General features: G+C 42.3%; 3 protein-coding genes and 1 non-coding gene across 9 annotated transcripts; 2 read left to right on the forward strand and 2 right to left on the reverse strand.

The window, feature by feature from the left end:
• The first annotated feature begins 24,609 nt into the window (after positions 1 to 24,609).
• Positions 24,610 to 59,122, forward strand: ALG6 (ALG6 alpha-1,3-glucosyltransferase). The gene is made up of 14 exons (XM_004588729.4): positions 24,610 to 24,868; positions 34,574 to 34,658; positions 37,461 to 37,550; positions 39,597 to 39,685; positions 40,693 to 40,775; positions 41,739 to 41,803; positions 47,978 to 48,163; positions 49,059 to 49,194; positions 51,103 to 51,188; positions 52,818 to 52,902; positions 54,557 to 54,627; positions 55,651 to 55,719; positions 55,840 to 56,038; positions 57,869 to 59,122. Exons 1-14 carry the CDS (start codon positions 24,787 to 24,789, stop codon positions 58,064 to 58,066), a joined length of 1,524 nt encoding a protein of 507 aa, XP_004588786.2. The 5' UTR covers positions 24,610 to 24,786; the 3' UTR covers positions 58,067 to 59,122.
• A 3,316-nt stretch (positions 59,123 to 62,438) lies between these two features.
• Positions 62,439 to 118,189, reverse strand: ITGB3BP (integrin subunit beta 3 binding protein). Of its 3 annotated transcripts, none has more exons than XM_058657512.1 (9): positions 117,519 to 118,189; positions 100,967 to 100,997; positions 93,709 to 93,832; positions 84,835 to 84,904; positions 76,878 to 76,956; positions 76,353 to 76,446; positions 75,596 to 75,655; positions 68,768 to 68,818; positions 62,439 to 62,782 (listed from the first exon to the last, which is right to left on the reverse strand). In XM_058657512.1, exons 1-8 carry the CDS (start codon positions 117,869 to 117,871, stop codon positions 68,769 to 68,771), a joined length of 861 nt encoding a protein of 286 aa, XP_058513495.1. In that variant the 5' UTR covers positions 117,872 to 118,189; the 3' UTR covers positions 62,439 to 62,782; position 68,768. The 3 variants fall into 3 exon arrangements, with proteins under 3 accessions (XP_058513495.1, XP_058513502.1, XP_058513505.1); XM_058657522.1 differs by having other exon boundaries at positions 62,446 to 62,782; positions 117,523 to 117,626; XM_058657519.1 differs by lacking the exon at positions 100,967 to 100,997 and having other exon boundaries at positions 62,442 to 62,782; positions 117,523 to 117,803.
• Positions 104,286 to 104,392, reverse strand: LOC118760637 (U6 spliceosomal RNA). Its single transcript, XR_004996902.2, has one exon. It is a non-coding gene; the product is annotated as a U6 spliceosomal RNA (small nuclear RNA).
• LOC101534633 (phosphoglucomutase-1) lies at positions 117,843 to 242,096 on the forward strand. Of its 4 annotated transcripts, XM_058657486.1 has the most exons (17): positions 117,892 to 117,989; positions 121,323 to 121,510; positions 127,296 to 127,507; positions 128,327 to 128,413; positions 129,031 to 129,226; positions 129,655 to 129,776; positions 138,709 to 138,807; positions 211,584 to 211,746; positions 212,068 to 212,214; positions 213,723 to 213,848; positions 216,051 to 216,241; positions 217,892 to 218,046; positions 219,364 to 219,479; positions 230,629 to 230,764; positions 233,635 to 233,818; positions 236,913 to 237,047; positions 241,445 to 242,096. In XM_058657486.1, exons 2-17 carry the CDS (start codon positions 121,324 to 121,326, stop codon positions 241,532 to 241,534), a joined length of 2,346 nt encoding a protein of 781 aa, XP_058513469.1. In that variant the 5' UTR covers positions 117,892 to 117,989; position 121,323; the 3' UTR covers positions 241,535 to 242,096. The 4 variants fall into 4 exon arrangements, with proteins under 4 accessions (XP_058513475.1, XP_058513469.1, XP_058513478.1 ...); XM_058657492.1 differs by lacking the exons at positions 211,584 to 211,746; positions 212,068 to 212,214; positions 213,723 to 213,848; ... (5 more) ...; positions 236,913 to 237,047; positions 241,445 to 242,096 and adding exons at positions 142,611 to 142,720; positions 145,942 to 146,099; positions 147,143 to 147,276; ... (2 more) ...; positions 153,084 to 153,191; positions 154,484 to 154,886 and having other exon boundaries at positions 117,843 to 117,989; positions 138,709 to 138,850; XM_058657495.1 differs by lacking the exons at positions 117,892 to 117,989; positions 121,323 to 121,510; positions 127,296 to 127,507; ... (2 more) ...; positions 129,655 to 129,776; positions 138,709 to 138,807 and adding an exon at positions 176,926 to 177,420.
• Positions 242,097 to 265,721: the final 23,625 nt, after the last annotated feature.

Genomic DNA, 265,721 nt, shown 5'->3' on the forward strand with positions numbered 1-265,721 from the left:
ATCAGCTACTGACTGTTCTCCCAGCTGGGTAACACTTGCTTAGGAACAAGGCAGTCTAGCAATTGCCTACCGCTGGGCTCTGACTTTTTGTCTTTTGCCTTTAACCTCACAGTAGGATTTCCTTTTCCAAACAAGACTTATTAGTGATGTTTGATAAGAAATCTCAACAACTTTGCATTTCCATTGCTTTTCTAGTTAAAATTTTAAAGCTAATATTACAACGGGGCAAAGAAAAAGACTAAGAAAAAGCTTAGCAGTTCTGAGAAAGACAAGAAATAGATTTCAATGATTTAGTCTCAGTGCTGCTTTTGTTCAGAAACCTAGTGGTGGATATACCTGTGGAATAAACAAGTTACCAAGTCACAAGTCACTTTTACCAAAATGTCCTCACAAATGAGTCTAGATTATTTTTCCATTAGTTATATACACAATTGTGAAAGTATATGCATTTTATATATTACATGTAAGATTATACATGCATATGTAATAAATCATAAATGTTTTATGTAATATATATATATATACATATACATACAAATTATATTTGAAAGAAAGAGAGAGAATCTGAAAAAAAACAATCCTCCATCCACTAGTTCACTTTCCAGAATGCCTGCAACAGACAGGGCTGGCCAGACTCAAGCCAGGAAACTGGAATTCAACCTGGGTCTTCCACATGGGGGTTGGGATCCAAGTATCAAGCCATCGCTTCCTGCTCTCCAGGGTGCGTATTAACAGAAAATTAGAATCAAAAGCAGAGCCAGACTTGAATCTAGCTACTCTGATACATGTGGGTGTTCCCGGTGGAGTTTTAACCCACTGTGACAAATGCCTGCTCCTCTTTTAAAAGCTAAAATATGTTGTTAAGCATGCTTAACTTTATCTTCGTCCCACTGGTAATTCAGGAATTCTCTAAAAACTCTATTTGATTTTTAATGAATACAATTTTGATTATTAACTGGTGGGTTAATGAATTCTGAAATTAATTTAAAATTAATTTTACAAAATTTTTTGTAAACCCACTATCCAAATATCATGAAATAAGCTAAATGATATGGAAAATAATATGGTATATACTCTTCTTTTTTCTTTATATATATACATTTTTAAAAGATTTACTTATTGTTATTAGAAAAGCAGATTTCCAAAGAGAAGGAGAGATGGAGAAAAATAGCTTCCAACCACTAGTCCACTCCTCAAATGGCCACAGCGATGGAGCTGAGCCAAACTGAAGCCATGAGTCAGGAGCTTCTTCCGGCTATCCCACACAGGTTTAAGATCCCAAGGCTTTGAGCCATTTTGCACTGTTTTCCCAGGCCACACGCAGGGAGCTGAATGGGAAGTAGAGAATCTAGGTCATGAACCTGCACCCATATGGGAACACTATACTGAAAGGCTAGGATTAACTAATCGAACCACTGTATGAGGATCTCAGCCATTAGGCTACCATGCCAGGCCCTGAACCAAAAATTTTATGAAATTTTTTGAGGGGAGGAGGAGGTCATTGATTCTGAGGGCTGCCAACAGCCCAGACCGGCTTCTGGTTTGAGTTTCCTGCTAATGCACACCCTGGAGACAATCATGACGGCTCAAATGATTGTGTCCCTGTCACCCGCATGGAGAAATATAGATTGAGTTCCAGGCTCCTGGGTTCAGCTTGAGCCATTCCAGGCTGTTGCAGTTGTTTGGGGGAAAGAATCAGCAAATGGACACTACCCACTTTACACCCCACCTCTCAGCTTACATAGTCAAAAGAGAATAAGTAAAGTGAAGTTAACAGAATGCCAGCTCTAGTCAGTGTAGAACACAATTTCATAAAGCACTTCTCTGTCACAGCCTTGAAAGACTGGGCACGGACTGAGTTAATGTGAGGATAGTTTCAACCAGTTATTACTGCTTTCTTGGGGTAAAAAAGGCTAGTCATTTCATTTTATGAGGGTCTGTGTTATTTTTCAGCACCTGGTCACTTAGAGTACGCAGGTACTCTGGGAACAAGTGATGTATATCATTGGATGAGTATGAGCAGTCTACTTTTCTTGAGGGACAACACATATTCTTGGGACTTTTATTGACTGACATTTTACTAGTTCTAAAATATTTAGAGTTATGTACTTAAAGGATACAGAGCATAGGTATTACCTCTGCAGAAAGTATTGTAGTCAGTGAGTGTTCAATGTAGCAGGTAGAGATGAACTTAGCACGTCTTGTAGACTGAACTGGGAACAGACTCTTCAGCCATAAAATGCACTTAACAGTCTATTTAATAGTGGCAAGGTCCTTGAAGATGCAATATCCATGCTAATCTCGCCTTTTTCTAAATCACAGACAAAATATGGGTCAGTCAGGTAGAACCTTCTCTTTCTATTGAAAGTGTGACATTTAATCTATTTAAATAACTACCAAAACTTTGTTAATTGAATGTAAGGTTAAGTGTGCTGGCAAAATAGACAGTGTTGTTAGGAATGCAAGGTTTTCCAAAATTTGATCTGGTGCCTTCAATTCTATGACTCAATAAAATTTCTCTCTGGATGTTTCCCACAAATCAGTAACCATGAGGAAGGACTAGAAAACAGCAACCTCGGCGGTAATTCAGTCTCAGACTGCAGAATGACTTGAAATAGCTGAGTATTTTACAGAAGCAAACAATCAGAATGGGAGCTTCCAGAGAAAGATTCTGCACTTCCCCGATGCCATTAGGGGAAACCCATTTGGAAGCAAAATAGCTAGAATGCTTCTCTAGCAGAGAACGAACTAAGCCGTCAAATTAGAGTGCAATGCAACGAGATACCAGCTTTGGTGTGTTTCATTAAAACTAGTGTTCTGTGGAATTCTTCAGAGAGGCAAACACAGGGCATCTGATGAGTCGTAATGGCATCTCACTGGGGTCTATTCCGGAGAATGACGGCTCACACTTTCCCTAACCAGCCCCTCTCATTTGTTTGAATAGGATTTAGCACTATCTGGTCCCGCCCTTCCAATCAGCTCAAATGTACACCCAGGGTAATGCAGCAGTTCCATCTTTCCCAAGAACAGTCACAGAGGAAAAATGCTCCCATGTTGGAGAAGCACATCATGCAACAGTATTCCACAAGTGTGGGTAGAGGCTTTGGTTTTGTTTCATTTTTGGTTTTTATCCCTTCTCATCATTCGTGTTCTTGGGTGACTGATTCTGAGGTTTAAAACGAAGGATTTGAAATGAGGTTGTTTTTTCCCTAGACCACTTCTCTGGATGCTAAAAGAAATCCTGGAAGTGTGAGGGTGCCTAGAGGTTACCTTTCCTGCTGGACGTACTACTGTGGATTCAGTAACAACTCCGTTTTGTTCAGTTCAGCTCTTATCTTGGAAAACTAACTCCATCAATTACAGAAAAATAACTTTTTATGGATAGAGTTTTTCCAAGCCTGTGAAGGCTTATTTTCTGTTATACCATCAAAGCACTCTGACTCTTTCCTTCATTTGATGAGCATCGTTCAGGTGATATGTAGTAGTGACAATGATGCAGCATCTGTACTATCTCATTTAGATGTTCAGGACCACCTTCCTGGAGGCAGAGAACCGCCGCTGACGACATCCACCATCTGCTTTCTGCAAAAATCCAAACCCCAAACCTACTAAAAAAAATAGAATAATGAGGAAAAAAGCTCTGTGTCCTGCCCCTTTCTATAGCACGCCTGGTTAGTTTGGCCATCTTAAAAAAACTTGCCAAAGGCCACATAGGAAGCAGGAAGCAAAGGTTTTGTTTTGTACCTTACCGACTTTCTTTTCTGGTGTGCACTTTGATTCCTGACTGCAAATGAAAAGATATTTTAAAATCTGACTTTAAATCTTGATGTATTTACTGTAAATTTTACAAGTTGGAACCTCCTACCATCTTGATTTATACGATTTTAAAATGGAATTCTTAGGGTTTCCCCGGAGAAGGCTTTTGGTTTGAATAGTTCTTACTGGCAGGTTGCCTCCGTTATATTTAGCCCAAATTTTCATTTTCAAAGACCATTTTAGACAAGTGCCAGGATAACTGTAAGCCAATGGATCTGTGTGCCACATAATAGAGTGTGACAATCCACTCAGTTGTGAAAGACGCTGGAGATAAAGTAATAAAGCAGCCTTGGTGTGAGCACGTTGGCTTTACAAATCTACTTCCACCCCAGTCCAGCAGTGTCACTCATTACTGGGGATTATAGGAGTTGATAATTCTCCAAAAAACAGCTTGAGCTAAGTTACATCAGTTATCATGTATTTAAATATAAATTCAAAATCCTGGGCTGAAAGAGATGTAGATATGTGATACTCCTTGGAGGTTTGGGGTCCATGAACCAATGAATACATTATATTGCCACATTAAGGAACTCTTTTTTTATCTGTAAAGATGTAAGTGCTATCCTTTATGTTAAATAACTTTTAAAAACAGTATTAAAATCTTATGATTTTTTTTCTAGAGTGTAGATTTCTACACCAAATTATATCTGTGGGCCTGTAAAAATTTATATTTCTTCTGTCTTATTTATATCTTTTCAGACATGGTAAAGAATCCAAAAATATGGATAAATGTTCTTAGAGTTGGTTCAGGATTCTGTTTCAGTAACTCTGAACTATGTGGTAGGAACGTATATTGACTCTTTCATGATCTACAACAACCAAAACTGTTCTTATATATATGATTACATACATATTTACACTTGAAAAATCTCTAGGAGAATAATTCCAGCTGGCATCTGCAACTGACAGTAGAAGTAAGGATGTTTGGCATTGGCATTGTAGCATAGTGGGTTAAGTTGCCATGTGCCATGCCAGCATCCCATATCAGAGCTGTGGTTCAAATCCTAGCTACTCTGCTTCCCATCCAGCTTCCTGTTAATGCATCTGAGAAGGCAGTGAATGATGGTCCGAGTACTTGGGCCTCTGCCACACTTGTCAGAACCAGGATGCCATTCCTGGTTCCTGAGTTTATCTATCATGGCCCAGATCCGGCTGTTATGTTCTTAGGAGAGTGAACCAGTGGATAGAAAATACCTTTCTTCCCCCGCTCTTTCAAATACGTGCATACTTTAAAAAAATAGCAATGATTATGTCTTCTTGGGCAATATATATATATACACCCTGGTTTGTAAACTCTTTTTAGAAAAAGATTTATTTTTATTTTTATTTTTATTTGGTAAGACATACTTACAGAGAGAAGAAGATGCAGAGATGAAGATCTTCCATCTGCTGGGTCACTCCCCAAGTAGCTGCAGCCACCAGAGCTGAGCTGAAGCCAGGCGCCAGAAGCTGCTTCTGGGTCTTCCATGCAGGTACAGGGTCCCAAGCTTTGGGCCATCCTGATCTCAGGCCACAAGCAGGGAACTGGATGGGAAGCAGAGCAGCCAGGATACAAACTGGTATTCACATGAGACCCTGACATGTACAAGGTGAGGATTTAGCCACTGGGCCATCGCACCGGCCTGGTTTATAAATTCTTTAAGGACAGACTAGTAAATAAATATCTGTTACATATCTTAAGAGGGATAAATTAACTTGATTAGCTTCATTTGCACAATTAATAAATTGAAATCACTCTTTTCACAGTTAGCAATAACTGTTTTATGTTGAGCTACTTTGGTTCCATCCAAAGTACATAAATCTAGAAAGTTGTTCTGTGATTTGAAACCAGTGGTCAGCGAAGCAGGACAGCTGAACTACTCCATTAAGATACTTCTATCACCAGTTGTTTGGTTACCCAGTGGAAATGTTTATATATACTAGAAAAAATAAACTGTGTTAACTTTGTTTCCTTATTTGTCACATTTCAAAGTAATGATGGATATACTAGCCTGTTCTCTTGATGATCATTTTTTTTCAAAGAGACTATCCTTATGAATTCATGGAGAATATGAAAGAAAATTCACAGTTGCTGTGTCTCAGTCATTCTAGTTCTGTGCTTTCAGATGCTCATGGTTGGCCATAGCTAGTGGCATTCCTCAAAGTTGTCTGCTATATCCTTTTATTTATACTGTCATTAAAGATTTCTTTATTTGAAAGGCAAAGTTACAGAGAGCAGGGTACACACACACACACACACACACATATAGAATCTTCTATCCGCTTGATCATTTCCCACATGGCCATGATGGTAAGGGTGAGCCTGGAAATCCATCTAGGCCTCCCACATGGATGGCAAGGACCCAAGGACTTGGACTGTCTTCCACTTCTTTCCCAGGCCCGTTAGCAGGGAGCTGCATCAGAGGCAGAGAAGCTGGGTCTCAAGTAGTGGTCACATGCAATTATGGTGTTGCAGGTGGTGACTTAACCCACTGCCCCACAGTGCCAGCCCATGCTTGGTCCTTCTGATGTGATCCTCATAGTCTACTGCCTTTCAGTCCCAATTTCTTTACTATGTGGTATAGCAAGATGTCTCCCTTCACGTCCCGCCCGACCCCTCCTTTTTTTGGTATAATTCTTTCCTAGACCTGCAATTGGCTATTTCTCCAAGCATCCCTGGTTTCTTTTAATGAGAAATAGTATTTCAGTACCACAGTGTCTGTGATAATTGCTCATTGCTATTGGGTTATTTTTGTGTTTAGTTGTGTGTGTGTGTGTGTGAGAGAGAGAGAGAGAGAGAGAGAGAGAGAGAGGGCTGGGAACTGTTTCTCTCCCTACCCCCTCGCTCCTTTCCTTCCCTCCTTCCTTCTCTCATTCTTTTCCTTCCCCCATTCTCTTCTTCCTTCCAATGATTCAATCAAATAAGTTCTTGCTTTACACATAAAATAGTGTCAGAACAATAATTCAACCCTCATGCCAGTAACATTACAGATAACAATTGCGAAAATTTCTATTTTAATACATTTTTTAAGATTCAATTTATTCATTTGAAAATCAGAGTTACTGAGAGAAAGAGAGATGAACCCACAGTTCTACCCACTGGTTCATGTCCCAAAGGCCTCGACAGCTGGAGCTAGGTCAGGCTGAAGCCAGGAACCAGGAGCTTCTTCCAGGTCTCCTACATGGGTGCCGGAGCCTAAGCATTTGGGCTTTTACTAGATCTCTCTTTTTCTCTTTTCCTCCTCTCTCCCTTCTCCTCCTTCCTTTCTTCCTGTCACATCATCTGTCATGCTCATATTTCTGCTGGGTGAGCTCGCAGAGGGAAGGCATACTACCTGTGCCTGACAGGGTGGGAGGGGCTTTAGCCTTGACGTTCTTTTTTCTTTTTTTTTTTTTTAAGATTTCTTTATCTTTATTGGAAAGTCTGATATACAGAGAGAAGGAGAGACAAAGCAGAATATCTTCTGTCCACTGATTCACTGCCGAAGTCCCTGCAACAGCTGGAGCTGAGCCAATCTGAAGCCAGGAGCCAGGAGCCAGGAGCCTCTTCCAGATCTCCCACACGGGTGCAGGGTCCTAAGGCTTTGGGCTGTCCTCGACTGCTTTCCCAGGCCACAAGCAGGAAGCTGGATGGGAAGCGGGGCTGCTGGAATTAGAACCGGCACCCATATGGGATCTCGGAGCGTTCAAAGTGAGAACTTTAGCTGCTAGGCCACTGCTTTGGGCCCCACATTCTTGTTATTGTCACTGGTCTGGCTGGATGAGACCTTCACAGAGAAGACATGTTGTACTCAAGCAAGCCAATACAGAGGAGCACCACACATGATTAAGTCTTTCATTGTTGCCAGTGGAGAGCGGCTCGTGCCGCAAAGCTCTCTTGAGCCTGAGCTACAGAACAACAGGATTTATAAAGGCAATAAAAAACAGGGGACTGAGCCACTGTGAAACTACCTTAGGGATAAAACAGTTGCTGGAGCCGTAGGCAGAAGGTTAATTCACTATGCCACAGCACCAGCCCCAATTTTGTTTTCTAATTAGCTTAATCTGCTAATTTCATATTCCTACTTTCCTTACATAAATCTAAAATGAATGAAAGGATCTAAGATATGTATTGTAATCATAGCTGAGACGTTTCTTTTACTGCATTTCTCAGGAAAATTGCACAATGTCACAAACGAAGCATCAACAGTGTATTTGATGGACTGATCTGTGAGATGGGAAGTGGAAGGTCAGCTGGGCTGTGCAGATAGGATTTTGTGCCAGGCACCCTTGGTAATTTCATGTTCTCTTGGAGAATATTGATGTGCAGAACGTATAACAGGCTCTGCGACAGGCAGGTGTTTGGTGCAGAGATTAAGTCACTGCTTGGGACACCTGCATCTTACTGGCATGTCTGAATCAAGTTCTGCCTCCGCACAGGGCCATCTCATAGGGTCACTTTAAGAAGTGCTGCCACAAGACTCGGCCCAGGGCCCGGATGTGGTGGCTGTGAATTGACCTGGGAGCAGGGGTTGGGAATGTGTGGATAGGGGGATCACTGAGGAAGTACATTACGGGTGAAGAATGACTTCTGGGGGATTTCTGCCAATGGGACCGCTGCAATAGCAGATAAACAAGGGAGCAGAGTCTGGGTGGTTTGGCTGGGGGGAAGCAGGAGGATATATCTGGGTTAGACCAGAATACTTGCCCATGTGGGAGACTTGGGCTGGGTTAGCTGGCATCAGTCACAGCTCACCGGTACAATAGAAAGCTAATGCTGAGGTCCTGCCTGGGAAGAATAAGCCACAGTACCCACCAGTGATTGTCAGGACAGGGGGTGGGACGGGCTGGGCTGGCCCATGATACTAACCCTCATGTGAGAGAATGGGATCTGGAGGGAGATTTGTGGGCTTATCACTATGGGACTGCAATATCAGCAGTTTTGCATGAGAGCTGAGGGTGGTGACATGGCATGATCATGAAACTCACCAACACTCATGGGAACTGGACTTCTGAGCAGGCAGGGTTGGCCCAAGTTTCAGCACCCACAGGTGTACCCATTGGGTGTGGGCCCAGGCTGGGCTGCAACATCCTCCAGCACTCACAAAGGTTGAGACTAGGGGTGGACTAGGCTGGGCAGGGCACTAGTACCCACTGACATGAGTGAGATCCAGGTTTGGGAGCAGGCCTGATAGGCTGTAGCTCCCACTGCTAAGCATGAACGTTGGGGTTGAATGTAGGCCAGACTAGGCAGGGCAGCTCCACTTGTTGGCAGGTCTGTAGGCTGGCTCAGGGGGCAGAGCCAGCAAGGCCTTGTCATAGCACATACTGGCATGTCTGAGAGCCAGGGCAAGGTATGGGCCATGCCCAGCGAGGCTTCTCTACCTGCCTGTTCACATGAAAGCTGGGGATGGAAACAGACTGGGTAGGGCTAGGCTGCAGCACCTATTAGTGAGAGCTGGGACTGGGGACAGGCAGGGCCAGGTCAGGTTGTGGCATCCAATGGCAAAAACAAAAATGGGCTGATACATGCCAGGCTGGATTTAAGAAACCACCATCATACACAAAAAATCTTTGGCTGGGAATAGGCCTGGAAAGGAGATAAGTGGACTCTATTGCTGGGCTGTGGTTCCCACTGGTAAGCATGGGGATCAGAATGGGGATGGTGTACTGGGCTGGACATAGCAGCATTCCTTAGCATATATGTAGTCTGGGTCTTGGGGTGTGCCAGACTGGGCTAGGCTCCAGCACCTGATGGTTCTCATGAGAGCCAGAGTGGGTGTAGAACAGGCTAGCTGATCACTTAAGAGCTGAGTCTGGGGCCCAACATAGTAGCCTAGTGGCCAAAGTCCTTGCCTTGCACGCCCAGGATCCCATTTGGGCACTGCTTCGTATCCCAGCTGTTCCACTTCCCTTCCAGTTCCATTCTTGTGGCCTGGGAAAGCAGTCAAAGACAGCCCAAAGCCTTGCAACCTTGCACCTGCATGGGAGACCTGGAAAAAGCTCCTGGCTCTTGGCTCTTGGCTTTGGGTGGGTTCAGCACCAATCATTGTGGCTCTTTGGGGAGTGAACCAGTGGATGGAAGATATTTGCCTCTTCATTACTCTGTAAATCTGACTTTCCAATAAAAATAAATAAATCTCAAAAAAAAAAAAAAAAAAAGAGCTGGGTCTGGGGGTGGGCCAGGCAAGGCTGGGCTGTAACACCCAAAGCTAAGAGACAGAATGAGTTTGGGCTGGTTGTGCAAGGCTGCTGTACTTGCCAGTAAATACTGGGACAGAAGGTGGGCCAAGCAGGCTGGGCCGGGCACCCACCGGTATGTGCAAGATCTGCCACTGGGAGGTGACCTGATAGAGGACCTTGGGGATCTCCTGTGTTAGGATGCAGTTCCCACTGGTAAGTGTAAGAGCCAAGACTGGGAAGAGACCAGACCAGGCTGGATTATAGTACTCAATGGCATACACGTGGGTCAGGTCTGGGCAAGCAGGACTGGGCTAGTTCACAGCACCCACTGGCAGTTGTGACAACCAGGACAGAGCGTGCAACAAGCTGGGTTGTGCTGCAATACTAGCCAGCTCACATAAGGGCCAGGACTTGGGGCAAGCTGGCAGAGCCAGGTTGCAGCATCCACTGGTAAATTCTGCGATGAGGTATGTCATACCAAACTGTGCCACAGCACCCACCAACACACATAAGACCACTGGGGAAAGCATGCCAGGTGGGGGGGTGTGGGTACTCTCCTGCTGGGCCACTGCTCCCATGGGTGAGCATGAGAGCTGGGACTTGGGGCAAAAAAGGCTGGAGAGGGCTATAACACTAGTTGCCCTTCATGTGAGATGGGTTTTGGGGAGAACCAGGGCATGCTAGGGTACCATATCCACTGGTACATGCATGAGACAGAATAAGCTCAGGCTGGTTCTATTTTGCCGCAGCATCAGCTGGCAAGTTCCAGAGTCTGGGCAAGTCCTGTCAGGCTGGACCACAGTCACACCTGGAAAGTGCAAGATCTGGGACTGGAGGGGCACCTTGCAGGGAAACTGTGGGAAACCTTCTGCTGGGCTGTAGCTTTCACCAATGAGAATGAGAACCAAGGCTGTGGGTGGGCCTGGTTAGACTAGCATCTGCTGGCATTAAGTGAGGGCTAGTTAGTGGGGTCAGTCAGGCTGAGTTTGGCTACAGCACCACTGGTGTGTATGCCAGCCAAATGAGATGTGGGATGAACCTGACCAGTCTGCTGCACATACTGGTATGTGTAGGAGCTGGTACTGAGGGCAGGCCTAGTGGGAGTTACTAGGGGTTGCCCAGACCAGAATGCAGTTCCTGCTGGTGTGAGTATGTGTGTGGTTGGCAGGGATGGACTGTAGCATCCGTTGGTTTGCATATGTGATAGGGTTGGTGTAGAATTGATCATGTGTCTGCAACTACCTGTACTTCCTGTGTGAGGCTGATGCAGGTAATGGACTGAGCTGGGCCCACATAGGATTCAGGTCTGGGATCAACTCAGTTTCTTTGGAGAATCCTCCTTCCACTCCCTCCCCACTGGACTACTGGATTCAAAACTCAGATCACAGGAAAAATCACAGGATCTGTGATCCGACATCAGAATGCATGTATCAGAAGTGGGTCTTCTCAGTTGCACAGTGGGCCTTCTCAGTGGACAGCATGCCCAGATGCACATGGGGGACATGACAGCCAACTCATTGATGCTCACAGAGGTCTGGTACCATGTAAGAGAATAGAAGGCAGAACAAATTGGACAATTCTCCTGGCCAAGGTTTGACAGCATGTGTCTGGGTGAGTGGATACTCTAAGGTGGACTATATCAGTCAGTGAATCTTGGAAAGATGTCATCAACTTTGGAGCAATAAAATCAACAGTGTTTCAGAACTATCAAATCCACTTAAGCAGTACCCTTTGGAACATGCTGCACACTGGGGAGAACTCACCTGACAGGAACCCACTTGATATTTGCAGGGACCAGGGATAGGAGAAGGTCAGTGCACCCAGGCTGTAGCACCCACTGGTGCATGAAAGGACTGGGACTGAGGGCAGATCATTCCAAGCAGAGCCACTGCCTCCACAGACACGTGTGGGATCCAGGGCTGGGAGCAGGCCTGGTGAGGGAACTTGGGGAACTCACATACTAGTCTGAAATTCCCACTGGGGAGCATGTGAGCCAGGCCAGGGTGTAGGCCATGCTTGGCAAGGGTGGGCTGCTATACCCACCAGTGAGAGCTGAGGCTGCATGTGGGCCCTGCCAGAATGCATTAAGGCACCTGCCAGCACATGCAAGACCTGGGGCTGGGAATGGGCCTGTTTGGGGAACTCTGGGGACTTTCCTACTGGGTTGTAGCTCCCACCGGTGATTGCAAGAGCTGGGGCCGTGGGCAGACCAGACTAGGAGTGGGCCTGGTTCTTGCTTGGGGAGATAAGAGGACTCCCATCAGTATGTATGTGGGCTGGGTCTGGGGCAGATCAAACTGGACTGAGCTCCAGCATCTACTAGTGCTCTCAAGAACTAGAATATGTGTGGGACAGGCCAGGAGAGGCTGTAGTCACACAAGAGTCATGTCTGGTGGTGGACAGGCTGAGCTAGGCTGTAGATCAACGAGAATCAAAATGGGTGCAGGCAAGTCAGGTTAGACCACTGTACCATGGTGAGGGCCCAAACTGGGGATTGGTCATATCAGTTTTGGCATTAGCACCCACCACACGCAAGATCCATTGCTAGGAGCAGGCCTGGTAAGGAAAGGGATCTTGAGGAACTCCCCTGTCAGGTACAGCTCCTGCTGGTAGAGTCGGAACTGGGAGCAGGCCAGACCAGGTTGGGTTGCAGTGCTGGGAACATGTCTGGCAGGGGAACAGTGGGCATTCCCCTGCTAGGCTGTAACTGCCACTGGTAAGTATGAGAACCAGGGCTGTTGGCATGTATGAAAGTTAGTCCTGAAAGATGGGGCAGGCTGAGCCAAGTCGCAGCACCCATGGGTATACATGAGAGCCAGATGGGATGAGGGCTGGTCTGTGTTAGGTCACAGCAGAACCTGTTATATGTATTATTGGGGATTGTTCCAACAAAGCTGTGGGACTCACTGGTATCCATGAGGACTAGGTCTGGTAGGCTGACTGGGCTGGGCTGCAGTACCCATCAGCATTAGCCTGAGATGTGCAGCTGAGGCAAAACTGACCAAGCTGCACTTAGTGGTTTTTACTTAGTGGTATGAGTAATTACATTTTTACAAAAGATTTATTTATTTTATTGTCATATCAGATATACAGAGAGGAGAAGAGACAGAGAAGAAGATCTTCCGTCTGATGATTTACTCCCCAAGTGAGCACAACTGCCAGTACTGCACCGATCCGGAGCCGGGAAGCAGGAGCTCTTCCGGGTCTCCCACACGGGTGCAGGGTCCCAAAGCATTGGGCCGTCCTCGACTGCTTTCCCAGGCCACAAGCAGGGAGCTGGATGGGAAGCGGGACTGCCGGGATTAGAACTGGCGCCCACATGGGATCCTGGCGCCTTCAAGGCGAGGACTTTAGCTGCTAGGCTACTGTGCCAGACCCAAGTAATTACATTTTAGTTAAGTCTGTTGGGCCTAGCACAGGAACTCAACGCAAACCAATAGTCTCCTATACATTTTAACATTGCAAGGGCTCAAGTGTTGGAGTCTGCAACTTTTGCCTTTGATCCTTGGAATGCTCTTTGTGGGAAGCAAGCTGCCTTTTAAGAAGTTTACTTAACTTAGGCCCGGTGCAGTAGCCTAGTGGCTAAAGTCCTCCCCTTGCAGGAGCAAGGATCGCATATGGGTACTAGCTCTAATCCCATCTGCTCTATTTCCCATCCAGTTCCCTGCCTGTCACCTGGGAAAGCAGTCAAGGACGGCCCAAAGCCTTGGGATCCTGTACCCACATGGGAGAACCAGAACAAGCTGCTAGCGCCTGGCTTTTGGCTCCTGGCTTTGGGTGGGCTCAGCTCTGGCTGTTGAGGCTACTTGGGCAGTGAACCAGCGGATAGAAGATCTTTCTGTCTGTCTCTCCTTCTCTCTGTGAATCTTTCTTTCCAATAAAAATAAATAAATCTTAGAAAAAAAAAAGAACTGAGATTTCTGGGGACTAGTATTGTGGCATAGCTGGTTAAGGTGCTATTTGTAACAGAAGTGTCCCACATCAGAGTGCTGATTTAAGTCTGGACTATTCCTGTTCCACTTCTGATTCAATTCCCTGCTAATGCACCTGCAGAGACAGTGGATGATGGCCCTTGTACTTAAGAGATTCTGCTACCTACATGGGATATCCAGATGCAGTTACTGGTTCCTACCTTGAGCTGTATAACCTGGATATTGTGGACATTTGGGTAGTGAGCTATGTAAGATGAGCTATTTTTTAAGATTTATGTATTTTTATTGGAAATACAGATTTACAGAGAGAAGATGATAGAGAGAGAAGAGTCTTTCATTTGCTGGTTCACTCCACAAGTGGCCCCAACAGCTGGAGCTGAGCCAATTCAAAGCCAGAACTAGGAGCTTCTTCAGGGTCTCTCATGTGGGTACAGGGAGTTTGGGCAATCCTTCTCTGCTTTCCCAAGCCACAGAGAAGGAGCTGGATGGGAGGTGGAGCAGCCAGGACATGAACTTGGGCCCACACGGGATCCTGGCATATGGCTAGGTGACGATTTAGCCACTGAGCCATCATGCTGGGGCCCTTTTCCTGTTGTTCTTACAAAGAAATTAATGAAGCACCTGTGCTGTGGTGTGTGTGGGGAGCGGGGTCCTAAAGCCACTCCTAGGATTGGTAGGGGCCATTGCAAGATGGCGGCTGGCCCAGGGCCAGGAGGTGGAGTTGGTCTCGCCTGCAGGTAAACAGGAAGTCACAGGGATAGGCTAATGCCCTCGCTGTGATTACTGGCCCATCATGTAGCGCCAAGTGGACCCATGGGGAGAAGTGATTGGTGGAGAATGATATAAAAGTAGCTGGTAAAAGCTAGGCAGCACAGACTGGGATGATGGACGGACAGACAGCGGACGGAGAAAGACGGGACAAGGGAGAAGGAGGACGGGCGGGAGGAAGGGTGCCGGACAGAAGAAGCGGGGAGGAAAGCTTAGACTAATGGGGACAGGAGCAGTGGAGAGAAGGTTTTAAACGCAGCTGCTTTTGGCAGTGAGGGGTCCGGTTGTGGTTCCGGCTTTTCCCAGAACCTCAAGAGCGTGCCTCGTCGTTTTAGTGTTGCTGCTGTTGGGCGGTGGCGACAGTGGTGTATCAGGTGAAGATGCTACCTGCGTGAACTGAGTGCTGGCATCCCACATTCAGTTCCCTGCTAATTCACCTGGGGAAGTGGTGGAAGATGGCCCAATTCCTGGGGCCCCTTGACCTATGTCGGAGATCTGGAAAAATCTTCTGGCTCTTGGCCTCCACCTAGTTCAGTCCAGGGTTTTGTGGCCAATTGAGGTCTAAACCAGCTGATGGCAAATCTGTCTCTCCTCCTCTTTTCTCTGTAACTCTTAACTCTTAAATAAATAAAATAATTCTTAAAAAAGAAATTAATGAATCTCAGAACAAAAAAATGGAATTTTAAAAAAAGCATTACTGTATCACTATTTCTTGTTTTTAGTTTTAAAAAAGATTTATTTACTTGAAGGCAGAGTGATAAACAAAGAGAGATCATCTACCTGTTGGTGCATATCTTAAATGCCTACAAAAGCTGTTGCTGCGCCAAGCTAAAACTAGGGCCAGGGACTCCAAGGTTTCCCACTGGTTGGGCATAAATCTAGGTGCTTGGGCCATCATATTCTGTTCCCCTGCCCCAACACCCAAGCATGTTAGTAGAAAGTGCACTTGAGGTGTGGAGTAGCTGGTACTTGAACCGGTGTTTTAGTATGGGATGTGGGCATCCCAAGCAGTGGCTTACTTTGTTATGCCATCCTTGTATTTAAAACACCACTCCTGGGCCCAGAGCAGTGGCCTAGTGGCTCAAGTCCTTGCCTTGAATGTCCTGGGATCCCATATGGGTGCCGGTTCTAATCCCGGCAGCTCCACTTCCCATCCAGCTCCCTGCTTGTGGCCTGGGAAAGCAGTCGAGGATGGCTCAATGCATTCGGACCCTGCACCCGCGTGGGAGACCCGGAAAAGGTTCCAGGTTCCCGGCTTTGGATTGGTGCGCACCGGCCGTTGCGGCTCACTTGGGGAGTGAATCATCGGACGGAAGATCTTGCTCTCTGTCTTTCCTCCTTTCTCTGTATATCTGACTTTGCAATAAAAATAATAAATCTTAAAAAAAATAAAATAAAACACCACTCCTGTGTTTAAAAAGAAGTTTATTTATTTATTTGAGAGGTAAGCTAGCTAGCTAGAAGTACTGTTATTAGTTCACTCCTCAAAGGCCTGCGATGGCTCAGGGCTCCCACACAGCTGGCAGGAATGTCACTGCCTGAGCTTTCATCTCCATGTTGTATCAGTAGCTGGAGCTGGAGAATGAGACCAGGTACCTGAGATACAGGCATTGTAGCAAGTGTGTTACCCGTTAGGTCAAACACCTAGCTAGAGCTGAAATCTCAACCTCAGTTTCTCCAATGAGACACTATGACTTAGCCACCATTTTATATTGCCTCTAAATTCGATCTGCTTTAGTTTTGTCATCATCTACCTTTCTGTTTACAATAGATGCTGTCATTTAAAATGCAGGTTTTGGGGTAGGCATTTGTGGTGCAGTGGGTTAAGCCACCATTTGGGATTCTGCCTCCTATAATGGAGTCCTGGTTTGAGTCCCAGTTCCTCAACTTTTGACCCAGCTTCTGCTAACGTACCTGGAAAGCGGTGGATGATGGCCCAAGTATTTAAGTTCCTGCTATTCATGTGAGAAATCACAATGGATTTCTGGGCTCCTGGATTTGTCCTAGCCCAGCTATTACAGGCATTTGTGGAATGAAGCAGGAGATAAAGATTTCTCTCTGCCCTTCAAATAAATGAAAGGAAGGAAGATGGCAGAAAAAAAAAAAGCGTTTACTGAGTATCTGTTATATACATTCAGGACTGTGCCAGGCTGAAGCCAGGAGCCTGGAGATGAGCCATGTCTCTCATGCAGGTAACTGGAACCCAGCTCCTTGAATCATTACCTTTCACTTCCCATTCTTCAGCAAGTCACAGATTAGGAGTGGAGCCGGGTCTCAGAGGCAGGTATTCTCGTGCAGGGGATGAACATCCTAAATATTGTCTGAAACAATAGGCCTAAACACTCACCTTCCAAACCATCTTATTCTCCACCTTTGCTGTTTTTTTTTTTTTTTTTAAGCATTTATTCATTTTATTACAGCCAGATATACACAGAGGAGGAGAGACAGAGAGCAAGATCTTCCATCCGATGATTCACTCCCCAAGTGAGCCGCAACGGGCCGATGCGCGCCAGTCCGAAGCCGGGAACCAGGAACCTCTTCCAGGTCTCCCACGCGGGTGCAGGGTCCCAAAGCATTGGGCCGTCCTCGACTGCTTTCCCAGGCCACAAGCAGGGAGCTGGATGGGAAGTGGAGCTGCCGGGATTAGAACCGGCGCCCATATGGGATCCCTGGGCTTTCAAGGCGAGGACTTTAGCCACTAGGCCACGCCGCCGGGCCCTCCTGTTTTTTTTTTTTTTTTAAAGATTTATTTATTTTTATTGTTATGTCAGATATACAGAGAGGAGAAGAGACAAAGAGGAAGCTCTTCCGTCCGATGGTTCACTCCCCAAGTGGCTACAATGGCTGGAGCTAAGCTGATCTGAAGCCAGGAGCCCGGAGCTTCTTCCGGGTCTCCCACGTGGGTGCAAGGTCCCAAGGCTTTGGGCCGTCCTCGACTGCTTTCCAAGGCCATAAGCAGGGAGCTGGATGGGAAGCGGGGCTGCTGGGATTAGAACTGGCGCCCATATGCGATCCCGGCACATGTAAGGCAAGGACTTTAGCCACTAGGCTATAGCGCTGGGCCCCTTCCCTAGATCTATCAGCTTTTTTGGTAACTTGGAATTAAACCTTTGGAGCCATTCTTCATGCTCCCCTCTTCCTTTGCTTCTTCCATGTAGCTATCACATTACCAAGACACATATGTCCTCCACTTGATGCCTTGTTGTCCAGTTGTGTTACTATCACAGTCCAGGCCGTTGTCTAAGCCCACACAGCCCACTACGGCGACTCCTACCTGTCCCTCTCATTGATCTGATCCGTTATTACCACTCTAAATGTTCTCTGACCCTGCACTATACACCTGACACTTTTTTTGAAAGGCAGGTTTACAGAGAGAGAGACAACGAGAGAGATCTTGCATTTGCTGGTCACTCCCCATATAGCTGTAGTTGCCAAAGCTGAGCCAACCTCAAGTCATACCCCTGACTCCTTCTATAAGTCACTTCATGGCCTCTTACTGGTCGATGAATACATTCCAAACACCACAGCCTGGCATTCAAGGCTCTTCACGCTCCTCCTTTTCCAGCCGCATCATTCCCATCTGAACTAGAGACATCCTGCACTTTTTTAAAATTTTTATTTTGAAGTTTTGAATTATATGGTACAATTTCATAGAAACTGGGATTACACCCCCAAAATCCCATCCCCCGCATTTTTTTTTTTAAAAAAAGTTCTTTATTTTTATTGCACAGGAAGATCAGATTTTATGGATAGAAGGAGAGACAGAAAGATCATCCGTTTGCTGGTTCACTCCCAAGCGCTGCAATGGTCAGAGCTGAGCCAATCCAAAGCCTGGAGCCAGCAGCTTTTGGGTATTCCATGTGGATGTGGTGTCCCAAGGCTCTGTGCCATCCTCTGCTGCTTTCCCAGGACACAAGCAGGGAGCTGGAAGGGAAGTGGAAGAGCTGGGACACGTGCTGGCACCCGTATGAGATCCCAGTGCTTGCAAGGCGAGGATTTATCCATTGAGCCATCGCTCCAGGACCAAGGTCCTGCCCTTCTCTACTATCACAATATTGGTTTGAATCATTTCCTTTGTGTCAATTCCTACTCCTATTCTCTTGGGCTACTTAAGCCTGGCTTTCCTTCAAAATTCGGCTGACTTCTCTAGGAAAAGAGTTTTGTATTTGCTAAGTTTGGATACTGGTGGCCCTAAGATGGTCCATGCTGCCCAATGAGGCTACCCAGAAGATCTCTCTTTGGGAATTTCTCTTACTCACAGGGACACCCCAGCCTTCTCATTCACACGCTTCTGTAGCACTATTCGCAGGCGTGCGGCTCCAAAAATAAATATAATAAAATAAATTAAAAATCAAGTAGCTTTCTGGCTCTTTGGCAGCAGGGCCCTGAAGACCTGCTGCCCAGTCCTGGGGACCAGCCAAAGACTGTCCTGTGGAGCAGGCCAGGACCCGCCCCGCCCAGGAATCCGTGGCCTAAGCAGCGGCTCAGGCCTTGGCCACAATCCCAGGAAAGAAGAGTAAGGGGCTTTCCACCTGCCCCTAGCCTAACCCGGGACGCAGGCCCTCTCGAGTTCCAGCGGCCATGACCCGCCTTTTAGGCCCGCCTCCTCCGTCCCGCCCCTCACGCTCGACGGGCTCGCTCCCGCGCCAGGTGCGCGAGCACGCGGGGCGGAAGGCCGCAGGCGCGCTCGGCTGCTGGGGCGACTGCGCAGGCGCCTTGGTGGGAGCTGTTGCAGGCGCGAATCCCGACGCCGGCGGACAGTGGGGTAAGAGGCTGGTGGAGGTATTGAGGGGGTCATCAGCTTGGCCAGTGCACTGGAGGCTTAGGGCTCCTGTGGGGGCGCGCTGGCCACCTGCTCCCGCCCCTGCTCTATTCCCAGGAACGGGACTCGAGGCTTCCGCAGCCCGGCCTGGAGGGTGTCCTGGGGCCGGGTGACGGCGGTGCCGGTGGCGGTGCCGGTGGTGGTACCCACCCTGGGCAGTCCCCGGGCCCCCTCGCCCTTTTGCCCCTGTGCCCCTGTGGCCCTGTGTTCTGGAGTGTCTGGGCCGCTGGAGTCGAGGGAAGACAAGTCAGGAGGGTCGTTGTTGCACACGCTGACCGGGGAGTGGAAGCTTGCAGGCCGAAGGGATCAAACTGCTCTGGGATGTGGACGGCAGATTTTTCTTTTTCCAGACGTACCATCGGGCTCTTGTGTCGCTGCGTGGCAGCTTGGTGGCGTGTGCGTGGATTAGTTTCTGAACTTTGCTTTACGGATGGGAAAATACTGTGTAGGGAAGAGAGGGGTTTGTGTAAAGGTCTCAGTATATTTTTTTTTATCCGGGAGGCAGAGAGCGAGAGGCAGTTTCCATCTGTCCAGGGGTTCCCTTCCCAGGTGTCCTCCATGACATGTCTGGAGCCACTCAGGACTCCGGGAAATTGGGTCCCTCCCCTCGAATCCTCCTGCATTCAGCAAACATTTGGTTACTTGCCTGGTAAGTTCAAGGAGCCGTGAGTTGATTAAGGAAGCTTTTGCTGTACCAGACAAATAAATGCAGTTTATTTTATATTATTTATTTATACAATTTCTTTGAGAGGCTTATGGACAGAGAGTTATTCCTTTCTCTGATTCATTCTCTGAGTGGCACCTGTCTAAAGCCAGGAGTCAGGAAGTTTATCCAGGTCTCTCCCTCGTGGATAGCAGCGACTCTGGCAGTGGAGCCATCTTCTGCTGCCCTTCCAGGTGCATTAGGGAGCTGGATTGGCTTCAGAGTAGCTGGGATTGGAGCCAGCGCCCTGCCACAGTAGCCTGACCTGTTGACTCCCATGGTTTTGAGTGTGTGTGTTTTTCAGTGGGGTAACATACACAGGCAACAGTTCTGTACCTGAGTCACAGGTGCTGCTAGTTGATTTATTGCAACGTAAGCACATGTTTTTAGCACCACTCGCTCACGGTGTTCTCAGATGCCCTCCCTGGAGACCCATTCCAATCACCATTTCTTTGCTTCCAGAAGCTAATGCCTTGGCTGGTTCCAATAGCACTGCCTGTTTATCAGCCTTTTGCAAATGGAGCCATATGTATTTTTTTTTTTAAAGTAACATTTTAGTACAGATACTTATTTTTTCAGTTACTTTTTATTTTTATTGGGAAAGCAGATCCAATTTTTTTTTTTTAAAGATTTATTTTATTTTTATTACAAAGTCAGATACACTGAGAGGAGGAGAGACAGAGAGGAAGTGGAGCTGCCGGGATTAGAACCAGCAGCCACATGGGATCAAGGTGAGGACCTTAGCCACTAGGCCACGCTGCCGAGCCCGGGCCATATGTATTTTAGGTGTTTAGCTTTTTAAAAAAGGTTATGTGTGTGAAATTATTCCGTATTTTAGAAGAGTACAATTTCTGAGAGTAGAAAGATGAGGAAGAAAAGTAATGTAATTGGTAATGGTACAGAGAGTAAGGGAAGGACATTGTAGTAAGGTAATGAGGAGTGATCATTCAGGTTGACCATGATATAACCTGAGTGACGGAAGAGAAGCCAGTGAGCCGGGTTGGCGGTCTTCCGGGAGTGGGCGTCTGGGTGCAGTGGGTCAAGCCACGGTGTGGACAGAGTCCCAGTTTGGGTCCCATTGCTCTGCTCCTGAACCAGCTTCCTGCTCATGCTCCTGGGAGGCCACGGATGATGGCCGTGTGCCTGGGTCCCCACAGACCACATGGTAGCCCCCCGTGTGGAGGTCCAGGTTTTGCCTTCTTCTGGCCTAGCTTTTGCCTTGGCTGCCATTTGGGGAATGAATCCGGAGAAAGTCTCTCTCTCTCTCTCTCTCTCTCTTTCCCGCTATCTCTCTCTTTTAGAAAAAGAGTCTTTGTGGTATAGGAAGCAAATGGGGAAAGGACCTGAAAAGTGACTTCGCTTGACAGGTTCTAGGAAGAGGGAAAACTGGCAGAGTGGAGGAGATGTCTGTTGCTGGAGGGGCCAGCAGGGGCAGTTCAAAGAGGGCTTTGTTAGAAAAAATTTAAAATTTTGTTTTTAATGTTGTTTATATAGTTGAGAGGGGTGTGAGCCTCTGATTAGGGTGGGGAAGGTCAAGGCATGGAGGAAGGTGAGTGGAATAAATATTTCACTTTTTTTTCCTTTTTTTTTTTCCCCTCCTGTGTCTGCTGTTGGGCTGGGAGAGGGGTAAGGGGATCACTCCTAGTGGTTAAACTGTATCAGCATCCAGGGGTCGGGGACAGTCCTTTGATGTCACCCCAGAGACCCCAATGTCAGGAAGAGTGTTCCAAGGGTGTTAACCTGAGTAGTTTTGATAGGTATGAGACATTATTGGCTTCATTGCACCACAGTTGAGAAAATCTGAGATCTATTGGCTGACCAAGTCCACTTTAGTGCATTCACAGACTGGGGAACATGCTGCAAAACTTGGTCAGGAGAGCTGTCCAACCTGTTCTGCCTTCTGCCCTCTGCTGGTTTAGATGAGCTAGCTGTCACATCTTCCATGTGCATCTGGACATGTTGTCCATCACATGGCCATCAACAACTGAGAAAGCTCAGGCCCAGTACATGCACTCTAAGCTTGGACCACAAATCTTGTGATTTTCCCTGTGGCTGAGGTTTAAGTCCAGCAGTTTAGTTGTGGAGTCCCCCAACAAACCTCTCCTGGGGTGACCTCAGACTTGACTTTTATGTGCTGCAGCCAGTGTAGGATCAGGTGTGGTCTGTCACCTATACCAGCCAATGCACATACTGGAGCAGGTCTCTCATGGGGATGGTTGCCTTGATCTGACCAAGACATGCCCTCCAGTTTCCTGCCTCTAACTGGTTTCTCCCATCTCAGCTCCTCACCTATCTGCAAGTGTGATGGCCTGGTTCATGGAGGCCCCTAGGAGTCCCTCCTAACCTGTTAAGCATGCCGTTGGTGTCCTCACTTCAATACGACTGCAGACCCCCTTCCATAGGCAAGCTGCAGGCCCCCGCCATGCGGCAGTGCATGGCATGCCCAGGGCCTGAGTGGTGCATCCTAGCCCGGTGTCTCCTGCTTTCTTGGTGCACAGAGTTCCTTGCATTTTTTTTTTTAAGTGGAGTAGTCAACTTTGCTGGCACACTAAGATAGCTAACACAGATTTACATTAACCAGGCCCAGAATGCCTGTCAGCTATTGGCTGCTTTTTTTCCAGCAGTGTAACACTTGCCTAAGTACAAGGCAACCTAGGCAGTTGTCTGCTGCACGAGTATAGAGGGTCTTATGGCCTGGGTATTTGGATTTTAACCCAAGTGTAGTGGATGTCAAGAAGCAATTTTTTAAGGTTTATTTACTTTTTTTTTCTCTAAAATTTATTTTTTTTTATTGGAAAGAAGGATATACAGAGGAAAGAGCAAGATCTTCTGTTTGCTGGTTCACAACCCAAGCAGCAGTAATGATTGGAACTGAGCTGATTTGGAGCCAGGAGCCTCTTCCGTGTCTGCCACATCGTTGGAGGGTTCCAAGGCTTTGGGTAGTTCCGGATTGCTTTCCCAGGCCACAAGCAGGGAGCTAGATGGGAAGCAGAGCAGCTGGGACACAAATTGGCACCCATATGGTATCCTGGTGGATGCAAGTCAAAGATTTAGCCACTAGGCTATTGCCCTGGGCCCAAGGTTTATTTACTTTTATTTGAAAGGCAGATTTACTGAGGAGAGAGACAGAGAGAGAGAGATCTTCCATCTGTTGGTTCACTCTCCCAAATGGCATTTGGAATACCAGAACCATAGGCAGAGGCCTTACGAAAGAGTCATAGAGAGCAGTTCTTGAAATTGGGGGGAACATTAACATGCAGACAGACCAAACCTTCTGTATTGTCACAATTTATGTTTATTTACATTATTGCCTCTAATATGGTATGCAGAAGACACTTCAAAAGTAGTCGTTTATTGAGCACTTTAAGAATATTCTAGTTTGGGTCAACATTGTGATGCTGGCATCTCCTAAGAGTGCTGGATCAGTCCCAGCAGCTCCACTTTAGATCCAGCTGCGTGCTGATGCACCTGGGAACGTGCTTGTGCCTTGCACCCATCTGAAGCTGCAGCTCTGGACTGTGCCTCAGCCCAGTTCCAGCCCTTTCAGGTGTCTAGGGAGTGAACCTGAAGGGGGGATATCTCTCTCTGTGTCTCTCCATCCCCCTCTCTGTGATTCTGCCTTTCAACTAAAAATACATCCTGGGAAAAAGAATATTTGAGTAAAGAAATAATAATTTGTAATGGCGTCCAACCTCTCTTAACTCCAGAGTTAACAATGAATTTTTACTCTTGTAAAAAAAAACCTTTACTTCTTGTAAAAAAAAAAAAACCCTTCTCGATAGAGGTTTCAGGAGTAGTGAAATGATCAAAGGTAAATGCAGTAGATGGGAGGGGAGAGAAAGGGAAATTTATGTGATGGGAGTTTGAGTGCTTTGAGTTATGTCTAACATTGTGGTGCAACAGATTGTTGCTAACTGCAATACCAGCATCCCGTATGGAGTTTTTTGTTGTTTTTTTCCTGTTGAGTTCTGCAAAAGCTTGGTTCTCTAATGTGGAAAGCTGATTAAGTATCATTTGAAAGAAGTAAAAAGCAAAAACAAAAAATAGCATTGATTGCTTTAGTAGGAGACTTTTACAAGCTAAACACAAAGACCAGATTCTTTTGTTCTGTTCCAGTGATGAAGCTCCCGTGGGTTTGCAGGTAGACATGCTCTAGGTAGAACTAACTGGGTTACTATTTACCTGTCTCTGTTTCTTCTCTCAGGGTTGCTCCTTGTGAGAGCAAATCTGTTCCATGTCTTTAGCCCTGTTGAGCTATCTTATAACAGGAAGGATTAAGGAAAGAAGAATTTAGCAGTACCTCTTTCCTGTTATGCTAACCTTAACTTCCTCCTTCTGAATTCCCAGCCTTTCTGCTTAGTTTAATGAGTTGCTGTTGGCATCATGCTCTGCTAAATCTTGGTATCTTTTTTTTTTTCTCCCAGGCTACTTTTTCATAGATGTAATGAGTTTGATACTTTGGAAGCAAAACATCATTTAGAAATCATCTGCAAATTCCAACAAAATGACGATATTTCCTTGATCAAGAAGAGAAGTGACTGACTTGGTGCCAAAAGCACCTGCACTGGACCTGTTTTATTTCGCCTCCCTGAATTTGAGGAACCATGGAGAAGTGGTACTTGATGACAGTAGTGGTCTTAATAGGACTGACAGTCCGATGGACAGTCTCCCTTAATTCTTACTCAGGTAATACACTCTTACTGTTTAAGAGACGGGTAAACGTTACTTTGAAAAGGTCTTTCCATTTGTTTTTGTGGTCCCAATTTATAGTTTTCAGATTGGGACAGAGAAGAATGTCAGTTGATATGTCAAGAAAATACACTGCAACGTCTAATTTTTACAAAAAATATGTATGAGAGCTAAATGGGCTTTGTGATTTGAGAAAACAAAAATGTGTTCAAATTAGAAGGATGCCACATTCAGAAATGGTCAGGTCTGTGTAGACACTGCCGAGAGTCGAGCCAGTAGCTCAGGGGCAGGAGTTGGGCCAAAGAAGGAGTGAGGTTAGGAATGAGGAGCAGGGAGAAGGTGATGGAGACGGTCCGGGAGACTGGGAAGGCGACAGAATGTAGCCCCGAGGGTATTTATTCAGCACTTCTCATGTTCCAGATACTGTGCTGGGTGCTTGAAATGCAAGGGCACTTCAGAAATTATGGAAAATATACAGTATTAACAACTGCATGGATTTAAAAATGTTTTGCACTGACATAAAGGTTTTCCTTGAACTTTTTGAAGTATTCTTATACCAGATGAATATCCAGGACTGATTGTCTGCAGTTTAATTGATGAGTGGTCCAATCCAGTGTGACAGGTGTGACATAAGTGTTTGCTTTGAGAAGTGAATGAGTATACATTAGGGAGGACTTGAGAGACGTCTGAGTTCAAGGTTTGAGGGATGAGTTGGAATTGTCAGGCAGCTCAAATGGGGAATGTGTTGTAGGGAGCAGGAACATGCGCAGAAAACAGTGCTGGTGTGAGTGGGCATATCGTCAGTGTTCAGTACTGGGGGCATGGAAAGAAGGAAGTTAAAGCATGGGAAGGCCTTAGCTAGAGATTTGGTTATGCAGTTGGCTGGATAAATTATTTGTTTTTTTTTCTTTTTTTTTAAGATATATGATTAATTTTGCTTGGAAAGGCAGATTTACAGAGAGAGGGAGTGACAGAAAAATCTTTCCTATGCTGGTTTACTCCCCAAATGCCGTAACAGCTGGAGCTGAGCTGATCTGAAGCCAGGAACTAGGAGCCTTCTCCAGGTCTCCCACACAGGTGCAGGGTCCCAAGGCTTTGGGCTGTCCTCCACAGCTTCCCCAGGCCACAACCCTGGAGCTGGATGGGAAGTAGAGCAGCGAGGATACGAACTGGCATGCATATGGGATCCTGGCGCTTACAAGATGAGGATCATCGTACCAGGCCCTGTAGAAACTAACATGAGGAAAAAGAATTATAGAAAAAAGTTGGAGATAGAGCCAAAAGAGTCAGTAATAGTAGTGGCAGAAGCAGTTAGAGCTGGTTTTGAGTAGTTACTGTATGCTTACCACAGCCACTGAAGGTAAATGATAGTGCTCATTATAAATGGAAAGTGGATGACCAGTAAATGAAAGCTGGTCCAGATACAATTGTGTTTGATCTCCAAGTCAGTGCTTTATGACTTCATTCTGTGATTTCTGACAAGAGGGCCTCAGCCAAGATGGTTAAATGTTAAATGAATTTAAGGAAATTAGAGAGGTAAAATCACCTTAAAGCAGCAGCAGCAGACTTGGCGTCAAACTCTAATTGTGTTGTCCGTTAGCTGCCTGAATGGCGAAAGTTTTTTTTTTTTTCTTTCTTTTAGAAGAGATTGATTTGTTTGAAAGAGTTACAAGGAAAGAAAAAGTTTTCTGCTGGTTCACTCCGCAAATGGCCACAACTATTGATGCTGGTCCAGGACAAAGACAGGAATTAAGAGGCGCTTCATTCTGTTCCCCAACGTGGGTGGCTGGTAGCATGTGGCAGCATAACCAGCTTGACTCTGGCCTCCTGGAGATGTTTTAATTTCTTTGAGCCTCAGGTGTCTTTTTTATACATACTTCAACTGGTTGTTGTGAGGATTAATTGGGATAACATGTAAGCATTCTGTTTGTTTTTTGGATAGCGTAGGGATGTAGTCGGCACATTTATAGTGATAGCTTACCTCTATTGACCGTAGATGAGATCTTTAATCCTATTTTACTGTATGGGAAAAAATGGGTGTTGCTGGTAACTAAACCTGTACATCAAGCCTTTAGGTTAACCAACAGTAGTACTAAGTGGGATATTCTCTAGAGATGTTCAGTCTCGCAAGTAGGGCGGACTTGTAAATAAAAGTACGTGAAGGTGCTGCTGAAAGGGGTTAGTTAATTTTGGTGTGAAGTTTTTAAAATCCATGTGTCATTTTTTTGCAATATTAATTTTCTATGAACTTTTTGAAAGATTCTTGTATACTACATGAAAATGTAGTGTGGCATAAATAATACAGACTAGCTATACAAGAGGCTTCTAGGATGGATGAAAAAGGTGTAGGATGTAACTGTGAAGCGATTTCTAGAAGAGGAAAGTGTTGATAGGAACAGAAGGAGGTGAGGAGAGTGTTCTGGTAGTGGGAGAAACAGAAGCCAAAGCTGGTGGCTCCTGGAGGAATGGGGACAGCCTGCATGGGGATGGAGTGTGAGGAGCGAGGCGGAGAGATACATGGGCTAGACAAAGCCAAGCTTTTAGACAATGGGGGTTTCTAAGCAGGAAGGTCACAGGAGCCTGGTTTTCTGCCCTTTTGTTTTTCTTTGAGAGGGAAAAATAAGTAGATCTTTCATCTGCTGCTTTACTCCCCAAATACCTGCACCAGCCTGAACTGGATCAAGCCAAAACCAGGGTTCTGGAGCTCTGTCCGGGATCCCCCTCAGGTGGCAGGGATGTGAGTTCCTGAGCTGTCACCTGCTGCCTCCTAAGATGTGCATTAGCAGGAAGCTGGTCTGGATGCAGGACTTTATCTCAGACACACTAGTATGGCATGAAAGTATCCCAAGTGGCAGCTTAACTACTCTGCCACAGACTTGATCCTTTAAGAGATGGCTTTAGTTGTTGCATGGAGCTGGGAGTGTAGGGGGTGAGGGTGCTGGTCGGGGGACCACAAAGGTCATGAGTGAGTTTAGAAAGAAAGCATCTCAGAAGTACTGTCGTACATAGCTGATTGCAATGGTCCAGGCAAGGGTTGACGAGGACCTGGACTGGGCCACTAAATCTGAGATCCATGTTGAATGAACATCAACACAATGTAATGGCTAACCGTATGTGAGGATAAATAAGGAGGAGGAATTGACAGATGGTTCTGGCTTCCAATTCAGATTCTAAGGGTAGATTCTGCGGGAAAGACTATGAATTGTGCTTGGGGTCTGTGCACATTCTAGTCAGCTAGAAAGAGTGAGTTTGGAGAGGGATTAGCTGGAGATACAGGCGTGCATAAATCCACAATGGACACCTCCTTACTGGTCTTAGGTAGGCTCTGGCTTCATTCTCGGGGCAGCTCCCTGCTGAGCTAGGTTGGGTCAGTTGCAGGTCTTCTTCTATTTTGGCTAGACCTAAAGTAGTCAGGTCCAGTTTTATTCATTTCTCTCTGAGCTCGCACCTTGTCTCAGATCTAGCACAAAGCAAGTGAAAGAGACGTGTTTAGAAAATTTTGCTAGAATTGCAACAGTGAGTGTTGTGTACATCATACATTCTAGGCGGTTCCCTAGTGGGGACTCCCTGTTATTTCACGTTCTTTGCAACATTTGGTATTGTTACTCTTTGCATTTTTGGTAGTGTGGAATGTGTTAAGTGATATTTCATTGTGATTTTAATTTGAGTTTATTTCATTAGTGATGAGAGTGAGCACAGTTTTGTGTTTATTAGCTATTTATAATTCCTTTTCTGTGAAAAATTTGTTTACATCATTTGCGTATTCCTATTAGATTTTTCTGTATGTTGGCTATATAACTATACAGAAATACTTCAGAAGTTCATGGAAAATGGAATTAAAAGATACATTTATTTTGAAATCCATGTAAACTCTTGGCTTTGTTCCTTCCTGCTGTGGTAGGCAGCATTGCTCACATAGCTCCCCAAAGATGCCCTGCCTTCGTCTGTATAATCTGTGAAAACGCCATCTCACTTGGGAGTGACTGTTACACAACACAGTGGGCTTTAATGTAGGGGATTGTACTGAGTTGTCCAGGGGTGCTAGTGTTCAGAGCTTTGTCCAGACAGCTGCAGGAAGGCTCCCTGGGGAGAGTGAAAGCCTTGCAGGGGCCATGTGAGAAAGGGGGCAAGTCAGCGAGGAAATGGGAGTCTTAGAACTGCAGCCACAAGGGGCTTGTATGTGCCCTTACAGCCCAGGTGAGTTTCAGAGTGGATTTTTCCCTGGGTTTGCAGATGAATGACTGCCTGACACCTTATTTTGGTCCTGAGCAGAGAATGGAGTTAAGCTTATTTAATGCTGTTTTTGTTTCTGTTTTGAATGTGGAGACTTAAAAAAAAAAGTGTTTATTTTTTTATTTGAAAGGCAGACTCACACAGACGCACTCAGACACACATTCCCTGCCTCTCCCAACCTCTTCCATCTGCTGGTATACTCCCCACATTGCCCATGACAGCTGAGAGGAGCCAGGAGCCACTGACTGCATCTTGGTCTCCCACATAGCACTCATAATTTGACCTAAATAACTGCGGGCTAATAAAAGGATATTGTTTAAAGCGCCCTAGGTTGAATTAACTGTTGTGTAGTAAAAAATAAGCTAAGATGCATAGTTGTGTCTTTTTAAAAACCATGCTGTCAAAGTGCTATTGAGATATTTTGTTGGGATTTTGATTGGAAATGAATAATTCTGCATTGTTGATAAATTTGGGAGGAGAATTGACAGTCATCACTGGGACTTCTAGTTCATTAGGATGATATGTTTTCCATTTGACTCCTTAATGTATTTCAACAAAATTTTATACATCCTCTTTTGGATGTATTCCCAGGTTATCTCCTATTTTGTTTTTCACTCTGTATCGTAGATTGTGTTTTTTTTGCTTTGCTTTGTTTTAAGGATCTATTTATTTGAAAATCAGAGCTAAAGAGAGGGAGTGTTCTTCCATCTGCTGTTTCCTCCCAGACAGCTAAATGGCCAGGGCTCGCTCTCCCTTTTTCTGTGTTAATTCTGCCTTTCCAACAAATAATAAATAAATGAATCTGAGAGAGGGAGAGAGAGGGAGAGAGAGAGAGACTTACTTTATATCCAGAGGAAAGGAGAATCCTTATCACTGAACATGGAAGGACACCCAGAGTTACTGAAAACAACAGCTTGATGCATTTCCTCCAGTTTACCACTGTATTTCATAACCTTTTTGCTCTACCCTGGAAGGCAGAGGATGGCTGGAGTGTCTACATGGGAGACGCAGCTGGGGCTTGAACCAGCATCAGATATGGGCTGTCAGCATCACAAGCAGCAATTTAAATTGCTCTGCCAAATATGATACATCTTTAAAAAAGTATATTGTTATATTTGACTTAACTGATATTTAATATGTATTTCTTCTTGAATTATTTTCATAATATATATTTCTCTAGATATTTCACCTACATATTTATATGTACTGGCGAAAAATTATTCATGTTCTTATCTTTTGTGTTTCTTTTATTTATTTTTGCTGGGAAATCAGATTTCTAATAAAAATACAGAGAAGAGGGAGAGAGAGAAAGATCTTCCATCTGCTGGTTCACCACGTTCACTCCTGAGCCGATCCAAAGCCAGGAGTCAGGAGCTTCTTCTGAGTATCCCACATGAGTGCAGGGTTCCAAGGCTTTGGGTCACTTCTACTGCTTTCCTAGCCATAAGTAGGGAGCTGGATGGGAAGTGAAGCAACCAGGACATGAACTAGCGCCTGATAGGATCCTGACACTTGGAGGCAAGGATTTAGTCACTGAGCCATCACACCAGGCCTGAAATACATAAATCTTTTTTTTAAATGACTTATTCTTTAAATTTGAACGTAATTCTGAATTTCTTATACAGTAATGTTTAAGATATGCGTGATAACCTAGCGGTTAAAGCCCTCGTCTTGAACTCGCTGGGATCCCATATAGGCATCGGTTCTAATCCCAGTGGCCTTGCTTCCCATCCAGCTTCATGCCTGTGGCCTGGGAATGCAGTTGTGGAAGGCTGAAAGTTTTGAAACCCTGCACCTGAAAGGGAGACCCAGAAGAGGCTCTAGGCTCCTGGCTTTGGATTGGCTCAGCTCTAGCCGTTGTTGTGGCCGTTTGGGGAGTGAACCATCAGACAGAAGATCTTCCTCTCTGTCTCTGCTCCTCTCTGTATATCTGCCTTTGCAAGAAAAATAAATGAATCTTTAAAAAAAACCCAAAAAAACAAAAAACAAACCCTCAGTTAAAGGTGAGTCTAAAATTAAAAAAAAAAAAAAATGTGCTCAATGCCCATTCCCCTGGGAATGAGACAAAATTGATGCCCTGTATATAGGCATCAGTGTGTTTTCGTTATATAATTCTGATTCTCATACAAATGAGTCTGTAGAATTATAATCACTGTAGAAGGAGTCCTTTTTGCCTTTCTCAAGTACAGCTCCCACAGGTGCAGTTGGGTTGTCCTTCTGGGTTGTTTTAAGGGCACTTTAGCAGTTTTAAAAACTTAAGTACTAATTTCATCGGCAGTGTCAGCTGAATTTATTGAAGTAGGTCAGTCTCTGGACAGAAACTTGTTTCCGAGCCCTAAAGAGAGTCATTATCCATTCTTCTATTTGTTAGAGAATGGTGATAAATTCTTCCATGTTGACCACAAGTCTGGAATAATTTCAGAAAATCTGGTTAGTTGGATGTTTTTTTCAGGTATACAAAATTACGAAAGAGTCTCTCTGTTATTATTCCAGTGGACCAAAAACAAATAAAAACAAAGCAGCAAAAAACAAGTCCTTTCTCCTTCCAAAAGAAGTCATATTCAATGGTTATAGAGAAACCCAATCCAGCCCTCTCTAACATACATGCAAAAGCTCTGAAAAAGATTTTTTGTTATTGGAAAGGTAAATTTACATAGAGAAGGAGAGATAGTAAGATCTTTGAGCCTCTGGTTCGCTCCCCAAATGACCACGAAAACTTGAGCTGAGCTGAGCTTAAGCTGTAATTCAAGAGCCAGGCGTTTCTTTCAGGACTTCATTGTGGTTTCAGGGTCTCAGGACTTTGGGCCATCCTCTATTGCTTTCCCAAGCCATAGGCAGAAAAGTGGATGGGAAGTGAGAAGCTGGTACCCATATGGGATCCCGGAGATTGAAGATGAGGGATTACCCAATGTACTAGTCCAGTTAATTGTTTTAAAAGAAAATTTATTATAGGTTATTCTATCCCTTTAGTTAAGCAAATTTTTAATATATGGCATGCCTAACAATATGGTTCCTCTGAACTCTTGAAAATTAATTTGTCAATAAGAAGTAAAATTTTTACTTGAGTGGCAGTTAAGAAACAGTGTAGTCATATAACAAAGTATATGATACTGAAAGTTTAAGTGTGTTAAAAAGTTGGTAGTTGTGTGAATGTTTTTAATTTCTAAGGGAGGGTTTGTGGAGGGCTTAGAATTTGAAGTTATTCTTTAAGCTTGGATATGGGTTGTGAGTTGGTAGAAGAGGTGTGTGGAATAGGGAGTTAGGTTAGATTTTTTCACTCACTTTCATATGAAAGGCAAAGTGACAGAGAGGGAGGGAGAAACATGAGAAACTTCTGTTCTGTCACCTGGCTTATTTCCCAAATACCTGAAGAAGCCTCAGCTGGGATAAACCAAAGCCAGGGGCCAGGAACTCCATCCAAATTTCTCATGTGAGTGTCAGGGATGTTAGCACACAGGCCATCATCTGCGGCTTCCCAGATGCCCTAGCAAGAAGCTGGATTGGAAACACAGAGTGGCTGGGATTCCCAGGCACTACAGGAGGGGATCGGGACTTCCAGGCAGCTCACTTTGCTCAATAGGGAGTTTAATATTTCTTTTACTTACTTACTTATTTATTTATCTGTCTATCCATTTATCGATCTGTTTATTTATCCATTGATTCATTCACTCATTCATTTATTTAGATTTATTTATTTTTAATTGGGAAGACAGATTTACCAAAAGAAGTAGAGACAGAAAGCTCCCCGATTTGCTGGTTTGCTCCCTAAAGGGCCACAGTGGCCGGAGATATTCTGACCCAAAGCCAGGAGCCAGGAACCTATTCTGGGTCCTCCATGTGGGTGCAGTTCCCAAGGCTATGGGCCATCCAGGTCTGCTTTCCCAAGCCACAGACAGGGAGCTGGATGGGAAGTGGAGCAGCTGGGGCACGGACTGGTACCCATATGGGATCCCAGTGCTTGGAGGTGGAGGAGTAGCTAATTGAGCCATTTTGCAGAGTCCTGGGGCTTAGAATTTTGAAGTGCCAAATGATAATTGAAAGGTTTTTTTGTCTTCATGAATCAGCATGTGGGCATTGTGTTAAAGCAGCTTTATTAGAATTGGTCTGCCAGTGCAATGTCAAGTGGAAAATTAGACTGATAAACTCAAGTGATTTGAACTTTAAGTCTTTGCTGTCACACTGATTCTGTCAGTATTTTGCTATATCAATGCAAATATGTCCCTTTTAATTGAATATCTACTAGGTTATATCATTTTAAAAATATTTTTTTTTGGCTTTTATTTGAAAGGCAGTTATAGAGAGATGGAAAAAATAGAATAAGAATTCTATACACTAATTCACTCCCCAAGTAGCTGCAAGAACTGAAACTGAGCTGTTCCAAAGCCAGGAGCCAGGAGCTTTTTCCAGATTTCCTTGTGGATGCAGGGGACCAAAAACTTGGGCCATCCACCACTGGTTTCCCAGGCCATTAGCAGTGAGTTGTGTTGCAAATGGAACAGCCAGGATTGGAGCTGGTGCCCATATAGGATGCTGGCACCACAGGTGGAGGATTAGCCAGGTTATGCCACAGTGCCTGATTTTTTTTAAAGGTTAATTTTCTGCATATAGCAAGGATACATTCTTTTCTTTTCTGAAGATTTATTAGTCTTATTGCAAAGTCAGATAGATATACAGAGAGGAAGAGAGACAGAGAGGAAGAGAGACAGAGAGGAAGATCTTCCGTCTAATGATTCACTCCCCAAGCCACCGCAATGGCTGGAGCTGAACCAGTCCGAAGCCAGGAGCCAGGAGCTCTTCCAGGTCTCCCACATGGGTGCAAGGTCCCAAGGCTTTGGGCCATCCTCAACTGCTTTCCCAGGCCACAAGCAGGGAGCTGGATGGGAGGTGGGGCTGCCAGAATTAGAACCAGCACCTGTGTGGGATCCTGGCAGGTACAAGGCAAGGACTTTAGCCACTAGGCTACTGCGCTGGACCTGCCTGATTCGTTTTTATAATGTACAATTCATGTTTGTTTCTGCACTTAACCTTGATTTCCTCATGTTTAGTTTTAGCAGCTCATTGTAAAATAGTTATTGGATGGTGTGATTAACAGTCTTTTCATGAAATAAAAGGAAGGCTGGATTAAGTAAGGTTTACCAATGTCTTCTGCTTAGTAAATGCTTGCTGTGTGCCAGGCACCACACTGGGTGTTTTATATCCATTCTATCCATTCTCTCCATGCTTGTGGTCCTCTAGGTAAGATGCATAGATCCCATTTGAATGTGTTTACACGTAGGGTATGTGTGTCATTTGACTGATGTGAGTCACTGAGTGTGCCAACAGCTTAGCTCACTGGGTTTTGGGTAAGGATCTTGATTTTTTCCCAGCTGACAGTATCTCTACACTACTATTGAAAATGTTCATTAGGAAATAAACTCACTGAGATGCCGAAGTGCGGTGTTGTTTTGCTCTTTTTGCCTCTCATCTTAGGTGCTGAAAAGCCCCCTATGTTTGGAGATTATGAAGCTCAGAGACACTGGCAAGAAATTACTTTTAATTTGCCGATCAAACAATGGTATGGATCATTTTATTGTTATTATAGTCACTTCATGAAGTTTATTTAAAGATATATGAAAGGAAAACACAGAGTGTCCTCTTATAAACCTACTGACCCTGTTCAACGTATTATCGTGCTTGTTACCTTTGAGATTCATAGTCCTTGTAGTTACTGTGTATGTGTGTGTGTGTGTGTGTGTGTGTGTGTGTTCACTTAGCTGGGATCTAGTCAGCTGCTACTGATTAAATGAGACACAACACTGTCTTAGAAATGCCTCTGAAAACAAGCTGTGAATGAATGTACCGTCATGCCTATGAGTTGGGTCACCCGCTGTTTCTCCCACTGAAGATTGTCATGGTTTTCACTGTAGGTCAGAATGGAAGAGTGCCCTGGCAATAGGCTACATTTGTGGGGATGAGCAGGGACAAGGTGGGGAAGCCTACAGTCATAAGACTTGTTTTCCACTCTCAAAAATTCATATAGGTCCCCCTAGTTCATCTTTGAGGACCCCACGTCTAGTATAGGGTATAGTATACTGTAGACACCTCGTCAGTATTTATTGAAGGAATATTTATATGTTCTTTTCCAAGAGGTCTCATTTTTGTATTGGGAAAGCGGCTGTACCTTTCATTCATTTCATATGACAGTATGTTGGGGCCTTCTGTTTTTTTAGAATTCAAGAGAATTTGATGGAAATATTTATTAATGATTGGTATTCTCAATCACTCAGAGAATTGGCAATTCATGTTAACTTTACATACAAGTTTACCTGGTGGGGTTTTACAACTCTCACTGCTAAGAATGTGTGAGATGCAAAAAAGTGATGGCCCAGTGGTGAAGAGTGGCCACAGTCACACACTGCCTGGGTACAGAGCGTAGTTCTGCTGTGTGCTTGCGTGGTGACCTTCGGCAAATTAGTAAACTTTCTCTGCCCCTGTTTTGTCATGGTAGGTGAAAACAGTAGACTGCATATTTTAGTGGGATGTCATGAGGATTGAATTCTGTGGTTTTTGTACAACACTTAGGGCAGTGTTTGCAAGTAGTCAGTTACCAGTAAATATTGGCTCTAGTTGTAATTTCATAGAGATTTGTCGGATTTATAGAGAAAAGGAGAGACAGAAAAGATCTTGTATCTGCTGATTCATTCCCCAAATTGCCAGAATAGCTGGAACTGAGCGGATTTGAAGCCAGGAGCCAGGAGCTTCTTCTGGGCCTTCCACATGAGTGCAGGATCCCGAGTCTTAGGAACATCCTCTACTCCTCTCCTATGCCACAAGCAGGGAGCTGGATGGGAAGCACGGCCACCAGGACACGAACCAACACCCATATGGGATCCCGGCGGTTACAGTGCGAGGATTTTAGTTATTAGGCTATTGCACTGGACCCAGCATTGGATTTTTAAAAATTGATTATTTATTTAAGGGCAGAGTTAGAGAAAGTGAGAGACAGAATGAGAGAAAGAGAAAGAGAGAGACACATCTTCCAGTCGCATTAGGCACAGCTGGGCCAGGTGGAAGCCTAGAGCCAGGAGCTTCTTCTGGGTTGCCCTCATGGGTGCAGAAGCCCAAGCGCTTGGACTTCCTTTGACTGCTTTGCCAAGCATATTAGCAGGGAACTGGATCAGGAAGGGAGCATCAGGACACCAACTGGCACCCATGTGGGATAATTGGCATCATAGGTGGTGGCTTTACTCAGTACACCACAGTGCTAGACCCTGAATTTCCTATTAACAAGTTGGTTGTACACTAGTTTGGAGTATTTCAAATGGAACTCAGTTCAGGGTTTGGCATTATTATCAGTTAACTGATTTTGAGCATTCCTCAGCATTCCAGACATTGATTTAATTAATTTATGTCACTGTTTGGATTATTTGTAGATCCTTAATATTTTTTCCTTTTCTAAATTTTTAAAAAAAATTTATTTATTTATTTATTTTAAAGGCAGAATTACAGAGAGAAAGAGAGGAGACAGAAATGTTCACTGTCCTTTGCCTCCCTCCACAAGTGGTCGGGGTTGACTGTGGTTTGTCTAGGCCAAAGTCCTGGGTCCAATGGGGAGTGAAACCAGACAGGTGGAAGGTTTCTCTCTATCTCTCCCAGCTACTCTACTTCTGATCCAACTGCTTCCCAATGGCCTGGGACAGCAGTGAAAGATGTGGCAGATTCTTGGACTCCTGCATCCATATGGGAGCCCTGGGCTCCTGCCAGAAGCTCTGGGCTCCTGCCAGCCTAGGCTCAGTCCCGGCAGTTGAGGCCATTTGGGGAGTGAACCAGCAGATGGAAGATCTATCCTTGTGTCTCCTCTCCCTCTCTCTCTCACAGTCGGCTTTTCAAATAAATACATATATATTTTAAAAAAGAAGTACATGGAAATGAATAAAATAGAATGGAAATTAAGAACACACACACACACAAATCCGTAAATCCTGAAGTCTTAATTGAAGCCTACCTGTTTTATAAAGTTATCTTGCTGTAAACCATCTTTTTTGTTGTTTTTTTTAACAATATATGTTCTTTGACATTAATTTTTTGTTTGTTAAAATTGTGACCATAAAAATACTGATTCTCTGGTTTATTAGATAATCAGGTACAATTTTATGTTTTTCTTTCTTATTTCTTACATAGTAATTGTTGGTAAAATCAGGTGACAGTAAGTCCCAATTTGCCTGGGATAGTTCTGATTGTTGTCATGGTTTAATTATCTATAGCTTCATAATTTAGTAGTTAAGCTTAGATTTAATGGAATGGAGATGAAATATTATAGTATACATGTAATTCATGAATGTTAATTAATGGAATGGTGGTTTCTTTTTTTTTTCAGGTATTTTAACAGCAGTGATAACAATTTACAGTATTGGGGATTGGATTACCCCCCTCTTACTGCCTATCATAGTCTCCTATGTGCATATGTGTAAGTTTTCCTTCCTTAATCTAACTGAATGTTTATGCCTTTAGTAGGTGTAGTAAGAAACAATGTGACCTGTCTTTGTTGAATAGAGGAGAGAGTTTCTGAATGCTGCTAATGTAGCATAATGTATGGGTTATGTAGTACAGTTGGGTTGTAAGAAAGGGTACCAGCAGAACCGTAAGATTTTTTTAATTTCTTTGGAGGATAAGCTTAAAAGAAATACACAAGCCCAGGTTTCTATCTTAGTAGAGATGTTAACAATATGTGTGGGCTGCTGACAAATAAATCTTACATGGCTTAGTTGTGCATGGGAAATCTTTCCTTGAGGGCCCAGGGTAAATGAAAATCACAAGTCCAACTAGTATTCTGACTAAATCCATCAGCTTAGGACCTGGAGTACTGTAGGGTTTCACTTGAGGTTTATGATTGGGACTCGTATCCTGCTTCCTTTTAAAGAAATGGAATAGTTTAGGGAAGACAAGGAGCCTTGGTTTGCTAGAGATCCAGTTCTACTCTGCCTTTAGTATTCAAACTCACACTGCCACTGCAGTGTCAGCAGAAATTTCACTTTCATTTGAAAGGCAGATAGATGACATGGAGAAAGAGACAGATCTTCCATCCTTTGGTTTAACACCCAAATGCCAACCACATTTGTCCTGGGCTGGACAAGGCCAAAACCAGGATCTAGGAACTCCATCTAGGCCTGTATGGGTGGCAAGGATCCAGGTACTTGAACTCCTCCCTGATGCCTTGTGGGGTAGGATTAGCAGGAGACCATATTGGAAGTGGAGAAACCAGGTTGCAAACCAGGCAGTCTGATATGGAATGTGGGAGTTCTAAGCCATTTATTATCCACTGTGCCAACAACTTTGAGGCATTTTTTCACAGGATATCCTGTATGCATTTTTCTTGTTTTTATTGTTTCAACTCTTAACTATTTTATGCTTTGTAAAAACAAAAACTTTATGAATTAAGGTAAGCTCCCAATTGTCATGATAATCAGTTATATTTTGCAGTTTACTGGGTAATATAATAGGGCTGAAATGTTTATTTGACAGATGTGTAAGGGTGAGTGTGTAGTGTGTAGAGTGAGTGTATAAAGACACTGGTTGGCATGCCACATGCCACATGCTGTATCGGAGTGCTTGGGTTCAAGTTCTGGCTTTGCTCCTAAGTCTATCTTCCTGTTCGTATGTACTCTGGCAGGCAGGCAGTGATGACTGTTGTTGGGTCTTTGACACCCACGTGGGAAACCTGGATTGTGTTTCAGGCTTGTGGCTTTAGCCTGGCCCAGCCTCAGCTGTTTGGGAAGTGAATCAGTTGATGGGAGATATGTGTGTGTGTGTCTCTCTCTCTCTCTTTCAGATAATTAAAGGAAACATGTTAAACATTGCGATGACTTTATGCAAATATTTATAATTAAACATTATCTTTTTATTTGAAAGAGTGAAAGGAGGTTGCCCATCGTCTGTTTCACTCCCCAGCTGCCAGGGCTGAGCAGCGTTGAAGATGAGAGCTGGGAACTCAGTGCTGTCTTCGACAGGTGTGGCAGGGATTTGGGCGTGCAATAGCATGAAACTGGAATCAAGAACCAGGAATTTAGCTAAGGGACTCAGATGACAAGGATACAGAGTCCCTAACAACATCTTAATGCTGTGTCAAACAACTGCCCTGGGATTTATGATTAATAGGTGTGTATGGTAGCCAATGTAATAATAGCCAAAAGGTTATATATGGTAGGATATGATTCTTTGATCAATACTAGTATATTGTACTTTGTAACGTATATGTTTAATAAATGAAATACGACAAATTACATTGGAGCTGTGGAGCTGGGGCTTGTAGTTACATGGTTTTGTTGCAAGCTGAGCAAAGCAGATGCTGCTTCACAACTTTAATCATTTTCATGGGATTAAATAAAAAGAATAAAACTAAAACGTTGCGTCTGTTGCCTTAGAAGAATGATAATTTTGGAAAATAAACTGTTGTGTCTTTATATTCCAAAAATAATGAGGAATAAAGTACAAATGTATCTGCTTTGATTTGCAGAGCAGGGTTTATCAATCCAGACTGGGTTGCACTCCATAAATCACGTGGATATGAGAGTCCAGCACATAAGCTGTTTATGCGTGCAACAGGTGAGAGCAGTAGGTAGTGAGTATACAAACCAGTAAAAAGTTTTGTGGCTTTTTTTTTTTATTTTTTTGAAGTATGTTTTATGATACAGTTCCATAGAGTGGGATTTCCTTTACCCCCTCCCCAAATTCCTTCCCCTCCACTGATTTTTCCCATTTTATTACAATAGTGTAGTCCTTCATTAGCAGTCCGAAGTCCATCATTTTGCTAATTAAGTATATCCTGACATTGTGGATTTGGACAATGGCAGAGTCCAGCATCCTAATGTCAAGTTATATTTATCAGTTTCACTGGGAGGCCATCTTTGATCTGAAAGTAGAGATGCATACTGCATTGTATCCTCACATCTGGATATGATAATCTCCATTACACAGTTACTGTATATCCTCTTAATTGAAAGGTCATAAAACAAAATCAACAACAGGAAGAAAGTTAAAGAAATTCACAATACCGAGGAGTTAAATAACATGCTACTGAATATCCAGTATGTCGAAAAAGAAATGAGAAAGAAAACAAAGACCTTCTTGGAAAGAATGATGCTACTGTGTGATCTGTGAGTCAGTGAAGAATTTGTTAAGAGAAAAGAAACTATTCTGAAAAAATGAAAATAAAAACAAAAATGTCAAAACCCATGAGTTGCAGCAAAAACAGTATTTTTTAAATATTTATTTAAAAATTTTACTTATTATTATTATCATTTTATGATACAGTTCCTTAGGCCCTGTGATTTCCCTTACCCCTCCCCAATCCCATCCCCCCTCACTGGGTTTCCCTATATTACTAGTATAGTTCTTCATAAACTGTCATATGTTTATCATTGTGAGCATGAATTGAAGGTAGGCACAGTTGAAGGGAACGTTAGGGGTCAGTTGTATCAGGATGTAGGATGTGTCCCTGTAAGGCTGATCCTGTGCTGATGGACATAAGATGGATGGGAGAGTGAGTGAGTGAGTGGATTGTTGTCAGTCCAGATGGACTCATACTTAAAGTGATTTGCTTGTTTTTCCAGTTTTAATTGCTGATTTGCTGATTTACATACCTGCAGTGGTGTTGTACTGTTGTTGTTTAAAAGAAATCTCATCTAAGAAAAAGGTATGCTTTTCAGCCCGACCATTTGAAATGTTTTATTATTGGTTTGTAGGCCCTAAGGAAACTCAGGGAATAGATACAACAGTGAGGAACTAGGAAGCTTAAGGAATACATGGAACAATGAGGAACAGTGTAGTTTCTGTCAGTTAATTTTCCTGTAGGAAGTGTGAGTTGAGGTAATCATTTGAATGCTTTAGTGATAATAAGATATACTAAGTTTTAGAAGTTATACATTGCTGAAATCCACACTGCTGAATTTATTGCTTAATGAATAATTCTGGATTTTTAAAAAAAGTCTTGCTTGTATTTATTTGAATGGCAGAGTTTGAGAAGGAGAGACACCTTTCATCTGCTGGTTCGTTCCTCCAAATGACCACAAAGGCGTCGAGGCAGGAGCTCCCTCTTGGTCTCCCACGTGGGTGGTAGGCCCCAAGAACTTCCTCTGTTTTTCTCTGTTTTCCTAGGCACTTTAGCAGGGAGCTGGATTGCAAGTGGGGCAGCCAGGACTTGAGGCCAGGACTGGGCTGCTGGGTCAGCAAGTAGCAGCTCAACTGCCTGTGCCACGATTGAATTTTTATCAGGCGTATCTGAATTTTAACCTGGTTTGTGAATTGAAAGGCATTTTTGAAGAGTTGTTATATGTTCTGTGGTCTTAGTTATTAAATAATAGGTTTCTACTCAGTCATTTTAGATAGGCCATATTGTTCGAGTAACCTGTGATTTGTTATTGTTTTGCTTTGTGAAAGTACTCCCTGAATCAAATGCTATTCAGTCATTTCCTTTTTACTGGAGTATTATGAATGACCTGTGTGAAAACTTGTTTGATAAAAATAAGTATTTCGAAAAAAACAATTATCACATCAGAAGAATGTTTGCTAGCTAACTGAGTTAAATGAAAACTACAGTTACCTGCTGTTGGAGTTGAAGTAACATGACTTTTTTTTTTTTTAATATTTTCCTTTACAGATTGCTAATGTGTTATGCATCTTGCTGTATCCAGGCCTTATTCTTATTGACCATGGACATTTTCAGTATCCTTTTCTAATCTGGAAATGAAATCAGTTTATATATTATGACAGTTTAGATATTATGAAATCTAGGCTTGATTTGTATGTTATCCATTATTGCTAGGATGTTTGCTATTGTAAATTATATTTGTAATGATGTGGAAGAATTTCTGAATCAAATTTTTACTTGAAAGACAGTACATATTTATCAAAAGGACAATTGCTTTTTCACATGTTTGGCTTGGGCACAAAATGTCGGTGGCTGATGTGCATCTTCTGGAAAGTGGGGAGAAGAGTGCCGAGTGTGGCTACGTTCCCCTAGTTCTCAAAAGGCAAAATGTGTCTCTTGTCTTTGTAAATGTTACTTGAAAAAAAAAGAGCGATATTACAACCTTTGCATTTAAAACAAACTTGCTGTAATGTAGTGGTAATTACGAAAACTGAAACCAAATAATTAAAATCTGTTTAGGTGTGCATTTTTTATATCCAGCAAAATTAATCTTAAAGGATAAATCTATGACCATCTACCTCTTAAAGGAGAAACCAATATGCAAACACATGATTAGTGAATTGAGAGTTTTTTCTTTTGATTTCTATTCATTTGTATTATAATGTAATTAATATGTGTTTCTGTGAAAAGATTTGAAAATAGTTGAATGTACAGTTGTTTTTATCATCTTCTTAAATCTGTCCACTTAACCCAATTTAGTTTTGCCATTGTTGGTGCTGTTTGTAGGACCATGGCTATCAGATACCCTGGTTATATTGAGAGCAATGATTATAAAGAAGTGAAAATGATTATTTACCAGATATTTTTAAAAATGAATTTATTTATTTGAAAGGCAGAGAAAGAAGTATTTCATCCTCTGGTTCACTCCCCAGATGGCCATAGTGGCCAGGGCTGGGATTGGCCAAAGGCATTAGCTCAGTGCTCTATCTTGTGTTTCCCATGTGGGTGTCAGTCTTCTGCTGCTTTCCCAAGCACATTAGCAGGGAACTGGATTGGAGGTGGAGCAGCTGGGATTCGAACTGGTGCTGCATTATGTGATATGCTTTGTTTAGGTTGGTGCTCCACAATGCTGTTCCTGATCTCGGGTTGTTTTCAAGAAAGGTGTATCAGTGAACACGTTCATAGGTGTGCTGTAGAAGTTTCATGTGGTCCCCATTTTTACCAGTTGTGTTTTTCATTTTAGCCGTTCTGGCAAATTCACAATGATGTCAACCCTGTGTTTGAAGTCAACTTTGAAATCATTTGGGATTATGAAATCACTTTGTGAGGTCACATTAAAAAACTGTATCTTTGAGAAGAGGGTAGAGAGAAGGAAAGGGAAAGAAAGCGGAAGAGTGTAGGCAAGTTCCCGACTGCTTGTCTGTTCTGTCAAATTCTGCACTGGCTGGTCTGGTTGGTGCCAAAGCTGGGACCCAGGACTATAATCTAGCTCTCCGTATCACCCATAGCAGGAACCTGAATGCCTGAGCTGTCACCACTGCCTGCCAGGAAAGCCACAGCCAGCATTTGAACACAAGTATTCTGCTGCGGGATGCTGGTGTCTTTAACTGCTGGGCCAAACACCTGCCCTGGGATGTATTTTATTCTTTAAAAGCTTTTTAAAAAATTTATTTGAAAGACAGAAGGAGAGGATTTGCTGTAACCAGGATCCACTGGTTCACCCCCCAAAGCCAGGAGCCCAAGTTTCTTCTGGGTCTCACATGTGGGTCCAGGGGCCCAGGTACTTGAATCATCTGTTGCTGCTTTCCCAGGCACATTAGCAGGAACCTGGGCTAGAACTGGAGTAGCCAGGATTCAAATGCCAGGACTGGGATGCTGGCATTGCGGATGACAGCTCCACTGCTGTGCCACTGCTGGCCCTGTACATCTAAATTTTAAGCTGGTTTATGAAAATTACTAAACTAAAAGGCATTTTTGAAAAGTTGTCTTAAGTTCTCTGGTCATAGTTATTAGTAGTGTTCTACTTGGCCATTTTATGTAGGTCTAATTATTAGATTACTTGTTAGATTTGTAATTATTTTGCTTTGAGTCTCCCATGTGGTTGCAAGGGCCCTGACACTTGGGCCATCTTCAGTTGCTTTCCAGGCGTCCATATGGGATGCCAGCAATGCAGGCAGAGGCTTATTTTGCTACACCACAACACCAGCCCATGAACACGTTTACAAAAGCCATTATGTACTTTTCTTTGCTCACTCATATGAGGGAATGATATTATCCCTTACTATACAAACTTCTCTCAAAAATGCAATGGATTGCAAAACAAAACAAAACAAAAAACAAAAAACAAATAAATGCAATGGATTAATATTTATAAAACACATAAAGCAGTTCTTCAGAGATGATCAGCATTATATAGGTATTTGTTGCTGTTATTATTTATCTTTTGAACTCCGAATTTCTTAAAGATTTGTTTCAGCCCAGATGTTCTTTATCATTATTTTGTTCACTGCATAGGTCCATCCAGTTTTTTTTTTTTTTAGTTTCTATTTTTTAATTTTAAACTATTACAAAGATGATGGGATTGTAGACCCATGTGGGCCTCTGATGTCCATAAGGATGGATGGGGAGAGAAGGTGGGTGGGACAAGTGTTTCAGTTTTCCTTCCTGCCTCCACGATAGGGTGGGGGAGAAAGTATGCTGCTTTTTGCGGTCACAGTATTATATCAGTGCCCAGGGAGGCAAAGGTAGCTGGAGGCCCTGGTGTGGGGAAGAATATTCCAAGGGTGTTACTTGAGTGGTCTGGATCTGAGAATTCATTGACTTCATGACACCAGAGGTGTGAAATTCTAAGGCCTGTTGGTTGTTCTTGTCTACCTCACTGTGCCCACAGTCCTAGGTGCCTGTTCTAGAGCCTGGCCCCGAGTGTCATTCAAACTGTCCTTGTTTGCATCTTTTGATGAGGCATTTGAAATCTTGAGCTGGCTGTCTTGTCTTTTGTGTTCATCTGGGTAGGCTCTCCATTCTTGTATGTGGATCAGCGACTGAGATGGCCCAGTCCTGCAGTGTACTCCAGGATTAGACTACATGTCTGTGTGATTTTCCCTGAGACTGGGGACCGCATGTAGTGGTCTAGTCGGGAAGCTCCTAAGAAACCTCACCTGGGATGTCTTCAGACCTTGCTCTCATGTATCTGAGCTGGTGCAGGGTTTTGCTTAGTCTGCCTCCTGCACCAACCAATGCATGTACCAATGGGTACAACTGCCTGGTCAGGTCTGCCCCCAGCCCTGGCTCTTACGTGAATTGGTGGGTGCTGCAACCTAGTTCAGCCCAGCCCACCTTTAGCTCATTTTTGTGTGCAATGGTTTTGGGCTAGTTGGGGCAACTCGTATGAACCCTTACTTATGCTCCCCGCCCCCCAGCCTTGGTTGTTGCATGAGCCAGCAGGTGGTTGTCTGGTTATGCCCTCTCCGCTCCCAGCCCTGGCTCTCTCGCGTGTCACTGGTGCTGCAACCTAACAGCGTGTTCTCAAAGATTCCCTACCAAGCCCATCCCTAGCTCTGGTTCTCATGTGTTCTGCTGTGGCTGTGGTATAGCATAGTGTGGCCTGCGCCCAGCCCTAGCACTCAGTGGGTGCTGCAGCTTACACTGGCCCAACCTACCCCCACTCCCAGCTTTTGCCTGCAGGTGCTACAGCCTAGCCCACCCTACTCCCAGCTCGATTCTGGCACAGGTGGTGCTGCTGCTTAGCAGGGTTGTTCTCAAAAAGCACCTACCAGATCCACTTCTGGCCCCAGTTCTTACATAGGCTGGCAGGTGCTGTGGCCCACCCACATCCTGGATTCTTGCTGGGGGGTATTACAGCCTAGTCAAGGCAACCCTGACAGACCTGCTCCAAAACACTGCTCTTGTGAGTATCAACTGTGACCTAATTGTGCTGGCCTGACCCCAGCTCATGAGCGTGTGTGTCGGTGCTTTGGCTGGACTCAGGGAGGACCTTCCAATTCCTCCTTCTGGTCTACCCTGTCTCAGCTTCCTCAGTTACCTGCTGGTGTAATGGCCTAGTCCATGGAAGCTACAGAAATCATTTTATATATGTCAGAGAAGCCCTCAGTGACTTTCCCTGGCAAATAAACACCCTCTTCCCCCAACACACTTGTGGTGGTGGCAGATGAGTGGCCCCAGGTGGCAAAAACATTTTCCTCAGGTCTTTAAAGAAAAAAGTATTGCAGGAGGTGGCTTTCTGATAATGTGTCCAGGAAAGCAGAAGAAAATGACACAAGTATTGGGGCCCCTGCTCCCACATGGGAGACCCAGATAAGGCTTCAGGCTCCTGGTATTGGCCTGGCTCAGCACTGGCTGTTGCTGCCATCTGGGGAATGAGCCAGTGGATGGAAAATCTGTCTCTGTTTCTATCTCTCTCTCCCTGTGATTCTTTCAGATAAGTAGGTAATTAGAGAACCAAAAAAAAGGAAAAGGAAAAATGTGAACACCCCCTGCATGGGATCAATGGGCAAGGAGGTGGCCTCCACCCCTGGCGTCCTTAAGTGTCCACAGGTGCAGCGCTCTGCTGCAGTGCTCCCCTCTGTACTGGCTGCCTGGGCAGTTGCTTCCATTTCTTGGAGGAACTGTTTCTTGTTTAGTTGCACAGGAGAAGTCAGGGCCAGCTCCTCTTTGCACAGGACGAGGGTGAGGTTTGACTTTCCAGTCCAGGCATTTTCGCTGAGTGCCCTTGTTTTCTTTCTCACGTGTTACTTGGCATGCCAAGCTTGTTGCGTACCCAGGTTCTGTGGATTGGTCCCTGAGTCATCCACCCCGTGCTGTGGCTCCTTGCATCCTGTTTTGTTTCTTCCTACTTCTGTCTTAGAACTGTGTGAAAGTCATTAGCATAATCCAGCATTATGTTCTCTTTATGGCTGTGAAATTTAAGACTTTTTCAGTTCCTTATCATTTTAAAGGGTTCCCAGGAAGGAGAGGAGGTAAATGTGAGTGCCTAGCCCACTGTTTGAAAAGAAAATAGAATTTTGATTTTTAAATTAACAGTATTGGGCCTGGTGTGGTAGCCTGTTGATTAAAGTCCTTCCCTTGCATGCACCGGAATCCCATATGGGCACTGGTTCGTATCCTGGCTGCTGCACTTCCTGTCCAGCTCCCAGCTTGTGGCCTGGGAAAGCAGCAGAGGACGGCTTAAAGCCTCGGGACCCTGCACCCGTGTGGGAGACCCAGAACAAGCTCCTGACTCCTGGTTTCGAATCGGCTCAGTTCCAGCCTTTGCAGCCACTTGGGGATTGAGCCAGTGGACGAAAGATCTTTCTCTCTGTCTCTCCTTCTCTCTGTAAATCTGGCTTTCCAATAAAAATTAAAAAAATTTTAAGAGTGTTAATTGCTAATTAAACGTCTTTATTACTGGTACAAGGAATATAATAATTTTAGAGGAAGGATGAGATCATTAACTTTTAAAAACATTTTTATTATTTATTTAAAATTTATAGAGAGCTCCTATCTACTAGCTTACTTCTCATTTGGCCACAAGAGCGAGTGCTGACTGACGCCAAAGCTAGGAGCTTGGAACTGTTGTCTTCTATGTGGGTGCAGCGACCCAAGCCCTTGGGTTATTACTGTTGCCTGCAAGTGTGCTGATTAGCAGGAACCCGGAGTCAGAAGTCAGGTACTGTGATATGGGATACTGGCATTTTAAGCAGCATCCTGACTGCTGTGCCAAATGCCTGCCTGCAGTTTTAATTTGTTTAAATTATTTTTTAAGATTTGAAATGCAGAGTTGCAGAGAGAGGAGGAGAAACAGATTTTCCCTCCGTTAGTTCACCTCCCAAATGGCCATAACAGCTGGAGCTGGCCTGGTCTGAAGCAAGGAGCCAGGAGCCTCTTCTGAGTCTCCTGTGTGGGTGAAAGGGCCCAAGCACTTGGGCCATCTTTTGCTGTTTTCCTAGGCCATTAGCAGGGAGCTGGATTAGAAGTGGAGCAGTCAGGACATGAACCCAGTGCTCATAAGGGACACTAGCTTCCCAAATGGAGGATTAGCTTACTATGCTACTGCAACAGCCGCATATTGCTCTTTTAAGCCTAAACAGATCACTTCCTGCTTAGCAGATTTAATATACTTGTAACTATTACATAGAGCCTTACATTTGCTAATTATTTTAGTATTTCTTCTTAAACATCAGAAGAAATATGCTCTGTAGCACGTAGGATTTGTTTTAATTTTTGCAGTAATTTCCTTGACACGGGCACATGTATAATTCTGTGAGTCTTGGCTTTGCTTTGTGGGGTGTTCTCGGAGTGTGTCATGACTGGGACCTGTTAGGGTCACTGGCATTTTGCTTAGCTTTAAATTATAAGCAGATGGAGCTTTACCATTCCTTGCCATTTTTTTGCTTTCTACTTGGCAAGTGTTTAAAAAAAGGCCTCAAAGGAAAAGGGTGAGTAACCTTTTTCTTTTTTGGAAGTGGCAGCGAGTGAGTGTGAGCATGCCCCTTTCAGTTGGTTCACTCTCCAGATGCCCACCAGCATCAGAGCTGGGCTGGGGCAGAGCCCGGAGCTGGGAACTCAGCCCAGGTTACCCTCATGGGTGGCAGGAGCCTGATTACTGGAGCCATCACTGCCACCTCTCAGGGCCCGCGTTGGTGGGAACTGGAGTCATAATACGTGCAATCGGGACTCGAACCCAGGCACTCTGATGTGGGAGACAGGGATCTTGGCTGCTAGGCCAGTTGTCCACTGCCTTTATTATTATTAGTAGTAGGAGGAGTAGTAGTATTTTTTAAATTCCAGAATTCCAAGATTTACTTAAGAGAATGTATATGTATGTCATACTTACCTAGAAAGAGGGCGTCTTTCACTTTGTCTATTAGTATTGTCCTATAAATGAGTTGGTTATGGGTAAGTGGGAACAGAGAGATTAAGTCATATTCCATACTCTTGTATTTTAAATATTCCCAACTAGAGAAATCCTTTGATCAGTGTTCATTTACTGGAAGTAATGTGAATTGGCCTGTTAGAGCATTGCTGTAGGGTTTTTATCACTTTAGAGCTTATTACATTAGACGCTTTTAGAACCATGTCCCCATTTGACATTTCTCATCATGGCCACATGCCTTTATTCCCCGAGAAATGGCATCTAGTTCCATGTTAACTAGGAGAATGAGAGCAGCCTTTTGGGTGGAGAAGTGCACCTCTTAATTGTGCGGTTTTCAACTCTGATTTGAGCAGACTCCGCTCTGGAGCCTGTGTTGGTGGCTTTTGTTGTATTCCAGGAGCTTTGGGTGATTTTTCAGGCTCAGTGACTGTGCCCTAACTGTCGCGCCTGTGTTGTAGGCTTGTGCTGCTCGTTAAGCTGGCATGCACGGTCGCCACTTCCTTCATCCTCTGTTGGCTGCCATTCTTCACAGACAAGGAGCAGACCCTGCAGGTTGTCAGGAGACTCTTCCCAGTGGATCGGGGTCTGTTTGAGGTGAGTTCTGAAAATTTCCTCTCATTTCTTCTTGTGACCTCCCCTCCCCTGTGACCTTTGGGATCTTCTGGCTATAAGCCAGAAGGATTAGGAATGTCAGCTGTTTCCCCTTGCAGTCTTTTTTTTTTTTTTTAATTATATTGTTGACAATCTTTACATAGTTAATTACGGTAAAAAGGTTCAGGGGCAGTAGGGAAGTGGGTAAGTCTATTATGTCCATATTGTTTCCTTCTTGTATCTGAGGTCGCCCTGCAGTCTTGCCAGCTATCTTATCCAGTGTGTGAGCCAGCTGGCACTATCTAGTACAATACATGAATCGGTAATATTTATGCCATCATCAGATCTATAATTCAGTTACCCATTTTGCTAATGAAATAAATAGTGTCCGATGTGAAACAAAGCATGAAAAGATGTAGCTAGCAAGCTAACAGCTCTGTAATTTTTGGCTTAGGAAATTATTTGTTAAACTAATAATCATGTTTGCTTCAGAAAGATCTTATAATTCCTTTTGAGAGATAAAACCTTCACTCACAGTAATTTTTAATGAGAATCTCTCATTTCATTTAATGGTAGTTTAATCACTCTTGTTAAACTTTTATTGCAAGAATAATTTGACCACTTAAATTTAGTCATGAAATTAAACTGGTTTTTTTCTGCAAAAGAAGGCCTTTAATAAAGTTAGAGACAACATAGTTACAGTAATTTAGTTTTGAATAGCATTTCTTTTAAGACATAGAAAAACGTATCTATTTTTCAAATTTTTTGAGTGTATAAATTTCCATAATTGTTCAGTGGGTTTATAGGTTTATAGAACTGCAAGTTGAAAGAAACTAAGGGAGGAATTTATCGTGAAGGAACAGGAGAGTGTGAGTGTGGGCTGGTGGGGATGATATGTGCAATAGTACTCACTGTTATTTCACCACCACCTACCAGGTGCCACACATGCCCCTGTAATTGTATTTGATCCTTACAGTAGCTTTGGAGTAGCTGTTATTCCCACTTTACAGATAAGAAAACTGGGATTCACATGGCGAGGACAGAGCTGTGATTTGGAAATTGCTCAGAGCTGCTGCTTTCTGTGACACTTAACCTTTAAACACCAGTATAAAGAAAAGTATAATTTTCCACATAAACTGCCTGGTTATTTGTGTTATGTTCCATTTCACAAGTCTCATTTATCATAGTAATTATACACATGAGCAGCACACATATGGTGTTCCCGGGGTCTTCCGTTCACTGTCACCCTTAAAGGCAGAGAGCGTTTTCTTGGCTGCGATGGAGAGAGGCAGGATGGGCCCATTGGCAGGAGGTGACTCTTCTTGGTGCTGGGCCCCACAGCCTTGTGTGATTGGCAGGAGGTAACTCTCTTGGTGCTGGACCCCCATGGCTGTGCATCAAGCAGCCATGCAAAGGATGGGGTGATCAGCATGAGGGCTGTGGTTACAAACCCAGTGAAGACAGTGATTGTAGAGTAACCACTAACCTCTTTAAACTTCATTTCGTAGTAACTAGCTCTCACCATTGCTGGTAGCTGGTAGGTTACTTTAAGTAAATTCAGGTGTGTGAAAAGACAGGTCAACTATATTATGTGTGTTACAAATTAGGAAAAACAAAGTTTCTTCAGAAAAATTTCCCAAGTTGAGTAACTTCAGTGTTTAGGAGTTAGTGTACTGCTCTTTGAAAAACAGTTAAGTATTTTCTTGGGAGTGACTGTTGATTTAGATCAGTTCCCATCACGGAAGAAAGCTGAGAATGCGCATGTGTTCGTGCTCATGGCATTGAGGCCTCATCTACTTTGTTATAACTGAATACAAGCCCCACATGTCTCGGAGCTTTGCCTACTCACTCTGCTCTGTAGGTCTCGTACTTCTTGGCACTGTCATATAAAAATAACGCATCTCTTTTTAGGATAAAGTAGCCAATGTTTGGTGCAGCTTCAGTGTTTTTCTGAAGATTAAGGATATTTTACCACGTGACATCCAGATACTAATCAGGTAAGAGGCCCAGATTGTCTCTAGTGTTTATGGAAGCTTCTTCAAAGTACTAGGATAGTATCTGTTGATCCTTAGGGAGTGAGGTGTTCTTCGGTGGTGACTTTTCCACGTCACTTAGAACTGATTCCTCTGTTCAGAACTTTATTTGAATTGTTTATAGGAACATCTTTCCTGAATTGTGACTGAGATTGATTTATTTGTTTGGAAGCCTGAGTGACAGAGCAGAGAGGGAGAGAGAGAGATCTTCCTCCCACTGGTTCACCTCCAGATGGTCACCATTGCCAGGGCTGAACCTCAGCCCCAAGCCAGGAACTCCATCAGGTTTCCTGCAGAGGCGGCAGGGCCAGCCACAAGTACTGGGACCATTTTCTGCTGCTTTCCCAGGCACATCAGCAGGAGGTGGGTGGGAAGATGAGCAGCTGGGACCTGAACCCATATGGGATCCTGGTGTCACAGCTTTTGTCTCTACCTCCTGTACCACTGGACTTACCTGATTTTCTTCTTGGAGAATACACCTGACAGAGAGTACCAGGCTTAAAATTATCTTGAAGATTCCTGGCTGGCCGCGATGTGTTAGTGTCAAGCCAAGGAGAACTAGTAGGGGATCAGCTATGTGTGTAGAAGCTGGCTCTGCCGTTGTGGGACTAGCTAAATCAGAAGTGCAGGAGGCAAGCAGGACTCCCTGGAGGGAACCAGTGTCCTTTGCACCCAGCTGTTCTCATGGGAGGCCTGAGCCACCTTGTGCGGAGCTCCACGCTGTCAGGCCCCCAGGACCCTGCACCTGAGCTTATGTACTGCCAGCTGGGCATGGATTTGTGCTGTGCAGTCTGTTCCCTAGATCAGTGTTTGAGTGACTGGGAGATGGGCGCCACCTCCTTCCACCCTCCAGTCTTGGGGCCCACCCTAACAGGAGACCTCCCAGGAAGTTCTGCGGCCAGTAGTTCAGCCTCACCAAGTCGGCAGGTCACAAAACCACCAGAGTGGGATAACTGGCCTCCAACTATATGTCTTTGTTTCTTTTCTGTGCATGATATTAAATATTAAAATAATGTAAGAAATATTTAGTGTTATGTTTTGTGTATCATTTGATCACGTATAAAAGCATACACACACACACACACACACATACATATAGGGGCCGGCGCAGTGGCACTGTAGGTTAATCCTCCACCCTGTGGCACTGTTATCCCATGTGAGCTCTGGTTCATGTCCCTGCTGCTCCACTTCTGATCCAGCTCTCTGCTAATAACCTTCGGAGGGCAGTGGATTGTGGCAGAAGACCTGGGACCTCGGCACCCATGTGGGAGGTAGGGAGGAAGCTCCTATCCCAGCTCTGGATCAGCTCAGCTCCAGTCATTGTGGTCATTTGGGGAGTGAATCAGTGGGTGGAAGACCTATTTCTCCTCTCTGTAAAATCTGCCTTTTAAATAAAAATAATTGTATCTTTAAAAAAGTATATCTGTAAATATCCATGTGTAGATTTAGATATTATTTGACCTTAAAGTAAAAAAAATAAAAATTAACTTTAGTTTGAAGTTGATAAATAATGTGAGCCTTATTTTCTAAAATTATTTTATTTAGCTGAATTTTATAACTACAGAAATTATTTTGTTTTTATTACTTTTTTAGCTTTTGTTTTACATTTCTGAGTCTGCTTCCTGCATGTATAAAATTAATGCTTCAGCCCTCTCTCAAAGGATTCAAATTTACCCTGGTGAGTTTCCCAGTATTTAGATATACTTAATTGCTGTAACCGATCACTTGAAAATGCAGATAATTATGTTCTTACTTTGAATAGGACTTATTGGAACTGGAAATAAAACATTCTTTGTCATTTGTTGTCTGAGATGCTGTGCTGAACAATCAGAATTTGATTCAATAGCTGTTTAATTTCTGGATTGTTAGTGATGAGGGAAGACAAAACAGTGACAATAAACATGTTCACATAATTGTTATTAGGCAGAATGATGGTTAAAATACGTCAGGCACAGATGAAGTCCTGTGATGGTGTGGGAAAGGGAGGTGGTAACTTGAGGGAAGATTTTGAAAAGGTGCTTTAAGTGGGGCCTGAACTGCATTTTGAAAGTTGGGGAGGATTTGGAAAAGCAGGCTCTATAGCAGGTAAGATCCAAGAAGGTAGAAAGATGCTCAAGAGTCGGGAAGTAACGGGGAACGTTCTGGAACTGCTCATGAAATTGGGTGTGTGCATGTATGTGGCATGTGCTCAAGGCAGGAGACAATCTGTTATGAATAAGGGTGAAAGAAGATAACATTCTAAAAATTTGGTTAAAAAGATTCGGTGTTTAATTTGTGTGCAAGAGGAGATAATCATGCCTTCTAAGCAGGGGGTAGCTGTGTGTTTAGGAAGATGGCTTGGCACTGTTTGAAGATGAACTGGGTGTGTTTTCTATATTTTATTCACATTTCCATGATTCTCTCTATTGTATGTGCCTTGGCTTATAAAATCATAAAAAATAGCTTTTTTGTTTTTAATATTGGGAGCGAGAGAGCAGTCTTACCTGCCGGCTCCATCCCCCAAGGCTTGCGCTGGCTGCACCTGGGCCAGGCTGAACGTGAGGCTTCCCACATCAGTGGCAGGACGCCCCTGCTGGAGCCATCTCAGGTGCCTCCTAGCTTCTTCATGAACCAGAAGCTGGAGCCAGGAGCCGGAGCCAAGTATCAGACCCAGATCCTCTGACAGACCAAGAGGTTTAGACCACTCCTCTGCCACCGTCAGCAGAGGGGACTGTAGATAAGTGTGCGTGCTGTATTTTGGAGGAGCTTTAGGTGGGATTTGCTAGTGGGTTAGATGTGTAACATGCAAGATAGTGATTCAGTTTTGCTTGAGAACTGGGTGGATGTCTGTAGATGGATGTCTGTTGTAGAGAATACAAATGAATGAAAATGGATCTCAGTGCTTTTTAAATTTAAAACCCCAAATGGCAAGCGATTAATTTAGAAGACATTTCCTATATTTTATTGAAGTATACATTTTAAAACCACTGAAATAAATTGGCTTTGTCCGTTTTGGATCTTGGGCTTTTTCGTGCTTTTTCATTTAAATTGTCAGACATTCCAAGGAGGATGAAGGTGCGACTGATGTGTCTGAGAGCTATTGGATTTTGTTTATTAACACCAGATTCTCAGTGAAGTTATTGTAGCTTTGTAATCATTTTTTTCAAAAAATATTTGATTCTTAAATTTGTTGGAAATATTATGTGTATTAGTGCTATATATTTTCCATCTTACTTCAATATAGAACCTGCAAAATGCTGAAAGTGTCACTTAAAGTGTCTGGTTTAGATCCATAATTCAGTTGACCTGTTTGGTCAGCTGTCATACCTCCTCCTCCCCATGTTCTCTTACAGGTTGGCTGTGCGCTCTCATTCTTTCTGTTTTCTTTCCAAGTGCATGAGAAGTCAATTCTCTTGGCATCATTGTAAGTAGAAATGTTTGTAGTATACATTTGCTATCATGTGCTTATATCAATTTTATAACTTATATAAACTATAGAAATACTGGTTATGTCTTTGCAAACATTAAAGCATACAGGTCAGCATTATGCCTGAAATGTTCCTGTCTTTTTGATGTGTTTTCTGTGTGAAACTTTGTTCTCCAGAGGCCTCCGCTTGGAGCCTTCCCAAGTCACTCCTCGTGCTCTCCCGGGTGCCCCGCAGGGCTGGCCTGGGTCTCCTCCTCTCGGCTTTTCTGTTTGCTTCCCCAAGACTTTTGTTTTGACTTGATTGGAACTTCCTATTATTTTAAGAACATTAGATTTCTTCTTAGTCTTCTTGGAAAGAACTGGATAATACTGCAGGGGGTGGGGTGGGAGGGTAGAGATTATCCTGATATTAAAATGGTATTTACCCAGAGCACTTTGGAATACTTGCATCTTTCGCCAGGTCAGTGCCACCCCATGACTATACTGCACAGCCTGCTTTCACTGCACATACATGTGCAGAAGGATCAGTGACTAAATCTCATTGCGCAGCCTCCTAGGAAGCTGGGCTGGCCTGTGTAGACAGCTTTTTTACTCTGAACACAATAGTCTGCGATCCCCACAGCCCAGTAGGACTACTCAATACCATCTGCTGAAGCCCACATTCGAGTTACACGCGGTAGCAGGTTGGTCTTGCACAGGTTCGGTCCCATTTGGGAACTTGGGCATTTGTTCTGCCTGTCTGATCCTTCCCTTCAGTTACTGTGTGGGTGACAGAAAAAAAAGTTCCATTAAGCAGAATGTTGGAAGCAGTTTTCCAGTTACAAATTGATACTATATGTGTCCATACTAATTTTGCTTGGATTTTAATTTTTTTTAAAAAAATCACTATTTTCTATGACCTTCCTGCCTTTTTTTAGGGTATTCAAGAAAACCACTGATAAAATGTGTTTATATTTTTGCAGATAGGGTTGAAACTGTATTCTGTAATATTAGCTTTTTTTTTTTTTTTTTTCATTTTAGACCTGTCTGCTTAGTCTTAAATGAAATTCCTTTTATGGCAACTTGGTTTTTACTGGTGTCAACATTTAGGTGAGTCAGACCAATTTCCATATGCTGTTTTGGGTTTGATGCTTGTGAGCTCATTGAAATGGTTTTGCAAGCAGTTTGAGTGGACGGGTCTCCTCTGATGTGTCCTGTTTTCCCTTCCAGTATGCTGCCTCTCCTTTTAAAGGATGGCCTCCTCATGCCCCTGCTGGTGACAGTGATGGCCTTCTTCACGGTTTGTGCAACGTGCTTCTCCATATTTGAAAATGTTGGTGAAGAAGAATTGCAGCTGAAATCTTTTTCCATTTTTGTAAGGAGCTATCTCCCAAGATTTAAATTCCTTCCCAGAATTATACAGTATTTGGTAAGTTGTTCTGTTTCTTAAAATTGGTACTTTCTTAGCATCTCCTTGCATTTTTATATCACTGAAAAAAATTTTCTAGCTTTCGATATGTAATTCAAATAAAGTCATTCTCTTAAGGTGTCTAATGGAGTGATCTGAAGTATGTATACAGATCTGTATATCTCATCGTAATGGAACTTTGTTACTCCAAGAAGAAACCTTGTATTGCTTAGCACTTATTCTCCACTCTAAACTATTCCCAAGTCCAGGCAAGTAGTTATTAATGCATTCTCTGCTATAGATTGGCCAGTCTTGGACATTTCAGGAGGTAAAATGGCAGCTTGGGCTGCCATATCAAAACACCATACTGCAAGGCTTAAACAATCCCGGAGGCTGCAAGTCCAAGGTCAAGGGGATATCACAGTTGATCTCTGGTGATGCTCCTCTTTCTGGTTCTAGGATGGTCTCTATTTTGTGTGCACACGGAGAGAAATCTCTGGTCTTAGTAAGAACAGTGCTACTGGATTCAGGCCCCACTTTTATGTCATTGAATCTTAATTGTTTCCCTAAATATACTTGTCTCCAAATAAAGTCATGTTGTGCGTTTTTCAGTTTAGAGGATATTGACAGCATGTTTATAACTGTTTTTGTAAGCCTCTTAAGCTCCTGTCCTTCCCCTTGGTTCACTAGAACGGCCACTGATCACTCTCTATTCATATCTTACCAGTACTATGGTTATGCAGCATGGGTGCGTTCCTTTGATATGTCCCACCTGCTTCAGTAAGGTCCTTACTGTTGTTCACTGCTTGCCTTCAACATTGTGTGTGTTGTGCTAGGAACAAAGTGAACATGATATGGCTAGTTCTTGTCTTAAATAGACTCAGAGCAGAATTCACTAGCCAGAAGTTGTGGGCATATCTTAAATGCTGTCCATACATGGCTGGCAGCCATTGTCTTAGTGTACAGATACAAACATTTCCACCATAGAAACTTCTACAATCATCACAGAAAGTTGTGCTGTTCAGCACACTGGTTTAAGGAAAACTTGATTACTACACAGTTACCATAAGTAGGATAACCCAGTGTTTTACTGTAGCATTAGCTCATTGAAAGCCCCCAGTGAATGTGGAATATAATTTCCCATTTGCAATGGAAAAGTTTTTCATAGTCAAGGGCTGAGGATTACTGTAAGAATTTTTATCCTATGCAGAACATGGGGCCCAAGGGGAAGCTGTGATTGTAATCCTGACTCCCAGTAACTCCTGTCTAAATATCTTCTCAGTGCCTATGTGGTATGAAGTATGAGTTGTTTTCAAGCTTTCACTGTTCGGGAACCATTTAGAGAACTTTTAAAAGTATTAGCACTCCCTCTTAAACTTTGATTTATGCAACAGGCATTTTCTTAAGGGTCAAGATGGTGGTTGGGACACAACTTTCCATGTTGAAGTACGTAGGTTCATATCCTGACTCCACTCCCAACTCGGAGTTCTCAGGTATATATACTGTGGGAGACAGCTCCTTGGGTTCCTGTCTCCTCCTTGGGAGATCTGGATTGAGTTTGCAGCTCCCTGTTTATCTGGCCTACTCCTGGTGTTGTAGGTGTTTGGGAACTGAAGCAGATAGGAGCTCTGTCTTTAAGAAAGAAATATATTTTATTTTGAAGTTGTCTGAGGTTTGAGAAAAGAAAACAAAAAAGATCCTTCAGATGATTCTAATGCAAAGACAAAGTTGAGATCTAGCAGTAGAAAAGACTGGCCCTTTAGCCCTGTCTTTTAATTCTCATTTAATAGCTACAGCACGTTAAATGTCACCTTTTAAACTAAGCAGTTCTTGTCTTCTTTCTCATTGTAGTTTTTTCTCTCAGTAATCACCATGGTCCTTCTGACGCTGATGACCGTCACGCTGGATCCGCCTCGGAAATTACCCGACTTATTTTCTGTATTGGTGTGTTTTGTGTCCTGCTTGAACTTTCTGTTCTTTTTGGTTTACTTCAACGTCATAATCATGTGGAATTCGAAAAATGGAAGAAATCAAAAGAAAGTAAACTAGCAGTACCCCCGAATCTGAACCAGTGCTAAAATTTCATGTCAACTTTTTGCCATGAATGGAAGCTATCATTTTGAGAATGATGGAATTAAGGAAAGGAAATGTGTGAAGTCATTGAAGACAAAAGTGGGCTTTTACTTCTTAATATTACCTGGCCACGATGGATTGTAATTTTAATAATATCCACCTCTAATCAAGTGAAAAAATCAGAGGAAATGTCTTTAAAACCAGTGTTTATTTAGGGAATACATCCTGTGATAGTGTTTTGGGAAAAAAAAAAATACCTGGAAATAGTGTGAGCTAATTGGGAGAGTTAAGCCATTTCTCAGAAAGTGCGAAGTCTGGTATTCAAGCTTCATCTTCCTGACATTCTGGAAGGTGAGTAATGTGCACTTCGCTGAGTTACTCTCAGGGCATTACACCTGTGGCCTTTTTGTTGTTGTTGGAAAGTCAGATATACAGAGAGAAGGAGATACAGAAAGATCTCCCATCCACTAGAGCCAGGAGCTCCGTCTGGGTCTCCCACGCGGGTGCAAAGTCCCGAGGCTTTGGGCCATCCTTTAATTGTTTTCCAGGCCACAGGCACGGAGCTAGTTGGAAGTAGAGTAGCCAGGATACGAACTGATGTCCACATGGGATTCTGGCACATGCAAGGAAAGGATTTTAGCCACTAGGCAATCATGCCGGGTCTATTTGTGGCCTTTTTAAAAGATGAGACGGTAAGGCCCTTTAAAAAAGATGATGGTGCTATGGCACTATGGGTTAAGCCAGTGCGTGCGCAGCTCTAAGACCCGGCTGATCCGCTTCCCATCCAGCTTTACTAATGTGCCGGGGAAAGAAGTAACAGACGACCCAAGTCCTTGGGCCCCTGTATGCCTATGTGAGACCCAGATGAAGCTCCTGGCTCCTTGCCTTGGTGTAGCCCATCCCTGGTCAGTGCAACCATTTGGGGAACAAACCAGGGATGGAAGGTATCTCTCTTCCTCTCTGTAACTGTGCCTTTCAAATAAGTAAATCAATAAATAAAAAGAACTTGAATTTAAATTTATGTTTTAAATGTAAGTGAAACTTTCTCATGTTGGACTTTATCCTATTCTTTTTTATTATTTGGTTCAGTAACTCTGCCAAAACATTAAATAAAATCATGCTTCATCCTGTTAAACACTGTATTGATTTTTATTTTGTTTGAAGGGGGAGAGAGATTTCCCCAGCCTGCTGGTTCACTCCCTACATGCTGGCAATAGCTAGGGCTGGACCAAAGCCAAGAACCCATAACTAAATTCAGGCATCCCATTGGGTGACAGGGATCCGAGGGCTGGAGCTATCACCTGCTGACTTCCAGGGTGTCCATTAGCTGGAAACTGGATCAGAAGGGGAGAAGGTAGGGTTGTGCCGGGTCTCCAGTATGGAATGTGGGCATTCCAGGCAAGCAGTGACCTAACCACTGCCCATCTTGCTTCATCCCACCTTTATTCTGCTAATACTATATCACTTTATATTACCAGAAGCCCATTTTTACTATAATATTCATCGGTGACAATAATTATATCTGTGTTGTAGTTTCTAAAAAAAAAAAATATTGCTCTATGAAAAAAAAGCATTGTGGGCCTGGCACAATAGCGTAGTGGTTAAAGTCCTCGCTTTGCATGCGTCGGGATCCCATGTGGGCGTGGGTTCTAATCCCGGTGGCCCCGCTTCCCATCCAGCTCCCTGTTTGTGGCCTGGGAAAGCAGTCGAGGACGGCCCAAAGCCGTGGGACCCTGCACCCGTGTGGGAGACCTGGAAGAGGTTCCTGGTTCCTGGCCTCGGATTGGCTCAGCTCCAGCCATTGCGGCCGCTTGGGGAGTGAACCATTGGGGGGAAGATCTTCCTGTCTCTCCTCTTCTCTGTATATCTGCCTTTCTAATAAAAATAAATATATATATTTTAAAAAGCATTGTGCTATCAGTCCATCTGTTAGTGAATATATTGTTTTGATAAAAGAACCATGAAAGCATATAAAGTGATGGTGCATGGAAAGTGGTATACGTAAGGTGTCAAGTAAGGAAATCCGGTTCTGGACACGGACAGCCACAGGCTGATGCAAGAAGGGCTGTGTTTCAAAGTCTGATAAAGTGGATTTAGACAAAGCAAAAATCAAGAAGTATTTCTTTTTCCAAGCAGATGTGCTTAAAGACTGAAAGGGCAGGTCAGCACAGAAACGCAGCCTTGAATTGCTGCCGAGGCAGCAGGAACATGGCCGTCCATGGTCACCATCTGTAATCGCTGTGTCCAAATGGCAGCATCCTGGCTGGTTGGTGTAGCCATACTTCTTAAAAACATGTTCTAACTGTATATTTGAATGTAAGAATATTGAAGATGAAGAGGTTCTAAGTTTCAGCTTCTAAGTAACTAGAATATAGAAACTATTTAAAAGTATCATATACACAATGAAATAGCATGCACCTCTGCACGATATAGGTAAGGTCTACAAATAAAAACAGAGAATTTACTTGAGTCATATAATGTCCCATTGTACTCTTTAAGAAGCTTTGTAGCCACCTTTTAAGTTGCACATCTCTCATATCTATTAAGATCCAGTTTTAAGAGTGCAGTTAGTTAAGCTCTAAAATCCCCAAAATATCCAGTGACAAACTGAGCTCACAGAAGGGTGCTCTAAAGTCTGTCTCAGCTAAACTCAAGATTAAAGGATGCTTTAATATAAAGATGCTTAAGTTATGCAGAAATAATAAAGCTAGAAAAGACCTTTCACTTCATTAAAATGGTCAAATGAACCTTTCTAAGTTTTTTAGAGTTTAAAGGGAAGAAGAATTTCTGGGAAATGCAGTTTTCTTTGTTGCCAATCAATTTAGGTTTGCTGCTGAAAGTAATGAAGAGAATCGGGTATGTGTACACATATCAAAGATAAGGCAAGCATAGAGTTATTTTCCGCTGATGTCTTGGGAAGGGAGAAAAATCCCCGATGTAGCATTCTGTCCAAATGATGAACCACAACTAAGTGAGTGAAACATTTACAAAAGTCAAGACAGTGAAAGGCGCCTCTCTGTTCAGTAGTGAGAGCAAGAGATGGATAGGGTACCACTGAATGAGTGGAGGAACCCAACGGTCACAAGTCTCAATTGGTCTCTTTTCTGTTCTGTTCCTCGGGAGATCAGGGCCAAATATATCCCTCTCTGCCTCCTCCATATAAACATTAGTTTTGTGTGTGGGTCTTTTTGCTTTGTCCTTCATGCGGCCTCCAGGGGTGATAAAGCGAGAGTCACCTGATCTTCAGTGAAGAGACCTGGGAAATGATTCTTAGCAGACCAGCTGTTCTGAAAGGCAACAACTTAATATATGAAGAGGTCAAATATATAGGAACTGATTTAACAGCATTAACCATTACATACCTACATAACAGGTCCTGTGTGAGACCAATCTATTTTAACCTTTTGTGTTCTAATGCAGATTACTTTATAAAATGTTTTGGCAGCTTTTTTCTATTGCAAAGGAGAGAAGGAGATACAAAGAGAAAGTTCATTCCCCATATGGCCACAACAGCTAGAGCTGAGCTGATCCAAAACCAGGAGTCAGGAGCTTCTTTCGGATCTCCTGCAAGGGTGCAGGGTCCCAAGGCTTTGGACCATCTTCCATTGTTTTCCCAGGCCACAAGTAGGGAGCTGGATGGGAAGTGGAGCAGCCAGGACATGATGAACCAGCACCCATATGGGATTCCAGTGGATTTAGCTATTAGGCCATTGCACTGGGCCCAAATGTTTTTGCTTCTATCCTGAGATTAGTTTTAAATGCTAAAAGAATTCTGTCCTTGGTAATTTCCTATTATTAAGCATTGTATCACAAAGCATTCTTAACATTCAGCAGAAAGATCACTTTAAAGCTTAAACAAATACATCAGGTTAGCAGTTAAACTGGGTTATTGTTAAGTACCTATGTCAATTAAGAATTTTTAGATGTAAACATATCCTGGTTTACCCCTAATATTTTGTAACAGCACAAACATAATAATTCAAAACATAACCAGAGAGTAATGGAAATTTAAGTTAACACTTTCAAATAATTTGGAGAAGATCACAGCCTGCTCCCCGACAAAGGTCTTTTGTTTAAATTCAGCAGTCTGTGGTGCTTAATTCTAAACAACTTCAGTTTCCCATCTATATGGAAAAAGGCATGCTAGTATTTTATAAAAGGTGCAAGAGGGAAATATTTCTTCTCTGTAAGCATGTAAACTAGAGTGTAATATAGAAACCCTGGTGACAGTGGCTGTACAGTTAAAATATATTAAAAAAACATTTTTAAATAAAATTAAAGAATCCATAAATTCATTAACACTTGGGACTTAAATAGGAAAACTGGTAATCACTAAATTTAATCTGAGTTTTGAGAAAATATTCATTTTCACATGTGCTTTATTCAATCTATAAAAATATCAGAAGTATACAGAAACATGTATGATACAAAGTTATGCCAAGATCCTTCTCTACATAGTGGCTTACATTAAAGGCTCACAAAGAAATAAATCATTTACATTGAGATTACCTACTGGTGTGTGTAGAAAGCTTAAATTAGCTGCAAGAAATTTTATCTAGACTTGCACCTGCCTCATGCTGTGATCTGGTATTTACTGGGCAGATTAATTACAAACATTTCTTCTGTTCCTTTAAATATGATCAGGCAGATGCAAAAATTGGGGCTGATAGTAAGGGCATTTCTTCTTAGAGCCTGTGGGATATAAAAGATGATTATTACATCATCATAAATTAGCTTCTAAGTTAACATGTATTTCATTCATCACTCAAGAGAAATTATGTAAACGACCTTTTGCACGTAGCTTAATGCCTAGTTTATTTACATACTGGTAACCTCTCATTTACTAATTTTCTAAGCAAGATTATTCTAAGATTTACTTTCATAAATGTCAATCTAACGCCCCTCACCTAAGTGAAGACACATGAGAGAATCGTGAAATGCCCGCAGGAGCTGCTGAACACACCGTTCACATGCTCCGCTCTTTAAGCCGTAAGGACCTTTCAGCAGGTGTTTTCCTTTAACAGCTGCTAAAGCAGGGAAACAGAAATAAATAAAACCAGTATTTACCCAGACATATTTCCTATTCGGAGAGCATCCCTCTGAGGACTCCTAGTGGTGGGAAAGGTGCTTGTCCGTTTGGCTTCAGGACTTGGTGTAAGCGAACACATGTACTGCCAACTGACGCATCTAGTTTTCACTGCTCGATCAGCAGCTACAAAGCAGTACAGGGTCCGTCTCACCAGCTCCCTGTTCATAAGAGCCCACGTATATTCGGCTGCAACTTGCCAGCTTAGTTTTGCCAACTCTTGTCTGAAAGTCCACTCTCATAGACTCTAGCACTCTAGGGTTCATTTAATAAATATGCTCTAGATTATAGATACAATGGCAAAAACTAATAATACCAAAGAGGAAAGAAAGACTATAATTTATTTTAAAAGTTTATTTAGCTAATTAAGGTAATTTCCCTCTCACAAGGGAAATATTACTAGTCCTATTTATAATCAAGAATTAGGGGAACCTAATTGCTTCTTGTTTAGGTCACATAACTAAATAGGTAATACAGATAGTATTGAATACTGCATTTTTTTTCACTATGTCAGATCCTGCAAAAAGGTTTGATCATTTGATCGTGGCTGGCAGAACTGTGTTGAGAAAGCTTCTCAGGTAAAATCCAGAACCTAGCAAAAGTAGTTTGATCAATGCGATGAAGATCATGTCACAAGAACAGAAATTAGCAGCTGCTAATACTGTCATGCTGTTTCTGCAGATCTCACAGCAAAAAAGGAAGTTTTTCTAACTACTCTTGGCCAGAACTCAAAAACAAACCCTGATTTGATCACCTAGCATAGCTTGCTGACCTTGTGACTCATTTGTATATCTTGCTGTTAGATAGAATTCTGATCACACCATGCTTCAGTTTTGTTAACTAAAGTGACTTATCCACCTTATTCCTAAAGTATCCCAAATCATCTGTCAACATGAGTCAAAAATTACACTGTTTCTCTTCTCCTTTAAATGGTCTTAGCCCTCTGCCTGTGACTCCTGGGTGGTTGTCTCCCCCGTTCGCTCTAATACTATTTCATAAAGGATTCACTTTTGAAAGGCCCACTTCTCCTCACTGCACAGCTGTAGTTGAAGAGGAACCATGGAGTGTGAGGGCAGGCGGGAGCTGTTGCGCAGCCCTGGGAGTTGGCCACAGTGGTAGCAGGGGACAGAGAATAAAGTCAGGGAGCTGAGTACTACATGAATTCAGTTTGGCAAGACTTGGTCATCCTGGTTATCGTCATCCTTTAGTTGACCCACCAGTCATTCCAACCCGTACTGGATAAACACTTGTCATGAAGATAACCTGCTGCCTTGATGCCTGCAGTATTACTTGGTTTTTTTCTTTCTTTCCTTCTATTTTTCTTTTTTCCTTCCCCTCTCTTTTTTCTCTCTCCTTCTTTCCCCTCTTTCAAGATTATTTGTAGGTTTTTTTTTTCCTTTATTTAAAAGGCAGTTACACACAGAGAGAGAGAGAGAGAGAGAGAGAGAGAGAGAGAGATCATCCATGTGGTTGTTCACTCCCTAAATGCCAGGCCAGGCTGAAGACAGCAGCTTACTATGGTTGCCCATGTGGGTACAGGGCCTAAGCATTACACCATCTTCTGCTCTTTCCAGGCACATCAGCAGGGAGCTGGATCAGAAGTAGTGCAGCTGGGACTTGAACTGGTGCCCATATGGGCTTAACCTTCTGTGCCACATACTGGCCCCTATTAGTACTTCTTCAGAAAGTTTGAGTGTATGCTGCTTCATTATTGGCTATGTCTTCCTATGAAACCCTTTTCTTCTGCTCATGGGGCAGGGATCCATATCTTTAGGTTACATGAGCCTATACATCTGCCCATAAGTCCCCCAACACATTAACTCTGTAGTCTTCAATCTGTCTACCTCTTTCTGTGTTCACACAACGCCTTGCATTGCTGGTGGCCACTTATATAGTGGGTTTCTCCCCCCCAAAAAACTTCCTTCCTTAATTCACATCAGTAGGACAGCTGCCCCAGGTACATGAGAGCAAAGCCATGAGAGGACATTCAGGAGAAGGATTTGGGGAACCCTAGTGCAAGGCAAGTTATCAGTAAGTTTTAAAAGATGGTGACATTTTGGGGCCCGGCAGCGTGGCCTAGCGGCTAAAGTCCTCGCCTTGAAAGCCCCGGGATCCCATATGGGCGCCGGTTCTAATCCTGGCAGCTCCGCTTCCCATCCAGCTCCCTGCTTGTGGCCTGGGAAAGCAGTCGAGGACGGCCCAATGCATTGGGACCCTGCACCCACGTGGGGGCCCTGGAAGAGGTTCCAGGTTCCCGGCTTCACTTGGGGAGTGAATCATCGGACGGAAGATCTTCCTCTCTGTCTCTCCTCCTCTGTGTATATCTGGCTGTAATAAAATGAATAAATCTTTAAAAAAAAAGATGGTGACATTTTGATACAGTGGGGGAAACAAATGCTATACAGAGGAGATAAGAAAAAAGCAATGGAAATTAAAAAGGAAGTTTCTAGGGGAATGAGTCCAGGAAATGGGAAGTAATCTAGAGTTCACACGGCACTAAGGAGACACTGGGAAGGTAAATTGGTCAGATCAACAAGTGTCAAATACCCGTCTAAATTTTACTTTGATGGCATAAGGTGGGGTGATGCAGTGTCCAGTGGCAGGACAGGCTGATGGAGGACAGTGAGGTAAGTTAAGGCTACTTTGGGGAAAACAGTCGAGATGATAGGTAATGGGTAAAGTAGTCCATTTTCAGGAGTGATCTGATTTTCTAGCTGTTTGGATATGGGGACAAAAAGAGAGATGCTTTTGAGCTGATCAGAGGGATGATGGAATTCCTAGAAGGCTGGAGGAAGAACAATCTGAAGGGAAAATAATGAACTAAGAATACTTGGGGGACACTGTACAGCAGCAGTCACTGTGGGTTTGTAGCGCAGAAGGAAGCTCCCAGATAGATATGGAAGCCATATAAAGTACGGTTAAAAAATAAAGTCAAGGAAAGGGATGAGAGTATGCAATACCCAAAGTAAAAAAAGGAAACACGTCAAAAGTACAACCAGGAAAAATGCCTTAAAAAGACAATAGATTTTACTCTTATCTCTCTATTGGCTTCTCATTAGAAAGGAAGTTGGGGTGGGCACTGTGGTATATAGCAAGTTAAGCCACCAGTTGGGGCACCTGTACCCTCTATCAAAGTGCCACTTTTAAGTCCCTGGTTGATGTGCTTCTGGTCCAGAGTCCTGATGATCCCTTGGGAGGCAGACAGGAGGGCTCAGGTTCTCAAGTGCCTGCCACCCATACTGGAGATCTGGATGGAGACCCAGCCCCAGCTGTTGAGGACATTTAGGCAGTGAATTAGCAATGGAAGAAGATCTTTGTTACTCTACTCTTCAAGTAAATAATAAATCATAAGGTGTGTGGGCGAGAGTTAACTTAATTCTTTCAAGTGTTTTGAAAGTACTATTGAGGGATTCAAAAGAGCCCCCTGCGGCAGGCACTGTGGTGCAGTGGGTGAAGCCACTGCCTGGGGGCGCGCATCTGTGCTGGAGTGCCTGGGATAGTCTGCTTTTGCTTCTGATCTAGCTCCCTACTAATGCAATAAGAGGAAGAAGATGATGGTTCAAGTTCTCAGTTCCTGCCACACACCTGGAGATCCAGATGGCGCTCCTGGCTCTTGGCGGCAGCCTGGTCAAGCCCTGACTACTGCAGGCATTTAGATGGTCTCTCCCTGTCTCTCTCTCTCATGTGCCTTTCAAGTAAACAAATCCTTTTTTAAAAATCCCTAAAATGTGATGATCCTTTTTAGAATCCTTGAACAAAAAGCTATTCTTAAATTCTCCAGAAGTTTATCAACTATGTAGTAAATGTATATATTCAATTGCTAAATGTTTAATTGGATGTTTATGCAAGATCAACATGAATTCCCTAGGGGCTGGTGTTGCAGCATAAAGCCACGGCCTGCAGTGCCGGTTTGAGTCCTGGCTGCTCTAGTTTTGATCCAGCTCCCTGCTAACTGGCCTGGGAAAGGTAGCAGAGGATGGTCAAGGTCTTGGGCTCCTGCCACCTCTCTGGCTGCTGCAGCCCTCTGGGGTGTGTGGCAATGGGTGGAAAATCTCTGTCTCTCCCCTCTATAGCACTCTCAAATAAATCAATCCTTTTTTGGGGAATAGTAACTGTAAATCATCGCAGCTGTTGAGAAGATTAAAGGGTATAAAGTGCTTAACACACCGAATGGCACACAGAAAGTGTTCATTAACTATTATAACAATAAACTGTCTACTGTGTACAACAGAAGGACCATTTTAATGAATGAAAGGGACAGTTTTCTACAATGGCAAATACTTTAAGATCAGCTAATTTATTGATAAGCTAATATTAATCACTTGAGATACCAGTTCCAAAGAGATACATTTTGCGATAGAATATAATTCTTTGGCTTTTTTCCCATGAGATAGTATGCAACATCTGTAAGGAGTTATTCCAATAGCCTTCCCTGGACCCGGCGTGCCATTCCTTCCTCCTCACAGCTCATGAAGTTCGCCCCGGCCTAGCTATCCACCAATCAGGATGTAACCTGGCATTCCACCTGAATCCCACCTCCCAATCTTCCAGCCCCCTCCCCAACTCCGCCCACTCGCCTATCATCCCTAGGCGTTCACCTGCAGGCACCAATCCCCTGGGGGCCTGGCCTCAATCCCTCCCAATCCCCACCCCCTACACCTGGAAGACAAAAAGGCCCCCCCAGGTGCGGCTGGCTCTTTTATCCCTCCCTCTTTTACCCGCTCTTACCCCGCTCTTACCCCTCTCTTACTTGGCTCTTATCCCGCTCTTATCCCTCTCTCCCCTTCCCTCTTTTTCTCCTCCTGATTTTCACAACCTCTACCCGTTCCTGCCCCGTTGGAATAAACCTCCTAAGATACCTCGTTGCGTCTGGTGTGTTTCAGCTCACAGTAAAGAACCAGGTTGTGGGAATTAACTGCGCGTAATAATATCGTAATAATATCGTAATATCGTATGAACTAGAACTCTACAATCTTTTAAATAACTAACAACATCTGCTTTGACTCTAAAGACCTTAACACTGACGTCCCTAAGGCTGCAATAATAATGCCAGTTCTTAATGTGAACCTTTATTAAAATCATATCTTGACTCAATATGTAATAAACTACCTATAAAATCATTTTTATTTATATAGCTGAATCAATAGGAATTATTTTGATGGAAAGATGTAACTAATTAACATCTATTTACTTAATCAACGTAGCACTTTTCCAAAGTTAACAGACTTGTTATGTCTTGTTCAGTCAGATGTGTCCTACAGAAACCATAACCTACTTGCCCAGAGCTCTTTAGTTATTTACAAGGGCGGTGCTCAATAAAGGGCTCTCTATCCTCAGTTGAAAATGTGGTCTCTCTGACCTTTAAATGTAGCCGCACCACAACTCAACAGTAGCTTCTAACTCATAGCCTCTAACTCTGTCAGACTTCCATAGGAATAAACATAATTTCAAATAGTGCTCCAAAACTCATGTCCATTTTTATTTTAGATAGTCAGTAATAGATTTGATTACATAAATGAAATGTTTCACACAATAATAAAAACAATGAAATTTAACAAGGTTAAATTGAATAAGATAGTGTGAAATAATACCTCAGTTTAAAGCAGCTTTAAGAAATTCATAGCTGTCCAGATGCTGTAATTCTGCATGGAAGAAGAAAGACGGCTTTTCAAAAAATTCAGTTAACTTGTTATAACATATGATGTGGACTAAACAGTCAAGATGAAATTAATTTTACATGCTAAATAGCAGTTTGGAGACTATAGATTTTTGTCTCAATATCCTACTAGTTAGCCTGATTATCCTTCAGAATGTATACTTTCAAAGACATGTGTTTTCATAATGCATTAGTGTTAGGATATTCTTAAGACTGTATTGTCATCACTTGTTCATGTTGAAGTCCATACTCCCAAGGCAGCACTGTGTCTGCTTAGTCATTGTATTCTCAAGGTCAAAACAATGTCTAGCTGATGGTAGGTATTTAATAAACATTAAATTAGTAAGGTATGTAAGGAAGTAACCATTTATAAATATTTGAAAATATTCAGATACATTTTTAAAACGTTACTAGGGTGGTCATTTCCTTGTGTGGGTCACACAGGCACTGCACTACACTGTGGCTCTTCTTATTGGCTGCGACTCAGCACAAAGTGAACACTTTTTGTTGGCCAAAAACGAAAGAGCCCCATCCAAAGGGTCACCGTGATGCATATTCAGACAAGTGCTGAACGAGCCTGCAAGGGGGAGCTATTTAGTTTTACTTAGGAGAGCTTTACAGAAGAGGTGACACTGAAGCTGACCTTAAAGGAGGAGTTTGTCAGAAAAGGAAAAAAGATCAACAGAGGAAGAAAGACAGGCAAATGGCATCCTGAAAGAGATGCCAAGAGGCTGAATCACACGGTATGAACAGAGTGAGTCCACATGACCCATTTCCTGGGTGTGAGCTGGAGGAAGTCACCTACTATTACTTATTATGCAAATCTTTGTTTTAACTACTTAGCTATATACTGTCACTAATACCTGCTTTATTTTTCTCTGTGTTTAAAATATGTAAACCACTTACATAGGGATTAAGTGTGTGTGTGTGTGTGTGTGTGTGTGTGTGTGTGTGTGTAGCTCTTCTGAGTACTCCAAGGGTGAAATGGAAAAAATATCATATGGTAGGTGACATAAAACCAATTTCTCCTAAGTGTGCCAGAGTAATTTTTCTCTACCTCTGGAACAGCTAGTCTTCAGTCTATTCATTACTGTCTTTTTATAGTATTTTTATTTAATAAAACCTATTAAGACTCCCATACAAATCTCTCTACTTATGCTTTTATCTTTTAACTGATCAATTTTTATACTGCTGACACCCCTTCTTCACCATTTGCTCATTTAAAAATTCATAGTACGGGAGATGTGTCTCTGGGGAAATGTCTATAAAATTTGTTACAGCTGGCAAATGTGTATGAGTCAGTGATAGCACATGACTAAATGCTTCACAGAAAATAAAATTTGTTTCTGTAGTAAGCAGAACTGTTTAAATGTTATTTATTTTTATGTTTCAAAGAAAATATATTGTGAAGTGCTGCATTGATTTAATACGCAACGATGTCTGTGTACACGCTGTAGAAGGAAAATTTATGAAACCTTTGCTCAACTCCTTTAATTGAATTTTCCAAATCTCTCACCACACACAAATAATCAATATCTTCTGCAGAGAAAACCAGTCAGAATTATTACAGTCTTTCTTTTCAATTTTGTTGTCATCAGCACATACAGAGAACCTGGATATTTGTAATGTCTGATGGCAAGTTATTTACACCTCTTAAATACATAATTGCTATTAAGTGAGCCTAAATCCAGCTTCATTTTTTTAACTGTTGCTAAACAAGAGAAAAATTATCATGTTTCTAATAAGCATAAAAAATCTTAAGTCACAGAAGAAATTTTAAGTGCTTTGAAAAATAATAAACCAGTTTGTTTTTCCTTAAATCCAAGACAAATCTCAAGTAAGCATTTTTTAGCAGTCGAAATGTATCCCCCGCAGTGATGAATAGTGTAAAAGCAGAGTACTGAATTTATTAGTACGAAAGGTATTACCAGGTACGCAGCAAACATGACAACTGAGTCCTTATAAAGAGCTGGGGGACACAGTTGTACATTTAAGTACATTTGCAGTACCAAAATTAATAACTCCATTTTTAAATCTCCAGATAAACCCAGAATGTTAAAGCAAAAGGGAGAATGTTTGTTTCCTGTGAAACTCATGTCTCAACTTCAAACCTCAGTGGTTTTAAAACTGAAGTCTCTGAAAAAATATACCACTTAATGTTAAGATATAATAGAAGGTGGGTGAGAGGGTGGCAGTTCTCTGGGAGTAAAATTATTTAGCTGGTATGATGAATATTTTTTCAAGACTGAGCGGGAGGAAGGACAACATATTTTTATGCCTAAAAAATACTTTAGTGGGTGGTGGGATGAGTAGGCGATGAAGTATTTTGTTTTAGAACAGAAGGAGCTTGAAATTTTCACTGTAGTCTAAGAATCTGATAATTTTCAAATCCTTTCACAATGATGAATTTTACAGTATAAGACACAATAAGTTAACTAAAAACAAATCAGGACACTGTACTTGTACTTTTTTATGCGCACTAAGCTAGAAATGTTGAAATATTTTCTATTATAAACAGCTTGCCTAACCAACTTTTTGAATCATGTACAGCTCAGATGGTAATTTTATTTAAAATATGCATACTGTAACCTACACAATTATTCCCAAAACAGACAAAATATGTTTTGGACTGAAGCTAAGTGTCTAGATTTCATATCTTGGCAACAGCTCTACAGTTTGCTTACATTCTTTTCAAAAACATTTTGCTTACCGGAAGAAATATGCATGGACAAACAATGAAGGTATTTTTTAATATGCCCAGGAAAAATGAAAATAATAAGTACTACATAATACCATCTTTTGACCAAGGAATATCTGTCTCAAGTTGTTTCAAGCAGAGGTTGATTATGTAAATTTCATGCTTTGCCATGTGATGATAATGTGACATTCCATCTGTATTAACACACTGAATAGTCATGTTTTAAGTCTCCAGCATAACAAATTTAAAATAATTGTGAAAATTCACACTAAATTCTACCACAAAAAGAACCTTTCATTTCATCATTTTCCTAGCAGTCAGAAATCTATTTTAAAGAAAGTGAAGTTAGACTTCTTAAGTGGCTAGAGAAGAACCTTCCTTTGTTCATAATATCCTCTTTGACTCACTCATATCTTCATGAAGGCATTTCATGACTTACAAAGTCCAGTTCTTCTAAAAACTATGGAAAGCCTGGTGTATCCATTTATACTGCTGTTTATAGTTTCAGTTTCTTTTAAGTAAATTAAGAATGTGTATAAGATGGTTTGTTTAAACACTACAGTGTTACTTTTACAATCATAATATTTTCTTAAAGATTTTTTCTCACTTGAAAGTCAGAATTACAGAGAGGAGGATCAAGACACAGAAAGAGCTCTTCCATCTGTTGGTTCATTCCCTGAAACGCTGCCACAGCACAGAGCTGGGCATGTCCAAACCAGGAGCCAGGAGCTTCTTTTAGGCTCCCACATGGGTGTAGGAGCCCAAGGCCTTGAGCCACCCTCTGCTGCTTTCCCAGGCCGTTAGCAGGGAGCTGAATCAGAAGTGGAGTCACTGGACTAGAACTGGTACGTATAAGGGATTCTGGTGCCAGATGTGGAGGATTCACATGCTCTATTACCAGGCCAGCACCACACCCTTCTTAGAATCAAGACTGCAATAGATATTCAGAAAAGGAACTAGCACTAAAATGAAAAAGATAGACATAAAAGACCGATTTGAATGGGTAATGGCAGCATAATTTTTGCAACTCTTTTGGTATTGTCCATTTTCACTGGCCCAGGAAATTTTTGTAAGAAGTTGAGGGGACCCTTTCCCTCCAAAAACAAACAAAAACCACATCAAACCCAAAAGGCATTTTTTTGGTAGTACAACATATAATTAGCTACTCTCATTTTCTTAATTATCTAACTGAATTAAATCTAATACTCACTAAGGGACTGACTCGTATTTCATAGGATTTCTACTATATTATTGACTATTACTTTCCATAGTAAAGAAAAAAGTACATTAGAAAAAAGGCTGAAGGCCAGGGATGGATGTGTAGCCCATTAACTAACTACTGGTGCTGGATAGGACCACATGGCTCTGGCTCCCTTCTCAATTCTTGCTAATGCAAAACTTTACAGGCAGCAGCAATGGACAAGTAATTGCTTTCTTGCCACCCATTTGGGTAACCTGCAGTGGGCTCCCAACTCCCAGTGTCACATAGGTGCAGCTCTGACTGTTACAGGCATACTGACGAATCAATCAGCACATGAAGTTCTCTCATTACTTCTCAAAAAACTACAAATATATATATATATATATATATATATATATATATATATATATATATATATGTAAGTGATTTGATTTTTTTTATGTCCCATCATTGCAAAGCACTTTTACTTCTTTTTTTTTTTTTTTTTAAATTCATTAATTACATTGTATTATGTGACACAGTTTCATAGGTACTTGGGTTCTCCCAAGGGTTTGGGGAGGGGTGGGGAGATTTGATTTTTTTTTTTTTGGTTCCATAATTATTTTTTTATCTTATTTTATTGTATTGTATTGTTGACAATCTTTACATAGTTAATTGCGGTTATGTCCATATTGTTTCCATCATGTATCTGAGGTAAAGGGGGATATTGAGGGAGAAGCCCCACCCGGTTTCCCGCCCACCCCAAGTCCCGGATTGGGGCATGCTCTGAGATATTTGCTCGAGTGGTGTTAATAGTTCTCCAGTTATGAATCGCTGCCAGTTTCGCTCGATGAGGTTGTCCACTGATTGATATGGTCCATCATAAAGTCACCGTTTGCCCCATATTTCGCTGCCAACATATAGCTGAGATGAATGATTGACCTGTTCTGTCTTCTGTCTTTTCTTGGTTAGAGTTCTGAGTCCAGCAGTTTGATTGGGGAGATCTCCAAAGAAACCTTGAGGCAAAGTCATCTTTAAAAATATAATGCAGTGAGTTAAGATGCTGCCTGCTTTGCTGGCATTCCATATGGTCGCCAGCTTGAGTTCCTGTTACTCCACTTCCAATCCTGCTCCCTGCTAATGCTTCCTGGGGAAGCAGAAGAAGACAGCACAGTGCTTGGGCCCCTGTCACCGACATGGAAGATCCAGATGAAGCTGTGGTTTCTGCTTCCAACCGGCCCAGCTCGGGCCACTATGTTCATTTGGGGAGTGAACTAGCAATGGAAGATCTCTCTTTCTCTAATTCTTCCTTTTAAATAAATCTTTTTTTTTTTAAAGATGAAAGTCATTAGGTTAGTAAAAAACAAAATTGTATGTATGTGTGTAGGCTTGTGTTTGTGAGTACATCATTTTTAGTTAAAGAAAACAAATCCTCAAACCAAAAATACACACCGGGAATAAGGGAAAGACGTGAGGAAAGCACTCAGTAAAACCACTCAGCTCAGACTCAAATTACAAAGAAAGCTAGCTTCCGCCTATTCTTCAGGCAACATTAATTTTCTAGAATTAGTTGAGAAGCTAAGCAGTTTTGAATTTCTAAGGAAACATAAAGAGCTAATATAGCTCTTGCCGAGAAATGGAAAAGGAAGATGATTTTAATACATAGTAATATACATGGACTAGGTATTTCTACTTTCAAATCATCTATTTAAATCACAACAAATAATCTTGTGAGGAATTGTAAAACATGGCTTAGTGACATAATCTCCTTTATGAATGAACAAAACTCAGTCTTTAGAGAAAATCTAGTAATGGGCAAATCAGTTTCAATGCCTAAAATAACAGAAAACAGTTTTGCACAGAAAGAATTGAGGTAGACTGGTTAGCTTCAAGTAGATGATAAAGGTATCTCAGAAAGAAAATGTCTTAACCGGAAGTAGTAATACTTCCAGGTCTCTTTACATTGACTATTGGCAGTGACTCAATAAATGGCAGCCAGTGGTGTAGAAGGTTGCTCAGGGCATTTGGTGGACACACAGGTTCTTAAGCTAAGAGCAGTGCGGGCAGAGATGCAGATTACCTGGCTGGGAAAACCAATTAGACCATGGGAACAAACAGGTTAGGAAGATGCTACAGTTCCAAGGACACTTCTCAGTGTATCAGTTTTGTCATGGCAGTCAGCCTGTCTACTGCTCATCTGCAGCCAGCTAGCTTCCAGCTTGCCCACTCTTTTCAGTGTGTTCAATAAATACAACTTCTCACTCCACCTGACCAGTCTGATGAATTCTTTCACCTCCCATGACACCACCCTTAATCAGTCGCTTTCCATGACAACTGGTACTAAAAACTGCTAGATTAAAATATGGCCTAGTTGCACTTGCAGAGTCTGCTAAATGGTATTTATGTCAATAATAATAAAATAATCACCTTAAATTAACAAAGGTTTTGATCTTTTGTAGTCAACAATTATTTGGATTATGGATACATTATTTCCTATGAGAACTTAAAAATATTATCAAATATTCAGATGCGTAAGAAATCACAGAGCAAATGTCTAATTAATGATTTGAAAGTTTCCAGAACATGCATATACTCCTTTGAATGTACCTTAAAAACTGGTCTATCAATTCACTATTGTTCTTATTTGTCTGATTTCTCAAACAGAAAATTTTAAAAAATACAAGTAAAATATAAAAGTGAAATTTTATATTTCAAAAGGCATTTAAAAGGTTCAATCACCAGAAAAGTTGATTTCGTCAGACATGATCTTCTGCTAAACTAAATATAAGATCTTTCAAATGAGATTCACATCTCTTCAAAAGAACACACTGGGAAGCAACCGTGATGGTTGGTTTGGACTGGTGAAATGAACTATAACTGCTTACCTTTGTGAGGAAGTCCTGTGTTCTTCTTTTCAAAGAGTTTTTGTTTCATTACTTTTATCACTAAAAGGAAAAAAAATTTTCCAGGTTAAGAATTAACATGGAATATAAAAAATCTCTCATTAGTTGGAAAAAACAACTTCCTAAGAAAAAATAATTCAAAGCAATACATATTTGTAGGCATCAAGTGTAAAATGTAATAATGTAACTTACTTTAAAAATCAGCACTACTTTAAAAAGCCAACTAGCAGTTTCTTTTCTTTCTTCTACTTTTTTTTTTTAAAGATTCATCTTATTTTTTTTATTGGAAAAGCAAATGTACAGAGAGAAGAGACAGAGAGATCTTCCATCCACTGGTTCACTCCCCAAGTGGCCACCCGGGTGCAGGGGCCCAAGGCTTTGGGCCATCCTCTACCTCTTTCCTAAGTCACAAGAAGGGAGCTGGATGGAAAATGGAGCAGCCAGGACATGAATCAGCACCCATATGGGATCCCAGGTGTGCAAGGCAAGGATTTAGCTACTAGGCTATCCTGCCAGGCCTAAATAACAGTTTCTATTGTATATTCTTTTTTTAAAACACTAAAGAGAAACTCCCAAAATAACATATCCTGGTAAAAGTTATAAAAACACAATAGTATTTCTATCTGCCCAGTCACACTTTATATATATATAAAAAAAACCTCTATCAGATTTAAATTTGAGAAAAATTTATAGGTTTATGTTTAAGCTTGATATCATTGAAAACTCAAATTCTTCTTACTTAGTTCTTTGGTTTTTTCCATTTCTCTTTTTAAGGAACAGCATGTAAAGGAGACACCAATGAGATTTTCAAGCTCTCTGCTGCCTTTTAAAGCCTATAAGAAAACAATTTTAAATGAGTAAAGTACATTCTCTACAAATTAAAGACTTTTAAGATATTCAGGAAAATACAATATATTGGTCCCTTCATTTGAAAAACTTAAACTTTATGTTAGCAGATTTAACTTTTTGTGGTAGGTCAACTACTACAAGCTCTCAGCTGCCTGGATTAAAAGTTATTCGTTACTAACTGAAAACGCCAAGAAAGATTACATATTTACTTTTATATGTAAAAAAGCCAGCTATTAATAAACTACAATGCTTATACAATGTTCATAAATAAAAGAAGTTCCCAGGAAAAGACAATGAAACATCCTCTATGAGCTGTTTGCTGTTCTGTACTCTCCAATCTGAGACCTTTCCTTAGTGTGCTGTTTTCAGTGGGGCGGTAAAAGTCTGACAAATGGCAGCAGCATAAAGAGCAAACCTGAATACTGTTTAAGTTCTGCATTATCTCCATGACTCTGTCTGAAGACTTCTCAACTTTAGATAGTATCGTCATGAATCTAGGGATAAGGAAAACAAACAACAACAACACCACTTAGCAGGTATAACCATTTCAACCCAGCAAGTCATTTTCAGAGCTTTCACTGTTCTCCCAGGACACCTGTTTCCATGTACTCATCCTTTCTTTACACTTCTCACAGTAGTGTGAGGTGTAAACGCTCTTCATTCATTCTCTCATTGATGTGTAAGTGCAATATACACTCTTAGCCAGTTATCCTCCCAGAGTTTCACTTTTTTTTTTTAAAAAAATTTTTTCATTTTTTGTTGGAAAGTATGATTTACAGAGAAAAGGAGACAGAAGCTTGGAGCTGGATGGGAAGTGGAGCAGCCAGGACTCGAACTAGCACCCATATGGGACCTGGGGCATGTATGGCAAAGATTTAGCCACTAGACTATCGAGCTGGGCCCTCTTTTAGTAACTTTTTTTTTAAAAGATTTATTTATTTTTCATTTTTAAAATTTTTTTTAAAGATTTATTATTTTTGGAAAGCCGGATATACATAGGAGGAGAGACAGAGAGGAAGATCTTCCATCCGATGATTCACTCCCCAAGTGAGCCGCAACGGGCTGGTGCTGAGCCGATCCGAAGCCGGGAACCAGGAACCTCTTCCAGGTCTCCCACGCAGGTGCAGGGTCCCAAAGCTTTGGGCCGTCCTCGACTGTTTTCCCAGGCCACAAGCAGGGAGCTGGATGGGAAGTGGAGCTGCTGGGATTAGAACCGGCAGACATATGGGATCTCGGCGTGTTCAAGGCGAGGACTTTAGCTGCTAGGCCACGCCGCCGGGCCCAAAGATTTATTTTATTTTCATCAGAAAGTCAGATATACTGAGAGGAGAGACAGAGAGGAAGATCTTCCATGTGCTGGTTCATTCCCCAAGCGGCCACAAAGGCCACAGCTGGGCCTATCCAAAGCCAGGAGCCCAGAGCCTCTTCCGGTTCTCCCACATGGGTGCAGGGTCCTAAGGCTTTGGGTCATCCTCGACTGCTTTTCCAGGCCACAAACAGGGATATAGATGGGAAGTGGGGCCACTGGGATTAGAACCAGTGTCCATATGGGATCCCAGGCATGCAAGGTAAGGACTTTAGCCACCAGGCTACCACACCGGGCCCTTTCAGTAACATTTTAACTCAATAAATCTTAAATTCTATTCCCACATGTTAACAACATAAAAACTTAAGTATTTTATACCTTTTCAAATCCAGTTGCATTTAAATTTTTGCTTATTTTTGCATGCTTAATTAATTTATTTGAAGCTGACTTGTAGAGACGGGGAAGAGACAAAAAGAGAGGTCTTCCATTTCTGGCCCACACTTCAATGGTTAAGGCCGAGCAAGGCCGAAGCCAAAAGCTTCAACCAGGTCTCCTACGTGGGAACTTGGGCCATTTTCTGCAGCCTTTCCCACCCCATTAAGTAGGGAGCTGGATCACAAGTGAAGCAGCTGGGACTTGAATCGGTATCCATTTGGGATGCTGGAGTCAAAGACGATGGCTTTACCCTATGGGCCATAAGGCGATCCCCGATAGTTATGTATTTGCTTGTTCACTTAGAGAGACTCCCATGCGTGATAACAGCAGCACCGACCCAGGTCAGAGATGGGCAGTTAATCCAGGTCTCCCACATGGGTGGCAGGAGCTTCATCACTTGTGCCATCCCCCCCCCCAGTGCACACAGAAGGAAACAGGTGAGGCTCAGAGGCACGAGCTGAACCCAAGGACTTGGCTGTTGGACTGCTAGGCTAAAAGCCTGCTCCTTCAATACATGTGTTATAGATTCTCAAGATTCATGTGCGGCTAATAACTGTTGTTACAGATAGCAAAATTCTCAACAATTTTATGAACAGAACTAAAAATTCTGTTTAAATGCTTTTCAAGAGCCACATCAGTGTTACCTACTACTTTTTTTGCTATTAAAAATAAGGTAAATGTTGGAATTTTCATATATCAGGTAAATATAGTGTTTCCTATTAGTAAAATATTTTATCCGAGAAGTGGGGATTGTGTTTTAGCAGGTTAAGCTGTTGTTTAGAACACCAGCTTTCCAATATTCAGCTTCCTTTTGGTGTGCCTGGGAGGTGAAAGAACATGACTCAAGTACTTGGATTTCTGCTGTCCACCTGTGAGACCAACATGGAATTCTTGGCTCCAGGCTTCAGCCTGGTTAAGCCTCAGATGTTTGATACTTGGGGGGAGAACCAGTGGTTAAAGATCTCTCTTCACTTTGCCATTCAAATAAACTTAAAAAAAAAAAAAAAGAAAAACTGAGTATGTACAAAAGGAATAGAATTAATGGTATTCTACAAAAACAAAATCATGAGAAAACAGTGAAATTATGGAGAATAGTTGACTTTGAAAGTTCCTTGTATTGTGTATCTTTGATTATAAGTCCTCTGTATGAGGAAGCCCCAGCTGCTTAATAACAGAAGCCATACTTGAGAGATGGTGCAGAAGGAATTCCTTCCCCCTCCAAAAGTCCGAAAGAGCAAGATGTGGGTGACTCCCACCCAGACTGGGAACATCGAATTTCTCTGGCAAGATGCCTAAGCCTAAGTGCCCAGAGGGTGCAAAGAAGAGGCAAGGAAGCAACGTTGTTGGGATTCCTAAAGGCTCTTCAAATCTTGCAACCTTTTCTGGAAAGGACTCAAATGACAGGGCCTTTCTACATTATCTTACCATATCTGAAACAGCTGATATTTCCTGTGGATTCTCAGAGAAGGTACAGGAAGGGCTGGTTTCTACACAGCTCCCCAATCGAGTCTATTCCCAGCCCTAAATTGTGCGCATGCCAGTGGGTGCTCTGACCCAGTTGGCTTAGTCCCTCACCTGTCTCAGCCTTTGCCTTTGATGCTGTGGCCTAGTATCCCTGCCTCATGCAGACCAGTTGGTGTAACAGCCTAGGCTGGAATGACATGTGATCCATCCTGATTTCTATTCCTTTTGTGAGGTGAAGTTTGCTTGGCCCTGCCCGGTCTGCCCCCTTCCAGTTGTAGCTCAGCCCACCTCACATCCTATTTTAGGATGTACCTTCGGGTGGTGCTGCCTTGACCTGCCCAGATTGCCATTGGTTCCTTTACCTGTAAGTGATGGCAGGTGCTATGGTCACTCCTAGCTTAGCCCATCACCACCCCAGCTTGCAAACTAACCTGCAGGACCTGTATTTCCACAGGGTTGGGCCCACACTTCCCCCACAGAGTTTACCCCCAGACCAAATTCTCTCGCATGCTGGTTTGTGTCTTAACCCTGCCAAATGTGACCAGTCCACTATTCCACCACCCAGTCAAGTAATGGCACCTAGCCCTGCCAGACAGGTCCCCATCCATAGCTTTGGTGTGGACTGGTGTGTGACAGTCAGTGATGGTCTATGCTAACAGCCCATCTCAGGATTCCTAATTTGGCTGGTGATTCAGTCTGGCCCAAATAGATCTTATGGACACTCCCCTCCAAACCATCAGGTCTCAGTCCCCACGCTTGCCTGAAAGTTTCATAACCCTGTTACTGGGAATCATTGAGAATTCATCTCTCACCTACACTAAAGCTGGCCTTATTCATGGGTGTCCCTAAGCAGCAATTTCATATCCTAAAAACCCCAGAGCTCGCAACAGGACGGCCAACAGGCAGAGCCTGGCACTATTTGGTGCACTGGCTGCCCAAAGCCAAGGACTCAGTCACTGCCTTTCAGCAGTGGCTTTGGCCTGAGCCCCCAGCCTTGGATCTGGCCCGGCAGGGGCACCCCCCTCAGCCGCCACACTGCAGGGAGCTGCAAGCCGCCCCCAACCCCAAGGCCTGGACCTATTTTGTTTATTAAAGCTGTAATTTATTTGTTATCAGAGAGAGAGAGGGAGAGAGAGAGAAACAAGCCTCCCCACTGGGAATACTAGTAGTTGCTTCCCATGATTTGTATTAGCTAAGAAGCTAGAATCAGGAGTTGAGCTGGAATTCAAATTTAGATAATACAATATACAACGAAGGCATCTGAACTGCCATGCCAAACAGCTCATTTTACTTCACTTATTTTTTATTTTAATTTTTATTTTACATTTTGAATTTTACGGTACAATTCTGTAGATTCCAAACAGCTCATGTTAATTTCCTTTCCTCTGCTCTTCTTCCTACAGGAAATCAACTCCATCTTCCATCTTCATGGTAATCATGCCATGGAATAGTTTTATAACTGTAATTCAACTGTTAGATTCAAACAACTCATAAGGTGTATTCTCCTTTTTTGTATCTTCCTGGAAGTAATTGCTTACTGGACAGATTTTGGACTGGCTGCTACTTTCTTCATTCTACGCAAAAGGGCAATTCTCAAAAACATACTGAATCCCTCTTAAACTGCTAACTAGATTTTCACTGCTACTGATAATTTTTTTTTAATCTTTCATGCATGTTCAAATTCTACTTTGCTTCCCTAGGATATTATTACTGATTGTTTGTCTCCCTAGTCTTTAATATCATCTTGGTATCCTTTCACTAATTTATTTATGAAAACTAACAATCTCTCATTTCTTTTAAACTGTTCGCAGAAATTATTTCCCAAGATTATGGTATAAAATTTCAAAACTATTGATGTTCTTCCTCTCAAGTTGGTGAGTAAAATATCATATTTGGTTGCCACTCATTTCTTACAAATCACCATTGCTTTATTAAAGAGATTTGCCCCTGGCTAGACCAAATTGGATCAAATCCTTTATTCTATTATAATGAATCTTCAAACCACTTAGATAGAGATAGAGGAACTGTATCAGAAACCAGTGACTCCTGTCAGGTTCATGCATTCTTATTTGACCAAATTCTGTATTATAGCCAAAGACTATTATCGTTCAACTTTAGCAAACTGAAATATTGGTCCTCCTTGAATTAACTTTCTTTTTCATTCATTGGTACAATAAATATTCAGTATTTTTTTTCTGCAACCAATAATTTTAGAGTGTCTGGGTTGATCCTCTAAATATAGTTTTATTTTTAAATTAGCTATCCTTTTTAAGAATGTTTGTTCTCATCTATCTGAATGATAAAATGACAGATAGAGCAAGAATGAGATTATCTTCCATATGTTGGTTTGAATGCCTACAACAGCCAGGGCAGGACTAGGCCAAATTCAGAAGATAGAAATTTCATCTGGGCCCGGCGGCATTGCCTAGCAGCTAAAGTCCTCGCCTTGAACGCGCCAGGTTCCCATATGGGTGCCGGTTGTGGTCCTGCCCCTCCACTTCCCATCCAACTCCCTGCTTGTGGCCTGGGAAAGCAGTCAAGGACGGCCCCAAATCTTGGCACCCTGCACCCACGTGGGAGACCTGGAAGAGGTTCCAGGTTCCTGGCTTTGGATTGGTGTAGCACCGGCCATTGCGCTCACTTGGGGAGTGAAACATCGGACGGAAGATCTTCTTCTCTATCTCTCCTCTCTGTATATCTGACTTTGTAATAAAAATAAATAAATCTTAAAAAAAAAAAAAGAAATTTCACCTGGGTTTCCCACATGAGTGACAGAAACCCAAATACTTGGGTCATCAGTTCTGGCCTCCCAGGCATCTTAGCAGGAAGCTGAATTAGAAATGGAGTAGCTGAACATGAACAGCATCAGCACTGTTTTGGGATGTCAGCATTTCAAGGGGCAACTTACTGCCACAACATTGCAAGGCACCATGATGCCAGCTCTGCTAAGATACTTTTAAAGAGAAACTGTAATGCAGTTGGTCTGACCCATTAGAAAGTGGTCCAAGATCTGACATTTTTTGACAGCCTTAGCTCACTGACAAAAATATCAGTGTTTTTTAACATATGCTAACCATGAAGATCTTCTTTTCTCTTAAACCAAGTCAGAAAACTCAGAATGTTCAATGCATTTTTCTAATTTGTTTGGAAAGGTCTCGTTGTAAAAATCAATAATTATTTTTCCGTAGAACTAAAATTAGATTCTTTAAACAAAATTCCATGGGAGACAGTGGATGTATTCATGAATTACATTTTTAGTTCCTCCTATGTTAATTTCCTGACTTTCTGAATTGACTTTTAAAACTACTTTTCCGAAATAATTCTGCAGTAGTTTAGGCTTTTCGTATTTTGATTATTTTATATTATTTTGTGTTTTTATTTTCAAAGACAGTTTCATCATTTTCACTTTCTTACGTACTAAGCTCTGCAGATGTATTCTCAAGAGAGAACTAAAAAGAGCAAAGAGAACCAGTGATTAAACCAGTGCTTCTAATTAATATTTATTGATGCAGGTTGGCAAGTATTGTTTCACATGTTGCTATCCCATAGAGATATGCAAGAAGGGGAGACAGATGAGGGAAGTGGATGAAAGAAGCCCAGTGATTTCTTACAGATTCCCTAGCATGCAAGCATGGCTCTCTGCAGCAGTAGCTGGAGTGGAAGAAACAAAAACTGTAACAGCTCTGATCAATGGTCTCTAAAGATCCTGACTTCCCTCCTTTTTGGAACTTTCAACCATGGACAGATGTCTTCCTTTCCAGGCTGTGAGGCAAGGACTTTGTCTATTTACTGCCCTACAGCATCTAGTATGGTAAGCATTCTATAAATAATTGACTATCAAGGAATAGAATAAAAAAGACCTAGTCCAAAGAGTATACATTCCTAGTTCCAAGTGAAATATGCCCATCTTTCAGATTTATCTGCCTTCTTCTCAGCAGACTCCATAATTCATCACTGTTGGAAAGTTAATTAACTCAGTCACCTCATCTTCTGCCACATAGGTATCCTTCTAATGTGTACTCTTAATTTCCCTATTTGTTTTTATCTGCCTCGGTGTAGGCCATAGGCGTTAGGGAAAAAATGTGCATCAGTATCAACAGTCAATATTTAGAAGTTCTGTCCATTTTTCTGCTGAGGCCCAGTGCTATTCAACTCTTCTTACGTGACAGTTTAATGAACATTCTGTCTTCCACAAATTATTATGCAAAATAATGGTCTACCCCAATCTCCACTTCCCTCATATTGAAAGGGGAAAGCAGCAGAGGATGTCCTAAGTACTTGGGCCCCTGCATGCAATGGAAGACCCAAAAGAGGATCCTGGCTCCTAGCTTCAGTCTGACTCAGCTTTGGTGATTGTGGTCATTTAGGGAGTGATTCACTGTACAGAACACATCTCTTTCTCAAATAAATCAGTTTTTTAAAAAATGGTTGCTGGCATGTGAGCCTTCCATGATTTTTTAAGATCCCTCATTCTGTCAACTTCACTGTGTTCTCACCTCTAATCCAGTCAGGTACTGGTTAAGCATTACATTCCCAGACAAAGTATCATTTCTCCACTAACATAATTTGAAATTTTCCTCAATTTCCCCCTACACTGGTCTTTCATGCAGAGGGTGGGCAAACTGGGCTTAATGCATACTGAAATCAAGCCACCATATTTAATGGCAAAACACTTGACAGGTAAGGCATTTTGATTTTTAAGAAAGAATATTTCATTGTAATATAAACTATTAGTTTTCTTTTTAAAGATTTATTTTTATTTGAAAGGCATATTTTACAGACAGAGAAGTAGAGACACAAAGAGAGATCTTCTAGCCACTGGTTCACTCCCCAAAGGGCCAATATGACTGCAGGTAAGCCAGACTTAAAGCAAGAGCTTCTTCCAGGTCTCACCTGTGGGTGCAGGACCCCAAGGACTTGGCCCACCCTCCTCTGCTTTTCCAGGCCATAAGCAGAGAGCTGGATCAGAAGTGGAACAGCTGGGACATGAACCAGTGCCCATATGGGATGCTGGTGTTGGCAGGTGGCAAATTAGCAAGCTATACCACTGTGCCAGCCCCTAAAGTATTAACTTTTACAAATAAATGGCTACTCTTAAATTATTACTTTAACCAATATGTCCCTTATCCTGCAAAATACATATAAATTATTTCAAAAACCAACTTACTCATCATTGTCTTTTGGTGTAGATTCCTTTCTTTCCATCAAATTGAGGTGATTGAACTTTCTTCTCTTTCCTAAATGTGTACAAGGAACACAAAACCAAAAGAGAAAATGTCAATTTTTAAGTGCAATTTAGACTGGGAATTTTCAAATAGAAAATAAAAAGGTAAACAAATATAAGCCAGGAAAAGGAAAACGTGTGCTATTTTATCCTTTCCTGTTCTAATTTTCCATTCATAATATTACATAGAAAACCTTTTGAACAATATTTTCATGAGCCTTGGTATATCAAAGAGAAATTGAGAGGAATGCAATCTGAACATAATTAGATTAAAATATATTAGTAAACTTTACTAAATAATGCATGCTTTAGTCAAACATTTATATTTTAATATTTATAATAAGACTATATTGTATTTCAGTTTGTATTATTTAACTTCACCCCCAAAGTTAGCAAAAAACTCTTGTGACATAATTAAGACCAATTTGGGGACTTGCTGCAATGGTTCTGTGGCTAAAATCCTTGCCTTGGAAGCACCGGGATCCCATATGGATGCCAGTTTGTGTCCCAGTTGCTCCACTTCCCATCCAGCTCCCTGCTTGTGGCCTGGGAAAGCAGTGGAGGATGGCTCAAAATCCTTGGGACCCTGCAACCATGTAGGAGACCCAGAAGCTCCTGGCTCCTGGCTTCAGATCAGCTCAGCTCCAGCCATTGCAGTCACCTGGGGAGTGAACCAGTGGATGGAAGATTTTCTGTTTCTCCTCTCTGTATATCTGCCTTTCCAATAAAAAGAAATACATCTTTTCTTTTAAAGACCAATTTGGTTTAAGGAGTAAGTATGCCTATTTTTAAAATTAATTTTCAAAATCAATGAGATATTAAAAAATAAAATTTTCATATACTTACAGTGTGCATCATGATATACTGATTTATGTGTAAGTTACAGAATGTCTAGAAGAAGCTAAACTGTTCCCACTCCAGGATTTTGGTATAGTGGATAAAGCCACAGCCTGCACTGTTGGGTTCCCATACTGGACTAGTTTGCTTCTCTGTGCTCTGCTTTGGATCCAGCCCTTGCTAACGGCTTTAGAAGAGCAATGGAAGATGCTCCAAGTGCTTGGGTTTCTGCCTTCCATGTGCAGCGCTGGATGATGCGCCTGGCTCCTGGCTTTGGCCTGCCCAGCACCGGCCGTTTGCAGCCAGCGGGGAGAGACTTAGAAGGTGGAAGATCTCTGCATGTTTCTCCTTCTCTCTGTAACTTTGGTTTTCAAATACTTATCAATACTTTGTGATAAAAACATTTAAAATCTATTTATTTGAAATTTTCAAGTATATAACATATTGTTATTAATTACAGTCACCCTATTACACAGATTTTCCAAAGTTACTACTCTAGCAATTTTCCCCCTGTGACCACATCTTCCTGGTCCCCTCCTTACAGCCGGTCTACTCCGTGAGTTTGACTCTTTAGATTCTACATGTATGTGAGATCATCAGCATTTGTTTTCCTCTTCCTGGTTAACTTCACTAGCATCTTTCAGGTTCATCATGTTGTCACAAATGGCAGGATTCCCCTCATTCTCAGGGCTAACTAATGTTCTGTGATATGTGCCATTAATAGGAACTACTTTTAAAAAGTTTAAAGCGATATTTTCATGCTATATTTTTACATAGTCCCATTTGTTTAACCTCTGTCACTGGGAGTATTATTAGTCACTGCTTTTAAAGATTTTTTTTTTTATCAAAAAGGCAGATTTACAGAGAGAAGAGATAGAAAAATCTTCCATTCTCTGGTTTACTCCCCAAGTGACCCCAACAGTTGGAGCTGACCCATAAGCTAGGAGCCAGGAGCTTCTTCCAGGTCTCTCATGTGGGTGCAGGGTCCTAAGGCTCATAGGCCATCCTCCACTGCTTTCCCAGGCCATTGCATGGGAAGAGGGAACAGCAGAGACGTGAAGTGGAGCCCACATGGGATGCCAGTGCTTGAAGGAGGAGGATTAGCCAATTGAGCCATTGTGCTGGCCCCTTTTCATTGCTTTTATTATTTAACTAAAAGTTGCCTGATATAATGTGTCACAAAAAATTATAGCTTGCATTCTTTTCAACAGCATAACATGAGACACTTATTTAATTTTTAATCTTCTATTAGAGAAATTCTAAAAAGGAAAAACAAACTTTATCAAAAAAAAAAAAATCACTATGCTATAATCCCAGGTCACTAACTAGCCTTGAATGTACTGAGGCTAGTCATAACACTATATTATAAAAATGAACCAGAATTTATCTTTACTGTCTCCTTGTCACTTTTGATGAAGACTCTTTGCATGCCTGGTTATTTCCTGAAGAGACTGACATGTGCCAATGGAGTGACTGGATTGGAGATATCACTTTTAGAGACCATTGTTCAGTATTGCCAGTTTGCTCTTTCTCTCAAGCAGCTTATGAATATAGTGTCCACTTTAATATGTGAAAAGTGATACCACTGTTTTAGCATGAAATTCTCTGATCTTAATGAAATTAATGTGTTTGTGTCATGGATTTTTACTTTCTTAGACTTCTCAAACTTTCCCTTGCTAGTTTGAAATTTTTATATGTTAAAAACTACTTGTTTCTCAAGAAAAGTAAAAAAAGTTAAATTTCATATTTTATTAAACACAATATACCTAAAACATGTAATTTTAACATGTAATCAATATAACTTTCTATACTTCTGCTGTTTTTTTTGGAATCTGCTACACAGTCACATCGTTTCTCAGTTCCGGCTAGTTAGACTCCAAATGCTCGGGTTCACATATACTGGACAGTCACACAGTTCTAGGTAACAATGCAGAAGGATGCATCATTTCCAGATGAAACCAAATACACAGGTAATTCAAGGCAATTTAATTTTCTAAATGTAATTTGACATATTAAGAAATACATTATTGTCTAACATACACTTTATAATTTGAGCCTTCGTTCATTTTTATTCCATTTCTATTTTTTGCTCCTTTTTCTAGGAGAAAAGCTCACTTTTTCCCCCTTTTTTTTTCTTAATCTTATTTTTGATGTTGACACAGTTGAGAAGGCTGCATGCTCAGGTAAAGTGTATTTTTCTGGGGATGGTATGGTGTGGTAGGTTAAGGCATGGCCGTTGACACTAGCATTCCATAGGAGCACAGGTTTGAGTCCTGGCTGCTCCACTTCGTATCCAGCTCTCTGCCAACTTGCCTGGGAAAGCAGGGGACGATGGCCCAAGCACATGGGTCCCCGCAACCCATAGGGGAGACCTTGATGGAGTTCCAGGCTCCAGCTTCAGGCCTTGCCCAGCCCTGAGGGTTATGGGTATCTGGGAGAGAACCACACGATGGAAGATGTCTCCACCTCCTCCTCTTCATAACTTTCAAAGCAATCTGTTTTAAAAACTGTTCTGTTTTGTGGTACTTATAATTTGAGTAAACTATAAAAAAGTGATTAATAGCTTTCCTCACTGTTACTTCAATTTTTAATTTTTTAATTTTAAAAAATTTTAATTTTTTAATTTTTAAAATGTCCTCATGGTTCATTTAATAAAGGACATCTTAATTTCCTTTCTCAGAAGAAAATTTTATTATGACTAAAGCATTACCTCAAAAATATCCTTTTAATTGCATAAAGAAAATTTTATGACTTAGAAATTTTGCTAAAGCACTAGTTACTTTCTGGTCTTCAATATTTACCTAGCCTACATCCTTAAATTGTGAACAAAGTAAATTAATACATTAAAAGTTTATTTAGGAAATGTAGGGGAAAACAACTTTCAGAAATCTATTTCAATCTGGTAAGTTAAGAAAAGCTGAAAATAGGGCCCGGCGGCGTGGCCTAGCGGCTAAAGTCCTCGCCTTGAAAGCCTCGGGATCCCATATGGGCGCCGGTTCTAATCCCGGCAGCTCCACTTCCCATCCAGCTCCCTGCTTGTGGCCTGGGACAGCAGTTGAGGACGGCCCAATGCATTGGGACCCTGCATCCGTGTGGGAGACCCGGAAGGAGGTTCCTGATTCCCGGCATCGGATCGGCACGCATCGGCCCGTTGCGGCTCACTTGGGGAATGAATCATCGGACGGAAGATCTTCCTCTCTGTCTCTCCTCCTCTGTGTATATCTGGCTGTAATAAAATGAACAAATCTTTAAAAAAAAAGCTGAAAATATATCTGTTCTGTAGAAGAATAAAAAGAAAACTCAAGTCAAATCTTTATTTCAGTAAGTCTTTATCCAAAAGTTAATATTAATTTCCTGAATTTTTATTATACTATCAGCATTAAAAAATCTAATGACTCTACTTCCTTAATTTGTGATTCAGTGTCACACTTCAGGACCTGCAATCAGTCACGTTAGGTAAGAAATAACCAGGAATATTTTGTGGTTCTATCAGATGTTTGATGCCTAGATACACATTTTTATTTGTGTAAATGAATTAGTCAAATATCCCATTGTGAAATATATGGACCAATATTAATCTCAATCTTCTCATGAAAGAACTTAAGTTTTTAAATACTTTTTAACTGATACATGGGGACTTTAATATCTTTCAGAATAATAATCTGATCAGCTACAAATGATTGTTGAATAGTATCATTTATCATTTAAAGTTTTTCAATTGCTTACTAATGAGTTTTCTTTATCGCATTCCATTCTGTCATAAAAAAAAACATACACTAATGGGCTGTGAAGTCTATATAGGGCATATGCATAAAACTGAGCAAGAAAAGAAAAGTCAAAAAACAATTGTGGGGGGCCTGGCGCAATAGCCTAGTGGCTAAAGTCCTCGCCTTGCAACTGCTGGGATCCCACAGGGGCGCCGGTTTGTATCCCAGCTGCTCTGCTTGTCTTTCAGCTCTCTGCTTATGGCCTGGGAAAGCAGTGGAAGATGGCCCAAAGCCTCAGGACCCTGCATTCTCACGGGAGACCCAGAAGAAGCTCCTGGCACCTGGATTCAGATTGGCTCAGTTCTGGCCATTGTGGCCACTTGGGGAGTGAACCAGTGAATGAAGATCCTTTTTTCTGTCTCTACTTGTCTCTGTAAATCGGACTGTCCATTTTAAAAAAAAAATGAGACGTGGTGTAATAGCCTAGCGACTAAATTCTCACCCCGCACACGCTGGGATCCTATATGGGTGCCAGTCCATGTCCTAGCTGCTCCACTTCCATCCAGCTCTGTGCTTGTGGCGTGGGAAATCAATGGAGGATGACCCAAAGCTTTGGGACCCTCCACCTGTATGAAAGACACCGAGGAGGCTCCTGGTTCCTGCCTCCTGGCTTCAGATCAGCTCAGCTCCAGCCACTGTAGCTACCCGCGGAGCAAACTAGCAGATGGAAGAGCTTTCTCCTTCTCTCTGTAGATCTGACTTTCCAATAAAAATAAAATAAACCTATGAAAAACAACAACAACTGTGTACTTGATTGTAAGCCCAATTTCACAAAATATTGGTGAATTTTGACTATGCTCAGAGTCATAGTTGAACTTTCTGATAAGGCTCCAGAGTCCTTTTCCTAATGAAGATAGCTTTCAACGGATCATAAGGTTTAGAAGCACAATCAATGATTATGATGATAATGGCTGACACACAGTATTTATTAGGGCCAACCACTATTTCAAACATGTTACATATAATGGCTAATTAATCTACACAACTCTAGGTAGTCACTCTTGTTCTGATTTTATTTCACCTTTTTAAAGGCTCTTTTATTTATTTGAAAGGCTGAGTGTGTGTGTATGTGTGTGTGTGCGCAAATGAAGGGACAGGGAGAAAGTTCTTCATTCTGCTGAGGTGCCCCTGAATGGCCACAAGGTCTCGGGCTGGGCTAGGCTGAAGCCAGGAGCTTGGAGCTCCATCCCACTCTCCCACAGGGCAGCAGGACCCATCCCCCGATGCTTTCCTAGGCACATCAGTACAGAGTTCCATGAAAAGCAGAGCGGCTGGGACGCCAATATTATGGGATGCCACGAGGCAGCTAGAGGCTTAACCCTCTGTCTTCAATCCCAGCCCTCCACCCCTCAGAGAACCAGCTTTTCATTGCACTGCTGTTATTATTGCTCAGTTTCTATTTAATAACTTGTGATCAAACTTTTGCTAATTTCTTCTACTTTTCTGGCTCCTTCTGTTGTTCTTTATTACTCTTTATTTGTGGAATGCTAAGTACATTAGTCTTCAATAATTCTTCCTTTTAAAATATTCACATTTTACAGGCATACATGTTCTAATAGGAACTGCTTCGGTATAATTTAGGTTTAAATTTTTTCCCTGAGGGCTGGTGTTGTGGCATTGAAAACTGTGCCACTGTTTGCCAAACTATAATTTCATATTGGAGTGCTGGTTTGAATTCCGGATGTCCTAATTCCTGTGCAGCCTCCTGTTAACATACTTGGGAAGGCAGAGGACAGTGGTCACGGATTTGAACCCTTGCCACCCAAAAGTGAAAAAAAAGAAAATTTCCTCTAAATGCTGACATGTTTCATCATTCAAATCTAAATACTTTATACTTCCCATCATAATTTTTTTATTGATGAATTATTTTAGAAATTTGTGGTTTTAAACGTACAGGGTAAAAAATCTGTAGCGGTGACTTTTCATTGATTCCTAATTACATAAACTTCTGGTTAGAGAATGTGATCTGTATGTCAGCAAGTTCTGGTACAGTAATTCCTGACTCCAAGATTAGTTACATTTTTGTGAAAATTCTACATATGCTTTACCATAGGTTGGGTCTTTCTCTTCCTGCTTTTACACTGTCTATGTCTTGCCTAACTTCATGTGCTTAGTTTCTGGAAAGAAGCACTTTGACATCTCCTGCTGTGACTATGGACTGGTGCTCCTCCTGCTTCCCTGCCACATGTGAGCACTGCGCTGCATGCTAGGCTGGCACACACCTGGCCCTCAGCACTCTTTTTTTCCAGAGATGAATCTCCTTTCTTTTTCCCCTCCTACTCTTCATTCCTTTCCTCATCTCTTGTTTCTTGATGTTCTTTATAAATGACTCGCTTTGTAAAGAGCTAATGTCTGCTTTATTTATTTTTTTGTTTTGATTTAATTGACCTTGGTCTTTTCTTAAAGTCTAAATGATAATGATATTAGGGGTTTAAATACATTCTGAAGACACTATGTGTCAGGCACTGCTCCATGTGTTTTCTGAGCATTATTTTATTTAACGCTCACAACGACACTGAGGCAGGTGTATTAGGTTTTATTTCATATTTTTTAAACATGTGCAAGAGGACATGTGAGGATGAGCACTGAAATGATTACAAACATCAGAACCTGCTGCAGGACTCTAGATGAAATGATCTTGTTTTATGATTTCTATAGATGAGACACGCATTTTATAGAATAGTACAGTTTAATGCTGGACTAGAGTAACTCAGTGTGATTACCTTGGAGGTCCAAAAAAGCAGATTCTTGGCAGTACCTCACAAATCCCGGCTGACTTTTTAAGAAGGGGCTTATTTAGGACTGTAATTTGATCATTATTCACATAAATGTCAGCTGAAACCATGTGATCAACCTTTTTATGGGAACAAGGAGCATTCCCTTAAGTCCATATTTAATTTCAATATGAATTGAGTACAGATGAACATAAAATCTATTAACATTAACAAAAGATAATTTCTAAGGCATTCGTTTTTAGACTAAAAAAAGGATACAGATAAAGAGAAAACGAAATGGAACTTAAAAATGTGTAATCATACACTTTATAGACATAAACCTAATAGTAATAGCTTTAAGATAACAATCATTTGATTAAACCAAAATGAGTTTAAATTCTCACTATGTGTTTCATGCTTAGTAACCAATAATTGCCAAATAATAACATGTGACTTGGATAAGTATAACACATCAAAGTATATTTTATTAAATTTAAGTCTATTCAGAATTTTATAGTATAGAAACTGAAATGTGGGCCCGGCACGGTAGCCTAGTAGCTAAAGTTCTCTCTTTGCATGCTCTGGGATCCCCTATGGGTACCGGTTCTAATCCCGGCAGCCCCGCTTCCCGTCCAGCTCCCTGCTTGTGGTCTGGGAAAGCAGTCGAGGATGGCCTAAAGCCTTGGGACCCTGCACCTACGTAGGAGACCCAGAAGAGGCTCTAGGCTCCTGGCTTCGGATAGGCGCAGTTCCGGCTGTTGTGGCCCCTTGGGGAGTGAATCATTGGATGGAAGATTTTCCCCTCTGTCTCTCCTCCTCTCTGTGTATCTGACTTTGTGATAAAAGTAAATCTTCGAAAACAAACCCACACATCTATGAAAAGAAGTGTTTTTAAAATGAACATTTTAGCAACAAACTACAATGAATATATACCACCAAAACTAAACTAGTAATATTTAAAAGAATTTTATATTAAAATACTAGCTTTTTCTAATGGAAAATCCCATAAATCTTCTGCATTTGAAACAGTATTAAAAAGGAAGTATAGAAAAAAAGGCAAGCTATATGAAAACACACTAAATGTTACTAAAACGAAATGGACAACATTGATAAAAATAACATTTAGAAGTATTCCCCTTAAATTGCAGTGCAGCAGTAGCTGACTTATGTGCCCTTTAATTTATGCCCACGATGGATAGCCTGTTAAGGGGCATATGTGTAACCATTATAATTGATAGTAGCTGAAGGCAGACAGGTCATAATTTCTATTTAATGGATGGGCCAGATGGGAACAAAGTCCGCCAAAGCATTTTAAAGTAAATGCCAAGAAAGTTTACACTGGTGTCCAAAATCATACTTACCTTGTAGCCTTTTCTATGTTCAATTCTTTGATTAAAATATTTAGCTGCAGCAAAATCTATATATTACTAAATCAAAATTTTGATTCAACCAATTACTAGAAAAACTTGAAGGTAAGTGGAAAAGAATGTTCAACTAACCATTCGATGGCTCATTTCTGGGCTCTTCCTTAGCACTTGCGGGAGAAGGAAATGGGCTCATCTGACAAGTGCCAGTTGTTGGCGAGTAACTCGCTGTCCTTGCGATCCTTGAAGGATTAGATGACTGAAAAGAAATATTAATTGGGGGACAGAAGCAGTTGACTTAGGTCTTTGAAAATGCCTTTAAAATTCCAAATAATATCCATTTTTTCTCTTATCACCTTTAAAGTGAACATTAGTCTTTCAAATTAGGTGTATATCTCAAGCCTTTACAATAACTTTATTGATAATCTGTGAAATTATAAAAAAGTGTAACTGTGGTCAGAGAGGCATTTTCCAATGAGTTTAGATTTTGCTAATTGTCCAGTTACCGCCTTGCTTTTGTCTTCAGCAGAACTTGAAGTACACTGGGGAGCAGCACTGGAAGTGGAACAACCAGGACTCAAACTGACATGCATATGGGATATCGGCTCTGCGAAGAGCAGTTTAAGGTGTGCTCAGCAGCACCCACCAGACCGAAGCATGTTTCTACTCCCCTAAGTTTTCTTCTTTAACTGTGTTTAAAGATTTTTATTTGAAAGGCAGACTTATGCAGAGAAGAGAGACAGAGTGAGGCCCTACGTTTTCTTTCCCTCAAGATTTTTTCCATGGACTTCGTTGTCCTCTTTAAAGATGCTTTACAAAGAAAACTAATCTAGAATCCATCTAAGGACCTGCATTCTGCTGTCCCCTTAACTTTGAAAAAACCGGCCTACACTTAACCTTTTGTAAGATCAAACCATGTACAGCATAGAATTTCAGCAAGAATTTTCTGTCTAAAAAACAAAACACCAATATGCTCTGTGTAGTTTCAAACAGGTGTGTGACATTCTCCTTTAATACTGCTCACAAATTGTAGCTCATTTTGTCTTTGTGCATAGCGTGTATTCTATGAAACAGATTTCTGCATTTTATTGTTTTTTTTTAACCTATTGTAAGCAATCTATGAAGTATTAATTAAGGGTTCCTTCAGGATGAAATGTGGGATACAAAGACTCAGTCAAGAGACTACTGGAACTCATAAGAGACTTTGGCAGAGTAGCAGGATACAAAATTAATGAACACAAATCGATGGCACTAGTGTACGCAAATAATTCCATGGCTGAGAAAAAAACTGTAAGTACAGTCCCCTTTAAAATAGAGGAGAAGAATCTTAAATACCTCGGAATTAAGCTAACTAAATATGTGAAAGACCTCTACAATAAAAACGATAAATCATTTAAAAAAAGAAATAGAAGATGATCTTGAAAAATGGAGAACCAGAGCCCGGCGGCGTGGCCTAGCGGCTGAAGTCCTCGCCTCGAACGCCCCGGGAGCCCATGTGGGCGCCGGTTCTTTTTTTTTTAAAAAAAAAAAAAACGTATTTTTATTGCATTTCTTTTTTTTTAATTAATTACATTGCATTATGTGATACAATTTTTATGCACTGGGATTCCCCCCTCCCCTCCCCACACCCTCCCCCCACAGTGTATTGCTCCACCTTGTTGCCTTTCCATAGTTCAAATTCAGTTGACATTCTTTCACTGGAGGTTTTGACCAATCATAAAGTCCAGCATCTTATTGTCCTGGTAAGTTCAATGGCTTCTTGGTGAGACCATCTCTGGTCTGAAGGTAGAGCCGGCAGAGTATCATCCCAATCAATTAAAAGCCCCAACATAATATTTCCAACCATTTACAACATTATGGCATTAATTGACATGGTATTGATTAACCAATATGTTAATAGGAAAATGCAGGTTCTCGACCACAACCTGTGACTTTTTCATAGACATTTCAATTTTGGTTTATATTCAACCGTGTTCTATACGCCTTAAAATGGCTTAGATTGCTATTCAGCTGTCTCATGCGTATTTTAATTTTAGTCTTTAGCAGTTTATAGCATTGAAGCACGTTTTCGCTGAACCTGGCTGTTTTTCAGGTGGTCTAACTCTATAATTCTAACAGGATATATGTCAACAGTTTAGGTGAGCATGTTTAGGAGGGGTATGCAGAGAAATCTTCCATACCCCAGTGAGGAGTAACTAATCTTTGTGTCCCACCCAGTGAGTTATAAGTGCATCCCCGCTGGCCGTTTCCTGTCTGTTTCTAAGCTTTCCTTGTTGTTTTGAGGGGTTTCTGGAGCGCTCCTGATGGTTATTACGAGAGGGGGTGGGGACCCAAAATTGGAAGCAGGCAAGGACCAGAGAAAGCTCCTCTCCCTAGTCCCGAAGGAAGTTTACTGTTTTTCTGTTTCTGCGGACCGCTCAGGGATCCTGGTTGTTGTTCCAATGACCTTGGATCCTGCAAGGCAGGATTTGGGCTTCTTCCATCCCATGTGGTAGATCCAATTGGGGGTGGGTGACCTCAGAGTTCTTGGTCTCCGAAGGCAGTCCATTTCCCCATGGTCTCCTTGGCAGTAGGGATGTAGTCCTCGGTGCTCATACTGATAGTCCTTGGTGAGGATTGGGCACCGGTTCTAATCCCGGCAGCTCCACTTCCCATCCAGCTCCCTAACTGTGTGGCCTGGGAAAGCAGTCGAGGACAGCCCAACGCACTGGGACACTGCACCCGCGTGGGAGACCTGGAAGAGGTTCCAGGTTCCCGGCTTCGGATCGGCGCAGCACCGGCCCGTTGCGGCTCACTTGGGGAGTGAATCATCGGACAGAAGATCTTCCTCTCTGTCTCTCCTCCTCTCTCTGTATATCTGACTTTATAATAAAAATAAATCTTTAAAAAAAAAAAAAAAAAGAAAAATGGAGAACCTTACCATGCTCCTGGATTGGCAGAATCCACATTATCAAAATGACCATATTACCAAAAGCAATATACAGATTCAACACAACCCCAAACAAAATCCTAACAACATTCTTCTCAGAAATAGAAAAGATGATGCAAAAGTTCATCTGGAATCACAAAAGACCACAAATAGCTAACGCTATCCTGAAAAACAGAAATCAAGCTGGAAGAATCACAATTCCAGATCTCCTGACATACTACAGAGCAGTGGTTATCAAAACAGTCTGGGGCCAGGTGGCGTGGCCTAGCGGCTAAAGTCCTCGCCTTGAAAGCCCCGGGATCCCATATGGGCGCCGGTTCTAATCCCGGCGGCTCCACTTCCCATCCAGCTCCCTAACTGTGTGGCCTGGGAGAGCAGTCGAGGACGGCCCAATGCACTGGGACACTGCACCCGCGTGGGAGACCCGGAAGAGGTTCCAGGTTCCCGGCTTCGGATCTGCGCGCATCGGCCCGTTGCAGCTCACTTGGGGAGAGAAACATCGGACAGAAGATCTTCCTCTCTGTCTCTCCTCCTCTCTCTGTATATCTGACTTTGTAATAAAAATAAATCTTAAAAAAAAAAAAAACAGTCTGGTACTGGTACAGAAACAGAGAAGATGATCAGTGGAACAGAATAGAAACAACCAGAAGGAAGCCCACACATATACAGTCAACTAATGTTTGACAAGAAAACTGAAAACAATCCAGGCAAAAATCCTGAAGTATTGACCAGTATTTCTGGAAAATTGAAACCAGTAGGCACTGGAAAAGAATTTTATAGCATAGCCAAGCTGAATTCATCTCAGGGAACAAATGCTGGCTCAATATAAAAAATTATCAGTGTAACACAACATATTAAAAGAACAAAGAAAACACATAATGATCTCAAAGAATGCAGAAAAAGCATTTGATAAAATCAACTTCCTTTCATGGTAAAAGAAAAATACTCAACAGACTAGGACTAGAACTTGCTCATTCTGAAAAAGGTTATCTGTGAAAGACCTATCGCTAACACAGTCAGTGGTGAAAAAGCAGATTTATTCCCTCTAAGGTGAGGAAAAAGACAAAAATGTCTGTTCTTGCCCACTTCTATTTAACATGTTCTGGAAATTCTGGCCAGAGCTATGGAGAAGAAAAAGAAACACAAGGCATCAGACTGCAAAAAAGAAATTAAATTCTCTTTACTTTTAGCTGACCTTTTGTGTAGAGCAGCCCAAACAACCCACCGAAAACATTTATTAGAGCTAATAAATATTCAGCCAAGTTCTAGGGAAGATGACTCACAGATAAAAATCAACTGCTGGCATTCCATGTGGATGTTGGTTTAAGTTTTAGCTGCTCCACTTCCAATCCAGCGCCCTGCTCATGCACCTGGGAAAGCAGGGCAAGATGGCCCATTCCAGTCTTGGTGGCTATTTAGGGAGTGATCCAGGAATGGAAGCCTGCCCACCCCCTCTCTCCCCTCTTCTCTTTCTCTGTAACTCCTTCAAACAAAGAAATCTAAAAAACAAAAACCAAAACAAGCCTATAGTTGCATTTCTGTGTATTAGAAATGACAAATCTAAAAATGAAATTATGAAACCATTCATTATAAATTTAGCCCCAAATGTATAAATTCTGTATACTGAAAACTATAAAACATTATTATAAGAAATTAAACACCTGAGGCCCCTGGAAAGAGATGGATAAAGAAACTGTGCTACATTTACTCCACAGACTACTACTCAGCTATTAAAAAGAATGAATATTTGCAACAAAATGGTCTCAGCTGGAGACCATTATGCTCAGTGAAATAAGCCAATCCCAAAAAGGACAAATATGTTCTCTCTCATGTAAAGCAACATTCATGCAAAATACAAAACAAATAGTATGTATTAACATATATCTGCATATATTCTTAAGGATGAATTGTATAATGGACAGACTAGCATACCAGGAAATGAAGATATGTTGTATCTCCAGAATAAAAGGAGGACTCCCAGTGAAACAGTTAAATATACCTTGACAATATAAAACTAGATTTTCTGCAGTGCCACAATACACTTAAATAGCAGAATGTTGGACTCATGACTGTTGCTGAAGGACTATATTATTGCAACAATACGGAGCAAAATGGTGCGGGGGAGCAGTGGGGAAACTGGGGTGAAACGGTGGGGAATCCCTATACCTGCAAAACTGTGTCATGGAAATAACAATAAATACAAAAAAATAAATCAAATATCTAATAGAAATACAACATGAAGGAAGACACACAATTGGATGCAATCAGAATCCAGAAAGGAATCCACACATTTGTAACCAATTGATTTATAGCACTGTACCAAGACCATTCAGTAGCAATTTGTTACTTTTTCAACAAATGGGACAATTGGCTACCCACATGCAAAAGAATGAATCCTTAAACCATGAACAAAAATTCATTGTTCAACACTAGAAAGAAACACAAGTAAAAAATTTGTTTCCACATATCATGTTAAGTTTCTCAAATATGACACCAAAAAGATAAGATATTCCAGGTAATAATATCTTCACTGACTTTGAACACCCAGCGATCAGGGAGGTCCAGCAAACTGTGGTACTTGTAGTGTTTAATTCCTACACTGCATTCTACAAGAATGACCCACATCTCACTCCTCCCAATTAAGAGTCATGAGAAAACAATGCCTGCAGCCTCGCTCAAACATTAAGAAACATTAATCTCCACGTAGGTCCTGCCAGTCAGCAGTCCCCAATACATGAGCGAAGCACAGAACTTAGCACAGACAGACCCTGCTTGGACCAACAGCACACGATGGCCATCTTCCTTCCTTGGACACACGGTTCCTTCCATCAGGATCATACTTGTAAGGCAAAATGACCAAAAAGCTACTAGCAGCTTCTCTATTGCTTCATAACAATTAAGTGCTTCTAGAATTATACGTTCATGTTTTAAATGCCTGAATTTGGATAGATAAGGCAGCTTCAATGGGACCACAGGCCACTTGGTCAAATAACTGGGAACCAGGCTGTGCCAGAAGTTACTAACGTGGAGGGTTTACCAAGAAGGATGGAAGTGTGTGTATATATGTGTGTGTGTGTACACCCAAAGGAGAGAAGCTGGACAATGCAGGAGTAAGACAGAAGTCATCATTCCTAAGATGTAAATTCCAACCTATAAACAAATTACAAAACAAGAGTACAAAAGCTGACAATATCAGGTAAGGAAATGGAATGAAAATTTGGAAGGAAGGCCCAGGCTTAGGAAAACAGGAACCTGCTCTGAGCTGGTGGTAGCTATGTGGTACCCAAGCTATGTCAACTGACTTAAAGGTACAAAATGAGGCCAAACATAACAATGCAATTTTCAAAAACAGGATATTCTATTTAAAGGAGAAAATAGAAAGCCCGTCATGACTACAATTGTAACTGAAACCTTTCCTGCGATGGTCATTCTTTTCACTCAAATAATGTTATCATCTCCCAGAGAACAGCTATGGGGCAGCAAGAACACTATTTCATTTCAAGCTGGACGCCTCATCTACTAAGACAGCATTCTGACCAAAGAAGCAGATGTAAAATTACAGTCACAGCTGCATTCTTCACAGAACAAGTTGGATAATTGTACTCCAAATTGCTAATTACCCTGTTAATGATTTTTTTTAGTGTCATTGCAGTATTTTGCCACCTTTGTTTAAAATTTTAAAATGCATCTACGAAGTTTTTTAAATAGTACATTTCTGCTATGTTAAATACCAGTGAACCTTCCAAAGCTAAATTCCATATAAAATCCATCTCCTGAAATGGCATTTTCATAGGGGATTTTGTGAGAACACATTTATTCACTAGCTATTTGTTTTAACTTACTTTCTCACCAATTTACTTGCATTTAAGCTTACTGAGGTCCTAAGTATTTCAGTATTAGTGTTTGTATCCAGGTCTATATTTGGTATAAAAATATAATAAAAGAACATGTGCCAAGATATGTTGGCACTGAGAACGTGCCATGGTTAGATTTACAGAAAGTAATAGCAACAGCACAATTTTACTTGTACTGTGATAGCTAGGGTGAAAAAATTTTATACTGTTGGTATTCTGTTGCCTAGTTTATAGCTGAGGGAGGTGATTTACATTTTTGATACAAAAACGTCTAATTTTTTTTCGATTTTAGATTAAAATATTGCCATTTTTTAACTTTTTAAATACATTTAAAGAGCAGATTATTTTTCTATAAATGATGAACAAGCTTCTATTGTTATTTCATGAAAGTTTCTAAATAATCTATTTAAGTAAACATCTCTAAAAACTTTCAGCAAATTTACAAAACTGTTTGCATGCATAAAATGGCTTACCAGTCATAACATGCCACACCATTTCTAAGAATTTACATATTTAGAAAGGTAAGTCAGTAGTTAAAATTTAAAATAATTTTATCATACAATAAAATTCTTAGACAAATACTTAGAAAAATTTTTAGACAAATACTTACATGTGCTTCCAACTTCAGTGATCTTTTAACACTGCAAACAAAATTTAAACATCTTAAATTGATATAGTTTAAGTAGGTAAATATTTAATAGTTAAATAGACAAAAATTCTAAGTTTTTATGAACTAGATTTTTATAGTACATATTAAAGCAGAATATTAACAGAAAGCAATTATTTGTAATGATGGCCTTGGGTTTTTTAATAGAGAAAAAATATCAAAATGGAATCAATTATAAATTCATCATTTATTTGGTATATGTTATTTTATGTACATGACTAGTATGATTTAAATATTGGTAATAAAGTTGAAATTAAAAAGTTAGTATATTTGCTTTATAATACCATTAATAGAAAACTTTGAAAGTAAAATAATTTACATACCTTCAGTGGAGATGCTGAAAGGCTATTATTTTCAGAAATAATGCACTAGGTGTTAGAGGAATGAGCAACATGAAAAAGGCTCCACACATTATTATACCTTTAAACATGATTCAGTGCAAGCACACTAGGACTTAGCTGAGGAACAGATGTGCTATGTCTTTATAAGTCCCCAATCCATAAGAAAGTATTTCTTGTTTCCTTCACTAACCTGAACCAGGAACAAGCCAGGCTTTCTCTGTGCAAAATCTGTTCTGCTAAACTGGATGCCCAGCTGTTGGTGACAATGCTTAGAAAGGGAAGCTGAATATTTATAAGACTTTATTTCGTACAGCTGTCTTCTAAAGAGCAGTCAGACATTTCATTGAATACAGACTAAATGCTCAGAGGAGAAAAAGGTCAATATAAATTAATACTGGTTTACCAGTGACGAAGTTAGCATTAAGAGTACTTTTTTATTCCTGAAAAACAGAAATCAACTTATTTAAAACATCAGATTTTTAAAGCATGGTGTAAAAGGTTATACTAGGAAACTTGTTCTAGGAATCAGCCCCAAATTTTGTGTACATTTTCCTAAATAACTACTACTTTACAAAGAACATACTGCATGAAAAAAAAACAGAATAGGTGGTCAATTTGTGAAAACTATTAAGCGATAAATATCAGATAATTTATTTGAAAAGGATTTATCTAGTTGTAATGTATCTACCTAGAATTATCACATTAGTTTTGTGATAAGTTTTGTGATTAGTTTTGTGTCAGAGAATTACAGACCTCTTTCAGAAATTCACATAGTCAGTATATGAATTCATAAAGTGAAGTGATATGAACAACAGCAGATATTATTTTTAATTTCCACGTATGAGAAAATATGTGGTATTCATCTTCCCGAGTCTAGCTTATTCAGCCTCTCACTTAATATGATGAACTCTAATTTCGTCCACTTTGCTGCAAATGTCAAGATTTCATTTTCTTTAGCCAAGTAATACTCCTCTGCTCATATGTACATTTCCGGTTGTGCATTCACCCACTGAGAATATCTAGGCTGGCTCTGTATCTTGGCTATTTTGAGTAGTGATGGAATGAACAGGGAATGCAAATATCTTTCCCCTATGCTGACTTTATTTTCTCCACATATGTACCTAGGTGGATAGCAAGGTCTTACAGATCTACTTCTAGTTTTTTGAGGAACTTTTACACTGCTTTTTATAATGACTACTCTAATTTTTATGCCCACCAGTAGTGTGTAAGGGTTCCCTTTTCTCTACATTCTCCCCACCAACTGCTATGGTCTTTTTGATAGCAGCCTTTTTTTTCTTTTTTTTTCAAGATTTATTTATTTTCGGGCCCGGCGGCGTGGCCTAGCAGCTAAAGTCCTCGCCTTGAAAGCCCCGGGATCCCATATGGGCGCCGGTTCTAATCCCGGTAGCTCCACTTCCCATCCAGCTCCCTGCTTGTGGCCTGGGAAAGCAGTCGAGGACAGCCCAATGCATTGGGACACTGCACCCACGTGGGAGACCTGGAAGAGGTTCCTGGTTCCTGGGTTCACATTGACTCAGCTCCAGCCATTGTGGTCACTTGGGGAGTGAAACATCGGATGGAAGATCTTCCTCCCTGTCTCTCCTCCTCTCTGTATATCTAACTTTGAGGACTTGAGCCACTAGGCCACGCTGCCGGGCCCTGCTATGGTCTTTTTGATAGCAGCCTTTCGAACTGGAGTGAGATGACACTGCATTGTGGTTCTGGCCTGTGTTCCCTCAGAGGCTAGTGATAGGTGTTTTTTCATGTACTTGCGAACCACTTGCATCTTTTCTTCTACTTCTTAACTCAATTGGTTGCTATTTGTTGTTGAGTTTTCTCAGCTCTTTTATGTATTCTGCATATTAACCTTTTGTCATATGAATGGTTTATATTTTCCCTCATTCTGTAGGAAATCTAAATTTAAAATAGTGACTACCAGAAGCTGTGAAGGGTAGGGTAAGAACAGCAGGAAAGCTGGATAACGGATTCTAAAACATAGCAAGATAGACATGTGCGCTGTAGCACAGGGGTGACCATGGCCCGCAATGGTGAAGAAACGAGCTGGCTGGCTCCAAACACAAAGATAATTCAACAGAAAGGCTGATTGCCTAATGTTTCGCTTAAGCCAGGTATATGTATTGAAAAGTTGCACTGTAACCCCCTAAAAATAAGCAAGTAGTACATGTTAACTCAAAATTTAAAAATAACTTCACAAGAAACTTGAAAAGGAGAAAAATTTTTAGGAGAAAACAATCATTTGACACAGTGAAAGGAACACAATGAATGAGTCCTGAGATGAGATCAAGGCCTGCCTGCTTTATTCTACTTTAGGTTATGTATTTTTTGCACTCATTTTTTTTAAGATTTATTTTATTTTTATTACAAAGTCAGATATACTGAGAGGAGGAGAGATAGAGAGGAAGTGGAGCTGCCGGGATTAGAACCAGCGGCCATATGGGATCAAGGCGAGGACCTTAGCCACCAGGCCACGCTGCCGAGCCCTGCACTCATTTTTTTAGGTCTTTTTAAGATGAGGAAACTAAGACTTCAACTTAATTTAAAAGTTTTATGTCAATGCTAAAAATGAAAAACAAGGCAGATAATTTCATGAAGTATTTGTTTAAATATATAGATACATTTAGTATTAATATATATTTAATATATATAAATATTTTAATATATATATAAATATATATATATTGCCTGGGTGGTGAAGAGATGTTCTGATATTTATGATATTTAAAAGTTGGAAATCTAAAAATCAAATTCAATATCAAATAATTTCTTATCCTTTGCTTTTAAATGCTGTTAAGATGTGATACTATCTTCTTCTTTTTAAAGTAGTCCCTTATGAATGATCACAAGAACTTATTGAAAAAGATACAAATAACTAGGAAATGAGGAAAGGTAAAATTCACAGCAAAAATATGCAACGCTTCACAAATGTGCATGTCGTCCCTGTGCAGGGGCCATGCTGATCTACTTAGTGCCATTCCAATTTTAGTATATGTGCTGCTGAAGCGAGCACTGATACTGTCTTTTATGAGGAGCCAAAATTCACAAGGATATTAACTGTCCAAAATATTATTTCATGATTTTTGGTGGTTAATTCTTAGGGAAAGTACATTTTTGAAATTAAAAGATTCCCAGACTAGGTCTTTTGTTGATATAAGAAACGCAAGGAAATATTAACAAGTAAACAGGGAAGTAAGGTTGTCATCTCTAGTTTGAACTATGATGAGAATCTAAAATCATGATTTATTAAGGCTAACATAGTGCGGTAGTATACAGATAAATCAGATACCTCATAATCAAAAGCCGCTAATATTTATAAGAATCCTAAAACTAATGAAGAGGACTAGAGGAAATCACTTAGCTCAGCCAGCAGGGTCAACAAGATGCGATGTGCCTAGTGCCCCACATCAGAGCTCAGGTCGTGTACCTACATCTTTGTTAAGAGGCCAGAGTATGGCTCAGTCCGTTAAGCTGCCGTCTGCAATGCCAGCACACCATCTGGTTCAAGTCTGACTGCTTCACCTTCAATCCAGATCCCTGGTAATATGTGAGGGAAAGCAGTGGAAGAAGGTTCAAATGCTTAGTTTCCTGTACCCATACGGGAAACCTAAATGAAGTTCTCGGTTCCCTGCTTCAGCCTAGCCCACCCTTGGCTATTGGGGCCATTTGGGGAATGAACAAGCAGACAGCTCTCTCTCTCTGTCTATTCCTCTAAAACTCTGCCTTTCAAATAAATAAAATTTTTAAGAGAAACACTTTGCGAAAATGAAAGGGAAAAAAATTAAAGAAGTGCAAACTAGAGCAGGCCTTGTGGCATAATGGGAAAACTTGCCACCTGGAATGCTGACATCCCATACGGGGGCCAGTTGGAGTCCTGGCTACTTCATTTCTAATCCAGCTTCTTGCTAGTAGGCCTGGAAAAGCGGTGGCAGATGATCCAAGTGCTTGGGCTCCTGACTCCGAGTGGGAGACTGAGAGGAAGCTCAGGCTCCTGGCTTTGGGGCCATCTGGGGTGTAAATCAGTGGATGCAAGAGCTCTCTGCTCCTCTCTCTGTAATGGTGCCTTTCAAATAAATAATCGATCTTAAAAAAAAAGACGACGACGAAGAAGAAAAAAAAGCATAAATCTGCTAGAGGAATCTAAAACCATTTCTTTAAGGCGTTTATTTATTTAAAGGCAGAGTTGAAGGGAGGGAGAGACCATCCATCCAATGGTTTATTTCCCCAAAAGGCCACAACAGCTGGGGTGAGGTGAGACTGAAGCCAGGAGACAGGAATTTCTTCTGGGTTTCCCACTTGGCTGTAGGAGCCAAGGCACTTGGACCCTCTTCTGCTGGTTTTCCCAGGTGCATTAGCAAAGAGTTGCTTTGAAGGTAGAGCAGCCAGAAATTAAACTGATGCCCATATGGCATGCTAGCACTGCAAGCAGCAACTTAATCTACTTTGCCACAATGCTGACCCTGACTGTATATTCCTACCATTCAGTTAGAACAAGATCCACTCTTAACTGGTCTTTAAATTAAGAACCCAGTAGTTTCAAGGCACTCTTTTGCCCAGGAACAATTCATACTACAAACAAGATATGCTCCTAAGTGGATTAGGGGCATGTTATCAGGAACAGACAAGAAGATATGAATGAAACATAAATTAACAGGCAAAACTGGGTTAGAAATATGGGATATCTCTTAACACCCTGATGATAAATATCGAACACCAACAGTTTATAGTTTCTGTATAGGTTTATTATGATACTAGAGCAGCCTAATTACACACAGACTCTATATTACCGATTGATCGTGATGAAAAATTTATGAGATCTGGTTCTTTATTCATGAGAGTCCATCCACAGCTCAAAATTTGGATTTCATTCATTCATTGGACACATAGCCTGAGTTAACATAATTATGTCCATTAACTCTCATTTTAAGAGAGTGTATTAATGCCAAAGTTTTGGGTCAGGGGCTGGACTCAAACTTCAATTGGCTTATTACTTATAAATTAATAATATTCTTCAAAATATGTTAAATGTTTTAATGTAAACCAAGTGAGGGAAAACAAAGTCAAATTTCCTTCAGGCATAAATTTTCTAATCAAGACTATATTTACAAGAAAAACTGAACTATCTCCTTGCTTATGGGTCTAGAATTTCCAGTTTCTCAGCAATTGGTACAGTATTGTATAGCTAGTAATACTTAGTAAAGTTCTGAGTATTTGGTCATTAAATTACAGATGAATATTAGGTGGGCAATATGGTTTAAGGCAGTTTATTCAAAAATATTAAATATGATAAATAAAATTGTTCAGTAAAAAAAAGAAATATGGGATATCTCCTTGATCTTTTTTTACTTGTGCTACTATTACATAATATAATTAAAGGTAATAGCTTTCTAGTTGTTCTGTAAAGTTATAAGTGGCTCCTGGTAGTTCTGTAAAGTTACAAGGGGCTCAGCTGAATACTTTATCTTCCTTTTTTTTTTAAAGAATTATTTTTATTACAAAGTCAGATATACAGAGAGGAGGAGACAGAGAGGAAGATCTTCCGTCCGATGATTCACTCCCCAAGTGAGCCGCAACGGGCCGGTGTGCACCAATCCAAAGCCGGGAACCAGGAACCTCTTCCGGGTCTCCCATGCAGGTGCAGGGTCCCAATGCATTGGGCCGTCCTCGACTGCTTTTCCCAGGCCACAAGCAGGGAGCTGGATGGGAAGTGGAGCTGCTGGGATTAGAACCGGTGCCCATATGGGATCCTGGCGCATTCAAGGCGAGGACTTTAGCCACTAGGTCATGCCGCCAGGCCCCTATCTTCCTTTTTTTTTTTGAATGGGTTCACAAAAATGGGGAAAGGACTTAGATACACATTTCTCCAAAGATAAAATAATGGCCAAGAAGCACATGAATACATGCCCAGGACTTCAAATCATCAGAGAAATGGAAACCAGAACCATAATGAAATGCCACTACCAGTCCATTAAGATGGCTACCAGGAAAACAACAGAAAATAATCTGCATTGGCAAGGAGAAACTGGAATACCTGTGCATGCTAATGGGAAAGTAAAAGAGTTAAAGGAAAACAGTACAGCAGGTCCTCAAAAATTAAAAACAGATTTGTCTTATGATTCACAATTGCTCTTTCCAAGAGAAATGAAAGCTGGAATGTGAACATATCTCCACAGCCAAGAGGGTGCAGCAACCCGAGTGTCCACGGACAGACGGATGAACAAAACGTGGTGTCTACACACAACTGAGCATGTTCCAGCCTCAAAAAGGAAGAGCGTCTGACACATGCTCCAACACACAAGAACCTTGGAGAGATGATGCTAACTGAAACAAGCCAATTATAAATGGCCACACATCGTAGGATTCTAGTCTATAAGGGCAGTCAAACGTAGAGACAGAAAATGTGCTGGTGGTTGTCAGGGGCTGCAGGAACGGGAGATTCAGAAACGACTGTTTCAGGGGCAGTTTCAGCTTTGCAAGAGCAAAACAAATTCTGGAGATAGATAGTGGTGATACTTCCATCAGTGTGAATGTATTTAATGCCAGAAAATTACAACTTAAAAATAATTAAATTGGCTAGTTTTAAATTATATGTGTTTTAGTATAATTTTAAGCTAAATAATTGTTAATGAAGATCTACCTATTGTATTCAAATTACCTGCTTATGGGTAACCTTATAACCTCTGTGCTGACTTCTCAATTTACCTAAATTCCCAACTATGGCCATAACTTTAATGTTACCAGGATAAGGTTCACTGGGATCAGAATTCTGATTGCTACAGCAATTACTGTTATTCAGAGGTTTAAAAAGGCAAAAAATATTTGTTATGCAATTTTGTGTCAATAAGAGAAAAGCAAAAATATTGGTACTAATGGCCCCATGATTCTTTTAGATAATCCTTTCCTATTTCATTTAGCTTACCATGTGGTAGTATTCTGAATAGGATTCTGATTCATTAGGACAGACTGAGTAGATTCTATTACAGTGTCACTCACACAAATTACAATATTTTAAAAATTATTCTAGGAGAAAATCTATTATTTGATTCCTAATTATGACCTGAGATTCCCTTATAGGATTTTAAAATATTAGATTACATGGTAGAGCTGAAGGTTGGGGTGGAGCTGAAGAGCAAACTTAGTAAAGCAGTTAAGACTCAGGGAGCCTTGATGCTATGCCAAATTCTTCCCTAAGGTTGGGCAAAGCACATAATCTCCCTAAGCTTCATAATGTTTTATAGTAATACTGGCCTGCAAAGTAGCAACAAATTTCTGAGCCAGAGATAAAAATATCACTTAGTATATCAGTGTTTCCATTTACTCCTCACTATAATAAGATGATAATCTTGCCCGCTACCCACTTCACAAGAGTCTTCAGAGGATTATTGTACGCACACATGAAACGCTTCAAAATCCTTTGACAGAAGGCAATGGACAAATTCACATCCCATGTGACTCTTTTGTGCAAACTGAGGTATGTGAAATTTATTTTCCACTCTATGTACAGAAATAAGCAAATAAGGAAGAAGATACTCAGGCCTTTGCTTTATGTGTCGAAAACTTCTCATGGTCACACAAAGAAATCTCTACCACACATGGGTGAGTGGGACAAACACTACTCCATTACTGTGGAAGTGTGGTCATCAGTGCATCAGGACACCTGAGTGAAACACCAGAGCTGCTTCTCTTCATTACAAAACTGGGCTAACTTTTACCAGTTACCGGGCAATGTGTTTATTGTGTCAAAGCTTTCCTTATAAAAATATTAACAGATTGTAAGATAGCCACGGAATCCTTACAGAGCCAAACATATGTTTGCAAAAATGTATCCCAGAAGATAAATGGAAGCTTAATGTGCTGTAGGTTGGACAAATGAGAAGTGCCATAAGACTATGTTATTAGGGCCCAGCGGCGTGGCCTAGTGGCTAAAGTCCTAGCTTTGAACACGCCCCGGGATTCCATATGGGCGCCGGTTTTAATCCCAGCAGCTCCACTTCCCATCCAGCTCCCTGCTTGTGGCCTGGGAAAAGCAGTCGAGGACAGCCCAAAGCCTTTGGACTCTGCACCTGCGTGGGAGACCTGGAAGAAGTTCCTGGTTTCTGGCTTCGGATCGGCCCAAACCAGCCATTGTGGTCACTTGGGGAGTGAATCATCGGACGGGAGATCTTCCTCTCTGTCTCTCCTCCTCTATGTATATCTGACTTTGTAATAAAAATAAATAAATCTTAAAAAAATAAAAAATAAAACAAAAAGACTATGTTATTAAAGTCAGTATTCCTAAATATGAACACGAATATTTATCACTACTAGCTTCTGCCAAAAATCTCTCTGATACATTTTGTGTTAAGCTTACTTTGGTGCAAAATAATTTAAAATAATTTAAAATCGGCACACAAGTACCTAAACTGAGTATGTTCTTTAAGAGACCCTCCTGGAAAAGCCCTAATAGCCTACTGTAATCTTGGAAAAAATGACAAGCGGGGAGGGGAGACAGTGAAGGAGAAGGAGTGAAGAAAGAGGAACTTCTGTGCTTCTAAATCTGTACTGTGAAAAGTGTGAAATCTTCTCATATAAATCAAAACCAAGAAAATACAAATAAATACATATGCACTCATCCTTACAAATTACAAAAATGACCACAAAAACACTGATCCTGATGTCCACCCTTAGAAAATTCCACATGATCATCTGTAAGACATTCCCCCCATAACTTGAGCTGTAGTTATGCAACAAGGTGGGAGGGTTTGGGGAGGGGTGGGGAGAACCCAAGTACCTATGTAACTGTGTCACATAATAACAATGTAATTAATGAAGTAAAATAATAAATAATTAAAAAAAAAAAAAGACATTCCCCCCATCACTGTTCAGTTTGCACCAAGGATCCTTCCACTCCAACCCAACAGCACTTATGCATGATCTCTGCGTGTTTTCTTCCTGACCAAGAAGTGTTTATCTTGTTTGTTAGCTGATGGATTGTAAGTTTTAAAACATTGGCTGATCTCTTCCACTGATTAAAATTCCTGGGGCCAGTGCCATAGCATACAGGCTAATCCTCCATCTATGGTGCTGGTTTCCTATAGGAGTGTCAGTCCTATTCCTGGCTGCTCCACTTCTAATCCAGTTCCCTGCTAATGTCCTGGAAAAGCAGCAGAGGATGGTTCAAGTTTTTTGACCACTGCACCCATGTGGGAGACTTGGAAGAAACTCATGGGCTTCTGATCGGTCCAGCTCTGGCCACTGCGGCCTTCAAGGGAGTGAGCGAGCAGATGGGCGATCTCTGTCTCTTTTTCTCTTGCTATAACTCTGCCTGTCCAATATAAATAAATGAATACTTTCAAAAAAATAAAATTCCTAGGAATTTTGAATGCCCAGAGCCTGGCACAAGTGATTGGCAAATGGGAATTAAATAAATAAATGCATACTTAATTAACTGTATTTTTAGTTTAAAATGTAAGTCTTAAATTTAAAAATTGTTGCATATTTAAGTTCTTCAATATTTTTTGTAAAGACATATTTTTATTGGAAACTCAGATTTATAGAGAAAGAGATATACAAAGATCTTTCATCCACTGGTTCACTCCCCAAGTAGCCACAATGGTTGAAGCTGAGCTGATCTGAAGCCAGGAGCCAGGAGTTTCTTCTGCGTCTTCCATGCAGGTGCAAGATCCCAAGGCTTTGGGTTGTCTTCTTTTGCTCTCCCAGGCCACAAGCAGGGAACTGGATGGGAAGTGCAGCAGCCAGGATAATAACCAGCACCCATATGCGATCTCAGTGCATGCAAGGTGAGGACTTTAACCACTAGGCTACTGGACCAGGCCCTTCAATTTTCTTTGATGTTCCAATTTTTGTTTACTTAAGAGAAGTCATTTTGGTCTGAAAACTTTAGAAAAAAATTATTTATTATTATTGGAAAGGTAGATCTACAGAGGAGAGACAGAAACACAGTCTATCCAGTGGTTCACTCCACAAGTGACCACAAAGGCCACAGCTGAGTGGATCCAAAGCCAAGAATCAGGTTTCTCACATGGGTGCAGGTTTCCCACGTGGGTGCAGGGTTCCAAGGCTTTGGGCCATCCTCTGCTACTCTCCCAGACCACAAGCAGGGAGCTGAATGGGAAGTGGAGCATCCAGGACATGAACCAGTGCTCATATAGGATCCTGGTACTTGCAAGCGGAGGATTAGCTGCTGCTGGGCCCTTGTCTGAAATTCTTAGATATTTAAAAAATGATATTTCTTACAATCACACTTATTGCATTTTCATTATAAGGTCCTCAAGTATGTCATTTTAAGTTTTATCTCTAAGGCAGTGCCTTATGTTGACTTGTGTCTATTAGTTTTTGAAAAAAAAAAAATCTAAGTCTCTTCAAATACTGCCTCTCTACATGGGACTTTACTAACCCAGTCCACACAGGACAACAATAAAGACTTAAACCAAGCAATAAAAATACCAATTTCGGCAGTGTTGAAACAAATATTGAAAGCCCTGCAGAATTTAAAAGTTTAGATTTAATACACTTAAGAAGTAATTTTGTACTTTTTCCAATGTCATGTATGTCTCTAAATACCTTCTTCATATCTTTGGTCTCTACGATTTATTTTGGGTAATTTCTTCAGATTTATCTTCCGTTTCTCTAATTCCTCCTTTAGTTGTATTTGATTTACTGTTAAATTTTTCATTGAGATTTTTAACAATTCAATGAGCTTTTGGATAACTAAATTTTTATATAAATTTTTTAAAGTTCAATACATATTCTTGTTATCCTTTAACCAGATTTACCACCAGTTTACATTTTTCATTCTACTTACATATACATACATACATGACACATTTTATCATATGCAAATATGCATTTTTTTCTGTACCATGGAAAACTGAGACAATGTCCATTTTTATTCAGCAATATTTCCATGTGTTTTATAAAAATAAGTATATAACTACCAAAAATTTGAAAATTCATCATTGATAAAATACTATGGCAATTCATATTCAAATCAGGATTGACAAGTAAATGTCCTTCTAAGTCTAGCATTCAGTCTTAGGTCACTCACTGCACTGAACCGTACCATCTATCTCATTTAGTCTGGAATAATTCTTCAACACTTCTTTGGCTTCTGTGCGCTTGTCATTTTTCAAGAACACGGAGTATTTTAACTTCAACTTTTGTGGATGATCCTTCATCTTGGGTTTAATTGACATTCCTCTGATCAAGTTTCATTTCTTTTTTGGTGTAAGTACATTGATCTTTTTGAGGAAATAACAAATAACAAATTAAACAAATAACAAATTAAAGCACGTGATGCTGAATTTATCCACTAGGCCATAGCACTAAACCCAAGAACTCTTTATTTCCCTAACATAAGCTATTTGATATAGGCCTTGTAGAAACATCCTCCCAGTTGCTTGAAAATTCATCTCCTTTATGGTATCTTTAGATTAACATTGCAAGGTCCTGGTGTGATGGCTCGGTGGCTAAATGCTTGCCTCGCACACAGGGGAATCCCACATGGGCACTGGTTTGTGTCCTGGCTGCTCCACTTCCTGTCCAGTCCTCTACCTGTGGCTGAGGAAAACAGTGGAGGATGGCCCAGGGTGCAAAACCAGAAGGAAGCTCTCGCTGTTGTGGCCACTTGGGGAGTGGAACCAGTGGACGGAGGAACTTTCTCTATCTCCTTCTTTCTGTAAATCTGCATTTCCAATGAAAATAAATAATTCTTTAAAAAAATTAACATTTTTAAAATTAAATGAAGTCTTGTCAACTTTTTTTCTATGGTTATTTCAGTGAATTTTTACCTACCCAGGTTGTAACACATTCTCATATATTTTCTCCAGAAACTAAATTTTTACATTGAAGATTATGATCTATCTCAAACTAATTCTTGTTTATTTTATTTTATTTTGGGGGGTTCAGTCTCCTTCTCCACCTGGCACCAGCACTACCGGGAAGGAGACTCGTGTCCACAGAATTTCTTTGGCATCTTTGTGGGCCTCTCTTCCTGTTTTTAAAGACTTACTTGTTTTAGAGGTGAAGTTACAGATAAAGGGTGGTGGAAGAGAGATCTGTAATTTCATATTTTCAGGGCAAAAATGTGGGTTATCATTTCTTAAAATATTTTTATGCCCTATTCTATTTCTAGCACACTAAGTACAAATTAGACCATTTGATGTTGTTCCGTAAGTCATGAAGGGTCTGTTTTCTTTTTTCACTTTTATTCCTTTGTTTACATGGTTTCTATTGTAATATCTTCAAGTTCACCTCTGCCAGAAAAGCTCAGGTAATACTTTTATGACAAATATACTTTTAAGATGTAGCATTTCCATTTACTTCTTTAATTAAGTTTCTATTTATTTTCTAAGGTTCCCTAGATACTTCCTCAACTTTTTAAGTCCTTGAACGTACTTACAATGAGTTCTTTAACGTCTTTGCTAATTCTAAACATCTGAGCCATGTTGAAGTCAATTTCAACACAAATTTTTGCTCAACACCACAAATTTTTTCTCAACAAAGGATCATATTTTCTTTTTCTATTTCTTTTTGCAAGTCTGGTAGTATTTTATTGTATGCTAGATACTTCATGACATGACAGAGATTCTGAATTCTGTTATCTTACTCTTGACAACTCAATTTTGTTTTGACAGGCGTCTAGTTTGAGTCAATTCAAACTCTATATTCTGTCTTTCTTGTGATGGGCAGGAACTGAAGTTGCTGCTCAGTTCTTTCAGCATTCTAGTTAGTGCTATCTGCCAGGCTGTAATGAGATTCCTCAGTGCTTACACAGAGACCTGCCAAAGATTCGGGCAGTATATAATCACATTTTGGGGCTACCTACTTCCCAGGATTTTCACTTTATTTTCTAGCAAGTCCAGTAACTGCAAGCTCTCATCTTATTTCACAAGTAAGTAAAACATGAGCTTTCTGCTTGGGTTCTGGCCATACTACACTATATGGGCTACCTCTGGACAAAACACTATAAACAAATAATTGACCTGCTTGTTAAGGCACTGCTTGGGACACCAGCATCTCCTACCAGAACGTCTGGGTCCAAGTCCTGGCTCTCTGCCTACTACTAGTTTCCTGCTATGTGTATCCAGGGAGGTGACAGTTATGCTACAAGCAGTTAGATTCCAGCCTGCCATTTCAGAGGCCTGCATGGAGTCCCCAGTTCCAATTTAGCCCAGACTCAGCTCATACAAGGCTCTGGGTAGTCAACCAGCAGATGGGAGCTCTGTCACTCCTACTGTCTTTTCTCCTTGGAAATCTGTTGCCTTCCAGGCACATTAGCAGGAAGGTGGGCTGAAAGCAGAGACAGAGGTGGACCTACAGCCCAAGCATTTAGAGAGAACACAGGCCTCCTCAATGGTGGCTTAACTCACTGCACCACAAAATATCTGCTCCTGCCTGGTTACTTTTTCAGTATTTTCTCATTATTTGCTGGTTTTTATGATTCAACTTTGTTTTCTTCAGGTCTGTATAATCCCTTTTTATAAAATCCTTAGAACCTAATTCTGTTGATTATTATGTACTGTACTTGCAGTTTGGTTTTATTTCACTTCCTTGGAGTACACCAAAAGCAATTAAAGATGTAATTTATTCGGAATCTAGTCATTTTGCAATTTTAAGGACTTTCAGGGCCAGGCGGCATGGCCTAGCGGCTAAAGTCCTTGCCCTGAACACGCCGGGATCCCATATGGGTGCCGGTTCTAATCCCAGCAGCTCCACTTCTCATCCAGGCTCCCTGCTTGTGGCCTGGAAAAGCAGTGCAGGACGGCCCAAAGCCTTAGGACCCTGCATCTGTGTAGGAGACCTAGAGGAGGTTCTAGGCTCCTGGCTTTGGATTGGTGCAGCACCGCCCATTGCAGTCACTTGAGGAGTGAATCATCTGATGGAAGATCTTGCTCTCTGTCTCTCCTCCTCTATGTATATCTGACTTTCCAATAAAAATAAATAAATCTAAAAAAAAAAAAAGAACTTTCAGAGATTGTAACTATTAAAGGAGCTCCAAACCATTATAAAAAGGGTCTGGTAATAGAAATACATGTGCATATTAGTACTGCTGCAAATACGGTCTTGTCAATTTTTGTTTTATATCTTTGCCAAACCAATGGCTAAAAATGTTATACTGGGGGCCCAGTGCTGTGGTAAGACACACTAGGATTCTGCCTGTTTGAGTTCCGGTCACTCTATTTCCAATCCAGCTCCCTGCCAATAATCTGGAAAAGTAGTGGAGATGGCCTGCGTGCCTGGGTCCGGTACCATGTGGGAGACCCAGAAGCAGCTTCTGGCTTCAGACAGGCTCAGCTTCAGCTGTAGTCGTTTGGGGAGTGAGTCAACAGATGGATTCACTCCCTCTCTCTGTAAATGTAACTTTCCAATAAAAATGAAGCTTGTTTTGTTTTACAGAATGTTATACTACTGAAATTTTAATGATCTGGTATTACTTTAAAATTTACTGCATAAGGGTGAAATGGTCATCTTTCCACTAGATAATCATTTACAGTCCTTGCTTATAGTCAGATTAAACTAGGTTCTTTTTTGCTTTTCACTTGTTAAAATTTTTATTTGGTTAAGCATTAAACTCTTGGCTGTAATAAAATTTTTAAATATACTATCTCAAAAACTATAGAAAGAGAGAGTGCAAGATGGGAACATCTTTATACTCTTTCTTAGAATTGTATCTATAAATGATATTCAATTAAAAACTACCTTACAAAATAAAAAAGGAAATGTAACTTTTGAAAAGATAATCTGCAAAAAAGGATCTGCTATGCTTTCTTTTACACTACCGATTTTTACAAGCTGGAAATCATTACACTTAAATTTCATACTTTTCATATTTACATATTCAAGTTATCAGCAGTTTTACCAACTTTAAAAAACAGAGTATATGTTTAAGTAAAACAAATGACAAAACTTTGATCATTTGGTACGAAGAATATTTTTACATGGCTAACTTTAACTTGGCCTGACATATCATTTCACTCACGTGTCTGTAATCAATCCAAAAAGCAAAAGCCATTGTCCTTGATATTCTCATCAGCTGCGAGGAAGCAAACAGGCATAGTAATATGAGCTTAGCAGAACCAGCTTCTGCCCAGTTTCCTTTGTCACAGAAAAGACAGCCCGTTTTAAAGTGCTCTCAGAAACAAGATTCTACATCAGGAAACACAATGCTGCCATTGAAATAGTGTTACTGAGTCATCACCCACAACAGAATAAAGTGAATTCTCATGGAAGCAGGCTGAGAAGCCTGGGTTGAATCACCATGAAGCAGTAAGCTAAGCCGAAATGCCACCAAGAAAGTGCAAGAAGCTTTACCAAGGCAAAGATGGAAGGGGAAAAGCACTAACATGCCATCTGATTACTCACAGAAAGAGCTGCTACAAAGGTGTATTTAACTTCAGTATCGTGCAAATATAAATACAGTGTGAACTCTGCCTATATCGGTTGAGATTTTTTTTTAAGGCAGAAACCTTATCAATCAACTAAGAAGTATTTGTTGAACAACAATTTTATTGATGAGTACAATGAGTAACTATCTAAGGATCACACAGCTGACAAGCAGAATCAAGATTCAAATCTGGCAACAAGAAGCAGTCAGAAAAGCATTTCACATGTTAAGAAAAAAACAATTCCCTTCGCCCCCGAAAACATTCAGTGGCTTTCTCTGTCTTCTCAATTCAAGACGCAGCCGGCGTTGGAAGAACAAACCTAAATGACTTCACACAGTGCCTATTCCCACTCGGCTCACTCCCAACAGCCAGATCGTTAGTGCTGGGTGGGAATTCAGAAATCACTCGGCGCAAATCTATTTTTATCAGGAAGAAAACGGAAGCCCCTATGGATGAGTACCGGTGGCATCTGGAATTCCCGCCTTCAGCGCCCAGTCCGTGTGCGTGCACGGACAAGAGCCTGCTGCAATCCTCACTTCACTGCGCGGCTCACTACGAGCTGGACACCGCCTAATCACAGTCCTCAGCCTCCGGCTGTCAGAAACCGTCCTGAAATGGACAGAGTTCAGCGGCTTCACGGGGAACTGTCGACGGGAGAGGGTCATTTTTACTCAGAGAACAACCAGGGCTACGCAATGTCTGCTCTTCTGGCACAGAGAGGGACCCAGCAAACGGCATAACCGAGGGCGATACCTACGGCATTGCGGGAGCCAAGGACGCAGCACACCACTGACCGGAACCAGCCGAGAACGTCCCCGAGCAAAGGCGAAAAGCGCGGGCAGGCAGGCAGGAGGCGTGTCACACCTAACGCGGTCCCCCTGGAAACGTCCTCCCCGCGAGAACGCAGGCCGGGTGGAGAGGTTAGGTCCATGACTGCAGGCAGTCCCTCCAGAGAGAAACACAGAACCTCCTGCGACTACTCTTGCCCTTGGAACTCCCCAACAGAGGGTCAGACACAGCCATCTCCGTTCTCTCCGGATAAAAACAAACAAGAAATCTCTAACATTTCTAGCCGGACCATTTTCAAGAGGTGCTCTGCGTCTCATTTCCGGTGGTGGAGAGGCGCGGTTGCCATGGTAATTGGAGTCAGGCCGCTGTGTGTCCGGCGGCCTTGAGACGGGGTCGGCGAATCGCTGGAAGGAATTGGCTGTGAGCTGGAATTAGGTAGCCAAACGCTGTCTTCGTGTCCTCGCTCGTCTGCCCCGCACTGTGCGGCTGCTTCTCCTCCCACTTGCTTCCTTTGTCTTACTAACACTTGGATGTTCCACAGTCCCCCGGGAACAGAGGAGTAGGGCGAGGTTGCGGGAGCGGGGTTGGCGACTGGCCGGCGGCAGCCCAGGGGCCCTCGCCTCCACGGTGCTGCTCCTGCTCGGCTGCCACGCACTCTCTGGGCCCCTATGCCAGTCTCGGGCTGGAGTTCCCAATAAAGGAAGCTTCCGAACTAGTGGGGTGCAATTGGATTTTTCAACTTCAGTTTAGTCCTTCGTCTCAGGACAGGAGAAGATGGATTCCTGGAAGCCGTGGGCTTTCCACGTTCCAGGAGTTTCACCTTGTCTGTCAAGAATGAAGGTCTTTGGACATTGTTAGCTGCGAGTTCATGCCGCCTTCCTCGTTGGCCCATTTTCCTTTCACATTCGTGAGGAGACATGTGTGCTCCTGGGTATTTAAAACTTGGGTGCTTCATTAAAGTGATACCAATTTGAGACAACCAGACTGTGACACATCCCTGTGGGGTCCTTCCGAACCCGCTGTAATAGGAACGTGTCAGGCAGGCAATCTAGTCTGTGTGTTATACACAGGGTATTTCATCCATGCCAAGCGATTATTATCTTTCTTTCCCAGGTGTAAAAGATCTATATATTGCAAGAAGGTGTGAGTGATTTAGGCCTCCCTAGTAGAGACTCAGTGAGCCCTGAAGGGGACCCTCCCTGTGTTATCTTACGGTTGAACTTGAAATATTTAATTTGTCAGATTGGAGCGTATTTTAAAGTGAAAGCAGGATAAAATAATGTTGGAAGCTGTTCTGAGGGTTGTTTGAGTGGTTTGGATGGTTCTGAGACATTGTTGGCTTCTTTGCACCAGGGTTAAGAAAATCTTACCAAGATCTGTTGGCTGACCAAGTCCACCTTGGTGCATCCACATGCCCAGGAATGTGTTGCAAAGCTTGGTCAGAAGAGTGGTCCAACCTGTTTTACTCTCCATCCTCTGACCAGGCACTTGACATCCCCTGTTGACCTAGGTGAGCTGGCTGTCATGTAATCCGTGTGCATCTGGGCATGCTGTCTACTGCACAGGTATCAGCAACTGAGGAGGCCCAGTCCCGATGCATGCACTTCAAGGTCATCCCACATTTATTGTGATTTTCTCTCTGCCTAGGGTTTGAATCCAGAAATGTGGTGGAAATTATCCCAAGAAATTTCACCAAGGGTGACCTCAGACTTTACTCTCATGTGCACCAGTCCCTGCAGGGTCGGGTTTGGTCTGTCACCTGCAACAGCCAATGAACATACCAGTAGATGCAGCTGCCTGGTGTTCTGCCCTTAGCCCCATCTCTCACAGGAACTGATGGGTGCTGTGTCCCAGTACAGCCAGCCCACCACTGGCCTGGTCTTCATGCACACCAGCAGATGTTGCAGCACAGATGGGATGACCTCCCAGTAACTCCCACCAGGGCTACTCCTAGCCCCAGTTTTTGCACGTACCAGTATGTGCTAAGGCCTAGTTTGATCCATCCCGCATCCCATCTGGGTCTCATACACATCCATAGGTGCTGCAGCTTAGCTCAGCCCGACCCACACCCAGGCCCAGCCCACATGTATGGTGGCAGGTGCTGCCACCCTGAAGAGCTGATTCTGCTCACCAGCAGGAGCTGAAACCCAGCTGAGGAATGCCCACAGTACACCTGCTAGATCTGCTCCCAGTTCTGGATCTTGTGCCTCCCAGGGGAACTGCAGAAAAACCTGGTGTGACTTGTCAGCCAGTCTTGGCACACAGTTCTGGCTCTCTCTCACACCGGTGGGTAATGCATTCCTGCCCAGACTGGCCCACCCCCAGGCTCATCTCTGACTAGCAGGTGCAGAAGCTTAGCCCAACCTGGCCCACTCCCAGAACCAGTCCTCATGTGAGCTTATGAGTGTTGAGGTCCAACCTAGTTCAGCCTGCACCCCATGTGGCTCTCACTTATGCTAATGTGTGCCGTGGACTGGCCCAGCCTTACCCACCGCTAGACCCAATCGAATAGTATGCCAACAAGTGTTACAGCCCAGCCTGGCCTGGCCTGCCCTGCTCTCAGCCCTGGCTCTCATGCCTATCATTGGAAGCCACAGCTGCAGGGGAATCCCTAAAGTTCCCCTACCAGGCCTGTTCTCACCTTGGATTTTGCACATGGTGGTGAGTGCTTGGACCCAACATGGTATGTCCCACCCGCAGTCTCAGCTCCCACTGGCAGGTATTGAAGCCTAACCCAGCTGGGTGCAGCCTATATCCTGTCCTGGCTGTTACACCTGTCAGTGGGAGCTGCAGCCTGGCTTTCTGCAGACCTAGTTCACACAAATGCTAATAAGTATCAAGTAAGTTCCACACTGTCCAGCCTGGCTCAGCAGTTACCACCCCCAGCTCTCTGCATAGACCAAAGGATGCTACAGTTACACAGAGATGAGCCCACAAAGTATGCTCACATTCTGGTGGGTGCTGTGGCCCAGGCTGACATGGCCTATCTCCCGTTCTGACACTAGCAGGCAGGCACTGTGGCCTATCCCAACCAGGCATGCTCTCCAGTCCCAGCTGTTGTGAACACCAGTGGGTGGCAAGTGGTGCTATTTAGTCCAGCCCAGGTCTCCCAGGTGGGTGAGTGCCTTGACCTGACCCAGACATGCCCTCCAGTTTCTCCCCTCTAAATCACCCTGTCTCAGCTCCTCACCTCCTTGCAGATGCAGTGGTCCAGTCTGGGGAAGAGCCCAGAAGCCATTGCTCCTCTCTCAAACATGCCGTCAGCATTCTCCACACCAACATGTTCCCAGACCTTTCCCAGGCAGTCTGCAGCCCTCCGCCACTCCAGGGGCCAGGGTGGTATGTGCCAGCCTGGTGTTCCCTGCCTTCCCCACATATCTTAAAAAAAAAAAAAGAATAGGCAACTATGCTGACACACTGGTCTATTAACACAAATTTGGCATTAACCAGGCCCAAAATACCCACCAGCTATTTGCTGCTTTTCTCCCAACGATAGAACATTTGCCTCGGTTCAAGGCAAGCTAGCAAGAGCTGGGGAAAAGCTTTCATGTCTGTATTTTTCGTATATATATGTTATAATTCTTGTTCTCCCACGTGTAAAATATTTTAAATATCTTGTGCTCCCAACATTGGAAAGCCATGTTGATATCTACATTTTAGGTGATTAACATTAGCTTAAAACAAATTTTCTTTCTTTTTTTTTTTTTTTTTTTTTTGTGCTCGCTTTAGCAGCACATATACTAAAACAAGTTTGTTTGTTTCTAATAGGATGGCCAGTGGTCCTGGAAGTGATGCTGCTTCTCCCAGTCAGAAACCAATGCCTTCAGAGAGTGCTCGAACAAAGAAACATACATTAACTGAAGAGAAGTTATTTTATATGAATTGCCGAGCTGCCTACCTAACTGTCTTCAAAAGCAGCTTAGAAAACATTGTTTCTAAAGAGCAACTATACTTAGGTAAAATCTTTTTTTTTTTAAAGATTTATTTATTTTTATTACAAAGTCAGATATACAGAGAGGAGGAGAGACAGAAAGGAAGATCTTCCATCCGATGATTCACTCCCCAAGTGAGCCACAACGGCCGGTGCGCGCCAATCCGAAGCCAGGAAACTGGAACCTCTTCCAGGTCTCCCACGCGGGTGCAGTGTCCCAATGCACTGGGCCGTCCTCGACTGCTTTCCCAAGCCACAGTTAGGGAGCTGGATGGGAAGTGGGGCCAGCAGAATTAGAACTGGCGGCCATATGGGATCCCGGGGCGTTCAAGGCGAGGACTTTAGCTGCTAGGCCTGGTAAAATCTTTTAGAATTTAAATCCTTTGTCTTATTGGTTGAAAGTAATTCAGAAAAACTGTAATTACCATTATAATACTGAATTATCCCAACTTTCTGAAGTTGTATGGTGAAACTACAGTAAGCTGTTATGCCATTTTGTATGCTTGCATATTTTAGGAACTTGAAAATAAAATCTCTAACGGTTATAGGCTGGGAAACATATATAAAGCTTTCATCAGTTACTACTTAAAATTTTTCTAAATTCTCATTTTGGTGTTTTAAGATTCACAATAATGGAATTTAAGTACTAACAGCTTCTGAATCAATAGTCTGGATTTTACTGATTCTGAAGAAAATGTAAAGGACATATTAAAAAGTGGGTTGAATAATTGTAAAAGTATTTGGAGATAAGTGAATTTTTAAGTGAATGTTAGGAGTCCTGAGATTTTTTTTTAAATATTTTTGTTATTATTTGTTTCAGAGGTTTTTTGTTTGTTTTGGTTGGGGGAATCACTTACTGCTTCTCTCCACCACCAGTTTTAAACTCTTCTAGTAACAAATGTCCCCCATCACTGAATTTGGTGCTTACAGGAGGTGTCAAATGTCAGGAAGTGTTGAGGCACCAGAAAGAAGTAAACAGCAGTGATAGGTAACTGACCACTCCTGTTGGTTTCATCAAGGGTAATCCTCTGCCACTGGGAGAAGCTGAGCCATTTTCCCAGCTAAATAGCTTCTTAAACTCAAAGCTCCAACAGCTTTCCACAGCAATGCCTTGAGGAAATCCATATTGGGAATATGAGAATTGAAAGCATTCACATTTATTTAATGCATAAATAAGAGATACTTGTAGAATCATGAGAAAACACACACATGAATAAAGCATTTTTCCAGTCACGTTTACTTTTACCATGATTATATTATTTTAAAGATAGTAAAATAGTCAATTTTGAATTGAAGTGGTAATATTTCATTATTTCAATATCTCAAAACATATTAATACAATCAGTATTTCAATACATGTTAATATAGATGGAAACCCAAATATAATTTTTTTAAAAGATTTTATTATTATTATTGGAAAGCCGGAGGAGGAGAGGAGGAGAGACAGAGAGGAAGATCTTCTGTCTGATGATTCACTCCCCAAGTGAGCCGCAACGGCTGATGCGCGCCGATCCGAAGCCGGGAACCAGGAACCTCTTCCAGGTCTCCCACACGAGTGCAGGGTCCCAAAGCATTGGGCCGTCCTCGACTGCTTTCTCCCCCCCCAACCCCCCCCCCCCTCGGCCACAAGCAGGAAGCTGGATGGGAAGTGGAGCTGCCAGGATTAGAACCGGCGCCCATATGGGATCCCAGTGCGTTCAAGGCGAGGACTTTAGCCACTAGGCCATGCCGCCGGGCCCCCAAATATAATTTTAAAAAATTTTTCATTTGAAAGGCATAGAGATCTTCTACCCACTGTCATTATTTGCAAAACGAGATTTTTCTCTTTATTCTTTTGAAACAGGCTGACACAAAGAAACTGTTAAGCTTAAAAGTTTACCATGCAGCCTGGTACTGTGCAGTTTAGTTTGCTCTGTACAGTGCTGGCATCCCAAATCGCCTTGGTGGTTTGGAGTCCCGATTGCTCAGCTTCCAGTCTGACTCTCTGCTAACGTGCCTGGAAAAGCAAGGGAAGACGGCCCAAGTGCTCAGCTCCCTTTCAGACATGTGGGCGCCTGAAAGGAGTTTCAGGCTCTTGGCTTCAGCACAGCTCAGCTCTGCTTGTTGGGACTGTTTGGGGCAGTGCACACACAGATGGAAGATTTCATTCTGTCTCTATCAACCTGCCTTTCAGATATGTAATCTTGTTTTTAAAAAGTTAACATGCATACTGTTGCTATGCATTTAGTTTGTGAGTCAGTGGGTATATATTACTAAAGTGATGTCAGGAAATTAAGAGGGTAGCAATGCCTTCTGTGTCTCTTAAGTGTTACATATACTTTCAAGTTTATGGCGCAGTATAACTGCAACATTGTATTTTTTTCCCCAGTAATCTGGTTTAAAAGGAGTAATGTGAACCAGGGATGTCTCTTTCTTAACTACTTTGTCTTTGCTCTGTTTCTGCCAGGTATGCATTTCACATGTGCTCTGACATTTCCATGTTAAGGCTAAGTGGAGCGGTGCCAGTACCAGAACTCTAACGCTCCTTTTCTATTTGTCAATTTATTATAATATACTGCTGAAGAGGGTACTTTTTCTCCATTTATAAATAGTACAGATATAGACTCACTTTGAACTTTAAAGTAAATCCAGTATGTCAGTTTTTATATAAGTACAGGTACATATGTTTTAACTATGATAAAACTTAATAGAATCCAACTAATTCTAAATTTTGAGATTGAAGTTAGTAGTTACTAAATTATAGCAACTTAAATATAAGAATATCTTTTTATTGAGTATGAGCTGTGATATAAGGAAATTTTTTTCTGAGAAAGTTGCCCTTTTATAATTTAAAACATTTTTTAAAACAATATTGTCTTTGTTACTGAAGCCAACAAAAAAATGCATTCTGAAGTTCTACTCATAGGAAAGAATTACACACTTGTTTTCCCCAAGTGGGACCAGAAATATCATTTTCTTTCGCATGGATTCTTAACCTTCAAATTACAGCGTCATCTAAATTTTACTTGTATTCTCTGCTTTTACAGTGTGGGAGATGGCTGTGCATGGAGTTATGAAACAGAAGACATTTCTCTGGTTGTGTTAATGTGTTAATTAAAGACTCCTCTAGAATCCTTACTAGACTATTTGCATATCTTTGGTTTCTAGTCTGGTAATCTAGACTTTTTGTATGTAAAATAAACCTATGGGAATTAAAAAATATGCTATCTCCAGTGCTCTGAATGTCCACAGAAGCTTTATAGATAAAAGGAAGATGGCCATTACTACAGCTGTAACGTCTGTTAACTTGGCGAGTTACCTCCTGATTATCTTGTTTCCATTTCTGTGCCAAAGTTTAACCTACTCAATTCACTGGCATCATCTGGATTGGAAAATTTCTCTTTATTGCTAGATTTGCTAATATGTTACACAACCATAAGTCATAACCACAAATAGCAGTTTTACATTTCAGATGTAGACTTCCTCTTTAGAGTGTAAAACTTCTTTGGAGTTAAGAATTTGTATCAGAAAAAATATCACTCTATTTATGCTTGTGCACAGTACTGTTCAATATAACTGACTCACAAATATCTGTATTTGTTACCCTGATCTGATTACTATTTCTTTGGTGATATTTCTTTTTTTTCCCCTTTTTAACAAATTAATTAGAATATTAAATACATGGTTGAGGGGGTTGCAGACCTGTGTGGGCCTCTGATTGGTGTGGAGAGGGTCAGGATGAAGGGAGAAAGTGGATGAGACAAAAGTTTTAGTCTTTTCTGCCGTGTCTGAGTGGGTGGGCAGGGATAGTGCATCGCTCCTTGCTGTCAAACTACATGAGCACTCAGGGACAGAGATGGTGTTTGATGTTGCCTTGGAGACTGATGTGGAAAGAATGTTCCAAGGGTGATACTTGAGTGGTTTGTATTGTTCTGAAAAATTGTTGGCTTTGCTATGCCAAAAGTGAGAAATCATTTCTGAGGTCTGTTGGCTGATCATGCCTACCTCAGTATTGTTGTGGGGTGTGAGAGAGATCACACTAGACAATTCTAGGATGAATTAAGGAGTCTTCATTAACCATGCTTGGTGATGGCAGTGCCCACTAGAAATTAGTCACCATGGCGATACAGTCTGAAACCCTGAGAGGAACAAATGATCATTACTGTGAAGACCTATGTTCCAGCTTCCCCAGAAATATAAATTATCCTGCGGGACATGCAGTGAACCACCTGGACGCCTTTACAAAGCGGCAGGCCTTCATTCACCTTTTCCTGGCTTCTCTGTGCACATTCCAGTACTGCTAGGTCTTACCACTCCTGGAGCTCTTGGATGTACACAAAATTGAAATAATAAATATTTTGTCATTTGCATCTTCCCTGACTTGCCAAAGCAGTGAACAGAGGGTGCAGAATGCAGACATACGAGAGCCGTGTTCAGGGGCTACTGCCCTCTGCATCTGTCCATGGGAAGCCAGAGAGCAAGTGGGTACTGGGGAGGCCTAGTCAAAACACAGAATGATGGAAGCGCATGACCAAGAGACCAAGCCCCTCCCTGTCATGGGCCTTTATAGGGGCTTGAGAGGGAAATGGTTTTACAACATTGCAATACCACCCCCCTCAGGTTCTAGGTGATGATAGGTGGGCACATTTCACTCACAGGTTGGCAGAAAGAATTGCATAGATGTGTGTGTGTGTGACAGGGGTGAGGGGAGGGTGGATTCCAAACTCATGATCCTGAACTAACTGCCTAAGACCATAGCGTGTGCCCACAAATGTAGAACCTTGCTGCAAAGCCTAACCAGGAGTGCTGTTCAAACTGTCCTGCTTTCCATCTTTTAATGAGATACTTGAAGTCCTCTGTTGACTTGTATGAGTTGGCTGTCATGTCTTTCATGTGCATCTGCATATTTACTGCTAATTTGTGATGCACAGCTCTTGTTAATTCCCATCTACAGTAGTTGTAATTACCCAACATAAAGTTCTATATAATGGGCTTTTACAGCATCCTTTTGGACAGTTACACTATTTAGGATTCTATTAATTCCTTCTATGATGCTTAGTAAAACTTATTAGTTAATTTTAGATAGCTTATCTTAGTATACAAAGATTTATTTCAGATTACCATGGTATTTGTGTTCATCTGTTAATACTACACTTGTTTAAAACCATTCTATTGTAGTGTATATTGAATGTAATCATTCAAAACGCTTCTTGGCTCATTAATTTAACTTTCATAGATAGGAAGAAATGGTTAACAATGAAAAGCTGTTTGCATCCTTGTGTTTCTGTGATGATCTTCTCTAAAGTTGACATTCTTGATTTTCAGCAGAGACATTATTTTCTTTTTGCTCATATATTTGATATTTATAATATAATATTGCAAGTCTGCTGTTGGAAATGATAAAATTTTAGATATGCCTTCTTGATATTAATATTCTGAAACAAATTATTTCCTCATTTCATAAAAATTGTTTTCCTTTTGCAGTTACTCATATGATCTCAATATAATTAAGTAGATTGTCATCTTCCATTTCTTTTCTCTAAAACTCTAAAAGTTTATTATCTGTTACCAGTTATTGGAACCATGTAGGTTGAAAATCAAACTGTCAACAATGGGAAAATCTACTTAATTCTGGCATTAGTAAGTTAAGAATCTGTAGCTGGTCATGTGTATATTTTTGTTTCTGAAAGTCAAGCATTTATTGACAATTAACAACAACAAAGGCAATACTATTGGTATGTGTGTTTGTGTACTATATAGAATAATTAGAAGAAATATATTTAAATACCAATTCCAAATGTTTCAATAACAGTACCTGTTTTCTCGGGCAGCTCTTCAACATGCAGGAAGAAATCCATCGCAAAAGACCATTAATAAATATTGGACGCCTCAAACAGCCAAACTGAATTTTGATGATTTTTGTATAATTTTAAGGAAGGAAAAACCCACTTCAAAAGCAGAACTGTTAAAATCATTTAGGCAATTAGATATAAATGATGATGGCTATATTTTACACGATGACCTTTATAAATTTCTAACAAAGGTAAGATCTTAGAAACTGTTAAATGATAATGCAAAACAACTTAAAATCTAGTTTTGACTTCTGAAATCCATGCTAAAAATAGCTATTCCATTGACAGCTGAAATGAATTACCTACATGTTATTTATAAAGTAGTTAGGGACCCTTTTGGATGAAATGTGCTTTATAAATAAAAAATAAAGTATAAAATTGAGCCTGAGTTGTAATCCTCTTGTGCTCCCGTGCAATTCTTTGAAAATCAGCGATAGGTCCATATATACTAAATAAAGAGGAAAACAAGGATAGATGAAATTTGGAATGCGTTCTGTTTTTTGTTGTAATGTTAGAAAATATCTTTAAATTCAGTAGCAGTTACTTCTGACTGTTGCTATAAAAGTGTTAAAATGTAGAAAACAAGTTAGGTTCATTCACACAAAATTTAATAAAACAAATCTTACGTAACAGGATAATTAAAAGAAAACAACTAGATCTTATTTCCTTGAAATGCAGAATGACAGAGAAGGAGAAATAGATCTTCCATCTGCTTTTAGTTCTTTAGTGTCTGCAAACACTTGGACCGTTTTGCTTCCCAAGCATTTTAGTGTAAATCCTGACTCAGAAGCAGAGGAACCAGGGCTCCAAGTGGCGTCCTAAGAAGGATCTTATCCTGCTATGCCAAAATGCCAGCCCCAACAGTCTAATTCTTGCTTGGCTTAATGCTCTAATTTCTAATGAAACCATATGATCAAACTTGTAGAAAATTTTAATTCATTATACTACCCCCATGAATTAAAGAAGTGATTAATAATGTTGCTTTATGATAAACATTGGCTTTTTTTCAGAGAGGGGAAAAGATGACTCGAGAAGAAGTAAATGCCATAATTAATTTGGCAGATGTAAATGCTGATGGAAAGTTTGACTACGTTAAGGTACATAAGCTCATATTCAAGCAAACTTGCATACTGTGAAGGAGAAATATTTTTAAAAATGATTGTCTATCATTATTAAGGTATAGTTGACAAATGTGAATAGAATGTATTTACAGTACTCGTGTAATGTTTTGTTATGTTCATACATCATAAAATCATTAAATCAGCTAATAAGCATCAAAATGTTTTTATATGAGTGCATCTTTTTAATATTGGTGCTGACTACTTATATATAATGCATACATGGTATTTGGAATTTATTTTACACACACAGAGGCTCTCCTCAGAAATGAACCTCTTCTGGCATGGAAGAGTCATAAAAATTACAAAAAATGCAAGTCTACACATGCCTTGTAAAAAAATAATAATAAATCACCTCTCCTCATGAACCATTTTATTTCACTCGGAGTATGACCTCCTCATTGAATCATGGCTACATTTCACTAGGTCACTTGAGGCTGGTCAGTCTGATTCAAGAAAATAAAATGAGTAACCAGGTTCACTCGGAAATATATTCCATCTATCCGTCTACCCCTTGCCTACTAATGTGCATTTGCCTTCTCCCAAATGTACGATTGAATGTTTTGCCCACTGGACTGCTTTTTTATTTCCTATAGTTTTGTAAATTATATATGACAACCAATGAGCAATGTCTCAAGACTACGCTGGAGAAACTGGAGGCTGACAGTAAACTGAGGCCTCAACAGTTTGGCAGCCATGTTGAAGGATCTCCTGAAAGGGACGCATCCCCACTACCAAAGCCTTCGCCTAGAATCCTAAGAAAAACGGATCCAGAGTCATTCTCAAACAAAGGTATTTGCCCTTATCGTTAAGAATTTCTTGATTAGGAGTGAAGGGTCATAGTCAGATTAACTTTTTCTTTTATCACAACTTACCAGAGGTAAAACACACAGAAATCCAACTTTTGTTTCATACCCAGACACTCCTAACAATAAAAATTTATTGAAATAAAATTTTATTATGGAACTTGATTTGGCTATGATCATTATATTTTATAAAATTAACACATCACACTGAAAGATGACATTTGAAACAAGGAATCTTATCAGTGGGCCATAAATTAAGGATCACTAAAGCCTGATAAGTAAGGAAAACTTCCAACTTCATTTCAACAGGAAAAACAAAACAAAGTTAACAGGGCTTTTATTCTACACTTTGAAAACAAACTCTTACTGAAAACTTCTCATGACGTAATACCCATTAATGACCATTTGTTACAGGTGACACCAGGAATCCTTTACTGTCAAGCTCTAGAAAGTTCAAAACGTCTGTTTCTCTCACAGTTACCATGAGTGCTAATAGTAACCAAAACCCAAAGTTAACTGAGCCAAGCTTACTAAAGGTATGGTATTTAAAATTACTAGATATGATTTTTTCTAAAAAAAAGTTTTTTGACATTGTGCATTAGTAACTTATTCAGTATTTCTCAGAATTGGTTAAATTTGTGAAGTAGTTCTTCGAGATTTTTCTGTGAAATGTAACGTTTCTACTCGTGGCCAGCCATAACATTTTTTTTTTATTAAGATTTATTTATTTATTTATTTTTGTATTACAAAGTCAGATATACAGAGAGGAGGAGAGACAGACAGGAAGATTTTCCAGCCGATGATTCACTCCCCAAGTGAGCCGCAATGGGCCGATGCGCGCCGATCCGAAGCTGGGAACCCGGAACCTCTTCCAGGTCTCCCACGCGGGTGCAGGGTCCAAAGCCTTGGGCCGTCCTCAACTGCCTTCCCAGGCCACAAGCAGGGAGCTGGATGGGAAGTGGAGCTGCCAGGATTAGAACTGGCACCCATATGGGATCCCAGTGCGTTCAAGGCGAGGACCCCAGCCGCTAGGCTGTGCCGCCGGGCCCAGCCATAACATTTTTAAAATAAAAAATAGTAAGAATGTACTGCAAAGTCTTTCATTTGAAAATGATGACACCTATATTTTTAACATGAGTAGATTATTTAACTGGATGCCTTGGCAAACAAATTCTTTTTTGTTTAACAGATACTTTGCACGGGTGTTTCTTGTAAATAAGTCATTTATTCAGTATCAGTTCCTATGAGAGAAAGACAAGAAAGTCACTTTGCTAAGTCAATATTTGTAGAGTGTTAATATTGATCTTCTTCCTTTGTTTTCCCTTTCTAGAATCAACCTTTACTAGTTTTCTTTCAACAGAAAATAATAGCTACAGAAATATAAAACATTAACTGGAAACTGCTAGGATACATTAAAAATGTGCACCTGGAGACCTCTGTAAAAGGGGGAAAAATGGTTATGACCACATACTCTAACTGCTGTTAGAAAACGGAACTGATTGTTCTCAAGAGCTACATTTTTGTTTCAAATAACAACTCTGTGTTTGTTATTGAACTCTGAAGTCCCTTATATCTTTAAATTGCTAGACAGTGACATTTGTTCTATATTAAAATTTTAAAACATGATCTCCAAGGAATTCTGTTCAGACTGTTTAGGAATTTGTACACCCTAAGCAATTTGGTATACATGTCCAACATGTTCACACGCAATATTTAGTGTTCCAACAATATTCTCTTCTACCAACAGAACCTTTTTATATTTGCAACTATATTGAATGCTAATGAAATTAACTTAGTTCAATAATTACAGCAAAAGTGTAAATAAGCAATTTTAGTGCTATGAAGAGAGGAAAAAGTAAAAGTCAATGTGGGTTATATCAAATCATAATATTCTTTTCTCTGTTCATTAATTATACTGGCATAATTTCTTTAGTTCAACAGATATTTAGTAAGTGTGTAAGAAATGCCAGCATTTTGTTTGGGGTAAGATACGAGATTTTACATTAATTGGCTACTAATAGTACGTATGCCAGGTAATATAGCATTGTATTTCATTTACTTATTATTTTTGTTAGCTATCACTCTGTGTCAAGCGGTGCTGTGTATGTTAAGAATAGGGACAGATCTGAGCTTCAGTCTTACCTTTGTCACTTAATAACTGTATGGACTTTGTTAGCTTAGTGGACACCCCTTCTGTTTCACTTTCCTCATCCGTAAATTGGGAACAGTGATATTTATTTTGGAAAGATTTAAACTCCAAAAAAATATGGCACCTTTAGCAGTGCCAAGGGCACTGAATTAAGAAATGACTGTAGAGTTTTATATAGGAGTGACTTGATGAAAGTAGAGTTTAAGAAAGAAAATCACTCCCCTATTCTGTTGTGTAAGGAGACCCCAAATTGTATGGAAAGCTGATGCAGCTATCTGTATATAAAGTGATGTTAGCTTAAGTTAGGGTACTACCTGAATGTCTTAGGAAGAGGCAGATCTAATAGACAATGCCAACATTAGCCTGTGGGTCATAGCGATGGTCTAATAAGACACTAAGTTTTGTATTGAAAACATCAAGAACAGGGAATGGTGCTGATGATGACTGGAAATTAGCTAAAAGTCTACTTAGAAAATTTAGTATTGTCTTTTGCAAATGCTACCCCTAATTTTCTTACCTTTCTTAATATCTTGTTTCTGATCTTAATATTGCCCATTGTTGTTTACTTTTGCTATTAGATGCATTGAAATTATTTTTTGTTATTCAGTAGAATTCAGCTCTTCAGTTGCTTTTCCTTTGAAGGTACTTTTTAAAGTTTCATGAGTCTTGCACATTTCTGGGGCATGCATGTGACGTGACAGTTGAGCTGTCTCTTGGAATGCCTGCGTGGCATATCAAAGTGCCTAATTTGTGTCCCAGCTGCTCTGCTTTCAATCCATTTTCCTGTCAATGCACAGATTAGGAGGCAGCGGTTAATAACCCAAGTAGTTTGTCCCTGACACCCCCATGGAAGACCCAGACTGGGTTCTGGGGTTTTAGCATTGACCTGTACCCGAGTCCTGACTGGTTTTTTTTGTTTGTTTGTTTTTTAAAGATTTATTTTATTTTTATTACAAAGTCAGATATACTTAGAGGAGGAGAGACAGAGAGGAAGTGGAGCTCCCGGGATTAGAACCAGCGGCCATATGGGATCAAGGCGAGGACCTTAGCCACTAGGCCACACTGCCGAGCCTGAGTCCTGACTGTTTTGACTATTTGATGAGTAAACCGGAGGATGTAAAGCTCTCTTCTTCTGTCCCTCAGTCTTTTTCTCCCTGTGTCTCTGTCTGCCAAGTAAAATGAAAATTAATTTTTAAATTTTTAAATTATTTATTTGTAGGATTTCATAATTACTCTAAGAACTTTGGTTATGAATATGCAAAAGAAATAACTTAAAGGACTATTAATTTTCCACAAATGCTTCCTACCTACTTTAAACAAGTTTGAGTGCCTCAATTTTGAGTGCCATAGAGAAGTATGGAATTGGGCAGAGAAGGAGGAGCTTATCAGAAATTGCACAATTGATGGTAGGCAATCATCCCAACGGTTAAGGTGTTTACATTCATCATTGAGGTGCCTGGCTTAGATTTCTGCTCCTTGTTGCTGGCTCCTTCTTCTTGCCAAAGCAGACCTTGATAATACCTGTGATGGGATAGTGATTGGCTTCCTCCCACTTGGATTGAATTCCCAGCTCCTGTTGCTGACCTCAGCACAATCCAAGGCATTCTGAGAAAAGGGGGAGTGAACCAGTGCATGAGTGTTCTTTGCCCTCTCCTTCTCTTTGTGCCTGCTTCGTATGTAAATCATAAATAAAAATTTAATTTAAAAAATTAGGAAATAATTGGGATGGGGTAAGCAAAAGTCAGATTGTAAAGCATAAAGCCACACAATTGGTAAAGGAGTTGAATTACAGAAAGAAAAATAAACTGTTTTTTATTTTATTTTTTAAGTAATGATTACATGGTTGATCAGGGTGGGAAGGATCGAGGTTTAGGGAAAATTGGGTGAATTCATTGTTTCCAAATTTGCTATTTGTTCCTGAGGGGAAAGGGGAGACACAAAGGGGGAACCACGCACAACTCTCCGCACGTCCCAGCACCCAGGGAAGAGGAACCGCCACCTCATATCAACCCAGAGTCTCAGTGTGTACATATTCCGAGGGTTCTGTCCAAGTGGCTTGGATAGTTCTGAAAAGCTGTCGATTTCACTGGTCTGAGGATGACGTCACCCTGCCAACGGCCATTGGCTCCATTCACTGAGATTCTTTGCTGTCATCGTTTGTTTGGGGTAGTTGTCCAGTTAGTTCTGTTCTGTTCTTCTGCTACAGCACCAAATGTGCTGCCACAATCTCCGTTCACAACAGGGCCTGTGTCCATGCTCTACCTTTTTCACTAAGTAGGGCATGTTCTTGCAGGTGAATCCTTGTACCTGGGCTGGTTGTCCCAAACATCGCCGGATCCCCCACCCCTGGGGCTCACAAACCTGACATTCACATAGTAGGTGGGCCCCAGGGTCCCGGGCCAGGAGACCCATAGACCATATATATGTTACTTTGCTATTTTATTACTATCTTTTTAAACCCAAAATACTGTTTTTATGCTTATATTCCATAATATACAAGGAATGTTGGGAATTTTTCTTTACTAAAGAATAGCTTCAGCCTCATTGCTAAGGGCAGTCGTGACTAGCCTTAGGGAAACTCCAACCCATGACTTACAAACTACAAAAATAACAATACTTTCTGTATGCAGACTACTAAGTAGAATATTATTATATATGGTTTTGTATGTGTTATACTATATAATATGTATATGTATGCTGCATATATGTGCATACACAACAGATGCCTGCTATTTAATCTGTTGTAATTATATGCACTTATACATTACATGTATTATAAAAATATATACCGTGCATACATGTTAATGTTGTAATTCATATATGTGTAATATATACTTCTATAGCACTACAAATATAAGAACATTAACTCAGTCTTTCACTGCTTTTTAATGTTTGTGAATATTCTAAATAATTTTATTTCAACAGTTTTTACACATTCAAGATATTGATCAATTTAGCCTATTATTAGGTAGGAGTCAATATCAACTTTTCCCATTACAAATGATCAGTTTAACACTTTGTTTTTAAATAGTATTTAATAACAAAATGTTAGTCACTTTCTCTTCATCCTTTTGTCTTAGCCTGTTAAAAACAATATAGTTTTCTGGGGCTCGGCAGTGTGGCCTAGTGGCTAAGGTCCTCACCTTGATCCCATATGGCTGCTGGTTCTAATCCCGGGAGCTCCACTTCCTGTCTCTCCTCCTCTCAGTGTATCTGACTTTGTAATAAAAATAAAATAAATCTTAAAAAAATATATAGTTTTCTAAGAAGTATATGATATATTTTTATAAAAATAATAATGATGATGATCATATTTCTCCTGGAACTAACTCTGTAGCAAATTAATATTTAGTGATTATTCTCACCTAAATTTTAATACAAAATGTGTATATCAAATGTTCACTGCAATGTTTCAATAAAAATGTAACTTTACTAATATAGTTACTAATATTTTTTCTCATAGCTAGAATGTTATGTTTTAGTATTTTTAGGTTTTTTTCTTGTCAGCATTTTCTTATGTGTTATCAGTGAAAATAACAGATTTGGATACAACAGAAAACAAGTAATAGTTTTTGGGGGTTGTACGAATTTACCTGAATTGGTAGAAAATAGCACCACCTCATGTTCTTTGTAAGAATTACAAGCTGTTATATTTCATTTATAGCATCAACATTAGTGGAATTCCATTTTTTAAAAAGATGCATTTATTTTGAGTCAGAGGGAGAGACATACACACCCATAAAGAGCTCTGCTGTTTACCTGTGGCCTCCCTGCCTGGTTGCAACGGCCCATGTTGGGCCAGGCCAAAGCCAGGAGCCAGGAGCTTCATCCTCGTCTCCCCCCAGGAGTAGCAGAGGCTCAACCACTGGATCATCTTCACTGCTTTCCTAGGCCATCAACAAGGAAGCTGGATTGGAAGTAGAGCAGCCAGACACAAAATAGCACCCATAAGTGAATCTGGCAGCCCAGGCAACAGTGTTTCCCAATGTGCCAGCATGTCAGCCCTAGAATTTCTTACTCTATCATTTTTTAAAAGATTCATTTATTTTTATTGGAAAGGCAGATATACATAGAGGAGGAGAGACAGAGAGGAAGATCTTCCGTCTGATGATTCACTCCCCACGTGACTGCAAAGACCAGAGCTGAGTCAATCCAAAGCCACGAGTCAGGAGCTCCTTCTGGGTGTCCCACATGGGTGCAGGGTCCAAAGGCTTTGGGCTGTTCTCCACTGTTTTCCCAGGCCACAAGCAGGGAGCTGGATGGGAAGTGGAGGGGCAGGGACATGAACTGGCAAACCATATGGGATCCCAGCACATGGAAGGCGAGGACTTAGCCATTGTTCAACAGGACAGGTCCTGTTCAACTTCAAATCCAGCTCCCTGCTAATGTGCCTGAGAAAGCAGCAGAAAATGGCCTAAGTGCTTGAATGCCTATACCCATATGGGAGACCTGAAGGAAGTATCTGGTTTGTGACTTTAGTGGCCCAGTCATGTGTGTGGGTGTTCGGGGAATGACCACTGGATGGATTACCTCTCTGTCTGTCTACAGTGCTACCTTACAATAAAACAAAATAAAATAGACCTTTCAAGAAAATGCAAATCGCTTAATATATAAGTATATGCAAGATTTATTTCTGGGCTGTCTATTGCAGTCTTTTGACTTCTGTGTCCTTTTTTATGCAGTACCATACCATTTTGATTATAGTAGGTTTTTCTTAAAGATTTATTTACTTATTTGAAAGACAAAGTTACGGACAGACTCTAAAATGCACTAGTTCACTCAAAAAAGGTTAAAATAGCCAGAGCTGGGCCAGTCCAAAGCCAGAAGCCAGGAGCTTTTTTTACATCTGCCATGTAGATTCAAGGGCCCACGCACTGGAGCCATCATCTCCTTCTTTCCCAAGTGCTTTTAACACAGAGCTGGATTGGAAATGGAGTCACTGGAACTCAAACCAGTGCCGACAGGAGATTCTGGCACTGAAGTCGGTAGCTTAACATGATATGCCACAGCTACATCCCCAGTTACTCTAGTTTTATAGTAAGTTTTGAAATCAGAAAATGTGAGTCCTCCAGTGTTATTCTTTAAAAAAACAAATAACAAACAAACAACAACAACAAAACTTTTTGGGGGGACCTAGTGCGTTGGGCCTAGCGGCTCAAGTCCTCGCCCTGAATGTGCCGGGATCCTATATGGGTGCCGGTTCTAATCTCGGCAGCCATGCTTCCTATCCAGCTCCCTAATTGAGGCCTGGAAAAGCAGTTGAGGACGGCCCAAAGCCTTGGGACCCTGCAACCGCTTGAGAGACCCAGAAGAAGTTCCTGGCTCCTGGCTTTGGATTGGTGCAGTCACTTGGGGAGTGAGTCACTGGATGGAAGATCTTCCTCTCTGTCTCTCCTCCTCACTGTATATCTGACTTTGTGATAAAAATTAAATAAATATTTTATGAAAAAACTTTTTTAAAAGACATTTATCTTTATCGGAAAGTCAGATATACAGAGAAGAGGAGAGACCGAGAAAGATCTTCTATCCACTGATTCACTCCCCAAGAGCTGTGCCAATCCAAAGCCTGGAGCCAGGAAGCTCTTCCTGGTTATTCTTTTTCAGGGGCAAAATATATTTCATATAAAATTAGATTGAACAGGTAGAACTTAAAATTACTTTTATTGAAATATAAATGCTTGTTTTTATATACTCAAAAATTAAAGTAGGATGATAGAATTTTTATATTCTTTTTAATTAAAAATGTTTTAAGTGCATTAAAATAAAAAATATTTAAATAATCATGAATGGTTTTAGTATGATTCTGTGAAAGTCTATGCTATTATAATTTAGCCTGTTTTATAAGATGAGGTGGAAGTAAATCTCATTATAAATTATATTTGGTGTTGCCTTGTCAATGCCAATAATGAATCTTTCTGCAATAGATTAAAATAGTTGTGATATTATTGTTATGGAGCTAATGTTCAGTTATTAAAGTTTTGAAAATATTTATATTCTTAGAGACATTTTTCAAAATCTTTTTCATAAAGCCACTTCAAAGCCTTAATAATATTCTGTGGAAGTCATAATGATCATCCATATTGATGACCCATTTTGTCATAATTTCAGTGAAAAAATCTTCATTTTCTGTGCCAGATGCTGTTTTCACATTTATTTTGTGCTAGTCCTGAGCTTCCCATTACATGTATTAATTCAGATTCTGAGGAAGGATTTGGCTGGTATGAGAGAATTGGAAAATCCAATGTGGAAAGGTCTTTGTCAAAACGTATTTTTCTATATATCAGCATTTTTCTGTAGCTGTGAAATTTTTATTGAGTTTTCTTAGTTGCCTAGACTTGAAAGAGTTCTTTTGGTGGTTATACATCTTCTCATGAAATGCAGGGTTCTGTTACTTTCTCTTTCAACATGTTGGTTTTAGTGGTCCTTGACACTGCCATTCTTACGCTCCCAGCGTTACTCTCTCCCAGGTTATTACTTCAGGATATTTGTGTTATTGCTTTGCTTCAGTACTTCTTCCCCTTTCATGAATTTTATTTTTCTTATTTCTTCTCTCGCTTATGTCTCTTCCTAAATTTTCATTAAATAAATGCTGTCAATCCATCATGCTATACTTCATTTATTGCCCACTCAGTTGATATAAATGCCTTTCCTAACCATTTACATACTAAACATTTAGCATCTACAGTGAGCTAACTCTGTTTTTGGGAAATGAGGTTAAAGTATTTTTATTCTAATTATATTTTACTGCCAAATATAATTGAACGCTTCCATTTTTATCTTGCATTTATTCTCATTTATTACTCATTAAGGCTTCTTTTTCCTGTTTATTTGAGAGAGCAAGCCTTCATCCTCCTGCGGATCATTCCCCAAATGCCTTCAATAGTTAGGATTGAGCCAAGCCAAAATCAGAAGCCAGGAGCTCATCTAGGTCTTCCTTCTGGGTGCAGAAGCCCAGCTACTTGAGCCGTAGCTTCTGCCTCCCAGGGTCTGCCTTGGCAGGAAGGTGGAATGAGGGCCCACAGCTGAGAACTGAACTCATATGCTCTGATATGGGCCAGGGGCCCCTTCACCACTGAGCCAGACTTCCTAAATATGCAGCTGTTCCTGCAGACCTGTAACTGTGTCTAGATGAAGTTTTATATATACATAAAACTACATATATATATATATATGTATATATATATGTATATATATGTGTGTATATATATATATATATATATCCTAACTGTTGTACAACTCAAATATATATATTTGAGTTCAATACTATACATAATGGAAACATTAAACATCATTTGGAAACTTCGTTTTTTCCTTTACAGGACTGGCAATGTGTACAGTCAAAAGGTTGCTTTTTCTTAGAGGAAGATGGTAAAATCATTAGTCATCAATACAAGATGCACCTAGCTGAGAAGTCCATGGTTTATCTAACAATTAAGCCATTAAACCTGAGTCAGGTTGAAGGCAAGTTGAAATTTCCTGATTATTTTTGAAATATTGATTGTATGTGTCCTCTTGTAGAAATACTTCTGTAAATGCTTTATGGTTCTAGTTAATGAAGAAAATAATGTGCCTAACAAAAAAGTTAATTTGAAGAGTTAGTGTATACATTAGCTATGTTATATGCAAAGCAAGCAGACTACTTTGTGTGTTTAAAACATTGTTTTTAACACAATAACAGAACATTTCCTTTTTTTCTCATTGTATAGAATTGATTTTTTACTTCCTAATCTTAAGTAATTCCATTTATCAATTTCTTTAATATGTCTCAGAAAAGTTTCATATGGGTATAATTTGGGATTTGAAACTGCAAGTCTCTTTTTAAAATAGCTTTTAAGACCTATGTCTGACTTAAGGCCATATTAATAATCTTTGATTTCATGGTAAAATTATTTTCTAGATTAAAACGTAATAATTTCCTATTGTCTAAGATGGCTATCCTGTACTTTTTAAAAAAGATTTGTTTATTTATTTGAAAGGCAGAGTTATATATAGAGAGAAGGAAAGATGGAAGAGAGATCTTCCATCTGCTTGGTTCACTGCCCAAATGGCTACAATGGCTGGGCTGAGCCAGGCTGCAGCCAGGAGCCAGGAGCTTATTCTGGGTCTCCTGTGTGGGTATAGGGGCCCAAGCATTGGCCTATCTCCTGCTTCCCAGGCACACTAATGGGGGACTGGATCAGAAGTGAAGCAGCCGGGACTTGAACCAGATGCTGTGATATAGGCAGCTGCTTAATTGCTATGCCGCAGTGCAGGCCCCAATCTTGTACTTTTTTTTTTTTTTAAGATTTGTCATTTATTTATTTACTTTGGAGGTCAGGGTTACAAAAAGAGAAGGAAACAGATCTTCATTCCACTGGTTCACTCCCTAGGTGGCTACAGTGGCCAGTCCAGAATGGCCAAGACTAGTAGCTAAGACCTTCAACTGGGTTTCCCACATGGGTGGCTGGAGCTCAAATACTAGAGCCATCTTTTACTGCTCTTCCCAGGCCAGTAGTAGTGAGTTGGATCATGGTGGAGCAGCCAAGACAAGGAACAGCGCCCCCACGACATGCTAATGATAGGGTGGCAGCTTTACCTACGGTGTCACCATGCTGGCCCCATCTTGTACTTCTTGAATCAGTGAACCATGTCTGTAAGTGTGACAGTAAGAGAGGGAGAGAGAAAGAAAGAAATCCTAAATCCACTGTTTCACTTCCCCAGTGACTGCCATGACTGGGTTTGGGTCAGGCTGAAACCAGGAGTTGGAAATTCCATCTGGGCCTTCATATGGCTATGTGGGACCACAGTATCTGGGCCATCTTCTGCTTTCCCAGGTGCCTTAGCAGGAAACTGGATCTGAAGGGAAGCAGTCAGTTATCGGATATGGGACCCCAAGCAAAAGCCAGCTCTTCCCTAGTATTTCTTTTTTCTTTTTTTTTTTTAAAGATTTATTTTATTTTTATTACAAAGTCAGATATACTGAGAGGAGGAGAGATAGAGAGGAAGTGGAGCTGCCGGGATTAGAACCAGCGGCCATATGGGATCAAGGCGAGGACCTTAGCCACTAGGCCACGCTGCCGAGCCCTTCCCTAGTATTTCTTAATGTTGGTTGTTGTAAATAAATCTTTACACACACACACTCCCCACCCACATGGGTCAGCGTTGTGGTATAGTAGGCTAAGCCTCTGTCTGTGGTGTCAGCATCTTATATTAACACTGGTTCTCATCCTGGCTGCTCCACTTGTGATTTAGCTCCCTGCTTGCAGCCTGGGAAGGCAGTGCAGTGGGGCCCAAATCCTTGGGCTCCCTGAATTCACATGGGTGACTGAAGAAGCTCCTGGCTGCTGGCTTTAGATCAGCTTAGCTCCAGCTGTTCCAACCGTTTGGGAATTGAACCAGTGGATGGAAGACCTGTTTCTCTGTCTCTCTTTTTCTCTATAACTCTGCCTTTAAGTAAAAATAAAATAACATAAATCTTTTAAAAATGTTTACAAAGAAACATTTTTTACTAGAAAATTCTTCCCACATGCCTTTTTTTTTTTTCTCCTAAAATAGAGCCCTTGAAAGTTTCCACTGTCTTGTAGAATACACAATATTTGTCGGTTGGCGATTTTAAGTAACTGTTATAGTGGTAATTTCTCAGAGGGAAAAATGACGATAGTTATGAAAATTCAGTGTGGTTGCTAATTCTCTGTTCCTATAAGATCCCTTTATATTCAATTATTTATCAAATATTTATTGAGAGCCTTTTATACTAAACATCAATTTAGGAGCTTTGGATATATCAGAGTACCAAAAGACAGATATTCTTACTCTCATGAGCTTACATTTCAGTGTGGGAAACAATAAATAATAAACATAATAAATAATAAATTACAGTATGTTAGAAAGTACTAAGTGCTGTAGGGAAAATGCAGCAAAAGGGGTACTCTGGAAGAGGGGGAAATATCGATTGCATCTAAAATTAAAAATGGGATCATTGGTATATACTTAAGAAGGCTACCTATGGAAGAGTACTGGTTACCGATCATGTAGTTACCCTAAAAGTCAGTGACTCAGAGCAGGCACTTATCTGCTAATGCATGTGTAAGCGACAGACTTGCAGTTACTTCAGTAAGTTCTACAGCTCATTCAGTCTAGACTTTCTCTGTAGGGCTAACCTATATCATTGTGGTCAACAACAGGTCACTTGGTGGCTCTTTCCAGATTGGCTAGATTTTTTCCTACATACGCCATCTTAGCTGGGGCAGCTCAACTCTGCCTCGTGAAATCTCTCATCCTCTAGTAAACTCATCTAGACTTACTCACATATAACAGTGACCTTACAGTTGGCACACTGTGGTTTCCGTGAAATCCTGTTCTTAACATGTCACAAAACAAGTCCAAATTGATAGGAGGGAGTAAAAGACTTGATCTCTTAATCGAAGAGCTACAGTTTCACACATTACAAATAACATGCTATTATGCTGTCTTCCATGGAAGATAAGGAGTAAGCTTTAAGGTGCAGGTGTTGTGTAAGGGTTGACTGAAGAGCGAAGCAGGTGGCAGAGCATTCCCCATAGAGAGGCTCCAAGGTGGAGAGTCCTGGAGTTGGAAGAATGGAGGCTGGAGTGTCTAGACTGGAGTAGGCAAGGGTGGATGTGTGTGTGTGCGTGCACGCTGTCATGAGGACTCCATCTGTTACTCAGAGAAACTAGGCTTTTCCTCTATGAGTGTGGTCAAAGTTTTCTCTTTATCTATTTTCATCAGTTTGAACATGACATTTTAAATTTTTTTGTGGTTTTATTTTTCCTTTCTTGTGGTACTCACATGTGAATCTCAAATACTTGGTTGTTTAGATCTAACATTTAGGGGAAAGGTTCTATTAAGGATAGGAATTTGGAATTTTGAGTGCGTAAACCGTGTCTGATGTTTCTTTCTCCTGAGTCTACTTCTGAGAAGCCAACACCTACATCCCAGCTCCAGCATGCATTCTAGGGGTCTCACTTGCCCTGTAGTCTCAACATTTGATGATTTCAACTAAAGTTGTGATTTCTAGAAAAATAAGTATACACAGAATGCTTCTCATGAGATCACTTGCATAGATGTATCAGTGCATTATCACAAACTCTAAGCTGTTAATATGAGGTATGTTTTCTTTTTAAAAATTCTAAGAGGGAAAAAAACTACTAAATTTTTTTTTTATGGAAAAAGTAAGTAACGATTGCTTGTCTGTAAAGCATTTGAGTTGGTTTGTTTACAGGAAAGTCATCTCCTTGGTTATCTGTTGATACAACTTTATATATTTTGATGGAACATGAGAGTCCAACAAATCTGCAACCTGTGTATTTTACTGAGCTACGAAATAGAGAGGTAAGTATATTTATTTTCTATTATTTCACTTCATTTATTTATTTGTAAAGATTTATTTTTTTTATTGGAAAGTCAGATATACAGAGAGGAGGAGAAACAAAGATCTTCCATCTGCTGATTCACTCCCCAAATGACCGCAACAGCAGAAGCTGAACCAATCCGAAGCCAGGAGCTCCTTCCGGGTCTCCCACATGAGTTCAGGGTCCCAAGGCTTTGGGCCATCCTCGACTGCTTTCCCAGGCCACAATTAGGGAGCTGGATGCAAAGTGGGGCCACCAGGATTAGAACCAGCACCCATATGGGATCCCATCGCATTCAGGGCGAGGATTTTAGCCACTAGACTACCACAGCAGGGCCCTATTACTTAATTTTAAAATGCAGAACAAACTCACATTTACAGTAAATAATAGTTTTTCTGTATTCTATTTTTTTATTTCTCATTTCTGCTCCCAATTAAGATATAAATAGTACTTCAAGACAGTAAGTACTATATATTTTATTAATTATGAAGCACTTTTTCTTACTCAGACTTATTAAAAATTCAAGATTTACCTGCAGTTCTAGATTGATAACTTCTTTCTTTCTTAAAAAGATTTATTTATTTATTCGAAAGGTAGAATTCCAGACGGGAAGAGAGATCTTTCTTCTGCTGGTTCACTCCTCAAATCACCACAGTGGCTGGAGTTAGACCAGTCTGAAGTCAAGAGTCAGGAGCTTCTTCTGGGTGTCGCATGTGAATACTGGGGCACAAGCACTGGTGCCATCTTCTGCTGCTTCCCCATGCACATTACAGGGTGCTGGGGCAGAAGCGGAGCGGCTTAGATACAAACTAGCACCCATTTGGGATGTTGGTGCTGCAAGCATTGGCTCCACCCGCCGACCCCTCGGATTCATAGCTCCTACGTTTTATGACATCATACTCTCCTCTTCTCTGAACGCCATGATGCTTGACACATGAACATTGTGTTGCATTTGTTATACTCATAAATAAGATTGATAAAAGCAGACTTTTCCCCTTTAAATATAAACAATTCAAAACTTCACAAAAGTTGCAGTACATGTTTTTCTTATGCTTACTGCTATAAAATAGAAAAGCTTCAAGATAACTATCCTCAGCTGGACTCAAAAATCCATTGGGCTTCAAAAATCCATTGACATAAAGAAATGCTTTTGAATGTTTTTATTTGTAGCCCTTGGATTGTCTATCTACTCTATCTATATACTTATTCAGAAGCCAAGTATGTAAGGCAGATACATAAATATGGCTGTTTATGTTGAAAGGACTACAAAACACATCTGCTGCACAACAGAAATAATAGTAGTCAAGGGCTTCCTGCAGTATCCTATTGACTCTTACATAGAATCTATACCAGACAAACATTTCCCTGGAATGTTATGGAAAAGTCTTGATTACAGGCTTCCTAACAGATAAGAAACAAATCAAATGGCAGAAGTAAATGTTTTGACTAAATTCTCCTCTAGAACCAACTTCAAAGTTTTGAAGATAAAGCATTATCCAAACCAATAGCTTTTCCCATTTTGTTTGAATAAAATAACTTTCTTGTGACACTGGGTTTGTAAGAAAGTTAATAATTAGCTAAGTAGTAATAGTTTGAACAGGTTTACGCTTATTTCTTTATTATATAAGGCTTCTATTAAATGGTAAAATATATTACCTTTATGGATTTTTAATTTACATTTTTAGTTTACCACTTATTTTCCTGAAGAAGAGTTTGTGGTTATGAAAAAAAATTTTGTTTCTATGCACAGTTGCAATTGCCAAATCATGTGTGGAAAAGGGACTCATGGAGAACACCAAGATAATGTTTTTTTTCTTCCTGGTTAACCCTTTTATCTGACCTTCGTAAAGATTATGATATCCAAAGAATAGATTTGGTGAAGTTTAGTCTTCAAAATCACTATCAGTTATATTAAGTTGCTTTTTTAAAAAGATTTATTTATTTTTATTACAAAGTCAGATATACAGAGAGGAGGAGAGACAGAGAGGAAGATCTTCCATCCGATGATTCACTCCCCAAGTGAGCGCAACAGCCAGTGCTGTGTCAATCCAGAGCCAGGAGCCAGGAACTTCTTCCAGGTCTCCCACACGGGTGCAGGGTCCCAAGGCTTTGTGCCGTCCTGCACTGTTGTCCCAGGCCACAATTAGGGAGCTGGATGGGAAGTGGAGCTGCTGGGATTAGAACCGGCGCCCATATGGGATCCTGGTGCTTTCAAGGAGAGGACTTGAGCTGCTAGGTCACGCCGCTGGGCCCTAAGTTGCTTCTTTGTCAAAAATGGGGCATAATCAACTCTAGAGTTCCTCTGATTTGTCAGGACAGAAATAGTATTAAACCCAGAATTGGGATGAACAGCTTTGTTCTTTGGGTCAGTATCTGAGGTTTTGAAAGGAATTTTTGGACACAGAATTCAACAAGATTCCTTTGCATGAATTTGTACTGAAGAGAATAAAGCTGTTTAGCTATAACTGGAAAGTGCTTAGATTTAATATATGTGACATAAGCAACCCCTTGTTCTTATGGGAACCTTTTGAGTTCCAGAAGGCTCTTAAAAGGTGCAAACACATCACTTGTTTTATTTTATAGAACAAGAGAATAAAATATTTTCCTGCACAGATATCTTGGCACTCAATATAAATATCCAAAATATGATAGAAATCAGAATATGATGGAAAGTAGATTTATCTGGGATTCTATATCTTGATTAGAGACCATATTGCATAGATAACAATGAAATTCCACAATTCAGCTCTTATACATATGTATACTTCATAAAAATAAGGAATTCCTAAAATATATTTAATTTTTATTCTGTATCATTAAATGTGACTTACAAATCATGAAATTATTTTTGAATCAAATTAGGAAGTTGTAATATGGAATATTCTTACATTTTTAAATTAATGGAACTCAAAATTTGCATAAAGAAATTCTAACATTAATCTCTTTGCTTCCTGTTTGGAGGATTTAGAAGAGATATATTTTCTCAAATTTTAAGCAACTGTTTTTAAAAAGTATATAGTGAACCATATCTGATTGTCTTGTGCTAGGATTACCACTAGGAAAAAGAATTTACAACTTGTAAAAAATTGATAAGCTGATTGATAAATATTGATTTGAAAAGTCATTTATAATGCTTCCCTTCTGAAAGATTTAAAAGTCATTAAAACTCATGATTGTTTTGTTTAATTCTTTTGAGAAAAGGTGTTTGGATGGACTGGTGAGCTAGGACCTGGGATTTACTGGTTAATTCCTTCCACAACGGGCTGTAAGCTAAAGAAAGAAACAAAACCGGTAGCAGAAGAAGCTCTGCTTGTTAGTAGAGATGAAACAGGGGAATTATTTCTTACGAAGGAATTTAGGTAAGTTACGCTTACTTAGGTGAGAAATATAAGATCTGTACTGGTTATGTGTCAGTAGCCTAGCATGAGCCTTTTCCTTTTGGCAAGCCTCCACTCAAATCTCAGAGTCTACTTCACTGACTTAACTCTTACCACGATGTGGATGAACTTGGAGGGAAGGATGCTAAGTGGAATAAGCCAAGCACAGAAAGACAAATACTGAATGATCTGTTACATGTGGGATCTAAAAGGAGTCAAACTCAGAGAAGCAGAGGGTAGATTGGTCATTTCCAGGGGCTGGGAAATGGGGTGGGGACTGTTCAAGAGGTGAAAAATGTCAGACAGACAGAAAGAATAAGGTCCAAGAATCTGTGCAATAGTGACTATAATTAATAGTAATGCATATTTGAAAATTACTGAGTGGAGAGTTTAAATGTTCTTACTACAAAAAAACAACTGTGAGGTTAATGTTAATCAACTTCATTTAACTACAATGTACACATATATCAAAAAATCATATTTAAATTCCGCTCAACTCATTCATTACGCATTTGAAGATGACCTTTCATTCATGAATTAGGGATTATCATTCATTCCTGGAATCCACACATTTGTCAAGTTGATTTTAATCCCATAGCTGTCAGTTTTTCCCCTATCAGGCACTCAATACCTTTGGAAATAATCCCTACAGTTGCTTTATTAATTTTTATAGCTGTGAAATAGGAAATGGAAAGCTTAGCTCTTCGATTTCTTAGATGTACCCTGTAAGATGTGATTTCAGGTGGAAAGAAGAAAGTAAATTGAAGAAAGGTGAAAGGAAGAAGCAGCTGCTATTGAGTTCTATGTGTTGAGATACTGTGATTCCTGCAGAAGCTCTTTTGTCCATATAACGTAAAATGTATGTGGATATATTATATTAAAAAAGAAAGTGGATATATTATTCATTATTTACAAAAGTTGTTCCATCCAGGTTAACCTTTTCCTTTGAAGAGTTATCCTCATAGACTTTCTTTGGTTTAGCCATCTTAAAGACAAGAAATAATTTGCTGTTTTGATCACTTTAGGTCAGCTTTATCAGATATATTTGAAGTGATTGATTTGGATGGAAATGGTCTACTTAGCCTGGAAGAATATAATTTTTTTGAATTAAGAGCAAGTGGTGAGAAATGTGATGAAGATGCTTGGGCTGTTTGCAGAGGTGAGCCTTTTTTCTCTTAATCTGTAAAATATACATAGGGGTTTTCAAGATGGCCAATCACAGAAGGCTGGTGTAGCTGAGTGTATGGAAAGATAGGGACAGGATTCAGTGGAGCAGAGAGCTAGAAGGAGAGACGGAAAGGTGCCCATAACTCCCTGGAGTCTACAGGATCAAGGCAGGTGTGATGCAGGCAAGGAAAAGCCGTGGAAAATGCTCAGGACTGTACCCTGCAGCCCGAGAAGGTGAATGTGATGCCATCTGGGGCAAAGAGGGACTCGGACAAAGCCTGGTGAGTTCTGAAGCAGCAAGGGAGAATCCCAAGCGGAGTCTTCATCTGCCCGTAGAAGACAGAGGGAGGCAGAAGAACCCATAGGGCAGAACAGTAGTGAAAGAAAGCCAGCCGGCGGAGAAACCCACAGGCAAGGAACCTCTACCTGAGCAGGGGATACCATTAAGGAGAGGGCAGCAGGGGAGTGGACCATATGAGACAGAGACATATGGGACGAGATCTGAATCCCACATCCTAAGGCTCTGAACCTTGAGCATCCCCCAAATCCCCAAGGAATACTGCAGTCACCTGAGAGAGAGGCACAGATTGCCTCCGGGTCAGCAGTTTCTCCCAGTTGCAGAGTGACGAAATTGCAGATCCCAGGCGTGAGAAAAGCGGTGGCTGAAGAGCAATCCTGCAGCCCACCATTCATCCCTCAGGGTAGGAGGATTTTCTCAGACATCAAGCAGCAAAAGTGCAGATCCCAGGAGTGAAAAAAGCAGCAGCTGAAGCACACCCCGCCGCTGCTTACCTACGGAGAACAAAGCAAGGTGAAGGGCCTCTGGTGTCAAGCGAAGAGTAGTGGAGTGTGCTTGCTGCACGTGCACAAAGCCCCAGCTGGGACACATTCAAGCTGATTAGCTGCCTGGCAGTCAGAGGCAACAGAATCATCCACACTGTCTGGGCATAGTTGGCCTTGCCTGGGATATGGTAGTGGCCTCATAGAATCCAGAGCATCCCCATTGTCTAACAGTCCTTCAAGTACCAGGCGATGGTTCAGTTAACATTAGAGGAATTAGGTATATAGTAGCCTTAAATATATCACCATCCCACATTCACTTTTTTCTCTTCTTTTTTTGTTTTAAAGACTTACTTATGTTTATTGCAAAGTCAGATATACAGAGAGGAGGAGAGACAGAGAGGAAGATCTTCCATCCGATGATTTACTCCCCAAGTGAGTGCAACAGCCAGTGCTGCGCCGATCCAAAGCTAGGAGCCAGGAACCAGGAGCCAGGAACTTCCTCCAGGTCTCCCACATGGGTGCAGGGTCCCAAGGCTTTGTGCCGTCCTGCACTGTTTTCCCAGGCCACAAGCAGGGAGCTGGATGGGAAGTGGAGCTGCCGGGATTAGAACCGGCACCCATATGGGATCCCGGCGCATTCAGGGCGAGGACTTTAGCTGCTAGGCCATGCCACCAGGCCCCACATTCACTTTTTTCAAACTGATAGTTTCAGGCTATTATATCTGATTTATCTAGGTTCTGCTGAGCAAATATATGTGAAATTTTAAAGTGGCAAATATATATGAATCTTTTTAATTTGTATATATCTGATATATAATTATAATTTATAGAATTCTAAATTATATAATTTATATAATCCTTTTAAATTTACATATACTTTATATGTGATTATATATAATTATATATATAATTAAGCAGGTGATTCTTTACTCAGAAATGTTACAACTTCTAATATTGGACGTTTATAATATCTATACCTTTGGAATTTTTGACAACAGTATGTGCTGTGGTATTAGTTGTGTCAACTTGTAGGAAATTAGAAGCATGATTATCAGGCATGTTTGAAGCCATTCTTGTCCCACTTTTATTCTGCTTACAAATTCACAAAACGACCTTTAAAATGAGCAGTCACAAATAGTAGCAGACATTTGATTAAATGTATAAATTTTTAAATAGGTAGGGAACTTTTGTTTGTTTTTAACAGAGAATTTTGAAACAAAGAAAAATGAACTAACAAGAAAAGGATTTATGGAGTTGAATCTGATGGAAGCCAATGACCGAGGAGGTGATCCCCGGGACCTGTGGGTAATCCTGCACTCGATGGGCTACAATAGAGCTCTGAAGCTGACCCAGGTCAGGAATTCTTTTTTCCAGGGATTTAGTGGACTTAATATTTTACCCTATGAATAATGTTTTGGCATTTTTAAAGAGTTATTTATTTTTATCGGAAAGTCAGGTATCCAGAGAGGAGGAGAGACAGAAAGGAAGATCTGCCATCTGCTGATTCACTCCCCAAGTGACCACAATGGCCAGACCTGAGTCAATCTGAAGCCAGGGGTCAGAAACCTCCTCTGAGTCTCCCACATGGAGTGCAGGGTCCCAAGGCTTTGGGCTGTTCTTGACTGCTTTCCCAGGCCACAAGCAGGGAGCTGGATGGGAAGCAGAGCCACCAGGACATGAACCGGTGCCCATATAGGACCCTGGCACGTGCTAGGTGAGGACTTTAGCCACTAGGCTACTGTGCTGGGCCTTGACATAAGTTTTTTATTGGGCTTTCAAATTCTTGAATTTCAGTGCTACAGCAATGTGTACTGAGTGCAACAGCATGTTTCTGCCAGTTAATGCAAGTTACTATTCCCTCTTGACATTTATTGTCAACATTTCAATAACTCAGAGACAAAAGAATTTGAGTATATTGTATGCAGGAAAAGATGATCATTTCATAAAGTCCTTAAGTGGAGATTGCTATTTGGATTGCTGAAGTCTGAGTTAAATGAGAAACTCTTTATCCTTAAACAATAAAATTTCTCTTAAAATATGGTGAATGTATCTGTTTGAGATTGTGGAATTTTGATCTTTTTATAAGTGATATGTTTTTTGATGATTGTAAAATACCTGGACAGTATCTAGCCCATATAAGGCACTACATACACTATCACCTATTATAATTACTATTATTTATATGATAGGTTCAGAAATAAAATGACTTGTAAAAAACAGAGGTAATAAAAATCTAAATATGTGTATATTTTTAAAATCAGAATTACGCAGAGCAAGAGGGAGAGACAGAAATAGATCTTCCATCTGTTGGTTCACTCCGCAAATGATGGAACAGCCAGATCTGAGCTGATACAATGGCAAGAGCCAGAAACTTCTTCCAAGTCTCCCATGTGGATATGGGCACTCAAGGACTTGGACTGTTCTCCCCTGCCTTACCAGGCAATTAGCAGGGAACTGAATCGGAAATGCAGCAGCTGGGACACAAACCAGCACCCATATGGGATGCCGGGACTGCAGGTGAAGGTTTAGCCGGTCACGTCATTGTGCCAGCCCCCAATCTCTATCACTACACTATATTTAAATTACAAAATTTAATGTTTAAGGAAATAGATATGTTTACACTGGTTGGACACTGACAGTACAGTAGCAGCACATGGTACTCCATAAATGTGTTAAATGTTTCTGTCACTTAAAATTTGTCATTTGTGCTCGCTTCGGCAGCACATATACTAAAATTCGTCAGTTGTTTGAAAAATGTGAGTTTTACTTTCTACTTATTCATTAATTATTACTTTTCATGGTACAAGGAGTTTTACTTTCAAGCCATATGTTAGATAATGCTATAATGAGTATTTTAAGAACATACTATTCCGTTGCTTTCTTACTTTTTTGGAAAGATTTACTTCATTTTCATTAAAAAATAAAGAGTTACAGAGTGAGAAGGAGAGAGAGAGAGAGATTCTCCATCCACTGGGTCACTCTTCAAATGGCCACAATGGCCAGAGCTGAGCCAGTCCAAAACCAAGAGCTAAGAGCTTCCTCCGTCTCCTATGTGGTTTAATGGGTCCTGTTGCTTTCCCAGATCATCAGTAGAGACCTGGGCAGGAGGTGGAGCAGCTGGACAGCTTACTAATCATCATCTTCATCTTCTTCACCTTCCCCTCCTATTCACCCTTTTCTTCTTCCCCTCCCAGAGTGTTTTTAGATTGTATTGTGAATTTATTTTCAATTTCTAATTCTATATTCATGCATTTTCAATTTTAAGCATAATTTCTTTAGAGCCTTTTGATGAATCCTTTCTGTAAGCCTAAAACTAGAAAGAAGACAAAATTACATGGTACTAATTAGCATTAAACAAAACGCAGTGACAGTATTATGGTGTCAGAAAGGAGGTATTTCTGATTTGCTAGACATTTTTGCTAGATATTTTTCTATGAAAAATATCTGTTAATATACCACCAAAAAAAGTTTTATGCTTCTTAAACTTCTCAGTGCAAATATTTTCTTCTAAGAGTGTATCAGAAAGACATATGGTAAATTTCTTAAAGCATAAGATAAATAGATTAGTAACTAATTAATTTCTTCTGGGGACCACATTTTGGCCTAGTAGATTAAACTACGTGTTGTCTGACAGCATCCCATGTGAGTACCCATTTGAATCCTACATGTTCCACTTCCCATCCAGCTCCCTGCTAACGTCCCTGGGAGAGCAGGAAAAGATGACCTAAATGCCTGGACCCCCACCACCCACCCAGGAGACACAAGTGGCGTTCCTGGCTCCTGGTTTTAGCCTGTTCTAGTCCTGGCTGTTGCAGCTATTTGGGAAGTAAACTAACAGGTGAAAGGTCTCTCTCTGTCTTTCCCACTTGTAACTCTGCCTTTCAAACAAATAATAACAAATCTTTAAAAATAAACAAATAAGTTTTTTCTCAGTTCTGCCAGAAGACTAATCAAAGATTTGCTTTTTCTTCTGTATCAGGCGTGCCCATTTGTTATTGATATCCATGCAGAAAAGTGCAAGCCAAGAATTAAAGCTGTCCGTATGGAGACTTGCAGTGGGCAACTTGAGAAGATCATTTGTAAATTTGTTCTTAACAAGGGCAGTGCCAAATTAATGGATGGCTATGAAAATATAATTGTATATACTTATAATAATGACAGCTGGATAACATCAGTGATTGAAAATAAGGTATGAAGCACAAGATGGATCTCTATTATACTGTGAAACTAACTACTGTGGTTATTGTCCTCACTCTATTATTGCACAGTAATTAAATATCCTAATTTACTAGTAATGTTCATAATAAATAATTATTCATTCTTTTCAGGTTTCAAATTAAATTAGGCATAAATATTAGCTTAGGCCAGAATTTCAAGCAAGAATGTTGTGCAAGAAGTAACAAAAGCAAGGGCCTCTAGAGTAGACAAGAGGCAAAAGATATCTTCTGTCTCTATAGATTCCAATGATACTTTTATTATAGGATTGAGCAACTTTTTGTAATTGTCATTTTATCTTTTTCCCCTAGGGAGATTGTAGCTGGCTCATTGGGGTCTTTTATTTCAATATCTCAGGATTCTAGAACAATGCCTGACATATCACTGATACTAAAAATGTTTATTGAATGAGTGAGTAATACATTAAAATGGACGTTGCAAGAATATTGTTTGAGAGATAGTATCAGAATGCATGAAGAGTAGAAATACTGGAGAGTAATCAAAAGAAATACAAGCTGTTGCTCCAGTAAGCCAAGGGTAGCATAATGTGGCTCTAGTATATATCCATCTGGCCTAGGAATCAATGTTAAGGTCATATTTAGAAGAAAAGATAATTAATAAGGAAAGTTTATTGGTAACAGAAATGAGATGAATGAGGAAAGATAAAGAGAAGGAGCCAGTATGTATGAATTTGTGGTGGACTGTGATCTTAAAAACTGGACTTCTGGAATTACTCTGGGGTTTATATTTGTTTATGTTTATTAAAGAAATGACTGATAACTTACAAATTTGTTTTCTTAGTCAGACAATAAGCTGAACATTCATGTCAACAATGAGTTAAGTAAAAATTGTGTGAACAGCAGAGGAGTCAACACGTATGTAGTGGAGGTGGCACCAAGGTCTACAACGGTAATGCATTGTTTTCTACTTAAAACCGTATATTTTATTTCTTTTAAATGTTTATTTTGCTGCTATGAATAAAAAGAAATGCTATCAAATAAACATTTAATGTTGTGGTTAGGAACTGAAGTCAAAGATTTATTAAAACTATGACGTTCATGTCTGCGTCATTCTGGGCTGAGGTGTAAGAGACTAGTTCTGATCTAATTCTGCTGTTTGCTTCAGTGACTAAGGGAAGCTCACTTAAACTGTCTGTCTCAGTCTCTTTACATGTGAAATTAAGATAATATTGTAGGTTTTAGATAATTCACAAGTTTACTATAAAGATAAGAATATGGCGATATACACAAAAAACATTTTAGAACATCATATGGAAATACAAAGTGTTAATGCAAGTTTAATTTTTGAATTTTTGAAGTTTGAGAGGTAGAGAGAGTGATATTTCCAAATATCTGTAATGATTGAGGCTGACACCAGGATTTGAGGACTTAATCTAGGCTTCTCAGCTTGGTCACTTGAGCTGTCACCACTGCTTCGCAGGGTCTGCGTTAGCTGGAAGCAGGAGTGTGAGTCAGAGCCGGGAGTCAAACCGAGGCTCTCCCACGTGATGTGCCAGTGTGACATTTCACAGGCTAAGCTCTTGCGTCTTAACCATTGATTTTATTTAAAAAGATTTATTTGAGAGAGAGAAAAAAATCTTGATAACCAAAAATATTTTATCCTTGTTATTGAGGTCGCCTTAATAAAATTCAGATAAAATACCTCCAAGTTTTAGATATGTAGTTAAGTCAAGAGCTAGAAACTGCTGTAGTTTTGATATTAGTGGAACTCTGGGATTCTGATTTAGACAGAAACTGCCACAGATCATAGATGCCCCCTCATCCCACCTTCCCCTCTTTGCCATCTTCCAATCCCCCCCACAAAGAATCTGTTAAGGGGGAAATGGTACAAGTTTTATATTCTAACCCGTATGGTCCATTGAATTCTAATACACTTTAGAATAGGATAAGGGGGGATTTTTCTTTGTTCCTCAAATCAGGATTAAGGAAAACATTCTAAGGTTAGTTAGGAAAGATATTTACTTCACTTTCTACCACCCTCCTTCACTCACTTTCTCATGCATCAGCTAACACTTGCTACATCAGGATGGATTTACACTGCATTGTCTGTTGGACCTCAGCTCATGCATTGCCATTCCTTGCTGAGTACTCTGCAGAAGGGTGTTTTCAACATAAGGTCAAGAAATAGAGATCCAAAGAAAACCATATATAAAAGTAAGCAGCTTTCTGTTTTTTATGCAGGTTTGTCAGCATGCAATGCCCATGAATGAACGGCAAGAATGGACCTATCATTGTGTGTATTCCCTGATATCTTAAATGTTCCCACCTGGAACTGGCAAACTAGGAATTTCTTCATATTCAGTCTGTTATTTATTGGTCAAGTAAATGCTGATCAATTTAGCTGACATATATATAATTATGTAGGTTATATGCATTTATATTTTATGTCCATGTTAGATACTTTTAACACTAAAATATGTTTTTAATCTCTGGCCTTACTAGTGGTAAATCTAACATATTTTTGTTTAGATAAGTCAAAACAAAATTACAGATAAGCTTTTAAAAAGTAATATCCAGTGAATTCTACAAAATGTTATACACCTTTGGGTTATCTTAATTAAAAGAAAATTCAGTACAAAAATAGTCATTCGGGCTCGGCAGCGTGGACTAGTGGCTAAGGTCCTCGCCTTGATCCCATATGGCTGCTGGTTCTAATCCCGGCAGCTCCACTTCCTCTCTATCTCTCCTCCTCTCAGTACATCTGACTTTGTAATAAAAATAAAATAAATCTTAAAAAAAAAATAGTCATTCGATTTTCAATCAGAAACAAATCAAAGCAAAAATTGAAGAAATCCATCTTTACATTTATGAAGTAAAAATCTGATAGTAGTTGAAATATTTTGCCCTAGCAGTAATTAATTTATTTTGAAATAATGAAAATTAAGTCTATATAGTATTTAAAGAAGCGCCGTACAGGGCACGAAGATTATATTAAACAGTTAAGAACTGTTGTGACAATATCATTTAGAGACTATTTGGCTGTAGTAAATGTCAGCTTTTGAAATATGAATACCATATATAGTGTGTTATTTTTGTACCCAGGACATGCTAGCACATAGTTTAAATGTCATTTGAATTTTTGGCTCTTGATTTGGGTATCTATAAAATGGGTGGTTATTATCTGGCAGTTTTTATTTTTTTAATTATATGTTGTAAGAGGTAATGAAGTATGAAAACATTTTATTAATCACCAAGTGCTTTATAAATCCAATAAAGGTGACATACGATAGATTTCACCAAATGTTAAACCAGAGAAAATTGTCTCTATGATGTTAAAAAACATGGTTAAGTTGTTATCTTACCCTGATAGGCTAACTGAAGTCAGATCTTTGGAATATGGAGACTCAAGAAACAGAGCAACAAGCTGTTAAGTCAGCCTACCCCTGCACCACTGTTAGTACTTGGACACCCCAAGTCTTTTTTTCCTCATGTCATCCATTCATAAGAAGAGGGAAAAGCAGCTGTCTTAGCGGTTCCAGTTTCACTTATTGAAAAGACAGATGTTTTGATTCAGGTGAAACTTTTCAGTGCATGAAAAGTAGAAGGGAACCACTTATATAATGAATATAAAACAAGGTACGTCATTGAATCTTTCACTGAATTAGGTAATTTGGGGTTACTTAGCTACTGTGGTATTGAAATATCCATGAAAATTCAAGTGTTTTAGATACTTTATTTTAATGTTTTGGTGATTATTTAACCAACCACATATACTTGATTGACATATAAGAAAGTCTTCTTTAAATTTGAGGGGTATTTCAATTTTCCAAGGTAGTTTTTGAAGATTGACCATGCTATTTTCAAAAGTAACTTTATGTGTGGTTTAATTTAAAAGGAACCTGAGTATCCCAGCTATTTTGGGTGCTCTGATTCCATCCCAGCCTGTCTCCTCAGGGTCTCCATCGAACATCTGCAGCTTTTCCCCGCTACTACTTTCTGGTCTATTAAGAAGCCTTTCACTCCAGGTCTCTGGATCTTGTTTCTGTTCTCCTCTTCACATTATAAGAACTTGAAAAGCTCAAAGAATATGCCTGTTCTAGACATGCCCTACAACTGATACTCAAAGATGTTCTCGTGAAAGAGAAAAGGAATAGCACCCACCAAAACCAAAGTCGAATGCAGAGAACATACCAGTAATATGACAACAGAAGACTAAGTCAAAACATTGCTAACATGACAGGACCAAATTAACACCTATTCATATTAACCCTGAAGGTAAATGGCTTAAACTTACCAATCAAACATCATAGATTAGTGGACTGGGTCAAAAAGCAAAACCCATCTATCTATTGCCTGCAGGAGACATATCTCACCAATAAAGATCAGCGCAAACTGTATCATGGATTTTAATATTTTTGTACTTTCATTTCTTCGAAAGTTTTTTTTTTCTCATATTACATTTTCACGACTCATGGGTTATACAGTAACTTTATTTTCTTCATGAAGGCTCTTGATTTTCATTTCTTCAGCAACACATTAGCCATTCAATAGTATGCTATTTAACTTCATAGTGTTGTAAATTTCTATTTTTTGTTCCTGTTGTTGATTTTGTTTTGTGGCTTTTCATTTAAGGGGGTGTATAGTAACTGTGTAATAGCGACTATCATATCCTGATGTGAAGATACAGTGCTCTACTTCCAAGTCAACGATGGACTCCCAGTGAAACTGTAAAATATATCTTGACAATAGGATGCTGGTCTCTCTGCCATTGTCCATGCCACAATATTACGATACACTTACATAGCAGAATGATGGACTTATGACCATTAGGAAGAACTGTAACATAGAAATAATATAGGGGGAAATCAGTAGGGGGGTAGAGAGGAGTTGGGGAGGAGATAAGGGAAATCCCAGGGCCTATAGGATTATGTAATATAATAATAATAAAATGAAAAAGTAATTTAAAAAATACTTGAGAGAATCATCCACATTTGCTGTAACCATTTTCACTCTTTATTCTTCCCCATTAATTTTTTAATTTTATTTTATTTTTACAATCTTTACATAATTAGGGTAAAAAGGTTCAAACCCTACAGGAAGATGGGTAAAAAGGTTCAAACCCTACAGGAAGATGGGTAAGACAATTAGTTCCATATTGTTTCCTTCATATATCTGATGTAAAAGGGGATTTTAAGGGAGAGGCCCCACCCAGTCTCCCACCCACCCCAGGTCCCTGATGTGGGGCATGCTCCGAGGATCCTTCTCAAGGGTTTTAATTGTTCAACAGTTATGAATTGTTGCCAGCCTCGCCACTCCAAGCATGATGAAGTCATTGAAGAATCCTCTGATTGACATAGTCCATCTTAGAGTCTCCATTTGCCCAGTTTTTTGCTGCCAACATATAGCTGAGGTGGTTGACTTGTTCTGTTATCTTTCTTTTCATGGTTAGGGTTCTGAGTCCAACAGTTTGATTGGAGGGATCCCCAAAGAAACTTTGTCTGAGGTGTTCCCAGACCAGATTCCTGTATGTACTAGCAAGCACAGGGCCCGGCACAGTCCATTGCCCCGATCAGCTGATGGCTGCAACTGCTGGGTTGGTTCCATTTTCAGCCCCGTCTTCCATTGGAACCAATGGGTGTTGCAGTTCAGCCTGGTTCTACCCAACACATACTTGGCCCTCACACAGACCATTGTGGGCTGAAGCCTAGTCAGAGCTACCCACAATAACCCCCACCAGGCCCACCCCCTGCCCTGGTTTGCCAGTATGTGCAGCAAACCAGTCCAGTCTGTCCCACGTCCCACTTGGCAATTGTACATGTCAATGGGTTTTAAAGGTTAGTTCCATCTAACCAGCTCAATTATCCAGCCCTCATGGATGTTGTTGACTGCCTCTGTCTAGCCACCCCAGCCCCTGTCCTGCCTGTGGGGGTGGTAACCAAGAGGGAGGAGCCCTCTATTTCTCTCCCAGGCCATTCCCACTCCCAAATTGTGCACTCTCCAGGTGGTTCTGTGGTTTAACTTGACAGAATTGGCCCCCAGTGTCAGCTTCTGCTGTTTCCCCGTTAACTTAAATGTGATTGATTATTCCCTTCCAGGACAAAATAGCATCCTGGTCATTAAATTCAGTGGGTGTTTTAATCTTTTCTCTGACACTGAACACTAGTGGTTTTCTGGAAGCACCATTTTCTTCAAACTTTCTTCTTACCTCAACCACTCCTGTTCACCCATATTTCCAAATTCTTTGCCACGTCAGGACTTTTGAACATATGTACCCTTCTTGAGTAAATCTCCCCTCCCCCTTGCCTCTTTGTCATCCAGATCTCAGTGAATAAGTCACTTTTCCCAAAATGTGTTCTCTAGTGGATCCCCCAGCCATGACTGCTTTGATGGCCCTGAACACCGCATGCTCGCTCTTTCTTATAGAACCCCACGTGACATTGAGATTGATGTTCTTTATCTGTATTACTTATTATGTTGAAAGCAGAGAAAATTGTAACCTCAACATCTATCACATAAACCGTAACAAGTGCATAATAGATATAGGTAAGATGGCTGAATAAAATCAGCAAAAAATTAAAATATATCTACTTGTATGATTTTCCTAGTTCTTATAGAGATTTACAAATTCAAATTAGGAGCATAGGAATAAAAAGCATGATCAATTCCTTTTACCAGATTGTTTTTCGCTTCATTGATGGATTTCAAAACAACTGGTCAAAAATTTTATTTTTCACTGCAGTTTTAACTTGAGATTCAACTACATAAATCCTGCAATTACTCTCAACTGTAAAATCTACCTGTAGTGTTATAAAGTCAGTTTAAATGGTAAATACGAAATGATATCAAAAGGAATTCAAAATCACTAAATTTAATTGTTAAATTCTTTAGGTATTGGAGTAGACTTCTTTTAAGCCATTGGCATTCTTTTCTATCTATTTTGGTTCAGGTTAAAGATGAAGCAGAAACAACGTGTCACACTAATATTCTGGACGCAATTCAAAAAAAACAGAAATGCACTTCTGCTTTTGGCCGCCAGAGGGTGAACATATTAATTTCTGAGAGAGAGGAAGAGAGAGAGAAAGAGAAGGAGAATGAATTTTTAGCACATAAGACATTTGTAATAACTTAGTCTGTTTGTAAGTATCTGTTAAAAGATATTGGACACTATAGCTATATGAGTACTCAGGCATATATACTCATTAGAAAATATATTAAAATGTTATTTCTAACTTTGAAAATGAATATGAAATCTTTTTAAAATGTACTGATTTTCTCTTTTGTACAAATGTACAATTACAGAGATAACCCTGCAAACTTCACACACTGTTATAAAACCTATCCTTGCTACTCAGTCTAGCTTCATTTCTAAGTGAAATGAAGAACAAAAAAAAAATAAAGCAAATAGAATTGATTTAGAATAAGTAGATGAGGTTCACGTATAGTGGAGATAGCTTGGGGACCAGGAGCTAGGAATACCTGTTGCAAGTTTAAGGGTTAAAAGATTTTGTTTTGAAGTATTTGTTTTAATTAATTGTGGCTAGTGCTAAGGAGGTGAAGAATGACGTATCCTCAATTTTTTTTTTTAAGCTGTAAATTAACAGATTTGTTTGTGTATTTATTTGAAAAGCATCAGAAAAAAGGAGAGACAGAAAGACCTTCCACCTGCTGGTTTACTGCGTAAATGGTTATAGCAGGCAGAGCTGGGCTAGGCCACAGCTAAGAGCCAGGACTCCATTTAGGTCTCTCACATGGGTGGAAGGGGCCCAAGTATACTTAGATTATCATCTACTCCCATCCCAAGCACATCAGCAAGGGAGCTGGATTAGAAGCAGTACAGCTAGGACTTCAACCAATACTCCAAAATGGCACAGTGGCATCCCACAGAGGCTTAGCACACTACACCTCTACTCCTGGCCACACTCCACCTAATTTTATCAGCCCTACTTTGCTACAAGCAAACCCAGGTCTATCCCCAAAGAGCCTCACAAATAACACAGCCACTGATTCAAGAGAAATGTCCCCCTCGGACTCTGAATTAATGTAATAACTTTGGGATACATGCAAAGGCTAATCAATTATTTAGTATGTGTGAAAAACCTTGTCCTTGGGCCACTTTAAGCAGGTAAAACTAAGAAGTGACTTGGGAAACCCAGAACTGAGGTAAGGAGCTCAATATAAAATGGCTGTTGGGGAGCAAGACAATGAACTTGTTGGTCTCCACTGCTCGGGACTCACAGCTCCAGGTGGTCTCTGGCCTACCCCTTTTTCTTTCTTTTTTTTTAATTCTTATTTTCTATTTTGCAATTTTGTAAGCTTAGGGCTTCCTCTTCTCCCCCCACACCATCCACTTCTCTCCCAACTATTGTCCCCTAAGTGTAGTCTTGACCACAATTTTCTACTCTTTTTTTAAAATCAATATTTGTTTATACATTCATTCATTCACTAGTTCATTTATTCATTTTTATTTACCGGTACAGTTCCATAGGCTCTGGAATTTCCCTCCTCCAAAAACCCCTCTCCCACCCAGCAACTACCCCTCTATTATTTCAATGCATAGTCCTTCATGAAAAGTCCTAAGTGCATCATTCCATCATTTACGTGTATCTTGACATTGTAGGCATGGACAATGGCAGAGAATCCAGCATCCTATTGTCAAGGTATACTTAATAGTTTCATTGGGAGTCCATCTAAATAAGCAAATGGGACTACTTCAAACTAAGAAGCTTCTACCCTCGAAAGAAATAATCAACTAAGTAAAAAAGCAGCCAACAGAGTGGGAGAAAATCTGCACACTACACAACATAATGGGCTAATATCCAGGATACACAAAGAACTCCAGAAGCAGAATAACAACAAAACAAACCACTTTAGAAATGGGCATAGAAAGTGAGCACTTTTCAAAGGAACAAATACATGAAAAATGCTGAACCTCCCTAGCAATAAAATAAATTCAAATAAAAATCAAACTGAGGTTTCAGCTAACTCCAGTGAGAATGGCCTACATAAAGAAAACTACTAACAATACCTTCTGGCAAGGATGTGGGGAAAAGGTACCCTTCTCCACTGGTGGTGGGACTGTAGACTGGTGGAAGTCCATGTGCAGAATATTCAGGCAACTGAAAAATCATCTACCATATGACCCAGCAATCCCATTCCAGGGAATATATCCAAAAGATCTGATACATACCAGAAAGCAACCTGCACCCATTTAATTAATTGAAGCCCAATCAACAATTGCAAAAACAGAAACAACCTACATGCTCATTGAAGGAAGGACTGGATAAAGAAACTGTGGCACATCTACTCTATGGAATACTACTCAGTTATTAAAAAGAATGAAATTTTACCTTTTGCAAGCAAATGGGCCCAACTGGAGACCATATATTATGCTAAGTGAAATTAACCAAGCCCAAAAGGACAAATACTATATGCTTGTTCTAATGTAAGACAACCTCTATCAAAAATACAAAACAAAAAAAAAAAAAGGTAAATAAACACACGTGTGTAACTCACAAACAAAGGATATAATGGAGACCAGAATACCAGGAATCAAACCAACAGAAAGCATCTGCATTATGGAATAAAAAGAGATTCTCAATGAATCTTCTAAATATACTTGGACAATAAAATACTAAGACTTTCTACCATTGCCTATACCAACATCATGACCCATGTAAAAAGTGAAGATATGACATATCCTCAATTCTTTTATTTATTTATTTATTTATTTATTTATTTATTTATTTATTGGCTACAGCACCCAGCCAGTACACATGAGACCCTAGGGGAAGGGGTCGGTCAAATCCAGTAGTGGGGGGAGTGGGGGCTGCATGTGGCTCCTCTGCTGGACCACCACTCCCATTTGTGAGCATGAGAGTTGGGATGGGGGCAGACTAGACCTGGCAGGGTTACACACCTGTTGGCCTCATGTGGGCTGGATCAGGGGCAAGCCAGGCTGGGTTGACTTCCTACTGGTGCATGCATAAACCAGAGTGAGTGTGGGTTGATTGGGCTTTGCCATAGCATCTGCTGGCAGATGCTGGCACAGGGAGAAAACTCTGTCAAGCTAAATTGCAGAACCACCTGGAGAGTGCAAGATCTGGGAGTAAAAGTGGGCCCATTAGGGAAACACTGAGCACCTCCCTCTTGGGTTGCCACTCCGACTGGTGAATATGAGAACTAGGATTATGGGCAGGCCTGGCTAGACAGATTGGAACCCACTGGCACCAGTGTGGACTGAATAGTGGGGCTGGTAGGGTCGAACTAGCCTTCAATGCCCATTGACATGTACAAGAGCTTTGGGGAAGTATTTTTTATTTACAACAGAGACCAAGATAATATAAGGAGTAAGCTGGAGAATGGTACATAGTGATATCCAGTGAGCAAGTATTATTACATATTGTAATAATTATAATAAATAATAAGTACAATCTCTGTCCTGAGAAGGAAAACATATATGCTAAGGAAATTAGCACCATGTAAGCCTGCTGGAGAGTCATCGCAAATCTGAAGTTGGTGAACTAGTCACAAAGCATTATTCTAGCTGTAAGAGTATGAGAATAGAGAGGACCGGGAAAGGCTTGCCTAGTTTAGGGGGCTTAGGGACAAGTAAGGATTTCTTGGAGGACTGAAAGAAGTGTAGTTTGAAGCCAAGTAATGCTTTGATTTGTTACTTATTTGACAGAGCTCCCATCTGCTCACTAGTCCTTAGTCATACAATATAATGTATTTTAGGTTTTAAGTAATGTAAAAAGGGCATGTTTTGATGACAAAGGAAAACTACATTCAAGTGTTAGAAGAAGTTTGATAGAGCAAGTTTGGAGAAGTTGGAAAAATGAGTGTTGGCTGGAAAAATTCAGGAGATGAGTTAGACCTCTAACTGATTTTGAAGGGATAAGGGGGAGTTAAAGAGTAGGGCGGGTTGGAGGATGGAAATTTCAGGTATACTGTGTTTTTCATTTGCTCTAGAGGGTCCTGTTATTTTATCTGTGCTTATTAATATCATCAACATTAGGTCTATTCATCATTTACTTATTGGGTACCTAATGGGCACGAAGCACTGCTTTCATTACTGCTTACGTAGAGGTGAACAAGCCAGACATTGTTCCTGCCCTTATTATATAAAGTCTATCAGAGAAGATGGATTGTGAACCAGTATTACAGGCTGCACCTCTGACATACATTTTTAAAATGCCTCATCTTTCATAAAACCTTTAATCCTTCCCCAGCCCAGAAGAAACTGTTCCACTTCTTGAGTTTCTATTTTAAAACTAATACCTTTTTATTCCTATGGGGTTTTTGTTGGAGATTTTTTAAAAATTACTGTTTTAGTGAAGTTGGTCCTTTTCAGGGGGAAAATTGTACAGTTCTATTAATTTAACACCTATATAAATTCACATAATCGGGCCCGGCAGCGTGGCTTAGCGGCTAAAGTCCTCACCTTGAACGCCCTGGGATCCCATATGGGCGCCGGTTCTAATCCCGGCAGCCACAATTCCCATGCAGCTCCCTGCTTGTGGCCTGGGAAAGCAGTCGAGGACGGCACAAAGCCTTAGGACTCTGCACCCGCGTGGGAGACCCGGAAGAGATTCCTGGTTCCTGGCTTCGGATCGGCACAACACCGGCCGTTGCGGCTCACTTGGGGAGTGAATCATCGGACGGGAGATCTTCTTCTCTGTCTCTCCTCCTCTCTGTATATCTGACTTTGTAATAAAATAAATAAATCTTAAAAAAAAAAATAAATTCACATAATCACCACCAGAATCTGGATCTAGAAGAGTTCCATCACCAAGAAACTCTCACCTGTCTGCTAACCCACAGTCACGTGCCACCCTGCTGAGTTACCCTTTCCACTCCCCCAACGCATACTTCTGACTCCCCAACCACTGCTATTCTCCATAACTTCAGTTTTGTGTTTCTAAGAATGTCATGTAAATGGGTCACAAATATTGCAGGCTTTTGAGACTGAATTCTTTCAGTCTTTGAGAATCATCTAAACCTAGGTGTCAATAATTGTGGGATTTGGGAGGGCAGAATTGGCACTTTTTGCTGAGCAGTGTTTTATTATATGGTCATGCCTTCATTTACTCATCCATTCGTTTTCTGGGTTTCCAGGTTTTTGGCAATTATTGGTAGAGTTAATACCAACGTTCATCTACTTAAAATGACTGTGGTAGTATTAATTAATTAGTGGATATTAGCATGCAAAGATAAATCACAGGATATTTAGACCAAGTGAAAAAACACAAGAAAATACTTGAAATTTTTATCCCCACCTAATTTTTTCTAAACTCATGTGATCATGAGTTTCCATTTTCCTGTTAATTAGTGATGAAATTGGTAAGTCACTTGGTAAATATATGTTGACTTAATCTTCTTAATGTTTATTTTATTTGAAAAGTGAGAAGAGACAGACAGGGAGAGATATTTCCATTGGTTCACTCCCTAGATGACCTTAACATCTAGGACTGGGCCAAGCTAAAGCTAAATTCATAATCCAACCTAGATTATGGGTAGCAGGGACTCAAGTATGTGAAACATCATCGTTGACTGTCTAGTGTATCTATCACCAGGAGGCTAGATTGAAAGCAGAGGTGCCAGGAGGAAGTGCCAAAGTGTTTTGCAGAGTGGCCGTACCGTTTTATCTTGACTTCCAGTTGTTTCAGCACACATCAACAGTTGGTGTTGTCACTACTGTTCATACTAGCCATCCCGATAGAAGTGCAGTCATGTCTAATATGGCTTTAATTCGCATTTTTCAAATGACTAATGGTACTGAAAAACTTTTCATATACTTGTTTGCCATCTATTTATGTCTTTTTGATGAGGTGTCTCTTCAAAATGTTTATCCATTTCTAAATTGGTTTGTTTGCTTTTTACCATTGAATTTTGAGGTTTGTTTATCCATTCTGGATATGGCTTTTGCTGAATATGGGTTTTTTAAGTGTTGTCTTACAGTCTGTGTAGCTTGATTGTTAATGGGCCATATGAGAATGAAAGTTCTTAATTTTGATGAAATCCAATCAGTTTTTCCTTGAAGAATACATGTTATTGAAAGTATCATTTTCTAACCCCAGGTCATAAAGATTTTCTCCTGTACCAAAATTTTATAGTTGTACCTTATACTTTATAATTCATTTTTAGTTCATTCTTACTTGAGTTATGAGATTTGGGTTGAGGTTCATTTTTTTTCATATGGATGTTAATTATCTCAGTACTATTTATTGAGAAAGAGTATCCATTCTCCATCAAAGTGTCCTTGTACCTTTGCTGAAACATTAACTGGTTATACACACCCAATTATTTATGTGAGTCTATTTCTGGAGTATAGTAATCTGTTTGACTGACTTATGTGTTTTTCCCATACTACACTGTCTTGATTATAGTAGCTTTATAGTTGGTCTAATATTCAAATAATATGATCCTTCCAATTGTATCTTTTTTCAGAAATTAGATATTCTACTTTCCTTTTCATTCCATATAAACTTTTAAATTAACTTGTTTTTATCTCAAAAAATATCCTGCTGGGGTTGTCTGTGGTATTGTGATAAATGTATGGATTATTTGGAGGATATTGATTCTTTTTTTAATGTTTATTTTGTTTGAAAAGCAGAATTTTACAGAGAGACAGAACAAAAGAGGGACTTTGTTTCCACCAGCTCCCTCCCCCAGATGACCTCAACAACCAGAACTGAGCTCATCCAAACTCAGAAACCAGGAGCCTGACCCAGCCTTCTCTGGGTCTCCTACATGGGTGCAGGATGCCAGGGTTTTGTGCTGACCTCCACTGCTTTCCCAGGCAACAAGCAGGGAGCAAGATGGGAAGTGGAGCAGCCAGAATACAAACTGCTGCCCATATAGTATGCAAGCACTTGGTAGGAGAAGGATATCCAGTTAAGCTTCACAGTGGTTCCAGCTACAGGAAATTCTTAATCCATGAGCAAGGTATATTGTTCCATTTATTTGAAGTTTCCTTCTTTTGTCACCATTTCGTAGTTTTCAGTACATAGATCTTATACATTCTTTAGTAGGTTTATACCAAAACATCTTATGAACTATTACAAATGGTATTGTTTTTAAAATTATAGTTTCTAGTTTTGCATTGCTAATGAAATAAAAATATGTTTGATTTGTGTGTCTGGTTTCATTTCCTGAGATGCTTGCTAAATTACTTTATTAGTGCAATATTTATATCATTTTGTGTGTGCATGAGTAAGCTTCTTGAGAGTCCCAACACAGAAAATAATGTCATTTGCAAATAGGGACAGTTTCTTTGACATCTGGATGCATTTTCTTGCAGTGGCCAACACTCATTGTATCTAGTAAGAATGTTGGGAGCGAATGACATCCTGCTTTGCTCACAGTCTGGAGTAGGAAATCATTCAGTCTTTCAATGCGATGTTAATTCTTGTTGTTTTTGAAGATGTCCTTTATAAGGTTGGTGAAGTATTTTGCTGAGATTTAAAAAAAATCAATATTGTTAAGTTTTGTCAAATATTTTTTCTACTTCAATTGATAGTTATGTGGTTTTTCTTCTTTAGATGGCAAATATAATATGCTACATTCCTTGATTTCCAAATTTTCAATCAGCCTTTCATTCCCAGGATAAAACCCACTTTGTTGAGATATGTAATTCTTTTTCTGTATGTTTCAAAGAGTTCATGGAAACTGAAATAAAAGTTATGACTTTATTTTTGTACAAAAAATTTTTGGAAATTTTTTCATAATAAAAATGAATATCACAAAAACTATTCAGATTTCAAAGTTACTAATTTTTCAAATAATTTTAATTCCATTTTCTATGTCTTTTTGAAGTGCTCTTATATCTTTATAGACTTGCTGATACTTTTTGAACATTTTTATGACTCTGTGCAAGAGGTACTGGTTTAGTTTTCTTCAAATGTAATTTTTTTTTTCTCATCTTAGGTACCAGAGTAGTACTAGCTTCATAAAATAAGTTGGGAATGCCCCATTTTGTTTTCTAGAAAATATTGTAAAACTGGTGTTGTTTCTTCTTGAAATATTTTATTTCCCATTGAGATCATCTGGGTGGGGAGGGTTTTTTTCTGAGGTAATTGTTAAATGCTAACTCAATTCTTTAATAGCTACAGGATTATTCAATTTATCTACTTAATCTTGGCTGAATTTTTTAGTTTTCGGCTCTTGAGGAATTGGTCCATTTTATTTAAACTGTCAAATTTATATGTATGTACAGAATTTTTTCTCAGCCATCTATGTTCAGGGAATGGGACAGACGTTGAGCTCCGTCATTCAGAAATGCAGGTCTCATATCCCCTATAGAACCTGGATTCAATACCCGACCATAACTCCTAGCTTCCTGCCAGTACAGACCGGAAAGGCAGCAGGGAGAGCTCAAGTGAGGGCTTCTGTGACCCCCATGGAGACCTGGGTTGAGCAGTTGGCTCCTGGTGCCAAGCCTGATCCTAGTCTTTCTCAGAATTCTGGAGTGACCAGTGGATGAGAACTCACTCTTTCTACCTTGCTCTGTCTTTCACACAAATACATATATATACATGTATTTTTAAACAAATAGAATAGATAGGTCTCCATGTCCATTCCTGATTTTAGTAAAATATGTCGTTTCTCTTTTTTTCCTTTATCCATATTAACAGAGGTTTATCGGTTTTATTGTTCTTAAAACACACACACACACACACACACACACACAATTTCACTGATGTTTCTATTTTCAATTTTTTATTTCTGATTTTATTATGTCCTTTTTGCTTGTCTTGAGTTGATTTGCTGCTATGTATATTGTATTGCTTTTGTTTCCCCAAAAGTTCACCTCTCAGGGGCTTGGTTCCTAAGGTGGCATGTGGTGAATGGTGTCTCCCTTTAAGGTATAGCCTCTTGGGAGGTCCTGGTCAATTGGAGGCATGTCCAGAAAGAGATTAAGATACTTTTGTGGAACCCTGACTAGCCTCACAAATGGACTGTTCTAAAGGCCCAGGCGTGGTCCTAGTCGGCTGCTCTCTTGCTTTCTCTCCAGCATTGTGATTGTGTTTTGCTAAATGTGTTGTCATTACTGTCATCTGTTATGTGACAGAGTTCTCACTAGAACTGAGTCAATGCCAATACCACACCCTTGAACTGCCCCCAGATTAACTCTTATAGTGTGCTTGTGTATTTCATTATAACAAAAAAAGCTGATGTTCTATGTTCTAGTGTTTTTTTTTTTTTTTTAAGAAGGAAGTTTAAGTAATGAATTTGAGACTTTTCTTTCTGATACTAGCTTTAAATATCAGTACTTTCTGCTGATTTTTACTACATATCTTTTTATTAATTTCCTTGCTCTTTTTAACTCTTTGAGTACATGAATCTAGTTTTGGGTAACCAATCTGAGGCTTCAATAGTTTGTTCTATGTATTAAGTACATAATGTATAGTGTGAATATTGGATATGATGATTTGAATGGGAACACTTGAGTGGAACTCAGCGAAAGCAATGACTATAAAATATTCAAAATGCTTTCAAGATAAGAAAAATATATCACAGAAGTTTAGTCATACCAAGAGAAAAAACCATAATTATCTCCTGAGAAAAAGTTTCTAATAACAGCTGTAAATTAGTTTCTGATAGACTTTGTTCAGAATTTCAAGCTGGTATATTGCAGACAAATCTACTTAGTGATAAACAGAGAATTCTGTTAAGATAACTCAAGACAAAACATTTCTGTGATTAGATAATTTAAGCAAAATAGTATTTTTTTCTTTGTTCTGTTTTTCTTTGTTGCTTTATTTGTGCTGTACTTGATAATCATGTCTCTGTTGCTTATCATTGGTGACGGCCAAGGGTGGCCCTTTGTTCCTGTCCTGTCTCTTGTTGGCTTCCAAAAGTCATGTGCTAGGGTCCAGAGAACCAGGCCTTAAGTTTCCTGACTTAAAGTAACACTATTAGTTCCCTAGAGCTGTGCAAATTGCTATGAACTCTGATTTGAAACAGAAGAAATTTATTCTTTGGAGGGATAGGGTGGGGAGGCAATTTCAAAATTCAGCATCAGTGGGCTCTTGTGCTCCTCTGAGAGGATTTGAGAGGAGACTGCCTTTCTCGCCCCTTCCAGCTCTTGGTGGCTTCAGATAGGCTGCGACTTGCTACTATCACATTCTCAACCCTGCCTCTAGAGCACATTATCCTGCTCTCATTTGGAGTCAAATCTTCCCAGCATCCTCTTTAAAAGACACATGTGCTTGCGCTTACAGCCTACTAGAATAATCCAGGATAATCCCCTCCTCTGCTTCCAAAGAGCTTTCACTTGATTATATCTTTTTGCCATTTGAGGTAACATCCACAGGTTCAGGGATTAAGACATGGAGATCTTTTGGGAGATCATTATTTAACCTACCACAGCACCTAACAAGGATTGGGAACACTGATGAAATAAGGTAATGAAGACATTCATTATCTGTTGAAGAATGTCTTTTACAATCTGTATTTTTAAAAATCTTATCTTTTTGCCACTTGAAATATTAATATTTGCATATCAAATATTCATTTAAATTAATTCAGACTGATATCCTTTATGAAAGATTCCAAAAATGAATTCTAAGGAAAAGTCCAATTTATCACATATCAATTTTTTTTTGCATACAGCCTCATGAATAACCACTTGCCAATGAACATGAATTCAGAAAGTTTTATAGTTTTGATGTAAGAACAAATTTAAATTCAGAATCATGGCTTGCAAATATTCATTAGCTTTTATTCACACTTATGTCTTAAATACCCGAATAAGTTATATGGACACAAATTGACAATGGATAGATTCATATTGCTTCCATATGTAAGAATTAATCATTTAGCAAATTACAGTAGGTTAGAATTTAAGGTAACAAACTGTATCTACAATCAGGAGGAATTTAAGATTCAGGCCTGACAAATGGACTCAAATGGCATTTGTACTGTTGTTCATATAAAACCATTAAGTAATTATTTTCCAGCTACAATAGCAATTAAAAGTTGTTATTGGAGATTATACCTGATTTATTCTATTATAGTTCGCTTAATTGAAAAACTGTCTCTTGGGCCTCATAGAGCTCTCTCAGGTAAGACAGTTGTTTGAGGAACCATTGTAGTCTTAAACTGGAAATAATTCCCATATTTCTCAATATATAGTACTCAACAGGACAAAGCAAGATTAATATCCACGGATATACAGTTTTGTTTTTAATACTGTGATACATGCTTTTATTACATGTGATGTAGATATCCTGTGGAGTTGCTAACTGGTTTTCAATAATTCTTACAAGGTTTATTTATTTCATTTGTAAGAATTACAGAGAGAGGGAAGAGATAGAGATCTTCCATCTACTGGCTTACTCCCTCAATGGCTGCAACAGCTAGCGCTGGGCTAGGCTGCAGCCAGCAGCTTCATTCAACTCTCACAGGTGGGCGGCAGGTCATAAACAGTTGGACCATCTTCTGCTTTTCCCAGGCCATTAGCAGGGATCTGGCTAGCAAAACGAACAGCCAGAATATGAAGTGGTGCCCAAGGAGGATGCCGATGTCACTAAGCCACAGCACTGTCCCCGCCCCAAACTCTTATTTTGATTTCTGGTTTCTATATGACCCATGCTATTAATAACTGTTAACAGGTGAATTCCCACATCACCCTCTTAACAACGCATCTGGCTCTTCCTTCTGGGTCAAAGTTTCTAAATTTTCTAAATATTCTTTCAAAAGCAGAAAAACTAACTTGTCCACACTGCAGTTCTTGGCCTGCCTTTAAAGGTGAGTTAGACTGTAGTATAGGACTCTTTTTGGATTCTGTCCTCTATGTTTTTTTCTGTAGTGGATCTTATCCACTTGTGTATCTTCCAGTACTACACAGGCTGATGGGTTGTATATTAATATCACTTAGCTGAACTCATTGCTAAGGTCTAGACCTGTGGATTCAGCATCTGATTCTGTACTTTCTCTTAAATGGATGACAGGCACTTCAGAGTTTACATGTCCAAAACTATTCATGGCCATACTACATTACCCTCCAATTCTGTACCCTTAAAATTCCTAATGCCGGAATACCAGGAACCATCACTCCTTTCCACTAACCCTATACCTATCACCAAGTCCTACTGACTTCCTGAGAATGTCTTGAATCTTGTCACCTTGACTCATCTCCATTGTTTTTAAACTAGTACAAAGGGTCTTCAAAAAGCTCATGGAAAATGTATATATGTATACACACACACACACACACACAAATGCTATGTGTGGATTTTAAATTTTTCTGCCAAAATGAATTCATTTTCTCTTTATTCTTACTTTGTAATATGAGAGGCAGCGAGATAAATCCAGAGCTCACATCTTTTTAGCTCACTCCCCAAAGCCGACAATAACCAGAACTGCCAGAACCAAAGCCAAGAGTAGGAAAGTCAGTTTAGTCTCCCAGTAGTTCGCAGGACCTCAATTACTTGACCAATCACTGCTGCTCAGGGTCTGCACGAGGTGGATGTCAGGGTCAGGAGCTAGATCTGGGAAACAAACTCCAATATAAGCGTGGCACACAGATATCTTAACCAATAGGCAAATTTATCTTCCAATTCCATTTTGCATGAAATTTTGTTTTCAGAGTTATTTATTTGAAAGGCAGAGTTACAGGGAAAGAAACGAGCTCACATCCACTGGTTCATCCCCTGAAAGGCTACGAAAGGGCCAAATCCAGGAGGAAGGCGCTTCAACCAGGTCGCCCACATGGTTGCAGAGGCCCAAAGACTTGTGCCATCTGCCTCTGCTTTCCCAGGTGCATTAGCAAGGAACTGGGTTGAAAGTGGAGCAATCAGGACTCAAACTGGCACCCACGTGGAATGTTTGGCATTGTAGGAGGTGGCTTAACTCTGGCCCTTGTTAGAACTTTTCGAAAAACCCTTTCACAATCCACTAGAGTTTTCTAGCCGCCAACAGTTTCACTTTAACCACACTACTTCCTTTATTCATTCACACAGGAGCCAGATAATCTCTTAAAAATGCTATCAAGATCACAATATTCACCTGCTTTAAACCATCCTGGCATGCAACAACAGAGAGAAGTCTTCAAAATATGATGCTGAAATGAGCAAGAGACAGAAGGCTAACACAGATATTTTATGATTCTGTTTAAACTAGAAGAGTGAGATTCACAGACAGGAAACAGCACAGTGGTTTCCAGGGGTAGGGAACAAAGTGGGGGAGTTTAATGGCTAGAGTTTTAGTTTGGTTTATTGAAAATATTCTAGAGATAGTGGTAATAATTAGAAATGCTTTAATGGCAAGATACTTAATGTCACTGTACACTCATAATGATGTTTATGTATATTTAAAGATTTATTTATATTAGAAAGGCAGATATACAGAAAGGAGATAGAGAGAAAGCTTTTCCATCTGCTGAATCACTCCCCAAGTAGACACAATGGCCAGAGTTAATTTGATCCAAAGTCAGGAGCTAGGAACCTCCTCTGGATCTTCCACATGGATACAGGGTCCCAAAGTTTTGGCCCATTCTTCCCAAGCCACAAACAAAGCTGGATGGGAAGTGGAGCAGTTGGGAAACCAACCGGTGTCCACATGGGTTCCTGGCACATACAAGATGAGGATTTAGCCACTAGGCTATCACGCCAGGCCCTGGTTTATATTTTTTAAAAATCCTTTGGGTTGCTCATTGTTGCTATGATGAAGATCCCCCAATACTTGATGTAATCTAGAAGACCTAGTATGGGCAGGCACAGCAAACAAACCCTCAGTTTCTATGTCCAGTTTCACCAACTGTCTTTCAGATTCTAGTGGGAGATTTCTTCTCATTTCAAGCCTGCCCTCTTAACCTATCCTTATCTGGAAGGAAATGCACCTGACCACCTCCTGCTCATCCTTCCTGCCCTCAGCTGAAACCACTGCTTGCTTTCTCCAGGATGTTGTGTGTGACTTCCTCCCAGGATGGCTCTCCTACTTACAACCTAACACCCATGCTGGTTAGAGCACTTGCCACACTCTGATTTATCCCTGAGCATCTGTCTCCAACGTACCGCAAGGCTGGTGAGACCAGGAACCATTTGCCTGATACCTTCCAAAGAGGCAGAAGTCCCAAACAGAGATCTCAATCCTGCATGTATAAGAAAATGGAGCAACCGGAATGAGCTGTGTCAAAGATAAAATCAAATTCATAAAATTTTATTGTGCATAAGAAGAACAGTTGACAAACTCTCAGACTTCTGACCAAAAGTGGTAAGATGACCCACTCCCAGCATTTACAGCACACCTTATCAAGCATAAAGGTCACATTTTTACTTTCTTCATACTTGGCTGTTGCTATACACTTACATGGTTTCTTTCAGGCAAGCAGAGATATTTGAACTGATTGGTGCCATTTTGCTGACTCATGCTGACAGGAAAACCTTGTGTTTTGTGTGTGACTAGAGCTAGTGTCTCAGAGCAATCCAGAAGAGTCTTGGCCACATGTGGTTGGTCTTGTATCTAAACTGTGGTCTCCGTTTTTATTTATCATTGACACTTGGAAGCAGGTTCTCCTCACAGCCTTCAGGTAAGAACCCAGTGTGGCCAAATAGTGATTTCATTTTTGTTACAGTCCCTGAATACTGAACCCAGCCAGCCTGCCCAGACTTCGGACCTATAGGATTGTGAAATTGGGGCTGGCATGGTAGCCTAGTGGTTAGGGGCCTCACCTTGCATGTGCAGGGATCCTATAAGGATACCGGTTCTATCCCTGCAGCCCTGTTTCCCATCCTGCCATCTGCTTGTGGCCTGGGAAGGCAGTTGAGGACAGCCCAAAGCCTTGGGACCCTGCAGCCTCGTGGGAGACCTGGAGGAGGTTCCTGGCTCCTGACTTCAGGATGGCATAGCCCCTACTGTTGCAGCTGCTTGGGGAGTGAATGAACTGACAGAAATCTTCCTCTCGGTCTATCCTCTCTGTATAACCGCCTTTCCAATAAAAATAAATAAGTCTTGAAAAAATGCATGTTGCTTTGAGCTAGTGAATTTGGAGAACTTTGTTTCATGGTAGTAGAAATGTACTTTAAGGAGATTAAATAAAGGCATAATTACCAAGGCAAAGGCCATGGAACCACCTTTAATCTGCTCCTGGAGCTTAGCCAAGAGCAGAACAACACAGTGAACTCATAGAATCATGAGAAACAATAGCAAGCAGTGGCTGTCCTACACGCCGCTAAGGTTTAGGCTGATTGTTATGCAGTTAGAGCTAGTTGTTACAATCTGCAACATGAAATGTGTATAAATGAATTCCTTGTAAATAAAAAAAATCCCATCTGACTTGCAAAAATAGCGAAGAATACATAAAGTTTGAGCCCATCACTTCATGAGTGACTGTTAGTTGAGTGCTTACAATGAAGTTGGCATTTCTAAAACTCTGCAATACTAAGCTACGTTTTTATTTCATAGCAACCTGGGTTATACCCACTGCTCTATCCACAATTCCCTCATCTATAAAGTAGATTTGTTTTTGCTGTTTAAGTCACAAATTATATTACTTGTTAACTGTGAATTTTTATGTGTTAGAAATCATTACCAGGAGTTCAGCAATCAGCTTTCAAGTATTATTTTATACTGAAACTCATTTAAGTGACAGTATCAGCACACACTATGTCAGCCCAACAAATCCAAAATCAACATGCTTGGTTTCTGTGAGTCAGCATTGTGCCCTGGTTGATGAAGATATACCAGTTAACCACTAAAAGAATCATGATTATAATCTAATTCACAGGTTAATCATAAACTCTGGTTTAGGAATCAGGAAAGGAGAGTTAGTATTATTGAGGTATGAAGAGAGATAATTTATTTTTACCAGTTGATGATGGCTGAATTTGTTGAGATTGGGCCTGACCCATAGGTCATTTCAAAAGGTAGCCCAAGTAATTACACTGCCCATAACTGAAAATTACACAGAACATCTGATTAACTCTTGCAGAAATACGCTAAGATTTGAAAAAATATTTTAAGATTAATTCATAAAGCTGAGAGAGATCTTTCATCCACTGGCTCACTTTTTTTTTTTTTTTTTTTTAGTGTTCTTTGATTTCTTTTTTTTTTATTATTGTATTGTTGTTGACAATCTTTACATAGTTAATTGCGGTTTAAAAAAAAGGTTCAGGGGGTATAGGGAAGTGGGTAATACTATTATGTCCATATTGTTTCCATCATGTATCTGAGGTAGAGGGGGATATTGAGGAAGAAGCCCCACCCGGTTTCCCACCCACCCCAAGTCCTGGATGTGGGGCATGCTCTGAGATATGTGCTCAAGTGGTTTTAATAGTTCTCCAGTTATGAATCGCTGCCAGTTTCGCTCGATGAGGTCGTCCACTGATTGACATGGTCCATCATAAAGTCTCCGTTTGCCCCATATTTCGCTGCCAACATATAGCTGAGATGAATGATTGACCTGTTCTGTCTTCTGTCTTTTCTTGGTTAGAGTTCTGAGTCACTGGCTCACTTTCTAAAAGGCCACCACAGCCCAGGTTGGGCCAGGTCTAAGTCAGGAACTTAGAGCTCCATGTACGTTTCTCATTTGGGTGGTAGGGGACCAGGTAATGAGCCATCCTCCACTGACTTCGGAGGCACATTGACAGGGAGCTGGACTGGAAGTGTAGCAGTCAGGACTGGAGCCAGCACTCCAGTGTGGGATGCCAGCATTTCGAGCTGGCATCTTAGTTCACTGTGCCACAAAGCCAGTACCTAAGATAGGTTTCATGTACACTGTATAGCTAACAGGTGGATGGGTGTACACAGTTGTTAACTTTTCCAAAATCACACATTTTGCCAACTTGCTTTAGTATCATCAAAATGACACAGTTCTCCAGCAGAAGAGATCACTGCTGTCACTAGATGAAGGGAGATACTTCGCCTCTGGCGAAGACTGAAGGCTCACTTACTGTCCCATTGTCGTTCCACAACCATTTCTGGCCTCTAAATTCTTGATAATCTGTTGACTGGATTTCCATTGCCTAAATAATTGCCTAAATAATTGTCTTGATGGTAACCAGGTTGAACCGTATCTCTTTCCTACACTTGTCATGGCTTCCTGTCTTCTTGGCAGTTGTTCAACCAGGTGAAGTGGCAGGGACAGCACCTTGAGATCACTGGTTCTTGAGTCAGACCCACTGAGCTGGCCTCCTGCAGGTACCTGGCTGACTGGCCTGACAAGGCATTTTATCCTTTGAATTCCCATTTTGTAAGGTTAAAATAGGGAAAGACAAGCCAGTGGATAGAATATCTCTTTATAACTCTTTCAAATAAATATTTTTTTTAAAAAAGAAAATTACATTCAACAGATCAGTTATTTACATACCTCCCTCACCAATGGATATCAAGTCTGTGAATCCTGATGGAAGCTAGTAAATTCAATTCGACCTCTGGAGTCGGTTCCTTTTCCCAACTCCCATTTGGGGAGAGAAAGAACAAGGAATCATGAAATGTCGCTGAGGCTGGCACTGCTGACTTTCAGAGCAAGTTTTCGAAAAGCTATTTACACATGATCCACTGACCAAACCACAGGAACTAATTACCCTATACTCTTTCCCCCCATCCTGCCTCCTGCCCTAGCTCTTTGCTCTTTGACCGGATCCCTAGCCCAATCTCTGTCCTCACATTTAGTGGAGGCGTGACAGGTTTCTTTTTATAGTGGATTGGTTCATCAAGGGGCGGGTCAGCCGGCCAGGCTCCGCCCACTTTCCTGGAGGCCCGGTGATGGGCGCTCCCCTCTCCCCTCCTGCCTGGACCTGCGGGGAGGTGGGCTGGCAGAGGAGGAAGGGCTCTGCCCCTGTCGCTTTAAGTGGGAGGACCAAGTACGGCCAAAGAGCCGGGGTAACGCCCACTCGCTTGCACCCTCACCCCACAGCAGCCGCAGCCCCCGCCGCGGCCGCCCCTCCGTAAGCAGTGTCAGCTCCGGCCCCAGGCAGCCTGTCGCCACCATGGTGAAGATCGTGACGGTGAAGACCCAAGCGTATCCGGACCAGAAGCCGGGCACCAGCGGGCTGCGGAAGCGGGTGAAGGTGTTCCAGAGCAGCTCCAACTATGCGGAGAACTTCATCCAGAGTATCATCTCCACCGTGGAGCCGGCGCTGCGGCAGGAGGCCACCTTGGTGGTGGGCGGGGACGGCAGGTTCTACATGAAGGAGGCCATCCAGCTCATCGTGCGCATCGCCGCCGCCAACGGGGTAAGGACGGCCGGCCTCCGGAGGCGTGCGCCCCGGAGCGCGTGCGCGACGTGCACCGCGCGGGCCACGCCGCCGCACCCGCCGCTGGCCACTTCCGTGCGCTCCCGGCCCGTCGCCACCCCAGCCCCTGCGCGCTCGCTTCTGCCTCCCGGGCCCTGCCGAGGGCGCCGGCTCGGGGGGGCGCGGGCACGGGCACGGGCCTGGCCGAGCTGCTCGCCTGCCTCCCCGGGGGCGGGGAGACACGGACCCGTGAGAGCCGCGCTTGACCTTGCGAGGCCCAACCCACCTTGCGTCTGGTCCCTCCTTCCCTCCCTGACAGCCCCGCGTCCCTCCTACTACGGAGGCCTCTGGCATTTACATGAACCTTTGGAGCCTTGGAAGATCGAGTTACAGCGCAGTGCCGTCGTCGCCTTAACGGGAAAGGTTAGGCGCTCGAACCTCCGTGCTTCCCGCTGGGTCGCTGCTATTCTCGGCAGGGGCCGGCGTTTCCCGCGGCACAGAGCCCGGCGGTGTGGGATCAGGGTGGTGGGAACACCCACGCCCGCGACATCAGCCCGCAGATCCTGGTGGGCAAGGAGTGCCCAGCCGCCCTCCCCACCCTCTTGTTTGCGATGGGACGCCGGCGCGCTTTTGTAAAACCTAGTGGTTGCCTGGTAGCGCTTTGGATCCGCTCCACCGAGGGTTCTGAAGCTGACTTTTCATGGAAGCAGAAGCAACTTGTTAAACCACGGGCGTTCTTAGGCCAGCCGTCCTGGCAGGTCGGGAGAGTAATGCAGTACCTTGGTACTGCCCCCTGCCCAAGGAACGTTAGCCTACTTAACTGGACAGGTCCACTCAGAGCAGTGAAGCATTGTTGTAGAGTCTTAAGTGAATCTGGCTCATGCAAATGAGTGGATTGCAAAATCAGGGCTGAGCGTTTACTCCTGTGATAGAATTTCTAAGGAATTTTAGGGAACACTTTTTTTTTCCCTATGCAACTCTGAAACTCCCAGCCTTGAGTAATGTTTTTATTTGTTTTAGTGATACTTTATCCTCTTACTAACATAATGGGTGCTGTTTTGCCAATGATTCATTTGGGGTACCCGTATCTCTGTATGCCTGCTGTTCCTGCAGTGGGTGTCTTCAAACCACCAAAAAAAAAGCCCACACTTAGCGGGCTGAGTTGACTCAAGTGAGCTGTGAAAATCCAAAACACACCTGCCCATGGAGCTCCCATGAGAACGAAGGGAGCCTGGTTTTGGAAGCTCTTTTTTTTCAGGCTCCACCGCTTCAACTTAGCCCTGTGCATCCACCCCTGCCTCCTGGGGGCCATTCACAAGCATCTGGAATTATTTATGCGCCTGCGTTTTCAGACAACCACCCATGCCATGCAGAAAGCCTAAACAGTAGCCTTGTCCCAGCTAGTCCCTGCCTCACCTTGGTCACCACCTGTGCTGAATTCGCAATTCATTCATTCAGCAATTCCTGAGACTAGAATGTGTGAAAGCAAAGGGCAGTTCAGACACAAGACTTCCTCCGCTTGGGGAGCTAACAACATAGTGGGAGTTTTAAGGATTCAAATGGAAGTTATCCTCCTGGGAGTAGCTCAGGAGTTGAAGGGGAAAAAATAGTTAAGACTAAAGCAAATGTTCTTAAAACTCCCTCATTAGGCAAACCCTATTGCGTTTCCTTAGTTTTAGTCAAGGTTTGTGACAATCTCTGCTTTAGCAGTTCTGGTGGTTACTTCTTGTTCTCGCCCCACCTCGCTGTGGTGTCTCCCGCCAGCTCCTTGTCTTTCAAAGTAACTGCTCCCGCCAGAGGTCTTAGTCACTGGATGGTTGCTGAACGCTTTTCAGGCCTCCTGTTGACCTACTTGCTGCCTTTGGCCCTGCTGATTTTGCACTTGTTCCGGAGTTCTCACTGCCTTGCCTGGATCACTCTTCTAATTCTGCTCCCACTTTGTGCGAGTCTTTTACTAGGTGGTTTGCCCTGCTGGCTGTTCATGATGGGATTTCATCTCTCAGTTTGCCAGATATTTAAATAAGTTACCTTTCTCCTTCGGGCTGATTCAACTCAGAGGGTATCTCCAGAAAGCTTTCCCAGCCAGCCTGACCCATCGCTCTGCTCTCTGCCTTACCATCTCATAAATCACTCTGGTTCCAGTGAAATAACCTATTTGTGTCAGTCTCCCACTAGAGTAAGATGCTTTAGGAGTGGGTTTGCATTTCAGCTGCAGTCTTCTCCTGATACCCAGTAAGAATTGGTTCCAGGATCAGTTTTGACCCAAAATTTGGTACTGTTCAAGTCCTGGAGATGAAATAGTACAAATAATATTTGTACATAGCCCATGTGCAAACTTCAAATGTATGTATGCTTTAACTCATAAATCCTGTGTACCTTAAATCATCTCTAGATTATTATAATTTCTGATACAAAGCAAATGCTGTGTAAATGGTTTTTATTTGCTTGTTGGTGATTTTATGCTTTCTGAATAATTTCTGTGGCTAGTTGAATATGAATGGAGACCCCTCAGATAGGGAAGCCTAACTTCACTGGCAGTACATTACAAGACAATGTGACATTCCCTGAATCCTTGGCCCCATGCCCTGAATTGTGAGTCACCGTTGTTTCCTAGCATTTAATTCAAAGGAAGCCCGTGCTTGCTGACCAATTTGTGCATTCTCATGAACCTTTTCTTACGTGCTTGCTTTATGTCAGACACTGTACTTGGGATCCAGAATGTTGCCACGCACAGACAAGACTTGGTTTGTAAGGGATATGGACAGCACTGTGCCTGCCAGGTTTTGAAGGGGCAAAAGCATAGAGGACTGTAGGAGAAGACAGGAAGGCGTGCCAGAGAGATGGCAGCTAAACTGAGTTAAAGGATCAGTTGATTGGAGTTTCCAGGGCAGATTTGTTGGGCAAGGAGAAGTCTAGGCAAAATGAATAAAAATGTGGGAGCTAGAGACTGTTTTCTTGGGTAAAAGTTTTGATTCTTGCCCTCACTGGACCTGAGGCAGTTGAGAATGATGCTGTTGTGAGGATGAGGTGGTAGAATGCTACTAGGGTAACAGCTGTGACGTCAGAGTCCTGCTGATGTTAGAGAACAAGGAATCCAATCCCCCTACCCTCTACAAGGTGCAAGCGACTGAAATCTCACTCAGATTTGTCCAGGGAGTGGAGTTTATTGGCCCATGTTAGGCATGCGCAGCGCCCTTGTTTTCCAGCTATTTCTGGCCTCTGAGAGTGTAAGGGCCCAGGGGTCTATACATGAGCAGTGTGAAAAATTAAGGAAGGTTCAAATCACAAGCAAGCAAAAACATGGATATTTTGAAGGACCATTTATTACCATCCTAAGCAAAACAGATAAACGCCTTCAGGGCTACTTGTGCAAAGGCAGATTTTTCATCAGCTTGGGTGGCCTCATTCATCATGGTCTGTTTGCTATTGTTTTATAAATCTATTCTACTCCCCCCACCAATAATTCTATTCTTAAGTAAATAAGATAATATAAAAAATGCAACCCATTTTATTAAAATATAATTATCACAACACTGAAACTGAAATTTGTATATAGCAAGATAGGAGCTTTGTTGAAAATTGCAAGGTCTATTAGAGGGTCTCACGCTGCCATATTTCAGAGTCATGATGAATATAAATAACATTTTGAGAAATCTGCAATCTTAGTATTTTGAAATAGCTTAATGTGATGGAAATATTCGTGACTTCTTGCAATGATAAAGACCCTAGGTAGCAGTAGTTATAGTAATGATACTCATAATGCTTAGCTTGTTCCCTCTGTTTGTAATCTAAGGAAATGTTAACTTTCAGCTAGATGTCAGTGAAGTGAAGATTTTTCAGGTTTTGATGTTCATGTTCAAGGACCCATCTACACATGGACTCTTCTGGTAGAGGGGTATGGCCTATGCATCCTGCACTAAACAAATGTCTCTTTTAAAGTGTCAAGTTTTCCTGCAGCAAAATGGGCCTCAAGGACAAGACCTAGAGGTGAAGGGTCCTATTTCGAGGCTAGATTAGTAGGAGGCATACATTAGTAGGAACTCCACTGTCTTCCTTTTGGAAGGAGTAGCTCTTTCCAAAACTTCCATGAGGCCCCACTTCCAGCTGGGCAAGGGGCATGTCTCTGATGAGTGTGTATAGCTTTGACTGAGAAGGACATAAAAGAGCCCCAAGCAGGAGAGGGAAGTCCTTTGGCCTGGTAGAGCATTGGTGTTAGGTAGAGATGCTCTGTTGGCTCCCCTACAGCCTCATGTGCTTGGGTCATGGATGGTGTGTCAGGAGGCATCTCAGAGTCCTTTGAAATAAGCTGGAACTCCCATGTTTGGAAAGAAACTGTTTATTTGTTGTGGTGGTCTTGGGAATGAGCCTTCTGCTAGTGCATTGAAACCACCAACATGAATAAGATGCTGTCGTTTGTTACCCCAGGAACATACAATACAATATTCTGGGGGAAGAAGAAAACAACAGAATTACACACACACACACATATGTATATAGTAAATATTTGTAAGCACCTGCTGTGTGCTATTGTAGATCTTAGGATTATACCAGTAACCAGGAAAATGCTGCCACTGTTAGAGATCTGCAAGGTTCTAGGGCCAGTGGATGTTGCAGAGTGCTCTGAAGAGAAACAACCTGATAAAGGGAGAGGGCTTTATAGGGTGGGCTGCTCTTTTTTGTCTGGGATTTGGAAACAATCTCTGAACCCCATAAGAGGAAAGACCTGCATGAAAGGAAAAGAGTGAGCCACAAAGACAACTTTGAAAGGACTTTGGTCAGAGTTCAGTGTGTAAGATAAACACATTTCATCATTTACTGAAAGTAAACATCGGAGTATACATTTTTATTGTGTAAAAGGTCTCAATCTCCTAGGAAGCTTTATATTTAGTGTATTATAAGTATTAATTTATAAATTTATCTGGCAATATAAAATTAAGATAGTGCTGATCAACAATTATTTCTTTTTTCTGTCTTGTATTTATTAAGGTAGGAAAAATTTCTCCTTTACCTCCTAAAGTTTGTACTTAGGGACCTGCAAATTCAGTTTCAAAAGAGCAGATTGGGGCCTGGCGGCGTGGCCTAGCTGCTAAAGTCCTTGCCTTGAACGCACCAGGATCCTATACGGGCGCCGGTTCTAATCCCGGCAGCTCCACTTCCCATCCAGCTCCCTGCCTGTGGTCTGGGAAAGCAGTTGAGGATGGCCCAATGCTTTGGGCTCCTGCACCCGTGTGGGAGACCTGGAGGAAGTTCCGGGTTCCTGGCTCCAGATCGGCGCAGCACCGGCCGTTGCAGTCACTTGGGGAGTGAATCATCGGACAGAAGATCTTCCTCTCTATCTCTCCTCTTCTCTGTATATCTGACTTTGTAATAAAAATAAAATAAATCTTTTTTTTTAAAAAAAGAGCAGATTTGCCTGGTGTCCCCAACCCAAACAGGAGTAAGATCACGAAGGGATGATCCTATTGGATGGCTCGGAAGGGGTGAGAGTAGCGTGCTTTGCTTTAGGAAGTGCAGATGGATATTAGCTGGGTTTTGTTCACTGTTATGAACTTTAGCCGTTGGAAATTCTCTTTCCCATTGCTTCTTCAGTCACCGCTGAGCTAAGTCCCTGTGATACAAAAACAGCCCTTGAGTAAACAGCGAACTGACAATTAAGTCATGCCATAAAGATTTAATCATGGCTCTGAGACACCCTGAACATTATTTTTCATGTTGAAAACATCTTCTTCCCCTTTTCCTCTCTCAGGAGTTGTTCCAAGTTTTCTAAAAAGATGAAATATGAGGGACAGGTGGCAGATGGTGATACTGAAACATTTGATTGACTTGGCTAACCTGATAGTGGAGTTGAAACCAAGACTAGAGTCTTCTGATATTTCATCCAGTTGATCTTTTCCACAAATAAATATATCCCAAAAGCAAGTGGCTGTGGTGGGGATTATAATGTCCTAGTTAAAGTTTGGGGCAACTCAATTGGGCAATATTAATTAGGACTGTCAGCATTTTCAGTATGCAAACAAGTCCTGCGAGTTGGCAGGAGGACCCCAAGCAGCATAACTGTGGGCGGTACCAGTGTACACTGTGCTGGATGGATAATCATCCATCCCTTACAGAAACCTTTGCTGCAAACTTGGGTGTGTTTCCTCCTTTCCTCTTTCCTTTGCTGTCTTTCATCTGTTGTTAACGGCATGTAGGAAGGCAGAGATTCCTGTTCTCCTGTAGCACATACCACCTGACTTGTTTCAGCAACTCATACATAGTTTGCTTTTCATTACTTTGTGACTGATTCACACCAAGGAGTATTTGCCCCCAAGGCCACCACATGCTAGAGTTGTGCAGTAAGTGGCCAAAGACTTAAAAACCAAAGAGGATTTCCCTGCACAGTATTGCACTATGTGCAAGCACCACTATTGCTCAAGAATGAATTGAAGTGGCTACTACTTGGGGGAGTGAAGCAGGCTTCATCCATGTGGATAGGAACCTTTTGGGGAGCAGAACAACCAGTGCAAGGACTGGAAACTGTGGCAAGAAGCTGAAGGTGAAATCATTGGCTGAACTGTGCTGTCTCCTTTAGCACAGCAGGGAACAAGTCTCAGGAGTTTTGTGTCTGAAGTGGGACGGATTGCAGACAAGGAAACCAGCAGCTGCTACAAGGTGCAATCATGACCTCTGAGCTGAGGGGCTGGGGTTGCAAGCAGGGCTGGGAGAGCAGACAAGATCTGATTCTGAAGGAGGGTGCCGGGAGGTGACCACTTAACCAACCCAGAGTTAAAGGTGAAGAGATGGATCCAGAGGTGAGATTGGCACACTGCAGAAGTAGGTTAGAGATTTCTTTGTCTGACCCCCAACTCGATAGTATATTTTGTACTTCACAGAAACAAACGCATTGAAATTACACTGTATATCCTGTACTTTGTAGGCTACTCCCAATGCATTTTTCTTTCTTTTTTTTTTTTTTTCAAAAGCCTTCTGAGTGTCCCAGGTTACAGAGTCAAGAAAAGATTGTGGACTGCCTCCCTCCCCCCACTGTTGGTGGAATGTGAGAGATGTCACAGTAGAAAACAAAAGCTCCCTGCTTGATGAAGTTTTACATAGAAAGTGAGCTTTTGGAGTCGGGGCATATGCAGACTGTATTACTTGGGCCAAACCCACTTCTCTCACTATTGGATTGAAGTAAAGCCAACTTCAAGAATCACCTTGTAAAGCAAGAGGCAAAATCCGTATCAAAAGCAGTTGTTTGCCTTCCTTTAATGATCTATGTGAAAATGAAAACTGAGCCAATAGAATAGGAGAGGGGTTTTTACAAAAACTCATTGAAAGTATGTATTAGGAGAAAACTATGCATGAATTTCAAGATTTTCTTTTTGCTTCTAAATAAACTTATCAATTTCATGTCTCACAAGTTTTGTGATGTCTCCTAGGACCACTAGTCTTCCTGGGGCTTGGGGTGGGAGGAAGAGAAGTGAATCATTATCACCAACTTATTACAGGAAAACATATTTTACTATGGTATGGGTTCAAGAATTAGAGTAGAAGATGACACTTGAGTAAAAATAATTTTTAAAATCTCTTACACAAGTTCTCCATTGGAAAACAGCATGTGTAACACAATACACCTGCCTGTGAATACCAGAGTAACCCTGGGCACATGATGCTCATACTTGTAGAAGCAAGTGGGGAGAAGATGGCAAAGAGTATGCGGTCCTTGAGTAAGATGGTGGCAGGAGTGCTCATGCAACTCAAGCTTCACTCTGCCTCCTCAGCTCCCTGTCAGATATGTATAAGACTGTTTAGATTTGTGTAGAATAGATATTTGTAGGCTGTGACTACACTGCTTCTCCCCTAATTCAGAACATGTGACTTGGAGCTATAAGCCCTTGTGACTTTTCTACAGGGCTTACTATATGTGAAAGCTCCATTAAACTTTCCTGTTTGGGGTTTGTCCTTCCACTCTATGTCAGTTTTGGCTACTCTGGCAGGTCATACTTTGACAGACCTCCCAAAGGGAAGTCAGGATGTATCATGTAGCCTGTGTTTTCAGGCAAATAACTTGTGCAATGATACTCTTTTAGCAGAGACTGCAAGTAATAGTAGATGAAACCATAGGAGGTTTTTCTGTCTCTTGTGGTGTAGTCTAGTGTAAGCAGGTTTGGTGGGCCCATAGGATGGGGATGTCAAATCTTGTGGATCTGCCATCTTAAAGGTATCTCACTTGCCCACCTAGCTGCAAGTGACTGTCCACTAGCACATTCGTGATTCACTCAGAAGACACAGGACAAAGATGGGCAGAGTGCTTGCTTTCTTGCCAATCCAGAAGGTACACAACTTGCTTTGTCTCCCAGGTCATCAGTTAGGTCTATACTGCAGGCCACAAGTATCTGCTGTTCCCTATCTTAAAGGTTCTGTTACTTTAAGATAGGGAAGCAAAAGTAGAAATCTCTGCTGTGATCACCTCTTGGATCACATGCAGATAAGCATGCTCACTGCTCTTTCCCTCCATGGAACACATCACGCCTCCCCATGAGAGTACCGCACAGTCCTTCAAGTGACTGTGAGCTCTGGGCAACGCACAGCTCACTCCATCAGAGCCATGCGTGCTGTGTGGTTCATTGTGGTTCAACCTCCTATAACTGTAGAGACACAGTTCAGTCCCTTCTCTGAACTAACTAGATATGTACCTACGTAAGTGTGTATAATTGTCGATATAACTGTTTATAACAAGCATATAAAGTATGCATATGTGTATGTATGCAGTAAGAGCAGTCACAGTAGTGTTCATATTGTGCTGTGTTGCCAATGGAGCAAGTGCACAGGAAGCAGTGGTGCTGCCCTTCTAGAAGAACGCCCTTATTCTCTAGCCCCTCTGCTCACTTGGTAGTGGAAATTGGAGAGTACCCTCAACACCCTTTGGAGGGCTGCACAGTTTTTGCAGTCTGATGAAAGTTGGGGGTGTGGTCAGCAGGGTGAGAAGCCAGGGTTTGCTTTTTTTTTTTTTTTAAGATTTATTTTATTTTTATTACAAAGTCAGATATACTGAGAGGAGGAGAGACAGAGAGGAAGTGGAGCTGCCGGGATTAGAACCAGCGGCCATATGGGATCAAGGCGAGGACCTTAGCCACTAGGCCACGCTGCCGAGCCCGCCAGGGTTTGCTTTTACAGGCTGGGCTTGCTTCTTTCCGTATCTGGTTTCCTCAGAAACACCTTCCTCTTCTGATGAGTTGCATGTGTTGGTAACCCAATTTGAAAGTTCTCATCCTGTTAGAGTTTTGAAGCCTGAAAATTTTGGCTATAGTTTATGGGCCTCTGTAACCTGCCCCTCTGATCCCACCACTACTGATGGCCACTTTGGGTCATAAAAAAGCTGTGCCTACTGGGGTCTTCCAAATGTTCATAGGAAGAGTATATTATGTGGCTGAGGGGTTGTTTTGTTCATCTTCTTAGGGAATGGCTCTTTCTTGTTTCAGTTTGTAGTTTTTTTTGGCTTCAAATCCAGTTATTTTGCTGTGGATTTTAGCTTTTCACACCTCCTATTCATTCGTGTCTCTTTAATTAAGTCCTTATGATTCATTGGTAGATCATTCATATTCGACATTTTGCTTGTAAACACCTGATGTTGTAAATGTACCATTCAACACTGTTTCTGCTATATCTCAGGGCATTGATATTCTTGTTTTTATTGTCATTTCTTTAACACCACGTGGGTCATGCAGTAGCATCATTTTCTACAAGATGGCTTTTGATTTTCATCACTTTAGCAACACATTGGTCATTCTATAACATGTTGTTTAGCTTCAAGTTGATGTAAATGTTCTGTTTTTCCCCCTGTTGGGACTGTGTTTTCTGGCTCTGTATTAAGGGGATGTCTAATAAAAGTGTAGTGGAGACGGACATGTCTAGATGTGGAGACATAGTGAAATATGCATCTCTGCATTCAGACCAAAGGTGGACTGAAACCATGAAACTGTTGGATATATCCTGACAGTCGGATGCTAGACTCTGCTGTTGTCATGTCTACAATGAATGTCATGAACCACTTCAATCGTGGAATGATGGACTTATGGCTGTGCATGAAGGACTATCCATTATAATACTAGAGGGGGTCCCGTCACGGTAGCCTAGTGGCTAAAGTCCTCACCTTGTATGCATCGGGATTCCATAAGGGAACCAGTTCTAATCCCAGCTGCCCAGCTTCCCATCCAGCTCCCTACTTGTGGCCTGGGAAAGCAGTCGAGGATGGCCCAAAAACTTGGGATCCTGCACCCACCTGGGAGACCTGGAAGAGGCTCCTGGCTCTTGGCTCTTGGCTCTGGATTGGCACAGCTCTGGCCATTGTGGGCAGTTGGGGAGTGAATCAGCAGATGGAACATCTTCTTCTCTGTCTCTCCTCCTCTCTGTGTATCTGACTTTCCAATAAAAATAAAATAAATCTTTTTTAAAAAGTTAATACTAGAGAGGAAATCTGTAGTGGGGAGAGGAGTCTTAGAAAAGGGACAGGAAATCCTAGAGCCTAAGGAACTGTATCATAAAATAATAATGTGTGTTATGAGAAACTATGCTGAGTTTCTAAATATTTTGCACCAAAATTAATGTACGTTAATTTTTTTTTACTTGTTTATTTTTGTCTTGTTTGAACACTGAGACATATGGAGAGAGGTCTTTCATCTGCCTGTCTAATTCATTCCTGAGATTCCTACCACAGCCAGACCTGAGTCAGGCTAAAGCCAGAAACCTAGACCTCAATCCAGGCCTTTCACCTGGATGGAAGGGGCCCAAGTACCTGAGTCACCGCTGAGGGTGCACATTAGCAGGAATCTGGGTTGGAAGCAGAGTAGCTGGGATTCGAACTAGGCACTCCAATAGGTGGTATAAACATCCCAAGTGGTAAGTTCAGTACTGTGCCAGATGTCCATTGTGAAATTTATCTTTAATGCATCTTTACATTTTTCTGCACAAAAAAATTTTGAAGTCCCCTTGTATAGCTGATTTGGTTTGGGTACAGAGATAGTCAAGGTCTCAGCTCAACAAGTCCACAAGCTATTGGACTTGGATAACATCATTTGTAGGTTGTAGTTAAGGAAAACTTCCCCAAGCAGAGTCATAACCTGCATATACATCTGAAGACTAACAAGCCCTTGCCTGGGCTCCTTTCTGTCTTATGGCAGTAAGCAGGCAACATCAGTCATGTTTAAAATTCTAGAGTTGCAGGTTTGGTTGACCAGTTGTTTGTCTTCCAAGCCATCAGGAGTAAAAATTCTGTTGTGGTATGAAACGCGGGACCACATATCATAGATTCTGTTATGGTACAGACTACCGGCTTTTCTTATTAGCTACAGGATTTGGCTGCCATAATAGGGTTCCAAAACAAGATACTGAAAATAAAGTTGGTGAACAGTGTTGTGGTATGCAATGCTGGCATTCCATGTGGGCACTGGTTTATGTCCTGGTTGTTCCACTTTTGATCTGGCTGCCTGCTAATGGTCTAGGAAAGCAGGGGAGGATGGGTCGAATGCTTGGGTTCCTACACCCATGTGGGAGCCTGGAGGAAGTTCCTGGCTTTTGGCTTCAGCCTGGCCCCACTTGGGTTATTGCAGCCATCTGCCTGGCGTGAGCCAGCAAATGGAAGATCTCTCTCTCTCACTTTTCACTTTCTCTCTGTAACTCTGATTTTCAAATAAGTAAGTAAATCTTCAAAAAAAAAAAAGTAGGTTTTATCAGAACCTGTTTTGTCATAGACTGGGTGTGAGCAGGGCAGGGCTAGTGTGGGATTCCCTTTTGTAAGTGGACTCATGTTTCTTTTGTGGCTCAGCCTTCTCGAGGGTCTAGCCCTTATTCGTGCAGTTCAGCATGGTTGACCTCTGCCAGCTTCTTGTTCCAACCAACGAGAAGAAGAAAAAGGAAGGCACAGAGCCTACACATGAGTTTCACCCCAGTGTGAGCTAGCACCTTAGGAAATCCGTGGCTGTGGGAGCCCTGAGCCAGCCTGGGACACAGGTTTTCCACAGCACAGGAGTCTATTTTCTTAGCAGACTATGCAGAGCAGAAGTGGCTGCCCACCGCACCCTGCCCCACCCAATACCCCAACCCTGCCAAAAGAGAGAGAAACTTTCTCCACCAGAAAAGCTTCTTCATTTTCATGAGTAAGCAATTGGATTCCTTTTTTTTCTACAAACACATGTGACCTTACACATCCAAATTAGCATTGTGCCCTGCCACATTGCCTCTCTGGGAGCCACACAGTCACTCAGCGATGCGTCCAGTGCTCAGTACGTGTGCGACTGCCTTGCCAGGAATTGCTTCTCAGCTGGCCGGTTTATGGGTCACCCAGGAAAACCAGTCGCATTACTTTATAGTCATGCCTCATTTTTCACCTAAAACGATGTAACAAGATTTGATCACCCACTTTATTCATTAGACATGGCTCCCACCAATTCTTGTCTCTTTCTAAAGTTCAAATCTATTCTCGGAGGAAGGCATTTGTTATGATGGAAGACTTTTCAGAGAGAGTGCGACAGATGGGAAAGACAGTTCCCCATAAAGCAGTCAGTGGGGTACGAGCATTTAAAAAATAAATATGCTGCTTCCCAGGGTGACGGTTTTGAAGGAGACAACACTAGCTGAGATGAGCATCCTCGGGCATAATTGCTGAAAATGTTCAAGCTCACTGTCTTGAAAGAATCTGACAGTTCATGGTGTTGAGCTGCTGCTTTGGATGCTGGCATCCTGTAACTGAACATCAGTTCAGGTCTGGCTGCTCTGCTTCTAGTCCAGCACCCTGCTGTTACACCTGGGGAAGCAGTCAATGATGGCCCAAGTGCTTGTCACCCACATGGGAGACCCAGCATGGACCAATGTGGCCGGTGTAGCCATTTGGGGAGACAGTTGGCAGATAAAAGATCTTCTCCCTGTGTCTCCCCCATCACTCTGCCTCTCAAATAAATAAATCTTTACCAAAACAAACAAACAAAGGAGCAAAAAAAGAAGATACTTGCCACTTGCTGTACTGCCATCCACTGTGGTGGCAGGGGAACAGTTCTCTGTCGTATAGCAGTGTGCTTTGGCGAGGTGCTTAGAAGCTGTACAAAATGGAAAAAAAACATGGGCACCTAAAGCAACCTGGCCTTGACCTAAGAACAGAGTCCTGTTAGCTAGAGAAGCCGAAGCATTGAAGACCGCACCCAACTGGGCTCAGATCTCCTGGTGACTGCAGAGAAGCCAGCAAATGAGCTGGGAAGGCTTAACTTTGTGGGGACCGGGAAAGGTCTTTTGCTTTAGCAATAAAACTGTTACACCTCCTTTATGGGGACTTTGGAAAAAAAGTACACTCTGTAGAGCAACTTGAAATATATTATACATGAAGATTTTTAAATTCAGCCAAAAGGAAGTAAGTATAACAAACTGAAATGTAAATGGGATTGTTGTTGGCCTCTGTTGTGAAAGCCATACTTCCTCTCTGGCCTGGGCTGCAAGGTGTTTGTGGTCAAATCCACAAAAAACCCACAGTGAATACACAGTTCATCAGAGCCAGTTTTCCCATATGTGAGTTTGAAAGAAAGAGTAATGACAAGGACCAGCTTGGAGCCTCCACCTATGGTGCTGGCATTCCATGTGGGCGCTCATGTCCCAGCTGCTTCACTTCCCATCCAGCTCTGCTTACGGCCCGGGAAGGTAGTGGAGGATGGCCCAAAGCCTTGGGCCCGTACACCCATGTGGGAGAACTGGAGAAGGTTCCTGGCTTTGGACTGGCTTAGCTCCAGCCTTTGCAGCCATTTAGGAAGCAAACCAGCAGGAGAAAGATTTTTTCCTCTCTCTCTTTTTCCCCTTTCTCTCTGTAAAACCTGCCTTTCATATAAAAATAAATGAATCTTAAAAAAAAAACAAAGTAATGATAACTGTCCTGAAATATTTACATAGTTGGAGTGGAATTTGCAAAGCTCTTACAGTGCCCTGAGACCAGTTTCAAACGCTGAGATCACTAAAGGACAGAGAGAGGAACCAAAGGCAAGGAGGTGGGCCAAGGGGAAGGTCTTCTACATCTGCCACCATCCCCGCTGTCTGTGTGTGCCATCCTGGCTCTGTCACATATGGACTCTTGATTTGGTTCTGTGAGACAGAGCTTCCTGGATGCTGTGAAGTTCAGTCACCAGCCTTTTGATGTGAGGCCTTCGTCTGGTGTGAGTCATGAGCCGGCTCCTTAGACGGCTTGGGGTGGATGTGTCAAGTTTGTGTAATGGTGACCTGGCCCAGGCCAAAGCCATGCTGTGGATGGGAAGCTGCAGGCATGCATGGTGGCATTGTTGGGACCCTCCAGAACACATGGCTTTGTTCATTCAACAAGCATTGTAGAATGATCTTTGTGTGAGAAGGATGGAGCCACAAAGATGAAGGAAACAAAAGTCTTAATTCTCAGATGCTCATGTTAAAGCAAATAGTTACACCTATGGGTAATTGCAGGGAAGAAATACTTATTGGAATAGTAGTTTTTTATGGCTACTATGACAAATGACCACAGGCTAGGGGGTTTAAACAATAGACATTTCTTTTTTTTCCCCAGACATTTATTTTCTTACATTTCTAGAGAGATTACAAGTATAGAATCAAAGCCCCCTTTTGGCTTTTGCTGGCTCCAGATGTTCCTGGGCTTGTAGCTATGGAACGCCAATTTTTGCCTCTGTAATTGTATGGCATCTCCATGTGTATGTTTCACCTCTTTCATATATGGATACTTACATTGGGTAATCCAGAGTGAAATAATCTAAATATCCTTAATTACATCTGCAAAATTCTTACTTGGCAAGGTCACAATCACAAGTTCTGGGTGGATGTCTCTTTTAGGGGAAGAGAGGCCACCATTCAACCTACTACAGCTAGTGTAAGATGGAGACTCAGAGGAAAGCCACCTGACTCTACCTAGCTGGAAAGGTAAAGACCAAATGAGGGAAGTGTAAAACAAATAGCATCCTGCAGGCATTAGCTGATGAGGTGAGAGTGGGGAAGAATAAAGCCACTAACTCATGCCCACAGCTGATACCTCTGCTGCCCTGTGTACTAGTACGCTGATGGTAATGATGACCAGAACGCCTTGGAGCTTCATAGCCACAGTGCTTCTGTGGACCACCTCTCCAATGATGTCAAAGGGAAGACGGCCACTTGGTGGTCCCTGAATTTTATCTAGTGACTTTAGTTCGTAGTGACGGTTTGGAATGGAAGACTTTGGCTCAAACCTCAGTTTTGGCTATTCACTGTGAAATATCTTGTCCCTGGTGGAACTTGAGATTGTTTTCTAACCTGTAAAATGGGATTTAGTCTATCAGCTATATCAGAGGGTTTTATGAGAATTCAATAAATGTGTACACAAAGGTCCTGGGGGAACTCTGAGAAGCAACTCAAATGAGAGTTGTGTGGCTGTTGCACTTCCATGGTTTCTTCAGGGAAGTCATGCTAGTGGACTAATTTAAGCCTCCTGCCCCCAAACAAGCCTCTACGTGTCATTTAATCTCACATAGTCCATGTGCCAAAGTCTGACATGTTTACAACAGAAAACTTCAATCACGCACCAAGTTGAGGACCTCAGAGGGATATTCAAGTTATCTCTTCTCCATGAGTGTTGTTTTCTAGTGTAACCTTTGGTGTCAGACAGACATGAATTTGATTCCTGAATGTGCTGTTTATCATCTGTTTAACCTTGAGTAGATTGCTTGAACTTTCATGTCTTTACTCATTTATGGAATTATAGTAATATGTCACAGAGATGTGTATAGGACTAATAAGATAAAGCACAGGAAGCGTAACTAATAGCAGGTTGCTCCACCGGGTGTTGAAAGGTCTCAATGAGGAATACAGACACCTTGAACTTCTTACGAAGAGTCCCCCAGCCAGTGACCACCTTCACACCTTCATTTCTGTCCTTCTCAGATTTGTCAAGTTCTCTGCAGTTGTTAACCTATAAATTGTAAGACAGAAATGTGTTCCTTGGAGCTTGCATCTTGTCTAGCCAGTAAGATGCCCAGGAAGACTCCTGTGTCCCACGTCTGTGGATCCGGGTTTAGTATCTGGCTCCACTCCTGGACTCCAGTGTCCTGTCAGTGCAGACCTGGGGAAGCAGCAGGTGATGGCTCATGTGATTGGGTTCCTGGTACCTACTTGGGAGACTTCAGTCTGAGTTGCATACTCCTGGCTTCAGCTGAGCTCAGTCTCAATCATGACAGGCATTTGAGGGAGTGACCTGGCAGATGAAGGTTCACTCTTTCTTTGTCTCTTGAATACATAAATAAAAATTGAGATGCTTTTCTAACGGAGTGTGGGGTTTCAAGCACAGGGCCTGAAGGGAACTGGGAACCTGTTCTGCATAACTTAGATTGTTGGCACTAGGTCACTCAGCTGTTTGGTCTCAGAACACAGTGACCAGGCCACAGGTAAGCAACAGTGCCTCAGAATGACTGAAGTACTGGTCACAGTGTTGGCTATTTGCCTACAAGATCTCCTCAGAGCATTAGGATGCTGTTTATGGTAAGCAGTTGGGTTTGCTTGTTCCAGAAAGCTCTCCCAAATAGTATTTCCACCTGGTAGATGTTTACCTATCAGGTTTTCATTGCTCTGTACTAAGCTAGGCCCTGTGGGGTACAGAGGTGCCTGAGCTGCCGGTGGTCTCTGCCCTGGGGCACTGTGATTTAGTGCAAGAAGTGCCTCTGTGCAGTTGTGGGTGAGTCTGAAAGAGGGGAGCAGTCAGGATTGACTGGAGAGGCTTGCCAGGGAGATGCAGGAAACCCAGAGCAAGAAGGGCCAGGAGAGCTGGCAAGAGGGTAGCTCCACATGCAAAGCAGAACAGCCACTGTGGTAAGTTAGGCCATGGCCTGAGCCTGTTAACCCGATGGGGAGGGGGGCGCAAGGCAGTGCGCCTGGGGCTTGCTGCACAGATGCTTCGGTCCCCAAACCAAGTCACAGGCCAGCCCAAGCATTATCTCCTGACACTGAGAAAGGGGATTCCTCAAGACTTAGCCAACTTTAGGTTTTAAAGGCCACCTACTAGCCTTCATGTATACTCTTGAAGAACAGTAGTTTTTGTACTTACTATTGGTTGAATGATTTATTTAGTGAAGGGTTCAGCTTGTGATTATAAAGTGAATTGGAAGTATGTCATCCTGAAAATTAAAAAATAAAAAGAGGAGGGAGGGTGCAAAATCTGTATGTTCTTAAAACTGTATTTATGAAACACGTAAAATGTGTTCCATTTAAATAAATATTAAAAGGTAAGAAAAAAATAGCTGTTTATAACATGGGCCAGGTCATAGGGTTTGTTCGATAACATCTGAAGGCTCTGTCAGTTTGTTAGAACCCTGTCAACCCTAAGGTGCCTGGCATGGGCCAGGTCAACCTATGGCCAGATGTCTTTATTAGGGCAGGCCTTTTCTTTGAGCTTGATAGATCTGAATCCACAGGTGGAATGCATGATGTGCAAGTTCACTAACTTAGATCACAAGGTTACAGATGCAAAGAGTTACCCACAGAATACCTGTCTCCCAAAATGGACAGGTGTAGCTGCGCTGCTTCTCACAGAACTCACTCTGACCAGTGGTTAAAGGGGCTGCGATCCTGTGGCCACTGGGACTCTCGTTTTATCTTGGTTGCTTTGGACCCTGACCCCCTGGAACTTTGCTCAGCACTTTTTGCCCAACTTGGGAGAGCACCACAAAGACCGCTGCTTCCTTCCTGCCTGCAGGTCTCCAAGGGCCCTCCGAGGGTTCCATGCGAGGACAAACTCGCATTCAGCAGTACTCCATGTGAGTTACAAAGCTCCTTGTGGAAGGAGGTCATTTAATGCTGTTTACAACCTGTATGCTGTGTCCAATCACTCCGGAACCACCATTATACTGCCTACTGCCGAAGTCCAGCAACAGGCGGATGGCACACCTTCAATGACCTTCAATGATGCCAATGTCACACCCATGTCCTCCAGTACCTGTGATCTGTCCAGCAAGTACAGGTGGGCTTGTACCAGCATAAGAACTCATATATACAAGGCTACTCAAGACATCCGGGGAAATGCATACTAGGCAAAAGATATACATGGATTTCAAAATGCTTTTGGTGCCAAAATAAGCTCATCTTTCCATTGTATTTTCCCCCACAACTGTTTGAGATATCTTCATACTTTATTTGTGGGCAATGTTAATTTCAGGATCACCCAGGATCTCTCTCCTTCAAATGTTCTCCAAAGTCATACTGGTTTGATCATCCAAAAGAAAAGCAGTACAGCCCAATGATGAGAAGCACATGCTTAGCAGCAAACCTGGTCTTGAAGCCTGCCTTCCCAACCTTGAGCAATGCAACTTCTCTAAATCTGTTTGCACATCTGTGAAATGGGATGGTGCAACGTGTGAGGTTACTAACGTTGCCAAATAGTCTGCATGTGATGACCTGTATGGTGCTAAGTGTTTTGCGTGAGCTCATTTCATCTTTTCAGGTTTCTGAGAGGTTGATATTTAGAGCCCTAAGATTTTACAGATGAGGAAATAGAGGGTTCATGATTTGCTCTAGGTCAGCAAGTTCTAAAAAGCATCAGAAATTTGGAGTTCAACCTGGATTTCTATCCTGCTGAGTTCCTAAGGCAGACGTTTAACCTTTTTATCTCTCCCCTCCCCGCCCCTTCCCTCCCCTCTCCTCTCCCTTCTCCTTTCCCCTCTTCTCTCCTCCCATACCTGCTTTTCTTTATCTTTCTTTTTTTTTTCTATTTCTCCTAAAGGGGAGAGAGAGCAAGAGTGAGAGAGTAAGAGATCTGCTGGTTCACTCCTCAAATGCCCACACTGTCCAGGGCTCAGCTGTGCTGAATGGGGGAGCCAGGAACTCAGAGATTCAATCCAGTTCTCCCACATGAGCAGCAGGAACCCAGTTACTTGAGCTCTCTATCACTGATGCCTCCCAAGGTTTACCTTATCAGGAAGCTGGAATTAGGAGGAGAGCTATGTGTGTATCCAACTCAGTTTTGTATACAATATGGTGTGAACCAACATTGTGACAGCTAGGCCAAATGCCAACCCTTGGTATTTTAATAGTTTTCTAGTCCAGGGGTTCTCAAACTTTCAGTGTTGAAGTCTAGCCTTTTATTTGCTATAGCCTTGCTTTCCCTTAATGCCTTATGGCCCAGAGAGGGTGCCTTGTGCCTTGCTGCTGCCCCAGGAGCCACAGCTCAGCCCAGGAATTCCTGCAACTGCCCACCTGTCTTCAGCTTACTATTTTAAAAACTTCTATCTACTGAGTATTTGCTGTTCCACGGCTGTGTATTCTATTAGGTGGTACAGCAGGTGGTTAAGAATGTGGGCTCTGAACATAGACTACCTGGGCTCAAAACCCATCTTTACACTTTCCCAGTTGTTTTACTTTGGGTTGATGACATAAGCTCGGTAGCCCCCAGTTGCCTCTTCCAGGAATCAGAAGCTGAAAATGCTAGTGATAATATCACAGGGCTGTGGTGAAGATTAAGTGAGTTCATGCTCATGAAGCACTCGTAGCACTGGCCAGCCCCTCATGACTGTCATGACTAGCTCCTACAACAACCAGCAGAGCAGGTCTTACTCTATTTTACAAGAAAACTGAGGCCAGAGGAGCTGTATCAGCTGGTAAGTGACAAAGCCAGGGTTCAGACCCAGGGCTGTCTCACTGCAGAGCCCGCTGTACTTGATTCATCTGTGGCTCTCTTTTCTCCTGCTTTTCCCTATTCCAGTGCCTGGCCCCATGGGGGTAGGGGTGGGATGATGGGGGGGTGTTAAATCAGTATTTATACACAACCAACCCAGAGCATCAGTTCCCTCCCTTTTGGGCTTACATATTTTTGAGATCAGGGGATGAGTCCTTATAAATACCCTTTTAATCTTAATTCATTCTGATAGCATTTATTGAGTGACTAGTGTATGTTGTGATAAGCCCCTATCATATTGTCCCTTTTTTACTTTCAGAACTTTTTAAGGAAAGTCTCATAGTCTTCACCTTACAGAAACTCAGGGTCACACAGACCCCAATGTAGAGGACGTCCTCTCTGGCCTTCCTCTCCTTTACAGCTGAATACCTTAGCTGGGCCAGGCCATGAAGTTAGGGAAGACCTTACTCATGAGATGCCCAGAGAATAATCTCATCGTCCTTTCCTCTTCTTTTAAGCCTGGTGACTCTACCACATCTGAATGATTTGCTGCCTGGACAACCTTTGCTTGCCACACAAGCGCAAGGGGTGGCCTTACGAGGCCCAGCTTTTTACTGCAATGCTGTGGACATCTTGCTTGTTTTCTCTTTTTTCACCACAAGAGGGAAACATACAACCAGGAATGACTTGAAAATCAAGCTCTTCAGCCAGGCCTTTTTAAACAAGGCATTTTCGCTCACACCTAGCTCCTGGCAACAGCCAGAATGTGGACAGTTCTTCTCTGTTAGCTCCAAGTGATATACTGAAGGCATCTAAGTGAGCAAGTGCTTGATGATTTTCCTAAAAGGAAGTAAGATACACATGAGCATTTTGTAAGCATGTCAATTGCTGGCTTTTTGTATAGATGAACAAGACTGACTATTGGTGACTTGTGGTAAGCCAGGAATCTTCTTCCTGTGCACCCTCCTTATGGAAGGAGAGCGCCTTCAAGCTGGGGAGATTGTTCTGAGACCTAACAGCACAGATTATGGCGTTTGCTGAGTGTCTTCAAGCCATTCTCTGAGCGCTGATGGGTCCCCCACAAGGACCCGGATGAGTGTTTTTAATGTTTTGTTGCCTCACCTATCTCTCCTTCTAGAGCAGAAGTTTCTTGGCCAACGGAGTCTTTTGTTGTTGTTTTATTGGCTCTCATTTTATGACATCGTTTCATAGGCTCTGAGGTTCCCCCAACCCCTTCCCGTCCCCTCCCCCCATGGTGGATTACTCCACCGTGTTGCAGCATTACAGTTCAAATCCAGTCATAATTCTTTCATTGCAAACATGTACCATGTGTAGAGTCCAACATTTTATTGTCCAGATCAATGCAACAGTTTCTTGGGGAGACCATCTCTGGTCTAAAAGCAGAGCTTGGCCAACTGAGTCTTTGCACAGTGCTTGATTAAATGGATACAATAAATCTGTGTAAGAGTAAACGCTGGGTAGATGCATACATTGATGTGTAGATGGATGGACATCAGAATGGTAAAGATGATGTATGTTTGGAGCAGCTGTCATGTTGGTTTTTATTTTAAAGTCTGTTTCAGGAGTCTTTTTTTTGATAATCCTGTGCCATTCTAAGGCATCTGGCCTTATATATTTGCCATAATTTAATGAAACGTCTCCCTTTCTTTAAAGATTTCCTAATTCTTTCAAAGTGCATATAGTCCATGGCCTGTCCCAGTTATAATGTGTGAAACACAGTACATACTTGGAGATTCAGGGCAATACGGAAAGGTAACACCTAGTTAGGGCTCTCAAGGCACTAGACCCAGCCAGTGCTAAGTTGCTTGCCTCTGTTAACTCAGAGTGTCTCTTTACAACAAGCCAGTGCCTAGGGAGCCCTGTTCCCTGCAGACAGCTGTGGGTGGCATCCAGTCACAGTGCCAGCACCATCCAGAGGACTGCAACTGAGGGCACCAGGTGTGACCACAGGAAGCCAAGGGAGGTGGGCAGCGTGGCATCCCAAGAGCCTGTGACAGGAGGGACCCTGGCAGCTACTCTCTGTCTCTTTGTGCTTATCTCAGCACATCTGCTTCCTTTGCCCCTCCCTTTCTTGTCAGTGTAAATAAGTTTGGACTTTTTCATGATTTATTTTTAAGGTTGTAAAGTCATTTATTCAAAATTCTGTGAAAATTCCAAATTTATAAATCACGTGTTTCCTTTTTAAAATACTTTGTGTAACAAGCATGACTTTTAAAGAACACAGTATGTTCTCATGTAATCCCTTAACAGCAGATATGGTGTAGGGCCACCCCTGCCTTAGCTTGTTCTACATATAGTGGGTCCTGTATCTGTGGACTCAACCAAACCAGCTGTGGCTCGAAAAGGTGTGGGGCGATGTATCTGTAGTAAGTATGTACAGGGTTTTCTTTCCCATGTTATTCACAGCACCATTTTGTAGAAAGTATTCAAACATTTATGGATTTTGGTATCTACGGGCATGGGGGAAACATGGGTCCTGGATCCAATTCCCTGTGGATACCAAGAAACAGCCTCATTACCTGTCTTAGTCACAACAATGATGAGTGAGCCAGGCAACTGTCATTCTCATTCTTATAGATGAACAAATGGAAGCCCACAGGTTCAAGCACTTGTCTGAGGTCATACAACCAGTGATTGGAGGAGTTGGGGTCAAATACTGTTAGTCTTGCCTTAGAATAATCCATTTCCTTAAACACGACAGTACGTGGTTTGTCTAAAATGGGTTAACTTATACACAGAACACATTCTAAGTGATCTTGAATGTTTATGATTTTGATAAAATCCTTTTACTCCCTTTAAAATTGTAAATTTATACAACTTATTTAACATCACATTATATACTGAAACCCTAAGGCTAGTTGTTAGATAAGCAAGTACCCTGAATTCCTTAAATGTATTTAAAATAATAAATACACAAAAACTTTATTATAAGCATATTAACAAGGTTAGACATCCCTAGTCCCAGAATTGGAAATCCAAAATGCTGTCAAGTCCACAGCTTTTTGAGTACCAACATGACACCACCACATGGAAAATTCCACACCACACCTCATGGGATGGGCCTTAGTCAAAACACAGGCATAGTAAAAATATTGCATAAAATTACTTTGAAGCTACATATACAGTACATGGGAAGCATAAATGAGTTTCGTGTTCAGACTTGAGTCCTACCCCCAAGATACCTAATTATGTGTATGCAAATATTTGAAAAGCAGAAACATCTGAAATTTAAAAATTGCTGATCCCAACCATTTCAGATAAGAAACAGTCAATCTATATCGTATGCTTATCTTATCATCTACATTTTACAATGCATATTTCATTATCTCTGTACTTCATTTTAAATCTGAGTTTAAAAATACCCACTTAAAAAAAGCATTCTCTCACCTTGAGCAACTAGGAGTTGCCTTTCTAATTGAATTGGAGTGACATTGTCAATGGATAAGTGGCATGTTGGCCAGGGATCTGGTCTGGAACTGACTTGGTCCAGGACATCAGAACCCAGGGAGCCTCCAGCAACTTCACTTTACAACTCATGTTTGCTGATTCTCGTGTCTGATGGGTCTGAACCTTAACACACTCAGGAAGATTCATCCAACACATTTTCTGCTTGATTCTATTGGACATTATTTCTGATTCTTGCTGTGGCTCAGGGCCATGACGCTCACTGTCCTGCTCCTGAGCTCATCTGTCTCCCAGGTTGCAGAGTTCACCAAATTACCTAAGCTTTCAAGTCCCTATTCTACTTTCTAAGGAGAGAAAACACAAGTGACCCAGCTTAAGTTAGGTATCCCTCCCTGGTGATTATGGGCTGGTACCAGGGTCCTGTGGTAGGAACATGGCACCAGGTCTCCAATCTTGTGGGGCAGCTTGCAGTTAAGAGACTGAGTAAATGTGGGAAAGGGATTAGAGAGAGGGGTCTGCTAAGGGAGACTATATGTTAGAATAGAAAGAAACAGCCACGCTTGGCTGACCCAGGGACTTGAAGTTGGATCTGAGTGTTGGAGGCCAGTAGAGGGAACAGCCCTAGACAAAATGATTTTTGCCAGCATCCTGCCCAAATAAGGAAGTGCTTCTCGCAGCCTTGGTTATTCTTTCCTCAAGCTTTCCTTTGTTCACCATGGCCTGCCAATCAACTTTCCAAAGACATTAGTTTATGTCTTCTTTGCTGCTTAAACATCTCCACGTGCCTATAAAACAGACTTGGGTATGGTTTATGAGGCCCTAGAACTTTACCCCCGCCATTTCTGTGTCCTCATCTCTGCCACTGCAACTCCATGAGTGAACAAATGTACAGGTCTGTGAATGCTCCCCACATCAGATCTCCTCATTGTCACGGCTCTTTGCTGGTGTCAAAAGCAGCACTTTCTAGCTTTCCATGATTGTCTAGTTCACAAAGGCTGGTGCAGACACATGCTGAGGCAGTCCTCTTAAAAACTTGGGAAGCAGCTGCTATCCCCCTGTAGAGAGGAGGGAACTGATGCTCAGAGCAGTTGCAGCAGCGTTACTGATGGTAGGCATAGTATTGGATAGTCTCATATGCTGCCTGTTTCCATTCTCAGAACAATCTCCAGCGCTATCCCCATGTATAGCCTCAGTTTACCCTATTTAGAGTCAATAGTTAGACCTATGTTGTGCTTGACCCCTAGCCCTGCTTTCTTTGCCATTGCTTTTCAGTGCTTGGCATAGGGTTGGCATTTATCACCTGCTTAGTGATGCTGATTGGAGAACTGAATGACTGTCTCCCACTGCTGGGATGAGCACATCAAGTACTCAGTGGTCAGCAACTACTGTAGTCATCAGCCTAGGGCTTGGGGCTGGGATGAGGGGAAGGTGTTTGATGACCCTGCTGATGTGGCCCAATTTATAGCTTTCTACCTTGTGCTTGTGCCTAGGGAAACAGGGTTAAAATGTTCCATCTGTGACAATTGCTAAGATAGGAACTCTTGGCATGAAGAGGTAAACCCATTCAAGCTTTGGGCTCTGCTGTTATGGAACCCACGACACAGTAGTCAGCTGCCCTCTCTAAATATTTGTTGATGGAAAGAAAGAAAGGATACAAAAGGGTTTGGCAAGTCCATTTCTTCTGCTGTGTTCTGCTGGGAAGATGTCATTGCTGGTGAGAATGGCAGCTGGAGTCTTTTAGCGAGGCTGGGAACAAGGGGGTTCATAACTCTGCCATTGTGAAATTGATAGGACCCAAGACCAGTATGAAAGTTCCTTGTCTGAAGGGAGTAATCCTTAAATCCCCCATATGGTTTAAATGTAATTTGTGTCATTGTGAAGGAGTACTGGCAATGCAGGCAAATTCATTAGGCCAAATTGGGTTCGCTATGCTCGACAGGAACGTTTCTGAAGATGGAGTTCAACCTTTGCTGGAGAGCGGAAACAAATGGGTTTCTTAATGGCTCCCCCACTTAGTTGGAGTGCCTTAGGAAGCTTAATGTTTTTAATGCCTTTTCTTTTTCACCGTACGTCACAGTCCATCTCACAGCACTGCTTCTGGTAATATTTTTATATGGGGTTGAGTTCTATAGCATTCAGAAAATTATGACTTGGGCACATATTTAGAATAGAAGCTTTTTCCCGGGCAAGGTTATGTGTTTTTGGTTTGGATTTGTACATTGACAAGTACCATGCTGTGCATAGGTAAGTTGTTCAGAAGAATTAGCTCCAGCTATCAAGAGTTTCAACTGAGGAAATGGCCAACCACCAGCAGGGAACACACTGACATGTGTTGTGTTGGATGGAGGGAAGCCTTGGTGGGTGGTAGTGGAGCACCCTTGTGCCCTGGCTCCCCTGTGATTTCGAGATATCATTAAGAAAGCTGCCAATGACATGCTCAAGCACTCTTGTTATCCCGTTGAAGAGATTATTGGAATATTTCATGAATCAAAATCCATTCCCAAATATGTCAAGACCCACTTTTCAGGAATTGGAAAGTATACCTGAAGCCAGAATAAGGAGCAGGTGTTTAGTCTACAAATTAACATAACCCCTGTCCCACTCCTGAGGACACAGGACTGCTGCCTAACTGTGGGTCCTGACTCCGGCTTCCTGCCAATACAAACTCTGGGGACAGCAATGGTAAGTGAGGAAGTAACTGGGTTTCTGCAACTTGTACAGTGAACTGGATTAGATTTCCACCTCTAGGCTTTAGCTCCAGCCCAGCCTCAGCCCATTACAGATAAAGAGACTTCTTGCTACATAAAAATGAATCAATAATAAGCCAAGAAACAGTAGATATGTAAGTCATTAATAAAGCAAGCTTGCGTTTTAAATTACTCTCTAAGTGATATTATTTTTAAAAATTATAGCAAGAAGAAAAAAGCAAGGGTGGGCATTTGACCTAGCAGTAAGATGCTGCTTGTACACTCACATGCAGTAGTGGAGTGTCTGGGTTCAAGTTCTGGCTCTGCTCCAAGTGTCCAGGTTCCTGCTAGCATGCACCCCGGGAGGCAGCAGGTGATGGCTCAGGTGGTTGAGTCCCTGTCACTTCCTGTGAGAGACCCAGACTGAGTTTCAGGCCCTTGGCTTCCACCAGACCCTGGTTCTGGGTTTTGCAGATATTTGGAAAGTGAACATATGGATAAGGTATCTCTCTTTCTCCCTTTCCCTATGTCTTGCAAAGAAATAAAATGAAGTAATTGAAAATAAAAAATAAAAGTATCAGATGGGCCCCTACTCTTTGAATTTCTGCCTCTCAAGTACGTAGTTCTATGAAACAAAACACCCTAATGAATAGACTGTAAACAGTAGTTGCTGTGTGGCTGACTGGTTTTCAGCGTGATAGATGTGCCTTGTAAGATGTTTTTATGCTGTGTCTGGAGGCATTCTTGGCACACAACTGGCCCTGGGGTGTGATTTGCAGGGGACCAGGCTCCAATGCCTGTGGCCTGCTTTCTGCCCAGTGGGTCCTGGGCAGGGGAACCTTGGAAGTCCTGGGGCCTCTTGTCCTTAGAGAGGGCACTTGGCTGCTCTCAGGGCCTGATGACTTTCAGATCATGCTCGCCATCTTAGTAGAAAAGCAGTCAGATCTGGTCTCAGAGAATGATGCACTTTTCCTTGAAACCCTTGACTTCTCCGTGCATGTCCAACTCTCCAAACAAGTAGTGTGACCAGTCCTGGTTTACTTTTGATGCATCCTTAACAAGATCACCCAAACTCTTGACCGTGGAACCCCTCCCAACTCCCTGCGCCACCCCCTCCTCTTTGCGCTCCCCCACTTTTAGAAGACTATAGCTGATAAGCACTTCTTAATTGATGATTTCTGCTGAACCAGATGGACAGTACCTGGGTCTGTATTTAAATACATATATCATTAATAATAAACAAGCAAAAAGCTCCAGGAGGAAGAAAGAGTAGAGATTACATTCAGGTAAAATTTTTTTTTAAAAATTCTTAGGTGTCTTACATGTGAAGAACTTAAACTGCTTTGCTCTAATTGCTTTCTGAAAAGTAATTCTATTTCATACTGAGAAAAATTTTTGATGTTGTTGATCTTGGTTTTGTATTACTTTTCTAAATAACTTCATCTCGCATTGTGCCCAGAGAAATGTAACTTATTCTCCTCTGTTCTGTTTATGCTTTGGAGCCTTCTCATCCCCAATTTCCCAGAAAGTCAAGGGAATGGTTCAACTTGTTGATCACTGGGGGTATTCACACAGGGGATCAATGAGTAATTGATTGCTAATGGGTAAACCTGTTCTGTTAGTCACTTTTCTCCCCCCCTTTTTGTCTACCTGGGAGTGTCAACATGACAGTGCTGTAAGGAAAGCAGAGGTAACCGAGCTCCCTCCCTTCCATTTTAATCTTGACCTTTCACTTGCCGGAGGGCACAGAGCCACTTTAAGATGGCCTTCTCCGAGATGGCAGTCCCGAGAGGCTCGAAGTCAGTGGTGGGCGGGCAGGCAGGCGGCCCAGGCGCCCGGGGAATCACACCAGGGTGACTGCTTCATGATCCTGCTCCGCCTCTGCCCATGGCTGGAGAGTGGACTCTGGCAGCCACCTGGTGTTTGTAACTCAAATCTGCCGTGGGCAGCCCTCTTGGGAGCTATCTCTACTTTAATGGGGAAAGAAGGCAGCAGTCATTGAAGGGTGTTCAGCTGGGCTTTGTGCAGGAACGTCTTCATGAAAACAACTTCTCGGGGCTGCTGTGTGTGGGTGCGCATGGGCGAGTGGCCCTTGGATGTTGCAAAGGGGCAACAACAGCTAGGAATCAACCCTATCTTCTCGTTGTAAGTGACTTTGCCAGCCAAAGCTCGGTGTTGGCTTACCCAGGACAACCCTGCAGACTCCAGGTAGGAGGGACTCTTTGGGGGCACCATTATCTGCCCTTCCGATACCCCGACTGAGCCACGTGGTGGAAATGAAAGATGAGTGATTTTGATGGATGGATTTCCGGAGCCTACAGAAAAATGGAAGAAGGTCCTCTCCCTCTGTTGACCTTCTCTACAGCTCCCTACCACGACCAGAAACCAGGAACAAGTGGATTATGGAAGAAAACCTGTTATTTCGAGTCAAAGCCATGCTATCTGGAAAATTTTATCCAAAGTATCTTCTTTTCCATGGACCTAAAAGATCGCCAGGGGTCGTCACTGGTGGTTGGTGGAGATGGGCGGTATTTTAACAAATCAGCAATAGAAACAATATTGCAGATGGCAGCTGCCAATGGGGTTGGTATACTGTGTTGCTCACTCTCCAAATAACCTCTTAACTTTGCAGAAATATACAAATGAGCAAAACATTGTAGATGGTTTACATTCCCAACTCTACTAACCTTTAGTTAAATTGCTTTGCAACTTCAGAGTGTATATTGTGCAAACGCTACAGAAATTCCCTTAGTCACGATGGGATACAAGAATGTCGATCCTGCTTCTTAATATATTGTCCTCTGTCCTTGTCATTCATGGAAGTAACCTGTTGCTTTGTAGACCTGTAAAGCACATGCCCAGCCTTCAGCTGTCTTTTCTTCATTCTGACTAGCTTCAAGGGGCACCCCTACCCTGTGTAAGAGGGCACTAATGAATGGTGGAGAGCGGGAAAGATTTTGTCTTCTTTCTATGGCTTCCTTGTTGAAGTTCAGTCATTTGTCAAACAGGAAAACAAAAGCTAGAGTAAGCTGTTGTTTATGGATCGTGGTAGTCATGCAGAAATGCAAAGAGGGGGTTGAAAAAAATGTTAGGTGTAAGCTACTCAAGGGGACCTGTTTTAGGAGTGCGGGGGTGACCTGCTTCTAATGACCCTAGCCACAAAGAGGGCCTCTGTGTGGTGAATTTGTGCAGTAGGGTAGTGATAACTCCTGTAAACTATAGTATTAGTAAGCTCTGCTAAAGCTTGGCATCATGAAAAGCCACGTTGACTGGATTAAGCAGATCAGGAGAATATTGCACCAGAAAGCGTGGATCTTGATTAGCAACCAGGGCTGCACAGTGTGCTGCCTCACAGAAAGGTGGGCACCAGCTTGGCTTTATTTTGTCTCTGCACACCCTTCCACTGTACCCCAAACTATTATTTTTAGTGTTTTAGGGAACACATCACAATAATTTCAAGGCACCTAATCCCTCAGTGCCCATGCATTTTTACAATCTGTTCAGAGTCTGGCTCTGAATTTTGTGTGGTGGCCAAATGCGATGGGCATGCGTTTTTCAGTCTCTTCATAACCTGCCAAGCAGGTGTGTTCGCAAAAAACAAATTGGGAGAAAAAGAAAGAAAGAAACAAAAAGCAGCCCACCAAACTACCATGTGAGAGCATCTGTTAAACCTTGCGTTGGTGAAGAAAATTTCCCTTTGATGCTCACTTTCAGAATCTGAATGCCTCTCCTATAAAAATTGCTGACAAAGCCACTCCAATCAGAAGTTATTATAGAGCATACACACTTCACGATAAAAAGTGACACGCTGTAAATGTCATCTTGAGGGAGTGCTACGGAGGAAATGGCGTTAAGATGCCTTCAGGTTTTGAGACGGAGGCGTGTGGAACACACTTTCTCTGCAGGTGTTGGTACCGTTGTGCGGGGCTGGTACCCCGTCCCCTCGGCTGTGACTCAGCTTCATTTCCTTTTTGTATTGAGCTGTAGCACGTGGAAGAGGTGATGCGAATGTGTAATTCAACAGATCCCCATGGATTGCCTTAGATTTACTCTCTGCAGCTTCACTAAATAATACATTAAAGAGGCCATCATTGACTAATATGGTAACTGCCTATTTGTTAGAGCTGTGGCAATCCAACCTATATTTTTAAGGCTTTTCAAGGGCATTTCTTATTTAAGAGGGTTACATCGAAAAGCAGTGCTGCTGCCCCGCTGAATTACTTAAAACATTTAGTGGAGAGATAAAGCACTTTAACCTGATAAACCTGTGAAATTCTAAAGTATTTGATTTCTTCTTTTTGTAACATACCCTAATTTCTGATTACTTGAAATATCCCTTTTATTGTGGGAAGGACAGACGGGAGGAAAGCTAGGATAATTATTGCTACAGATTCCCATAAAAGTCACTTTCTCACTTTTCTCAATGCCCACTGCACCTGTGAGCCAATTCCTGGTGTGCTCTTCTGTCTACAGAGCTAAATAGAGATTGTTTCATTTCTTCCCCATTTATCTGCTGCATATATGGATTCTAGAATACATTCTGCCTCCAGTAGAAGTTTTTCTTTGTTCTTATTTGCATACAACTGACTGCTTTACAGAACATTTTAATGCATAAAATAAGACATTTAATGCATAAAATAAAATAAAATAAGCTCCATGTATGATATTGATATTTCATTCTGTCCTCTCAGGTGAGAGCATGGCTGTGTGTATGATTACTAGCAGGACAAAGAAAAGGGAGTTTTCTCTCTCTCTCTCTCTCTCTCTCTCTCTTTCTCTCTCTCCCAGCCTAACAAAACAGCAATGTTATTTTCAAATAAAAGGAAAAATTTTAACTTTGCACCTGCTATGTTTAACTATTATTAGTCTGGGCAGCTTTCCATGGCGGTGAGACCTGAGTTAAGAGAAGGAAGTGGAGGGCGAGGGGGATTAGCAGGAGAGGCAGAGTCCTGATGGTGACAAAGGGCAAAGCAGGGATTGTTCCAGGATCTCGCACTCAGGAGCCGAGGAAGGGAGAATACACACAGCCTGGAACTTGTCCTGCTGACCACCTGCCATGCATGGCTCAGTGTCATCAGTGACATTCACAGTGAAGTACAGCTGTCACCGTGTCCACCTCCAGGACTCTCATCATCTTAAACAGAAACCACACACTCGTTAAACAGCCATGTCTTGTTCCCCTCCCTCCAGCCCCAGAAGTCTCCTTTTTGCTTTCTCTTTCTGAATATGGACATTGTATTTGGTTTATTTTGTTTAGCAAAATGTTTTCAAGGTTAATTCATGATGTCACATGTATCAGAATTCCATTCTACCTTTTTAGTTTTACAGAGAACATGTCCCTGGCATATGGCAATGTGATTTTTGAATAGTGACTAATTTTAGAGATATGTTTTTAATTGTGGTAAACACAACATGAAATCAACTATCAACTATTTTTAAATTTATTCATGCATTTGAAAAGCAGAGTATACATATATATGTAATATATTAGATAGAAATGGTGGGGAGAAGAAAGAGAAAAAGAGAGAGGAATCATCCAGGACATTCTCCTAAATGGCCACAATCATCTAGACCAAAGCCAGAGACCTGGTGCTCCATTCAGGTCTCCCGTGTGAGTGGCAGGATCCCAAGCACTCAGGCTATCTTTTGCTGCCTTCCCAGCAGCATTAGCAGGGAGCCTGATTGGAAGTAGAACAGCTGGGATTTGAGTTGGCTGTGTGCTATGGGATGCCACTGTTGCAGGTAGCAGCTTAGCTCACTCTGCCACAATGACAGCCCTCTGACTTAACCATATTAAAAGCACAGTCCATTACCATTAACTGTTCAGTGTTGTGCTGAAGCTCTCTAGAGTCGCTTGCATCAGCATCAGTGTCAGCATCTTGTCATGCTGAAATAGCTTGTCTGTAAACTCCCTGCTTGTCCCTCCCTTGAGCCTTGGCAACCACCAGTCTACCTTGTTTCTGTAGTTTTGGCTGCGTTACCAACCTCTTATGGTATTTGTCTTGTTGTGACTGGCTTATTTCACTAGGTCTAATGTTTTCAAGGTCTAACCATGTGTAGCATGTAACAGGCTTTCCTTTTTTAAGGATACATAATATTCCATGGCAACATACACAGCATTTTGCGTATCTATGAACATATTGACGGTCATTGGAATGGTTCACTCTTTTTGGCCACTGTGAGAAGTGCTGCTGTGAGCCTGGGTGCTGTAGTGTCTGAGTCCTGCTTTCAGTATCTTGTGGGGAAGGAAGGTTTTTGAGTAAAAAGGGGGATATCAAGTTATGGTTCAGAAAAGTGAACCTGCTGGGTTCAGGTATGCAGGATGGATTGAGCTAGGGAGTAGCTAGGAAGGTTTGGGTTAGAGAGTCACAGGAGAAGAGATTGGAAGTAATTACAGTGGTTCAGGTGCTTTTGAGGGAAGGAAGATAATGAAGCAATATGTCCCTGTATTGGGTTGCTGTGTGATAGTCCTGGGTCTGATTCGCCAGGCAGAATCTGCTGTGCAAGGGGAGTGCTTTGGCCAAATAGACACTTTTTTCAGCTCAAGACAAAGAGGCTATTGCGGACTTTTCCTCGCTTCTAACTCCTGACTTGATTTCTGACTCTTTTCCTGACCCAGGACCACTGCTGACTTATATCACCATAAGGAATGGTAGAGTTTAGAGCGACCTGGGTGCTGTTGCTTAAAGTCCCTCGGCCTCTCCCTCCATACCACATACGTTGGCATCTTAATGAAAGCCTGAGTGCTTGATGTGCAAAGAGAATTTCCCAATATCCTCACCAGCAACTTTGACTGAATTGCCACCCTGAGCTCACTCTATAGGTTTCTTGGGTCTGCCTGACCACTGGCCTTTTTTCTAAATCACAATCCATCCTAGAAACTACTGGAAGAGGGTGAGATGTCACCATTCATGAGTCAGGAGTGGCTTTAGTGACTGACTGGCTGGGTGACCTTGTCATTGTCACCTATCTCAGCTGTATCCCTCAGTGCTTGTCATTACTGCTTTTGGGTGGATGCGAGAGTGAAGGGATGCGCAGGCTTGTGAGAGCTCTGCACCTTACCTTTCTGCCTGCACGGTGATGACTGGGAGGAGCAGCTTGAGAATGGACTGGAAGTTCCCGGGAGGCAGCAGGCTCTCGATGACTCAACAGTAATCCTGCATGACTCCATACCATCTGCAGGTTCTCTCCATCTGCAAAGAATCCTGATGTTGGCACCTGCCCTGATGGTTACTGTGTTCTGGGCAAGGCAGAAGAAAAACACATTAGGGAAGTTATCACAATGAAAGTGCTTACTGACGCACATGTGAGGGCAAAGAGGTGACTGAGATGAACCAGGTGCTTTCTGGGAGGCAATTGCTTGTGGAAGGGTCAGGTTCTCAAGGAGGGCAGCAGATCTACCTGCCCAGAAAAGCTATACTTGGGGAAGCCCAGGATCTCATTGGCATGTTAAGCATGAGGAACACATCTTCCACCCTGCAGTCATTTCTACAGTCGAGGAAAACAAGGATGGTCACTAGGAACTTGCAAGCCTTTGCTATCCATTTCCTCTCGCAGAAGGGAGAATGGAGAAGCATAGACTCCCCAGTCTTGGAAGTCTTTTCAGTGTAGCAGTCAAGTCTTCTCCAAGTGTGTCGGAGGAATTGATGGCACTTCTTCTTTGCCATCTTGGGTCAAGTTGAAACAGATATAAGTCCCTGTTGATTTAGCAAGGGAAGATTAAGGAGCTGTGCTGATAGCATCTGTGGGAAAGGTGGGGTGGTGAGTTAAGTCCCACCTGTCACCCTTTCATGTTGATGGTTTATGTTCTCCACAGTAACTCCCAGTATTCTTGTCTTAGGCCCTGGAGGTAACCCAGCTATACCCTATCGTGTAGTGGTAGGTGTGTCCTGCTTTGAGGAAAACTGCCACAGAAACAGCTCAAGATGATTTTGTAACATGCAGTGTATAGTATTGTTGGTATAAAGTTTGCTCTTTCTGCTAAAAAAAATTACTTTCTAAAATCCCTCTCTGTTGAAAGAATCCCTTTACCTAGCTAAACCTATTTTCCTTCTCGCATTATTGACCCAGTGAGATAAAACATTATGGTTGTCTACCAGTCTTCCAATGAATCCAAATTACAAGGCAAATATAAAAATGCAGTTTTGAATTTGCTGTGTTTTCTTGCCTGAATCTCACAGTTCCACAACACACATAGTTCTGAACCACACAGTCCCCAGGACCGTCTGAGGGAGGTGTCTCATGCTGTATTACTGATTCTGCTTCAGCAATTTTGTGGGAATATCCAAGCGGTGGCTGGTGATCAAAGCGATTTTTTCTGGCCCAACAGAATTTTTCTCTGCCCTTCAACCTATGGTTCCGTGTTTGTGAGCTGTTGCCTGGGATGCATGGATGTTAATAGGTGTGTTCTGGGTTTCTTCTAGATCGGTCGCTTGGTTATTGGGCAGAACGGAATCCTGTCCACCCCTGCAGTGTCCTGCATCATCAGGAAAATTAAAGCCATTGGTGGAATCATTCTGACAGCCAGCCACAACCCTGGAGGGCCCAATGGAGATTTTGGAATCAAATTTAATATTTCTAATGGAGGTGAGTTAGCTGTCATTTCTGGGACAAACAACTGTCCACGACATCAGATAGACCAGTATCTGAAGCTTTGGGAGACCAGGTTCTGGGCTTCATCTTTCACAAGGGGAGGAATCTTTGCTTCTTTCTGGTGACAGTGCAGTGCTTCTCATTCAACTGTATGTAGACATGGAAAGCCCATGAATATAGTGTTTTAGAATCCTGCCACATTACCTCTTGATTGACAGTGGTTCATGTGCCAGTAAAGAACTGATGAACTTTGGATTCTTTCTATTTTTGAGTGAGCTACATAATATTATTCACCATATGATGTTTGATTTCTAGGTCCTGCTCCAGAAGCAATCACTGATAAGATTTTCCAAATCAGCAAGACAATTGAGGAATATGCAATTTGTCCTGACCTGAAAGTAGACCTTGGAGTTCTGGGGAAGCAGCAGTTTGACCTGGAAAACAAATTCAAGCCTTTCACAGGCAGGTTCACTACATTCCTCCTCTTGCCTACTCCTCCTGTGTCCAACTTGAGAAATTCTGTTTCAGGGTTTAAATAAAGTGGATCTTCTGCCTTTAGGAAGGTGGTGGTCCCCAGGCTTTGTATGTGTGAGGTATTTGGCAGGTCTGCAATTCAATGTGGGAGTCTAGACAGTGACTCAGGCTCCCTGGGTTCTGCCAGCCATCAGCTTTCTGACTTTTGGTAAATCACTGTCGACTCTCTTAATTTCCATACCTGTACAACCTACAACCTTGAGTAGAAGACCTGGGAGATGTAACAGTTAACTGTTATTGTACAAACACTTCCCATGCATTGCAGATCAAGTGGCCTCTATCCTAGATACTCTTGCCCAGAGCTGTTTCCGATTTGGAACTTGGTTGGATTTTAGAATATTGGCATAAATATTCAGCCCAGTGTCCCAAATCTGAAAATCTGAAATTCTCCCAAAAGTTTTCAGATTTCAGAGCATTTTGGTTGTCAGATTTTCAGAGTGGTATGCACAATCTGCATTCTGATTTACTCTCCCTGTGGCCCGACAGGGCAGCCCTGTCAGGATTCACTCTTAGCAGATGAGTCAGGGGCAGGCAAAGTTACAGGCTCATCAAGGTCGTGTGGTCAGAGAACAGGGCAACCAGGATTCCAGCTCCACAGGTTCTCAAGCCCAGGCTTTCAATTTTTTTTATCTACCCTAAATTCAGTAAAATCCCTCAGATCATTTGGGAGCTGCCTTGGAACTCCCTGCATGGGCAGCTGTGGTTCACATTTCATTCTTAAATGCCAAGGGATTACAGTAATAGGCAGGGTAAATGCCTAGTAATGTGTGTTCATGGGATGCAGTGTGACTCCCATTTTTATGAGAGCTGACGATTGCTTCTCAGTACATGTGCTGTGGTCCATCCTAAAGACAGTCTTGGCGCACTCAGAAAACACCAGCAGAGAGATTTCTTAAACTCCTGATATTTTCAAAATGTTCAGAACCTCTGAAAATCCAGTAACAAGAGCAACAATAAGGCCAAAGTCGCATGTTTGTCTCATTGCTGGAGCAGAGCCTGTGAAAAAAATCTGTCTGTGCTTTTGAGCGTTGAGTTTTGATGACAGTGGACCTGGAAGCAGGAAGAAAAGTAGGCATCCCACTTTGTTGTCTGTGACACCAGTGTTCATCCGTCATGGTGAAGAACTGGGAAGCAATGTGGTGATACAGTGGACTCCGCAGCCTACACCCACCATCCTCCAAGCCGCATCCCTGCTGAGCGGATACATTTCTCATCCTTTCATACCTTGACTTTTCTCATCTATAAAATCGGACTACTAACATTGACCTTTTGGGACAGTTGTTAGTATTGAATAGGATAGCATTTAACAGCCCTGGTAAATTGGAGTTTCTCAGTAATTGTCCTTTGAAGGTAGCTCTTGCAGGTTTACAGCAGGAAACAGTATTTGTGCATGTGTTCCACGTACCTCTGTCTTTTCATTTTGCTTGCTCTCACAGTGGAAATCGTGGATTCAGTGGAAGCCTATGCCACGATGCTGAGAAACATCTTTGATTTCAATGCACTGAAAGAACTGCTTTCTGGTCCAAACCACCTGAAAATCCGTATAGATGCCATGCACGGAGGTAGGGATTGAGTTCCCCTCCATTCCCTTCTCTCCAAGCAGTGAAGTTACTTTCTACTATGCAGAGCATAAAGCTTTCCTAAATCTTTTCTCAAGTCTCTCTGGGCTAGAAGGTCTTTAGACAGAATCACTTCACATTCATTTCAGAGCAGTAATCATGCAGATTACAGCCTAATTATCTGCAACAAAAACCAGTGGAGCCCATCTTCCTGGTGAGCCAGTGTGCAGGTCAGTGTTTCCACTTGCAGCCTCAGGCTTGCAGTAACATGCAGCTGTGGTTGGGAACTCTACTTTGCAATTTTCCTATGGTGGCCCATGGCTTTCCAAGGGGAGGGCCATGTGCTAGATATGGTAAACAAATTCCTTAGCCCTACACTCTCCCTCACCTGTCCCTGCATGCTCCTGCCCTTAGAAGAAGACAAGAACAAGCTGAGGACTAGATTCAGGAATAACAGATCGTGTTCCTCCCCCTCAGCTCCCCCTGGTAGGCAGGTATGGCCAAAGTAGAGTAAGCAGTTGTTAAAAACCCTGGAATGGTAGAATTTTCTCCCAAGTAGGACTGGGAGGGCTCCTGAACACTGAATGCAGTCTATTTTGTTAGACAGTGATTTAGAATTTTAGGATCCCATATTTACAAGGATTCTCTATGGTGCCTTCCTGTTTGGGGAAGTTTTTCTATCTGCTCTTGAACCCTTACAGTAACACTGCTACACTGGCAGTCCTGAGTAGGAAGACTTCTCCTGGAACCATCTCTGAGACTTTTCCCTGGGCTCTTGTTGTCTTTTAGGAATCCCCCAGAATGTGTTCACTTCCTTGTTCCAAACATGATGTGGTTCCTTCAGAGCACTCAGGAGACTTCTGTTGATTGCCTACCTGATCCAGATGCACTTGAGACAGAGAGTGGTAGTTGAGTGTGTTCAAAGAGCTAGTGATGTTTGGGAGATAGCGAACAGGTGGAAAACTATCCTCTGGCAGGCTGACAACACAAGGGTTAGAGTTCCCAGTACTCTCTTTGGAACATGGAAGAAGACATAGTGCCCTGGGGACGGTCAGGAAAGGTTATCTGAGAAACAGGGGGGAGGGCAACACATTCAGCTTTGGGGAAAGAGTTTAGGGTGGTGCAAGATTAAGCTAGAGTCATTCCCATTAGAGGCAGTGGCTGTGGCTACAAAGTACCTGAGGATTCTCACCTACTCCAGAGAGAAGGGTTCTGAAATGAAGATATTTGTGTAAACTCACACAGCTAAGACTGAGTGGGAGCTGGGATTCAGAGTTGTCCTACCATGTCAAGTTGTCTGACAATAATGCAAAACAAACAGAACACCAAGGGATGGTAATGGGGGGAAATTGTTACAATCGTTTACAGCAACATTTTGGAAAACTATCAAGGACTCTTCTCTCCACAACACTGAGAATGGGTTTCCAACCAGGAAGTCCCCAACCCTGTGACATGCCACGAAGGTCAGGAACACTACAGACCATGTGCCTCCTATGAGGGATCACATAGGAAGCAGACAACTGAGGCACCAGAGTGCGGTCAAGGCCGCCAGGGCTATGGGATTTGGAAAGAGTGGCATTACTGGGACAACTGAAGGGCTTCAGAGAAGTCTCTGCCCTGGTCTCTGCACCCAGCCCCAAGCCTCACCACTGAGGCATCCCAGGCCTCCTCTCACTCCCTTAAAGGGATATTGACTTTGAGGCTTTCATGCCTTTGCCACAGCCACTGCCGCAGGTGGTTACTGTCACCATCCTCACTTTGCAGATGGGAGAGACTGAGGCACTGAGAGAACAACTAGCCTTGCCCAGGTTGTGCTGTCAGCAGCTGGCAGAGCTGGTATTGGAACTCAGACACTTTGGTTCCAGAGAACAGACTCTAAAGCACTAAGCTGTAGCGCCTTGGGGGCCTTTCGGAGGGACTGAATTAGAAAGGCAGGGTGTCCCTGTGGTTCCAGCCCTTCCCTCTCCCGACTCTTTCCTTTACAAGCAGGCTCCACCTTTTCCAGCCAAATCACTCACGGTTCCTTTCATATGGAACCTTTGCCCATTCACGCTGCTCTCTGCTAGCCTGTGAGTGTGCACGTTGTCATTGTTGTTATACTGTTCTCTCTAGACACGCCCAGCTCACCCTCCCTTCCCCCTCAACCCTTATGGACTCTGGCAAGTCAGAGTCTCTGACTCGCCTTCTGTCTCATGCTTTGCCTAGTCGTAGGCCCCTATGTCAAGAAGATCCTCTGTGAAGAGCTGGGAGCCCCTGCAAACTCGGCAGTTAATTGTGTTCCTCTGGAGGACTTCGGAGGTCACCACCCTGACCCCAACCTTACCTACGCAGCTGACCTGGTGGAGACTATGAAATCTGGGGAACATGATTTCGGGGCTGCTTTTGATGGAGATGGGGTGAGTACCAGTTCATTAGAGTGAATTCTAATGCAGGCCAGGCCAGATGGTGCAGCTGGGAGAAAAAAAAATCACTGCTTCTACCAGACCTTGGAAACCTGGTGAGTAAACATCAAGGATCCAGCCTTGTGCCTGAGGCCAGGAAGAAACTGCTAGAAGACCCTGCTGAACAGAGACAGCGAGAGTCACTGAAACATAATGCAATCCAGCAGGCATTTAATTCAGATTTTCTCCGACTGGCTGGGGGGTTGGGCTCCAGATAGAATGTAATGACTGGTTTTCCTTGAGCTTGCTGAGTCCTGGGTACCTCTCCTAAGTCGGTTTCTGTTCTCAATCAGTAGTTGCTACTTATTTCATCCCTAGAAGAGGTTTTGTCTTGAAGCAGGGGTAGGAGGATATAGCCTTACAGCAGGGGTGGTAGGGGAAGCGGTGTTGTAGTATGGTGAGTTAAGACAATACCTGTGTCCCTGGCATCCCATGGTGCCCATGATGCATCCCATGAGTATCGCTTTGAGCTTGCTCCACCTCTGCTCCAGCTCCTTGTTCATGTGTCTGGGAACTGAATGGAAAAGGCTCCAGTCCTTGGGCCACGGCACCCACATGGGAGCAGTAGATGAAACGCCTGACTTCAGTCTGAACCAGCTCTGACCATTGTGGCCATCTGGGGAATAGACCAGTTGCTGGATCTCTCTGCATCTCTGTCTTTGTAAAGCAAATCTATTTTAAAAAGTCAGCAGCATATCCTTTTATTCAGTCATATAAATGATGAAACTGATTTTATAGCATATATGAAGACCATATTGAACTAAGAGTTCATTCCTTCTCTACAGTTAAAATCACTGTTTCTGTTTAAATCGACTTAAATTGGTGACTGTGTAACAGACATGAAGAGGCGTGTCCTAGTCACGTTTATACCCTGGCGTCTCACAGGCAGTAGGCACTGCAGACATCTGCTCAGTGGCGAATACGTTCTTGTCACTGATGAGTTCTTTATTATTTCCTCAAAAGTAGTTTTTCCCATCTCAAAGTTTTCAGAAATTAAAGGAGTTCCTAGCAGTAATTGTTTTGCATCTTTGTGGTACAATACGTGCTGGGAGTATTTTTCTCTATATTCCCTGAGTCACTTGAGTGGAAACTGGGTGCCAGCCATGACGAAGGCAGTGACAGTGGCAGCATGCTTTGCTGAGTCCAGGACCAAATGAAGGGTCATGATTTAGAAGCCTTTCCTTGAAGAAATCTTTGTTCCTTGAAGGATGCCTGGTGGACCCACCAAACTGTGTAAACAGCCTATGTTTCCTCCTGCCTTGCCTCTCTTGCTCCCCTCTGGGAGAGAAGTGATTGGTTCCAGAGTTTGGAAGAAGTCTCAGAGGTTAAAGTTAGCTGGCCTCTGAAGGGAGAACACAGTATTTGGCTCAAAAGGAGTTTGTGCTTGCTCTTTAATTGAAAACAGTCTCAACGCTTTGGCGTGGAGGTGCCTCTGACCCAATGGTATCGCACAAATCCGTGAAAAATAAAAGCCAGCATTCAAAGCACGGCACTCTATGAGTCAATGTGTCAGGTTTAAATTGTATAAAACCTCCCTGGAAGATAGTTTGATTTCTTTAGTCATTTGGTTTATAAGCCTTTCTTTGAATCTCTCTTCTCCCAAAGGACCGAAACATGATTTTGGGCAAACATGGGTTCTTTGTGAACCCTTCGGACTCTGTGGCTGTCATTGCTGCCAACATCTTCAGCATTCCCTACTTCCAGCAGACTGGGGTCCATGGCTTTGCACGCAGCATGCCCACCAGTGGGGCCCTGGACAGGTAGGTCTCTCCTTCCCCTTGGCCTTGCTGCCTTGTTTTATCAAGGAGTTCACAATACCGCTTCCTTCCTTTTCAGCCTTGGCATTTGCTGCAATGTGTGTGCCAAGAGGAAGGGATGGGTAGAGCTTGTCAGGATTAGATGCTCCCTGCCCCTGCAGTGTTCTCTTAGCACCCTGTACTTCCTGCATCCTGACACTTTATCATGGCTGTCCCACCAGTCTCTATACTCTTGCCCCATGAGTGTACCTGGTGCATAGTAGTGCACATACACATGTAGGTTTGCTTGTTATTCTTTTAATGAATGAATAAATGTTAGCGTGCCAGTGGATGGATGGCAGTTCTGACTTGTGGCCACACTATCCTACATCAGACCTGTTATGATGTAAAATATCTGCTGTGTAACCCTTAACAGTGTAATCACAATATTTGGAAAAAAATGGATGGTCCTCATGTAGAAATGTAACTGAATAAACTCAATTCCCAGATTAAAAAGTTCATTGTATTTTCCTAGTTTTCAAAATCTTACATTTGCTTTCCTCAAATGTCAGATTCCAAACATGTCATTGCTCTGCCAGCACTAAGGCAAGTGTTCTGGAAAGCAGATTTTACCAAAGCAGTGACTAAAAACCTAAGTTTTCCTGCTCAAAGGAAGAGGAGTTAAAAACAAAAACAAAAAACCTTCACCCAAAGATTTAAAATAGACCAAGGCTGTGGAGGGGGAAATCAAACGTGTTGGAAGGCAAAGGGACCAGGGAGACCTCACAGTCCACTTTCCTTGTGGGACCTTGAGATAAAATGAAAAGATCAGTGGTGGGAAAACCAAGTACCAGGGCTGTCCAGCATCCCAGCCGTGTGACCTTGGCCTGATACCATAACATGCTTGACTCCATTCCCCTCTCTGAAATGCTGAGCTCTCAGACCCAGTAGTCTATGATTCTGTGATTACAAGTGCATCTAAACGTCATCCTTCTGTTCATTAAAGAAGGGTTGTAGTGGCAGTCTGTATCCAAAGCAGGTGGATAAATCACCCGAAAAGCAGCCCTGTCTGCTTCAGTATGGGTGCTTCTAAACCACTGACTCTGTGATCTGAATTAGTTCTTTCTTCTGCCTCTGTCCCCACCTCCTCTGAACCCACACAGAATAGCCCATTGTGTGCAAGTTTCCCCGTTCGATTTTTCCACCAGCCCTCGAATTATGTCTGCCTCTGAGCAATGCTAAATGGGACCCCTGATTACAATAACGTTGCTCTTTTTCATCTCTCAAGTGGCCCTGTGCACACTCCTGCTGTGATGTAACTTTGATTTCATGCCTTTGAAGGGTGGCTAATGCTACAAAGATCGCTTTGTATGAGACCCCAACTGGTTGGAAGTTTTTTGGGAATCTGATGGATGCAAGCAAACTGTCCCTTTGTGGGGAGGAGAGCTTCGGGACCGGTAAGTCACACTCTTGTGCTAGCATTTTCTTCCCTGGAACACTACTTCTCGTGAAAGCTTGGACTGCTAAGATAGCACTGAAATAGCACGGTGGCTGATGTGTCCTAAATCCAGACGCAATTTATTTATAACAACCCTGATGTGGTATACACATTTGAAAAGCAGTGAGCGTGTTCCGCCAGGAGGGCTAATTTTGCTCTCAGAGGATCACATCTAGGAGACAGGAAGTTTGGGGGCCTCCTCTGTGGCGTGACCATTGAGTCTGCAGGGATTAAACAGAGTGATAAACAGATTTTTCTTTCCTCAGTGGTCAAGGAAACCTTTATAAATGTTTTTATTTCTGGGAAGAAATATGGTGGAGCGAGTCAGTTTTTCGTTTTTATTTAAGGAGAGGTTTTAGCTCAGCATTAAATCTTCCTCTTTCATAGACCCAAGTTTTCTATAGCAATGGTTACAATTTATCAAGGCTAGATGAAGGAAGACCATTAAGGTAGTGGTAAATTGCCAGGTGATCAAGAAATTAAAAACACATCCTTGTGCATGAAGGCATATGTCTACACAGCAGTACAGTCAAAGAGTGAGACGGAGTACACTCTGGGGATGACCCAACACCCTTACACGTCACTTTCTGTGCTTTCCCTCTCCATCTATGCCTGTCCAAATATTGACCTGAACTCCCACCTCTGCCATGGCCTTCCCCAGTACCCTGTTGTACCTACATCAATCTCTCTTTTCTAAACATCTATTCAGGTGTGTGGCCCTTTCCCATGAATTGGTCTTCAGCCAGGTTGTGAGGTACTTAAATGGCCACAACTCCTAGCCTCTCTTCTCAATATATCCAAGCAAAGCAACTGATGATCTCAGTCCTTTAAAACACTGCTGCCAACCTTTAACAAAGAAAAGAAGATCAAAACCAAGCCTCTGTCAGCCTCGCAATTAATTGGATTGCCATTCATGCTAGGTTAAAGGGAATGAAACTCAGATTTCCTTTTCTTCCCTGCAAGTCTGGAGATAGGTTGGATAGACGACACTGGTAAATTGGAGGCATACATTTACAAAATTCTGAACAGTTTCATATCCTTCAGAGAAGGGCAATACTCTTTCACAGTGAATCGTTTGGAGAGTTGGAAAGTACTAAGAAGGACAAGTGAGTCTTGGAGTTGAATATATTCCACTAAGGAGGCAGAGATGGCTTTCCAAAGTTGTAGATCCCTGAACAGAGATTACAAGACCATTACGTAATCCTTTCTCACTTCATAAGTATAGATGGTGCCACGTTATTCCACAGGACACTATGTTGATGCCCGAGGATCCTTGAGGTGGGCTTCTCTCATCAAGTATTTCCTAGTGTTACCTAGACCGGGCTTTATATCACTTGTTCTTCGTGGATGAAAATGTCCCTGAAGGCAGGTACTGTGCGTAAACCTTTGGTTTTTCTGCCACATCTCCTACCCCTCCTTAAATCAGTCCTTAGCTTAGTGGAAAGAGGAAAGTTAGAATTAGGTTTCCCATAGTGTGTGGGAGTGTGGAAGAATACTAGTTTGACAAGATTTTGGGAGTCAACAAAAACTTGGAAACTTGGAGTACACCTCTCTATCTTGCAGGTTCACAGTGATGTTGGCATTTGAAAATTCAGAAACATTCTAATTACCATAAGGAATCCTATAGGTACAATTTTGTCCACACATAATTAACCACAATACTTTCCTTTGGGTAATAATATTCAGTAATGTCTTCTCCAACAGACCTATGCGGGAAGTGCTGGACCAAACAGATTGGAGCCCTCGAGCCAAATAGGAGCCCTGGTTGGCTAGCTGGGAAGAGCCCGATGTCAGGATGGCAAATCATTTAGTGACTTGAAGCCTGTCTCGGGTCCTTTTCCTGCATTGGGTCTTCCAGTTATTCTTTGTTTCACATTGCTTCTAGACCTAGCATCAGCTTTTAGATGCTCCTATCTGATGACCAGGAATGCCACTGATCCTGAGTCTTCTAGGATTGGCCATGCCGGTGAGGAATGGAGTGGGAGGATTAATTCTGATGAGCTGGGCACTGAACTTTTTTTCCATGTAACTTTTACTTATGCTAACTTTTATTAGGTTTTATGAAATGTAGATTGTTACACCCTTAAAGTTTCTGCCATCGTGCATTGGCCAAGAAAAGTCAGCCCTGTAGTAATTGCACAATTGAGTTTTTGGTACCAAAGCACTAGACTTTATTCTTTGATAGCATTTGTTCTTATTTATTAACCCCATTTCAACAAATGCCTAGTTGTTTCATGGTTATCCATCCATAGTTTTATCTCCCCTTTGATATCTTTTATATTCAAAGAGAGTGCACCATGGAATAATCCACAAGGTCTTTCTTTGAAAAAAAAATAAGATAAACAGTTTGTTAAAGATAAACAGTGTATTCAAGATAAATGCTTTAGAAGCAAGGTTGCATAGCCACAGGTCTCCAGTGTTGTGAAGGGGAGCAGCTGACCTTATTTAACTGAACCTTGGCTCTTCATGTTTATATAGGAGTTAATTTCCACCCACCATTCCCCTGACTGGTGACATTTGCAACAGTTTCTTCATAGGGTTTCTTGGCGTGGCTGGTACTGAGCCTGTAAGATTTGAAATATTTGAACTCTGTAGTTTCAGTGCAGGGTACATTGTTTCTATATTTTTTCTGGCAACAGCAGAGACAGTTTCTTAGGCAAATCTTGCTGACTTTCCAAAGTGGGTCAAGCCCCCTAGTTACTAGCTCCCTTGATACCACATAGCCCTCCTTGTGAACTCTTGGTGATTATGAGTTTATAATTATTTAAGAGTATTTGACTCATATCTATTGACTCCACTAAACTGTTAAGTTCCATGAGGATAGGAATCTTACCTGTCTTTCTGTTGGGTCCCTAGAGCTACACTTGGAGGCCAGCACAGAATAAGTACCCATTGAATGAATGAGCTAATACCCACTAGTCACCTGACACCTTCCATCTAGGCAAATGGAAACCTGCTGCTGGCAGGGGCTGAGCTGTACATGCCATTGGCTGCCCTTTCCTGGCCAGTGATAGAACCATCAAAGGCCAGGTAACATTGTCCTGCTGAAACACCCACTCGCATGGAGAAACACACTTGTCCTCTTGGGGTGGCCTAGGACTCTCAGGAGGATTCAACACTACTGGGCTCCATAGACCAGGATTGGGAGCCCTAAAGTCTTAATGGAAATAAATGAGTTCTTACAAAAGACGTCCGCTTGCAAAGAGGTGCATGGGAATGAAACTTCAGAAGCTGCAACTCAGCAGACAGAAGGAAGCAAAGGCATTTAAAGAACAAGTCCATGATGCTGTATGACTAACGCTACCAAGCGTGTGTGTCTTTCACGGTGGAGAAACAGCAGCTTTCTCATGTGACTTTCAAAATTGCAGAGCCTAGGCCACCTCCTCAGACTTCAGCATGGCAGATGCGAGGGATAGGTGTGTTGTTGTTGTTGTTGTTGTGTTTGTTTTTTTGTAAAGGATGCAGAACTGGGGACCAGAACTAGACAGGTTAAACCTGATGCTGTCAGCTGGTCTCATGATGCAAGGCTATTTTTCCTCCTGACAGTAGATGATGCAAGTGTTTATATACGAGGGCAGTGTCAGTTCTGTCTTACCATGGACATGACAGGAAATTGAAAGTGAAGTCACCACACAGTATAGAATGTCACTGTCCTCTGGGGAATGGAAAGACTGGGAAAGAGGAATAGGAAACCAGATTGAAAGTGAACTTGATGTCACCTGGCAGTATGCGAGTAAGGTGGGATCTGATCAGATCTGATCAGATCTAGAGCTTAGCACTGTTGTTGTTTTCCTGTCCCATTTTAATTTTTTTTTTCATGTTACAGTTTCATAGGCTCAGGGATTTCCCCTTCTGTGGAGAGCGGGGTGCTAAAGCCGCTCCTGGGACTGGGAGGGGCCGTTGCAAGATGGCAGCTGGCCCAGGGCCAGGAGGCGGAGCTGGTCTCACCAGCAGGTAAACAGGAAGTCATAGGGATAGGCTAATTCCCCCACTGCGATTGCTGGCCTATCAGATAGCGCCAAGTGGACCCGTGGGGAGAAGTGATTGGTGAAATATGTAAAAGTAGCCCTTAAAAGACGGAAGGACGGACAGAACAGAGGACAACCACAATTGGGGGGCTACATGGAGACAGACTGGGGGCGACGCAGAGACTGGGGGGCGACGAGGAGAAAGACTGGGGAATGAAGCAGAGAGTACGGGAAGAAATGTGGGAAGAAGGGTGGTGGAAGAAGCGGGTAGGAAAGCTTAGACCAATGGGTACAGGAGCAGCGGAGAGAAGGTTTTAAACGCAGCCGCTTTTGGCAGTGTAGGGTCCGGTTGCTAGCTTTTCCCGGACCCCCAAGAGTATGCCTCGGCGTTTTTAGTGTCGCCGCTGCTGGGCGGCAGCGACACCCTTCCACCTTCCTTATCCCTCTTCTCCCCACACTGTTTTCTCCTGTATTATTACAATAGTATAGTCCTTCAGCAACAGTCACAAGTCCATCATTCTGCTATTTAAGTGTATCATGACATTGTAAGTACAGGCAGGATCCCAAGAGTAGTGATACTGTCTTATGCAGGAGAGACAAGTTAAAGAAATACAGCAGTAATATTTTGCGAATTTCCTTTTAACTTCTCACAAAAAGTCTTTCATGTTTCTACTTCCTTGCACCAACAAATTCCTCACATGTTTATTGAACTTCAGCTGAATCGCAGGTAGTAGATAAGCTTTGGGCACATGATTGTGAGAAGCACCTTTTCCTGGGTGGCTCCGGAAGCTTCCCAAGGTGATGGACAGGGAGGGAGAAGGGCTCTGGGAACTTGGGACTCGGGAGCCCCTATTCTGGTTTGGAGGTAGGGGTTCAGGCTTCTGACTCCCTGCGCATTGTAACTAGCAAAGCTCCCTAACAGAATAGGTGCTTTCCCTGTAGGTAAAGCCCCCAAGGCGAGGTTGCAGCTTCCTGTGTCTGAAGATACTGGTGTCCGACACAGACTACCCAACAAAACTAGACTTTAATCCTAGTTGGAGCTTACTGAGTTAGAACAGCTCCCTGCCTGTCTGTGTCCCTTGCCTTGAATGTGTGTGCTCCTCCTGGGCAAGCAGGGGATGATGGGTCTCACTCACACTGGGGTTTTCTTATGTGCTTGAACATGCTGACACTGATCCATGCTGATTGAGTGTAAGGTGAAGTTTGTGATCAGACACAGTTCTTTCCCTGAAGGCTTCACCACTCTCCTCCAAAGGCACCTTAATCTAGAGAAAATATGCTTACAGGCAGTCTTGAGCAGTGCCATAGTAACTATTAGGGAGAAAGTTCTGGAGTTCCTGAGAACAGCCCCTGAGGGATGGGAGGGACTGGAAAAGCTTACCGCAGAGCGCACCTTCCTTTCCCGGGGACTGCTTTGTACAGTGAGAGGTCAAAAGGGGGACATCGCAGGCAGAGCAGGTCAGCCAAGCCAGCCAACCAGAAGGCACCAGTGGGGTCTGGGTCTTGTGTGGGCCAAAGTGGCCAGAGGGGCCAGGCTGCCAAGAAGTTACCTCTCTCCTAGTTGAAGGTGGGGGGGTCTGACCACAGGAACTGACACAAGTACAGAGCGGGGGAACAGCGTGTCTTGGATGAGGGCCGGGGTTGAAAGTGATCATATAAGGTGTCAGCTGAGATAACAGGTGCATGTAAGTTGGACCTTTCTAGGCAGAGAGCACAGCACGCTCAGGGGGCTGGAGGAGAGAGACAGGCATTGATACTTTCAGAGACAGTTTCTGAGCTGTCACGTCCCTGTCCTCAGGCCTGGTACGAGCAGGGGCAGAAGCTGCAGTGGCTCCTGAGTGGTCCAGACCAGCAGATGTAACCTAATTCCTGAAGCATCCGCTCTTGGCTTCCCCAGCAAGGGCTGACATTTTTCTTGGCTGCGAACCATAGTGCGCCCTGACAGAGTTTGCATTTTCCACAAGGTGCTGATTAGGCTGAAGTCGAGTGACAGGTGTTTGAAGATGCTGATAGGGCAGAACTGTGTGTGCTCAGTCAGTGTGGGAGACGGAGCACAGTGCAGGACTGGCCTGCTGGCCCACAGTATTCCCCTGTTCTCACAATTCAGTAAGCTTGGTTTCTTTCCTTTCCATAAAATGATGCAAACATAATGATATGAGTAATTCACATTCATAAAGAAGAAGGAACACTCTGTTCCCACTGCCCAGAGGAAAGAATAGACTGGGTTATATTCTGTTTTCTTTCCCTTAGTAAGGTCGTTGGAAAATATCTTAATTTTCCTTGAGTGTGTTTTTTAAAATTTCTCCTTTTATTCATAATGGTAGCTTGCATTCATGTGGTGCTTAACCATTTATAACTTTATATATGTATTCTTGCTTTAGCACAATAATTTCTCATAATAGCATGAGTTTAGCATAATCCTTATTTTGCAGTCTAGGGAAATGGTGCTCAGAAAAGTTAAGTGACTTATTTAAATTCAAACAACTTGTACATAACAGAGTCTCCAGTTCAAGTTTTCTGATTCCTAGAAGCAAAGCATTTTCCTATGAGGCCCAACTGCAAAAGCAATAGTTTTGGAGACACATACCTACTAGAAACTTGTCACTATTCATTGGAGCACTAAAGGAAATTAAATTTACCCAACCATCCTGAATACCAATTGAGTTACCCAGAGCTTTGTCACATTCAGCATGATTAGTGAAATTAATCAGAGTATCCAAAAAGACTGAAGATCATTGCAAGTGGAAGAAAAGGGTTGTTTATGTTACCCCAAGGAGACATTGTGTTTATAACATTAGGTGTGTGTGATGTAGTTATCTTCAGCCACGTGGTGAGAGTTGGATGAGATTTTTACATTTTATATTCATTTCCACATGAAAGAAAAAACCATGTTCCTTCCTCAAAGCAGAATAATGTTTCCATGCTTTCAGTTTAGCCAAAAAGTGAAGGAAAAAGAAAAAGGAAAGAAAGAAATAAATTGGGGTGGAAGAGGGGAGAAAAAAAGAGGAAATTGCCCAGTGGGGTGTAGATAACTAATTCCAAGCTGTGGACCACTGTCATGAGGGCCTTGCTGCTCAGACTGAACTGTTGCCAAAAACATACCTTCATTTACAAAAGCTGTAAGACTTGGGGAGCTCACTTGTTGTTACTTGAAATAGCAGTCAAGGCAAATAAATGTCTATAAATACAATTGCGTAAACACAACTGAAGCATGTAAAGCACTAAAAATATTGCCTGCTTTCACGGGTTTTGCCAGCATGCAAGTTTTGGAAACTGTTAACTTCTACAGGTGGTGTCTCTTAAGAGTTTACCTTCTGAAAGAAAGAGTAGTATGTTTTTATGAACCAAGAAAGAAAAAGAAAATGTTGGAGTAATTAATTAATGGACACATTCCTTCATGCTTTCTTTCCAAACCACTGATGTACCATATTCCCTGTGCTAGTCAATGGACTTGCTTACAGTGATAGATAACAGATGCCTCCAGGAAGCACGTGGTGTGAGGGCAGAAAGGTTCATAAACATATGAGTGAGGCTCTTGGAGCTGGTGCCACCGCTGATGTTTTGTGCAAGTTTTCATAGGAGAAGGAAAAGAGAGCACACAACTGCATGAGGAACCTGTCTCAACAAAGGAAACGACAGTTGAGTTGGGTCTACAAGGATGAGACTGGGAAGGAAAACAATTATCCAATGTTGTGCATACTATGTATCCAACATGGTGCTAGAAATTGATAGATCCGAGAAGATAAGAGCCAGTGGGAAGTCAGGTAGGGTAGATAAGCACACAAAGATTCCCAACTAGGAGAGCAGGCAAAGCATGATTATAGAGAAACTATATAATAGAGTCCTATTCAGAAATCAGATAGTAGAGCTCAATTTAATCTGTTTTTCTTCAAAATAAGAAGTTTAAAGGCAAAATATATGAGTTCTGTTCCACATTAGGCTCTTGCTAAAAGGTCTCTGTGCACATAAACACATCCAAAGGATCCAATTTCTTAATTTCCAGTTAAGATTTTAACATGGGCCATGAGAGGAAGCCAGTGCCCCATAGTTTGTTTAACCAATCCTGACTGGTTGGAAATGTGCTAGAACTGGAGTTGCTGGATCCAGGAGAAATCCTCTTTGAAGGCCTTGACTCCTGTTGCTGAAGGAAAATGCCAAGATACACTCTGCCATACCATCGGCATCTTGTTTCCCTTTTGCCTGGCCGGCTGCTGGGGGTTTCATCTTTCCGTCTGTGGCCATTTGTCACACGCAAGTAGCAGTTCCTTATGTGGTTTTAATCTTAGTTTTTTCTTTTGAAAAACAATGCCTGTGTTTTATTATCTTAATTTCTTATCTGTGTTTCTTTTTTAGTGGACTTCTTTATGTCCTAGGGCTGTTTTTCTATTGAGGCTTTTTTTTTTCTTATTAATATAGAAGAACTTTCATTGAGTATGTAACACCTACTTTAAGTTGCAAATGTGTTCATGTTATTTTTTCTTTTATCTACGGTAGTTTTGCCATATATAAAATGATAAATGTTTGAATTTTATTTATTTATAAAACAGATAGCAGAGAGAAAGAGAGAGATCTAGCATCTGCTAATTGACTTTCCCAATGGCCACAATGATTGGGGGTAGGCCAGGCTGAAACCAGAAGCCAGGAGCTTCTTCCAGTCTCTCACATGGATGCAGTGGTCCCTACCCTGGACCAACCTCTGCTGTTTAGCCAGGTGCATCAGCAGGGAACTGGATCCGAAGTTGAGCAACCAGGATTGAATTGGTACCCATAAGGAATGTTGGCACCACAGGGGGTGGCTTAATGCACTATACTGCATTGTCAGCTCCCTAATGCTAATTTGTAAATAGACAAATATATTTATTATTTTAGTATACAAATAATTTATATTTTTAGTTTTTTGTTTTGTTTTGTTTTTACAGTGCTCACTAGCAGGAGGAAGCTTGAAGATATAAGCAGTGCTAGAATTTGAGCTCGACAATCCAGTATGTGACACAGGCATCCCAGTTGGTGTCTTAACTGCTGGGCAACATGCTCTCCCCAGTACTGCATGTTTAAAAATTGATTTTGTATATTTAAAGGTAGAGTGACAGGTACCTTTCATCCACAGGTTCATTCCCCAAATGCCCACAACAGTCACAGTCAAGCGAGGTCAAAACTGGGAGCTAAGAACTGAGGATACAGGCCAGGTGTGGTAGCCTAGCGGCTAAAATCCTAGTCTTACATGTGCCGGGATCCCATATGGGCGCCAGTTCTAATCCCGGCAGTCCTGCTTCCCATCCACCTCCCTGCTTGTGGCCTGGGAAAGCAGTCAAGGATGGCCCAAGGACTGGCTTTTGATCAGCGCAGCTCTGGCTATTGCGGCCATTTGGGAATGAATCAGTGGATGGAAGATCTTCTTCTCTGTCTCCTTTTCTCTGTATATCTGACTTTCCAGTAAAAATAAAATAAATCTTTAAAAAAAGAAGAACTGAGGCTGCGTCTTCCTGTTGTGGGGCAGAGACCCAAGTGCTTGGGCCCTGAGCTGCTGCCTCCCAGGACCATGTTAGGAGAAGGCTGGCATCAGGCACAGAGCCAGCACTAAACCCAAGCCCCCAGTATGGAACGTGGCCATCCCAAGTGGCATCGTAACTGCACTGCCCAGCGTTTGCACCACGAATACTGAATCCATGTAACTGTCACCCACAAGATACTCAAAATATATTGACATCTATCTATAGTATTAAGAGGTTTCCAATTTTACAACTGAATTTTTAATTCATCTGGGATTCTTCCTAGGGATGTTAATAGGAAACAAACTATTTCTTTGTTTTTTCCCCTTACATTAATGCTTTGTAATTGATGTTCTATGTTATAGCAAATTATTCCACTGATTTTCATCAAATTTCGGAACTGCTTTGAGAATCACCCACTTCTCAGTATTATGGTGTTCTGTTCTATTTTGTTTTTGTTTTTGTTTTTATCCAGTATAGCTTGAATATCCCTCTCCTGAAATTCTTGGGACCACCAGCCCCACCTGGGCAGCTCTTCAATCCATCGATCATTAACAAAAGACCTTGGGGCTGAAGCATCTGCCTGAGCTTGGGGGGCTAAGTGCTTTTCTACCCATAACTTACATACACCCTGAAAAAAATACACTGCATTTTTTTTCTGAGCAGCTATTCTGTCTTTTTTTTTTTTTAACATATTTTTATTTTGAGTTTTGAACTATGAGGTACAATTTTGTATAGACTGGGATTGTCCCCTAAACTCCCACCCCCCAATCAGATTTTTCCCATTTTGTTGTAATAGTGTAGTCCTTCATAAGGAATCATAATTCTATCAGTCTCTTATTTGAGTGTACCCTGACATTGCTGGTACAGACAATATCAGAAAGTCCAGCATCCCATTGTCTACACATGTCCAGCAGTTTCGTGGGGAATCCATCTTTCGTCTGGATATAGGGATGCATGTTCCACTGTACCCCCACGTCTGTAGATGATAGACCCCAGTACTCCATCACTCTACATTACCATAAGTGAGGAGCCATGAAACAAGGTCAACAACTAAATATACTGCATTTTTAGTGTCCCTGCATTTTGACTGTGATAGGGCACTTGATGTCAGATGTGACATCTTTCTGTAGTGGTTTTGTGTTTGTGGTCAGGAAGTCTCAGATTTGGATGTTTTAATTAGAGGTTTTCCATCTGCATATGGCTCCTACCAGGTACTCAACTTGCCAGGAATATTTTATAATTTAGTGGAAACTGTGTGCTTTTTTAAAAAAAAAAAAAAAAAGAAATATTATTTATTTTACTTTTTGAAAGGCAGAGTGACAGAAAGAGAATGGGATTTTCCATCTCCCTGGGTTGGGACCAGTCCAAAATCAGGAACCCAGCTCTGTCCTGGTCTCCCATGAGGATAGCAGGGACCCAAGTACTTGGGCCATCTTCCACTGTTTTTCCAGGTGCATTAACATGGAGCTGTCTTAGAAATGGAGCCGCCGGAACTTGATATAGAGCTCCAATCTAAGATGTAGTTGTTGTAAGTGGCAGCTTAACTCACTGCACCACAGTGCCAGCCCCTGGATGCCTTACTGTGCAGTATGTGCCCACGTGTTTTGGAGAAACCCTGCTTCTCACAGCAGCCTGCTCTGCCTGCCAGGTTCTGACCACATCCGTGAGAAAGATGGTCTGTGGGCTGTGCTCGCCTGGCTCTCCATCCTGGCCACCCGCAAACAGAGTGTGGAGGACATCCTCAAAGACCACTGGCAGAAGTTCGGCCGCAACTTCTTCACCAGGTGAGCGGCAGCCTGGCTCAGGCTGAGGTGGAGTGGGGCGGGGTGGGTCTTTCCTGTGCCCTCACTCATTCGGCTTCTACCAAGGGGGATGTTTTAGAAATAATTCCTTTAGGGTTGAGGTAAAATCAGTTTTGCTGAAAACCGTAACAATGCCTTACACATTTCATTAACATAATTCACAAGAATACATGCTTTAATAAGTATGTTTAAGTGTACCCTGTGAGTGAGCATGCTAATGATAGTAGATCTGGGTGAACTCTGTAGCACTGAGTTGATACTTTCTCATTTAAGTTAGGGGAACAATTATGTTTAGTTCCAATCAACATTTCTGATTCACTCAGATAGGTTAAAGTAGATTCCCAAAAGCTGTGTGTTTCATTCATTGATTCAACAAATATTTACTGTATACCCAGTCTCTGCAGACACCAGGGATAGAGTAGTGAGACAAATACTAACAAAACTCAGGAATGTTTTCCTGTACATACTTTTTTTAAAAAAAGATTTATTTATTTTTATCAGAAAGGTGAATATACACAGAAGGAATAGAGACAGAGAGGAAGATCTTCCATCCGATGGTTCACTCCCCAAGTGGCTGCAATGGTTGGAGCTGAGCCAATCCATAGCCAGGAGCCAGGAGCTCTTCCAGGTCTCCCAGCAGGGTCCCAAGGCTTTGGGCCATCCTCGACTGCTTTCCCAGGTCACAGGCAGTGAGCTGGATGGGAAGCAGGGCCGCTGGGATTAGAACCGGCACCCATAGGGGATCCCAGGACGTTCAAGGCGAGGAATTTAACCACTACGCCGTTGTGCTGGGTCCGCACACTTGGTTTTTTGACAAAAAAAAATCACTAGTGTTTTTCAGTTGTTCCAATGCTCCTTTCTCCTGAAAATGCGAGCATCTGACAGATTTTTTTTTCCTGGACTTTAGTGTTCTGTGAAAGGGAAATATGAAAAAAAGATTATTGGATAAAATATGTATCTGTAGGAAATGTGTGGATATAATTTCTCTGCCCTGCCTTTGTCTTTTCTACAAACTGGCTGAGTCTGATGAGAGCATTTCAAAAATACAATCCAGATTTAACAGTTCACGATCCTTGGATAGTCAAGAAAGGATTCAACCTTAAGCAACTTGGGCTCCTTAATCAGAATCCTTATTAACTTTGGAGAAGTTTATTGATCTCCTTCCCTCTAGCTAGTCTTTTGTGAGAGGCGTCAGTAATAACTGACACCTGGCACCCCAGCCGTGCTGGGAACCAAAGCAAGAATGTACTGTCTAAAAGCCAGAAAGACCTGGTGGCTCAGAGCAGCGGTCATGAACTCGGAAGGGTCTAGAGTTTCACCAAAACAGGACCCTGGTGGTTCCTTGGCCATGTGGTGCCCCTAGACCCCTATCTCATGGCAGACACTGCGTAAATGAATGAGTTCATCAGTAACCAGTGGCCGGGTTTGGGGAGCTTGTTCAGAGAAAGGGTTGCTCTGGAGTTAACTCACAGTCTCCATGTTAAATGATTTTAACATATTTTTGTTAATGATCAAAAGTGATTGCTGAGTAAGTATTATGGATCAAGTCTTTAGAATCTGCATTTCTGATGAGTAGTGACTCCAGTGCACTCTCTATTTATAGACCCAGAGCGCTGGGCACTTTTGCATGCATTGTGTCACGTCAGCCTCAGAAGGGTCACTGATAAGGCAACTGGCCCGTGGCTGCCCAGGCAGTCACTGGGCGAGGCTGTATTCACAGCTCGTCCCATCTGATGCAAAGCCCAGATTCTTGCCGTTCCACCCCGCTGTACCTAGGATTTGGAAAACATTTTCCTCGAACACCCAGAGGTCACAGATGCAAAGCACACACACCTGGTTGTAATTTCTTGCTGTTTATCATTTTCACTGGGGGAAAGGGCTGACTTCAAGATTAAGGGGATGGTTCTGTCCTTGTTTCCCAGAATAGCAGTGGAGCTGGAGTGGGGTAGGGGGGCAGCCTACGTCCCCCGGTATTTCTCGTGCCTGACAGGTGTCTTCCTGCGCACGGTGCATTTGTTTCCCTGTTGTAAATACATGTAGAATCTGCTCTCTGGTGCCTCTGAAAAAAAAACCCTCTCAGGAGGCTGTGTGCCACCAGGTCAAGAAAAGCCACCTGCTAGAGTCTTTAAGTTCCTCAGAAAGCAGTCAAGAACAATTCTAGGAGGAAAAAAATAATTGGCATAGAATTTCCTTTGCAGTGCACTCTTTCTCCCGGCCCTCCTATTGTCAGGATGAGTCTGAAACCCCTGAGACCAGAGTGACCACGGTCACTGAAAGGTGGGAAGCTTTGCAGATGGAAAGACGGAGAGTTGACTGTCTTGCTCTGGTCAGTGAAACCTTGGCCTTGCTTTAGGAAGCTCCGGGGGAGACTGGAGCTTTCCTGAGCCAAGGTCACACCTGCTTAGGGCAGGTCCCAGACTGGGAGCCGTCGGGCAGTCGTCCTTCTCTCAGGCTCCAGGAGTTTGGAAGAGCAGCGGCTGAGTCACGTGTAACACTCTCTGGAAATAACATGGCTTTGAACTCTGCCTCCCCGGGACAGGGTAACTCAGTGTCAGAAAGGAGCTCTCCAGCCCCTTTGAAGCATCTTAGAGCTTTATCCTGCTGCAAGATGGGCAGATTCCACCTTTTCAGAAGCTCCTAACCCAACCCCGAAATCCTCCAAGCCCTCCGTTTCATCCCTGGCCTGTTCTGTCCCCTGTGACTGACAAGCTTCTATGTTTGGCCAGCTTCTGAAGTTCCATGCTTTTAGGGGAGAGCCAAAGACATGATGAAGGGCAGGCCGCTCGCCCTCGGCGGGCGGGGAGGGGTGTCAGAGGCTAGCCCGTGGGCCTCAACCTCACGACTTGTTACAGGTATGATTATGAGGAGGTGGAAGCTGAGGGTGCCAACAAAATGATGAAGGACCTGGAGGCCCTCATGTTTGATCGCTCCTTTGTGGGGAAACAGTTCTCAGCCAACGACAAGGTTTACACTGTGGAGAAAGCCGACAACTTTGAGTACAGTGACCCAGTGGACGGAAGTGTCTCGAAAAATCAGGTAGGTGCAGGTTTCCCTGTGTACGGGAGATGGGCCTCTGGCTTTACCTAGGAGGTCTCAAGGCCACGTTTTTTTCTTTCCTGTGCTGATTTGTTTTTTCAGGGCAGCTGCTCTCTAAGAATTTTCTCTTTCTTTCTCTCTTCCCTTCATTGTTTAAGTTTTTGTTGTTGTTGTTATATTTTACAATGTATTCATTTGAGAGACCCAGAGAGAGAGGGCTGCCATTTGCTTCATTCTTGAAATGCCTGCCACAGCTGGGCTGGGCTAGACCGAAGCCAGGAGCCAGGAACCCAGTGCAGGTCTCCCCTTATGTGGGTAGCAGAAACCCGATTACCTGAGCCTTCCCCGTCACCTCCCAGGGTTTGTATCAGCACAAAGCTGGAGTCACGAGCCAGAGCCAAGAATCGGACCTGCTGCGAGATTGAATGTGAGATGTGATAAGGGCGGTGCATAGCCTAACTCCAGTCTTAACTGCTCAGCTAATGCCTGCCCCTTGGCAGATTTTCTGCTGAGTTTCATGTGATTCTCACGTGCATTTGGAGAGGAATTTGTCCTGCTTCCAAGCAATCCTCTTTGATCTCACTTTGGGATCTTTAGCACAGACTCCCAGAGGGATTTTTGAACCTTCTAAAATTATATGCAATGTGTCATGTTACACATGTAGGACTCCTGAAAAGAACATGATGGAGAACTCCGGCCACGGATGTCAACTCTCCTCCTTTCTCTTGACAGATTATAGAATGACAGCAGGAGAGTGGCATTATTATACGTATTTCTTTCATGTGTGTTTCCAGTTTCTAACACAGAAAAGACACACAGACAGGGCCTCCCCTGACTTAGAGATGCTAATTGCTGCTATCCACAGTCCACAGGACACGGCAGGGTGTGGCCCAGTTGAAGCTGCGCTTCCCTGGATACAGACACTGTTCTGAAGGGTCCCCTCATGTGCCTGGTACCCAGCGCAGCAGGCTTGTTCAGCGTTTCTCCCAGCTTCTCGCATGCATCCCCTGCTTGTAACTGCAGAACAGGGCTGATAAAGAAGGGCATGGAGTCTTCCCGATTTGCTTTTTCCTGATGAGCCCAGAACTTTGGCCCTGTCCTTTGCAAAGGCATTTCATGCAGCAGATTTGGAGAAGTCAGCCCAGGTGATTTGTTTAGTACCTCTCTCAGGAGAGCGGGTGGTGGGAGGGTAAAAGGGACCAGGCCATAGGGACCAGACCCTCAAGGTCTGGAGTCGTCTTTCCCCCAAATCCTATCCAAGAGGCTTCTCAACCATGTGCCTTTTTGCCATTGGAGACTTTGTGTCCAGTAGCGATTATTATAATAATGTAAGAATAGAATAATAATATAGTAATGATTAGAACATGAGAGGCCTGGGTTCCAAGAGGTGAAAGGTCTGAGAAAGAAGAGCTAGAAGCCCAGGGCATGGCAGAGCCGAACAAAGGTCTTGGAGTGAAGCCATCAGAGAGAGTGCAAAAGGCCGGAAACAGGAAGTTCCAGCTCTGCACTGCATCTGGTACCTGTTAGAGAGACCAGGGGCGGAGAGGTGCCAGTTCAGGCTGAGGGCTGCTCTGTCCCTGCCAAGAAAGAAGGCAGCAGCTCCACATTCTAGAATCAAAACTTTGGGCCTTGGGACTGGTTAAACTGCCACTTGTGCCTCCAGCCTTCTGTATTAAAGGACCAGTTAGAGTCCTGGCTACTCTACTTTCATTCCAGTTGCCTACTAATGCCCCTTGGGATGGCAGCAGATGATAGTCTAAGAACTTGGGCCCCTGCCACCCCACATGGGAAACCAGGATGGGGTTTCTGGCTCCTGGCTTTGCCTTGCCCAAAACTATTGGTTGTGGTTATTTGGGGAGTGTGCCAGTAAATGGAAGATATCTCTCTCTCTCTCTCTCTCTCTGTGCCTCTGCCTTTCAAAAAAAAAAAAAAAAAAAAAAAAAAAAACCCAAATCTTTCAACAAAAAAAAAATTCCTGAGCATTTAGGCAGGAGAGAAAAATGTTCCAAACTAGAGACAACATCTGCAATGAAGAAAAAAACTTTGTGCTGAAGCTATAAGGGAGGGAGACCAACTCTGCAGTCTCTAGAAAGCACTGAATGTCAAGTGGCGATGAACTCTGCCCTCTTGGTGATGGTTGACCAGGACACGTATGCTGTGTGCTTTATCTGCCATCTTCACTAGTGAATGACACCGTTAGGCACCAAGTAGGGATGGGTGGCAGACAGCAGGGGAGAAGCAGAGTCTTTCCTTGTGTTCTGTCTTTGACATTGAGCCAAGTTCATCTTTCCATGGAAAGTTTACGGATCCATAAAGACTGAGGGTCTGCAGGTGTCCACCTCACCCTGCCTTTTTCCCACAGGCTGAGGAATGTCTATCCATCCTTTCCTCCTGACATAAGATCCTTGAGGACCAGAGACATTGCTGGTGGGGGTAGGAGGGCAAGGAGAGCCACTGAGAGAAGGGTGGGCTTGGCATGGCCCCACAGGGGCCCCACCTTGGATTAATAGGAACCAGTAGGAGACTGGCCACACTAGAAACCTGCTGTGTAGTTAGGGAATAGGCACTCCTGCCCTCTAGAAAAGTGGCTTTGTGCTTTGGTGATGAGGCGGTCTGGACCAGCGTTTCATAGGCTTCCTCCCCTCGTCTGTCTGAAATATCTCCTGGGCTGCTCTCAGCTCATCCTGTCCATCTTTTCCTCCTAATCTGGGAGTCTGGGGGCTCTCCTACCTCTAGCAGCTTTTATCTACTTGTTTCTTCTTCCACTGGGAATGATGACTCTATAAATCACAGGGATGCAGGGTTTGGAGGGGAGGGAAGGGAAAGCCTCCTGTTGTCCAGCAGCACTGATGTCAGGTCTCGCACGTGGCTGTGCAAACGTTTCTCCCACATGAGCTCAGTCCCCAGCACCTGGTGTGGTTAGAGGTGGACAGAAGTCAAACTCGTGAGGCTTGACTGTTGTTCTTCAAAGATCTTAGCCTCCAATGATCAGATGGGGGTGATCTTAGGGCTCCAAACAGACCCCTCTCCACTTGCCAATCTTCTGCCTCTTTTTCGGCCCATGGGGAAAGCAGTCTCTGCTTGTCTTTTCCAGGGCTTGCGGCTCATTTTTGCAGATGGTTCTCGTATCATCTTCCGACTGAGTGGCACAGGCAGTGCGGGGGCCACCATCCGGCTGTACATTGACAGCTACGAGAAAGACAATGCCAAGATCAACCAGGACCCTCAGGTAATGCCCAAACCCACCCCCACCCCCGATTAGTTTGTTCTGTTGAAGAGAAGAGTAGGACTTCCACTGAGGCCCTGTTCCTGTCCCACATTTCTCAGAGGACCAGCAGGGTGCCAGCTGCACCTACTCTCCTCCATGTCCCTCTCTGTGTGACCTAACAGTAGTGAAAGATGACAACAGTTGTACTAAACAGCTGTCTGAGTATTTATTATTTATTAGGCTCTGTTCAAAGACTGTTACATGAATTCACTCAGTTTTGCTTAAATGAGGCTGAGTATTACTCTCCTTATTCTGCCATAAGGAAATGGTGACTCAGTAAGGTTCAGCACAGCTGATGGATTTACCAGCCTCCTAACTGGCATGTTCGGGATAACTAGTCAGCCCCTCCTCTGCTCTGTCTGCTCTGATTCGTCACTTGTCTTGGTCTGATCATTAACTGTGACAAAACCAGTACTGGTTCTTGATGGGAGCAAGAAGAGACAGGTTCATGGGTAATCATGGAAAAATCTGTGGAATTGCAGCCACACCCACGGGGTCTCCTAGAGTATGTCAGGATGAACAGAGAGCCTGAGAGCCAAGGATGGGACAGGGAGCTAGCAAGAGTGCTGCCAAACTAGAGGACCAAGGGCAGGCAGTGAGGCACAGGCAAGTTTTCCCAAGTGATGCTCCGCATAAGAGGCCCAGCAACTTTCTGCCTACAATGCTGTGTGATTTATGGAAAAAAATTTTAAAAGACGTATTTATTTTTATAGGAAAAACAAATTTATGGAAAGGAGAGAAAGATCTTCCATCTGTTGATTTACTCTCCAAGTGGCTGCAATAGCCAGAGCTGAGCCAATCCGAAATCAAGAGCTAGGAACTTCTTCTGGGTCTCCCACGCAGATGCAGGGTCCCAAGGCTTTGGCCCGTCCTCGACTGCTTTCCCAGGCCACAAGCAGGGAGCTGGATGGGAAGTGGAGCAACTGGGACACAAACTGGCGCTCACATGGCTTGCCAGTGTTTGCAGGCAAAGAACAGCCAATTGAACCATTGCACTGGCCCCAAAAGAATGTTTGTTAAAGAACCTGAATAAACATTTTCCCAAAGAAGGATACAGATGGCCAATGTGTATATGAGAAAGGTGGTCAGTGTCACTAATTATCAGGGAAATACAAATTGAAAACAAATTGAAATCACCCAATAGTGATAGCTCAAAAAAAAAGATAAAAGTAACAACTGCTTAGGGTCTGGCACCGTGGCCTAGTGGGCGCCGGCTCTAATCCTGGCAGCCCCGCTTCCCATCCAACTTCCTGCTTGTGGCCTGAAATAGCAGTCAAGGATGGCCCAAAGCCTTGGGACCCTGCACCTGCATGGGAGACCTGGAGGAAGTTCCTGGCTCTTGGCTTTGGATTGGTGCAGCTCCGGTCATTGCGGCCACTTGGGGAGTGAATCAACGGACAGAAGATCTTCCTCTCTGTCTCTCCTCCTCTCTGTATATCTGGCTTTCCAATAAAAGTAAAATAAATCTTTTAAAAAAATAATAGCTGCTCATGAAGATGTGAAGAAGAGGGAACCCTTGCATAGTGTTGGTTAAATGTAAATTGGTCAATTATTTTGGAAAACGGTATAGAAGTTTCTCAAAAAGTTAAAAATCAAAATACTGTATGAGTTGGTCTAATATTTCTGTGTGTATGGGTGATCTCCAAAGGAATTATAGAAAATGTGTGTTATGGAAACGCATGGGTTTAAAAATTTTGGGATCCCAGTGCGATAGCCTACTGACTAAATCCTCGCCTTGCATCCACCCTGATCCCTTATGAGCACTGGTTTGTGTCCCAGCTGCTCTACTTCCTTTCCAGCTCCTTACTTGTGGCCTGGGGACGTAGTAGAGGATAGCCCAAAGTCTTAAGACCCTGCACCCACGTGGGAGACCTGGAAGAAGCTTCTGGCTGTTAGCTTCGGATCGGCCCAGTTCTGACCGATGCAGCTGCTTGGGGAATGAACCAGCAGATGGAATATCTTTCACTCTGTCTTTCCTCCTCTCTGTAGATCTGCCTTTCCAATTAAAAATAATCTAAAAATATTTTTTTAAGATTTATTTTATTTTCATTACAAAGTCAGATATAAAGTCCTTTAGGAAGTGAACCTAAACTCTCCTCTTCTCTCGCTCTTTGTCTCTTCCCTGCTTCCTCTGTGTAACTCTGACTCTCAAATAAATACCTTTAAAAAAGAAGCCCTAGATATCTAATGTATAGAGTAACGACTATAATGAATAATACTTTGTCTTGTACCTGGAAGTTATAAAGCAGCAGCTCTTAAATGTGCTTAATAGCAACAATATAGCAAAAAAAAAAAAAAAACTATGTGAAGAGATTTGTTCTTGACTATAATCATTGGCTTTATATATATAATATTTATATATACACCTATGTGTATATATATACATATATGTGTGCATATAAACATTATCAACACATCATGTAATATATCTTAATAGCTATTTAAAAGTTAAAATAAACAGGAGTTTGTCATGCTTTGTTTTCCACAAAGTCTTTTTGTTCTAACACTAAAATCCTATAAAACTAAATTGGAAACCCCTGGCATAGTGATTTTGAGCATAAGTTTTGGAATTAGAGAGACCTTGGTTTCAATTGGGTTGTTGCCATTTAATAACTGTGAATCCTTAGACAAATCCTTTCAACTTTAGAAGTCATGATTTCCTTGTCTGTAAAATGGCAGATTTATACCTATGTAGAGTTGTGGGGATTTAAGGAGAAAATGAATGAAAAATGCCTATGGGGCTGGTGTTGTAGTGTATCAGGTTAAGCCTCCACTTATACTACTGGCATCCCATATCAGAGTGCAGATTTGAGTTCTGGCTGACTCAACTTCTGATCCAGCTCCCTACCAGTGCACTGGGGACGGCAACAGAGGATGGTGCAAGTACTTGTGTGCCTGCTCCGCATGTGGGATACCCAGGTGGAACTCCTGTCTCTGCTTCAGCCTGGCCTGGCCCTGCTGTTGCGGTCATTTGAGGAGTGAAACCAGTGGATGGAAGACCTCTCTGTCTCTCTTCCTCTCTCTGTGTGTATCTCTATATGTATTTATCTTTCTCTTTCTCCATATATTGATATATATACACACATATGTGTATATATAAATATATATATATATAAAGCCAATGATTATAGTCAAATCTCTTCACATTGTTATTTTTTTACTATATTGTTCTCCATATATATATATATATATATATATATATATATATATGACTCTGCCTTTCAAATAAAGAAACATATACTTTACAAATATTATTAAAAGTGCTTAAGTCCTATGCCTGCTATAGAGGATAAACTTTTAAGGAAAAACAACCCTTATAGTTCCTTTTGGTCTAATTTTAAAAAACATGACAGGAAGCATACTATTTACTGTTTTAACCTTTAAATGTACAGTTGAGTAGACACTGGAACTTGGGGTAAAGCCACTCTTGGAAAGGCCAGCATTCTGTATGCATATCAGTTCAAGTATGATTGCTCCACTTTGACCCAGCTCCCTTTCAGTGCACCTGGGAAAGCAGTGAAGGGTGCAGATCCTCAGAGCCCTACACTTACGTGGAAGATCTGGAAGAAGCTCCTGGCTGCTGGTTTCAGATTGATCCAGCTCCAGATGTTGGTGGCCATTTAGGGAATAAACCCAGCATATGAAAGATCTCTTGCACTCTCTCTTCTTCTCTGTCTCTCTCCCCACAGCTCTGCCTTTCAAGTAAAATAATTAATAATTAATCAATTCCCCCACTTTTCCTCCCTTCGTCCCTGGTAACTGCAGTCTACCTATTGTGCTTATGAATTTGACTGTAAGTGGCATGGCTGCTTATAGGGGGAGGGGAGAGAATGTTTCACTCATACATGTGTTCTTGGAGCCAGACTCCAGTTTTAGTCATTGTCAGGTCGCTTTGGTGTTGTTGACATCCCCCAGAACTTAAACCAAAGGCAATGAAATCTATTTCCTAGGCCCTTTGAATAATGGAAGTAGAAAAAGAAAATTGTGTTTGTCTTTTTGTCAAGACACATTTCTGGTATAAGGTATGTACAAAGAATGAAAGATAGGGCTCTTCTGGATTATGGTACCCAAGAGGTGATATGTGTCACTTTACCACCTGCTGATGGGTTGGACAAAGGAAGGAGCATGGAGAGGAAGGTATCAAGAATGATTGGTCGTTGGTCACTCCACATAACTGATGATGGTGTTGATTCGCTCAAGTGGAGAGTACTGGACCTAGGTTTAGGGAGGAAACACATGTGTTTTACCCTCAAGTCATGGGAATAGGCAGCTGGACATGGTCTTTGAGTTCACAGGTAATCCACTATGGATCTGTGTGTAGAGAAAGTAATGGAAAATGTTTCTTTTTTCTTTCTCAGGTCATGTTGGCCCCTCTCATTTCCATTGCTCTGAAGGTGTCCCAGCTCCAGGAAAGGACAGGACGCACCGCGCCCACCGTTATCACCTAAGAACACAGACCAGATGATGTACGTCCCTCCTGCCCAAGTCATCTGATTGAAGAATGCAGACAGAAACAAAGTGAACACACCCGGACTTTCTTGGATTTGGTCTTCTCCTAACTGGTTGTTGATGAACAGTGCATTTGTGAGGCACTGCCATTTGAGATGCCATTGGGAGCCATGTGAGAAAGAGGAAAAGAGGGCCCAGAGGTTTATGTGAATATCAGTTCATTTCCATGCCCTCCTGTACTGCCTGTGGGTGCGTGTTTGCCTCCATAGCATCAGGTGTTGTTTGCAGTGTCCTGGAACGTAGAGGCTGAGCATCTCTGACAGGCTGCTTTTCATCCCAGGATTTACCAGTGAAATGACAGTGCAGGTTTCTTTCTCTGTGGTGAATTGTTCTCCCACTGACTACTTACATGGAACCCATCAAAATGCAACCTCTGGTGCCTTTTCTCTCGTCAGCATCTCCTCCGAGTAGGACGTACGTGTCTAGAGATTTCTGCTTTGTTTTGCAACATAGTCCCAGACGCACAGTTATCTTGGGCTATTAAAGCAAAAATAAGCTACTCTTGCTTATTGTCTTTTTTCTTTAACTTATAATCTATATTATTTTAATTTCAGAACTTTTTTTGTTTGAGATGGAAGCTATTATGTTTTGTTTGAGTGTCCTAACCAGGAAACAAGACAGTTTCTCTGCTGGGTTCCAAATTAATACACTCAAGAATTAGATTTTTAAACCTTGGCAGGGTCAACTAAGCCAACCCTCTTTCCAAGGTGGACAAATTAAGCTGGATATGGTTGGCTTGGAATGAGGGAAAGGGAGATGACATTTAGGAGATTTAAATGGTAAAGCTGGGATATCATGATGCCTATTGAAGGGAAGAAGCAGAACTTCCAGAATCTAAGGGGAGAAATACTGGCATTTGGCTGAAAATCTTGAGCTCATTTTTATATCATATATCTTGGAACATTCCTATTCAGTCTGTACACATAGCATAGCAGTTAAAAGCATAGGCTGCAGGGCACAGTTGCTAGGATGCCAGTTGAGATGCCTGTGTCTTACTGTCTTTTTGTTTTTCAAAATAATTGTGTTTGAGTTCCAGATCCTCCATTTCTGCCGTCTTAGCGGTCTTCGTCGTCTTCTTCTTCTCCTTCTCCTCCTCCTCCTTCTGCTTCTTCTTCTTCTTTTTGTAAGATTTATTTATTTATGTGAAATACACAGTTACAGAGAAAGAGAGAAATCTTCCATGTGTGGATTCACTCCCTATATGGCCACAGCATCCAGGAGTGGCCCAGGCTGAAATCAGGAGTTTCTTCAGGTCTTCCACATGGGTGCAGGGCCCAGAGAAGAGAGGTAGATCAGAAGTGGAGCAGCCAGGACTCAAACAGGCATCCGTATGGGATGCCAGCATTGCAGGAGGGAGTGTAAGCTGCTGTTGCACCACAAAACTAGCCACACTTCCTCTGTTTCTCACTCAACTTCTGCTAATGTGCATCCAGGGAGCAGCAGGTGATGGCTCGTGTACCTAGTTTTGACACCTGCATGTAAGACGTGAGTGGAGTTCTGAGTTCTGGCTTTATTCTACCCACATGGGCACTGGAGTGAACCAGCAGATAGAGGCCCTCAGTCTATTTGTTGCTCTCTCTGCCTTTCAAATAAAATGAAGATAAATAAATAAAAGTTTTAAAAGATAAACCTGGTAGTTAGACAACCCAAATTTGAACTCCATGTGGGACCCTGGGTCTCTTTGAATGTTATTCCTCTCATCTTGAAAATGGTACAAACATCGTGGCACAGCAGGTTACCCCATTGCCTCGGACACCTGCATCCCATATCAAAACCCCTGGGGTGGAGTCCTGTTTCTGCTTCCAATCCAGCTTCCTGCTAATGCACCTGAGAAGCAGCATATGAAGGCCCATGTTCATGTGTTCCTGCCACCTGCATGGAAGACTCAGATGGAGACCTTGGCTCTTAACCTGTCCTACTCCTGGATATTATGGACATTTGGAGAGTGAATCAGCAGAGAGACAAACTTGATCTCTCTCTCTCTCTCTCTCTCTCTCTCTTTCTCACTTTCCCCTGTCTCTGTTACTCTGCCTTTCAGATACATACAATTTAAAAAAAAAATGGAGGCTGATGTGGCACAGTGGTTAAGCGCTGCCTGCAATGTAACTATCCCTTATGGAGGCCAATTCATGTCCCATCTGCTTCACTTTTGATTCAACCTCTCTACTAATGTGCCTGAAAAAGCAGAAGGAGATGGCCAAACATCTGGGCCCCTGACATGTGGGAGACCCAGATGGAATTCCAAGCTCCTGGCTATAGCATTGCCCAGCCCTGCTCTTTTTTTTTTTAAAGATTTATTTATTTTTATTACAAAGTCAGATATACAGAGAGGAGAGACAGAGAGGAAGATCTTCCGTCTAATGATTCACTCCCCAAGTGAGCCGCAATGGGCTGGTGCGCGCCGATCCGATGCCGGGAACCTGGAACCTCTTCCGGGTCTCCCACGTGGGTGCAGGGTCCCAGTGCATTGGGCCATCCTCGACTGCTTTCCCAGGCCACAAGCAGGGAGCCGGATGGGAAGTGGAGCTGCTGGGATTAGAACCGGTGCCCATATGGGATCCCGGCGCGTTCAAGGCGAGGACTTTAGCTGCTAGGCCACGCCGCCGGGCCCAAGCTACCATTTGGAGAATGAACCAGAAGAGGGAAGAGGGAAGTTCTCTTCTTCCCTCCCTCCCTCCTTCTCTCTCTATCTCTCTCATTGTGTTTGTCTATGTAACATTGCCTTTCAAAAAAAGAAAATGAATTTTCAAAAATAAATCAGAGATAAGAAACACTTATTCTATTTTACAGACTTCAGTGTTGCCCAACTGTACAATTGTAAATAAGGCCAATTAAGATCTCCATAAGTAAATAGAATAGGGATGAAAACACTTCTAACTTTACAGAGCTGTTGAGAACAGTGAATATACCTGATCATAATAGGCTTCTGAAGTGGGAACTGGGGTTATGTTTACAATATTGTTTCTTGACTGTAAAGTATTGGATAAGCCAAGCTATAGCATTACTTGTAATACAGCTTTAGAGTTCACAAAGCACTTCCACAGTCACTTGTCTTATGGGGAAATTGCAGCACAGCCTTGCAGTCTTCCTCCACCACAACCTTCTCAGTGGAGATTCACCATTACAGGTGGCAGGATCTACCTAGAGCGAGATTTCCATGTTGCTATTCAGCAAGAGGATCCTGCCCAGCAAATAGAACACAGCTGACAACGATGATGATTTCTTACAGAATGTTAACCCCATGCCAGGCGCTACTCAAGTACTCACCATATTCTCTCTAAATGACCCTCAGTGCTCTAGGAGGTAGGGACTCTGAGTACTTCCCAGTTACTCAGTCAAGGTCACTACCCCTGGCAGGTGCTCCCAGACAGTGTAGCCCCAACCCTACAGCATCCACCATTGGTTTCTGTGCATCTCTTACTGATGGGTCACTTCTAGCAAGGGTGTAGATGAAAGGTATGCAAATGCCCCTTGTCCACCTACTGTGTATGGTGGGTGCCAAGGGCTGTTAGTTTGGTACAGCCATTTCCCCAGAGATTTTGACATCTGAGTGCATCCTTTAGCCAGAAAGTGAGCGTGCAAACAGCCAGAAGCTGTGATATGTGGGAAGGAAAGGCTGTGTCATGCAGTCACTACGCTCAAACTGCCTGCAGAATGAGCTGGGAAGCAAGTTCAGTCCCAAAGGAAAGACTATAGGAGAAATGTCCCAAGGCGTGGGAGCCACACTTACTGGCAGCATGCGTGTTTAACAAACTGCTGTCTTGCTACAGATGTTGTGCAAGATGCTTTCCAGTAACTTCCAAATGAGATCTATTCCCATTTGAGAGCCAAGACAACTGAAAACGGAAATACTCTGCCCCCGGAGTCTCAGGCCCGTATGGCAGAGCTAGGATTTTGATCCTAACTTTGCTCACTGCCCTACCTATTCTCTTCCTTCGCATCTGCTGGATCAGCTGCAGAAACTCCCAGTTTTGTGGCCCCTGGAATGGCTTCAAGTATTTCGTGTTTGTCCTTGATCATAATCGGCTGCTTTCTCTCACCCTACTCAGCTGCAGCATGGAGCTAACAGCTCAGGAGAGGAAGAGGGAGGTGACTGGGAGCGTGGATTGTGAAGGTGGGCATGGGTAGGGTCCAACTCTTCTTTCCTGTATGGTTTCCAGAGAGCAACCCTAACATGGGTGCCCCCACCAGGAGTGTGGGAGAGAGAGCCCTGGCCAGCAGTACACAGCCTGGCTCCCCCACCCCCACTCTCCCAGGACTGATGTGGTCTGTGAGTCAGGCTTGTTTTCACTGGGGCGTGGTGAGGATTGCACTGAGAGCAGTGGGCTGGAACTCTTTGGAACCCAGCTCAGGAGCTTCACTCTCCCCTCCCCCTTGACATTCAGCTCTCATCTTTTGAGAAGCCATTTCCTGCCCTGGAATGTTCTCTGAGCCCAGACAATGACCACGCTTTCAGAGGAAGCAGAGGCCAAGTTCTCTGCAGGACTTGGGGTGTTACATCCTGGACCTTTCAAAGCCAGGCTTTGAAAACAGAGTCCTGGGCCCAGCAGTGGCCTAGCGGCTAAAGTCCTCACCTTGAAAGCCCTGGGATCCCATATGGGCGCCGGTTCTAATCCCAGCAGCTCCACTTCCCATCCAGCTCCCTGCTTGTGGCCTGGGAAAGCAGTCGAGGACGGCCCAATGCATTGGAACACTGCACCCGCGTGGGAGACCTGGAAGAGGTTCCAGGTTCCCGGCATCGGATCGGCGCGCACCAGCCCGTTGCGGCTCACTTGGGGAAGTGAATCATCGGACGGAAGATCTTCCTCTCTGTCTCTCCTTCTCTGTGTATATCTGGCTGTAATAAAATGAATAAATCTTTTTAAAAAAATTAAAAAAGCAAATAGAGTCCCTCTGTTTCCACTTCCCCCGAGTTCACCCAGGCCACTGTTTGCCGCATTTCATGTTGACTCGTTAGAAGCTGGCCCTGTTGTGTAAGAATGTTCCTGATTGCCATTTCTGTTAGAGACACTACAGTGGAGGGAGTGCAGCTGTATCAAAGAGCGATGACAGCCTCTGTGCCGGAGACACTGCACCTCCCTGGGTGTGGACAGTGCTGCGTTAGGGTTTGCTGGCCCTTACTTGTGCCTTGTGATCCACTCTCCATATCGCTGGCTAAGTCTGTGGAAGTCCAAAGTCGTCTGTGTAGCCTGCAAGGCTCTTGTAACCTTTCTGTCACTCCATCAGCTTCTCTCTCTTCACTCCATTTGATGGTTTGGCCAAGTGGAACCACCTGCAGCTGTCTAGAATTAACAGGCTCCCTTGTCTATAGGCCTTTGCATCCGTTCTGTCTGCCTGATTCACCTCTCCACTCCAGTCTGCCCATCATTAGATTTCTCCAATTCCTACTGGTTCCTCGGTCTTGTGTGAGGCCTCATTACCTCCAGAAGCATTTGCTGAGCCTCCAGCATCCCCTGGGAGCGTTGTGTAGTATTCTTAACTCCCCAGGGCTCCCTCTCGTATGGTCTTCATTACACTCTAGGTTCTGTTTCTCCTACTGCACCACGCATTCCTGGAGACCAGGGGCTACCTTTTCATCAGTGTTTATCTAGGACCTAGGCTTGTGACTGGCACATGGCAATAACCTCATTAAATAATTTTGGATTGAGTGAGTGAATGAAACTGACTAGTTGCATGCAGAGTATTTCATTATACTGTGATCATCCTGTAGCTATTGTAAGCCAATGTATTCAATACACCTTACCTGTTTATAAAGCTTAACCCACCTTAAACATAGTCAGAACATTTCCTTTAGTCTCCACTGGAGACTACTCCTCTAACTCAGTCTACTCCATAATTAATAGTTGATTATTGAACATTGTACTGAAAGTGAGAAAATGGTTGCATGGGTTGCAAACCTGAAAAAATTGTCAGCTAAACCATTGTAGGTTTGGAATCTGCTGAATTGGTTACAATTCTCAGATTAGTATTCTCCATCAACTATTTTCACCTATAACATCCATTTGTCAATGATCTAGATAAGCGCCTGCATTGTCCTCTTCTTCCTGTGCCCAAGAAAGACAGAAACCAATTGCAGCTCTATCACGCCAAGTCCAGACAGAACTCCAGAGATCTCAGTAAAATGTTCTGGGAACAAACAATGGGGTTGGTGCTATGGCATAGTGGGCAATTGATGCCCGCATCCCAAATGGGCACTGGCTCATGTTCTGTATGTTCCATTTCTGATCCATCTCCCTGTCAATGGCCTGGAAATCAGCAGAGAGTGGTGCTGTAATTTGGATCCCTGACTCAAATTCTGAGACTCAGATAAAGCTCCCGACTCCTGACTTCATCCTGGCTCAGGCCTGGCTGTTGTAGCCATCTAGGAAGTGAACCAGAAATGGAAGGTTCTCTCTTAATATTTTTTCAATATTTCTATATTTCTGTCAAATCAAATACAATAGAAATAAGGGGAAGCAGTAAAAACTACCATCTCTGAGAAATTTCTCTACCTTATCACTTTCACAAATATTTAACTAACATGTTTTGAGAATGAAAAGCCCATTTAGGAGTAGACCATGGGCTAGGAGTCTGGCTCAATAATGTAGTCATCACTTCAGGCACCTGCATCCTGTATCACAGTGCCTGATTCAATTCCTGGCTACTGCACTTCCGATCCAGCTTCCTGTTAATGTACGCCATGAGAGACAGCAGGTGATGCATCAAACATTTGTTTGGGTTGCAGCTACCCAAGTGGGAGACTGGGTTCTACCCAACCCATCATGGAGTTCTGGGCTTCTGGCCTATACCTGGCCCTGTCTTGGTTCTTGCAGCTTACAGTGTGACTATGGATAGAAGAGGGGTGTGTGTGTGTTTGTGTGTGTGTGTGTTTGTGTGTATGTGTGTGTTCCTCTTTATCCCTCTGCTGTTCAAATGAATTGAAAGTAGCGGATTAATTAAATAAAAACAGATCCGACATTCTGTCACAGTGATAGGAACTGGGCTCTGATGAAACAGTTGAGGTCAAGTACTTGTTCCTAAACACTGCTGCTCAGATTTCATCTCAGTCTGGATCACGAAGCACCACAAAGGAATGCGCATCATGCTTTTCTGACTTACCACTCCTTTCCACCCAACGTTGGTCCCTTTCCCATTGCATGAGTTTTCAACACTTAATTTATTCATGTGTGGTTTATCCACACTTCCGATGAAGAATATCTTGGGCTGTAACCATCAGCTCAAACACCTAGGGTTTGCCTTATGCTAGGCACATTTCAGGTCGTGAAGAGGAAAATGGATTAAATATTGCTGGAAATTGTGTGCTTTGAAACATGAAGTCGCATTGCCATTGGTTCAAGAAGGATTTTTTCAGTGCCTAGCTGCTATTCTGCTTTGGAAAACTGTACTTTCTGAGTGGCACATTCCCGAGAAGAGAGTTAAGTCTTCGCTTGCTGTCCTGTGGGTGTCAGAGCTTGAGTCACAGTTTGGTGTCTTTCTCAAAGCTTCGGAGAGTTTCTGGTAGATCCTGTGATGTGGAGTGTGACAACGCCTAAGCAGTGTGTTCATCGAAGCTTCTTTGGAAGGGGGCCCTGCTCAGTGATGTGAACTGGTTTCGTGATACTGCAGAGTGTACTGGAAAAGCCAGCATGATGAGGGAGCTAATTTCTCCCAGGGTCAGTGGATGATTATTCTTATCCCTGTTCTACTAATGAGGAAACGGAAGCATTCAGAAGTCGTACAACATGCCAAGTCTCAGGTGGCAGGGAGTCTGACCCTAGACATCTTTAGTAATTGAGAAAACTCACCTTCATTGGTTTGTGGTGTATTCACAAGGTTAGGCAACACCACCACTACCCAATTCCAAAATCTCTCCCTTCCATTTATATACTCCAAGAAGCCTGGAACTCATTAGCAGGCACTCCCTCCTCCCTCACTCTGCTCCTTCTCTCTAGTCCCTGCAACAACAAATCTACTTTCTGTCTCTGTGAATCTGCCTGCTCTCGCCACGCTACCTACCCCAACAAACTTTCTCAAGTAGTTTGATGTATGGGGTTTGCTCAGATCTAACATCAGTCTTGTGGAGGACCAAGAGCTTATCTCCTTTCTTGTGCAAGTGTTAGGATCTAGGCCTCCTGGTCGGTCACCTAAGGCTCTCTCTCCCTTTCAAATAAATCAAATAAAAAAAAGTGAGAGTTCTTTTAAAAAAAGTTACTCAAAAAGCATTTCAATTGGGAACTAAACTATGGAAGACTTCTCAACCAACACCTCAATTCATTCAGTTCTGAAGCCAACTTTTTTAAATGCTTATTTTAAAAATTTTTATTTGAAAGAGTGACTGAGACAGAAAGTCCATTTATTGGTTCACTCTACAGAAGGCCACAATGGCAGGGACTGGGCCAGGCTGAAGCCAGGAGCCAGGGACTCCATCCAGGTCTCCTATGTGAGTGGCAGAGAGCCAAGTACTTGGGCCATCCTCTGACACCTTCATAGGGCATTAACTGGAAGCTGAGTTGAAAGTGGAGCTTCTGGGACTCAACTGGCAAATCAGTATGGAATGGTAACATGGTAAACCTAGGCTTCACCCACCATGCCACAATGCTGATCCCCCAAAACGACCTCCTCTAAAAAATTTTTTGGGTTTTGTTCTCATTTTTCCCCCACTTTCATATAACCCTTCTGTGACTTCTTATAGCTTTTCATTCATCTGTTATTTATTTATTTATTTTACTGTTCTACAACCTTTCCCATTTCTCTTCTACAATTAGCTCTCTTCTCCTGGGAGGAAACTCCTTCCATATGCCATATGGGCCAGTGGCTGCCAGTAATAGTCCCTGACACTCCTTCCTTTTCCCTCTACTACCGTTCTAGTCACAGGTTAGGAACGTGGCTGTGCAGGATAGGCTGATCATTGAGCACACCCCTATGAACAAAGGGATTCGTTCAACAGGCAGGCATTTGACTCTCAGGTTGGACCAATCAGAATCTTTAAGTGCTTGCCTTTTCCACATGGGAAGTAGAGATATAGCATTCTCTTCCTTTTGGGTCTTGGATTATAAGGATGTGGGTCTGGCTAATACAAGAAGGAAGCCACCTAATATTGCAGAAATAAGCCGAGACAATTAGTGAGGGAAATGGGGAGGGGGGCTTGATAATCACATTTGAATTCCTGGCTCCAGTCAGGACTTCCAAGGTCTATGAGCCAGTAAATTGTCTTTTTACTTAAATTTGTTTGCATTGATTTTGTCACATGTACTGAAAAGAAACTTGATCGATGCAAGGCCCAATCCTCAACATGGTTTTCTCAGACCTCTGATAATATAGTTATTGTCTGTTTTTTTTTTTTTTTTGTTACCCCTACCTCACACCACTCTTTTCTTCACTTCCAGTGATCCATCAATATGGAATTTCTTTCAATTCTTCAAATAGGCTAGACTCCCTCTTGTCTCGTTTAAAATATGGGTTTTCTAAGTCACTTTCCTGGATTATTTCCATATTCTCCAGATAGGTATTTGCTTGTAGATTCTGTCCATAAATGTTCCTGAAGGCCAGACTGGGCCATGGCTCCCCATCTTCCATTCCTATGGCTGGTTGTGCTTTTCCTACTAAGCACCACATCACAGTAACTATCAACACATTCTTTGTTTACAGAGACAATTCCTTGTTGGTAGCCCATGTGCTGCACTGGACCATTAGCTCCCTGAAATTAGGGACCATTTGTCAGGATCCAAATTGGGTACTCAGTGCCTCGCACAGTACTTAGCACAAAACAGGTTTCCAGTTAACATTTGCCAAATTAACAAAGAATGCATAAGTGAGTGTTTTGCTTGGAAGCCCTTGTGTTGGATCTCCAGGGACTTTGCTGACTAGTAAACACACTTTGGCAGTCCTGATTCACAACATGGCCACAAAAGGCTTCTTGGGGAAACGGAGCTCCCAGGAGCCATCTCATGGCAGCTGGATGAGCCAGGGTTTCTGTGTGGTCAGGCCAGAGGGGACCTTGCTCCCGGGAGAGGGCAGTGTTGTGTAGCCTGTGACTCACAAAGGCTCCCAGGGTCCTTTCTCGGAGGCCTGGGAGATATCATCAAGCTGGGCCTTGACCCCTCAAGCCACAGAAGCCACATCCTGGGCTCTTTGAAAGAGCTGTGTGTGTTCAGGCAGCTGCGAAGCAGCGCCTTTGTTCCTTGCCACTGTCCACAAGCCAAGATAAACAGCCGGCTGATTGCAGTTGATGGATCTGGTTCCATCCTCAACTGAAGAATTCTATTTTCCCCAAGGGTGTCTCGCAGCTTCCTCTCAGACTCTAAGCTTTAAAGTCCAGGGGGAGAAGGCTGAGGCTTTAGAGCTGGCACCCACCAGGGCTGTGAAAGATTCTCACTGCGCTTCAAGTCCTTCCCAAATGCAGCCAGTTATCCTGAGTGAACTCACACCATTTTCAACCCGGTGTGCAGGTGGGTAGTCTCTTCACATCCTCGCTTGCCCACCTACTGTGTGACTCAAGAGAAACACCTTGCTGACTGTCAGTGTCTACTTCTCAGGCTTGTACTGTGTGATTGGGCAGCAGTGTGGAGGCTCCTGGCGCTGAACTTGGAGCACAGTCGTGCTTCGCAGAGAAACAGAGTCCCTTCCCTCTACCCGTGCTCCTTCCATCCCCGCCACTACCAGCCTCTGCAGCCTCTCACCAGTAACAATGGAGCGCAACACCTAACTCCTTTGCTTCAGGTACCTTCCAGCCGGATGACGAAACACCCGTGGTGTGCCTTCAAGAATCCAAGTTGCTGGCCCCACTCAGGTGAGCCGAGCTCCCACCGCGCCCGTTGTGGGGCCCCAGGTGCTCCTGGGAAAGCCAGAGTTCACTATGGCTTTGGCCTCTCGTCAGCCCGTTTTCCTTGGGGTTTGTTTCGCTCGTGTCAGATCCCAGAGCCGCAGCCCTGCCGGGTCAGAACGCATTAGCGGCCGCTCTGCTGAAGCTTTGAAGGAGTAGCAGTCCGCTAGAGGGAAGGGCTCCTGCCAAGCCAAGCCAGATGGAATAAGTAATGAAGGGCCCAGATTAATCTCCCTCGTTTCTCTCTCTCTCTTTTTTTTTTTTCCAATACGAAGGCTCAACTGAGAGCTTGGGAATCTCAAGACAAATTACACTTGTCAGCCTCAAAGCATAAATTCCCCCTGCAAGCCCGGGTGTTTGTGCTCGCTCTCCTCGTCTCCTCCCGCTCCCCTGAAATAGAAAACAGGAGAGAAAAAAATGGGGTGTCTAAGAAATGTTGTGACATTTTTGCATCACTGGAATACTAAAAGCTTCCACTGAACGTTTACTGTGTGCTAGGCGCTGGGCTGAGTTCTCTCAGCACCTTTCACCCATTCGTTTCTCACCATGCCCAACAAGGTGCTTGCATCCCACCTCCCTGTTGTATAGATTATATAGATTAGGAAACAGGGCTTGGGAGAGGATGACCAACTTATCGTGACACAAGTTTGAGTTGTTTAAGTTGTAGGACAAGGATTGATACCTAGGTTTGTGCTTCTCCAGCCCCCATGTGGTTTGTGTCCTTTTGTCTCGAGAGCTATTGATGGTTCTGACTTAGCTCTCTGCCTGAAAGCTAGGCCAGATTTGAAGGCAGTAACCTGCTTCTTCTCATTGATAAAAAAAAAAGAAAAAAATTCACCCTGGAGTCCTCAGGTGAGAGCCACCGATGAGCACTTGGCGCCCAGAAGAGCATATCCCAATGTGTAGTCTAGCCCTTTCATCTTGGGTTTGGAATTGGACTGAGCTGGGTGCCTGGGTTTGAGTGCCAACTCTGGCTTCGAATTCCAGCTTCCTACCAGTGCCGATCCCATGAGGCAGCAGGTGATGGCTCAAATAGTTGAGTCCTTGAGACCCAATGGGGGAGGCCTGGACTGAATTTCTGACTCCTGGCTCCTGGCTCCTGGTTCCTGGCTCTTACTCTGGCTCTGGCTCTAACTTTGGTCTGACCCTTGCCTTGACATTCTCTATATTTGAGCAGTGAACCAGATGGGAGTTCTGTTTGTTTTTTGATTTCTAGCTCTTAAATACATCAAAAAAATTTTTTTAACTGTACCCCTTGAAACAAATGGGCCAAATATGCTATGATTCAGTACATTTGAAAATTATATAGAATTGACTTCCCGGGCCCGGTGGCGTGGCCTAGCGGCTAAAGTCCTCGCCTCGAAAGCCCCGGGATCCCATATGGGCGCCGGTTCTAATCCCAGCAGCTCCACTTCCCATCCAGCTCCCTGCTTGTGGCCTGGGAAAGCAGTTGAGGACGGCCCAGTGCATTGGGACCCTGCATCACGTGGGAGACTTGGAGGAAGTTCTGGCTCCTGGCTTTGGATTGGCTCAGCTCCAGCCATTGTAGCCACCTGGGGAATGAATCACCCGAGAGAGAGATAGGTCTTACTATATATCATTTCTCTTTACATCTGCCTTTCCAATAAAAGTAAATAAAATAAAAAAAAGAAGAAAAGAACAGTGTTCCAGAGAAGCTGATGTTCAGTGTCCCAGCCCAATACAAAGGGAGCTAATAACACCTCAAGAAACAGAGTTCAACTGTGCTCTGTGTGGGGGGTGTGTGTGTGTGTGTGTGTCCCTTTAGTGGATATGTGAAGGCGTGGAGTCCCTCTGATTTCCACTGCCCTTCCAGCCCACCCCTTCGGAATTCCCAGGAGACTTTCTGTTTTCGCTCCCTCTACCTTTATCTATTTCTACTCACATAACGATGAAGCTTCCAGGGTCATCTTATTTTCACAGATACCTAGAGCTGGAGTGACCTTCACACTTGAATGAGAAAACTAGTGTGATTCAAGAGGAATGAGGGGCCAGTGTTGTGGCATAACGGATGAAGCAGGGGCCTGCAGCCAATGTAGCCTATGGGCAGTCCTGGCTGCTCCACTTTGGCTGAAGTGCCTGAGCCTCTGCTACCCAAATGGGAGACCCACATGAAGCTCCTGGCTCCTGGTTTCAGACTGGCCCAGCCCTGGCTGCTGTGACCTTTTGGGAAGTCAAACAGTGGATGGAAGATTCTCTCTCTCTCTCCGTCCCTCGCTCAATCTCTGCAACTCTGACGTTCAAGTGAATAAATACATCTTTAGCATAGAATAATAATCAGAATGGATTCTATTAGATGCCCAGTAGATCAGTGGTGGAGCAAGCCTCAGAACTCACATCTATGGCTCCACCCAGGCTTCCTTCCCTGCTGCTCCTCACATCTTGATTTACCCATGTTCTCCAGAACCTTCTCAGCTTCTTCCCTGGAACTATCCACATTTCTTTTCTTTTCTTTTCTTTTTTTTTTTTTTTAATTTATTGTTATTGGAAAGCCGGATATACAGAGAGGAGGAGAGACAGAGAGGAAGATCTTCCGTCTGACGATTCACTCTCCAAGTGAGCCGCAACGGGCCGGTGCGCGCCGATCCGATGCCGGGAACCAGGAACCTCTTCCAGGTCTCCCACGTGGGTGCAGGGTCCCAAAGCTTTGGGCTGTCCTTGACTGCTTTTCCCCCAGCCACAAGCAGGAAGCTGGATGGGAAGTGGAGCTGCCGGGATTAGAACCGGCGCCCATATGGGATCCCAGGGCTTTCGAGGCGAGGACTTTAGCCGCTAGGCCACGCCGCCGGGCCCGGAACTATCCACATTTCAAGCCTTCCTCTTTCTATTTGTTGCTTATCTTGACTTAAAAAAAAATAAAAAAAAAAGACTTATTTACTGGACCCGGGACCATGGCTTGGTGGCTAAATCCTTACTTTGCAAGCACCAGGATCCCACATGGGTACCAGTTCATGTTCCGGCTGCTCTACTTGCCATCCAGCTTCCTCTTTGTGGCCTGGGAAAGCAGTGGAAGATGGCCCAAAGCCTTGGGACCATAGGCCATGTAGGAAACCCAAGAGAAGCTTCTAGCTCCTGACTTCATATCGGCTCAGCTCTAGCCATTGCAGTCACTTGGGGAGTGACCAGTGGACAGAAGATCCTTCTCTCTTTCTCTCTGTAAGATCTGTCTTTCCAATAAAAATAAATTAATCTTTTAAAAAGAGACTTTTTAACTGATTTGAATGGCAGAGTTAGAGAAAGAAGGAAAGACAGAGGGAGCTCTTCCATCCATTGGTTTATGCCTTATTGTGGCTGCCACATCCCAGGATGGGCCAAGCTGAAGCCAGGAGGCTAGAGCTTCGTCAGGGTCTTCCATGTGGGCCCAGGGACCCATGCATTTAGACCACCTTGTACTGATTTCCCAGGCACATCAGTCGAGAGCTAGATTGTAAGTGAAACAGCTGGAACATGAACCAGTGCCCACATGGAATGCTAGCATCATAGGAGGTGGCTTAACCCACTGTGCCACAATGAGAACTCCTATTTAGACAATTTTTAAGCCTCTCACAAGTGGCTGAATATGGTTGAAACAGAAACCTTCATCCCTTGTGCAGTTGTGATCCTCTTCTCTTCCTGGTGTAAAGGTCCATTTTAGTGTCCGTGTGACTGAGCCACAGGGTGCCCAGATGTTTGTCTAAGCCTTATTTCTGTTTGTGTCTAGGTGAGTGTTTCTGGGTGAGGTCAGCATTTGTATCTGTGGACAGAAAAGTTTACTGGCCTCCCCAACATGTGTGGGCCCCATCCAGTCTGAAAAGGCTGGCTAAGACTTTCTTTTATCATTGTTTGTATTTGAATTGGGACGTTAGTCTTTTGCTGTCTATGGACTTGAGCTTGGCTATGCCAAGAGATCCAGTTCCCAGACTGCAGACTTGGACTGGATTCTTTTTATTTGAAAGCTGAGTTACAGAGAGAGAAGGAGAGACACAGAGAGAGTTCTTCTATCCTTTGGTTCACTCCCCAAACAGCAGCAACAGCCAGAGCTGGGCTGGTCCAAAGCCAGGAGCCAGGAGCTTCCTCTAGGTCTTCCATATGAGTGCAGGAGTCCAAGGACTTGGGCCATCCTTGGGTCAAGGATGCCTTCTTGGCCATTAGTAGAAGACTGGATTGGAAGAAGAAAAGTCATAAAAGTCTCACTTGGCCTTATGCCTGTAGAGGTACCCACCCCCTCCAATCTCATGAAAGAGGCAAAGAACCGGAGTGGGGGGAAGTTCTCTCTTCTGCTAGAAAGCACAGCTGGAGTGGGTGCTGGCGTGCTCTCTGAGCTTCCTCTCCCTCCACTTGTTTATTCTATGGGCTTCACTATCCACCCATGATGGGTATTTCTCTGTGTGGAAGAATCCGTGTGTGTGTGTTCATATTCTCAGATTTTAAGTAAAATGTTATCACTTTGTGCCTAAATACATGGGCCTGTACTTAGAATGTTTCTCTGGGTATGAGCAATAGCCTAGAATAAAAAATTAATCCCCCACACTCGCCACTTCAGAATCATGATATCAGCTGGCTTTGGTCTAGCCTGCTAGCTGTGGGGCTTGGACTTCCAGCCTCCGTGATCTCATGAGTTAATTCCTGGTACAAAATCTCTCTCTCTCTCTCTCTCTCTCTCTCTCTCTCTCTTCACACACACACACACACACACACACACACACACACACACACTTTATTTAGCACTTGTGTTAAATAGGACCTACATGTGCAATGTTTCTGGAGGAGCCAGATGAATATGCAAGGTTTCTCCCATCTCATTCTTGTGAAATCACCCCCTGGCTCCTTATCCTTTCAGTGTTTCCTTCTGATGCACCTGATCATGCCATCTGTGCCCTGTCATACTCACATCCTAAACTCTCTGCTTCTCTCTTCACCATTGCTCCCAAGTTCTGGGCACCAGCCTTCCTGCCCAAATCACAACAATGGTTACCATCCACCATTTCTGCTGTCACTCCTGCCTCACCCCCACCCTCCTTAAAGTAGCACAAATAAACTCTTAGAAAGTAAATCAGGATGGTACAGTGGATTAAGTCTCTGATTAACACATTGGCATCTCATTGGAGTGTTGGTTCCGGTCCTGGCTCTCCTACTTCCAGTCCAGCTCTCTGCCAATATGCCTGGAAAGGCAGCAGAAATTACTCTAGACTTGTTCCCCTGCATGCACCTGGGAGATCCTAAAGAAGCCCCTGGAAACCTGCTTTGGGCTGGTCCAGCCCTGGCCATTATGCACCTTTGGAGAGTGAACCAGCAGGTGGAAGAGCTCTCTTTTTCTCTGCTTCCCCACTGACACACTGTTAACTCTTCCTTTTAAATAAATAATTTTTAAAATTCCTGAATTATCACAGCTTCTTCTGCTTTAAACATCCTTCCATGGCTTCACATACACTTGGAATTCAGTCACAGCTCATGAATGCCATGGGGTCTCACCCTCTGGGGTCTCTCCACCCCTGTGGTCTTCCATCTGCTCCTCACGCACCTCCAGCAGCCCTCTTCCTGACTTAGAAGCTGTCCTGCTAGATGGCCCGAACAAGACCCTCTTTCCAGAAACCCCTCCATTCACTGTCTCCTGGACATTCTGGTCCATGTGAGCGCCATCTCCTCCAGATGCCTTCCCCAGTCAACCATTCCAAAGTGGTAATGCAGTCACCGCTGGGCTACTGGATGGCCGTGGGCAGCAGGAGTAAGATCTACTACTCGCAAACAAGCCTGGCACGCTTTTGTTTGTTCATTTCTCTGCATCGTCTCTTCCTTACAGCAGTCCGAACTTGAGGAGAGAGAAGCAAGCTCTGCCCCGTTCACCCCTTGATATCCAGTTTCTAAAACAACATCATGCTGAGTGATCAGTATGTGGCTTTGAGAAATGTTTGTGTGTCTCTTCGGATGATGTGGATGGCTCAGCCAGGCTATGGGCCAGAGAGGCCCTGACTCCTAACTCACAGCTGATGCATGCAGCAAGCGGTCTTGACATCCATGTCATATCCCAGCAGCCCACTTCTGATTTCAGCTGTGGCTATGGAGGTGGCTCTGGGCAGACTGTTCATTGAGCTTTGCTTAAAGTCTTTGTAAAGAAAAAAGAGGAGAGGAGGGAGAGGAAGGGAAAGAAAAAGAAGGGGAAGGAAGGGGAGGGGAAGGTAGGAGAGAGAGGGGAAAGGAGCCAGTGCAGCTCCGAAGAGCTGGGTAGGGGCAGAGCATTGTGGCATAATGACTTAAGCTACTAAATGCAGGCCTGGCATTCTATATAGGTGTCCATGTGTAGCCTTGCTGTTTCACTTCCCATCCAGCTCCCTACTGATGTTCCTGGGAAAGCAGCAGAAAATGGCTCACGTGCTTGGCCCCCTGAGCTCATGTGGGAGACCTGGGAAAAAATTCCTGGCTCCTGGTTTAAGCCTGATCCAGTGCTGGCTAGTATGGCCATCTGGCCATCTGTGGAGTGAGCCGGCAGATGGAAAATTCTCTCTCTCTCTCTCTCACTCTGACTCTGAGTTTCGTATAAATACATAAATAAATCTTTTTTTTTTTTTTTAAAAGAAGGCACACTCTTCAAGAAGTGGAAGGTAGGAGCCAATGGGTAAAAGGTGGGACTCCCCTGCGTGTGTCGCATTTCAGGCCTCAGGATGCCTCTGCACAAGTGATCCGGCTTGCCCACAGCCGTAACTGGCTGATGCCCTCTGCAGACTGTTCCTCCTTCTCCCACTTAGGCCCCCATTCCCTCCCTTCTGCCGTCTGGCTCACCTCCCAAATAAACTCCCGCATCCAAATCATTGCCTTGGGCTCTGCTTTCAGGGCTAGCCAGACTAAGATAATGCTTAATAGCTGTTGGAGACATAAATGATTCAATTTCAGCAGCCAATTTCAAAGCAATTTAAGAAGCATTCCCTGCCACGTATTTGCAAGATACTATTAAAGCGATTCCCAACTGCGTGTGCGTGTTTTGTATGTTCTTCTTATGCTGTTCCACTTAAATATATAAATTCTCATTTACATGGATGTCCCCATTTATAAAAGCATAACTTAGATTTGCATACTGTGCTTAACATTTCCGAGGTGTGTTCTCTCTTATGGAATTCATTTGCCTGTCAGGCTCTAACCATTCCAGGCTGTGGAATCTTGACAAAAACATGTCACTTCTTATTCTGCCCACGCAGAAAATGAGCAGGAAAGGTAGACATTATTTTTTTATGAGAAAAATTTTTAAATTTCTTTATTTGACAAGGAGAGAGAGAGACAGAGTACTTCCATCTTACTGGCCTACTTCCCAAATGACGGCCATGGGCAGGACTGAAGCCAGGAAGCAGGGATCCAATTTAGGTCTCCCACGTGGTTGGCATGGATCCAAGTCTGTGACCCATCTCATGCTATCTCCCAAGGGTGTACATTACAGAAAGCTGCAATCTGGAGTGGACTCAAGGTTCGAATGCAGTCCCTCTGATGTAGGGTGCGGATGCGTCCACCTGCTTCTCAGTTTGGACTCATGTCTCGACCGATACTTTCTCAAATTATGTCTTAGTCCTGGGGGTCTGCAGGTTAATATGTAGGATGATATTTTCTGAGAGCAAGCCTTTGTGTTTAGGCATGGGTACACCGTCCATGATCTCCCATGAGAGTAAACACAGACCTGCTAGACACAGTTGCACCAAGAGGCTCATGAAGGTCAAGCTACAGGGGCTGTGCCATGCCCTGGTCCCTGAAGGCCCTGTGAAGGGTCCAACCAGTGCACAGGGTCAGCGGGTCCTGCTGCCAGGGAGGGAGATGGCTCCTGTTGGTGGGAATAAAACCACATGCTAGCCCAGGCCAACTCCTGCTGGGGTTTTGTGAAACTCGCAATCTGTTGAAATTCTCATGTGAGCTTCAGAACCAGCTTGCCTGGCTTGGTGCCTCCTCACAGGCAGACTCCTCGGCTCAGATGGAGTGCAAGCTGTTTGTTTAGCAGGTGCTCTTAGGCAGCTTCAGGAGGGGAGGCAAGGCAGGGATGGGAAGGCATCCGAGAAGAATATGCTTCCTCTCCTTACGGTTGTGAGAAATGCGCGCTCTCCTCCACTGGGGAATCCAGTTGCTAATGCAAAATACCCGGCTGTGCAGTGCAGCAGCGGCAGTGCTTGTGCACCTAGGGGTGTTGATTCCAGGACTTGTCTGTGCAGCCTTGTACATGGACCCAGCATTGTTCCCTCTGTTGAGAACAGAGCAAAGAAAAAAAAATCCAAACGCAAAGAGACACAAACACAGAAAATCTTTGGGGTAAGGTTATCTGAAAATGGGCAGTAACTGTTGGAGCACGAGGCCTGGCCTCAGCGGGTACTCTAATTTTCCGCCGAGGGAATGCATCTGTTTACAACCTCATTCATGGCAGCGGCCACAGCAAGGCTCAGGAGCTAAGTCCTGGGAGTAGCCCATAGTGGCAGGACTCCTAAGTGCAGAACTCCTTGGTGGTCCACCCTCTGGAGACAGCTCTAAGACCATGGTGACTTTGGGTCTTGGGTCTGCATTCTCGGGGAGATGAAGAAAGAACTGGGAAGTTCTCAGAAGTTCTGAAAGTGAAGCCGGAGAGGGAGCAAGACACTCCCCAAGGCCAAGCCTGCCTTGCACACACATCCAGGGAGAGCTGCCAGCTTGACTGTGTGTTTGCAACCTAAACTTGAACCAAAAGTAGTCCCTTGTTGAAGAACCAAGCCACCGGGAATGGTAGGCGTGTTTTCTGAAATTGTTGTAGTCAGAAACAACAAGGAGAGGTGGTGCTGGAACGGACCAGGGGGTTGAGAGAAAGATGGGATCCAAACTCAATGTCCTTGGGGAAGCTTCCAGAACACCACACTGACACATTGTGGCAGTCAGGTACACTGCTCAGCTAACCTCATCTAGATTCTAAATCTGGCTTTATCATGACTGGCTGCTGGCCTGGGACGTTTGCTAAACTCTTGGCCTTAGCTCTCTTGTTTACACAGCAAGCTAATATCCATCCTGAGGCCCTGTGACAAGGAAATGAGAGAATGATTGTGAGTGACTTTCCAGGATGTCTGCAAGTCCCGCGCAGCACACAGGAAGCTTCAGGGAGCCTCACTAGCCTTTCCTCGCGTCTCCAGCACCTAGCACTGGGATAGAGCAAGTGCATAGAATACAGTGTCAAATGAAGCTGAATCATTCATAGTGTCTCTAAATCAATTAACTCATCACCCTCTCCCTGTCTCAAACAAAAATGTCAGAGTTTACTTCCAATGTTCCGGACATGTGAAACTTGAATTGAACCAAGACTGGGGACAGATTTACTGCTGTCGCCTGCATGCCAGCACTAAGAAAATGCTTTCTATGGAAGATTTTGCTTAACCTTAAAAGCAGTTATTAGGTTAAGCTGGATAGAACTGGTTGCTTCTCTCCTATCCATGAGTTCCGTCATAATAAAACTAGGATAAATAGCACTGAAGATATAAAACAAAGTAAAATAACAACAACAACAACAACAAACTCTAGTGGTCTTAGCTCCGTGCTAAAATACCTATTTCATTAGAAATCAGAGTTATAGATATGGAGAGGCAGAAAGAGAGAGAAGAGATCTTCCATCCATCCCCCCACCCCCCGCAATGACCACAACTGCTGGGCCTGAGCCACAACCAGGAACCTGGAGCTTCTTTCAGGTCTCCCATGTAAGTACAGGGGCCCAAGGACTTTGGCCATCTTCTGCTGCTTTTCCAGGCACATTAGTAGGGAGCTGGATGGGAAATGGAGCAACCAGTATTTGGATTGCTGTCTATATGAGCTACTGGCACTAAAGGATTTACATGCTATGACACAATGTCTGCCCCTAAGCTCTGTACTTCTCTAATGACTGTGCAACTACGTAAATTGAGGAAGAAATAAAGGTCTGTGTTCTTGGTTCCCAGATGTTTTCTGCTGGCCTATGGACCACATTCTTTGAGAAGCTAATCTGAGAAAGGGATCAGTCAAGAAAGCTGCCAAACAAGAACCCTGTATTTCCTTTACTTTCATAAAGAAACTTCCTTTCAATTCACCTTTACTGAGTGCCTCCTGGGCCTTGAGCACTCACTGGGCACCTGCTTGTCGACCAGAAAGGAATCGAGGAATTTTGGCCTCTCTCTCCTTTCTGCTCTTTTGTTCTTCCTCCCTCTCTCCCTCTCTTCCCTAATGTCACTCTCTTTCATTCTCTCTCTTTTGACTAGACCTCTTTCTCTGATCACTTTCCATTGGCATTTTGTCCAGATGAAGTCAAATAGACTGCGTTCACTGAGCTAAAGGAGAATTGAAGTCCCAGAATTTCTGAAATGTCTGCAGGACCACACTGGAAGCTGGCAGCTGGAAGCAAGGCAGTTCCCCTGGGCCCAGAAACCTCAAGCCCAGCCCCCACAGTTTGGGAGGAGCTGTGTCCCAGATCCTGCCTCCTGGTGTAGACACAACCACTCCTGCTTTCACAGAAAAAGCAGTCACTTACTGCTTTCACAAAAGGATGCTAATGACCATAAGCTTTTCACTACCCTCTCACAAATCCAAGTCCAGGACAAGTTCCGCTGACCAATATCAGGTCGCACACCCGATCTGTGGCTGCCAGAAGACCCTGTGCAGTCCCTCCCAGGCAGCTCATAGCAAGCAGTCCCTTAACAGAAAAGAACTGAAACTGGACAGCCCAGCTTGCTAGGGTTGATCTCACCTGTGCACAGCTTGTTGCCTTTATTCGGCCTTCCAGGAAAGAGAAAGACTTCAGCTGCCCCGCAAGTACTGAGAACCTCAAAAGAAAACGTGAGAAGTACAGACCTAGAGTCTAGAGCCTAATGATGCAAATTTAAACAATGCCAGACTTTAAGGGGGAGGGAAGAAAGGTCTCTCCCTTGAACTTCAGAATCTGATGATGACAGTTCTGAAGCACTTGACGATGTTAAATGACTCTGTAAACCAGGTGATGGGCAGACAGAGGACTTTGCCTCCTTGCTCCCTCCCACTTCCCCTCCTTCCCTGCAGTCCTCTCTTCATTTCATGTTGGCATTAATTTATGCACACATGCATTCAGTGAGCACGTATTGAGTGCCTACTGTGTCTCTGTGCCAAATGCACGGGAAAAGGCTGAACAAAATTATTAAATTTTTTTAGGAGCTAATAGGTTGACAATGTAGGCTGATTGTGGTACAGTGAAAGTTAAGAGTTTTGATACAGTTGCCCTGAAGGCCTCAGAGAATGATGGGTAAAACACACCTGCCTCTACCTGGAATAGTTACTATGCAAAACAAGTGTTCATAGTAACAAAGATAGCCCTTGTTTTCCAAGAAAAAGAAAGGAAGGAAGGAAGGAAGGAAGGAAGGAAGGAAGGAAGGAAGAAGGAAGGAAGAAAGAAAGAAAGAAAGAAAGAAAGGAAAAGGAAAAGAAAGAAAGGAAAAGAAAGAAAGGAAAAGAAAGAAAGGAAAAGAAAGAAAGAAAAGAAAAGGAAGGCAGGAAGGAAGGTAAAGGAAGAAAAGGGGGGAGCCATTTTGCAGTTAGTTAACTTCTCTTTGATACCAGGAGGGGGCGACAACATGATGAAGTAAAGCTGGTTTCAGGAGAAGGAAACCTACAAGAAATAATCTAACCTTGTGTAAGAACTGGGAAAATAAAGTCTGGCAATAAAATCTTTTTTTTTTCCTTCTCTCACTCTTGTAGAAAGCAGTTTTGAAATTTTACAGTCTGTTCTCAGGCAGTAGGCCCTGATATTAGTTCGGGAGGAAATTCACATAAAGGAATCAGGTCAAGTGTAAAATCAATGGGATTTGGGAAAAAAATAACAGGAGTTTAGGGAGCCAAAAACCTGACAAAAATATCCTCGGTTCTAAGGTCTGATGTGTCTTTATAGACCAAGTGATTGGATGTATTTATGAGGCAACTACTGGATGACATTCTAGAGACTCACTGAGTATTCAAGTAGACAACTAACTTTCACGCGAAATGCACATTTCAAGCTGATGTGTGTGTATGTGTATAACTTGTGTATGTGTGAGAACATATTTAAAATTTTGTTCTGCAATGTGTGTTGTAAAGTTTGAAAAGTAAATTGTATCTTCTTTCTTTAATATTTATTTTTATTGGAAAGACAGAGAAGAAGACACAGAGAGAAAGATATTGCATCCACAAATTGACTCCCCAAGTGGCTGTGACAGCTTGGGCTGAGCCAATCCAAAGCTAGGAGCTTCCTCCAGGTTCCCCACACAGGCACAGGGTTACAAGGCTTTGAGTAATCCTCCACTGCCTTCCTAGGCCACAAGCAGGGAACTAAATGGGAGGTGGAGCAGCCGGGACATGAACCGGTGCCATATAGAACTCCAGCAAGAGGAAGATTTAGCCACTGAGCCACCATGCTGGAATTAGTAAATGGTATCTTCAATTACTGCTTTTATAAAGTGATTTTGTGCTGCCAATTAATGCAACATGTGCATATTCAAGAAAGTGCAAGATTATCTCCATAACTGAGTGGTGTTATCACTCAATGTATCAACAGTGCACAAGCACCCACCCATGTGTTGCTGGCACTTTGCTGCAATCCTAGGGGAATTTGGATGTCAAAGCCCATTCCCTTTCCAGAAGAAGTTGCAATGCAGCTACAGAAGTCAACCATCGAACCCATGTGCTATTGAGTCACAGCAGACAGCTCTCATCGTGGATGGGTGGCCAGTCAGGGAACAGGAGTCCATGTCACACAGGGGATGGAGCTGTGTGACAATCCTGTGTTTTCATTCAGCTGGCACCTCGCTGCTCATTGCCTCACTGGGAAGTGTCGATGGGACCTAAGAGACATGATCCAATGTCAGGTTTGTCTCCTGACATTGGCATCTAACTTCCTTGGGGACTTGGGACAAGTTCACTTCTTTGAGTCTGTTTTGTTATCAATCAGATGGAAAGTGAAATAACAGAACTGGTTGAATGGGCCTGTTGGGAGGAAAACCTTTATAATCTAGGAGAGGTGTTTAGTTCACTATTCCATGCCTGACTAACTCAGCATGTTTCTGGTGCCCGTACTGGTGGCAAAATTCCCTTCCTTATAAACCTTGGACAACAATGACCTATACTTTTATTGAGCTGCTGTAAGAAGCATAGCAGATGAGGAACACAGAACGTGAATTTCTGGGTGTGGCTCTCGCTACATATTGAGTATTCAAAAACTATTGCTGGCAGAGGTGATTGCTTTGTGTTAGTGTGGTCAAGGGAGGCTTCCTAGATAAAACAGGCGTTACAGATGGATTGTTTAGAAGGAACACAGAAGTAGCAGGGATCCAGACATGTAAGCAGGGCACAGAGGAGACATATGGAGACATACT

The sequence above is a fragment of the Ochotona princeps genome, chromosome 2 (assembly GCF_030435755.1).
Source record: "Ochotona princeps isolate mOchPri1 chromosome 2, mOchPri1.hap1, whole genome shotgun sequence".
NCBI lineage: Eukaryota > Metazoa > Chordata > Mammalia > Lagomorpha > Ochotonidae > Ochotona > Ochotona princeps.

Excerpts from the sequence above, each read along its gene's own strand:
- ALG6 (XM_004588729.4), top strand. The coding sequence starts at position 24,787 with ATGGAGAAGTGGTACTTGATGACAGTAGTGGTCTTAATAGGACTGACA. Across the intron at positions 40,776-41,738 it reads AAATCTCATCTAAGAAAAAG|ATTGCTAATGTGTTATGCAT; the intron begins GTATGCTTTTCA and ends TTTCCTTTACAG. Across the intron at positions 56,039-57,868 it reads CCAGAATTATACAGTATTTG|TTTTTTCTCTCAGTAATCAC; the intron begins GTAAGTTGTTCT and ends TTCTCATTGTAG.
- ITGB3BP (XM_058657512.1), bottom strand. The coding sequence starts at position 117,871 with ATGAGACGCAGAGCACCTCTTGAAAATGGTCCGGCTAGAAATGTTAGA. Across the intron at positions 100,998-117,518 it reads TGGCTCCCGCAATGCCGTAG|TGTTAAAAGATCACTGAAGT; the intron begins GTATCGCCCTCG and ends TTTTGTTTGCAG. Across the intron at positions 93,833-100,966 it reads CACTGAAGTTGGAAGCACAT|TCATCTAATCCTTCAAGGAT; the intron begins GTAAGTATTTGT and ends ATTTCTTTTCAG.
- LOC101534633 (XM_058657486.1), top strand. The coding sequence starts at position 121,324 with ATGGCCAGTGGTCCTGGAAGTGATGCTGCTTCTCCCAGTCAGAAACCA. Across the intron at positions 121,511-127,295 it reads TAAAGAGCAACTATACTTAG|CTCTTCAACATGCAGGAAGA; the intron begins GTAAAATCTTTT and ends TTTCTCGGGCAG. Across the intron at positions 230,765-233,634 it reads GGCCGCAACTTCTTCACCAG|GTATGATTATGAGGAGGTGG; the intron begins GTGAGCGGCAGC and ends GACTTGTTACAG.